The 278804-nt window shown below is 47.9% G+C and overlaps 2 protein-coding genes, 2 long non-coding RNA genes and 1 other non-coding gene across 9 annotated transcripts; 4 read left to right on the top strand and 1 right to left on the bottom strand.

The window, feature by feature from the left end:
• Window positions 1-8741: 8741 nt before the first annotated feature.
• FANCI (FA complementation group I) lies at window positions 8742-47808 on the top strand. 5 transcript variants are annotated; one of them, XM_073304151.2, is made up of 39 exons: window positions 8742-8915; window positions 9763-9819; window positions 14840-14973; window positions 16376-16448; window positions 16848-16978; window positions 17442-17598; window positions 19989-20046; window positions 20643-20684; window positions 21895-22018; window positions 22994-23079; window positions 23244-23376; window positions 23691-23783; window positions 24429-24565; window positions 25259-25436; window positions 25832-25919; window positions 26680-26810; window positions 27488-27558; window positions 28619-28733; window positions 28943-29065; window positions 30304-30372; window positions 31582-31683; window positions 32777-32962; window positions 33061-33182; window positions 33638-33802; window positions 34580-34759; window positions 36173-36336; window positions 36760-36839; window positions 37417-37533; window positions 38663-38714; window positions 39539-39666; window positions 39832-39900; window positions 40048-40138; window positions 40737-40921; window positions 42223-42279; window positions 42361-42420; window positions 43234-43317; window positions 44807-44902; window positions 45628-45753; window positions 46789-47808. In XM_073304151.2, exons 3-39 carry the CDS (start codon window positions 14890-14892, stop codon window positions 46852-46854), a joined length of 4023 nt encoding a protein of 1340 aa, XP_073160252.1. In that variant the 5' UTR covers window positions 8742-8915; window positions 9763-9819; window positions 14840-14889; the 3' UTR covers window positions 46855-47808. The 5 variants fall into 5 exon arrangements, with proteins under 5 accessions (XP_073160252.1, XP_073160254.1, XP_073160250.1 ...); XM_073304150.2 differs by lacking the exons at window positions 8742-8915; window positions 9763-9819 and adding exons at window positions 13174-13232; window positions 13960-14009; XM_073304153.2 differs by lacking the exons at window positions 8742-8915; window positions 9763-9819 and adding an exon at window positions 13155-13232 and having other exon boundaries at window positions 23042-23079.
• Window positions 46743-69972, bottom strand: POLG (DNA polymerase gamma, catalytic subunit). Its single transcript, XM_073304155.2, has 23 exons — window positions 69775-69972; window positions 67438-68092; window positions 66799-66994; window positions 65376-65543; window positions 64267-64413; window positions 63645-63724; window positions 62830-63012; window positions 62084-62235; window positions 61629-61752; window positions 60335-60559; window positions 59670-59790; window positions 58393-58470; window positions 57960-58079; window positions 57158-57318; window positions 55606-55659; window positions 55081-55198; window positions 54337-54472; window positions 53933-54179; window positions 53340-53462; window positions 52429-52597; window positions 50727-50935; window positions 48797-48957; window positions 46743-47317 (listed from the first exon to the last, which is right to left on the bottom strand). Exons 2-23 carry the CDS (start codon window positions 68028-68030, stop codon window positions 47253-47255), a joined length of 3630 nt encoding a protein of 1209 aa, XP_073160256.1. The 5' UTR covers window positions 68031-68092; window positions 69775-69972; the 3' UTR covers window positions 46743-47252.
• A 159-nt stretch (window positions 69973-70131) lies between these two features.
• On the top strand, window positions 70132-70204 carry TRNAR-UCG (transfer RNA arginine (anticodon UCG)). The gene has a single exon. It is a non-coding gene; the product is annotated as a tRNA-Arg (tRNA).
• A 23422-nt stretch (window positions 70205-93626) lies between these two features.
• On the top strand, window positions 93627-160750 carry LOC140895033 (uncharacterized). The gene is made up of 5 exons (XR_012154046.2): window positions 93627-93720; window positions 104861-105165; window positions 117352-117421; window positions 123713-124058; window positions 159883-160750. It is a non-coding gene; the product is annotated as an uncharacterized LOC140895033 (long non-coding RNA).
• A 3625-nt stretch (window positions 160751-164375) lies between these two features.
• Window positions 164376-239278, top strand: LOC140895032 (uncharacterized). The gene is made up of 2 exons (XR_012154045.2): window positions 164376-164623; window positions 238048-239278. It is a non-coding gene; the product is annotated as an uncharacterized LOC140895032 (long non-coding RNA).
• Window positions 239279-278804: the final 39526 nt, after the last annotated feature.

Raw genomic sequence — 278804 nt, 5'->3', positions numbered from 1 at the left:
TCTGCAGCTCCTCCACCCCAACCTGCACACCCCTTGCTGGTCCAGCACAGGTTCCCACATGCACAGCTCTACCAATGCACCTCACCTACAGCACCCCCACTCCACCGCTATCCCATCCTGAGGCCTTGGCTGGGCCAAGTGTGTCTGCCAGCGAGGATGAGCAATGCACAGCTGCTCTGTGGTGTTCGTTTCTTTTTTTAAATTAAAATGTGGTTAGAATTTGTAAATTACCCTGGTGCAAATGCAGAGAGAGTGAACTGTGGATGCAACCCTTCCCTCTCGCTGTGGAGCATTACAGTGCAGGCACCGAGTTAGTAATTACCAAATATCCCAGCCTTGGTGCACAGTGCCTCTGGGGTACAACTATAGACTTGGAACAGAGGCAGCCTTTAATGATGTTCATTGCCAAAGGCAAGACAGTAACATTGCTCACAGGAGGCAATCTAACTGCAACTGAACAAAGAGAGATCACCAAGGTAAATACACTCTGCCCTGGGGCCAGCTTGTACCTGGGGATCTCAGGTGAAGGCTCTTAGTAGTAACCTTTGGAACCTGAAATCAATCCACTAAAAAAGGACTTTGGAACCTCTTCCAAATGTGTAGACATATGAAGAGGGGACAGGCCCAGATTCCGGGCTTGGGTAACTCAGCTGACTTCAGGGAGGCTTTGGGCCCAGGGTAGGCTGGATAATGGTGCCTCTTCATCCGCTTTGTTCAGTTGGACAAAGGTAACCCTCTCTGACTTGTTCACTTCTAAAAGGGCCTCCTGGTTTCTCATGTACTTGGGCTGCAGTGGGTTCCCTCTCCCATGCACCAAGCTTCAGTTTTTAGCTGTGATGGGGTGGGCCCTCCTTTTCCTTGTGTTGTCAGACTCCCCAACCAGCTACATTGACCAAGAACTCCAAGACCCACCAAGATCTTGCTGTAAAATGAGGCCGATTCTGGTTTGACCCTCACTCCCAAATGGCTGCCCCTTGGGACTTTCCCAAGGACAGTTCATTAACATGCCCATAATGTTTCTGGCCCATGTCAAAAGCAGTAGGGTGCATTCTGGAGCTGACTGAATTCCAGCCGTCTATGGGCATGTCCTATTGGCAGTTCCTCGGTCTCTGCTCCCTAGCCAGGAGATCTCTGAGGATGAAATTCCAATGGAGCCCAGAGATCTCCCACCTGACCTCTCTTTCCCAAATAATTCTCAGAGCTGAATGTGAGGACTCTTGCCAAATCAGCCTTTTGAATGGAGAACTTGATTTCAGTGATCACTGGGCATACCTCAGGCTTTTCTCATGTCAGCTGGGGGCGAGGGGAAGGGTATGATGGTCCCACTTGAACTCTGAACTCAGAGCTCTGGCACCCAGTCAGAGGGTTCTGTGAGCAAGTGGGTGAGTGGCAACGCAGTTGGAAGCCCTCTCCTTGGGTTGCTAGCCAACTTTGTATTAATTCGTGCTAAGGACTCTGCATCTTTCCATATCTTGAGGTCCTTTCACAGCTAGTGCTGCTGTGGACAAAAATCTCTTCTCCCTTTAATAAGAGGAGGGTCTAACTTCCCCTTGAAGGACACTTCATCCTTGGGAACAAGGTAAGTGAATACAAGGGCCCATTGAGAACCACTCACTCTTAACCAGGCTCTTATTCTGAAGGAGGTTTCTGAGGGGAGCTCTGGGAAAGTGGCCGGTGCAGGAATGAAGGGTTTTACACAAGGCATGTTTTGTAACACTGCTGGGATTTAAGGATTTGAATTCCATATCGTTGCACTGCAAACGGAATTGAAACCCTGCTGGGAAGGAGGAAGGAAGGAGACACATGACTCGGGATGGGGGCAGGCCTGGGGAGAGGTGGGGGAGGAATGGGCTTCTGCCAAAATCACTACAGTTTGATATTCCACCAGCCAGGGATTTGAAACTCTAGCATCTGCGGGTGCACAGTTCCCATTGTAGGCTCTAATGCTACACCTTGCCCACACTAAAATGTCTGGAGCATCCCCTACTCCTTTCTCACCCGCAGCTCAGCCCAGCTAGCAGGAAGATGCCTGATGCTAAGGGATATTGCCAGTGCTGGGAACGATATCTGCTCTGGGAAGCCCAGCCAAGGATGTGCATGTGTGAGGCTCTTCAGGGAGGGTTCCCTAAGGTGTTGGCTCCCCAGATCCAGTCACAAGAGAGACTGGCTGGGAAGGTTCCGGATCCCTGGGAGTCTCTCCTGCTTCAAAGGGCGAGTGTTTCCCTCTTGACTTTAACAGGACCTGTGAAAAGCACCTTCCAGTTTCACCATCCTGCCCACTGAGCGGTGTCCATTTCCAGTACACGGTGGTCGGTTGGGTGATCCGTTTGCAATCGATGGTGCCAGCGGCTGCTTTGTCTGTGAATCAGTCAGAGCCCCTCACAAGCAGGTTGTCAGAGTGGAGAAGCTGATGATGATAAAATGAGCATTGTTCTGTCTGGCAGCAAGTACAAGTATCACCAGGGGCTGCATGAGGGAACACCGGGCTCCTTCCTGCAGCTGGGGTGGCTGGAAAGCCTTCTCTCTCTCTGGGAATCCCCGAGACACAGCAGAAAGGAGGGGGCCACAGGACCCCTAGCACTGCATAGGTCTTGTATTTATTGGCTCTTCTGTGGCGATTGTCGCTATAGTACCTGAGCCTCATGCACGTTGGGAGTTGGGTCGGGATCCCGCTCTGGGAGCTGAGGCCCAGTGAGATCATGTGACTTGCCCATGGTCACTCAGTGACACTGTGGCAATTGGCCCCAAATCTCCTCACTCCCACACAACCTTCCTTCCTCTCGGAGATGCCGGGAGGCTGTGGTTCCTAAGGGGTTTGAGGCTGTACTGAGTGGAAGCACAGAGCAGTGGGAGAAGTGAGGAGGGAAAGAAAAGACAATCTACCACTGGATGTAGAGGGAAATGGCGGGAAGGGCCAAGGTCTCCCTGGAATAGCAGACAAGAGAGACCAAGTGGTCCTAATGGATGGTCCTTGAGGCAGGTCTCTCCTGGCTGCTGCAGCACTTCTGTAGCTGTGTTGGGGAGTGAGTGTCCCCTGCCTGGTGGGTAGAGGAACAGGACTCCAGGTTCCCTGCCAGTACAAGCTCTATCGATTCTGGGCTGAGGCTGGGCTGCAGTCAATACAGGACTCCTGCTCAGGGCAGCAGCAGCTGGGCCCCTCTCCTCTCCTGCTCCTGGGCAGTAAGGACTAGGAGGGTGCCTCACCCATGTGAGCTATTGACACAAATGGGGGTACAAGAGAGGAGTTCCCCTTGCAGCGCTCTGAACCTGAACATAGCCGGCCAAGGCATGCTGGGGCTGGTTAGAAACAATGTTTATTTGCCTGCCTCCAAACAGAACCAGTTTCTGCCCACGATGATCACAGGGCTGGGTGGAGAATTGTGGGGAGGGACAGGGAGAAGATCCTCTGGGATGCGCCTCAGATTTCAAGGCTCATTTCCCCTGAGAAGTGCATTGGCGCGTGGACCGGTGAGTCCCTCAGCCTCTGCTGTAGCATGGAGCCAGGCTGCGAGTTCCAGTCGCTCAAAGCTGTCAGTTTATTGATAGTTGCATTTTCAAGGCTTGTCTCAAGGAAAAGGATTGTTTTAAATGAACCTTCCTGGAGCCCCAAAGCAGCTCTGTTAACAAATGGCCCCTCCACCTCATCCATGCGTGCAGGGAACATGAACACCTCCGGCCAGTTGCTGTCCATGTGTCAGGGAAAGGAGCGTCTCTTTGTGACCCAGATTTGACCCAAAACAATCTTTAGAAAGTGCATGTGCATATTTTGTTATGGAGAGAGAGAATGTGGATGGTGGGGATGCTATGAAGTTTTTCACAGGAGAGGGTGTGTTCTGTAGTAATCAGTGCTGGGGTACTAGGAGTCTCACATTCATAGATTCTCCTCCTGGCTCTGCCAGTGATTTGCAGTGTGATCTTGGACAAGTCATGTCCATGTTCTGTGCCTCAGTTTCCCCATATGTGAAATGGAGACAGTAACACATACCCACCTCTCCAGGGTCAAGACTGAGGTTTTAATAAAAGCTTCTAAAACACAGTGTGATCTTCAGATGAAAGGTGCTAGAGATTTGGAATCCATTGTAACATGTGGCCTGGTGTGTATGTTGCACCCCTGCCTGCTCCTGGATGGAGTCAGAGCTGTGCTGTGTGTCATAGATGCTAATAATGCTAACAAGTAATGGAGATTCTCCTTTAGTTCAAGTGGCAGGGGGAAAATCTGGATGCTATCTCTACAGTCATAGTGAAGCACAAGGACAGCCAGGAAATCCCAGGTGTTGCAGTATATTTAATGCATATCATTTAAAATCCTTGTCTGGACCCTCAGTGACACTACTAGGGTGCTGCTGAGCTCCCAAGAACAGAGATAGTTCCCTCCGCCATCCCCAGAGAAAGAACCTCGAAGGAAGGGGTGTTGGGGTGCTGTCAGACCCAGAGGGCAACTGTCGAGTGCTCTCAGCTGCATCGTGCCTGGAATCCTTTGGGGATAACGGGGCAGGCGGCATGTTGTGTGAAGCAGACTCTGCCAGGAGTCCTGAGTGCTACCCATCTGGATCCCTGCCTGCTGAGGACCCCTGAAGTATGTGGGCTGGTGAGAAGTCAACCCCCATTCAATGTTGCTCTTTTCAGTGGCTCCTGTCCCTGATTAACACAGGGCTTACAAAAGCCCTAACTCTATGTTTGCTCTGTGTACCGATCATTCCACTAAATCCTGGCTACTTAAACACAGGTTAAACTCCCTCACGCAACAAAAGCTGCCCCTTGTCTCCTTTTGCTTAAGGAGTTTACACAGACTGATCCCAGCCACACGTGAGGGGAGACTCAGAAGAGAAAGTGCAGCTGGTGCAGAGCAGCGGGGGCCAGGGAGGGCTTCCAGAAGTCCCAGAATCATGAATGGGAACTTTGTGCAGGGTCAGCCCCTCAGCTCCATACTTCCTTACTCTGGCCTCTCCATGTGTCTGCACCCTCCATTCAACCGTAGCAGAAGGCTCCTGTATGATACTCACAGAGGACAATCTAGGGGCACTTCTTTCTCCAGAGGAGACCTCTGGGCAATGTGGGACCTGCCCAGGCACTTCAAAGCACCTTCTTGCAGGTGGCTTGTGTGCCCACCCATAGCTGGTGACAGTCAGGCCCGTAGCTGATCCACACAGGGAGTTTCCATAGCAGTGTGAGTGGCCCCGTATAGTCACACTTTATATTTACTGTGCTATACAGACAATATCCAGTGTTTGTGTGGCTTGCTGTCCCCAGCTGGGACTCTGCTCTTTGCAGGAGGTTCTCCTCCCCTGGAGAATTGATCTCTGGCTTCCTGTTGGGGAGCAGGCTTTAGAAATGAGTTCCTAATAGGCAGAGCCCCTGGGATTCCCTGCAATGTCTGGTTAGGGAGAAAGCCCACCAGGATTCCCTTAAGGGGGAGTTCTTACTCCCTTGTGTTGGTGCATGGTCTGAGTCACAGTCTAGCCCCATGATTCTATAGAGATAAGGTTCCTTTCCCTGCCTATTTTTAGTTTTCCTCTTGGCTAATAAAACTCCCTTCCCCTTCTGTGGTAATCTGCCTCTCACCTGGGCTTCATGGAATGGACACAACTCCATCTGTTTGCTGATAGTTTTGTGAATCAGTATCAGTACCAACAGGCTTGATCCTGTGCTCACTGATGTTGATGGTAACTACTGATGGATTTCAGCAGTACAGGATCAGGCCCAATGTCAGCACATGACCAGTAGGACCCACAAAGAGGAGCACAAAGTCTGGCATCCTCAGGTTCGGCCGATTGCGGCTCCCACTGGCCATGATTCACCGCTCCAGGTCAATGGGGGCTGCGGGAAGCGGCGCAGGCCGAGGGACACGGCAGGTAAACAAACTGGCCTGGCCCGCCAGGGGGCTTACCCTGGTGGGCCGCGTGCCAAAGGTTGCCAATCCCAGGTGTAGGCCCTACAAGAACAACAGCTTTTTGATTTCTCTGTGATCCCCAGAAACTAGAGAGGATTTCCCATTGGATAAGAACCATTTTAAAGCCAGTCACATTTGAACTTAAATGACTCGACCATGAGTCTTTCAGTTAATATGAAAGAATAATGGGTGGTTTTTGTCACCTGGCTGTTAATGCTGGTGAAGAGATGCCAATTGCTCATTCACGTCCCATGTGGGTAAAGTATTAGAGTAATAAATATCTAATCACAGGAGGCTGAACTGAGATTTTTATTTTAGCCAACGTTTGCTGCCTTCTGATGGTACAAAATCCATGTGAACCTCTCCTGGAGCAGCCAAAGCTTCACTGCCCTTCCCTTCCTTGTTTTCAGGCAGATGTATAAAATCGGTGATGGGGACTTGGGCCTGCTTCTCCCCCTGGTGTCACCATTTAGACCTGTGCCAAATGGGGGGTCAAATGCTCCTGAGTCAGGATCCTCTCCTTGATCGCTCCACTGAGAGTGCATTACACCCTCTGGGCCCTTGCTTTGCACAGTGTGAACGGTGACACAGGCAGCAAGATATGGCAGAATCAAGCCCTTGCTGACTAAAACCACACTGCTGACTGCTTTTGGGGACCTGGTTTTGCCATGCAACACACACCTGTGGGTCTGTAGAACTAACAGGTCCCTATGGTCCAGGTTCAGCCAGGCCCATCACCCAAGCCTGGAGTGCTCTGTTCCTACAGCATGGGGGTGTGTAGGGGACAGAGGTGCTGTGCTCCCTCACACCGGTCACTAGAGCCCATCCTTACAATATTTTATGGCCCAGAGGGATTCCTGACAGTAATTACCAGCCTATGCCCAATTGGGACCTGTTTGCACTGGGGCAGGACGAAGGAGGGTTTGGGCTACCTTCCCCTCCCCTTATTCACACCAGGATCTGTTTTGCAGCCCAACCCAAGCAGACTCAGAGCTCATCAGGGAGAAAGGCAATGCCTGGGAAAGGTGATGCCCTGCCCAGGGTAACTAAGGAAAGACCCTCGAATGTTTGATCGGTGTCCACAGAATGTGGGATGGACCTCAGAGGCACTGCAAACACTGGTGTTTTGGGGAGGGTGAGTAGCATATATACAGTATCTTGGGAGTTGAGGGTTAAATACACTACCTGCCTACAATGATACCTTCCCTGGCTTAGGGCTCATGCGGGAGGTGGGGGTCGCTGGCAGATTGAGTCAGGGAAAGGCAGAAGCCCTGGCATCACTGCAACTCAGTTGGCTTTTATCAGCCTTCTCTTTAAGAGCTCCATTGTTTCAGAAAAGTAGCTCAGTGCTAGAGTGCCCTCTGCCGGCTGCAGCTGCCATGAAACAGCTGAGAGGAGCAGAGGCAGGAAAGCCTGGACAGAGAGAAAAGAAAAGCTTTTGTGGCTTGTTTTTCACCAAGTCCAGGCTTCTCACCTCCGCTTCCCCTCCATTCAAAGGAATCAATCCCAGTACTTTGTATTGCAGGAAAATGATTGTGATGGATACATCCACCTGATCCTGACGGAGGGTCCCAGCTCAAAGCACAGAGAAAAAGGACCTGCTGCCTCACCACCATGCCTACCTTAAGATCCTACAGTGTCATCGGTACAGTTCCTTCCTGACCCCAGATCTGCTCATTTTTAGAGGTGAGAACTACCTGAGTTATACAGGAGTCACTTTGGAGAAGGAATCTGCCTGTGGGATCCACTGCACTGTAACAATTTGTTACCTGACACAAATCCCTCTCATTAAGGGAACAGGTCCCAGATCACTTCTGCACAGCAGGACTGCAGCCACTTTGGGTACCAGTGTGAACCTAACGTTATTAGTCAGGCTTATGCAATTTGGTTCTCTGGCCCAAAGATCAGGGGACTGTCCTGGTCCTCCAGGGTCCCTCTCTCAGCTTGAGAAACCAGCTTGTGGGATCTTTACAGAGTCTTCACAATTAGTGTAGGTTGGATGTTGCACTGGGATGTTGCATGAGGACACAATGACACACTGTTAGCACCAAGTAATGCATGTTGTGGCATATATGTATATGTGGCAGCCAGCTTGGGACTGCTGGGGAAAGGAGCGGATTAGAAGGCATCTGCACTTCTATTCAGCCTGAACAGGGATTGATAGACTCTTCAGGATGACCCAACATACAGTTTTCATCTCTGTGACATCCTGACCATTAATGCATGCCACATTTATTCAAATTACTCTTATTAAATCTGAATCAGAATGCACACATCACTACAACTTTGTTTATCTGTAGGGCCTACATTATGAGCAGTGTTGTTTAGTTTGGAACTGTAATAGATTTCAAGACACATAAAAGAAAGTTACAGGTCAGCAACAAACTCCTTTGTGATGACTTATTTTTCCTGTGGCATAGAGATCATAGAGGTACAATGGCTTTTGCCACCCTATAATGTTTAAAGTAAATTGGAAAGGTTGCCTAGCAATTCACTGCAAAGAAATGATAATGCAGAGCATGTGGTTTCTCATTGTTAGTATCTCCCAGCTTGAGAAATCTGTTTCAGAACAAAACAGAGCTAAGAAGTGTGATGATGATTTAGTTGGTGTTGGTCCTGCTTTGACCAGAGGGGTTGGACTAGATGACCTCCTGAGGTCTCTTCCAACCCTAATCTTCTATGATTCTATGAAGTGGGGGGATTTTCTTAATGTTTTGTGTGAATACTGTGCGTGCCTCAGTTTTCCCTATATGTTGCACGATTAACTAGGTGGTGGGACAATGGTGCTTGATCTTTACAGTGAACCCTAGGGGACTAGATGTGTCTGTTGTCTAGCTTCCTGGGTCCAGACAATGACTGGATATTTCGTAAATTAGCAACCGATGGCCGGGGAACCCACCTTCTGCAAGAAGCCAGTTGGCAACGACGAGTTGGAGAACAAAGAGAGAAGTGGAGGCCAGGTGACCAGTTTTGCTTGGGGAAACACAGTAGAGGATGGAGGAGAAGCAATAGGATGTGACTGAAGGTGGGCTGTTAGAAACAGGACACTCTACTGGTTTGGGTCTTGGAAGGTGTCGGGGGGGGGGGGGGGAGGGAAGAGCCAGGGCTCTGGGTCTGACCAAGATGGACTTAGATATAATTTTCTGGTTTCTGTGAGAACAAAGAACTTTCCTACGCTGTATTCCAGACAACTAATAAACACTTCTGTTTCACCACGCTGGCCGAGAGTCACTGCTGACTGCAGAAGTTGGGGGGCATGGCTCCTTTGGGGATGTGTAAGGCTTCCCCAGGTGTCCTATTCAGGTAGACTCACTGCAGGAGGCTCCTGGCATGGAACAGGGTAGATGAAGGCTCTGAGGTCAATCCCAGGAGGTTTATCCTAGTGACAGTGTGCCCAGAGGTGTCATACTGAGGGTCCTGCCTGGGTTTGATTCAGAGCTGTACCAGAGCACTGAGCCTGTGCACCTGTGACAGGAGCCCATTAGCTAGAAATGGAACCATTTATGAAAGGTGCCAAATATGTGGGGCCACAATAATTGCTAATGCCCTGCCAAGGAACAGCATGTGCTGCATCTTCTCCACAGGACATTGAGGCAACCTATTCTTCCCTGGAAGGAATGACACTAGTGTCTTGGTTGTCATAATAGAAGTGTCAGTGCCCTGCCAGTGTTCCCTCCAGGAGGTGACCTGACAAAGCAGAAAAAACTCCTGCTGAATCTTAAGGCACAAAAGCAGAAGTTACCAAAAAGAAAAATGTACATAGCTTCCCTGTCCTGAGTAGAAACCCACTGCATCCTGCAGGCTGCCACCTCACTAGACAAGGAGGGTTCAGCAGGGCCAGCAGCTCATTAAAGGCTCTCCGCTGTTTTCAGAACCTGCTCGTGATGCCCTGTCACCTGCAGATCCCGCAATGACATGCAAGGCTGGAGGTGAGTTGCACACACCAGGTCTCAGCTGGTATTAGGACCATGCCCAGCAAAAAGGCAAGAGGAGAATGATACTTTAAGTTTGTATTTAACAATTTTTCTGGGAAGAGAAAGTGTTGATGCGCCCCAGGGATAAAAGGGCTTGAGAAAATACAAAGAGTTAGAAATTACCTGACACACAAGCCTCCTGTGGGCTTTTCAGCAGAAATATATGGTATGGTGTGTGTGTGAGATTGAATGGGCCCATATGGAAGACCAAACAGAACCCCTGTTGAACTGTAAGGTACGCAGCTTCCACTGAGAAACATCTTCCCTGGGACTGTCCGTCGCCTGAGTTTTTCTTTGGTAGCATAGCCTTGTACTCTTTCAACCACTCAGACCCCATTTTGGCCAGTTTCCTGATTCTTTCACCTCTTATCCTTGCTGCCAGTTGCAGGAGCAGCTGGAAACATTCATGACTCCTTTGTGTGGGATGCATTTCCTAGTCATTACTTTCCCCCTCCAGACCATATCCTCTTCTTCCCTCTTCTTATCTCATGGACTCCACAGAGAGGTCTGTAAAAGGCATTTCTGCCTGCTTAGTGATTCATGATGTGCTTCCAAAAGCTCCATAAGGATGCGGTAGGAAACACGTTTCCTTGTGCATGCTGACAGCACTTCCAGAAATAGCCTCATCAAAAACAATACAGTATTTGACAGTACCAGCCCCCTACACTTTATAGTTGTTGTTACTGCTTTGGTACTACTGTGAACTGCAACTTAGAGTAAGTCTAATTTTAGCAATGTTGTTGTAGCTGTGTCCATTCCAGGATATTAGAGAGAGACAAGGTGGGTGAGGTAAAATATTTTATTGGACCATCTTCTGTTGGTGAGAGACAAGCTTTTGACCTACATGGAGCTCTTCTTGAGGTCTGGGGAAAGTACTTAGAATGTCACAACTAAATACAAGATCAAACGGTTTAGCAAAAGTAGTAGGCCAGGGATCGGCAACCTTTGGCAAGCAGCCCATCAGGGTAAGCCCCAGCGGGCTGGGGCGGTTTGTTTACCTGCAGAATCCGCAGGTTCAGCCAATCGTGGCTCCAGGCCAATGGGGGCTGTGGGAAGCGGCACCCTTCCTGCAGCCCCCATTGGCCTGGAGTGGCGAACTGCAACCAGCGGGAGCCACGATCGGCCTAATCTGCGGACACTGCAGGTAAACTAACTGCCCCGGCCCACCAGGGGGGTACCCTGATGGGCCGCATGTCAAAGATTGCCAGTCCCTGAGTTAGCACCTATTCTAAGAGACCATTCAAGGAGAAGCTTGTCTCTCTAACTAATAGAAGTTGGTCCACTAAAACATATTACCTCACCCACCCTGTTTCTCTATTATCCTGGGACCAACTCGGCTACGACAACATTACATAGAACTCCAGCCAGTAATTTCATCACTTCTTCAATCTAGTAAGCACTGAAGAATGTGAAATGAGTTAATGGTTCCAAGAAATCTCAAGATGAAAATCCTAGCACATTTCAAATCTAACTGGATTCAGAGTGGTTCTATGTTCCTGAAATTTGTGTGCTCCATTGCCCCCTGAGGGTAAAAGAGGGGGTTTATTTGACAGTGTCTGTTCTAAGAAAGCCCAATTGAGAGCAGATGTTGAAATGCATGTAGATGTGGTGGAGGTGGGGAAAATGCATGAAAAGCAAGCTTTTGGGATCCTGACTTACAGAGGATGAGCATTTCAGGCCCTGCTAGGAAAGCCTCAAAGCAGAAACAGAGCAATAAGTGGAAGCCAGGGAGCTGTTACTGACTGGGGTGACTCTGAGAGCAGGATTGTTTAATTCTTATTAAGACATGGGGCGCCATAATGTATCCAGAGAGGCGGACATGTGTGTGACTCCTGTCACCCCCCTCTCCCCCCAAGAGTGAAGAGGGTTTGGGGTATGTGTAAGGAAGCACTGAAATAGCCTCCCCTGTTTTGTTATTGAAAGTTCATCTGGGAGATTTTTTTGTTGAATTCCATGCTGGCGAAAGGTGCCAACTTTAGGGCCCTAAAAAAAGAGTCCTCTATAGACCCACTGACCAGGGATGGCACCCCCTTCCACTGCCAAGTCACTCCTTAGCTCGGCCTTTATGGCCCCTTCAGTCCTTGGTCTCTCTGCTGAGAGGGTTTTGCATAGGGTGACCACAGAGCCAGCCTTAGGGAAAATGGCACCCTGGGCAAAGTTTATTTTGGTGCTCCTGGCCCCCAGCGGCATGGTGTCCCCTCCCATTGCCTCTGGCCCTCATGGCCTCCCCACCCCCGCACACCTCTAGCCTCTGAATGGTGCCCCCCGTGCCCCTAACTCCTGCAACCCCCTCCTGCACCCATGTGGGGAAACTGATCTAGGTGCACGGAGCAGCTGGCTTTATTGCTTCCCCCCCCCCTTGAACACTGCTCCTCTGTGTCCCCCTAGGGGGCTGGGGGGGGGGAGGAGTGAGGAGCCAAGTCAGGGCTCCCTGCATCCAGGTCACTGTCCCCACGTGGGCTGCATAAGGGGAGGACAGGGGAGCAGCAGCTCCTGATGCCCCCCTCACAGCACTGCCCAGGTGGGGGCAGTGACCTGGATGCAGGGAGCCCTGATGCCCCCCTACAGCCCCCTGGGGGGGGGCAGGGGACCGTTGGGGAAGTGAGGAGCAGTATCTGTAGGGAACCGCTCACCTCCCTCGCACAATGGTCCTTCACCAGGAGGAAGCAGGGAGAAATCTGGGCCCCCCACCCCACCCCACCCCACCCACGTGGCACTCCCCTGCCAGCCAGGAGCAACTTGTGACTTGCCACAGGGCGCCCCCTTGACCACGCTGCCCCAGGGGTGGTCGCCCAGGTGACCCACCCCCTAAGGCTGGCCCTGGGTGGCCACATTTCCCAAATGGGACACCGCAGGGAGCTAGCCGCCGCCGCCCGGGGCTGGTCCGAGAGCCCCCCGCTCCCCCCACCAAGGGGCTGCCCTGGTGCTCCCGTGAAGACCTGGCCGGCAGCAGCGCGCCCCAGACAAAGGGGGTGACCGCTGTAGCTGGCCCTCGAGTCCGAGGGGGGCCCGGGGTAAACGAGACGCAGCCGCCGCCAGCCCATGCTGGATTCAGAGGACCGGAGTCCCGGGGCTGTGGGCGCTGAGCGGCCCCCTCCTCACGCCAACTTCCGCCACAGCTGCCTCGCGCCGCGGACAAGGGGCGATTCGAACCCGCGGACCAACTCCCGCGGAGAGTTCTACAGCCCGCTCGCCCCGGGTCCCGGCCCTCTCCGATGGGCGGGGCTTGAGGGCGGGCTCTGTTGGCACGGGCAGCGGAAGTGAGCACGGGGAGGCGGGATCTGTTGCCAGGGGTAACGGATGCGGAGTGCTCGGCGGGAGTTTCGGAGCCGGGGCCCGAGCGGGCACGAGGCGGGAGCGGCTTGCGGGTGAGCACGGCTTGGGGAGCGGGGGCGGCAGCGAGCGCGGGGCCGGGGAGGGGAAGTGCCTGGGGCGAGGGCAGGGCAGGGTGAGAGGCGGTGGCTGCTGGCTGTGAGGGCTTGTGGGGCTGCCAGCGGGGGGGTTAGAGAGGAGGAGGAGGAGGAGGAGGAGGAGGAGGAGGGGGGGGGGGGGCTGGCATTTTGAGTTGTGGCGAAGGTGCCTAGAGCTCAGTGTGGGGTGGTTTACAAAAAACTCTTGAAAACGTCTGAAAAACCCCGACTCAGGTGCCTTCCTCCGCTCCCCCCACTTGTCTCCCTGAACTGGGGTTGGGTGTGTTATTTGTCTGGTGTCACGGGGGAATGAGAGGTCTGCCCACAAGTCTCTGTGTTGCTTTGTCCTTTATTATCCCTGGGAATGTTTGCCTGGGCAGACGGGTTTTTGCACCTTTCACCATCGGGGCTGTGTCGTGTTTTATTGTCAGCAGAGAACTGTGCAAGATAATATGTATATTCATAATAAAAATCCAGCTGCTAATTCTGCACCTGAAATGTCATTCTTCGCTGACATTGCAGATGTTTCTCAGAGATTGGGCAGCTGGGTTCTTAGGGAGCAAAGATCATGTTCTCATGCAAATATCCCTCCTGATAATTATAATTTAAAAATAATTACAGTGAAAGCCCTCTCTTCCCCCTTTGTGCTGAGTGCTTCCTAATGCGAATCTTCTGGTTGTTTCAGAGGTGATGACAGCTCTATCTGGAATAAAGCTTTGAAATCTCTACATTTTTGTGAGGCCAGTCCTGTGCTCCTCTGTGTTGTCTTTTCTGTTTCTTTTCTGTTCCATTGTTTGTCATTCCACCTCCTTTCGAACTTTCAGGCCAGAGATGTGATGGCCAGCCAATTAAAAAACAGAATGTTAAGGGCTGAAACTCCACTAGAATCCCCTATCCCAGTCAGACTGTCCTTACCGAGAATGCTGCTGTACTATGAATGACTTATGTTAACGGGACGCGTGGTTGGTACTACACTAACATTCTGGTTACACTAGTTACAATTTTGCTTCAGTGATTTCTCCCCGTACCTCTTTGGTGCTGCCCTGTGGTTCTCAAACTTTTGTACTGATGACCCCTTTCACATTAGCAAGCCTCTGAGTGCAACCCCCCTTGTAAATTAAAAACACAGTTTTATATATTTAACACCATTATAAATGCTGGAGGAAAAGTGGGGTTTGGAGTGGAGGCTGACAGCTCGTAACCCCCCATGTAATAATCTTGTGACCCACTGAGGGGTCCCGACCCCCAGTTTGAGAACCCCTGCTACTGATGGTTAGCTGTAGACCAGTGCCCTTTCCTAGTTATGATTCCCATTCTTTCTCTCACGTGCCATTACTGTGATGTTTCCGTTGTTTTAACTTGTACATTGGGAGACATTTCTGTAAAAGACACGTAAAATCAAATTGTGTTGTAGTGGAGAACTGATGAATGGGGGGAGTTATTCCTTGAAAATCCTCTTGAATAATAATTTTCTCCAATGGCTATCTGCACAGTTTTCTTGTGGGGAAGGACTAGGTGGTTTCCTGTATTATTCTCCAAGTGCTAATTCCCCTGTCATTTTCCAGAACACATTCAATGCGTGACAGTGCTGTAAAGTCTACTGACACGAGCTACAATGGACCAGAAAATCTTATCTCTAGCAGCAGAAGAAGCACTAGACAGACTTCAGGAATGTCTGCAAAACCTGAAGGAAAATGAAGTGAGTTGCATATTTTTGAACATTTGAGGCTTTTCTTGGATTCTATGCATGGGCTGTAGTAGGAGAGAATGGCGGCTAGAATTTTCCTTCATTTGAAGATGTTGTAAAAGTGTGCCCATACCAATTCACTGGACATTTGAGGTGAAAAAAAAAACCTGTAAGATGGTACTCTGAATGAATAGTTCTAGCTGTATGCTAAATTTCCAAAGGCTAAAGAAGAACTTGGAATAGATTAGAGCTGTGGTGTACGTTCTATGACAGAGGAGGGCAAACTACGGCCCGGAGGCAGGATCCGGCCCGTCAGGGCTTTCGCTCCGGCCTGTGGGATTGCCAGCCCTGTGGGAGAGTGGGGCTAAGGCAGGCTCCCTACCTACCCTGGCCCCATGCCGCTCCTGGAATCGGCTGGCACCACGTTCCTGCAGCCACTGGTGGATAGGGGGGCAGAAGGCTCTGTGTGCTGCCCTCACCTGCAGGCACTGCCCTCACCTGCAGGCACTGCCCCCCGCAGCTCCCATTGGCCAGGAACAGGGAACCGTGGCCAATGGGAGCTTTGGGGGTGGTACCCACAGGCGAGGGCAGGCCGGGTGGACCTGGCTACCCCACCCCACCCCCAGGAGCCACTGCCAGACATGCTGGCCACTTCTGGGAGCAGCGCGGGGCCAGGGCAGGCAGGGAGTCTGCCTTAGCCCTGCTGCGCACCACTGCCACTCCTGAGTTGCTCCAGGTAAGCGGGCCGGAGTCTGCACCCCTCACCCTAACCCCCTGTCCTGAGACCCCCTAACCCGCTGCCTTGAGCCCCCTGCTGCACCCCTCCTACACCCCAACCCCCTTCCCTGAGCCCCCTCCTGCACTCCGCACCCCCTCCTGGACTCTATCCCCCTGCCCTGAGGCCCCTCCTGCACCCCAACCCCTTGCCCTGAGACCCTTCCTACACACCACACTCCCTCCCCCACTCGAACCCCCTGCCTCAGCCCTACATTCATGGCCCTGCATACAGTTTCCCCACCCAGATATGGCCCTCGGCCCAAAAAGTTTGCCCACCCCTGTTCTATGGTGTACCCAGATTGGGAACTTATTTAGGACTGCCTTGTGCCTTGGTATGGTCTCTGATAGGCTACAGATCCATGTAATGCTATTAGGAGGGTTGTAGTTAGGTTTATCCACTCTACAGGGATGGAGAAATGTCTGACATTGCTGTCAATCATGGTGCAATATAACAATATGGCAAGGTGTTCAGGTGAAGGATAATAGGTATGTGAGTCCCAGCCGTTTTGTTGAGGAATTAGTTCCTGGACAGGCAATGCTTTTCCTAGAAGGGGGTGGGGGTGAACCTGCAAATGTAAATGTTGGAAGTATGAAAATAAGCAACTGGTATCTTACAGCTGTTTCCTTCTGGTTGCAGCTTGGTGACCTTATTATGAGGCAGGCTGTGAAGGGAAAGGAGACTGCCGTACTGCTGAGGGGAATCTTCAAAGGTAATGGGACAACTTGGGTTTCATTGACCTCTGGATAACTTACTTTCAGAAGGCTCTTGACTTGCCCATATAGATTAACTGTTTGCTCAAGAAATATCTAGTTGAAGTAGGTAAGTGGGCAACTGAACTAGGTCTTGTAGATATCGTGGAAGAAGTAGGTTTTCAGGTAAAATGTTGATCATCTCTCTCTGTGATTCTATCTAAATACAAGCGGTCAGGCTTCCTGACCTTGGGATCAATTGAATGTGGCAATGTTACACATGTATTGGGGAAGGGGAAATAGGTCTAACCTAACTTTTCTCAGATACCACAGATGCACTCAGGAATTAGCTAAGTTCTTTAAGAGTATTTTTTTTCCTTTCCCCTTTGTCTCCCCCGCTCCCCCCCCCCGACAATAAGGTTCCCCTTGCTCTCAGCAGAATGGTGTTCTCAGGAGACTCCAGGTTTACAAACATTGTATCCAGCTGGTGGAGTCGGGGGACCTGCAGTTGGACATCGTGTCAGAGATCATAGGGCTGCTGATGCTGGAGGTAGGTGCTCATTTGGAGTGGCTTATATGGGGCCTATTGGATCTAGGTGGGAGGGGAAGTGCCCTTTTACCTGTGAGATGTGGATTCCAATTATTAATTAGGCCACTAGGAAAAATGAGTGGGTCACCTGCATGAGTCTCACCTAAGATGAGGTTAGTTAATGTTTGGAAAGTGTTATCTGTGTGATTATCATAGTTGGATGTTTGTACCTGGAAGTAGTTCAGACTGTCCAATCCCTTGACTTAGTCAACATGACTTATCTCCATTTCTAACGGCCAGTGTGCATACTGTGTTTCAGGGTGACTTCCTCTACTAAACAATATTGGGCTGCACCAGCAGTCTCTAATGTGGTTCTCATTGGCTTCTTGAGAGTATACTTGCTTTCTTTTAATCACTTGTATTTATGTCTGGAGTCTTCTAGTGCATCTCCTCATACTCTTTTTTTAAAAAAATCTTTTATCAGGCTCGTCGATTACCAGGCGCTGCATTGGCTGAACTGGCCACTCTGTTTGTTGATGTTATTAAAGGAGGAAGCCTGTCTAATGGGAAGTCCTTAGAGTTGTTTTCTACAGTTCTTACTGCACTGGCTACCTCTAAAGAAAGCCTGGTTTATGGGAAAGGTAATCCCTTCACTTCCCACTCACTGCCCAATCCTTTGTGTGGTGGAAAGGGAGGGGTAGTTTTAAATTGTTGGATTCTAAGTAATTTCATTTTAAAAATTACTATAAATATTTAAAGAAACATGAAATGGTAGGCCAGCTCTTACTAATTGTTTCTCTTACTGCCAGCGCAGGGATGTGACTCCCACTACTTTTAGTCATAGGGATTCTTTTGCATACCTTAGCGGATACCATGATCAAGACTAAGCAAAATAATCACAAAAATTATTAACCAGGGCTATTTTTTTATTAGAAAAAGAAAAAATATTAAACAAAACAACACAAATGATAATCTGGTTATTTTTGTTATAATCTTTTCTGTATGTCTCTGGAGAGAGCTTTTAACAGATTACACCTTTGAGAGTGAACCCCTCCTTTGGTGGGTCACTCTTCTGTTGGTAATGTATCACCAAAGTATATTATTTCCCCAAACTATTGTGAATTCAGTTTTATATCTTATTAGATATTTACAACTGTTTATGTAGGGCAAAATAATTTAAGGTCTGGTAAGAAGCCTGTGTTGTTAATAATAACCTTAACAGTTTATAATTAGACAAAGAAAGCAATCTTAACTAAATCTTTTGAAATAAAACAAAATATTTAAACTAGTTAGGTAGAAGAAGCCTTTTAAGGGGCTGTCTTAAAACAGGTCAATTATTAATATTAAGCTCTGGTCTACACTGGGGGGGAAGGGGGTGTCAACCTAAGATATGCTGACTTCAGCTGCCTCTCACGAGCTGGAGTTCCGGAGTCGATGGGGAGTGCGTTCGGGGATCACTACCTGATCCGGCGGGTAGTGAAGACCTGCCCAAAGAATCTTAAATCCAACTAAGTTCCACTATTTTTCCGTTTACCAGGGATTAGCCCCCATCTCCTCTCCACGAATACATGGTCTAACCATCTGGTGATTAACAGAGAAACCGTTAGTCATTTAAGTGACAGCAGCATTTTCCTATCCCAAAAATGTCAGTACAAGAGTTTAAATCTAACCCCTTGACAGTATTTTAGTTAACTTTCTCTCATCAATCTTTGATGAAGCTTTTGGGGATGTTTTCCCCAGGGGTTGGTTTATTCTTGAGTTTTCTCTGTTTTTCTTAGCTGTCTATGACTTGTGGAGTGCTTTCTGTCTAAACAAACTAGCCCAGGGTATGTGTATGGTGTGCTCACTTCAGAGACTTTTATACCCTTCTCCTTCCTATTTTCATGACACTATAGGAAAACACACCCATTTTGGGCTTGTTTAGCTTCAAGTGGGTTGCTGTCACTCTTTCATTGGCTCCATGCCTTCCTGGGTAATCCTTAGGAGCCCCTTCATTTTATGAATATGCAGTTTATTAATGAATATGCAACATTTCTTTAATTGTCTCTGTTTTTCTGTCAGGAAAGCATCAGATAACTTTCAAAGCTAGCTTTAACTTTTTCTTTTTATTCAGTCCGTTCTCTGAGATATTCTTTCAGTTTTATTAGAGTTTGACAGGAAATTGAAATTCTGTTTTCAAAAGTGCAAACCTGTTCTTTCTATAAAAAGGTTTTGTTCTCAAAACAGCCTTTTAAAGTTAAATAACTTTTAGAAATTCTTTAGCTTAAGTTATTAATTCTACATGACAATTTTTGGAGGATGATTTTTCTTGCCTTTTTGAGTTGGGTGAGGGTTTGCTTGTGCACTGCCAGCAATTAATTAATTCCCTATTAATATAAATATTCTATATTTAAATGGCTTGTTACACTTGTCTAGCAAGGTAATTCGATTCCATGTTGGTACATAAAGCATTTTACTATTTACATAGTAGTGATATTAGGAGCTTTGCATTTAGCTAACATATTTGTAAATGTATGCCTTTCACAAAGGGTTTGTTATTTCAACTTTTAAGATATAACCAAAATTTGAACACATTTCCAACTGTACATGTTTTTCCTGGAGTTTCAAAAATACAAGCAGAGATTTTTCTTTTTAAATAAAAGGGGTTGGTATGGACACTTCCTTAGACTTATGGCTCTACATTCCTTTTTACAATTAGGCCTTTGCCTAAAACATAGATGTTTTACGCAGTTTCTCTTGATGTTTGTTATCCATGGGAGATAGAAGTAGAAACCTTCTGGAACGTCTTTGATTAGCTTTAACATTTTGTAACTTAACTAGCTAAATACATGTATTGTGGTATTTCCAAGCATTCTGGCTGTAACATACTTGTAGCTATACCTTAATATTCAGTAAAGAAGCAAACAAGCTTGTAATGACCTAATAAAATAGTTATAATTGTATTAATATAATTTTTGCATCAATATTAAGGTCTCTCTCCTATACTTTCGTTTCACTGGAATCTGCTCCTAAATACCTCTTGCTTCTCCAGGTGAGCTGAGTGGAGAAGAGTTTAAGAAGCAGTTGATCAATACCCTCTGCTCCAGCAGGTGTGTACATCTCCTCTTCATTTCTATTTGTTAATTTAAGAATTGTTACACACCTATCAGCATCTGGGCTCTTTACAAAAAATCTATCTAATACCCATCTGCTATAAAATGACACACTAGCCTCAGTCTAAAACCCCAGCTGCTTCTGCAATTCTAGGAAGAGTCTGCAGCCAAATAATGCCCTTTACGTTGTGCTTTGCAGAGTTCCCTGGGTTGGAGAATCTCCTCCACTTTGCCCTGTTCTACTTCCTTTAAATCTTACCTCCTCTGAGAGCTGGCAGTGTGGCAATTTCTCCAGCTGGGAGGGCAGGTGAGCCACCTGCAACACTGCTGCATGAATTGGCCTCACAGGGTGCTTAGGTCTTTTCCTTTGGTTTTCCTGTTTGTTGTCACTAGGAGAAGAGCAGCCAAACAGAGCCATTCCAATTATCGATGAGTAGCTGGTAACAGTGGTGAATTTTAGTGCAAATCAGGCTTCTGTTCTTACTTTGAGAGAGCAACAGAAGAACTGTAGACATTAACTAAATTTGGGGGTGCGAGGAGAACAAGCAGCAATTCTGCCCTTTCTCAGGCTCTCTGTTCTTTTGTTTGACCAGGTGGGATCATCAGTGTGTCATTCATCTCACCAACATGTTCAGGTAAATTCCCCCACCTCAGTGTTTTCTTATTTTGCATCTATTTCTGCCTCCTGTTTCACAAGCAGCTTGGGGACTGCGTTAATAACCTGGCAGTTATACCCTCGGTATCACGTGGGTGCTGAGTATATCCATTGGGTGTGTTTGGGGACTGCACGCAGCTTGCTAAAAATGCCCCAGGGACAGCACTGGCTGTGCCATTTCTCCCAGAGTCTCGCTTGGCTCGATATCTGCTGCTTGCTGTTGAGGAATAGGGACCCTTGATATGTCTTCCTTTGTTCACATCACAAGTATAAATATGTGCGAAACCAGGGTCTGTCCCCCCTTGGTGTTTGCAGATACCTTTCCTTGGCCTTAGGGGGAGTTAGGCATGTGCTTCAAGGGAAGGTTAGAGACTCTAATGCTCAATGTGGGTTATGGAGGAGCCATTTGGAAAATAGATAGGATTCTTTTCCCCACCCACCACTCTTACTTCCTTAGTTAGTATCTTAGGGCACACCAAGTGGGTAGTTAAATTCATCATTTAACAGGGAACATCAATTGTGTTAGTAGTGAGGGCTATGGTTCTGTCACGGAATCTGTGACTTCCAGAGACCTCCGTGACTTGAGCCCACAGTGCCTGGGAGCTGCAGGGTCCCTCCATTGCCTGTGGTGGCTGGGAACTGCGGGGCCCCATTTTGACATGCATATTTTTAGTAAAAGTCATGGATAGGTCACGGGCTTCCGTGAATTTTCTCTTTATTGCCCGTGACCTGTCCATGATTTTTACTAAAAATATGCATGACAAAATCTTAGCCTTATTCATAATGTGTATTTTGCCAATTCCATGTATATGCCTGGCTATTCAGCCCTCTCTCCTTGAGTGCGGGGGACTCTGGGCTGGGTCATGGCTCTGATTCTGTGTATCTTGAAAAGTTGGCACTGTCCATTCATGGGCAAGCACAATGTGAGGGAGGCTTTGTGATATGCAATTTGTGTTGGAGTTCAGAATGTGAACCTGAATTTCTGAGACAGTTGTAGGGAGCTGAGGGGTCTATGGCAATAACGTCTATCCAGGACTTCAAGTAGCTTTTTTTTTTGGTCCCTCTGGTGGGCCTTTGGGAATGCTAGAGTACTACTGGCTAGTTCAAAGACTGAACCTGCTATGGTATTCTAAAGGAAGCAGGGTTGGGAACTGAATGGCATTGACTGGTCTGCACCTTTGATTCTTCAGGGACATCCCACTAAGTGCAGAAGAGCTGCAGTTTGTCGTGGAAAAGGTCCTGAGGATATTCTCCAAGTTAGACCTCCAAGAAATTCCTCCTCTGGTTTATCAGCTGCTGCTACTCTCTGCAAAGGTAAAACCACAAAGAGAGCTGCTGAAGCTCTCCAAGACAGAACTTGCACCTAACCACTATAGGAGATGTGTGCTGCATGTACATATGAGAGAGAAAATACACAGAGTGAGCTATGGATTGGATCATGCAGGGGATCAAAATTCAGCTCGCAGCTGGACAGCTCACTCCCATGGCTGATGGAAGGTGGGAGCAGGCTCTGCCGTGGGGGATAGGGAGATGGTGGAAAGCCTTATATGCGTCTCACTAAGAGAGTTATGCCCACTCCTCCTCAACTAAAAGGAGGATGGCTGTGACATGGCGTCTTTGGAGAAGAAAGCAGTGGGTACAGTTCCAAAAGATAATAGGCAAGGTCCCTATTAGTCTTCCTAGACATGGAATCCATCTCTCTGCTCAGGGGGTTGCCTGTTCTAGTATGTTCATGGCTCACATAGTGTGACCTGCCTCTGGGTTGTGGTCTGGATCAATCTTAAAGGTCTCATTTCTGTGCCCCTGTTCCAAGCAGCTGCTGCCAGTGAGGTACCTGCCATTTAGTTGGGACGGGGTGGCTGTTCCACTCCCACATTTGTTACTATTATTCCATGAATGACTCAATAAAAGAATGATCCATCCAGAGATAGTCTCTACCTGTATTGTGGGAGGCTGTTTTGATTCACTAGCTCAAGTCTAGAGCCTCAGTTACTGTTTTAGGGCTTTCTAGCCGCTTTGAATGGACTTGTCACTTAAAGAAACCATTCTAATGAAAAACCTTTTATTTATAAGTGCTGTACAAAGGAATATACAAACAATACAGTGATCAATTACTCTACCCCAGGAGCCCCACACAATGACTTAACATGGGAAATTAAAAATATTATGAAACTAGCATTGCAAGGGGAAATCAGGGAAGCAGACTGCAATTCCCTGGGGGCTGTGGTATTACAGAATGTGCAATAGATTAATATAGTTTATGCTGCTTTGCTATGTCCTGCCTTTCAGGGCAGTAAGAAGACTGTTTTGGAAGGAATCATCACTTTTTTCAACCAGTTAGATAAAAGGCAAAAAGAAGAGCAGAGGATTCCAGAGTAAGTCCTTTCCTATAATTGTCTTCCTTTGTTGCCTGGGTATTTGTAACCCTCCCTGCCTTACCTGACACTCCTTTTGTATGAGTCCTGTTCGGTGCTTTTGAGATGGTGTGCATCAATTACAACAGGAATTGAAACCTAGGGTTTTCTACTATGTCTTCCAGGTCAGTGGACCTTGAAGCTGCCACGGTGCCCCTAGACCAACTCCGTCATGTGGAAGGCACGATCATTCTTCATATTATCTCTGTTATCAACCTGGACCAGGGTCTTGGCAGGGAACTAATCAAACTACTAAAGGTACAGCAAATGTAGAGCACACCGTTAGGGCTTTTTGGGGAACGAGAGAGGGGTCTTTAAACTAGAGGGTAGGTTTAGCAGGTTATCTTTATGCAGGATTTGAAATTGTTAATACCACTATGGCCATCAAAAACATCTATAGTGATTCAGTGTGTTTGGGGTAAGACATTCCCCCACAACCTAGGTCAATTCTGCGGTAGCATAACACCAATCTGGCCTAAATTAGCAATGATGGCTTCCTTGGTGTTGCAAGAAGCTTAATTAAATCATAAATAACAAGCTCTTTGATTGTCCTGTCTCTTGATGTTTCCTAGGCTGAACAGCAAAGGGACCCTGGCAAGACCCTGTGTCCTTTCAGTGTGGCTCTTGTGCTCTCAGTGGCAATAAAACACAGATTTGAAGAGCAGGTATGTTTTACTTATGTGTAACCTAAGGATTCTTTTTGCATAAAGCTTCCTTGTCCGTGCGTTGTGCTCATGGCGGGGGAGAGGGGATGTTCATATTATGCTCCCTTTTCAGTATAGGTTCAGAAATGAACTCTGGGTAATAACAAAAGAAACAAATACTGTTGAATGGATTGGGAGTCATGCTTCCTGGCTCCTGAGCATGGGAGCATCCTTGTCATCAATGAGCGGGGTTTATCCTCCTATTCTTGTGCCTCGCCTGTAGACCATTGAAACCTGTTATGACACAGCCTCCAGAGAGACCTCTCACCTAATAATATAGTTACTACATGACATGAAAGGAGTGCAATGGAGTGAGGATGACAGCAACTTAGCCTTCCGAAAACCAAAATGAATATGTCCAAATGTAGGTGCTGGGCGACTGTATGCTGCCCTCCTGGCTCATGCATCTTGGCTGCATCTGTGAGTAAGGTGGGGAACAACCATCCTGGAGAAGGAATGTATTGAGATACGTCGGGGGAGCTGTGTGAGCAGCTGGCACTGATGCTTCCGACACTGCCTGCTCTAGATGGTTCTCTGACTTGGTGGTTACCCGTGGAAATGGCTCTGGACAGACTCCTCCTCACTCAGACCATTTTTATGTTTCAGGTGTTTGACTTTCTGAAAATGTCCATTGTGAGAAGCTGCAAGGACCTGCAGTTCCTCCAGGGCTCAAAATTCCTGCAGGATTTGTTTCCTCAGCAGTATGATATAGCGTCCATAATCCTGGAAGTGGTGGAAAACAGGTTTGCTTTTGGAGTACACTACCCAGGGCTCAAGAGCTTTTGGGAGAGAGCGGGGTCTTGGCCTAGATAGAAATGTGATGGGATGCTAACTATTACTGAAAACTGATTTCAAACCTCAAACTTTATTTCATAGCTTTATATAAGAGACCTTTGAAAAAATATACAGTTGCACAGATGTCTCCTAAGTTTCAGCCATCTGTGTGATGCAGAGTAGCTGAATTATAAACCGCTAACCACCAACTTCCTGCTGGGAATGGTAGCTGACCATTTACAGTAATGCTATCTGCTGTAGTGTGAATGCTTTCTGGTTAGTGAATGAGGGATGGATCCTCTGTTAGCCTCCCACCCCACCCCCATTACCGCTTTAAACATCTCATATATGACTCCAAAACCGGCCATCAGTCAGCACCATTTCTGAATCTGGTATGGACAGCATTGTTTAAAATACTGAAAGTTCCCGCAGGAATTATAGCTTTTCTGTCTCTCCTTTGCTGGTTGGGGGACCTGGGACTGAAGAGTCTTGTGCGGGCATTCCCTACCCTGAGAGCTGAGCATGCGTGTTTCACACAACTGCCAACCTGCATTGGGCCCCTGAGTGACCATGGAAGAGTTTATTAATCTGAATGTTGCAGCTTGAGCCTTTCCCTTTATTAAGTTGCTTTTTTTCCTGCTCTGTTTAACATTTTCTTCCAGTGCTTTTGGCTGGGACCATGTTACTCAAGGGCTGGTGGATCTTGGTTTCACCTTAATGGAATCATACGAGCCAAAAAAGGCCTTAGGAAAAGCTGCTGAAACCAGTTATGGCCTTTCCAAGATGCCAGCCCAGCAGGCATGCAGGCTGGGAGCTAATATCCTGCTGGAAACCTTTAAGGTAGGATGAGGTTTAGGATAACATCATATGTTCTCCTGGGGAAACTCTGTTCATGCCCCTGCTCTCTTGTCAACTTTTTATGAGATTTTGTTCGTCTCCATTATCAGGGGAACTGAAGGGAAGATGGGGAAAATCAATGACAGAGATGGGAATAGAACCTAAGCCTCTCAGATCTTTGCTTTAACCTCTAGCCTTTAACCTCAACTCCTACATTTTCTTTTAATTGATCCAGATTCCATCCTGGTTCAGTCTCTATTCAGCTAGCCAAAGGTAACTTCTAGGGACTGGTCAAATATTACCCTTCAAACCTGGACATTAATGGACAATGACCAAGCACCTGAAATCACATGAAAATCTCAATTTTATGTTTTTTCTTTTGTCCTTTCCCCTTTTAGGTCCATGAGCCAATCAGAAGTGCAATTCTGGAGCAGGTCTTGAATAGAGTAATCACAAAGGCCTTTTCTCCCATCAACCACTTCATAGGTAATAAAAATGAGAGAGAGAAGTGTATGTGGCTCTCAGAAGTCATATTAATTTTTTTTTATAGAGGAAATTCCTGATCAGGTGACCTGAGGGTCAACAGTATTAGGTGTCTTAAGTCCATGCAATTCAACACACACCTCACTACAGAGGAAGAACACTGTAATGGGATAGTTCATCCCAGAGCCGTGGTTGTCCATCCTTATAGAAATGCAAATATCCTATACAGCATGTACGTTAATCCCCTATCGCTATAGTACCTAACCACTATGTAGGGACCAGTCCAGAAGGGACCATTAGTTCTCTGCCTTCCTCTTTGATTTCATTATTGGTATCTGTCTTTGGACACACTGTCAGGTTTTCTTCTGCTTTGATTCTTTGGGGAATGCTTTAGTGAATAGGCGAGTCTTGCAGTGTGACCTGAAACTGGCAATAATTAGTTTTCATCTGATCTCCATTGGGAAGATGCCCCGGAGCCCTGGGCTTACTACTGAGAAGGCGCTCCTGGGTACACCCTGATAAGTTGGCCCCTGTACCTGGGCTGTGTGCATATGGCACCCTGTATCCTGATAGGAGACTGGATTAACAATATGATCATCCCAAATGGAACCTTTCCAGGTAATGAGGAGGCTGTGGATTTTCTCTTTGACTCATTGACCCCATAGAAAGAAACAGAATCCCTCTCTCCCATACCCTACTCTTTAATGTGGCCCCTGCTTTTGCCCTTGGCAGCAGCTGCTCCTCTTACAATCTTGTTTTTCAGATTTGCTGTCTAATATCGTTGTGTCTGCTCCACTCATCCTTCAGAATTCGTCCTCCAAAGTCACTGAGGCCTTTGACAATTTGTCCTTTCTGCCTCTTGATATGGTGCAAGGGCTACTCAAGGCCGTACAGGTAAAGCTTTGCATTTCCCTACGAATGAATGTTAGAGCTTGGCTCCAGCCATAGCTTCATGCCACAATTATAGGGGGGACCCAGTAACCTTCCTCATCTGCACATATATTTGTTAAAGTGTCTCTAGTCCTCTGCTATAGCTGGCAGGCTATTCAGGGTAGCATGGTGCCTCTCTTGAACGTTAGTGCCCCTTAGTTGAAAGCTCCCCTCTTGAACGTTAGTGCCCCTTAGTTGAAAGCACAGTCAAGGACTCTCCCTGCTAGGACCTTTCATCTGGAAGATGGAAGGTGCCCAGATACCAGAACAGAATAGAAACAGCTGTGAATGGCCCATAGAGTTACCTTCTTCCCAATTCTATTCTAATATTATGTTTTTCTGTGCTGGGGTATTGTCTTAGTGGTAGAACTGTCACCGGCTTAGCCGCCAGTACTCCATTCTGAGGGCCACAGATTTCTCCCCCAGTCCTCATGCTCCATTCTCAACAGCAGGCCAAGATGTCTTGCTGTTGCCGGTCCATCTCTTTTCTTTCCTGTTTCAAAACTCTCATTGGGTGTCCTTTTGTAATGATGAAAGTGTGGAAACCTAGCATAAGATAGGAGCGCACGTGCCTGTGTGCTCTCACACACAGCTTGGTTTGCCTTATTATTGCTCTGCCTAATAGATCCCTTCCCTTCCAGCCGCTGCTCAAAGTCAGCATGTCAGTGAGGGACTCCCTCATACTTGTTCTCCGAAAAGCCATCTTTTCCAGGTAAGATGGGATCAGTGTTCTTTTGAAAAGGTGTTTAAGTTATTGTTGAGCTCTGGATTGGAAGTGGGTTCTTTTTCTTCTTGGTTTAACAATCACCTTTTACTTATGGAGACCCCACCATCCCATCCCCACCCTGGCCCCAGTACTGTAATACAGTCACACCACCATCCTCTGGATTGAGAACTCCACAGTTCTATCTAGAGGAGCCTTGACCCTGAGCCTGTAAATTCAGAAAACCAGATGGAAACTCAAGGTAAGGACATCAAATTAAAAGAAACTCCACTATTAGGTGTCTGCATAACCACACACCTGAGCACACCTTTGCCATGGGGAGCGCAAAGTGAACGGATTACTAGAAACTTCAAGCTGCCATAGTATGGCTGGTCCTTTTTTGAGATTGTAGAAAGATCTGCTCAGTGCAAAGTTCTGGATGATTTGCCTTGCTGTCTCCAGTACATTAGGAGTCTCTGTGGAGTCGCTTGGTAGTGTCTGTTTAGTTACAGATGCAAAAGTCCACTTGTTGTTTAAAGCAAGCAGCCTGATGCTGATGAAAGACCTGGGGTATCACCTAGATTTGTGTAGAGCAAAGATCCTGCTTTCCATGGGACTCACCCAGCATAGAAAACTACAGCCCTGCCAGAGGGAAAGAGAAGAGGTGAGAGATGTGAGAAAACCTCCCCTCTATCTCCACTGCAAACATGCAGCTTTCTTTGCTGCCTTGCTCTCATTCCAGTTTCCACAGCCGTTTAAGTAGCAGGTCTGAGCCCAGCATTCTCCCTTGCTATATACATCAGTGGGACAGAAAGGAGAAGTCAGTGTCGTAAGACTGGAGAACGTAGGAGAAACTAACTGAATTGCCAAGCTGTTAATTCCTTGGGGCATCAGATGTTCCTTTGGGGAATGCGGCATTGCTTTTTCTTTTTTACCACTTTTAGGCCCTCGGTGTGTGTCAGAAAATTGCATGAACTGCTCAGAACAATCTTGTAGCTGAGCTGGTCTCTGAATTTCTTAACTCCTTCTACCCCTCTTCATGCTTCTCTATTCTTTCCCCAACTCATAGGCAGCTAGATGCTCGGAAAGCTGCAGTTGCTGGCTTTTTGCTGCTGTTAAAGAATTTTAAGGTTCTGGGCAGCTTGACTTTTTCCCAGTGCAGCCAGGCCATCGGTGCTAGTCAGGTGAGTGTGGGTTACCCCCTTGAAAATGGTACAGAAAACCCAATAATATGTGGATGATTTTCTGTTTGGGAGTGAGGCTGGATGTTAAATGTTTGGTCTGAATTTTCTTGGCTGAAAGGACAGGTTTGTCTCCCTTTTTGATCCAGTTCTTGCATAGTGATAAATGGGAAGCATAACCCATGTGCCTTCACTAATGTGCTCTCTTTCAGGTCCAGGCAGACATTCACGCCTGCTACAACTCTGCAGCTAATGAGGCCTTTTGCCTTGAAATCCTGGGCAGCCTGAGGCGATGCTTGAGTCAGCAGGCTGACGTCCGACTTATGCTATACGAGGTAAACTGGCTTTCTGCAATGTCTTCATAAATCACCAGTTTTGCTGCTAAGTAGCTGGTTCTAATCCAGCCCAGGTCAATGATGACTGAATGTTGTCGCCACCAGCTGGATCTTTGGGCGCCTGTGGGAAATGGATTCCAGGTTCTAGCTGAGTTCCTCCTGGGATGTTGACATTCTAGGGACTCTAATTTGTTTTAACCCTTTTGTTTCTCATTATTTTAAATCTATATAAGCCTCCCAAAGGCTTTTGATTATCACCTGTCCTTGATGTATATCTTGGTGGTAAAATGTAATGTGGCTGGCCTGGCCAGTGCTCTGCTTGCCATGTCGGGGACCTGGGTTAGATTTCCAGTCTCTCTCGCTCTGAGGAGGGCTTGGTAAACTGAAGGGACGGCTTGCTTGGCTCCTGGTGGGGCCTCACAATGATGCCTTGATCTGATTACGCAGCAACTTTGACAGGCTCTAATGAGAGCCTTGGCAGGAGGGTGTATGGGGAATCTCCTCAGGGGTCCTGAGGATTCTACCATCCGTTCCCTCTATGTCTGTGCTTTCTCTGGGTGAGAGGCAACCATTTATTTGTCTCTGCCTTGTAGCCCTTTTGGGGCTGACCAAGCTGTGTGTGTGATGGGTCTAGTATGAAGAGCTGTTTTCAGGTGCAAGTCTGACTTCAGAGGCACCTATGATGTATCGGGTTTGGGGAAAGGGGCTCCTGGGAAACTGTCTCTAGATCAGAATGAGCATTCTTGCTTCTCTTCCCTGGGTTTGGGCCGACTGATTTTTGGCGAGTTGGTGTGCGTATTGGAATGTGTTTGTATGCTACAGGACATGCAGATACTTTGCTCTTCCATTGAGGTTTCAAGGTCTAAAGAATTACTGCTCCTATGGATTGCCCTCTGGAATATGTTGTATTTGTGAAATCTGCTCCAGAGACAGGTTGAAATTTTAAGATCGTGCCACTTAATGCTCCAACACTGAAAGTCAGACTTGGGGCTTGATGCTACCCGTACTAAGGGGATACCATCTGGGTGTGGACTCCATGTAAAACATCTGTATCTTCTTCCTGTGCTGTCTCACTTTGCCAGTATTTCCAGCATTCCCAACACAACTTTATTAGCTCCCGATTACTTCCAGTGCGAAAGGGTTAAGTTCACTGTTGCCTTGCAGCTCAAAATTATGTTTGTGGATTGTTTCCTCCTCTTGATAATCTTGGCAAATTTGTCTCTCTCCCCTACCTTCAGGGTTTTTATGATGTCCTCCGCAGGAACTCTCAGCTGAGTAACTCCATAATGGAAACACTGCTGTCTCAGGTAAAGTACATTCACAGAGCAATAGAAAGATGGCAGGGGAGGAAATGTGGGCTCCAGGAATTCCAAGACTGTACGTAGCAAAGTGTGAGATGCAAATTCCTCAGGAAAATGTATCTTGCCTGGTCCTGATCCTATGGACTGCACAATGATTGCTCTCCAATAACTGTCCACAGAGACCTACTTACATAATAATAGTCATTGCTGTCCTCCCTTGGAGGAGGGCTCTCCGTGCCATTGTAGGATGGATTAACTCTTCTCAACTCTGTCACACATGTCATGGTCACATCTTCCCCACCAATTGGGCAGGTGGTGGTTTCTCTGAGACATGTCAACATGTCTTCTCTTTCATGATCTGGAGAGGCCACGGCTGACTATTTCCACCACTCCCAACCCTGCCAGTACACCGATTTGAGACTAGACCCAGAATTGAAGCTGGGCAGCTGCAAGGCAGTAGGGGCCTGTCAATGGGAGCCTGATGCTACAGACTTTTCTTTTGCCCTGGTGTATCGCCTCCCAGGGGCACACCTCTGTCCCTCTCCCCTCTGACTTCAGCACTGCTCCTAGCTTGCCTGTTCCCTTGCAGTGTGCAAAGCAATCTAAACTTATTAGGCTGGATTTTCAGCTATGGCCTCTCATTTTTCAGGCTCAATATCTCACTTGTAATTAATTGTGGACACTACCGTTAGCACTTAAATAACTAACTACCCTTGTGCACCACCCCAGATGTGTGATTGACTGTGCCTGTAGTTCACTGTAGGTGCAGAATTACAGGGGCAATTATTTACATCCACTGATGCAGGAGTGGGGGGTGATGTTGCAAACCTCTCTAGTCATTAACTGTCAGCTTTGAAGAGGTAAAATGCTAGTGTTGCTGCATGTAGGTAACCAAGGGAACAGTGAGCGCCCTTAAACATAGCTGCAACAAGACTACATAGATCAACCCCATTTGTGGTCCTTGCTCTTAGAGGATTAAAGTTCGCTTCTAGTTCAGGGATGTATGAGCTGCCGAGGAGGGTTCATTCACTCTAATGAATGGTATGGCAGGTGCATGTTATGCTAATGGCTCAATTACTTACATGGTCTTCAGTCCCTCACAGTCTTTAATGTGAGGTATGGAAATATTTGTACTTAATTTTACAGATGGGGAACTGAGAGGCACAGAGACTAAGTGACTAGCTATTTTTTTTTATTCCTTGTTTTTTGTGGCAGATCAAGCGATACTATGAGCCCGAACCAGACCTGCTTCCCCCACTGAAACTTGAGGGATGTATCGTGGCTCAAGGAGACCAAATATTTCTGCAGGAACCACTGGTAAGAGATATACAGGGTATTCCACTCTTTAAAGCTCACTCATTCCATTGGCTTTTAGGTTTGCAGTTGACTGACTCAAGTCACTCCCTCTTTCTCATCACTCCCTCTTTCTCATTAAGCTCAGCCCCTGCAGGCTTGGAGAGTTGGAGACCAGGACTGGAAACTGAATCCAGTTCTTCTGCAGTGAACTTGGGCAGGTGACGTCACTTCTTCTGCCAAAGCTTTCCCATCAATAAAATGGAAATAATATCCATGATGTTATGGTGCTTACTTCATTACTGTTTCTAAAGTGCTTTGATAGCCCTGGATGGAAGGAGCCATAGCAATAATGTGGTTTTGCTGCTGTTATCCTCTACTGAGCCAGTCCCATTCTTGTCTCCTGCAGCTTAGCACCAACTAGTACAGAAGCACAGGAAAGGAGTCTGTCTCTTCTCTTCTGATCTCGCTCCCTCAGCATGCATTTCCCTCCCTTCCTAATCTGAGGACAGACTGGAGATCTTCAAAAATTCACAGGGTTTCAAAGGGGCCAAATTCAAATCCAGCCCTTAGCTTTTTTTCCTGAAGAATCTTCCATTCCATGCTGAGGGAGGTGTGACTGGAAAGAGACCAGAAGCCTCAGAAATGGTGAAGAAACCCCTTTGAAATCTATTGTCCACACTCTTATCTAATATTCCTTAAATAATTCAGATATAGGTTGAACAGCAAGCCACGTGACAGTGGGTGGCAGCTATGATGTAGGACTTCAGGTAATGAGGTAGGTGAGCTGAAAACATGCACTGAGGGATCCTCTGTTGGAATTCAGAGTATATTGCATTGTTTGAAGTTCATATGTGAGGTTACAGGACCACAGCACTTCTGTTTTAAAACCTCAGCTGTGAGTAAGAAATGCTCGTTCCCATAGGTTATGAACTTCTGAAGCACGTTGTTGTGGCTTTTCCACCTCTGGCTATAGTGGTCCAGCCTGCTGCTGTGGAGAATCCTGTTCCATTGCACCAGTCTCCCTCTGTCCAGCTAGAAGGTTTGGAATGATCCCACTGGCTAAGCCCTTGTTAGCACAGTGAATTGTAATATCCTGTGTGACTGCTTTCTTCAGGCCCATCTGCTCAGCTGTATCCAGCACTGCCTAGCCTGGTACAAGAGCACCATGCAGCTGCGCCACGAAGCTGAGGAAGAAGAGGACGAGGATGACGACTATGTGGGATTCCAACAAGACCTTGAAGAGATGCTGGACTCTATCACACGGCGAATGATCAAGAGTGAACTGGAGGACTTTGAACTGGTAATTCAGATTTTCTCAGCAAGGCCAGGTGAACAGGGAGATTCTTGATTCTTATGGGGTTTTAGAAGGGTTTTTCACTTCTTCATTTTGCCTCTTAGGATAAATCAGCAGACTTTTCTCTGTCTTCTGGCGTTGGCGTGAAGAACAATATCTATGCCATCTTGGTAATGGGAGTTTGTGAGGTCCTGATTGAGTATAACTTTAACATAGGGAATTTCAGGTAAGGTGTCAAGTCCTATCCTTCAGAACACTCACCCACTGGTGAAGTTAAGAGGAATTCATTAGCTATTCAGTATGTCTGGGACAATGTCTTCAGTGTACCTTGCAAGTATAGCACAGCGCCACCAACTGTAACAGGGGAACAGTGAATGACTTCTCATAGCTCATTCCCTGCACATCGTGGTGCAAATCTACACCTAACCTTATGGAGAGTTTTTGTTTTGAACATCACTGTACTTGTCATTATCACAGTTCACTAGGATTTTGAAACAAGGGAAGTGGCCAAGCCAGTATGGACTGGGTGGGACCTGAACTGTGTATTGGAAGGACAGGGAGCTTCATACGTCATCTGGAAAGTATCTTCTCTAACTGGATTAATAAAAGTTCCCATGAAGAAATTGTAGCATTTTGGTCTCTATTATCAGTGTTTTTTACCACCTTCTTGTGATGTTGCAGCAAGAACAAGTTTGAGGATGTTCTAGGCCTGTTTAAGTGTTACAGCAAACTCTCTGAGATCCTGAAGGAAAAAGCTGGGAAGAACAAGTTATCCTTGGCCAATAAAACAGCCCGAAGCTTCCTTTCCATGAGCTTCATATCCACTCTACTCACAGCTTTGTTCAGGTGAAACTGTCACAGCCTGTTTATCTCTGACTTGTATATTACCTTAAACTCACTTCTGTGGTGTTTGTAGGTTGCCTACCTTTTTGAGCAGTACATACTGCACACACACAGGGGGTGCAGCATGTCACTTCTGCACACAGTACACTTGGAGCACTCTCCCGACCAGCCTGGAGCTGTGCAGAGTGGCCGCCTCATGACCCTCAGTCCTGATCTGTAGTTCCTCCTGCTACTCCTTTCCTGGGTCACACTTCAGCTGTATCAGTGCCCCTTAATGCTGCCCTGGAGGGCCTCTGATGTTCCAGTCCTAGGCCATCCCCTACCCTCAGAAAACCAGTGACCCTCAGTCCTGACATGCAGCGTCCCATGCTGTTCTGGCTCTTGGCCTCTACTGAGCAGACTGCCACTTGTACTCAACTGGGGATATGAGTGAGGTTGAAGAGGCTGTTAAAATTCTGGTTTTGGATATTTGCTCCAAGTGGCTTAAATGAAGAACGGGACTATGTTGCTTCCTCCCTGGAGAGGATTTTGCTGTTGGGCTGGAGACTCAATTTATTTCTTTTAAATGAAAGTTCAGATTCTGAAGCACATTTATGTGGCAAATTAAAAAACAACAGTTACGTAGATACACAGTTACATTCCACACAGGGCCCTGTGTGACCCACCAACGGTGCGCTCTGGTGTGCCAAGATGAAATGCTTATAGGCTAGCCCTCTGCATTACATTAAGGTGTGTCCCTAGACTCAGAGGTGTTTTTAAAATGTTCATATGACTCTTCAGGGATAGTGCCCAAAGCCATGAGGAGAGCTTGGCTGTTCTGCGCTCCAGCAGTGAATTCATGCGTTACGCTGTCAGTGTAGCACTGCAGAAGGTGCAACAGCTGGAGGAGACGGGTCAAACAGATGGACCTGATGGCCAGAATCCAGAGAAGATATTCCAAACCCTCTGCAAAATTACTCGGTGAGTTTCTATGTAGCTTGGAGACTTGAATGCTGGACTGCAAATATGTTGGTTTTTTTGAACACCTGAAACTCTCATGTAAAAGTCTGAAAGGGCAATAGTCAGTGGCAATTGTTTGAAACTGTAATTAGCACCAAATTATAACAAAATTGCCTCCTGTGTTCCTGAGACATCTGAGCAGCAGACACCTTGATTTCTCCATCAAAGTGAGTGATAAACCAAGTGAGATAATGAGAGAGATGGAAGAGCCATTCTCTGTAAAACCGAGCTAACTTCTGGTAGTTAATTTGTTACTCACAGTAGGAAACTAGAATGGCTATAGACCAGGCTTCTCAGGCCTTTGGGAGGGGCCTCCATTCATTTAGTTTGAACCCCGCTCCAGTTACAGTTTGAAATAGTTATATGTGAAAGAGGAGTTCACTTTTAGCCAAACATTGGCTGTTTCCCTTTGAGTTTAAAGCCTTAGTCCTGTATCTTCCTCATTCCTCTGATGGTGGTAGAAAGTAGATGACAATATAGTACCACTCTGATTAGAAGTCACTTTTGTGTAATATAAATTTACATGCTACACAAACATCAAGAAAGAAACGCATTCAGTTCTAAAGAACCTATAGTCTCTGTCTGATCGTGCAAACTCCTCCTTGTGCAAATAATCCTTACCCATGTCAATAGTTGTATTGAAGCCAATGGAATTACACATGTTAGCTAAGAACTATCCATCTGAATAAAGGAGTTTTCATGATCAGGCTGTAAGATAAACCAGAGAAGGGTCATCATGGCAGGTAAAGGATTGTGTGGAGAGAGAAATGGCTGGAAGAAGGGGAAAGAAGATTCTTGGTGGTTGAGAACAGGAAGACTTTTACATTACAGGTCCCCCTCAGACCAAACACTTCTCATTCTTCAAGACTTCTCTATTTAGTTTCTCTTTTCTGTACATTCACCATCTTATTTACATAGAGCCCAATACAGATATCTGGCCCATCAAAAACACAAACTGTAGGGAGACAAAGTCCTTGTGGTAAGTTGCGTAAGTCTAATTGACAAATATGACACCAGTGATAAAGGTTCAGACATGGGGAGGGGGCACACTGAGCCAGTGAGGGAGGGAAGGCCATGTGAAAGGGAGTGAGTTTTTAAAGAGGGATTTGAAGTAGGAGCAGGAAGTCAATAGGCACATGGGGGGAAGGAAGAATAAAATTATCAGATGGGTCAAACAGGAAGAATGCATAGAAAACAATGGCTGTGAAGCTTGTATCAAAACTAATTTTGCCTTTAAAATGACTCTCTTCCCATTCAATTGTACTGAAAGAAGATCCAGCCTGTAGAGTCCAGAACTGATTCTATTCCAGTTCTTGTGCTGTGCAACCAACTATGCTAGAACATGTGAACTAACTCCCCACCCACCTCTTACAGGGTCCTGTTATGGAGATACACTTCAATTCCAACTGCAGTCGAAGAGTCTGGGAAGAAGAAGGGCAAGAGCATCTCACTGCTGTGCTTGGAGGGCTTGCTGAAGATATTTAACACAGTGCAACAGCTCTACAAGTCCAAGACCCCACAGTTTCTACGGGCATTGGGTAGGCACTTTGGCTGTGACAGAACAGGTCTGCTCAGTCCTAGACTCTCACTAATGGGGCTAGATGTGCTGTGGAGGCTTTGCACAGGACCCCTGGATAAGGAGAAAGTTGACCTCATGTCATTCAGAAGTGATGCTGGTCACTGAGCTCCAGCTGGCTTTCCTTGCCTCAGGCCAGTCCCAGAGATGTGAGGGCTCAATAGAAGCAAGCAAATAGTCTCTGTTGGCAGAGCATGACTGGAGGTCTTCCTGTTTGAAATCCTGCCTTGAACCATCCTTTTTGCCCTCCACAATTCTCCAGTATGTTTTCCTCAGACTTGTGGCCTTTACCACCACCGCAAAGGAGAATGTGCGTGCATGCTTGTGTCTGTACTAAATCCTGTATGCTGGACTCAGCACTTAACTCATCACCTCTCTCTCTCAGATATGGCTAATGATGATGCAGAGGAAGAGGAAGATACTAACGTCACCGAGAAAGCTGCCTTTCAGATCCGACAGTTTCAGGTAAATAACAGAAATGTCACTGTGGGTAGCGAGTGGTCTCAAAGCATGAGCTAATTTGGGGGTACCTTTGGATGTTTTGCCTAGGCTATTAGCCTGCTACCAACTGAAAAGAAAATGTCCTGTGACTGACCCACTGAGTGATTCACTGGCACCTTCAGAAGAGTTTCACACCTGTTAGGAAGCTCAGTAAGACTTAGTGCATATAGGGACTGAGCGGGGTGCGTATAAGGAGCTGCATCCCTCCCTTAATGTGGTCTGTACAGTGCATAAGAAAGCAACTCTACGGACCAAAGGTACAATCCACACCTCAGTGAATATTGTAAGAGCCTTACTAAAGTAGAAATTAGCTGTTGTTTAACAGCTTGTAACAAAATCAGATGCTCACGGATATGTTCTAAAAGCATCTGGATTATCTCTGTAAGAAATTTTGCTTTCCTTCAGTGTTGGTGCTGCCTATGCTGGGGCGGGCTGCTGATTTCTTTACATGCCCCAGTCTCAGAGGCTTTTGGTTACTTGCCTCCTAAAATGGCCCAGGCATGCATATGTACTGGATTCTGTCCTTCCTCCCCATGATCAGAGGTCTCTGGTGAACCAGCTCAGCAGTGCTGGCGATGACTTCAACAGCAAGGAAGCCCTATCACTTGTGACCATTATCTCCACTTTGTCCAAGCTACTGGAGCCCTCCTCTTCACAGGTACTTAGCAGAGCTGTTAATGATTGGTGAGAATGTGTGTGGTGCTGGCAGCAGTGGGGTCTGAACATCCATGATACACGGGGAAAAGGTAGTCAGCTTGGTTTGATTGCAGACCCCCAGATGGTGACGGGAAGATTTTTGAAATGTTCATTCCCCTGTGTGCTTGCAAGCAGACCAAACGCTGCCAGGATAACTGGCAGCCAAACTTTAGCCTACAATACTGAATGTCTTCAGGAATGACACGTTTTAGGAAGGCTAAATTAATGAGGGAGCAGTAGCACTGGCTGGAGCCATAATGTGGGCAGATGCTGTACATGCTTCCCTGTGATACCTCTACTAATTGTCCTTTATTATTTGTATTGCGCTACCACCTAGAGCCCCTACCCCTATTGTGCTGGGTGCTATCCAGTTGTGACAGAGAGACAGCCCCCTCCCCCCCATCCTGATCGCCATCCTCCTGCTATGCCAGTCCAGACCCCTTGCGCAGCTCTGACAGTGCACCTTGATCCTGACCTGCAGCAATCCCTGCCTTTCTGCAGAAGTCCTGGCCCCTTCCTACACACACCTCAAGCCTGGACTACAGTATCCCTGCTACCTGGCCTCCTGACTAGTAGCTACTAATCATGCCAAACTGTGGTGTTTCTTCTATATGGGTACAGATCCACTGGGGGGCCCCTCTAGCCCCATCTCTTCAAGGAAGAATGGTTGAGGGCTTAACCCCTCTTACACATACATACAACATTTAAAGGGCTATAGTAAGGGAGACCAAATTTTACCCAGCCAACGGCGAAATTGAAAATTTGCCAGGAACATGAAGGCCTTGCCTACTTTGGAGTAAATGGAGTAGACTGTAGTTACTCTTCTCTTCAGTAAGAGGCTGTGTCCAGGGGAGACCACAGACCCTCACGTGCAATGCATTGTCTTGAAACAAGCATCTACCACTCTTCACTAGGTGTAGAACTCCACAGACCCTGTCTGGGCATCTTTCTGCTAGAGGTGCCTCTGTTGGTTTCCATGGATGGTTGGTTACTGTTGTGCTGAGCGTATTTCTTGAAATCAAACTGATTTTCTTCAGTTTAGCATTGTCTTTGTGACTGCATTCATGTAAAACCCTTTTTCCCTTGTGTAGTTCATACAGCTGTTCTCTTGGACAGTCAAGATTTGCAAGGAAACCAGTCTGGGTGAGTAAGATTTTTGGAGTAAATTCAGACTTGAGGTACTAATGTCAATGGAGTTGCATCTGCTCACACTAGATCTGAATTTGGGCCTCTGATACTGTGCTCCGAGTTCCTCTTCCATTCATCCTTTTGATGGGTTCAAGCTCAAAGCCTTGTTTTACTGACAAATGCAATGGATTTGCAGATAATAGTACGGGATGTGCTAGGGCCACTTCAGAGTTGTCTTCTGTGGCGCTAGCCGGCTGAATGTTGGGTGGGTATCTTTCATTTCACCTCCCTCCCCTCTTCAGCTGTCTAGGACTGGATTTTGTTTTGTAAAGATAGCCACTGTTCTCGGACTTGGTGTCCCAGCTTATGGTCACTCAACTGCTTGCTGATGACTAGAAATTCCAACATCTCCCCCTTTAACTTGCAGTGCAATAGCATTTGCTTCCTAGTCACCATTCCCCTATGAGCTGAAGGGTCCAATCTACCTCATTCCCCCTTGAAGTATATATTATTTGAAATACCTCATGTCTCTAACTTCCTGATCTAATCATAAGCTAAGGGTACTGGGCAGGGATGTAGGGTCAGAGCTAAGGCTGTTTGTGGAACCTTAACTTTAAATTGCCTGACTTCCAAGCTCCTCTTTTGTAACTACAGTGTTTTAACAAGGGTTGAATGCAGTATGTCTCTGTACCGCCTAAGCTGTCTGTGTCTCTCTCTCCTGAAATGTAGGCTATAGTAAAATGCATGCTTGATCTCATCCTAGCAGGATGACTGACAGTCGTTGAAAAGCCAGTGGAGTGTCATGGCTGGTGACTGTCATTTCCTCTCCTTTCTTGCAGAGGATTCCCCTTGCTGTAAGGGTTTGCTGACCCTGCTCTTCAATCTCCATGTTCTCTACAAAAGCCCTGTCGGCCTGCTGCGTGAGCTCGCCCAGGATATCCACGCTCACCTTGGAGACATAGATCAGGTGCGGGCCAGAACCCCAGCTCTCTGTGTAAGCTTAGCATCGCCTGTGCTGCGAAGGCCGAGGTGGAGTGTGTCTGAGCACTCCATCCCTGGAAGAAGCCCCAAATACATGCAGCATGTGACTGAATCCAAAGATTTGATTATCAGAGAGTCTCTTTCCCCACAGGATATGGAGGTGGAGAATCCATCACATTTTGCTATCGTGAACATCAAGACAGCAGCCCCTACTGCCTGTGTGAGTTGGAACAGTATATGTAAGACCTAGTCTCTGCTACTACTATGCAGCTGGTGCCAAGACTCACCTTGGTACATGTGGGTTGCAGAACTCCTAATGTGCTAAACTATGTTCAAAAACCTGTTTTGCTTTCTCTTTTTTCCTTAGCTGCTGGTCCTGGCTCAAGCAGAGAAGGTCCTTGATGAGGTTGATTGGCTGATCAAGAAGCTTAAGAACCACTTGGTATTGGAGACACCAGGTAATGAGATGGCCCTCTGCTCTGCAATGGCCTTAGAGCTCCACAAAAGAAAGACAGAGATAGATATCAAGGAAACACCTCACAGTTTTGAACAGCCAACTTACTAAGATGGCTTCTTGACATAGATGGTGAAGGCGCCTCCCTTGTGCTGGTCCCAGGAGGGAAATGTAAGAGTTGTCAATCGTTACACGGATTCATCCCACACACATACTCTCCCTCCCTCTCTCCCCCCGCCCTCCTCTCACATGAAGATGGACATTTGTATTTTGCCATCTTAGTATTGTGTTGATTGCTGGGAACTGGGTTTTGGGATAAATATTTGCAGGCTGCATGTGACTTCAGGAGAAAGCTGCTTGTCTAATTGTGGTGGGGAGGAGCAGGAAGGGTCACTGGACTGAACCTATATGTCCAATGGTAGGGCACAAGGGGCTACTGCTAGCTCACTGACCAGAGCAGATTACATTTTAGTTCTGAGAAGGGCAGAAGTGGGGGCTTTTTTAGCACCACTTTTAGCAAAATTTGTGCTGGTTTTTACTTCACTTCCCCCAAAGCATCAGTGTGTATGTGCTGTGGATGTACCTATCTCTTCTCTTTTTAGAAGACTCCTCTCAGGCATCAAGCCAGATCCAGTCTCTGGAGAAGGCTATAATCCTGCAGCTGGGAACGCTGCTGACAGCTTACCATGAGCTGGTGCAAACAGCCCTTCCTGCTGGGAGCTGTGTGGATACTCTGCTGAGAAGCCTGAGCAAGACTTACACTATTCTCACCTCCCTCATCAAACACGTGAGTGCTCTTGTGCTGAACTGGCAGGATGAGATTTAAACATCTCTGCCCTTTCCCCACAACAAGCTAACAGTGGCAGCAGCTCATCTGCAGCTTGGGACTGTCAACGTGATGTGTAGTCATGCCAGTCCTCACCCTCCTCCAGTGGCAACATGCATATGAGTTTCCTAGCCTCTAGGTGGTGGCGGCCTCTAGCAAAGACAAAGGGTGCCTCTCTCCTGCTTAGTAGGTAAGGGCAGAGCTATGCTGCCCTTGGCTGGGAGCGGCTCTTGCATGCTTTGTAATCTTTCAGGCCCCTCACTGGAGAACCATGTGTCATTCACACTATGCAACTTCCCCGCCTCCCACATCCCATCCATGGCTTGACACCTACGATGTAGAAATTAGCACATAAGGACTGACCAATGGCCTATTTAGTCTGAGATGATGCTTTGGAGGAAGGCAAAGAATTCCCTATGCCCCTAAGCAGTAGTGACGTGCATGATGTGTGGGGAATGCTTCCTCTGTCCCACCGGTGACCAGCTTACACCCTGATAGTTCCTGTAACTTCCATCCTAACTAGTGTGGGCTGCAGAGCTTCTTCCTATAAGCACTCATGCAGTGCAGTTTGGTTGTTCCAAAGGCAACCTCAGAAACATCTAGCCCAGTGGTTCTCAACCAGGAGTACCTGTACGCTTGGGGGTACGCAGAGGTCTTCCAGAAGGTACATAAACTCATCTAGATATTTGCCTAGTTTTACAACAGGCTACATAAAAAGCACTAGTAAAGTTAGCACAAACTAAAATTTCATACAGACAAAATGAGAGAGTCAGCAATTTTTCAGTAATAGTGTGCTTGTGACGCTTTTGTATATTTGTCTGATTTTTGTAAGCAAGTAGTTTTTAAGTGAGGTGAAACTTGGGTGTACACAAGACAAATCAGATTCCTGAAAGGGACACAGTAGTCTGGAAAGGTTGAGAAACACTGATCTAGCCTGCACTGCAGTGAACATTCCCCTTGCTCACAGTCCCTCCTTTGCCGCCTAACATTTGTACAGGACAGGAACTTCACTTTGCCAAGTCCAAGTAAGGTGTGACTGCATCAGAGAAGGATAACCCCTTGCCCCCTAAGTGGGGAAGCAATTAGTCCTCTGAGTAGAGGGAGCCTTTCATGTTGCTTTCATCTGAATTCCCTCTCCCATGTGCTCAGTGGGACAAGGAATATCACAGAGTGAATTGCTTCCAGCCCTTGCCTGGAAAGACAAGCTTCAGGGGATGAATGGAGGTGTCTGAAGGAAGCTCACTCTCGTGTATTTCTTGCAGTATCTCCAAGTTTGCCGCAGTGGCCTGGGCACAATTTCAGGGAGGCTGGAAAAGCTGGTGAGTGCCACCTTATTATGCTGAGGGATAAGCGCACTGACTTGTTTCAGGAATAACACTGGTATCTCTGCTCCTTCATAGGTGAAGCTCTCCGGTTCCCATTTGACTCCACAGTGTTACGCCTTCATCACATATGTACAGGTAAGTGGGCTAAGTTTCCTGTGGAAACACATGCTTCAGCACTAAAGGGGAGTAGCAGGAACAATGAGAAGATCAGCACTGCCTGTATTTCTGAACCCTCCATGGTGTGGCTTGAGGCTGCGATCATTCCAAGCTTCAGCTTATGCCATATAAGCATGGCAAGAGACACATTCTTCTTCAGTAATGAAGGGATTAAACTTCTGCGCAGACAGAGCAAGAATATTGATTTCAGCTTGGGAAAGGGAGGGAAGTGGCTGTGTGCTGGTCTTTAAGCCATGTATTAGATCACTTTCTATCTCTATGCACGTGTGGATACTGACATGTGGCTTCTTTGGGTAAGTTTGGTATTAGTATTAACAGCAAATGGAAGAGAGACTCCAAATACAACACAGCCACACACCATATACATTAATATAATTGGCAATCTCTGCTCAAGGTGATGGCATGGGTCAGGATTAAGGTACTTTGACAGATACGTCTATGTATGGTTGAGCAAGGGGCGCTTCAGGTCAGGACCAAGGGGCATTGCCAGAGCCATGTAGGGGAGACCAGAGCTGGAATTACAGGGGGAGCTGGAGCTCGGGGTTAAGCTATGTTGGCAGAGCTGGGGGAGGAATGGGGGGAAGCTGGCATAAACACCTATCCCTGGCTCTGGCAGTATTGTTAGCTTCTCACTTCTGTAAACTTCCAAATCCCTCAGTGAGCTGTAAACATTGAACTAGCCACGTGGAGAAGACATTTGTCTGCCATGATTTGGCTACGGGCTGTTCTTGCTAGCCCTGTGATGCTGTGCCCTGTGCTTTCTTCCTTCAGAACATCCACAGTGAAAGCCTGAGCTTTGCAGGGGAGAAGAAAAAGAAGAGAGAGGATGAAACTGCTGCAATTGCTACAGTCATGGTGAGCTTGATTCACTCCCTGTTAGAATCTGGTTGCATGCAGCGGAAATAGCAATGTTGTCGATTCTTAAGATTTTATCATGGAGCTTGTGATGATTGGTGTTTTCTTAAAGCTCTGTCTCTGGAAGGCAGGTAAATACACCACAAACTCACCTTTCATTTAAGTAAAAACAAAGTTTGTAGCCCTCCTGGCTGTGGAGAAAAGTTGGAAAATATGACCCCAGTGCCACCCTAAAGGCTCAAAAAACAAGGCAAACAACAAAAGCAGCTTTTTAATCTCATGACTTTTTGGTGCTTGACTCTTTCTTTGAACATTTGGGGTTGGCAATACCGGCACATTTCCGTTTCAATGTGCTGATGGGCTCTCTGTGCTGCTGGAGTTTCCTGAGAAAGATGGAGCACTTCGTTTGACTAAATGAGGTCAATAATTGCAATTGCAAGTGACTGAGTTGGAAAAGTGTGAATGGGAACTGGAGGGTTAGTTACACTGGTTAAAGGTGTGTGACCCTTCATATTCATCAAAGCATTTTGCTATCCACTGTTATGTTTACCAGCTGGTCAAATGTCAGACACTCCTGTGCCATTCAAGTGAACCAGTGCTTTGCTGGTAAAAAGTAGTGAGGACAGCAAAGACAATGACTTCCTCACTGCTCCCTGAAGGTAAAGTGATGCTGCTAAGGACAGCAGATTTACCTGGAGCTGGATGCTGCCTCCTGGTTGATTATTAGAAGTGAAGGTCATAACAGAAAATAAATGGAGCAGAAATGCAGTGAGTTGGAAATGGGTGCTGTCAAACGGAAAAACCCAGCTCGGGAATGGTCAGAAGAGTTCAAAGCCATGGAGAAGTACCATGGAATACCTGCTCCAAAGGTGGTACTGATCCAGTTGGTTTAAAAACAATCCTGAACCTAAACTGGCAAGGTTTGGTATGGAGTTGATACTTGGTACAGAGGAAGGGATGGTGTCAGTGGTGTAGTACTGAAGTCGTTCACTGACAATCTGGGGTTGTCTGAACCAGAGATGGGCTAGAATTACAGTAATGATGCATCATGTTCACTGAAGGCAGGATGAGAAGTAATGGATGTAATCTGCAGGAAGGGAAATTTAGATTAGCTATTAGGAAGAACTTTCTAATTCCAGGGGAGGTGGACAAACCCTTGTCAGGGATGGTCTAGGTTTACTTGGCCCTGCCTCAGCCTAAGGAGCTGGATTTGATGATCTCTCGAGGTCCCTTCCATTTCTATGACTATGTCCCTTGACATGAGAAAGTGGAGTTCTGTATAATGCCTTTAAGCAATTGGCAACTGTGGTAAATAGGTTTTAAAATCTCTTCCATTTGGTTATGGAAATCCAGACTGATGGATTGATGAAGATCAGATGAATGTGTGCATTGTTACATACCTGGGCTGCTCACACTGCATTAAGTTTACTATGGGAGCCTTCAGTGTTCATGTCCAACCTCTTTTTTTTTTTTTTTTTTTGTATTACAGGCCAAGGTGCTTCGGGAGACCAAGCCAATCCCAAACCTGATTTTTGCTATAGAGCAGTATGAGAAATTTCTTATCCACCTCTCCAAAAAGTCAAAGGTAATCTGCCCTCCTCTGCAGCAGTCTGTGGCTCTGCGTGGCTGAAGGACAGATGACATACATACAGCAAAGCAACATCACTGTGAAAGGCTGCTGTACCTCTTCTTGGTTTTCTAAATGAATGTTACTACAGCTGTTATCAATGCAACTGGTCACAGAAGGAATTCACCATCATGGCAACTTTCTCACAAATCCTGGCCTGACTTTCTATTCTAAATTGATGTTACATTCAGGCAGCTGGCATCAATGCAGGCACTTGGAGAAGCATACGCTTTCTGAGGACTTAGCCATTTTGTATTTTCTTGTTGAGTAGAAACTGAAAAGGTTAATGCCATTGCTCTGCTCATTCATCTCAACTGCAGTGAAAGAAACATCCCTAGCCAAGGCTCTCAGCTGAGATGACATCAGGGTAATATACACATTTAGGGTTCCTGCCTACTCCCACCCCCTTAAAAAACCCATAAGGTAGGTGGCTTTGCCCATTTGAAAGTGGAGGCAGGGGATGTTGAACACACCCAGGATGGAAGAAAGGGAGTGTGAAAACATCACCTGGACTGCCACAGTCACACACTGTTATTGGCGGGAAGGTGACCAGGGACTCTGCCCTGGCACTAGGCGGGAGGAGCAGGCAGTGGTAGAAAGCTGCACTACAACAGGTATTAATGCTGTAGCATTCTCTCCTAGCGATCAGCCTTGAAATACTCATTGTCTTTTGGTTACGGTAGGTGAACTTGATGCAGTACATGAAGCTGAGCACCTCCCGGGACTTCCGCATCAATGCATCCACACTAGAGAGTGCGCTGCAGGAGAAGAACACTGAAGATGCTGAGAACGAACCAGACAATGACCAGGTCAGAACTCTCACAAGAGCAAGTGCCAGGGCTCACTCTCTCTGAGATCCAGCTGAGGCTGGGCTTTCCATGTGTGTGAAATCAGTGTAAAATGAGCCTGCCCTAGTTCCATCTTTAAAGGGGAATCCCTAATTTACTATCTGCCCATTTAATGAGTGAAATGGTAGAGACCCAACTCTGCCATCCCTGTAACGTGACACTGTGTTGCTTAGCCCAACACTTTGCCCTGAGCTAGTTTTCACTCAATATGCCAGTACCAATTCAAATGAATCAGTTTAAAATAAAACAGAGACATTATAGCAGTACTTTAGAAAAGCCCACAGTTTAATTCTGCTGTGTTCCCCTTAACTATTGATTTTCTAGGGTGGGTGGAAAAAAAATCAGGTTTGCACGGTATGACTTGTGCTTTTAAACTCTTAGTGCTTCTTGGCTCTAGGACTATCAGTGTTTACAGATGTCTCTTAACTCAATGGCACTCATGCTGCATTTTACAGACTGCTCTTGGCCTAACAGACTTGTATCCAAGATGGGGGAGTGTGTGTCTAGGATAAAATAAACTTATAACAAAAACCTCAAGAGAAGCACTGCCTTATCTTGCTTTCCAGTGCTGAAGGCAGAGTAGCATATTAGCCTTCTTTAAATTCCACAGGAAAGGAATCTGTTCCCCTCTGACTGATGCATTTGTGAGAGTGCTAGAATGTCCTGCCTCCGAGAGGCTTAATCGGTTTGTTCCCTTAGGGATCTACTGTAACACAACAGTGGTCAGGGCCCTTTTGGGGTAGACACTACAAACAAAATAAGGAGGCTCCTGCCTCAGGTCTTATACTCAGTCTGATTTCCAGATAAAACAAGCGTGCATTAATGGGGCTGCTAGCAGTATCTGTGTGAGGAACACTGGCCATGATGTGGAAAGAACAGAGCTAGTTCTCATTCCGTGTGAGTGGTTTCTTGAAGTAGATAAACTGTTAAGTTAGAACCACATAAGCCTGTTTTTCAGTAGCATAACTCATGCTTTTATTGATATCCCCCCCCCAGACTGTTGCAGCAGAACAGCCAGCTGAGAGCCAGGAACCCAAAAAGAAAAGACGACGAAAAAAATAGAGCTCCTGCCTTCTTGTCAGAGTAACACTCACCCAGCACAGCTTTTCTGTTGCAGACTGTCAGCAATTCCCTGGACAACAAGTACTCTCCCTCGGCTGCCTGAGCTATGCTGGCCCATGATGCACAATCTGTGCAAGACCTTGTATTTTATAGCTAAAAGTTCAGCTTTGGGTAGGCTGTTTGGACACTGTTCTGGGAGCTGCCTTTGCCATTAGAATGTGCTGCTTCAATGGAGTCCTCTCCCTCAGCCAAGTCCCTTCTTCTTAGAGCAAGACAAGGATTTGTCAACTGGGCTGGTTTACTACCAGGAGCCCTGTCCTTGCAAGGACCACAAGCATTGGCACTCCCTGCCAATAAGTTAATTGTTTGAGAGTCTTACAGTCTGGTTATCTCCAGCTCTATTTTCTTTTCTCCAGTGAGCCTTTGGTTATTTCAATAAGCTGATATATATCCAGAGCTTCACCTGAAAGACAGTTGTAAGCTGTTAAATTATTTCCACTTGGGCACTTTCTGAAAGCCCACAGCATAAAAGTGAGAGACCCCTGCCAACACCATGTTTTCCACTGTTTTGTTGCTTTAAAGGCCCTAATGCTCCCTCTGTGAATACAAGATCCCTGCAGCTGTAGGATGTAAAGAGAAGCCAACTATGGTGGTACAGTGAAAAAAAAGGAGAAGTTTATTAATATTCCTGTGGTTGGACTATAGTGTTCTCTTGTTTCTGCTGACTTTAGCTGTAATACACTTGGCTGCTTTGGTCCATGGTCCTGGAGAGAAGTCAGAGGTTCCTACCACTAGGACTTGTCACTTGTTGCGTCTTTCCTAAAATGCACTTTGGCTTAAGCTTTACCAATAAAGGTTGTTTAAAGAGGTATTGCATGGCTTATTTAAAAGCAATGCATTGAACCATTCACTTTTCTAATTGCCTGCTCATCTATGCTTCTAGAGTTAGGCAGTTGGTTCCTGAAAGAACAGTCTCACATTTCAGGAGGTATTTAAATAGCTGCTACTTAAGTTATTTGCATCAATTAAGATGTTTGTCAAGTGATGAGTAATCATCACTTTATCCTGAATTGGTGGGTACTAGTATGACTTCAGCTTGAATTGTCTGCAGCTTTCTCAACAAGGCTGTGCTGTGCTAAGAACAGTCAATGGGAGAGAGACGGAAGCACTAGAGTCTTAGGAGGTGTTTACACTGGAGCTGGAGGTGTAATTTTCAGGTCAAGTGTACATACCCCCCCACACTAGCTCACAAGCTAGAGCACTAAAAATAGAAATGAGGGTGCAGGTAGCAGGATGAGCTAGTCACACTGAATATAGTCATGAGACCAAAGGTATGTACTTGATTGGCTAGCCTCTTATGGTGCCGTGGCTCCATTTCTAGCATGCTAGCTTGATCAGAGATAGCATGGGTATGTCTACTCAACCTAGAATCTACATCTCCAGCTCCAATGTGGACATACATGTAGGGGTGACAAAGGGACAGCAAGCGAGAGGGGTTTGCAGTAACGTGTGCAAACTGATCACCCAGCAGGGAGGTGGCAGTCCTCTAGGACTTGCCCCAGAATTTACACACAGAACAGGCTTTAGCTGGGAATTCCACATCGTGCCATTGGATTGGAAATGCAGGCTGGCCTTGGTGCTGAGAAAGGAACGTTCTAACAGATGGTACAAGAAAATATGTGGTCATTTTCAGCGTGCATGGTCTTTGTACAGAGCCAGGCAACTGCCTTATGGGAATTTGTGCTTTGTTTTTACAGTAAGTAGTTTGTACCTATCAGGTGACTGTGACAGAGCAATGCTCAACCAAAGCTCCTAGCTGAACACAGCTCTGTGACAGCATTTAGAAGCAAGTGCTGCTACTTACATATGGGAGATTAGCTGTTCATGCTTCAATAAGCTATAATCTGCTTCTCATGCCTAGCTTGTGTGAGATGATACTTACCTAGTGGGATGCCATATCTCCTCTCCAGACCACTTGGATTTGATGGAGTTACACAATCCATGGTCACCTCCTTCCTTAAACACAGGTCAATATCCACAGCGCTGAAAAAAGCCACTGACTGGGGCAGATCCTGTAGGCCTAGCTTGTAGGCAAACATGCACCTGAAAGAGTAAGAGTCACTGCATGTAAATACTTAGGAGAGTCTTTCCCTTCTCATGGTGGGCAGCTGATTCGAGCTCTGTTGCAGGAGCTACCCTCAGACCTGCAAGTGGGCCAATTAGTGCTTTGTCACAGCTCTTCACTATATCCACCACTACTCTGAGATCCTCAGATTGCTCTGGCAGGTGGGAGACTCATCAAGGCAGACTTATTCTACTAGCAACCACCATAAGGCAACTGCTGGGTGGTACAGCTGGTTTGCCAAGAGCTTTCCTTCAGTGCTGACACTCCCAGTGGCTGTAGAGCTGGTTCTATCAGGCTTTAAAAGGTAGTAAGGACCTTGACTTCACAGTTAGCAACAAGCTTGTTACCCTCTAACAGAGGGAGGAGAACTTCTGCTTTAATCAAGCCTAGCCCTGCCTGCAGTAATAATAGCTTCAAAGAACGTTAGTGGGTTGTTAAAGATTATTTTGCATCCTATTTGCACAGCACTTTGAAGATGTAAAGTGCTTTATAACTACACAGTAACAGGATTTTGGTATTGCTGAAGAGGAGGTGGGAGGAAGAGAGCTAAGGTATGTTCAGTTTCCCTTCTAAGAAAGGAAGAATCCAGACACTTAACTCCAGTTAATCCTCCGCGAGAGAGAGAGAGAGAGTGTGTGTGTGTGTGTGAAATTTTCCCAGTGTGAAGTCCACTGCTGCCAAGGCATGAGCACCACATGGGCACAGAGATGCTCTGTTTACTGGCATACTTAACTAGATGCAAGAGCAAGCAGCTCTGCTTTAGTCTATTTCACTGTAACAGTGCTGGGATGTGCTGATAAGGGGACTCATGTAAAGTTATCTCAAAACTAATTTTTAAACTACAAATTAAAAACCATGTGGGTTTGAATCACTAGAGCTGCCTCACTGCTGTGACCACGGTGCAGCCACATAATGGAAAGCTACTAGTAGCAGGACCCAGGTACCAGGAAGGAGTCACTTCTGCTGTGGCAGTACAGGGCTTTAACGTGCACGCGTGCCAGGAGCAGCATAGGAGCATTTTCTGGCACAGCAGTGTTGCAGGTACTGACATACATTCCTGCCCCTGCTAGGAGAGCCATGAAGCTGAACTGCTCTGCATTCAGTTATATAAGGGAAGATTTTTGACACACACAAGCCTTCAAGATTTGGAACTTTAAAAGCAATTAGGTTCTAGTTCAATTCCCACCCAAGGGCTGTTGGGCCTGTGTGAAATTGGGGTGTGTGTGTGTGGGGGTATTCACATCAAACTCTAGTACCCCAATTTGCCTCTGTTAGCAGAGTGGTTAAGGACTGACTGCTACAGAGCCTGATTGCCCCTCTCACTTTATAACAGGTTTCAGAGTAGCAGCCGTGTTAGTCTGTATTCACAAAAAGAAAAGGAGGACTTGTGGCACCTTAGAGACTAACCAATTTATTTGAGCATAAGCTTTCGTGAGCTACAGCTCACTTCATCGGATGCACTTTATAGATCTCTGTTTAGATCAGGAGTGAGGCCCACAAGAAGGGGGAAGCTTTATCTGTAATTGCCTGTGGTAGCCTGGATGGTGAATGAAAAGGAACTCAGTCTCTGGTGCTGCTAACTTGACTCTTTCGGCCAACTCCACATTCACTAACAAAACATCTCTTAACTTTCCTACCATACCACCGCTTTCCGCCTATTCTGTCCCATCAGGAAGCACATGCCCTGCAGTTTTGCCCCTATGAAACAGCATGGTTGGAATGCTGCTGAGTTTTTTAGAGACTTTACCGTGTTAGGAGATTGGTGATCTGCAGGGCTAGGGCTGCCCGGTAGCGATCTTCACCCTGGACCAGGTAGCGCACCTCATCATGAATGCTGATGCAAAAGCGCCCATCAATGTTGAATTCTTCAAAGAGCCATTTCATGGACACCAGCATTAGGTGCAAGTAATCTACAGCTGAGCTCTGCACCACCCAATTCACTCTGCTGGTTACAAACTGGAGGAAACACAAACCAGAAGCTAGAAGGGTTCCAAAACAGATTCCTAGAGCAGGCACATTCCCTGGGGAAGTCTGTTCTCGTGGGGTCACACGATAGGAACAGTTGGTGATAACAAGACTGAAAGGGTTGTGTTGCTGGGGCAGTGTTTGACTATACAAAATCCCATTAAAAAAACAAACCCAAAACCCTAAGCACACCCACTGGAGAGAAACAGAACTTTGCTGGCAGAATCTGTGCAAGATATCTATATACCAGTTGAACATAATTACAGAAGGGCACTGTAATAGAATGATAGGATACAACAGCAACAACTTTTGTTATTTCCTAGACACTAACCAACCCTCATTATACAATTACCCTTTTATAGGAGCATGTTCCCAGCATGCTTTTCGTGGGGGCGTTGACCCTTTAAATCTAGCAGAAGCAAGCAGCCTCACCCCTGAAGGAGCCATTTACAACTAGTTACTGCAGCTATCTACTTGCTGGTGAGTATGCTGAACTCCTGTTATGTTCTCTCTTATTCCTGAGGATATGACACATTCTCACAGGCCTCTATGGTGTCAATGGGTTCAGCAGGCACTACTCCCACTCACAAGGCCCTGGGGTTTAGTTGTTTCACCAGGACTGGGTGCACGTTGCACTTTTGAAGATGCCATCCTTCACATGAGACTTAAACCTACCCCTTTACAGGCTGTTCTGGGGGGAAATGAAAATGCCTGTGGCCGTTTCTAGAAAGCACTGGGGCTAATCCCATTGTCTTGACCATATTCCTTCCCGCAAGGGAAGTGGCTGCAATGTTGCAGACTCTGTGATCTGCCGCTGTTGCATTTGACTACAGAGGCCCTAAATTACTAGGGCCCAATTCTGCCTACACACCTGTGTGACTTCCTTGACATCAGTGGTGCAAGTGAAGGCAGGTTAGACCCCCTTGTCTACCCCATAGCTGCAGAGACACCTGGGGTATGACAGGCACTGTAAGAACCTAGCTTTGATTCAGTCTGTAACTCAGCTTCTGACCATTGATTCAAGAGCATATGCTGAGTACGGGGGGTGGGGAGTGGTGCGTGTGTGTCCTAAAAGTTAAATGTTTTCTTTGCTGTAGCACAAAACTTTCAAGCAAAGCTGCTGTGCATCACTGTCTGCCCCAGGGCAGCACTACTGAGAACTACAGCAGCACCAAAACGTATACGGGTTGAGCACCAATAAACTTGTGGTTCCACAGGATGATCCAAACTGTTCCCAATCCAGGGCAGTATTGGTAACCAGCCAGCAGTCCCATGGCCACTCGTACTTTGAACAGAATAGAGCAGGATGCAGTGACTTAACTCCTACAAAGTTAGCCTGTCCGGACTCCAGTTCCCAGCACGGCAACATGGAGTGTGGCTAGCTGGGAGTGCCAAGGCCATCTCATTCAAACTGACAATCACCGAAAGCAAGAGTTCTGCAGGGCCAAGTCAGAGCTGGGGGTCAGGCTAGGGTTTGCTCTTACCTCACCCTTGACCGCAGGTGGCTCCAGGGCTCTGCTGATGCAGCAGCCCAGCACAGGGGTTCTCGGTGAGGCAGACATAGCAATGCTTTCCAGCTTGTTGAACATTTCTGACTCAGTCCCTCCAGCCCACACACGCTGGCATACCACATCCCACTTTTTCCTGTGCGACCTGCGGTGTGGGGAATAGAAGTGTCACTACATCTTCCCCCAGGAACCTGTCACAGAACAGTCTCTGCAGAGGCATTGAGGTCAGAGCTGTCATGAAAGTCACTATGGATAATAAGGGGCTCAGCTGCACTAGCTTTTCACTTCTGCAGACTTAGGGTTATGACTTAGGTTAGCTTTTCACATCAGCAGACTGGCAGGAAGGGAAGCCGCTAACTAAAGGAGCAGGAGATTCTGTGGAAGAAACGTGTCAGCAGAGCTACATGGAGGTTCTGAGCTGGAAAACCAGGGATGCTGCAGGTCAGGACAAGGTGCATTGCTGAGTTGTGGGGACAGACGGGAGGAGGAAAGATCAGGATTGCAATAGCAGGGAATGTTGCAGATTAGGCTTAAAGTGCATTGGCGGAGGCTGGTGGGGAAATCTGACCAAAGCCTGACTATTTCATGGCTGTCTCTTTCCTTGCACAAAAGCTAAAATTGCCCTTGGCCTCCAATTTCATTTGATTGAGAGAGCTACTGACTTGCCCGATTCTCTAGACATTACTGATGAAAATGGTTTACCGCCTTTGCTGTTGACTTGCCTCTTTCACCAGCATCCTCTTTCTGGACATAGGACTCCTGTGTATACCAGCTCTCCTTTCCCCTTGTTACTGGCACAGCACACATCCGAGGGCTTGCGCATCCCATTTCCCACCCCCACTCCCTTTCACACAAACGGAGGCTCTTCTCGAGCTTTGCTCCCTCACCTCTTCGTGGTTTCTCTCCGTATCCTTCGCACGTCCTGCCAAGACACAGAACCGTCCTCTGCCCTCTCCACTGGTAAGCCCAGCTCTCTCACTAGCCACTCCCCTTCCTCAGAAAGGTGATACCTGGAAAATAGGAACCAGTAGGGATAAACGGCATCTGAGATATCCTGGAGTTTCAGGAACAAGATTCATGGTTATAGAACTGAGCAAGCCAGCTCAGAGGCTTCAAATTAATTAACTCTTGATTGGCAAAAAGCATGAGCTCCAGATTCAGGACACTTAGGCCAGGACTCTAAGAGAGCCCAGCAGCCTGCAATGTGCTCTACCTTCACCTCATTACGAGGGATTTGTCTATGTCAGAGACAGACAGTTTCATCTCAGGCAGCTCCATAGGGGCAGCCAACCTACCAAAGGACTCTTCTGGTCCAGATCCCAGGAGGAATGACCCAGCTGGAGACAGACTGAGCTAACAGCGTGGCAAGTTTCTGGCCAACTCCTTCAACAGTGGACGCAACAATGCCACTGACAGATCACACTCCCCACAGCTTTCTACATCAAAGCTTTGCTAAGTTAAACCACAAGGCAGCACTCACCGCCGGATCCCCTTGGTGACTGCATACATCTGCCGAGCCTTCTCAGCTGCCTGCTGCTGCGTCAGCCGGTGGTTAAACTGCATAAGCAGGCGCTCTGCGAAGGGCTGGCCTGCCCCATAGATGCGCCCGTAGTTGAAGACTTTGGCATGCTCCCGGCTGATCCCCACCGTAGAGGCCGTCTTGCTGTGCAGGTCTGTGGCGTTGCTCTTCTTCCCCTGCAGAGTCATCCAGCCAAATGCAGTACAGCCTGGGGTGCAGGAGAGAGGAGGTTAATGCAAACAGGAAAGGGGTCTGAGTCAGACCTCACAGCATCACCATGGCAATGCTACATCCTGGCCCAGCATCTTAACTGCAGTCCACATCACATGATCGCAGGGCGGTGCTGCTCCAGCTGAACCTCTCACCATGCATGCCAGCAAAATGAGCCTCCCCGAGGACAGCAGCTATCCAGAGCTCCTGGGAATCCACATCTGCTCCAACAAGGTAGTAGCCCGGAGGGACCTGGACCATGGCTTTAAGCTCGCTGCCTACCCGGTCAGCCTGCGGACATAGATTGATGCCACTTTGAGCACGTCCTCCTACACCTCCCTTCCCCATACCATTGCCAGGCTAAACACAACTTTTCTCCAGTGGCTGTCTGGCCTTTGCATCCTGCTTTCCTGGAAGATCGTATCATGTGGTGTTAACAGCACACAGCTCTTCCAGTACAGAAATGTCAGCCAGAGACACTCCTGACAAGGGGAATCCAGGCAAGGAGACCAGCTACTGCCTTGCTCCACTCTTACCCGCATTCCTTTGCAAGGGCCTCTGCATCCCAGATGGAGTCTAGAAGGTCTCCACTGATTCTAACTCCCTTTTCATTGAGGTCTTGCTCTCAGCCCTTGAGCTTCTGGATCTCATCAGCCCTAGGTTACTAGGCCAACTCATGTCAGCGAGGCAAGAGGGCAAAGAATTATAGAACCAGCCTCTGAGATCTACAAAGTTCACACCCAACCCAAGACATACCCCCGCTCCCCCAAGTCTGATTTCTAATCCAGGACAATTGTCGCTAGCTTGAGATATCCTGCCCTGTATGGCAGGAGAAATCCCACACCACTGTGCTCCACAAATAATCCCTCTCCAGAACACAAAAAGAGCTAGTTTTGTACCCGGGCATTGCTGGCAGTCAGCCAGGTGGGTTCCACAGCCCGACGAGTGATGGTCCCTGCTGTTATCACCTGCGGCAGGATGGCTCCATAATTACTCTCCTCGTCATAGTCCGGATGTCTGGAATAGAAGCGGAGTGTCACTGCCTGCCCGCTGGAGAGCAGCAGGAATGAAGGCGGCCTGGCTCTGGCTTTTCCCACACTGAGAATCAGTAACTGAAAGGGACTTCCCAGTGGCTGTAGCCAAGAAAGATCCATCACATGGGACTGCATTTCTAAAGTCCTTTTATAATCCCCTCTTGGAGTCTGATTGCTGAGCTAGTTCCAGGGTCAACACAGGCCAGAGAGTTGAGACTGATGGGAGGAAGTAGGGGAACTAGGAAAGAGACTATTCCCTTTGTACTGCCCCAATTCTGACCCCCTTAAGGATTCAGGTTCCCATAGCCTCAGAAAAAGAAAGGTCCAGTAGTCAAAGGTCAGATTTAACTGAACAGAGGCCACTGACCTGTATGGCATTTCCTCACATACCTAGTTACTGATCGAGGCAGCTCCCCTTTCTTCAGCCACACAACCATTTGGGAGCTGTCGAAACAAGAACACATGAGGGCAGGGCCCCAGTGAGACAGACTGTGAAGAGAAAGGCCATGAACAGCAGCAGCTGAGCCAGGAAAACCCCTCAAGGGAAGATCTCACCCTGGATCTTCAATTCTATTTGGGGAACCCAGTCTCTCTCCCCCACCCCCAAGTTTGCATCCCCTTTCTCAGGTTCTTTCCTTCAGCTGCTCAAGGCCCACACACTAGAGCTGAGCATACTGTCTCCACGGTGCTTCTAGCCCTTGCCATGCCAGCATGTGCCGAGGGCAAGGCAATTTTAATGATCAGTTAAGCGGGTTTTGGGTACTTTTGACTGCCAAAAGATTTAGTTTGTGGGAGATCTGTCCTCTTGCTTGGGTTGAAGCAGCACATTCTGGCACTGCCCACACTCCTACAGCCCAGTTAGTACCCATTCCCATTAACAATGGCTGCTGCTCACTATGGAGGAGTAAAAAGGTGTCACCAATGGGCAGAGTGATCAGGAGCCACTCAGACATTTGCTGTTTTCCCACCTCTAACTGAATGCTACATGGAAAAAATGCTTTAAACGGAGGGATGAAAACTTCAGCTTAATCCAGACCATGGGGCAAAATCATTCATTCACAGGATAGGACATTGAGGCTGTGATAAGAGATGGGGCTTCATCCCTCGGACCTGCTTTCCTCCCTCAGATCCTGCATCTCCAGTACCACAGTTCAGATTAGCCCCCTGTAATGTGGTCAGGCAGATACAACCCCACACAGCAAACTGTAAGGAAACAGACAGTGATATTTAACATGGGAGGAGCGCCCTGTCTAAAAAACAGCAGTGGTCAAGGGGCATGTTACAATTTTGAAGTTACTGTACTCTGCTACGAGGAGTTAGTAGCAAATCTACCAGACCCCCCAACGTGTGCATTTACCTGCCTGACTCCTGTCAGGAAGTGCTAACAGTGGGGGCAAATGTACTCTCAGACTATTACAAATCTACAGTCCTTCTGCAGCACTAAATGTCTAATCCTCCCACCCCAGTCCCTAGGAATCCTAGTGGAGAGTTTGTCCATATTAGATATAGCTGGGCCTTGACATTCCCCTGACCCTTACCCATAGGAGCACCTGTTGAACTGCCATTGCATTCCTTGGGAGTTGAAGACACTTGCCCCTCCAGCCCCAGATCCACAGCACTAGGATTCTTGACCCAGTCTGCTTGCTCATTGTTTAAGCTCCCTTCCTGGTCTCACCCATTAGAGTTTCATTTGGGCTCTTTGCCTAATCCCTTTTTTTCTTAGGCATGCAAAGTTTGTGCCATGGATCAGCCTCTTTAGAGGCCTTCAGGGCTCTTTCCCTTATCAGCTCTAATGCTCCTCCAATGCCTCAGCGTACAGAGGTGCACTACGCCACAGTTCCTGTGCAAATCCCGCTATCATTGGTCACTCCGCAGCAGATCCCCCATGGGTGGGGACTTCGCAGTTTAACTGGGGGAGGAGAGGAATTAGTGTCTATCTCACCTGATTCGCTTGTGAGCATTCCTCCAGAACGAGATCATTTTGTTAATTTCAAGGGCCCTCGTCCCATCAGTGCCCCCAGTGCCGGCCCGTAGGGTGCCATCCTCCATCCTGGGCAAAAAATCCTTGGCAAAAGGGCTTCCAACATTGTTGTCATTCCCATCCTTTAACAGCAAAAGAAAGGAAGTTGGCTTGGCTCCGTGCATTGGGCAGTTATTATTATTAACTAGAAATGAAGACCTGGTCACTTCCCTGCCCCATTCCACATCTGTACAAGCACGTCCTTAACACCAGCCCTGCCATGAGCTGCTGACCAGGGCAGGTGGCTACATCAAAGAAGTGGAGGCTGAAGAAGGAGCGCAAGTGCATTCAGCAGACAGGAACTGGGAGGCTAATCCAGCTGAAGGTACACAATCCTGAGTGGGAGGAGGGAAAGTGAGGAGCCATAGAGGGAGGAGGGGAGAGGAGAGCAGAGAGGATGAAGAAGAAGAGACCGTGCAAAGCCTTGAAGGAGAAAGTGAGGAGCTGGGACTTGGTCCAGTTAGGCCAGTAAAGGGCTTTAGGGAGGCTGAGTACAGTCTCATCTGAAACGTGAGGTATGTACTTGATGTGCATTTCAGTGGGGAACTGTTCAGTACACCCCAGTGAGGACAGCAAGAGCATAGCTGGGTCAGTGCAGGGGGAATGGTCTCCAGATATGTCACTCGCTCCCCCTTTGGAGCCAGCCATGGGTCTCAAACGCCAGGCCCTGCACTCCACGGAGGGCTCAGCAACAAACAAGAAGCATTCTATGGACTCCACTCACCTTATGAGGCAGCCTGAAGAACCAGCAGCCAGGGATGTTGATATCATTGTAAGGGCCATTGCCATGGTGATATATAGGCTGGCTCTCCGCACACTCCAGTTCCAGGTAAGCAGTCTCTCCCTGAAACCATCCAGAATGAGACACTTGCTAAACTTAGAGCCAGAAGAAGGAAAAGCCTCAGGGGTGGGGGAAGCACCTAGTTAATGATAGTGCCAACTCAACTACACAAGCACCGGGAAATAAAAGCCTGACTCCTCACACACTACAATGGAGACATCCATTGGACTCCTGAGAGCAGCATCCTAAAGGGACCTTGCTATGGAGGTAACTGCTCCTCGTCAGCCATGCAGGAGCTTGGGTCCTCTTGTTCTGCCTGGAGAAGCACCTGTTCAGTGAATCCCAGTTAACTGACACACTCCCACGTTCCACTTACCTGTCTGGGCCCTTTAGCTGTTCTGTCTGATTCAGCTTCCAGATCAGTATCCATCTCCACCTGGCTCAGCACCTCCACCTGGAAACAAAGGGGACAAAAGGATCAGAGAGCTTCTTAGTATGTTCTTTGGCTTCCCAGACAGCTCTTCCAGGAACCTCTTATAGTATGGGGCTGCTGTTCTCCAGCACCATTGTTGCGCCCACAGCTCTCCAGCTTCCTCATTTTTAAAGTGAGTTGTGTGTTGGTGAAAGGTGTCAGCTTGATATCTAAGAAGACTTTAGGCATCTGTTTATCCTTGAAACAGGTACAGACTAGGAAGCAGCAGGGCAATAATGTGCAGTAATGACCTGGAGAGACCACCCTGGGGCAAATGGGGAATTCAGGCTCCATAGCTATTAGTCTCTGGCCTCTCTGCCGAGACTCTCAGCAAGGAGGCCAGTTCTTTTCACACAGGCTGCTGAAGAGCCATCAGAGGACAAGAACTCTGTCACTTATCACTGTGCTGGATTTGAATCAGCAGCAGGGATGAAAGAGGCTCTCTACCCCATTCCCATCCAAGCCGGCCAGTCCCCTTTCTTACATCACTTTAATTGGATATAAGCACAAAAAAGTGTTTAACCAGCAAGAAAGCAGCTGTGCAGAACAGGATGGGGGTTTAGTGAATGTCTGTGAGAAGAGGGCCTCTGGGCTCCAAAATGGGATTCTCTGTTCCAGGCTACAAGAAATTCTCTTGCTTCTCACTACTTCAGACCCTCCCTTCTTTCCCTCAACCCTCTCTGAAATGACTTCTCAGTTGCTCCAAGTCACAGGCTGCTAAGATTTGGCATTAACAAATCTCTGAGAAGGGTAGCCACCTGGCCAGACTTTTAGTAGCTGAAAACCAGAGGGACTATGGGAGTGAAGAGGTCAGATGTTGGTTCAGTGGAGTTGAACTGAACTCGGTATTTTTTAATGTTCTGTTCATATATTAGAAAAAATAATAAAAATCAAGATTCCTTTCAGGGAAATGACCATTGAAAGCAACCCCCGTGTGAATCAGTCAAGGCTAATCGAGAAAGCCAGCCACAGGGAAAATGATTGAGGAACCCAGGGGGATAATTGGTTTGTTTGAAGGTGCCGGTTCATTTGCAGGGCAGGAGCCAAAGGCAGTTGGGCCCTCTCTTCTCACTCAAACAGGTGGACGTCCGTCACGCTTTTCCAGGGGGAACAGGTGCCTTGGACAAGTTTTCTGAGCCTCTACTCCCTTCGTCCCTCAGTTCCAGCAAACCCAGCTTTACCTGTTGCCAGATAGTGCTGTTATCTGTTAACATGAGCTCCTCTTCAAGGCAGGTGTTCAGTGAGCCAGGCTGCTCATTCCCTCTCTCCTTACAATGCTCCTTATACAGATCCTCAATAACCCTAGAGGGAGAAGGCAAACGAGAGATGAATGGTACTCAGGAACCTGTGTCTTTGGGAGCAGAGACAGGTTTCATATTGAGCATCTGAAGTGGAATTTATTACCGCCACAAGCAGCGCCCTAGGACAGTTACCAGGCTCCACAAGGACATTTGTTCAGATAAAAAGATGAAAATAAGGGCAACGTACCCCCCAGCATCCCTCAGAAGGAGAGGCCAAGATTCCCAGCCAAACACTGCTTAGCCAGCAAGGTTTTTTCTCTAATAGGAAGGGAGAAAAGCACAGGCTTCTGTTCAGGGAGGAATAGATGCATCTTTAATGCCCTCAGGTTACTGCCCTGTTTGATTGACAAGCAGTTTGAGACTTTGGAGCTCTGGATTAATTTGCTGACCTTCTTCCCAGAACCTCACTCCCCAAACCTGTTCAGCAAATAACCACTAAAGATCAGAAGTCTTAGCAACATGGGACTCTCTTCCAGCTTGGTGAATACAGTAGCTTTACTGCTGACATCTCCTTAGATAGCGCATCCCATCTCTCTCTCTCCTACCTGTGTGGGCAGGATGGCTCTTCTGTCTCTGAGAGATTCTTTGGCAAATTGTCCTTCCTCCCTGGCACCAAATAGCCCCAGCCATGCTTCTCAGAGTAATGCAGTGGGAAACCATCCCAGGTTAGTCTCATTAGCTTTGGTGTCACTCTCATCTGAAGGCTCATGAGACTGGGACCTGGCACCCAATCTGGATCATTCAGGCGTGGGCAGAGTTTACGGTACCATCTAGAGACCCAAGACAGTAACAATTAGGTTGGGGAGAAAAGCTTCAAGAGCAGTTCAAAGTTTCCTCCCCATTTATTTCCTGGTTAACAAGACAACATGAGAAATTCCCTTCACTATTAATGTTTCGAGGTGGTCCATCCTATTTCATCTTTTAGCCTAGGACAGCACATCTGTCGGGCTCACTTAGTTGATCAACATCCAGTGAATGATCAATGGGACCATCAGCAAATGCGAGACCATCTGAGTGGAACTCTCCCATCAAAAGGAAACATTAAGTGGCTGTCTCCTACCTACATGTTCAAGCACACACTTTCCAAGTGCTGCATGTCTAAGGGACAGGGGAATGATTTTGCCATTTGTCTGGAGAAGCTTGAATATTTTGTGTCTCTTTGGGACAAAGGATTGAAGTGGAGTATGAGAAATCTTGGGAGTATGGGGATTTCTCTTTCTCTTCTGGGAAGAGCACATGCTCCAGCTCAGGAACCCATTCTCAAGAACTGCCAGCCTTGAGAGGCAGTTTCAGATTTTCTTTGGGCATAGAACAATGTATATGTTGAGTATACCTTCAACCCCAGATAGCAGGGCCGTGGGGTAGCTGCAATGCTTCCAACATGCAGGAGGGTCCATCTTCTCTAGAAGTGGAAGGCAATTTAAATTTCCACATTGGCTCAGCACAGGCCACTTTGAGTGGAACACTTAAATGTGCCCAATTCTTAGTGGCGGCTTCCAGAGATGATCTCCTGTCTACGGAAAGCTAAACTGGGACCCACTAATCTCACAACAGCCAGAGTGTAACCCTGGCCTCTGAAGCAAAAGGTACATACTTCATCCACTCAGTTTCCAGGCTCTCCACTTCATCTACCCTTCTACCACCTGTTAGACATTTAATGCTCAACAACAAAGGCATTTAGAAAGGACTGGACAGCTGGAATACCCTGGCCCCATGGGCAGGAAGAGGAGCTCAGATAACACATCCATAGATTTGTAATAGCAGCTGGAAATGTTTCCATCTACAAACCGAAGTCACCATTAGGTGGTGAGTTATGCAAATCCCTTTTGAATGACTCACCCCGGGTGGCCTGGCAGGTGCTGGGTTCTCTTTGGTAGCAAACTGATAGTCTCCTTCAGATGCTCCAGGAAGGCCCATCTCTCAGGGACTCTCAGCTCTTCCTCTTCACTGGGGGGACCAGGATCTGATTTTGTAATAAACATAACCTCAGCAAGAGATGTTCTCTCTGCACCCACTTGAGAATGCAGCATGATGAGAAACAGTGCCCTTTCCGACAGCGCACTCTAATACATGATTCAATGTTTGCTCAGTTGTTTCTGTTCCTCCTTTTCTAGAAAGTTACACTGACTATGCCTCTACTTGACAGCTGGACTTTCCCATGGTTCAGATTTGCCACTGCTTAGACTCTGTGCTACATGTCTTTCCTGCAACCTCATTAGAGCTTAGAGATAGTTGGTATTAAACCCATTTTCCACCCTCACCTCCCCACCATGTGCATGCACCAAGAGCACTACCTTCCTGCCACTCTAGGGCAGACGGTTTTTCCACCACTTTGGCTGGCTCGCTGTTTACATCTTCATTTTTCTTCCTTACTGTTTTCTTCTTCTTCTGCTTAAATTCCTGTAGGTCCCACTCCAGGTCCCATAGCCACGGGTCATCCTTATATCTGCATGGCAGAACAACATTACATGTAACTTGTTTTGGCTTTGCGTTTCTACATTCTGCCTGATCTAGACTCCGCCGACGTCCTGAATTCTGACACCTGGTTCCAGTTTACTTTACCAGGGACGAGGAGGGATACACACAGACCTAATTTTTGACTATTTTCCCTATGAAGCATTAACTTGAGAGTTATGAACAGAATAAAAGCAGTGGACCACAGCAATGCCAGCTTCCCGCATACTACCCTTTGCCAACATGCCTCGCCCAGACTGAACACTCAGAAATCCAGTCTCCATTGAATCTTCAGCCTCTACAGAGGCTGCTAACAAGCTGGTGCCAATTCTAAAGATAGTTTCTGAGCTGTGAACACTTGTCTGCTAGGGATTGGATTGAGGGCCAGCCCTTATGAATATGGGGACAGATTTGGTGATCAACAATCTCCTTAGCCATCTAAACACACTATTGTCGTATCAATGCTAAGTAAATTCCTTTGCTGTTTTAAAATGAAAAATGCTTTCTCTCCCTGCACTAAGTGCCAGGATCTAAGCCCTTTCCTCCTTTGCATTTCCCCCTGCCATGATGCTGACCCAGCTGGTACCTCTCTTCATAAAGCAGCTGACAGGCATCATTGGCCAGGTTCATCAGGGATTTCTTCATCTCTTTCTGCAGCTCCTCATAGGTGTCCTGAGTCTCATCCAAGTACCTCTCCCAGTTCTGATTGACAGGCAGGTAAGAAACGCCCATTTCCAGCATCCCTGCAAAGGTCACAGGATGTGGGCATCTACAGCACAAATACATATGGTATTAAGCACAACCCAGAAGGCATTTGGCCTGTAAGCACTAGGCTATTCTACAACTAAAGATACAAAATCTGTAACTTCAGCTCTATTTCCACTTAGGAGTTTCCCAACCTCACGCTACTGCCCGGAACGGTCTATGGCTTTTGCCCTCCAACACCGGCAATTACTGAAGGCCTTAATATGAATATGTATGTAGGGTAAGCAAAGAAAGTCGATTTCACCAACAAGATCCCTCAGTCCCATCCACGAGAGCTTCATTACAGGATCCCTCTCATTAAGAGCTGCCCATTTTATCTGAGTGTGAAATTATGATGCTTATTCCTTCTAGCCAGGAGAGAGGGATCAGGGTCCCCACGCAATGGGGCTCTGTGCAGCCCCAGAGTTTTGGCACCCATCTGCCATTGCAACTTTCCACAACATAAAGAACTTGGATGCTGATCGCCAAGCTGGAAATGAGTTTACCCCACATCTCCAAGAGGATCAAACTCAGGTCCTCAGCATGACTGCATAAGACTGCAGCAACTGTGCCAAATTCCCTGTATCTGTGGCCAGATTTTCATGGCTCCTTGCAACAGTTAATTTTTGTGTTGGCTGAGGTCAAACTCCTCCTCACCTCTCCATGAAGAGTGGCAGCTGCTTCTGGAACACTTCATGAGTGGCTTGGACATCAAGGGCACAGTACTTCATCAGTTCCTTTGGGGCAGAAACAGGCAACAAGTAGGAAGATTAGACTGTGTGTATAGAGCATAGTGCAATGAACTGGTCGAGCCCAGGGGTGCAATAACTTAGTGTCATTGTGACTGTCATCCAGTTATACTAAATACCTCCACAACACAGTTTTCTACCCCTTCCTCACAAACTTCCCCTCAGGTCTCTCCCTGGGAAAGAAATCTCAGTAGTCTGGGTCAGAGGCATGCAAATCTTAGTCAACCAATGGCCATATTGGCAATGTGCTGGGAGACAGAAACGTGCACCAACTTAGCAAGAAAAAGGACCCAATTGTAACTGCCCTGATCATTAGTAGTCTCCACAGGCAGCATCTCCATACTAACAGTAGCACAAAGTGCTCCATCTTTCCTGGGGATGCTTTGTATGTATCCAAAAGCCACTACAAGGAAATGGAAAACATGCTGCTAGCAAATGTTATTCCTGCTGAGAGTTTTGTTTTTATAATTAAAGAAATCCCCCAGGCCTGGCTCCTCCCCTGGCCTCTCCCAGAAGCTGCTCACCCTTACCTGGAAGTTCTGTCTGATGTCACTCATGCTCCCCTTGACAAACAGCTCACGGGCCTCTTTCTCCAGCGGCTCACCCCCAACGTACAGGTCATGCACGTCTGCAAGGTTGTTAATACTGCTGATGTTCACCCAGTCCCATGAGCCAATCTGTAAAGAGACAAGCCAGCAGGCCAGCTCAGGGCAGGAAAAGAACTGGCAGCTAAATAATATATCTAAAGTACAGTTATGATAAGAAAACAGACTATATACAAATTATTATTTGTATTACTATAGTGTCTAGGAACCCTAGTCATGTACCAGGATCTCACAGTGCTAGGCACTGTGCAAACTCACAACAGATAGTCTCTGTATAATCTAAGGTTTTTGTAGGCATCATGGCAAAGGAGAGTTTTGGAAGGGGATTTGGAGGAGGATAATGAGGTAGCTTTGCAAATGTTTACAGGTAGCTCCTTCTGAGCAATAAGGGGTAGCATGGGAGAAGACACAAAGGCAATAGAGAAGGGGGATCCAATGGAGGGATAATATGGTCACAGTGACAGGCGAGGACAATAATCTTTGCAGCAGTATTCCGAACATATATCAGTGGAGCAAGATTGTTTTTGTCAAGGTAAAAGGACACTCCCTTATTCCACAGACTTGCTCCTCCTGTGTTTGCAAGTCAGAGCTACTGGCTTTATTGTCACCAACCACTTCCTACTCCTTTGAAGCTACAGGAGTGTAAGATGGCTCCACTGTGCCTTATGCACTAGGTCACCAGCAGAGTTCTGACTGCAGTCCCTTTCTACCTCCTATATCATCACATGTAATAAAGAGCCTAGCTCAGTTTTTAGACCCCAACTGGAGTTTACAGAGATGGCCAGTAACAGCACAATATAAAACATTTATTACAGACTCTTTTCCTTCAGACAATGTAATGGAGCCATCCATTAAACCATTCCTTTGGGAAGGCCAGAGCTAGGTCCATTGTGGAGGGGAAGGAAGGGGGAGGCTTTTAAATGCTAAGGAAACAAAGTGAAGGCTCTATGTTAGTGAAGAAAACAAAGTGAAGAGTTAAGCTCTATAGCACTAGTTAGCGATGCACAAATTTCCTCAGTGATTCTCCTACTCACAGCAGGCCCTTCAGTTTTGCTGCGCGTTTTCTTCATGTGCTGTTTGACCTGCTGCAATCCCTTCCTCTTGCCATGCTTAGCAGCCATCCAGAGGCTACGCTGAAATCCCGTCAGCCCTGAGATGGCCATGTGCATGCTCATGGTGTCCAGGAAACGCATTCGGGAGCCCTAAAATGCACAGCAAGTTAGGGGTTCTCAAAGTTCTTTTCACTGTGACCCACTTCTGACAACAAAAGTTACTACACAACCCGAGGAGGAGGGGACCAAAGCCTGAGCCCCACTGCCCTGGGTGGGGAGGGGCCAAAACCAAAGCCCAAGGGCTTCAGCCCCAGGCGTAACCTGAGCCCTGCCACACAGGGTTGAAGCCTTTGGGCTTCAGCTTTGGCCCTGGGGCTTTGGCCCTGGGCGCTGGGGCTTTGGCTTCAGCTCTGGCTGGCCCACAGTTTGAGAACTGCTGGGTTTGAGAACAGGCAGTCAAGGAGCCACTGCCTTTTTCACAATTCATGGACTCAGGCTTCTCAAGAATGGAGCTAGGTGGATGGTGGGGAGGCAGTCCAGTGACTGAGCTGCTAGTGTTCTGTGCACACAGGCAATCAACTGGAACTTGACTTTAAGACTCAACATCTTGCTCTTCTTCATGCTGAACTGACAAAATCTGACACCCAGATTGGACATCTTGCCCTGAAATCAATCACACAGATCCAAGCCCTTGTACAACTCTGGCAGCAATGGGAGTGCTTGTTCCTTCTGTGTTCTAAAGGCTCCTCGGGTCAGAAATGAAAGAATCCAGGCCTGTACTATGGCAGTAAACCAAGATGCTACCAAAATGTCTTGCTTTGTTCCACTACTTACAAGCTATTTTTGTCGCAGATCTTGGACTACTGAAGTCCATGTCATCTGCCAGCTCTGGTCTTCATGACTTTCCTGATGCTAAGCACAATGTCTTATACTTTGGCTCACAGGAAAAGGAAACTGAAAAGCACCAAGAGGCAGACTGCTGCCTCTGTAACACTTTACAGTTGAGAATCTCAAAGCAATTCACAACCCTTAATGGAACAAAGCTCACAATCCCTCCCATGAGGTGTGGAAGTGATGTTATTCCTATCTTACAGTTAACTAAGGCACAAAACCTGACCTTCAAAATTAGGTGAGTGCAATTATACTTACAAAAGCATGCGTAATTTGTGTATAATTACAACTGCAGATGCAGATCAGGTGAGCGTACATGCAAGTGGCTGGTTAAATGTAGCTAGCAGTAACTGCCCTAGCAAATTAACTTTGTAAAATAAATTATACATTTAACTAATTTATTGTATACACTCAATTTTGAAAATCAGGTCCTAAGTGGCTTTCCTCAAACCCATGCACAGAGCCAAGGAGAAAGCAGGTGGATGAAATGGACATAAATTAGGAAAGTACTTACTTGGATCAAGTATTGCTCTTTAATGTGTGCTCGATCAAAGGCGACGTTGTGACCCACCACCAATCTCTCTGTCCAGTCCTGTTTGGTGAGACAGCTTGAGTTCAGAGCAGTTTCTAGTGGGATAAAGTCAGCCAGAGTCAGTTGGCTGGACCAGGTATAGCGTTCTTCTAGCAGCCGCTTACTGCACCAGGAGTACCTGGAAAGGAACCACATTATATTCTGGATTACTTCAAATTGTGAAGACTGATTCCCCTCTGCTAGTCTTAGTAGAAGGACTAAGGAGGGATGAGCCAAATTCCTCTTCCGCCCCAGAATTTGACTTTTCAAGCAGGGCTGAGCTACACTGGCAGGAAGCAGCGTAGGGAAGTTTGCACAGCTGCTGCCCAAGTTTTACCTGTTCATGCACCAAGGCTGTGAAACCAGCACTGAATTCACTAACTAAATCGAACTGGAATTTCACATAGGCTTTAGAACTGGCCTATGTCCAATAGCTACAGCTCCATGGGACCATTTACTCCCTATCAAACCAAGTATTTAGCACAACGGAGAAGCTCAGCTCTGCTGCTCCTCCATCCATGTCCACTGTGGTAACAGTTAGTATTGTGGCTTCTCTTGTATATTACAGTTATCACATCTTACCAGGCACTTGGAGAAACAGCAACTGCCAGTGTTGGGCAACGGCCTTCTGCCATGCACACTTCAACATCAAACACCAAGGCTCGTTCTTCAGGGAAGTCTACAGCCTTCCTCTCACCATTGGGTCCATACTGTGTCCAACCAACTTCCCAAGCCCACTGTGAGGGCATGGGGGGCACCTCACAGTGGAGCAGCTGATTAGCAGTTTCCAAATAAGGAAGGCTCTGCTTCTGCGCCAGAATTCGGAAGTGCTCATCAAGATCGCTCCCATACATGCGGGGCAGCTGCAGCTCTACATCAGGGAGCGTGGCTGTCTCTTTGCCCCACAGGTCATGCTTCTGCAGATGTTCCACACTCCTCTTGATGTCAGCATCTGAGTACTGCACCTGAGCACCCCGAAAAATCTGCTCATGAAGAACCTTGGACAGCATCTGGATGTTTAGTGGGTTCATTCGCCGTTGACTGGTACCAGAATCTTGCATAACCTCCTCTTGCACCGGGCGACTGGCAGAAGAACCTGAGGCACATCTCCGCTGCCTGGCTCTCAGTGATGGAAACAGACGTGCTATTGACTTCCTCCAGAGCAAATGTGTCATCTTCAAAAAACTTTAGTAACATGGAGAACGGGCAAGAGTCTGCCCTTTTTGGTGGGATAGGTCTGCAAAGAGAAGCCCAACAGAAGGACTGAAATTTAGCAGAATTCATTTGAGGCTCCCCTCTCCTCTCCCTCCCAAAGAACCTGAGCACTTGGAGCCACCACGAGCGACACTGGAGCAGAACCAGCACGGGCCGTTTAAGAAAAAACCCTCCAGTGTAGACAAGGCTATAACGTGATACTGCAACTACCTGGCTTATCCCATTCCAGAAGCTCACTCCACCCTACCCTGAGTCAATGAAACCCCATGTATCTCATCACAAAGCTCCTCCCCTTTGGCTTTTCCCTACCATCCATGGGACCGTCCCTACCCTGCAGGGATCTCTCTGCCAATCTCCTCTCCCAGAACCACAACGGGTCTCAGCTTCCCCTCAAACCTGCCCTTACATGTCTCAGCCTCCCCTTCTGCAAAGGGGAACTCCCTTCATCCCCCAGGGTCTCCCCCCCCAATTCCCTATAGTCTCAGCCTCACCCCCCCCCAGCCTCCTGCTATTCCCCTCACCCAGCCTCCCTATGGGTCTCACCCCCCCCATGGGTCTCAGCCTCCCCCCCCGGGTCTCATCCCCCCCCATTCCCCTCACTCCCCCATTGGTCTCACCCCCCCCCATGGGTCTCAGCCTCCCCCCCCATTCCCCTCATCCCCCCCATTCCCCTCATCCCCCCCATGGGTCTCAGCCTCCCCGCCCATTCCCCTCACCGCCTCCCTCTGGGTCTCATCCCCTGCATTCCCCTCACCCCCCCTATGGGTCTCACCCCCCCCTATGGGTCTCAGCCTCCCCCCCCCATTCCCCTCACTCCCCCATTGGTCTCACCCCCCCATGGGTCTCAGCCTCCCCCCCATTCCCCTCACCGCCTCCCTCTGGGTCTCATCCCCCCCCATTCCCCTCACTCCCCCATTGGTCTCACCCCCCCCATGGGTCTCAGCCTCCCCCCCATTCCCCTCATCCCCCCCATTCCCCTCATCCCCCCCATGGGTCTCAGCCTCCCCGCCCATTCCCCTCACCGCCTCCCTCTGGGTCTCATCCCCTGCATTCCCCTCACCCCCCCTATGGGTCTCACCCCCCCTATGGGTCTCAGCCTCCCCCCCCCATTCCCCTTACCGCCTCCCCCTGGGTCTCATCCCCCCCATTCCCCTCACTCCCCCATTGGTCTCACCCCCCCATGGGTCTCAGCCTCCCCCCCATTCCCCTCACCGCCTCCCTCTGGGTCTCATCCCCCCCATTCCCCTCACTCCCCCTATGGGTCTCACCCCCCCTATGGGTCTCAGCCTCCCCCCCCCATTCCCGTCACCGCCTCCCTCTGGGTCTCATCCCCTGCATTCCCCTCACCCCCCCTATGGGTCTCACCCCCCCTATGGGTCTCAGCCTCCCCCCCCCATTCCGCTTACCGCCTCCCCCTGGGTCTCATCCCCCCCATTCCCCTCACTCCCCCATTGGTCTCACCCCCCCATGGGTCTCAGCCTCCCCCCCATCCCCCTCACCGCCTCCCCCTGGGTCTCATCCCCCCCATTCCCCTCACTCCCCCTATGGGTCTCCCCCCCCCATTCCCGTCACCGCCTCCCCCTGGGTCTCATCCACCCCATTCCCCTCACCGCCTCCCCCTGGGTCTCATCCCCCCCATTCCCCTCACTCCCCCATTGGTCTCACCCCCCCATGGGTCTCAGCCTCCCCCCCCATTCCCCTCACCGGGTCTCAGCCACCCTCCCCCGGACCCCGCATAGTTCTCAGCCTGCGGGGGTGGCTCCCCCCACCCGCTGGCTCCGCCGCTCGGGGCTGCTCGGCCCGGCCCGCAGGGGTGGCGCAGCGGCGGGGCAGTTGCCGCTGGCCGCGTTGCGAGCCAGGTCTCGAGGCTGCAACCGAGCTCAGATCAGCCTGCCCAAGCAGGGGGCGGTGCCCGAATGGACCAACCCAGACCGCCGGGCGCTCTTTCCGGGTGTCCGGCTCTCTCTCTTCCCCCTGTCCTCGGCGTGGATGGAATCATCCACAGCGACCAGGCCGCATTCTCAGCTTCCTATGGCTGTCGTTAGTGCTCTAATGCAGAGCGGCCGCGTGGCCTAATGGATAAGGCGTCTGACTTCGGATCAGAAGATTGCAGGTTCGAGTCCTGCCGCGGTCGCAGGAATTGGCTTGAAAAAGTAGCTTTTTAAAAACTTTATTTATAAAACATCGATTTTAAAATAGCTGAAAAGGGAAAAAGAAAAGGAGGACTTGTGGCACCTTAGAGACTAACACATTTATTTGAGCATAAGGGGAGATTTTATGTACACAGAGAACATGAAGCAATGGGTGTTACCATACAAACTGTAACAAGAGTGATTAGGTCTCACCTTATCTGATCACTCTTGTTACAGTCTGTATGGTAACACCCATTGTTTCATGTTCTCTGTGTATATAAAATCTCCCTACTGTATTTTCCACTGCATGCATCCAATGAAGTGAGCTGTAGCTCACAAAAGCTTATGCTCAAATAAATGTGTTAGTCTCTAAGGTGCCACAAGTCCTCCTTTTCTTTTTGCGGATACAGACTCACAGGGCTGCTACTCAGAAAAAGGAAAGAATCCCAGAGCAATGGCCATAGGGCAAATCCCAGAATGGAGAAGCAAGCACGAACTCAGTCCTGATGCAACAGCTGAAATAATTTAATGAATGTTTATATTTATTTTTATTTCATATTAAAGAGCTGTAATTGTATATGTATTTGTTTTCAAAAAGTTTCAGATTATTTTTGAACCATCTGGGTGAAATTGCAATAATAGTAATAATGAATTAATAATTGTAGCTAATAAGATCCTGGAGAGTGTATCCCAAAACACAGAAGAATATCCCAGAGTGATGCCACAGCAGATCCTGACTCCATGCATGAGTGGGAGAATATCCCAGAACAAGGCCTGTTGAAAATATAGGGCTTTGATCCTGCAAACAGTTATTCATATACTTAACTTTACTGCCCAGAGAAGCCCCATTGATTTCAATGAGATTACTCACAGTAATAAAATTAACCATGCTTGAAAGTGTTGCAGGTCTGGGTTTATGACTGTACATTCCAGACCATGCCGAATGGGGATGTATGAGCATCTGTTCCAAAGTCAACACCACCATACTGGGTATTCCAGATACCCCCTACTGCAATGCATGAATGCATATAAAATATTGTATATCATTGTTAAATGTATGTGTGAATATTCAGGAGAAACACAGTATCACCACATGTTCCATTCTTGTCCACCCTCTTTGCAATTCATTCTTCACCCATTTCTATCAGGGTACAGTATTTCACTCACACCCACGCTGAATACAACATTCTTGGTTTTTCATTCTCCATCCTGTGTCCTGCAACCACCTCAAGCATGTCTAGGTATTTGCCAGTGCATGCATTATTTTTTCTTAGTAGTCTTTTGAAGAGGAGATGTTTGAGGATGATCATATTTGATTATCTAAAGATCTACAGACAGTTACTTGTCTCCAGCTTGGATGCAAAATGATCCAGTATCAAGGAAAAAATTATAAACCAGTCCAGCTGCTCCTTATCCATCACGTCCAACCATAGGACAGTATTTTTAAACACATACATCTCAACCTGCTAAAGCCCAAAAATATGGGACAAAGACCCTGACAGTAGAGATAGTGGAGGCTCACATGTAAATCACTAGACTCCAGGATGCAGATTTTTAAAACACATAACTTGTTAACAGGCAATTACAAAGTAATAGTTGGGAAAATCTAAAATGATGGCTGCTCCTGGTGCTAAAAAACCATTCCAGATATTAGGCACTCTACTTTAACCCACTCTCTTCAGGCTGTCCTCAAACATCTGCTCTCCTATGGAACCCTGATATTTACCGGTTGAAATCTTGGGCTTTCATTATGTGTTGTTATTCTTAATCATGTGTACAAATATTTACAGCATGGCCAAGGTGTTCAACAAAGATCAGCATTCCTGCCCCCAGAAATCTCACACACTAAGGGTCAGGTCCTCAAAAGTATCTAGGCACCTAACTCCCATAAACTAGAAACCTAAACATGTTTGAGATTTTAGGCCTGATGCCCTGATCCTGCAAGCTGTTCTGTACAGACAGACCCTCGTGCCCACTCAGAACTCCACTGATGTTGAGGGAAACACTAAACATGCACAGGACCACCTTTGTGGAGTAGCTTTCAGGACTGGAGCCTAAATTCTCTCAGATTATAGCCTGACTCAAGCATCACCTAATGCCTAGCTCATAAAGTAAGAACCACACACCGGCATGCAATTAGCCTGAATTAATCACCCACATAGTAAAACACAGAAGCAGTGGAAACTAACAGTTTCTATAAGGGGGAAATAGAGCAACTAATTGACTAACAGAGTAATACTGCTCCTAGCCTGCCAGCTCTTTCCTGCCCCTTAGGTCAGTTTGTTCCCTTATAAAGGCTACATTGCGGGGGAAGAGGTGCATGCTATCCTCAGGAAGCCTGGCAAGGGAAATGATGTGAGCAGGGCTGGCCTAGCCTATGAAAAGCAGTGTTTTAGAGAAGTGGTAAATCACTTTAATGCTAATTTCACTTGTGCTGCCTGTGAAAGCAAATATGTACACAGAGTAGTCTTAAATGTTATGGTGCTTATCTATTAAGGCAGTGGTTCTCAAAGAGGGGATTGGGACCCCAAAGGGGTCATGACCCCATTTTAATAGGGTTGCTAGGACTAACTTAGAGTTGCTGGGGCCTAGAGTCAAAGCTGAAGCCTGAGCCCAACCTCCTGGGGCAAAAGCCTAAGGGATTTAACCCTGGGCAGCAGGGCTGTGTTACAGGCCCACTGCCTGGGGCTGAAGACCTTGGGCTTTGGCACCCCTTCCGCTTGCCTGGGGCGGTGGGGCTCAGGTTTCGGTCCCCCCTTCTGGGGTCATGTAGTAATTTTTGTTGTCAGAAGGGGGTCGTGGTGCAATGAAGTTTGAGAACCCCTGTATTAAGGTAACAAGTATTATTAAAATACCAGAGAGAATTTTTCACAAGAGAGACATGATCCTGTTTGCTTAGATAATATAGTATCTGGGGGTCTGAGTGTTTATGGAGTGGTGCTGCTTACATGAGCCAAACAAGAGGTACCTGAATATTAGTGCATCTATTGCGCAATGTGGTGGTGCTTGAACATAGACGAGTCAGTACTCATGCCACAAACCTTTTCCAAAGCTAGAAGTAGAGATTATGAGGCTTGTGCAGGCTGGATGTATATTTCCTGAGTGTGAAAAGGGGGATGGCTGGCAATAAAAATCAGGTGAGAGCTGTGTCTCTTGTTCGGACTCCCTTTAAAACAAATCATGGTTCTGAAGCACAACCAACCCCCCTGGAAGTTGCTGGAGGAGGGGTGGGGGGTGAGATGCCTCAGAGTAATAGCTCTCCCTAATTTGACTGTAAGTACCAAAAGAGCCTGGCTTCTTTTTAGGTTTAAAATCTGGCCATAAGTGTCACAGTGGGAGCTGCTGAATGCTCTTGACAGCCTGGTCTTTATTTAGTTAGCCCTAGTTGTGCAGTTAGGTAAGTGTGGGGTCAGGGTTGGCCCCAGTGCTGAGCACCCAGAAGTAAAAGCCTTGAGCTCTCTTGATTATCTAGTCTCTAGAATCTAGCTCTCAGGAGGAAACTGAAGGGTACTGGAGTAGATAGTAACTGGTCAACATGTTGCTTATTTATCTAGCCAGCACATGGGGTGACCCAACAGGACTGCCATTAGGAAATGTCAACATTCACTTTGCTGAGGTGAAAGTGTAGCCACACAAAGTGTAGCTTACACTAATGGGTCATATGCTTTGTGGCTTCTGTCGGTGGAGCACATTGCACCCCCACCCCCAGGGACTCCTTGCGTTCTTTCACTCCCCAATTCATCCCCTTCCCTCTCTAGACTTGCGGCAGTGTTCCAAAGTTAGTGTGTTACAGACCAACAGAGTGTTAGATCTCCCCTCACCTGGCCAACAACGAACTTGGTGCACTTGGGCTGTACTATGAACAAGGTTTGAACTATGCAGCTGTCTAAACAAGGTTTCTATTGCATTCAGACTACAATGGGGAAGCCTTATGAAACACATCTTAAAACTCCCCACTTCCCAGGCAGGTTTAGCATAGACTGTGTTGACATAGGCTGCCCGACTGTTATTTGTGAAAATAATCAGTTCACATCCCCTGAAGGGTGTATTATTAATTATTGACAATTCACCTGTCAGGCTCCAGTATGTGACTGCCACCTCTGAGTTAAATAAACTCACAAAGGGACAGGATCAAGTAATTTGGGCTTAAATGGGGCTGATTTTGCTAATGTCTCTCTAAACTCAGCCAGTCTTGCATAAAATTGGTATTAAACATCCCCTTCAATGGTACGCAGGACACCCTGTGCGAGGGCATCAGAGCCAGAAACTGACTAGGCTGGCCAAGCAAAAGGGAAGCTTGTAATGGTGGAAACAAGTGAGACCTGACCTCTGACACAGTCTTGGGTTTGATAACCATGTGCTAGCACAGGAATGAAGGTAGTGATTAAAATATGTTTAAAGTGGCCCTTCCCTTTACCACCAAAATCTGTACAGTTAATGAAAATAGGTCTGGAGTCCTCTAGCAGGAGATAGGTGGCTTTGTGGTATATGAATTCTTCTGGGGAACAAATCCTTTCTCTCTGCCTTTTACTTAAAGCTTCCTACTTTTCCTGTATCAAAAGGAGGGCACATGCAAATCTAGAACAAAGAAATCTCCAGCAAGGTACTCAACCAGTGAGGAAACTCTGCTAGTGATCTGCAGGAGGTTCTGGGCCTTCCTGTGTCTCCAATGTCTGGTTTATGTGCTCTGGAGTCTGCAGTAGCTGCAAGTCTGCATGAATTGTTCCCTTTTACATTTCAAAGGCTCCTGATGCTGCTGCATTGCTGGGTCATGCTCCTGGGTGGCACATCTTGGCTTACTTCCCAGACTCTAGAGTAGCAGGCGTGTTAGTCTGTATTCGCAAAAAAAAAGGAGAACTTGTGGCACCTTAGAGACTAACAAATTTATTTGAGCATAAACTTTCGTGAAGTGAGCTGTAGCTCACAAAAGCTTATGCTCAAATAAATGTGTTAATCTCTAAGGTGCCACAAGTCCTCCTTTTCTTTTTTCTTAGACTCTGGCACTACACTTAATAAACGGATTGATCAACTTGTCACATGTTCTTGCAGTGGCTCAAGAATGTGGGTACCAACCGCAGGGAAGACTGTTAGGAACAGGCCACAAACCCCAGATTGGTTCTATACTTAGCGCTACACTTAGATTTCACCAACCAGTTATCAAGTGTACCCTCCTCAGGCACTGTAACAGCCTAAACATGGAGTCACAGATAGTCCCATGGGGTACTCTGATCTGTCTTGCTACGCAGGTGAGCCTGCTGTTTTGATAGATGGTCCCTTACACCAAAGATCACAGCAATATTCCGGTTGCTTACTCTAGGTCAATTTCATCTTAGATCTCACACCAAAGACTATCCTTGTAGCCGACCCTATAATAAATTATCTGAAGATTCCTTATATAGGAAAAGGAAACCAGAGAGTTATTTACAAGGTTAAAGAAGGTAAGCATATACACACAAATTACTTCCAGTCTTAAGTTTTAAAAAAAATAATAAAAGCTTCTATAATCAAGCTTTGTATGTCCTTTTAGGGCTAACCCAGGCTAAGCACTGGGGATCTTTTGCTAAGTAATCCTTTCCCCTCAGAGTCAAGGAATTTTACCCTCCCTCCTCTCCCCTGCTTCTAGTTGGAAACTCAGCTGTTGAGAGGAATTCACTTGTATGTCTCTTCTCAATGGGGGTGGGGGGAAGCAATCGGTGAAGTCTTTCATCTTTTTTGATGTTCCACACTAATTGATCTGATGTTGATGGGCCTTCGTGGTGGGGCAGAATATAACACTTTCTGTTGGAGGCCACCATTTCACACTAATGTCTCTCCCCTGTCTGGTGACTTACAGTTACAGAAGCATACAATGCAAATGCTCAAATATTACCTTATAAGATGGGATACAGATGATATAAGGGAGACTAATGCATGCAGAAATGTACAAGCATTAAATAAAATCTAAACACTGAGCACATTCCCAAAATAGGGATTCAAATTCTAACCATACTAACACAGAGTAGTCAGACTGGCTCCAGCTATGTATTTGTCCATGTTCGTTTGAGATGTGGGGGGTGCGTGTGTCTTGGCATGAGTCGGCACCTGGTCTGCCAGCGTCACACCAGTTTCCACTGCAGCCATGCAAAGTGGGCACATTGGCTGGTTTCAGCCACTGAGGTCTACACTATGAAATTAGGTCGAATTTATAGAAGTTGATTTTTTAGAAAGCGATTTTATACAGTCTATTGTGTGTGTCCCCACACTAATGCACGAAGTGCATTAAGTCGGTGGAGTGCGTCCACAGTACCAGGGCTAGCATCGACTTTTGGAGCAGTGCATTGTGGGTAGCTATCCCACAGTTCCCGCCGCCTCTGCCGCCCATTGGAATTCTGGGTTCAGCTCCCAATGCCTGATGGGGCAAAATCATTGTCGCAGGTGGTTTTGGGTACATGTCGTCAGTCGCCCCTCCCTCCGTGAAAGCAATGGCAGACAATCTTTTCGCTCCTTTTTTCCGTGTGGGCGCCATGCTGCTTTCAGCAGACAGTGCAGGAGGACTGCTAACCGTCGTCATCGTCATCCACTGCTTCCGCTGGCACTCTGCTCTCCTGGTGGTCTCGCAGGTCTGCTCGGCTGCTCTTGTCTTGCCTTACCACGGCAAGCATGCAGCCTGCTCAGCTGTTGTGTCCTGGCAGCAGACGGTGCAGTAGGTCTGCAAACCATTGTCGTCACTGAACGATTGCTTCTGCTGCCACTCTGCTCTCCTGCAGACGCCATACCACAGCAAGCATGGAGCCCACTCAGATCACCACAGCAGTTATGAGCTTTGTAAACACCTTGCACATTATCATGCAGTAAGTGCAGAACCAGAACCTGCAAAAACAGGCGAGGAGGCGATGGCAGCGCGGTGACAAGAGTGATGAGGACATGGACACAGATTTCTCTCAAAGCATGGGCCCTGGCAATTTGGCCATCCTGGTGGCAATGGGGCAGGCTCATGCTGTGGAATGCTGATTCTGGGCCTGGGAAACAAGCACAGACTGGTGGGACCGCATAGTGTTGCAGGTCTGGGATGATTACCAATGGCTGCGAGACTTTCGCATGCATAAGGGCACTTTCATGGAACTTTGTGACTTGCTTTCCCCTGCCCTGAAGCACAAGAATACCAAGATGAGAGCAGCCTTCACAGTTTACAAGCAAGTGGCGATAGCCCTCTGGAAGCTTGCAACGCCAGACAGCTACCGGTCAGCCAGGAATCAATTTGGAGTGGGCAAATCTACTGTGGGGGCTGCTGTGATCCAAGTAGCCAGTGCGATCACTGAGCTGCTGCTATCAAGGGTAGTGACTCTGGGAAACGTGTAGGTCCTAGTGGATGGCTTTGCTGCAATGGGATTCCCTAACTGTGGTGGGGCTATAGACGGAACGCATAACCCAGTCTTGGGACGGGACTACCAAGGCAGCCAGTAAATAAACCGCAAGGGGTACTTTTCAATGGTGCTGCAAGCACTGGTGGATCACAAGAGACATTTCACCAGCATCAACGTGGGATGGCTGGGAAAGGTACATGACGCTCGCATCTTCAGGAACTCTGGTCTGTATGAACAGCTGCAGCAAGGAACTTACTTTCCAGACCAGAAAATAACCATTGGGGATGTTGAAATGCCTATAGTTATCCTTGGGGACCCAGCCTACCCCTTAATGCCATGACTTATGAAGCCATACAGAGGCACCCTGGACAGTAGTCAGGAGCTGTTCAACTATAGGCTGAGCAAGTGCAGAATGGTGGTAGAATGTGCATTTGGACGTTTAAAAGCATGCTGGTGCAGTTTACTGACTCAGTTAGACCTCAGCGAAACCAATATTCCCATTGTTATTACTGCTTGCTGTGTGCTCCACAATCTCTGTGAGAGTAAGGGGGAGACGTTTATGGCAGAGTGGGAAGTTGAGGCAAATCGCCTGGCCACTGATTACGCGCAGCCAGACACCAGGGCAGTTATAAGAGCACAGCAGGGTGCACTGCACATCAGAGAAACTTTGAAAACCAGTTTCATGGCTGACCAGGCTACGGTGTGACAGTTCTGTTTGTTTCTCCTTGATGAAAACCCGCCCCCTTGGTTCCCTCTACTTCCTTGTAAGCCAACCGCCCTCCCCTCCCCACTTTGATCACCACTTGCAGAGGCAATAAAGTCATTGTTGTTTCAAATTCATGCATTCTTTATTAATTCGTCACACAAATAGGGGGATAACTGCCACGGTAGCCCGGGAGGGGTGGGGGAAGAGGGAATCACCGGATGAGGGGAGGAGGGAAGGAAAAGGCCACACTGCACTTCAAAACTTATTGAATGCCAGCCTTCTGTTGCTCAGGCAGTCCTCTGGGGTGGAGTGGTTGGGTGCCCGGAGGCCCCGCCCCCGACGTTCTTGGGCGTCTGGGTGAGGAGGCTATGGAACTTGGGGAGGAGGACAGTTGGTGACACAGGGGCTGCAGTGGCAGTCTCTGCCTTTCCTGCACCTCAACCATACGCTGGAGCATATCAGTTTGATCCTCCAGTAGCCTCAGCATTGCATCCTGCCTCCTTTCATCATGCTGCCCCCATCTTTCCTCTTGATCCCGCCACCTCTCCTGTTGCTCCAGCCATCTATCCTCTCGTGCATCCCTCCTGTCCTCACATTCATTTTGTGCTTTCCTGGAGTCTTCCATTGTCTGCCTCCATGCATTCTGCTGGGCTCTTTCAGTTTGGGTGGACTGCATGAGCTCAGAGCACATTTAATCACAAATGCTTTTTTTTCACCTTCTTATCTGCGCTAGCCTCTGGGACGGAGATGCTAGTCGCAGTGTTGAAAAATTTGCAGCTGTGGGAGGGAAAAAAGGGAGATTAAAATGGAAAAAGACACATTAGCCATTTAAAAGGAGGGGCTGATGTTTTGGGTTAATGTGCAGCATAAACCCAACTAAACCCCTCCACACACCCAATTCTCTGGGATGATCGCTTAACCCCTCCCCCCACTGCATTGTTAACAGCAAGGATGATTTCTTTTCAGCCACAGGTAAACAGCCCAGCAGGAATGGCCACCTCTGATGTCCTCTTAATAAAATTCTCCTATTTCAACCAGGTGACCATGAACGATATCACTCTCCTGAGGATAACACAGAGATAAAAAACGGATGTTGCTTGAATGCCAGCAAACACCAGGACCACACGCTGCCATGCTTTCTTATGCAGTGAGTCCAGACTATGTGCTACTGGCCTGCCGTGGTAAAGTGTCCTACCATGGAGGACGCAATAAGGCTGCCCTCCCCAGAAACCTTTTGCAAAGGCTTTGGGAGTACCTCCAGGACAGCTTCATTGAGATGTCCCTGGAGGATTTCTGTCCCATCCGTAGACACGTTAACAGACTTTTCCAGTAGCTGTACTGGCCATGAATGCATCCCAAGTCTTCAGGGCAAATTAATCATTAAACAGGCTTGATTTTAAACCGTGTATTATATTTACAAAGGTATATTTCACCTTTTCTGCCTTCAAGGTCTGGGAGCCTGGGTTGGAAGGATATTGGCTCCAGGGTGATAAACAGTTCCTGGCTATCGGGGAGAACAGTTTCTCCACTTGCCTGGTGTGTGCTATCTTCAACCTCCCCCTGCTCATCATCTTCCTCATCCCCAAAATCCTCATCCCTGTTGCGTGAGACTCCTTTGCAGGAGTCCACGTACAGGTGTGGGGTAGTTGTAGGAGCACTCCCTAGAATTGCATGCAGCTCATCATAGAAGCGGCATGTCTGGGGCTCTGACCCTGAGCGGGTGTTTGCCTCTTGGGCTTTTTGGTAGGCTTGCCTGAGCTCCTTAAGTTTCAGGCAGCACTGCTACAGGTCCCTGTGATAGCCTCTGTCCTTCATGCCCTTGGGGATTTTTTCAAATATTTTGGCATTTTGTCTTTTGAAATGGAGTTCTGATAGCACGGATTCATCTCGCCATATAGCGATCAGATCCAGTACCTCCCGTTCAGTCCATGCTGGAGTTCTTTTGCGATTCTGGGACTCCATGGTCATCTCTGCTGATGAGCTCTGCGTGGTCACGCCACGGTGGCCAAACAGGAAATGAAATTCAAAAGTTTGCGGGGCTTTTCCTGTGTACCTGGCCAGTGCATCCGAGTTGAGAATGTTGTCCAGAGCGGTCACAATGGAGCACTGTGGGATTGCTCCCAGAGGCCAATACTGTTGAATTGCGTCCACACTACCCAAATTCAACCCAGCAATGTCGATTTCAGCACTAATCCCCTCGTCGGGGAGGAGTACAGAAATTGATTTTCAGAACCCATTAAGTTGACAAAAATGGCTTTGTTGTGTGGATAGGTGCAGGGTTAAATCAGTCTAATGCTGCTAAATTCGACCTAAACTCATAGTGTAGACCAGGGCTGAGAAAGCAAGTGACAGTGTGGAACAGTAAGGTGACCCCTCTGGCTACCTGGCTAAATAGCTGCTTGTCCTGTCTGTTGGGTTAGGTCAGAATCAGGTTACAAGCTAGATCATAGGATCACCTGGCCACTGGAGTCTGAGACAAGGACCAATGAAAACTGATCAGAGGTTTGTGCAAGTACTGAGTTAGTAGTAATTCTAGCATAATCTACATGCCCTAGTTAAGTGTACAACGTATGCATTTTTTATATATATTTTAACTCCCCTAACCTTTGTATAAACTCCTTAGAAAAGGAGCATGATCCCTGTCCCGTTTTGGGGAATGCAGTGCTGGTGCTGGACATAGACCCTGGAGATTTCCTAGGGCTAAAATACAGGAACAGACTACATAAATCTGCATGTTGAATTGAAAATGGCTAAGGTTGTGTTAGACTCAGCTGCACCTAGTGCATAGCTAGGTGGTGTGGCCAGACTCCAGCCTATGTATGGGAGGAGGGCACTTTGTGGAAAAAGTAGAATGAGGAACAGACTAACTATCTTTGGCCTCCCCCTTCACATCACAACCTGCTTCATCTGGTTCCACATCCTGGCTCTTGTAGCGTTTCGGAAATAGATTCCCAACAGGGTGATTTGCCACTTAGCAAAAAGTCACTTGAATTTTCTCTTGCAGCAAAAGTGAAAGGAAACATTTCCAGCTATCCTTAGGGTGATGGGACAGACCAAACTATTGCCTCTCAGTCTCTGCCTTCTGAGCTCAACTCTTGCAAGAGGCTTGAGCCGTGGGATCTTAACTCTTTTACCTAATTTAGTCTTCAGGTGACTGAGTGGCCAGCAAAGTGATTGTAGAATGAGAAAACAACCATTGTGCCATCTAACTTGTCTTAAATGTATGCAATGGATTCCTTGGTTGCAATGCCCATACACATTCGGCAAGACTGCCCTCCATTTTTGCATGCTTATTTCCCACAGATGCCTGGCATTTGCGTTAGTGGCAAAGACATAGTGGATGTGTGCGCACTGCAGAGCAATGGAACACCCCTACAGAATTCCAGTGTGCTTTCCAAGTAGCTTCACAGATGCATTCACCAAAACTCTTCCTCAGCGCAAAACTGAACTACTTTGCCTGCTACCCACCAGGTGGCAGTCTAGACTACTCTTTAGTTTTTAAAATAAGTACTGAAGGGCAGGCTCTGCGTCTGTGACCTCTGGCACTTGAGAATATTGGGGTGGGTTTTGGTGGGGGTGTGTTAAATCTGTGACCAGGGAAACTGTACTGAAAACACACATAACATGTGATCGAGATGGCTCCTCTGTCATGGCCAATGTAGGTAAAATAAGTGGCTACAAACCCTATGTTAATTCAACATTAAAGAGCTGCTGGAGTCAAAAAGTGACTACATATTGTACCACTTCAGTCACCAGGCTGAATCCCGGTGGGGCTGGGCTCATCATAGTTCAGACTTCAGTAACAAATAATTACTTCTGTCAGACTCTCACAACAAACACTGCCCTCCTAAACGGACCTGGAGTTCATTCTGGTTCATGTACCATCAATTGTTAAATGCCAGTTGTGGAAGCAAATTTGACCCTAGGCTGGGGCTGTGAGATGGGTTTACAGAGGTGGTGGAGCTGCTGGCAGAAGCTGGCTTTCCGAGTCTTACTGATGCTGATGCCCAAGCCAGAAAGAAGCGGACTTCGCTTCCCAAATTCCAGGCTGAGTCTACAGGGTTGGCAACAAGGAAAAATAACCTTGTAACTTGTAAACTTGACCTAAATTCCATGGCTGTGAACCATGGAATGCCACCAAGTGCCTCTGCTACTGCAGCGTTGGTCACAAATGCATTGCTGGCAAGTCAAGCAAAAGTTGAAATATTCTTAACAACACTGATTCAGCCAACATGTCTGGCCCCGCTGTGAGTTAAGCATTGCAATAAATATCTAGTAGTGTTGATTCTGGCTTTTAAACATGTAAACTTAGCTCTTCTCATCTTCTCCATCCATTCAGATTCATCACAATTGCAAAATGTTCCCCTTTGGTTTGTTTGGGGGTGTTGGGTGTCTATGTAACTCATGTCTGAGTAGGACAGGCTGGGATCTCACTTCTCTATAAGCAACACATGGGTGGGGTAGGGTGTCATGAAATGGCATCAGCAGGAGAAAGGGCCCTTGAATGGCTGGAATGGAGCACCAGCTTGTTCCAGAGGGGAGGCAGGAATTAAGCCCCTCTGACATCCAAGCCCATAACCTTCAAGCTGGGCAGGGTTATGAATGGTTCTTCCCAGCAGCCCTGTGTGGAGTGAAGGACATGTTGCCACCATGGGGATGGAGTGGACTATCTAGAATACTAAAATCTCTAGAAGCTCCCTACTGAGCAGGCTTTTATCCACATTGTGTTACGGCGATGTGAGCAAGCTCAATAGCGAGTCTTAAATACTTACATGCACTAATATAATATAAACTTCTCCTTGTTGAGGATTAGCCACATGCCGAGTTCAGGGTTATTTTTAACTGTAGTGTTGATTACTAAGCAATGGAATATGAGATCTGCAAAAGCATCTGTCCTGTTGACTATCCATGGTACTCCTGAAAATGTGACACTTCACTTCCACTACGGAGACTGCTGAATGGGCTTCCCCAAACTTTGCAAAAGGGAAACTGGGCGATTCCTTGAAGTGAAGCTGTAACCTTAACTACATAACATTAAGCACCATGAAAGCTACCATCCTTAACCCAAAAGGTCCAGTCTTGAGATGTGTGTAACACTGAATGCCTACGATGTTTCTACACTAATCATCACTTATTCCTGCCAATGAGATGGCAGAGGTGTCCCCACCAGGCAGACTCTGACATGTGATGCTCTGCCTTGGTGTCAAGGAGTAAAAGCTGCTCTCAAATCTGCCAGTGAAATATTGTTGGGATGGGAGGCTGTTCTTTGGATACTGACTGTAAATTTGGTGCTCTAGACAGCTTAAACAGCTGGCTCTCAAGCCAAAGCCAACTTCACCAAAGCAAAGCTACCGGGGGAAGTCTCAGACTCCTGAGTTGTCAACAAGTGAACTTTGACTCTTGCCTTTCTCTTTCAGTGCCGGAGTTCTGAATTGCACTTCAGTATTTACAGAAATAACACCAGTGTCACCGTGGGGACCAATAAATGCCCTGAAGCACTGATGGTAGAGCTTGGTGCTCTAGAGTTCCAGTGAAGCCACAGATTATGCCAGACACAATTTCTCCATAGAAACATTAAGTGCATGATTTGGCATCAATCAGTGTGGCACAAACTACTTTCTCCTCTTTGCCAACGTGGTCTTGTCAATGATCTTGGAAAACATGATTCTTAGGCATGACTCCATGATGTGTTGGAGAGCAGGAAAGATCCCGGCGTTAACATAGAACACAATGTTGCTGTGTGTGTGGAGGGGAATCCCCTGAATATCAAATGTGATGGGGTCCTTTGGCCAATGTTTGTAAGACATTCCTGCTATATATGGAAAAGACAGCTGGAACACTGGCTTGGATTGTTTTCTCAGAGGCACACAGGCAGTTTGCAGAATGCAAGAACTAAGGGTCAGAATCTCCAACATCTAACCCGTTTACTGGGAGCAAACAATGACTAACTGTATATTTATCTCCTGACTTTGGCTTCTGGGTGTTTAAATCTGTATATAGACCAGCACCTCCAAGATCTATGCTCGTGTCCTTTAAGTTGCGCACTTCTGTATTATATCTTAACTTGTATTGTCCCTATCAATGAAAATGGAGTCAGATTGATTTTTTAAAAATAATTAGTACTTGTGTGAAATTTTTCATGATTGGACTTGAAAGCTTCCCTTCTGGCACTTCCTATAATCTCTCTGCAACCAGCCTGAAGTGTGGGGAAGGAGGGTTGAGGAGAGGAGGGCAATGGGTATATTTCCCCCCACCCAAAAAACTAAGTAATACTTTCAGTTCTGTCCTGCCACCAGCCTTCTCAGGCTGGAGAAATGGAGCCCCAATACGTGGTACTGAACTCAATGCATAGGTTTTCAAGTCCAATTCACTCTTTCTCCCTCCTCCCCAAATGGGCCACTCAAAATAAGTTGGAGGCAAGGCCTAGCACACCCCACAGTGGAGTCATCTGGCTTGTCCCGGTATACTTTGCCCTTCTCTTCTGCCCTGTGGGCTTGCTGTATGCAGTGGCTGGGGAAAGGAGCTCACAAGCTAAGCAGCAATCACTAACTCTCTCTTACATGAATGAGGCTAGAAGCTCTTTAAAAGAACAGCCTCAGACTGGACTGAAAGGGCCTGGGGATACGCTGGGAGCCTGGGAGCACAGGGGAGGGTTGAGTCTCCATTACAAATTGGTGGGGGGCGGGGAGAGGGAGGACCTCCCCAGTTCCCCAGGAGCTGCCAGTTGCAGCCAGGAGAGGAATGCCCAGGGAAAGAGGCAATGGTGTGGGATGTGAAAGTGGAGAAGTGAATAAAGTAGAGTAGCCTGCCAAGGGGAGAAGAAAAGCAGGCCCTGGAGAATCACTGGCCATGGGGGAAGTATCTGGAGGGACAGAAGAACAGCGGGGGGAGGGGGGATAGAAACACAGAGCAAAAAGAAACGGGTTCAAAGCCTATAAATTTGTTAGTCTCTAAGGTGCCACAAATACTCCTTTTCTTTTTGCGGCTACAGATTAACAGGGCTGCTACTCTGAAATCTCCCTAGAAACACATACTGCTTCCTAAAGAGCTTAAACAGGAAACACTCCGGCTAACTTTCTTCCAGGCAGGCCTGCGTTTGCCACGGTGCGCCCCCTGGCGGCGCTGGGAGGTAGATTTCTCTCCAAACTCAGAAACAACTGAAGACTTTGATTAGGTTTTAAGGGGGGCAGAGAGGAATCACCTGGCTATTGGGTAGAGACAGCCAGGGAAAAACTACGCTCTGGGGAGACATAGGTGGGGAAGCTGAGTCTTGTCTGCAAGGAGCCTGATGACAACGCCGAGTGTTATGCGGTGTTGTTGTAGCCTTGTTGGCCCCAGGATATTAGAGAGACAAGGTGGGCGAGGTCATAGCTTCTATTGCCCCAACTTCTGCTGGCGGGAGAGACAAGTGTTGGAGCTACTCTGAGCGCTGCTTCAGGGCTGGTTTCGAAGCTGCTGTGGCAGTCTTGCCATGTGTAATACTGCAAGCCCTTTCTGTGCTTAAAACACACCAGTTTGCCTGTGCTGATTCTTTATTGAACTAGATGACCATACATACCTTAAATGTGTGTCTAGGAGAGAGAGAGAGAAAGCAATGGGGGGGGGGGGGGAGGTGGCTCTGGCTGGCCTAAGGGTGGATATAACTGATGTTTCTAAAATTCCTGGCGGAAGTTCTCCCTTTCCCCTGTGCTACCCGACCTCCTCATCCCCACCCCTCCTACGATGTAAGTGGGAGGGCGTGGGTCTAGGAGCGGTATGTTTCTTGGGGGGCGCTGTAGCTCCCTGCCGGGCAGTGGTGGCTGGGCGTTGCACGCTGGAGACAGTCTGTTGGAAGAAAGGCGGCTACTGGACGATGCACGTGGTATTCTGTCGTCTGGGGTGTTTTAAGAATAAGTAACAGCGAGAAGAGGCCTGACTCCCGCTGCCCGAGATACTGACTCTGCGAGGCAGCTCTACCTTGTAGGTCTCTTATTGCCACACGTCCTATGCTGGCATTCGCCCGCCCGAGGGAGATAACGGTTCCCCAGGCAAGACGCAAACACCTCAAACAATAGACCGGGCTCTGTATTCCAGCAACAACTCTGGGCCTGGAAATACCCTTCAGCTGCCCCCGGCAATGCCCAGCGTGGCTCTGGGCTAGCAAGCAAGGGCTGCAGCGTCGCACCGGCCGGGATGGGTTTCCTTAACTCGATGGTGCAGAGCTCGGGGAAGGGCAGGTTCTTCGAGTCGGGGGCTCTTGCCTTCCTTACAGGAGGTGCTGATATTCCGGGCAAACCGCGCTGCGGGGCATGGGCGTCTCCGCCAGCGTTTACACATGTGATGCCCCATCCAGCGCGCTGTGTCACAGCTGGGCAGGGACCCTGGCTGGGAAGGGCTGGGTGGGGCGTGAGGCGCTGCAGGGAGCGGGGAAGGGTGAGCTGGTCTCCCTTGGGGCCGCTGGCTAGAAACCCCGAGGTACAGCGTCTGCAGCCACAAGCCCCAGGGCTCGGGCGCTGGAGGAACAGGCAGGTCAAGTCTCTGTCCCGCTCTCTCCACCGCCTGCCCTGGGCTGGCCAGTCCTGGCGCGTCCCGCTCCGGTTCCGAGGCGCACAAGGCGCGGACTGCTTAGCCAATGCATGGGCGAGGGGCCCTGGCGGGCAGCGCCAACTGGGAACGGAGCGCAATGGTCTGGGTCCCCCTTGATTGCCCCGCCAGCCCGCGGCGGGGGTTGCTCACGCCGGGGGTCTCTGCTGGAGAAGCCGAGGGGGGCTGGAGATTTCAGGGCCGGGGGTGCGGCTGGCAAGGGCGCCTAGGGGCCAGGCCGTGCAGCCCCCTTCCCTTGGCTCCTTCCTGCCCAGCTGCTTCCAAGCGGCCCTGTAGCCCCGCGGTGCGCCCGGGCCCGGCGGCGTCGGAGCCAGGGCCAGACTGGCGCCGCCTGTTTGCCGGCTCTGCTCCGTGCGCTTTGCTCTCGTGCGCTCTGCTCCAGATGCCTCGCCCCAGGGCAGCTGCCCTGCGCCCCATGACCTCCTCCACCCCATGCCCCTTGGAGCCCTGGTCAGGGTCAGCAGCAGGAGACGGGGTAGCCCCCTTTGGCAGCTCCCACTGCAGTGTCCGCCTGCTTGTGGGACAGCTGGGGGCAGCCTCTGCTCTGAGCTCCCTCTGCGGCCAACTTCTCTTCCATCGCTCCCGCGGGGGCCTCGGCTAGCTGCGGCGGAGCCCTTCCCCGCTCAGTGCATCTGTGAACGGGAAGGGCAGGGCTCCAGCCCCGGAGGCCAGAGCGTGAGCCCCTGCGCCCCTTAGGATCCAGATTGCTGCCTGTGGGCCATCACTGAAGCATTGGGGAGGGGAAGCCGGACCTTGTGTGTATGGATGGGGTCGGGGAGATGCAGTTGGCGTCGGTATCAGGGACTAAGTCCAGGCTGGTCCCTACTCGGCCTTTTCTCTAGCCCGTGCTCTGTACGCTTCCCCGCCCTTCCTCGGCAGCTGAGCTTCGTTGCACTCGCTGGAAAGGGCCCGGCGATGACCTAGGAGCGTTGCCAAAGGGCTGGGGTCACTCGCACACTCAACCCGGACGGGAATAGCGATCCCTGGGCTGGTTCCTGCTGGAAGAGGCTGGGGAGATCAGCAACAAGCTGGCCATGCTGAATCGCTAGGGGAGCTCACGCCGCCTTCTTCCTCTGAGGGCTGTGCAAGGGGCTGGGAGAGGGGCTGCTGCTCCCGGGTCAGAGGCAGGCTTTGCTAGGCATCCACCAGGGCTGCTCAATCTCGGGGCCAGGAGGCTGCTCTCGGGGAGTTATAGACCCCAAAAGCCAAGCGGTGAGCCAGCTCTGGAGAGTGAATCTCTGGGGCGGAGGAAACTAGGCGGGATTTGTGCCTGTCTTCACAGAAGAGCACTTGGGGCAGATCTAACTTGCCTGGAACGTTTCGGCCTTTGCACGGGGGTAGATCTTGTTCCAGCCACGTTGTGCAGGTGGTTTTCCTCCTTCCCTCGCAGATGGAGGAGCGAAGGTAGCTCTAGTCCTGGCTCAGCCCTCCAATGAGGCCTTGAAGTTCAGAGGATTCCCTGTCACCCCCACCGCATCTCTCCCAGTAAAAGTGACCCCTATCAGCCAGTCCCCTCTCAGGCACAATATGGAGAGGCTGTGATTGTGCGCCTGTGGGATTTGACTTCTTCCTTGTTTTAATTTTGCGTGTGTTCCCAAAGAACTTGGAATTAAATCGCAGAGCATCAGGGCTTTGCTGAGGTCCCCTCTCCCCCCCCCCCCCCCGCCATTTAGTTTATACTAGGTTTCCTATAGCAGGTGCAAGATGAACATACAAAGCCTGCTGTGAATTCTCACGGTGCCTGAGAAAATACAGATTTTCTACCTATCCGGTGCTACAACATGTATTGGGATTGTGTTTTCTTCAGGCAGGGGAAGGGCGCTCCCGAGGTCTATCAACTCTCTCATTGAGGATTAAAGACACAATCCAGATCCTTTGTGATGGTTAGATTGATCAGAAACTTTTCTGTAATATTTCCTGTTTGGTTTTTTTAATGTCATGTACTGTTTTGCTAGCAGCAAACTGGCAACAATCGATTTTTGTGGACAATATTTGATCTTAAATTACATTTTAACAGCAAGCAGTAGTCATATTTTGTTTATACTTCCTACTCCATATATCCCCTTAAATCACCCAACTGTCTGCCATTTCTACTTAATTAAAAACGATACATTTTAATTAACATACCTGGCAATATTCTCTGTTCTGTATGTGAGATAGGAACCAGAGGCCCTCCCATAAATGTGCTTCACCTCTAAGCTACCTCTAGACTGGTATAAACCTTATAGACTCCAAGATTTCGATTATCTGAGAACTTGGAAAAGTTGTGTCAGGTAGGATGAAATAATTTTTTCCAGTATCCGGTCTCCTACACTAAAACTGAACGAATTAAGCAGATAAAAATGTAAAACTTGCACTAAAGAGAAATGATGTCCATTTTCATCTTAAATTAATTTGTAAGATGTTTTCAGGAGCATCTCTATCCTCTGTCCATCTGAGAATCAAGTTCTTCCTATTTCTAGTGCTGGGATTAAAGAAAAAAAGAAATTCACAACTGTAAAATACCTGCACATTAATATATATCTATATAACTATACACACACACAAAAAATATTTTGTTAGTGTCATTAAATTGGTAAAAACATCCCCCAACCTCAGTCCAATGAACATTCCTTCAGTCAAACCCTATAGCAACAAATAAAATCATCCCGATGATACAAGGGCAGCAGCATTTAATTTATGTGTTAATTCATGGTGAGGAGGAAACATTTAATTCATTGACAAGCTGTCTGCGGTTTAAACCAAAAGCAGCAAATGCTAAACAGCAGACAAGCCCAGACTCCAAACCTGTGTTTTCAGTAACAATATTATTATTATTATTATTTATTATTAATTATGACAATAAGTTTTAATGTAACAAGCTCGAACCATCTCAAAGAGGGAATGTTAACACGATAGATTTGAAAAATAAGATTGGAATTAAACAGTTCTGCACATTGCAGCTCTTACTCCTGGTCGCACATACAGTTCAGCTCCAAAATGAGTCACTAAGTGTCGCTGTTGTCCACAGCAGCTCTGCCAGCTCCACTCAACGCGAAATAGGTTTCAATTGGGCTTCAGCGTCAAATGCAGCCCTCGCTCCCACTCTTTAAAAAACAACACAAAAATAATCGTCACATTATCCAGATATTTACTTCTATTTGCGACACACACATTTAACAAACTCTGTAATATTTCTTCACGTTTTATTTTTTTTTTATCAGGGCTTGATGTTTTAATTTTCCAATAGCATCAGACTCTCATCGGAGACCGATTTAAAGTATAAAAGGGAAACAAATGAATTTTGTGTCATAAACATCCTAGCAGTGACAAAGTCTCCTATATTTTACACGTGTTTGTGTATGTAATATAGATATAAATATTTTCCATCATGTCTCACACCCGGTATATAAATCTCTAGTGGGTATTGTGTATGATACAAACACAAAGATGTCGTGTGTAATGTTTTTCACGTTTAGTTCTATATCTGTAGACTGGTGTAATACATTTTATATAAGAAGTGGAGCGTGAACTTGATAGATTAGTTAAACAAACAAAAAAGACGTTTTTCTTCTTCAGCACTTTTAGCATAGTCCCAAAGTGTGTCAAATTCTCAGCTCTACAGTTACATAAAACAACTTTTTTATCGTTGGCTGGTTTCTTTTATTTTCTTTTTAATAATGTGGTCTTTGTTTTGATATTCCCGGAAATTGAAATTTACATAATTATTTTTTTTCTTTTCTGATATTTTTACATGCGGGGGGGGTCAATGTATTCTTCCCCCCTCCATTTTGTTCGTTAATGGAAATTATCGTGCGTTGAAAGAAAGGGAGACAGATTTATTTGTTCATTGCAAAATCCATCTGAACATTGCAAAACGTGAGCCATTCTACTTGGCTGAGTTTGTCCATTAAAAATAACGCATTCCTTATACAATATCAATGAGCACGATTTTGGATTAAACTGTTGTCTTTAATTTACCACAGAGCATATTACAGTATCATTGAATGTTTTAAAAAAAAACTGTCTCGAGCACAACTCAGTTCGAAAATCAAAACTGGGCTTTTTGTCAAGTCAAAATTAAAGCCATTCTAATGCCAGCCCTTCCAGAACATCACATTCAGTGTTACACCGGGAACGAAAAAAAACCCCCACAACGGTTTATTCCCCAAATTAAATGCCCCTTTGAAATCTAAACATATTTTTAAAGGAAGGGGGGATTCATCGGGTCTGTGCCTCTCCACAGCAGCTGCCGTTTGAAGCCATAACCCCTAGTGCTGTCAACAACTGTCCAAGCTCTTCCTTTTCTCCCCTCTTTTTGGAAGAAGTAAACAAGCATGTTACCTTAACATGATCGCAATAAACAAGCCAGACAATGGGGACACGGGGACTTTGCTTAACCTCGCATGTCCTTCTTCATTGAGATAGACCAGACCCGCATTGTTAGCATCGTGCTTCAGAGGGAAAAGAACAAAATCTAAAGGTCAGGGGTCAAGGACTTTCCCATTCTTCTTTCGTTTATTTCTCTGCCCTTTTCACTCAGGGGATCATAAAGAGGTCGCCTGGTGGCACAGAAGGGCTCCCGTGGATTCCTTTACTTGAAATAAGGGTGCCTGTGAGCAAATACATCCGATCTCTCGCTGGATCCGAAGCTAGATACCCAGAGCTCGACAGAGCCACACGCAGCTTGCACCCCGCTCTATAACAGCATGGTAACATTATGCATTTTCTCTGTGTATACATGTGCTCGAATATCACCATGCCTACTGCACGTCAAAGGGCAACTGATCATGCCACGGAGCCTTTTGATTTCAAAACAAAGGAGGAAGGCTGAGGAAGGCCCCCGTACTATTATAAAGGGTGGGCAAGGTTTGAATTTCAACTTGTCTCCTTCTAGTATACTTGTAAGGGTAAGCAAAAATACCCACATGTATTGAATGGGTTAGCGATAGAAAACGGAATCTGTCTAGGAGAGAATTACCTGTAAAATGGATGGGGAGGGGGGGACATTTTAAAATGTACTTTTCCTGGGGCTGATGGCACCACATAATGGGAATCTTTTTGTTGGTTTATCGGGTTGTTTTATTTATCCCGCAGGCGGCTGTGTAGTATCCAACATACCATTTTGAAAGGAAATATTGTAGGGATCCCTTCAATGTGGACTGTAAGATATGAATACACCGAGCAAATCCTTTATTAAATAAGCACCATACGGGCATTTGCAAAATGGATGGACTGGTGGGTAATATAGTTACACCCTGAACGGCTAGATATATTAACCGCGGGCATGCAGATTAACGGGTGTGTAACTAGACAGCCGTAGGGGGAGAACCTGGTAACACAGTGTGTGTGTCACACACCCGGGAAAGAGAGACGTGTTGTAGAAAGATTCTCGGCACGGCCTAAACTCTGACCAGGGCCATAGAAATGTCTGTGTCCTCCCCAGCTCTCCTTTGCTTACCAGGCTAAGGAAATGACACTGCCTCGAGCCTGCTGCTGCCCAGCGAAAGGGAATAAACGCCAGGCAAGAAGAGGCTTTCCAGGGCCGGCGCCTGGAGAATATTCGCCGCCTCTGCAAGGGAAAGTGCCCTGGGAATCGGAGCTCAGGGAGGGAAGCGGCAGCGCCCGGGGAAGTCAGAACGGCGTGAGCAGGTGCCTGGGTGTCCAGGGGATGCGGGGCCGAGCAGCGTCCTGAGCCGTGCCTCTTACTGGAGGGCCGAGAAACTGAAAAATGCCGCATCGGACAACGGGGGGTTGGACCCGAGGGATCCCCCGTTTGTCGCCCAGCTGCCCAGGCGTTTGTGGCTCCGCCACTAGCAGAGAGAGTGTGGATCCCTTAGCCCCAGCAATCCGCCGTGCTCCCGTCGCAGCGCTGGGCAGAGTCCTGAGCCCGGGCTGGTCCATCGCTTAGCAGGGCTGATGGCCGGGCAGGCTCCCACAACTCCCTGGCTGAAGGGACAGCGGCTTGTTTGGAAACAAACCCTGGAGGAGGCAATTCCGCCTGGCGATCGGTCTTTCTAGGTTCTGCAAATGCTGCTTGTCCGGGTACATCCGCGTCCCCTTCCCCTTTCCATCTCCCGCGAACTGGCACCGGTTCCCAGCCGAGTCCAGAGCCACAGGCCGGGCTGTTAGTAACAGGGTGGGATTTCCAGGTTGTCCCCTGGATCTCACCACAGAGCGCCCATAGAATTCAGCCCGGCTACCAGTTTTCGTCCTCTCCCCCCGGCCCTGTCCCATCTCTGCCTTTCATTCAATGTGCCTCAGAAAAGAACCACTAGGCTCGGGGAAAGTTTCCTAGGCGAGAGAGAGCCCGCACGCCAGGCACCCAGCTCGCTCTGCCCGGGCTGCCAATGGCTCTCTCCTGCGTGCGGTTCGCCCCCATCTTCCTCTCTTTCCAAGAGCAAACTTTAAACCAGGTGGGCACCGCAGCCATTCGCTTCTCCCCCCGCCTTTTAAAAATAATTTCACACGCCCCCCCCCCGCCCGCCTGTCTCTCCCCATCACAGGAGGAGCCAAGGGGAAGAGTTTATAGAATTTCTTTTCTTTCTTTCTCTCCCTTTTTTTCAGGGGCAGAGGCATAGGAGAGCTGGAGCTGCCAACGTATTTTATAGGTGACGTATGGGCCTACGTGGGAAGCCTGTGCCCAAGTGCCACATCTTATAGGCTTTTTCTCCTGAAATGACATCTCCCTGAAGTTCTCACCTCCCCCCCGCCCTTCAGTCTGAAAAAGCAGCCCCCTTCTTCTGCTCAGGAGACAAGCCCCAGAGCTCCAGAAGTGGAGAGAGAGCGGGAGGGGAGGAAGCTCAGACTAGATGTGTGGGGGGGGACCCTCCCTTTTGGGGCTCAGGGCTAGCCGAGCAAGCCAGACGGCGAGGCGAGAGGCTGGACAGCAGGTGGACTCCCCAAGGTAAGTCACCCCTCACATTTGGATGCGTTTTTTAAAGCGGAGGCGGCAGCTATTAATGTCCTCGGCTAATGCCCTGCAAACTCGGTGCCTTCTGTGACACCGTGTGCACGGCTCTTTAACTGAGTTGGATTAAAAGGGAAGGAGGGAGGGGAAATGCCCAACAGCCCCACTGGTTCCTCCGCGTCCTGAAATTAAGTACCGCAGCCCCCCTAGAACCCTTCCTTCCGCGGCAGGTCCTGGGTTTAGGATGGGTTTGTTTGCCAGCTAAAAACAAGCAAACAAACAAAAACCCAGAAGCGCGTGCGTGTGTTTAAAGTCTTTTAAGGCTGCTGATTGTCTTTCCCCTGGCGATGAAGTTCGGGTTATCCCCGCTCTCCTTTTGCAAAGGCGCTCACACTCTGCAGACACCTTTGTCCATGTTTGTTTTGGTCCGGGATCTGTTTCTCCTGGTGCACTGGAAATCGAAGCTCTGCGGGCGCGTGTATATATAATCTATGTTACATATGCCGTGGGTAGTAACTGTTCATTCCCTCCAGAAAGAACTGGGATACGCAGCAAATAAGCCCTGCTCCCCAGCCTAGCACTAATTTCGGTGTGTGCCTGCCTAAATTCATTCAAGCTTGGCTTGGCAATAAGCTCTCTCAATAGGGGGACAATAGAGCCCCAGTGTGACCTGAACAAAGAATTTGAAAGTAGTTAAATTGCAGGACACGTCCGCTGCCTGGGTGCTTGAATTTTTTTTTTAAAAGGAGAAAAGGAAAGGAGGGAGACTTTTCTTTGGGCTGGTGAGAAAATGCTCAGGGTAAAAGTTGGTTTGGCGTCTTCATTTCAGCGGCAATGGAGCAGAGCTAATTCAATAGGAAACGGGGGGATTTTTTAATGAAAAGACCGCCAGGGTTACAACAAAGTTAAGCTCTTGTGAATTAATTATTAGGGCAAATAAACTTTGAAGGGGGGGCGGCTTTAGCATAAAGGGGTGCGATTTATTGTTATTTTAATGTTTAATGACAATGCAATGCGATTTCGACCTAGACCGAGCAAAGGGATTTCTGGCGATTCCAGGAAAGATGTATGGATAAATAATCGAACAACTGATTTAGAATAAAATACTGTCAAATCCAGAGAGCTTTGATTTCTATTCGCCACGTCTTTTGCCTGATTTCTTATGGCAACTTTCAGATGCAAAAATCTAAAAGCAATCAGGGTGAGGAGTTATGTTGCTTTAGATAGCCTGTTTATTTAATATGATATCAAACAAAATAATACAGCGTATGGTATCTCCACGGGGTTTAAAATAATTGTTTCAAGGCTAGGAAAGAGCTAGGAGGCAACACAAATAGGGAATGGGAAACTGGGCTGGAAAGATTTTTAAATAAAAATTAAAGCAATCTGTAATGCAGGAAATCTAGAGAAAGAAGGCAAGAAAATGCAGAGAGGGAAAGGTTTTTAAAGGATAGCGGTTTTTTTTTTTAAAAAGAAGGTTGCATGACAAAATTAAAGGAGGGAGAGAATGAAAGAAAGAGAAATAGGAGAGAAGGAAGAGAAGAAAAGGAAAAGAGGAGGGAGAAAGGGAAATGAAGAGGGAAACAGCGAAGGAGAAATTAAAGCTCCTTTTTCTATGCCCCAAGAATAAAAAGCTAGTGGAAGCCTGGACATTTCTAATTATACGTGTCTGCCATTGGATGGCAGGGAAGCGGACTGCAATGGGTTAACTTGATTGCTCATGAACTTGGCCTGTCTGTCTGTCTGGATTTTGATGGATGGGTAGACCCCGCTGACAAGTTCAGCCGGCGGGACCTCCCCTGCTGCTCCAGCGGACTGGAAAGCCAGGAAAGCGGCTCAGAGCTGCAGCCCTGCGCCCTGACACCCAGCACCCACTTTTGCTCTCTGCATGCTGCCGAATGGGAAAGCGGCGCCCTTACCCCCCCCCAAAAAGTTCCCCATCCCTGCGCTTTATGCAGCCCTGAAAATCCCGCCGATCCACCTGCTGTTGAGGAAGGCTGGGACTATAATAGCCTCATGCCACAGCCACTGTGCGTCGGGCCATTGCAGAGCTTCCAGGCTGGCCCGAGAGCTTTGTACTTTGTTAATCTGAGTTAATTTTCAGCATTTGGACAGCGGATAGGAAAGCGAACCGGGGGAGCCGCAACATTTCCAGGGAAGAAATGACATTGACCCAGGGAAATTGTCTTGTGTTGTCACAATGGAGTAGAATTAGTGGCAATGTTCTGAAGGGGGGAATTAACAAAACACCCCAATCGGCTGGAAGGGGCAGGGGAGAAGCGGCGATCTGGTTGACTGGGGAAGGCGATGTTGCAGTTGGGGTGATTAGAATTTCTTGCTCCTAAACGCAGAGAGAGGAGCATTGTTTTCTCACTGCCTATGGCAGGGGGGTGAGGTAGAGAGGGAGGCGGGTGTCTTGCTATCTCGCCCATCTCCCTCTCGGTATTTTCTGTGTGATGTGGCTGACGATATTACTGTGAACATGCAGAGAGGCACATGTACAATGGGATGTAAATACCCTTCAGGAGCTATAGATATTGGGATCCTAATAATATTATTAGGATTGAAATGCAGAATCAAATGCAAACCCTATACAATAAGCTATTCCGAGAGGCATTTATGACCCAAGCCTGGTCATGAGATATGCTGAAATCTAGGAGAAATGCAATCGCAATCCAAACCCCAGTTAGCTCGGGTGGGTTTGGGGCTGGCATGCACTCCCCTAACTCCACCCCTCCGACTCCCCACCCCAAGAAAACTAGAGCGAAGCATTTACCTTCCCAGAAATCAAATCTCTGCCTTTCAGTTTAGCGGCTAACCAGGGAGGTTTGAGGGGTTCACTGGAGAGCTGGACTTTTAAAAGGCTTCCCGAGCAGCCTATCAGATTAAGAATTGCCAGGGTTTAATTGGAACGCCTTCGGAGCCTTAATTAAAGGGTAAGATCAGGGGGCTGCGCTTCCCGTTTGGTGGAGACTGCAGGCGCCCCCCCCCACAGCCTTTCTTCTCCCCCCCCCCCAGCTTCCCTCCTCCCCTCTGCCATGGTTGGAGTGAGTAAAACGCTGCTGGGCTGACGTCACTGCGGGCTCAGCCTGCCAGCAGCGGAGGCTCGTGGAGAGGAACCAGAGCCTGGAGCTAAGAGAAGCTGGGAAGACGCACGGAGCCCAGCCAGGGCTCCTTCCTCTCTTGCCCGCGCCTCCGCCGCCAGAGAGGTCCGGGGTAGAGGCCGAGCCCCGGCAGGAGGAGCCGCTAGCGGGGATCAGCGCCCGCCTGGCTGGGGATTGCCACGGCCTCCGCCTCGCTCGCCTTCCCAGGGATCGCTGCCGCCTGCTTCCTTCCTTCCCTCCCCTTCGTCCACGCCTGGCCGCGGAGTGTAAGTGTGCGCTCGCCCCTGGCCGCTGCCTCTCCGCCTCCCCGGCGCGGCTGGCGTGGGGTCGCTCCTCGGAGGAGGAAGGGAGACTTACTTTGGGGGCAGCAGGGGGGCAGCGTGAGGGGATTTGGTACAATGACCCCCCCCCGGCTTCCAGTGGGGCTGGCTTGAGGCCGGGGGAGCTCGGCTCTTGGGGGACTCACTTGGGAAGGGGCGATTCCGCCCTGCTCTTGGACGTGCCGTTTAAACAAGCGAAGGGCAGAGGGATGGAGCTGTCGCTCTGTGTGCCAGGCGAGGTGTGTGTTTGGGGACGGGGCTGTAGGCTTGACCGGTTGGCACAGTGAAGCGTGACAAGGCCGTGGTCAATGGAAACTCTTTCTTCTTCCTTCTTCAATCCCACGGCCAAGTCCATACGCTGTGTGTTGGGGGGGGGGGGAGAAGAGGCATGATCCGGGGCCAAACAGGAATCGGGCGGCTCTGGGTCCAATGCACGATTATGGATGCTTTAGAGAAGGAGGCTAAGCAGAAATTGAGGGCAAAAATATAATTCCAGTAGGCGACTGTGTATCTATTGGGGTAGCATCTCTCGCTCCCTCTTCCCCCAGGGAAAGGTCATAGGAAACAACCCAGGGCGAGAAAAGGGACCTTTGTTGTAAAAGGGATAATTTGTAGGGATGCCTTAGAATATGTAATTTGGGAAATAGATCAACTCCTATTCCTTTTGGAATTTTTGTTTCTCTGAGACCCATTGGATGAGCTGGGGTCAGAGTCTGCTTCCAAGGTTTTCAGCTGATCGGATGCCCGAGAAGTTGGTAATTTACAATCAGAGCTTTTGTCATCGGCTTTTGGAAGGTGTCTCCATTAAACTCTAGACTAATCCAGCTGTGATTTAAACAATCTTAACAGGCGTGGTGCGAATGTGTGTCTGTTATGTAGTGTCCATTTTATTACAGTGTTCAGAACAAACAAAGCGGGTTCTAAGCTTATACTGACCCATATCTAAGTGTGTGTGTGTGTTTCTCTCTCTGTGTGTAATACAGAATAGAAAAGGATTGGCTATGGCTCTGAAATATCAATAGATCTCAATAGATATTTTTAGAGACGGGTTAATATTAAGGTGAATTAAAATTTTACCGAACCTTTAAAATAAACGGAAAGGGGAAAAAAATTTAGTACTGAGGGCCCGTGATTCCATCTTCCGGGCCTAGAGTTAAATAAAATAACAAAAAGGGAAGTTTCACCTTCTGCGAAGTGGCCTGTCTTGCGAACTGGGTGTCAGACAGAAGAGAGGTTTGCGGTTACATGCACTTTGCTTGAATGATTACAGTCGCTGAATTTCAGAAATTATTAAAGTGGATCCCTGCAATTTTGCATTAGAAAAAATGTCGAGGACAGTGTTTAACTTCCCAGATATTCACTGTCACATGTATACTGCCCTTTGAGTTGTTCCATTTAGGGACTGAATCCCAATGAATGGTTATATTGGAAACCAAAGTGACCATTGAATGCACTTCTTTTGCTAGAAATCTCTCCTCACTTTCCTCCCTCTTTTCCCTTTTTCTTTTCTTTATTTTTTTCCTACAGCTTTTCGGGATGGTTCATATTACCCCATTCTCCAATTTTTTTTGTTTTAACTTCTTAAGCTCGGGTTTCAAATGAATGGAACAAATAGAACCATTTTAGGCCACAGCCTCAAGCATGCATACGGTTGTATGTAGCAGAATGTGTGTATGGGTATACACATTATAGGCTGCGGCCTAAAATCACACACACTCACAACTGTATGGATTTTGTATACTCAGACAGCCCGCAAAAGAGCAGGTCACCCCAGGGAAAATTTCATAGTTTATGTATCGATTTCAAATCCCTGACGATATGAAGAGAGCGATACCCCTTGTGCCATTGTTGCTCTGTTTCTCAAGTGCATGGCTTGCATTGATATGGCTCTTAATTACTAAATAAAGCAACACGTTTCCTAAATGCCCACCGGGAGCTGCAGCTTCAGTATAAAGTTGGCAAAGCCCCGATTGAGAGAGGCAAAGAAAAACAATTAAGACGAGATGCACTCGAGACTTCAAGGAACTGGGGTTACTCTAGGTTGGCTAAAAATAACTTCTCCTAATTAAAGAAAAGTGACGTCAGACGTGCAGGACGTAGAAAGGGGAAAGGCAGGGGGCTCTTTACAGGATATCAAATTAAATGATTCAGGAGCGGCCTGATTATTACACGAGGATTTCAAGGAGTGGAGAAGCAGCGTTTCTTTATGCTGGCTGCTTCACAACTAGGCTGGCACGGGGGACATTTCAGAGGCTCGGATTGTGGGCATGTGATGCTCCATTGATTCCTGGGTGCGAAATACACACTAGAACACACTGAGCATCTGTATCTTTCGCCAGCTCTCTGCACCCCCAGAGTCGCAACATACACAGATTTGTTAATTTCACAGGGCAGTGTATATGTGCCGCCCGCGGGCACGTATACATGCTCCCGAGCACACGGAGACGGGGCGCTGTTGTTATGCAGGCAGGAACATATTTCTGCACACACACACACACACACACACACACACACACACACACACACACACACACACACAGACATGCATCCCCTTTATCCATAGCTCCCTCTACATCTCTAAATATAGATACCCAGAGACCGGCACGCACAGCGCCCTGGCGATGGCTATGTGTTTGCCAGTGAAAGCTGCTCGTTCATTTCCAGTTACGTCTCTGCACACCCAGCCACAGCAAACCGGTATTTCTGCTGGATCGGACCGGGCCGTCAGGGAGATGGGGCTGTGGAGCGCATTATCCGGAGCAGAGAGCCTGCTTGATTGGAACCTGGAGGAACCACAGACGCGTGCCCTTGTAGCAGGGCCTCTCCCACATCCAACACACAGGAATGGGGAGCGTGTGGCCGAGCCGCGCGGTCTATCTGGCCTCTGCTGCGCGGCACTGGATTTCATTCAGGCCTGATGGATTAGTTAGGTAGCAGGAGCCCCCTGATCAGGTGGGTTCAACCCCCATTGCCTAAGGCTTGCCGGGCTGCAGTGTCTCCCCAGCCCACCCCCGGGAGAGAACCCCTCCGGTGCGCCGGAGGGGGCCTGGCTTGGGCTGGGATCTCTGGAGAATATCTGGATCGGGGGACAGTCCGCGGCGGGTTTTGTTGCAGGCTCGGGATGGAGCTGGCGCTGGAGGGGGCTACTCGAAGCCCTGCTAGGGAACAGCGGCGCCGGGGGGCTGGCAGCAGGCTTGCAGCACCATGGTCAGGGCCACTGCTCGGCGGCGGTAGCTCTGTGCCCGGCCCGGGCGGAAGGAGTCTGGGCTTGTTTCCTGGCTCCAAGGCAGCCTGACAGAATGGAGCCACGCGATGTATGTCAGCGCCGGGGCGGCTCGCTCCGCATCCTCTCGGAATAGAGGGCTGGGGCGAGGCAGCTGGCCTGATGGCACACAAATGAAAAGGGGCCCCGGGTCGCTTCATTCACAGGCGCCTCGGCTCCTTTTCCTGCCCGAGGGTTAATTCTAGAATGTCCCCGCGTCCACATTCCGTCCGTGGATTCATTCCACCATGAACTGGATTAAACCAACGGCAGCCGTGTAACCAGGTCTCGGAGTGAGATGCCCTCTTCTGTGGGCAGAGGCATTGCTGCCTATTGAGAAACTGCCAGCTGCCAAGTTTGGGAACTCGGGGGGCAGCTGAGATGGATACGGCTTGTTTTAAAATAGGGGTCATTTTTTTTTAAATCAGGCAAAAGTGGTGTTTGTATGGGTCCATTTTATTCGTACGTGACCAATGACTAACGGTGGCTCTGCAGGAAGTGATGGGAGAGCTGTGCGAGGGTTGTTTTAATAGTTGATGTTCTAGTTATTCAGATTTTAAAAGTGAATTCTCCCTCTGCATCTGATCTATCTATCTATCTATCTATCTATCTATCTATCTATCTATCTATCTATCTATCTATCTATCTATCTATCATAGTTATGGGTATGTCTCTAGCTCTCTCTGTGTATATATGTTTAAAATCTATGGCTATCTCTCTATATTTACATATAAATACAATATTGTTTGGGGCGATTAAAATAGCCCCATTGAGGCTCTGACATCTCTCGGCGAGAAAAGGGAAAGAGAAACAAAGGCGCCGATAAGTAAAAAATGTATCCCGGTGTCGTTCCAACTCTGGGACATCCCCGCCGGATTAATTTAATGAGCATTTAAATATAGAGAAGAAAGCCGCAAACAGGGATTAACCTCCTAAATCCCGTTTCCCAACATTTCCATCGGTCTCGGGAAAGGCCTGCTCCCTGATGTGGGGGTCGAATCCGGTCCCTGGGTTCCCCGGCGCCAGGCGCTGGGATGAGCGGAGGCCGAGCGAGCCGGCGGCTGGGCTGGTTTTGTAATGTCAGCTACAAGCAGGAATGAGTTTGAGTCCAGTGTTCCAACTTGATCTGGTTTCTTCAGATGCCTCTTTTAGCTGCCCCGGGGACCGGATCTACAAAGGCTTTGACTTGCCTTCCACCCAGGAATACCGGCCTGTGGGAGGCGAGTCCCAGAGAGCTACGCTCATACTGGGGGGTTTCCCCTTCCTTTGCCCACAGTGAAATCCTTGACAAACAGAGCAATCGAACCCTGCCATTGGCCTGGCTGCGTCCCCCAGCCTGCTTGTTAGTTATTTGCAGTATACCAAGAAGCCATTTTGTGAGCATCCTGCTTAAATTGCACCAAAAGAGCCACTTTCTCTCAGGTAGGATGCCTCCCCCTGTCCATAGCAGTAGGATGGAGGTGTGCCCTGGTAATACACATCCTGCCACTGTACAGAAGAGCTGGGTATTTTACTAAAAAACCAAACACAATGCAGTAAAAATTACTTGGAAATATGATCCGCTTTTCTTGCCGGAGGTGAAATAACAGAGGCCATGAGGATCCCCCCTCAATGTATCTGGTCATCCCAAAAACAATTCCTATCCCTCATGCAGAATAGACACCCCGGGTAGGAGAGTTAGAAAGAGGCCCGCTCTCCTCATTGTTCTATGTAATGTCTACATTAGAGAGAGCAATCGAAAGCTTTATTCGTTACCCGGTCAAAGTGAGACCAAGCGCCCTCGCACTGTCTAGTCCTGCCTGTTTTTTGGGTTTTGGCTTTTAGTATTTAACGGTGTGCTACAATCCAAATGTTCTTCCTCGGTGCAATGAGGCCAAGAAAATGTATTTTTTTAAATGATTGTATATTTCGTTCAGGTGTTATTAGCTAATAGCCCGTCATTAGCACCCGACTTTTTGAGTACAGAATGAGCATTAAGGTAAGTAAATAGTGTAACCCCAAAATTCCAGGTAGGAAAACTGAGGCAAGGGAGTTAAGGGATTTGCCCCAGGCTACACAACGAGTCGGTGGCAGGGTGGAATTAGCTCTAAGGCAGTTCCTAGTCCTATGTGTAGTGAACTAGGCAACTGCTGCTTGCGTGCTACCAAATGCACACAATGACACACAGAATGCCTGGGTACACAAATGCAGATAGTGGGAGAGTTTTTCTTTGGCGTGCCTATATCACTGAGTGGCTGGATTGCACAGAACATATCAAGAAAGCGAGGGAGGTGCTAGCCCTAAATCTATATTCTTTAGTCCCAATGTGCCGGCTTGTGCCGTATGCGTCCAGGTGAAGAGACTCGTCAAAGCTGTCTGTCACCAAATGCCTCTCAGGCTTGCAGCTAAAAATCTCGGGCTAGAAATATGAAAAGAAAACATGTGAGGGGTTTGGGTTGATGCAGATTTCATTGCTCAGGAAGATTAAAAACATTTGGTCTCTTCGGGGCTGTGCGAAGGAGCCCAGAGACGGGAGAATAAACAAAGACGGCTTTAAAATACATAGCTGTATACGGACTGAATTAACAGGTAATAGAAATGTGCTCCCTTTAGAAATTTGAACGAGGGAAAATCTGATTGACTATTGCACAAGAAAGAGAGAAATAACTGGCGTATTGTAAAACGCGTGCTTAAAGACACCGAATTCATTCATTGGGGAAGTGCCAAAACCCAGCGCGGAGCTTTCATTATTCCAGGGTTTTATACAGTTGTCTCTAAATATGAGCTGATAGAGTTGATCTTTTAGCTTTTAACCTGATTGAGTTTCCAGTTAATTTCTGAAGCGTTGGGAGAGAGAGAGAGAGAGAGAGAGAGAGAGAGAGAGAGAGAGAGAGAGAGAGAGAGAGAGAGAGAGAGAGAATGAAACTATCAGCCTAGAATTGCAGGGAATCTGGATGTTTGTGCTTAGCCGGTCCCTTTTATCTCTCTAATCTGCGCATTTTACATATTCTCTGTTTTGCAGAAGGTCACATTTCCCCTCCCCATCAGATCTAAGGAAGCACTCGCTAGAAATGGAGGGAGATTACGTATTTGTTGTTGATGTTGCGTTTAGGTCAGATGACCCAAGATAATCACATTTACCTCGTGTATTCCTCACATGTGCATTACATGCCGCTACATACATGCCGCGTTAAAAGCCCGTGTTCGGAACGCAGAGAGATGAGGATGTGAAGTAGCAGAGAAGAAAGGGAATTGCATGTTGGTAAAGACGTCGCTTTAGAGTCATTTTCCATGTCGGATGATAGTTCTATTAGAAGTGGTGTAGCAGAGTCCCAGTTAGTCCTGGGATGCGATTCACACTGGGCGGTGGGGCTCGTGAAGCTAAGTTCCTCCGTCCGATTGCCCGTTCTTTTTTGGGGGGGGGGGAAGGGAGCGCGTGCACGTGTGAGTGTGTTGGGTGCCTCGCAGGATACGCGTGGGTGATGTTATTTCCCCCCCACTGAAAATGTTCCGTGGCCAGTAACACCCCCGCCTTCACACTACATAAATCGGCGCTCTGGGTGAAATGGCAAGATTGGAAAAGAATGACTTGATTAGATCCCAAACTAAAAAAAAAACAACCTTATAGCCACAACCCATTCTAGTCCACCTGAACCAGTCGCTGTTTTCCCCTTGTACCGGGCTTTGCAAGGGCTCCCTCCAGCAAAGACAAATGGACAGGTCACGTTGAGATCTTCGCACTAAATTTCCGCTACCTTCCAGTCCCACCCGCCACCCTCATCACAATGATATACATTACTAGACAAGGCTGGCCAAATCCAGGCCATAGCTAGGGAGGTGGGGAATGCCCTGAACTTTCCCCATTCCCTGTGCCAAACTGGTGCAGGGATATTACTTGTAGTTTCTCCTACGACTTTCCCCACTTCCTTGAGAGGGACCTAACCTCCCAGTCCGGAACGGATGCACTGGTCTAGACGCTGAGCATCTCTTTGGTGGGAAGGGTGGAAAGGTTTGTTGATGTGGCTGAGAACTTGCAGTTTAAAAAAGTTTAGCTGAAATATTGTTGGGGTTTAATTGTTGGGAGGGAAAAAAGAGCGGGAAGGAGCTCTGATTTGAATGCAAGGCCTCTCATTGGCTCTGCCCGTGGTGATGTCACTTCCCAGAGGGGTGATTAACATTAGAAAAGAGTCGAAGTTGGTCAGCAGTGAGTGAGAGAGAAGCTCTCTCCTTGTCCGGCATCTCAGCCCTCAGTGCATGACTGCCATGCAATCCAGCTACTTCCCCTAGCGTGTCTCACCTCTACGAAGCGATGGATGGGCTCCAGAGGTGCTGAGGGCCCCTGCAGCAGCAGCTCCATCCCAGCGAGAGCCTGCAGAGCAGAGCAGAGCATGCCCCTGTCTTTCCATTGAATGAATTGCGTTCATAGGTTTCTCTCTCTCTTTCTCTCTCCCCTTCTTCTCCTCTGGTGGCAGACAGAAGAACGCCGCAGCCGGGCCCCGGTCCTTACCCACCCCGAGAGCTCTCCAGCCTTTGGCGGCCCTTGAGAAGGAGGGCTGTTTCTGTCTTTGGTTATCTAGCTGTATGAGTGTTATTAAGCCATCATAAAGCTAGATAACCGAAAGTAGAAATGACTTCCAACCCTTCCTGGAGCTGGGAAGCCAATGGGCAAGGAGGGACGTGGAGCCAGACGCGCCATGGACCTTGGAGCAGAGCAAGGTTAATCCCAGATCATCTCCGACCTTCTGCCAAGGATTCGCCGGAGTCCTTCCAGAGCCAGGTAAGTTTCTGCAGTCTCTGTTGTGGAGCTCTCAGAAACGCCCTAGGGGATGTTTTGCCTTTTTCCTTCCGGGCAGCTGAGTGGCAGGAGTATTGCCCCAGCCTAGGGAGCAGGATGAGAGGGGGCAGGAAGCGGTCAGGAAAGGTGAGCTGCGAAACCAATGTTTTTACTGCCCAATGCATCGTTTCGCCCCAATCTGGTAAACGTGCCATGGAATTCGCTCCTGGATTAGGGGATGGAAATCGGCTCTCGTGTGAGACAGTCGAAAGGGGAGGAGGGGATGGGGTGCCTTAGACTCAACTCCTTGGAACAATGGCCCTTGATCAAATTTATTCGGCGAGTCAAACCCCGAAGCGCGCATTAGCATTCGGATTTTTTTGGTCTGGGTTTGATTCAAGTCTCCCAAGCTTTGCCCCTCCGAGAGGTCAAGTTCTTGATAATTTGATCACTTTTCATGCGCCTTGGCAGCTGCTTTTGTGTGTAGTTGGGGGTCTCTGTGCAGAGTGAACTGGAGCAGAAATGAAGAGGGAGGTATTCTCAATAGGAAGGGGGCTGGATCCTAGGGGCAGACCTTAACATTGAGACTCTGCCTGCATACAAACTACCTGCTTTAACTGTTGGGACTTTCTCTCGCCAAGTCGCCTGAATGGTTAACATTCAGAAAGGATTCTTTACCTCCACCGCAAACCCGAGAAGTTGAAAGATAATATATATTACACTGTCTAGCAAATAAAAAAGCAATTGGGAAATCTGCATTCCGTTCCCATGGTAACACAAAGCACCGTGCACCCGGCTAAGTCTCTTCTGGCACATTTTGGCAGCCGATTTGAGGCAAACCGGCTTCTTTGCCTTACTTGGCTGAAGCCAACCCCAACCAGCGAGCAGGAATGAAGGGCGAGGATGCCAATCTGAGGGGCTCCGCTCCCAGCTGCAAAATTACACCCATTTCCCCGGGTGCCTGTGGGTGCTCAGCAGGGAGTGGAAGGGCTTCCATTTGGGGGCGGGGCAGTGTTGTACTGTGCTGCGTTTCCTTAAAAGGGGAGAAGGCTTCGGTTAGATTCGTTTTCCTGAGCAGCAGGAATATCCTTGTGGTTCAGCTCGATGCCAGCAGCCTAGCGGGTGCACCCTGCTGGCTCTGGGGCTTGCCTGAGAGCTGGAAAGCGATGGCCGGCTGTAGCTGCAAACAGGGGCCCTCCCTCCTGCCCAGACAGGGCTGTTTCTGTGACACACACAGTTCTTCATCGGACAGCTCCAGCGTGGTGTACTTTGAATGTAGCTGTGTGGGGGGTATGAACAATTAGCAACCCACTGTGCCCAGATCCCAGGCCCTACACAGCAGGGTATCTCATCCCAGATGGCCTTCTTGCCATCCTTACCTGCAGTACTATGGAGATTTTACCCATGCTGCTGGAAGTTCTCTGAAGGCACCTGACACTGAGAGCTCCAATAAGGTTTACAAGAGCAGTCTTTGTCTTCTTGTTCCCTTTCCCAATTTTACAGCCGGATTTTTTTTTAATTTTTGTGTGTGTGTGTGTGTGTGTGTTTGTTTGCTCTTGGGGAAGCATAGCATGTTACCAGCTCCCTGGAGCGCATTAGGGCTCAGGATGCAACAGGCTGTTCTTGTCTTCTCTTTCTCTGGGGTGTTTGGTTTGGTGCCCCATCATGGGGCCTTTCTTTGTTCCTTGCCCAATGCAAACTCTCCCATTGACTTCAATAGCAGTTTGGCTTGAGTAAGGACTGTGGAGATTTGGCCCAGTGTGTTTATTAGCTTTCGTGGGGCCTTTGCTGTTCTTCAAACTTCCTTTCTCTGCCCTCCTTGCCTCTAGCTCCTGTACCTTTCTTGATTATATAATGCTCTGCTTGCCTGGGCAATGTGGGCTCTGCAGATTCTGCTGCGGGTAGTTCAGTGTGGAGAAGTGTTGGCTTTAACTCTAGGAGAGGCATTGTTTTCTGTGTCTGGCTACACTAGTAATTTAAAACTCTTGGCCTGAATATTAAGTAAGTAGATCACTCTGGGAGCAAGAACTCTTCTTTATTTCTCAGACAGCGCCAACCTCTTCACTGACAGTTCTTCCACCCCAAATCTTCTTTAGAGCATGCACGTATGTGTGTGTGTGTGTGGGCAAACTCATGCTATGCCAAAGTCCCAAGAGAGAAGGGCTTTGCTTGGTGTGAGCTTTTAGTTTACATCAACAGGCTGAAAAGGACAGGGAGAGTTGGGAAACCCTGGAGATCTTTTGTTGTGGCCATTTTGAACTTCCATTCCACCTTACATTTGTGGCAGAAGCCACATATTTCCCAAGCTATAGCAACGTGCGCCCCAATCTAGCAACTGAGGGTGAAAAAACCTGTAATAATAATAATTAATAATAAGGGGAGGAGGAACTAGAGTAAATCTGTGACTATACAGCAAGAAAAAAGTTTGGAGGAGTTCTCATTATTTTATATTCTAATGAGAAGTCACTGGAGAAATTAAAAAGGGCAGAGGAAGAAGAAGATGCCTGCACTAATTCCACAGGAGGCCTCCCAGGGAAAAGGCTGTGTGAGTTTGAACGCTGAAAAGCATGAAGGCCTGGAATTAGACTATCATTTAGAAAGCGTTACTAATCCGAAGTTACAGCAGTAATTCCATGATTTGCTGGGTCCCACACGCAGAGCCAGAATTAAAGAAACGGATTTTCTAGAAATGGAACTCAACGGTGGCACAAAGTCTGGCCAAGGTCAGGATGAATCGTTCATTTCAAACACAGCAAAAAAAGTGTTGTTAAGAGTCCAACTTTCTTCTCTCCAAGCCATCTGAAATACGTGTTCTTGATGCAATCCCAGAAAATTTGGAAGAGAGTGGAGGTAGGGAGAATAGAATTTAGCAGTTTCCCTCCTTTTTTTATTTTATTATTAAGAAATAATTTTCCAGTGCTGAGTCCATGCTAATGGACAATGGCACTTTTTTAAATAATAAAATCGATCCTGATGGAAACTACATAATATGAGATGCTTTAAAACAGGACTGAACAAAGCAATGGAGAACAGAACTGCACTGCTAACAAACACTGGATTCATTTGATTGAAAATGCCAAAATTCACAACAAATATTATTCACAAAGAATTATTCTACCAGCTGAGCTGGAGAATATGTATTCTGTTGGGAACAATTCTGCACTGCCAGGGAGATTAGCTAGCTGATCTCTTCCATCTCTAACTTCTATAATTGGATGAAGGTGGCAGTTTAAAGAGATGAACTCTCTGTGTGTGTGTGTGTGTGTGTGTGTGTGGACAAACACACACACAAAATCAAATTTATAACATTACTGAATAAAAAATAGAGTGCAGAAATTGGTGTCCACATGTGAAACTCGTAGAAAGAATCTAATGCACATAAAGTATTTTCATATTGATATCCGGCCAGTTTTTAAAATTTCTAGGTTCATAAGGCTTTTGTCCAGATCTAATATTTGGAGCCATGTTTTCAACTGGACTCTGCATTTGTACAGGCAGCTTGGCAGATGCACATGGAAAATTCTGTACACATTTTGATCAAGTGGGTGGATGCTCAGCTATCTGGTTTTTGCATGCAAGTGTTTGTTTGCATCCCCAAAACGGATGCCTGCCCAAGTGGATAGGTGTGGTCAGTTTCACATGCAAAATTGGAGATGCAAATCTGGACAAAGGGGCTAAACACTTCACCACATAGCTCCCAATTTTCATGCCTTGTGGGACATATTTTACAAATCTTTTGTTAATTTGTCATTTCCCAGAAGAAAACAAAAGGAGAGGCTTTTCTCTGCAATGCTATTTGTCAAAATCTCTCCACAGATGGAATGACACTCCATTTGGCGGAGAGAGAAATAATGCTCAAAGTCCTCTAGCTCTTCACTCTTCTCTCCCTCTGCAGCTGTTGCTGGTTGTTTGCACAATTCACAGAAGTGACATCCCCATCACAGGGTTACCATTCAGCTTATCCAAAAGCTGTAGGTCAGTTGTATTCACTGCATCGCTTCTTGCGACATTTCCTAAAATGAGATGCCTGCATCAGCATCTTGTAGGATCTGTCCTCGATCAGGACACAGAGTGTGGCAAGCTGCAACGTGTTTGCGAGAATTCCCAGGCCCACAAAAGTCCATCCAAGGTCCAGTCCTCAGCTCTTTATTTTTACCAAATTCTTGTTGGCTTCAATGAGATCCTGTGTGGCACATCTGGGCTAAAACCTACAAGGAAGGGCATGTCCTAGTCTTTTAAAATCTGTGAGTGCTCCTTGTCCTATATGGGTTGGATGCCGGCATAGTGATCAGATACCACAGTGATGGAAGTGATATAGGAAGCTGAAAAGAATAGATCAGAACAAGACAATAGGCTGGGCATTTACTAGATTATCCCTTTGTTTTCTCTCCTCTGTGGGATGCTTTAGTTCCTTTCCACACCTGGTGGATCTTCTTTAATATTCAGCATAGGCAATTGGGATATGAGATTTTCCATAAAGCTCTAGCCAAGGCTTCTATGTCTTTGCCCTTCAGGCAGTGCTTGGAGTGGGCAGGTAAAGGCAGGGAGGCATATACTAGCTGAAAACGTGCAGAAAAGATGATCTGGAAAAAAAATTTATGGTGGGGGTGGGTGGGAAGGAGAGCGAACCATCACTCATACCTTCACCCGCAGCTGGAGTGCTTGTACTGCCATGCTCTGGTCCCAATCTCTTTTCTTTCTTCCTGATATTCTGACCTTTCCATCCTCCATTCAGTCTAGATCAAGGCTTGCTTCAGGCTGTAGGGCTAGCCAAAACACAGAGGCCCCCCCAGGGTGGATCAGAGATTGTTTGTTTGCTTCCTGCTGTTTAAACAAGCTATATGTACCCATAACTGGACGTATTTAAACAAGCTGCCTGAGCCCTAACATTGTGTTATGAGCGAGTGAAATTCCACCATTGGGCACTTCTGTGAAATCACTGTAAGCTTTGGTCCGAAAGCTGATGGGAATCAAGATTGTTAGCAGTGCCCAGGATTTGTTTTACTTTTATTTGTCCCCTTCCTGGGCTCATGATGCCACGTGACCTAGTTTGCCCTCCGTACTATTACCTCTCTTGTCTAGCTTTGTCCATAAAATCATAGACATTAGAGATGGGAAAAGGGCTGTTGGGTCCCACTCACCCACCTGTTGGTGGCCAGTGCAGGAGTGTTCTCTATCTTGCATTTTCCAGTAATTTGTCTAATGTAGTTTTAAATGCTCAAGCAACGAGGCATTGTTTGACATAATGGGGTAAATCTTCAGCCTCTGGCCTCCACAAGTGCAAACACACCTTTGTGTGTGCGCATGTTAGAATTTGCCTTTCTAGATCCCCCTGGGAACAGTGCCTCTGTGGTTGCAGGTTGTAAGCCTTGCACACATGCGAGTGTGAGAATGATTAAAGTGTGAGCTCACGTGTTTGCACCAAGTGATGGTGCGGGTACGTATGTATAGCTCAGCAGATGCATAAATGGGAGCTGAGTAGAGACTGGGCCCCAGTACCCTATTTTCATCTTCTGGGGGCCTCACAAAATTCCGGTAAAATGTCCTTTTTATTGCCCTGAACCTCCATGAGGTCCATGCAGGTGTGTGGTTGCTGTGTATAGAATATGTAAGATGGCTGCCTTTGCTGGCTCTCTCTGCACCATGTGGCTTAATGGAGTCACTGTTTACAGGCTTGTTTGTAGCTTTGGGTATTTCTTGTCCTTGTCTTCTCTTATATGCTTTTCTGAGACAAATTACCTTGAGAGTATTTGCTGTCCAAGGATCTAGGCAGCAGAAATGTTTATTCAAACTGTTTAGCACAATGTTAGCTGTAGCTGGGCCTGTGACCCTAATTTGAATATTATGGACCAGATCCTGTGGTGGTGTAAATCTGCATAGTGCCACTGATTTCAATGAAGCTAGAGCAGTTTACAACAGCTGAGGATCTGGCTCTAGATCTCTTTAAGAGGAATCACAATTCCAGGTGTTGCTGGCTGTGTTTATTCACTAGTTCAGGTTTTGTTAGGGGCGTCTGTCTCAAAACTCAAGGGGAGAAAAAAAAAAGATTTGAACACAGTCTTGGTCAGTTGTCTCTTAGAAACCCCGATTGCTGTTCCTATAGAGATTTTCTCTTTCCCTTCACCCTGGTCCTGGCTTAAGCACCACTTTAAGTGGGCTCTGCTCATTCACATCCAGGCTTCTTAGAGCAATTGAGACTGCGGGGGTTTGAAAAGCAGGGACAGTCCTTCAATGGCAGGACCTTGGGCTGGGCTAATTGGTTTTGGTTCAAGGGGATACTGGATTTGTGAAAAGCCCAAAGATGTCTTTCCCACGCCAGATCCTGGCTCTTCAAGGGAATGGTGGGGGGTACAGGGTGGGGAAGAGTGGAACAAGATGGCTTAGTAGGTGAACCCAAGTAATGACACAGAAACCCACCTGCTTTGGGCTGAGTTAGTGTCTGACCACAGCCTTTAAAAGCTTAATTCCCAGATGTTCTGCCTCCACAGGCTGTGAGGAAAGGCCTTACCTGATTAGCACAACTGTATTTTTATTTATTTATTCATTTATTCATTTATTTATTTATTTTTCCACACAAGATATCTTGAAGATACGAGTGCAAATCAGGAGAGACCAGAATTACACTGCTGTACAACTGGTGTGAAAGCAGAACTGGGCCCAATAACTCTGAATTCTTTTCTTTTCTTTTCTTTTCTTTTCTTTTCTTTTCTATGTTGAATTTTGATGGAATTGTGTCCAATAGCTCTGTGACCTTTTTCTCTCCTGTATCAGTAAAAGTTACTTCATTGCGGAGCTGCAAAGCATGGCCTGGAAGCATGGACAACTTATGGGAGCATAGTTTCTTGATACTATCCCTTTTAGGACACATTTTTGGAGACCTTGACAGAAATGAACACAGCCTGTAGGGTATGAGAAATAAAGGAATTACTTATCCAGGGTCTCTTTACACTCCACATCTCTGTTATAATTAACAGATTACAGGTTTTTCTTATGTTCAGAATATGGGAGAGAAGTGTAGTTAGCACTGAGCCTAGATACTGCATTAAATGCCTAATAGAGAAATTTATTCGTATCATTTATTGTAGAAGAGCGGGTAGTGACCACTCTGTGTGGGTTGCCTAACACCTTTTTATAATAAGAGTCTTGTAACCTCTTTTTATGTTTTTTTTTGGAGATACTCTGACACTGCCATTGTTTGTACAGGCCCTTGAAATTCAGTAGAGGGAAGCTCCGGGGCTAGAAAAATGCCTTTCCTTTGTCCCGTGAAATTCCATTCAGGTTTAGCTGAGTTATAAAGCATTACAAATCACCCTTCTGTTGCTTGTATACCTCAGGAAAAATCTGACATCCTGCCAAAATAATAACTAACCACAAACATTCCAAAGAGCTGGGTTTATATCATTATCAGACATTGCACTGGGAATGCCTGGGAGCTCCTGGAAGAGTTGTAGCAGGTGAGGGAACTGTGAGGGTAGATTCTGGCTACTTCCCCCCACCCCTCCTCAGCATGTGGACCCTGTGGCCAATTTCTCTTCCCCTCTGCATGCACATTCCCCAGGATATCAGCCTTCTCCTGCTGTCAGCTAATGTTAATCCCATAGTTCAAGAGGTAGAAGTCTGTGCTGAAGTTTCAGGTTTGAAACTCTGCTCGCAATGTAGGATGTGTGGGGGGGTGGGGGGTAAGGGGAAGCGGGGTTGTTACAATTGCACAAAATATAATTTGTTTTAACCTTCTTTTTAAAAATATAGGAAATAATATATATATATATATATAGAGAGAGAGATATAATATACATTATTTAGGTTGCAAAATCAAGCATTCAAAGTTAGGAAATGCCAGGTCTAAGATTGTCTGTGTAATCTTATGTCGGCCTTGTTGTGCATATGCATTATGATCCAGTCTTTAATGACATGATCACATATTCTAAGCTTGGTTCAGAGCAAAGGATGGACATACAAGGCGCTGAATTCAGGTTGCATGGGCAGCCTTAAATCTTGCATTTCCTAGCTTGCAAGTGCTTGATTTTGCAATCTAAAAATGTTCTTTTAATGCAGTATTTTTGCATGGAATATAATCTACATTGTCAGGTAGTAGCAAATATAGGAACATAGAAGCTAGAGGTAGAAAATGACTTACTAGATTATTGAATGTGTTTCCTTGGATGGATGGGAAGAGTAAATTGATTAAAACTTGTATTAGAAAATATTTAAAATTATAAAACACATAAATTGTTGAATGCATATTACAAATACCCAAGACATATTGGTTCATGTACACCAAAAAAGAATAACAAAAGAAGAGAAAAAAATACAAACCAGCAATTGTCCAGATGGGGAGAATAAAATGATAAGAACAGATTTAAATTTTTGTTATTAAAGCTAATGTTAAAACTATCTTATACATGTGTTAAGGAAAGAGTATCTATACATCTGGGTATAATGCTTACATTGTCCAAAAGTACAAAGTTTGGTTAAAAATTCATAAAATGCATATAGTACATAATCTGCAATATCCCAAATTAAAGTTAGTAAATTCAGCGATACAGTTAAAATATTAACATCCAAATTTTCCGGGTACATCACTCAGAAAAGGTTATACTAGGAGTAGGTTGTGGAAAGCAAATATAGCAATGAGTATAGATTGTCCCTCAGTAATTGAGATTTAGGATAGGTTGCCCCTCAGTAAATATCCCGAATTTAAACTGATGCTACACTTGATCTTAGCCAAAAAGCAAGAAGTCATAGGCATGCTGAAGGGGAAATTTCTTTGTTCCCAGAGAAATAAGCTTATTGTTTTCTTTGCCTTCAGTTCTGCACAGTTCTTGTTTCAGATGGACATTTTGGCTTCTTATCTTGAGGAATCTTCAGCTTGTTTATTGACTGCGCACACTCATGAAGAAATAGATGCCCATGGGGATGCATGTGCTGTGTGCATGCACAGCCCACACACACACACTCACCTCTAATCATGCCATACAGATACTCATTGCACACTCACAAATATTTGCTGCCCTTGCATTCTTTCCTTGATTTGCATGCTTGTTCTTTCCACTGTCACTAATGGAGGCTGTTCCACGTGTTGAGAGGAGAAGGGAGGCCTTTGTATATTAAACAGGAGATCTAATCTTTTTTAACTGCTGGAAGAATTGCCCATATCTTTTTTTTTTTTGGAAATGATAAGACACAATGCAGATTTATCTGTGCTTGGAATGGCTTTTTTCTTTCTTTCTTTACGGGGAAGTTCCATACTTTGGGTTCTGATGTCAGTGAACCGATAATCAGATTATCCCCAACTGGACTCTGGTTGAGCAATTTTTTTTATTTAGTTAGTTTTTGTTTGTGTTAATGTGAAGGGAAGTAGCTGATATTTCTGTTACTCATTGGACAATACAATTTTTTTACCTTCTCCCCCACCCCTCAATTCTGGCCCCTGTTGCATGTGCTTTTCTGATCCAAAAGAGTTTTCTATGGCCTGCAGTGTATTTGGTGTGGATAAAAATATCTGTGGTCTGTTGAAACCATATTTTCCCCCAAGGGATTTCTAAACCCTGACATCAGTGTCTCATGGTGTGTGTGTGTACAGAATGTTTGTGTGTCCATTGTGTATGTGTATACATGTTGTGCATGTTTTAAATATCTCCCCCCTCTTTACCTCCACAAAAGTCGATCCAATAATTAGACTGAGCAAAAGGAACCTGTCTCTATCTGTGATGCAGGCAAAAAAACGTCTGTTCTCACCCAGCCTTCTGTTAATGAGATAGAGACAGGTAAGCATCACACATACCAACTTTTCTGCCTTCGGCAACATCAAGGAAACAGTGACAAGCTATTAATGGAACATGATGGACCTAGCGCTAATTAGTGCTTCCTTTTCAACTTTTACCTACATGTGCACCAAGATCTCCAACCCAGCTCCCTTTGTTTTCAGTATGTTTCTCTTCACACAGGTAAATCCATTAGTGAATAAGTAAAGGCATCATTTATTTCCCAAGTCATTCCTCCCCTCCCGTTGGGTTCATACAGTGTTCTTCAGGTATCACTTCTCTCTTCTCACCATCTTCACACTCTCAGTAATTTCTGTACTGATCCTATGTCTCACAAGGCCACCCATAGCAAAAGTGACCTCCCTCTGCTGGGTACTATAGCAAGATCAGATACCATGGTGATAGGTACCTTATAAGGGCAGAGACAGTCTCCTATCCATGATCAATGTTAGCAAACATTCATTTCTGGTCAACAGGGCACGTCTAGATTGAATGGTTCCAGAGACACCAATGCACCTGCTTGTTTCCTCCTTTTGCTCGTTCCCCTTCGTGTCTGTTTTCTAGATGCTTATATGGCCCCCAGCATCACATTGTTTGAGGGTCTTCCAGAGAGCAGTTATCCCTGGAGCAAAGGTATTTGAGACCCAGGAGCTTCTTGCAGCCTGCAGTGGAGAGGGTATAACCCTCTTGCATCAAACACTGCTGTGTTCTGCAGTAGCAACCCCGCAGTAACACTGATGCTGTGGTATTGTTTTATAAGCAGGGCGTGGGAGTGAGGGCTCAGTGTGGTGTGGACAGTGTTGGCATGAGGAAGACACCTGCCCAGACCATGGTTCTCAGTTACTGAACGGTTATTGAACATTCTTATTCTGATAGCACCTAGAGGCCAACTAGGTCAGGCCTCTACCCTGCAAGGTGCTGTGCAAACATCTGGGGAATGACAGCTCCTGCCCCAGAGAGCTTACTGTGTAAAAAAGTGTAGGCTTCCTGGTTCTCTGTATGTCTGTCACTGCCCACTGGAAGCTGATTAAAACTAGACAGGGCTGAGACCCAGCAAAACATCTGGGCTTGCAATAAATATACACCCCTTCCCTGCACACTTCTGGATAGAGACTTCCTCATAGCCTGTACCCTGGACTCCTCCCTGACCCATATCTTTGATCTTACCTTCTCATGCCTTATGCATGGACTCTTGGTTTCTCACTGCTGTGCCATGCCCCTTCACATTGCCAGGCCTGGATCCCAAGGAGCCTGTCTTAATTTGCTCCTGCTATTTGCAGTTCCAGTCCATAGACAGTGTAGCTTGGTTGGGACACTTGCAGGGCAGCAGGCAGAGGCAGCCGGGGTTTGCACATTAGCTGATTAACTTTCATGACTGAACTATGTTGCCTCGTCTTTTTTCTGCACCCTCCCTTTTCTTCCCCCAAAACACACATGTGGACATGTGTGCAGGTGTACACACAGAGAGGACACATTTTGCACTGGCCTCAGAACCCTTCCACAGCTGTGAAATGCAAAGTTATGCTGTTTGTTTTCAGAGCGGGGTTTCCCTGCTACGTGGTACACTGGGCCCCCTGTTTCACATTAGCTGAGTCTTATTAAATCCGGTGCACAAAGGCCAGTCACCCCCAGCAAAGCCCTCTGCTGCACCCCATCCATAAATCCAACCCTAGAACAAAGTATTTTGTACCTTGGACCATCTTTCTATCCAGCCTGCCTGATTCTCTCTCTCTCTCTCTCATGCTGAAGGTTTCTTAGTGCCAGGAAGATATGATAATTCTTGTGGAGAGAGCATGAAATGCCTCTGCTCTTTGTGTCTGTTTAATTCAATGAGAACCCCAGCCCCGCACGTCATGAATGGTGGCTTTGTGCTGGCCTTTCCTGAGCTCCAACTGCCAGCCCTGCTCTCTGCCTCTAGTTTCCCACCATTGGATACTGATTAACAAACTAAATTATTTTTCCTCCCTAATGATGTTTTTCCACTTTGCCCACCAGGCTGGAAGAAGCCATGGGGAGGAAAGGATTCGTGCAAAGGATGAGCTAGCCAGAGAGAAAATTAAAGAGACAGTGTTGCTTTCTGGGCTCTGGCTACACAGATCCACTTTGCTTTATTTCCTTATTAGTGAAAATGATAGTGTCTTGCTGTCTTGTACATGGCTGCATGTGTTTCAACTAGGGACCGGTATCCAAAAACATTTGCATGAGGTGTGCTATGAAGCATGCATGTAATATACACACAATTATGTGTGTGCACATGTAGGTATATATAATATAAATGTGTGTTTGTGTGTGGTCCCAAATATGAGAGCTGTTTTACAGCCATTTCTCTGGGGGGGGGGACGACATTCAGTAATTACTTGACATCCGTCCATAAGTGTGTGGGAGCATCCTTCTAATTGAGATGAATTCTCTCTTCTTTAATCAGACGTGACTGAAAGTTCATGGAGTGGGATGCAATGGGAAGAGACAGGACATCTCTGGGTGAGCAAGGAGAGGTGAGTCAATGAATCTAGTTAGAGGACTAAATTGAACTTAGCTCTGGAGGCCAGATCCTCACACACGTACACACACCCCAGCCAGCCAAACCTCCCTGGCTAGTCTTTTGAAATTGGGCCAGCTGATGTTTGCTGCTGCTATGTAAGACAGGAAGCAGTAATTCCAATACCCTAAGTAGAATGGGAGGTGGGAATCCAAGGCAGGTCAGAATGCAGTCATCTGCCTTCTGAAGCATAGCCGTGCATCTCTTACTTTCTTGTGAACTGGGAAGAAAAGAAGCTTGTAGAATTTTTGTATTTTCTAAAAGAAAATGATTGTAATCTGCACACAAAGAAAACGCACGTGGGGAGGCAGACCCTCCTTTTAAATTCTGATTAACAAAACCTGAAGATTTGAAATGTTGTTGTTTTTATTGAGTTATTCCAAGCCGTGGAGTCTGAATTGCTCTGTTTATTCACTGGTTTGTGTGATATGGGCATCTGCAGAGCAAGTTTTCTCATATCTCCCCAGCAACATGCCTCGCCTCTGACCTGGAGTCAGCACTCCCAACCAGGAGAGGGAACGGCAGGTCCAGCTGATCTCTGTGGACGTGCTCAGCAGAAAAGACAAAGGGGCTGCTTAATGCTAGTTTTTGAAATTTCGGCATCTGCCTGCTAAGCAGTGGGCAGAGATCACCAACTCATTTCCCATAGGCCACTGGGCAGATGTCAGATGGGACCAGCCATTTGGGGGAGGGATAGCTCACTGGTTTGAGCATTGGCCTGCTAAACCCAGGGTTGTGAGCTCAATCCTTAAGAGGGCCATTTGGGGCAAAAATTGGGGATCGGTCCTGCTTTGAGCAGGGGCTTGGACCAGGTGGCCTCCTGAGGTCCCTTCCAACCCTGATATTCTATGATTTTGTAGCGAGCGAGGCCCTGTCTGCCCTGTCAAAAGAAGGACCACTGGTTCTTTTGGGACAGCTCCACATGTGGTAGCAACGATGGCAGCTGAGGTGTAGATAGGACTCAGGTGTTCTTTGCGCCTGTTTAGAGCAGAGTTAGGCGACATGATAAAAATACCTGAGCCCTGTCTATACTACTGCTGCTACTGGGTGGAAATACACAGTGGCTTTTGTAGCAAAAGATGGGTCCCATTTTCACCAGTTTAGACATAGCCTGAGAGGATAAATTGATTGGGATCCAGCCAGACCATGACTCTCAATCCTATTCGATGCTCACTAAATCCAGGAAAGCACCACATTCTGTATTGCCCTTCCCCCACAGTTCTAATCATTGTTATGACTTCTGCAAGGTAGAACAGGAAAGGAAAGATGACCATGCAATGGGTTTTTTCATGCACCAGGATTTATTAAGAACAATAGGTGGAATCAGTCCATCTAGGTAGAATACACTGCAGGGAGCAATGGGATAAAGCATTTTTTCTGCTCTTGAAGGGCATCTGGAATACACTGCAGGGAGCAATGGGATAAAGCATTTTTCTGCTCTTGAAGGGTAGAGCTATAACTCACAGGAGGCAAAACCTGGAGTGTTTTTGAGTTACGTCCTCTTATGTGTGCAAACGACTACTCCAGCCCATGGCAACCCTCTAGGTAGTTCATTTGTGTGTAGTATTTCCCTCCTCCTTTTTGGAAGAGATTTCCCTCAATAAAACGCACCTCTGGAAGGAGTAAGGGGCTGTCGATTCAAATAGGTCACAGAATTTAGTGTTTCTTAAACCTTTAGATAAGGAATTGAGGAAAAAATACATCTTGCTACCCGGATGATCTCTCTCTAAGTGGGAGGCCTAGAATGGAAAATTTAGGGTATAAGTCAGTGAGCCTTGGAGGTTATCAGAGTTTGTTGTGGTTTTTTTTTAATCTTTCAGGGTGTGTGTGTGTGTGTTGGGGGGGGGGTGATCTATATTGAAAGAGCCTTTTCACTAAGTCTGCTTTCGCTCAGTCTGATCTTTCTTGTAGCAGGTGGGGGTGGGATGGATCTCCTCATCTGAGCAGAATTCAGGCAGATGCTGGGAAGTTGAGAGAATGCTTTGGAAAGGGTTTAAGAGAGCTGATCAAAGTGTGCAAGACATGCACAGTGACGGAGCAAAGATGGATACAGTTGCCCTCTTCAGAAAAGAACATTGCCCACACAGGTTTAACTCTGTCACCAAAATAAGAAGGAGACAGGGTGGGAATGCTTTATTAATGAAACCAGCCCTTTGCGAGCCTTCATCTTGAGGCCCATTTTTTCCACCTTCTTCATCCTCCTTTGCCTGCCGTCTGACCCAGTGTCTCGCTCTGTACCTGCTCTTCTTCCAGTGACCCGCTTTTGGGCTTCATACATAAATTCCTCATGATCATTCGAGTCCTTCACCAGTGTGGCACCACTGAGTGTCACTGCGTGGCTGGGCCAGGGAGGGGAAGAGACCATTTCATCTGAAGGGCATGAATGTGCCTAGTCGTCTGGATGGCCCAAAAAACGGGTGAACACAACTTCAGCAGCAGGAACAGTTTCAATAACATGGCTTAATATCTGTAACATGAGTCACACTGGCCTTCAGCTTTCTGGTACTGCATTTCTGATACCCTCTCTGTCTATATCCTCTGTCTCTGTTAGTGAGAGAAGCCCAGGGTTGTGTTTCTGGAGGCAAAATGTGGGTGTATGCTATGAGGGACAGTTGAGGGGTATGGTTGCTGGGGGGGACTGGGGAGCTCGCACTGTCCTGGGGTGCCCTGAGCAAGGTGACTACAGCATGCTGGAGCCTAGAGCTCCCTACCAACCAGCAATGCCATTCATCCCATTGTATTTCTGTTCCCAAAAAATAACAGCTTAATAAAAAGAAAAAGTAGGAAAGAGGATTGCAAAAGTGCTCGGGAAGATGGACCAGTGACAGGCCATGCCAGAAAGATACGAGAAGGGCAGCAGCATTAGGAAGTAACATTCTCAGGACCTACTTCTCCAAACCCCTGCTGTCCTCACCCCATACTCCAAGCATCTGAAGACACATGACAGCTTGGTATTGATAAAGGAAGGGGGCCAAGAGAGAGGGAAGGGCTGTGAGCAGATTTGTCTTCTCTTGCTTTGTTAAAAATCAAATATATTGTATGACAATTGATTTAGAATGGGAAAGAAATTGAGCTCCGTTCCCAAAGCTGCCTGGGAAGAAGATTTTTGTGTTTGTGTGTGTGCTTTGTCTGCTTGATCACAAAACCAGTGTGATGCTGGGCTTGGATACACGGGTGGAACAGGGGAAAGAGACCTGTCATGCAGCTGCTCCTTCCCCGAAAGGCAACCCCTTAGGGCTAATGTTTGATCTGAGGTCTAGTTGTACTACTCAGAAATCTCCAAATGTCAGGGGCTGGGACAGCCTGGAACGGAAAAGGGCTGTATTTTCATTTGCATATGAATGCTGATGTTTGCATAAATGTGAGGTATATGCCACTTATGTATGTGAGCATGCATATACACAAATACATGTGCGAACACATGCTCACACAAATTTGGAGAGACATGGAGCCACCATTGCATTCCCAGTTCAGTGACATACTTGTCCTTAGTTCAGCAGGCCTGTTATGACTCTTCTAGGAGGTGCAGTATGTCCCCTCCCCTGTCTACATTTAGAGATCAATTACAACATTAGGAATATTTCAACATTTTAGCCTACATTTTCATTCTGAAATATGAAGATTCCCCCACATCCCCACAAAATTTGCACACACAGCAAACCAGTTTTTAAAAGAAGGTTCAAACAGATCATTGTGTAATCAAAATGCCAAGCCATTGTCTACATACTCCTTTTGGTTGGTAGACCCTCTCTGACTAGCATCAAGAGAAAGCAGAGGGTGTCAGTGTTTCTCGGCACAGTGAAAGGGCCAGAGTTATATTAAGTATAGGAAGGTGACTCAGAAAGCAAGCCTACATGGGCAGTTCCACGGGTATAAGGTCAGATATGAATTTAAAAGGTTATAGTTACACTGATAGGACTCCCCATGTGGACACTTATTCCAGTAGATGAGGGCCTATTTCTGGTTTAGCTCATGTTGCTTTTAGAAGCGGTTTAAGCTAAACCAGAAAAAGCTATTCTTATTCTGGAATAAGAGTGTCCACCCAGAGTTCTAGCAGTTTAACTATATTGGTATAATTATAGCAGTTTAAACTCCTGTGTAGGCGAGAGGGTTTAGGAGCTAGCCATCTGTCCCTTTTGTTTAACTGCCTAACAAAGGTGTGTATACAGCACAGAACTCCCTATGTCTGTGTGTCTATCCCCACCCCCTTACAGAACTATCAGCTGTGCACATATTAAGACCCTAATTCAGGAAGATGCATAAGCATGTGCCTAACTATCCACACATCAGATGTCCTGCTGAAGCTAAAAATACATTAAACACTTCTCTAATGTCGCCTTTCATGTAAGCGATTGTTGTAAATTGTCTCAGGGATGGTATACAATCTTGAATGGGAGGGGAGGTGTTTAAGAGACACTCTTTCTTTAAATAAAGTCTGTGTTATTTAAAACCTGCCCTCCCGCGCGCCACCCGCCCCCCCCCTCAAAGTTTAGGAACACCTGACTGCATCATCAAATCTCCAGAAAGTGCAAGGTGGCTGAGTCAGTGTTGCTGGTGTAACCTTAATGTTTGCATTTGCTGACTTATTTTGTTTTGACTCTAGCATTGCAATAACATAGGTCTGGGGGTGGATTTTATTTAATTTGCTTGGTTTTTAAAGGAAAAGAGAGAGAGAGAATTTGCATATACTTAATAATATTAAATCCATCCACAGAGCAGTGCTCATATTCTTTTCTGGTCTCTAAACATGGATCAGCTAAATTTGTAAATGTGTAGGTGCATCCTTCTATATGTGAAAATCCCACACCTGAGATTGTAAAACCAGTAAATGCATGCACAAGCAGGATGTGGGACTTGTCATTACCCATGCTAAATGTCTTCACAAATTCTACAGCATGCTGAAAATGCTGACCCATATGCATAAGTAGGGAGCTCATCCTGCTCCCACTTATACTGAACTGTGACTCCAGATGCAGTGAAAATTTTAGGGAGAGGGTAAAATTCATTGCGTATCAAAGAGTTTGTGCAAGGCATTTCACACCACCTCCAAGACATGCTAAGAACTTACATGGGGTTTAAGGACCCTTGGCAGTGGGGTGAATTTTACTCAGAGTGAAAGTGTGCATTGAAAAACCTAATTTCACTGTGAGCTAAATCTTTGGGTGTCAGCAGGAGTTGTACCTGGGTAAGGACTGAGTCAAAACAAAGGATTATGGGATTTGACCCTAGAAGAGAGTTACGCTGACATAATGAGCCATCATTTCTGTAAGCCTAGCCTTGAAATCATAGGGGCCAGAGTTTTACATTCCAAAAATAATAGAAATGTGAACTCCTCTTTCTTCTGACCACAACCTTGCCCAGGAAATATTGTAATGACCTGCTGGACAGCTCTCAGCTCTACCTCTTTCCCCTATAGTCGGACTTCCTACTGTATAAAAGTACTGTATTTAGGGAGATGGTACTGTGCAGAATAGCATTAGGCATGTCTGGGTCTATGTTACAGTGTTTATGCCACACACATGCAGTATAGGCCTTATCCTGCATTCTTTATGCATGGACTGCAGTGGGAGTTTTGACTGCACAAGAACTGCAAGTTCAGGTCCTATGTCTCTATTTTAAACTTTCTTTTTGTATGTCAGAGGGACAGAGCCCAACACTAATTCTTGCAGTAAGGGCATAGCGTGTGGTACTTCCCACGGGGCCTGCCTGGGTCTTCAGGCTCAACAAGCACTTCAATGTATTGCATGTCGCAAGAGACGTCTGCATCTCTAGACCTTCAGTAGGCTGTCGCCGAGGCCTTAGCAATGGGAGGCGCCCAGGTTACGTATTCCCTCCTCAATGGCCACGGCAGGATTGTTCCATACAGGACATTTCTTCATGCTTTGTCCAGTCTAGTTGTAAATACCCCAAGTGCCAGGTCTTTGGTGGAGTCATGTGCCCGGAGATAAACAGCTGGATAAACAGGTGCTTAGGAGTCTCATTCATCCTTGAGTCTAAGTAAAACAAGGGAAACGCCCTGCATTTCTGCCTTAGAGAAGAGCATTGGGGGGAAGGACGAGCCGGTCACAAATGGGCTACGCTTTTGCCCCAGTCTCATATGCTGAGGGGCTGCAGCCATGGGGTGCAATACAGTGATCAATCAGTTAACCGGGATTATCTGTTTTCTCCTTTCTGTGTGTAACCATGGCATTATGCCCATGTACAGGTCTCGGTGAGTAATGGCTGTGCCTTATTCTCTCCTGCATAGAGCCTGTGCAACGTTCTGCAGCAAAGATAAGAAACTTCCCATTCGGCACAAGCAGCACAGGAGAGAAAGGTGGAAAGTCGCTCCTCCCCGGTTAACCTCCCCTTCCCAGTCCCCTCTGGTATTCTCCCCTCTCCCTGAGACCATCAACTCCGCGTGGGGCCCTCGACAAGCAAGAGCTGGAGGAGGAGGACAAAAAAAGAGGCAGCGAGAGGGAGAAGGGCAGCCTCTGTGAAGACATACTCTGCCACACCGGGCCATTTTTGCTGCAGTTTGTAGGCTGCTAGGTGCCCGGAAGCCATTTTGATGGAATCAAGTGCTGTTTGTAAGATGGCCGCATTGGCACGAGGTAGGTTGCAGAGCTGCCTAAATCTTTACCATGCTACCTTCCTCACGCCCGTCTCCTTGTTATCTTGCTAATTTCCAATGAAGGCAGAACAATAACTCGAGCTGGCATGCCCCAGTTCTTTCTCTGCCACCTCCTTCCTCAGGCGGAAAATCTGCACGTACACCCTCCCTCCAGCCCCTCTGCGATATTAATTGAATTAACATACTTCCTAATTTGCCCTGTGTTTTTTGTGTGCCTGCTCCCATCCTCCTTGTTGTGCTCATCCAGCTGGTAGGACAGGAACAAACGCTTTATTTCCATTTGCCCATTCGGCTGCATGCGAAAAATCCTTAATGACACATAAAAGGGGTGGGGTGGGTGGAACAACAACCCATCAGGGATTTGGCACACAGACCTTGCAATACACTGAGATAAACCGTCTCTGCTGCTGTTTTATTGGCAGATTAAAATATCCATTTTCCTTGTGTTCACTTATTTAGTTATTTATTTTTGGGCTGAGGGAGGGGGCGAGACCCACCAATATTCTGCAGTTTTGTGCTCCTCTTAACAGGCCGCATGTGATTTTTCACTGTCTAAGTTGTCTCCGACAGCCCAGCCAGCGCCTCGGTGACAGAGAGAGCCCCTCCATTAGACTCACACGCAACAAGGACAAAAGCCTTTAAAACCAATTTATTGTTTATTTCTTCTTCTCCCCCCCCCCCCCCCAGTGATTTCAGAAGGCTTTCCCCTAAAAGGAACTTAAATACATATCATTAAATCGAAAGCGCTGAGCTCTGCACCCGGAAAGTAGGCCACGCTTTTTATTTCTAAAAATATTTGTCCATTTGCTAAAGAGCAATCAAACCAGGAAGAGAACCGCCCTCCTCATCTTCTCTCTTTGTTTAAACCACATTATATTTGTATTTACTATTTTGGAAAACAATTTTTTTTTCATTTGCTGTCATACAAAGTACATTTCCCCCCCCCCCGCCTTTCCTACTTAATGGGGCCACATATCCATGATGATGGCTTTTCTGTGCTTTATGTTAAAAAATGCGACAGTATTTTGCCGTAATACACTGAAAATGCAGCAATAATGTTATTATGGGTTCTAGAGTTTGGGGCTTCCAAATATTGTGCTATTTTTTATATGGAGGAAAACTGAAAGCCATGACCTAAGTATGTAACGCAGAATACAAATGCTATGCATTGTAAATACATCTCAGGCACATACTACCCAATACAGAGAATCAGCATTCCACAAAAGCTAGGAATCCAAAAGATAACGATAAAAACAAATCATTTGGGCAAGTCATTCAGATTTTAACCAGGATTGCTAGAATTACAATATACAGATGTGTAACGTATTGGTAGAAATATTTCATTTAAAAATGCTGATGATGAACCGTAAAGGAGCAGAAAATGTACAAGAATGATTATTGGATACTGTGGGCTCCCACCATTTAGTTTCATACTTACGTGGCTATTTACTTATCAGCCCATGTTTATGGGTATAGACTTAAGCTTCAGATAAATCTGTCAGTCTGTCTCACCCGTTTTCTTTTCTTCCCTGCCTCCCCATCTGCTTCTTGTGGTGCCTTGTGCTGAATCCCACATAACAGTATTTAATGGGGATAATGAGAATATGCCTCTGGTCTGCATCATAAACATGCCAACACGAGCCATTGTGTCAGGAGCCGTCATTGACCAGATGGTGCTTAGTTGCCCAGCATTCCTGTTTGTGGGTTCCTCCTCTCTGAAAGCCAGCAAACACCTTAGTGTTAGGGTTCACCAAGATCTACCTCATCTCTCTAAGAAAAACATAGTGAACTCAGATAACTTACTGTGCAAGGGAAACATTTTCAGAAGGCAGGACTTCACTGTGGCAATGTGAGATGCAGACATAAGTGTCTGGGCCTCTGGTTGCCCAACGGAGGGTTCAGATCTGTTGGTGCATGGACTTAGATTTGTTCCCTCAATTTATGTTTGTGGTAGGGTGACCAGATAGTAAGTGTGAAAAATCGGGATGGGGGTGGGGGGTAATAGGAGCCGATAAAATCGGGACATCTGGTCACCCTAGTCTGCGGGTACACAACTTTGGGCCTGAGTTTTGTAGGTACAAATTGTGCCCTCACATGAAGCTGGGCCTCAACCCATCTGAACTTGCATTCCCCCACCATAGAGACTCCATCTGGGTGCAATTCAAAAGCCTGTGCTTTTAAAGATGATTCTGATGTTACCTTGGTTTTGCAATTTGCAGGGTGGAGGGGGGGTTTGAAGCACCTCTCTATTTTCTGTCCTCTCAGATGTCTCTCATATGCCTGTGAAGAAACCTGCCTACACAGGTGTCAGTGAGTTTGGTGGAGGCAGCTGTCAAGAGTGACTGATAAAGTATTGGGCTCTTCCTATGAACAATGCCAGGGAGATCCCTGACAGGAGAGAGACAAGGCCAAATCCTACTCTCATTATGGGAATTCAGCTCCCATTAAAGTCAATGGGAGTTGCAGTGGGTATCAGTGAGGGGAGAATTCATGCCTGAGAGCTCAAAACAGTCCAGCAATAATAATAATAATAATAATAATAATTAATAATAAATCTAGCTACAGAAATACCGATTCAAAATATAAACACTAGAAACAACTGCTATTCCTGATTCCAGCCAGATGGAGAGAACCTGGCATAATTACACTTATGGAAGGCATTGAAGGACTGCCATGAATGGAACCAATTAAAGAGCGAGTAATGCTCTTGTGAGAGAGATGAGGCTCTGTGTATGATGAATAATAATCACCCCCTTCATTCCTCCCTATACATCCACAGTCTGTGTCATGGTGGTTCCCGGATACTCGAATCATATGGGCGAGCATGTGTGCCTAGGTTCTGGGTTACGAAGGCTTTGGCTGTCTCTCTAGCAGGGTGAAAACGAACTAAATAGGAAACATACTAGGCTCCCAGGGGCAGGAGCCTAGCTGGCTTGCTGCCAGGCCCAGCTTCACAGTCTTCATTGTCTAATATTTCTAATGCATGCCCAGCAATCCATTATTTAGGATTTAGGTTATAGTTTTAAAGGAGAGTATTTTTCTTGGAATCATTTGGCATGGATTTTGTGGGTAGCTCTGTTGCATGCATGTGAACGTGCATGTGTGTCGTGTTTTGTGATAAGTGTTGGGTGTGCACCCCGAGCAGGTTCATGTGCGAGGGCTGTGCATGTGGGAACATACATATGACAGGTGCCAGTGCATCTCAACCTGAGTTTGCTCACATGTTGCAGGCATTGGTGTTCACTTTGCTCTGTGTCTAATATTTCCTGCTTGCTGTCATTGTTGGGGACTGCGGAACGGAGGGAACCTTCCCTTGGGGTCTGCTAAGGATGGTGCCTTTTTAAAGAGCCAGGGAGTTTGTACAGCAAAACTGCACCAAAGAGATGGGTGTCCAAAGTCCCATTTCTAGTGGGCAGATGTCCAGGTCATGACGAATACCATCACAACTGGCTGGGCCTCCCTTATGGACAATCATTTTCAGGATTGAATGAACCATAGTCACAGAACTCCCCTCATGCCCTTCGGTGGCGGCACATTGATTCGTGTGTTTGCGGGGAGCAGCTTGCACTGCTTGCTAATTCTGGGTTAAATTAAGGACTGTCCTCTCCACAGCTGTCTGTCAGAACCTGTCTCTGGACCTAAACTCACTTACTAGGGATATTTGCCTGCCAGGGACTTTCCTTTGGGAGAGAGGGGAATGGAAGCGGGACTTGGGAGAGTCAGGCCTAAGACAATGCTCATCATTTTCTTTAGCCCCTGTCAGTTCTCCACTCAGGGCCAAGTCAAAGTGCTTCCCCATGGGAACTATGTAGTATAGTCCTGTCCACCCCTGCTTAGTGTAAAACCTCCACTTGGTATAGCTTACACAGCAGGGGCATATCCGTTATCTCTTTTAGAGGCTGTGTTGCTAATTATAGGCAGATCACATTAGGTGAATGAGTGAGGAATACCTGGCCCAATCAGGAGAGAGACAGATGTGCTTAGATGAAATTTCACCACTCGTTGGCTGTTCCACAGCGGGGTGGCTGTTCGTAAATTCTGGAAACACTTTGTTCTCCTGTTCACACCCGCACGTGCAGATCACCTTCCATTCTGGGTATATACATCTCTAGATGGGACACGCACAAACAGGCATCCCTCCAGCCAACACTGATCTGCAGACACCTTTAGGATGAAACGCAGGAGCTCCCAAGCACCCGGCAATGCTCCATGCAGGCAACCCTCGTTTTTTTTTATCACAAGTGTCGTCATTTTAGGTGTATTTCTTCAAGCCCCAGCCCCTGGAAACAAGCAATTGCATCCTTTTTTTTAAGGGTCCAGCCACCACAGTTGCAGAGAAAAGCTTGCAAACACAAAGTGAACGTACAATAAAGCCTCAGGCACTAGGAAGAAAATTTTAAAACAAAAACAAAACCCAAATATATCATTTAAAAAAAATCTCATAATTTTTTGTGGCCTGACTTCTGATTTTTGAAAGCTTGAGGTTGGCCACATTGAACGCTGTGTAACTGTTTGGAACAGGGAGGAAAGGAGAATCCTGCAGCCAATCAAACCACACCTGGAGTTTAGGGAGGTAGAATCAAATGTATCCAACTCCGAATGTGGCCAAGACAAAGAAGTTAACAATAGTCAATGCCAGCCATTCATGCAGCCTCTTTGCTCCTGAGAAGTAACAGCAGTGGGTTGGCTTTCGGTTATACAATGGATGTGCAGAACATGTTCAAGTCAAGTGAGTGTCCAAATATATGTGGGGCAGGAGGTGGTGGGCGCACATGTCTCCTCTCCCTGTCACTCAGACATGCTCATGATTCCCATGAGCATCTCGTGCAGCTGTCTACAGAGATGAAGTGGAGGGTTGTGAATATCTGCTGTGATACAATCACAAGGTGGTTACTAGGTAACTTGGCCTGTGTTGGGTGGGAGGCCTCCCCAAATTACAGTGTATGCATGTGTGTGTGTCTAGCTTACTGGCTTCAGGGGAGTTTGGGGAGAGGCTGAGATTTTACTAGCTGCATGATCTGGTGCAAAAGAAATCACCAGCACCAGGAACTCTGTGGCAAACACCCCTTGGAGCTGTCCTTGTAGTTTTTTGGGGAGATAGGAGGCAGTAGAGAGGGGACAGAAGAATTAGAAGCCAGGGCTCCCTTCCCTTTCTTTAGCAGAGAGGGAAGGAGACTATGGCAGCCAACTGATGCCACGATGCTGCACCTTGTGTTTTTACTAGTCCCTGAACCCGCCACTCCCAGCAACCCACTTCCCAGCACAGTGGGGGAGAAGCCCAGGGTTGTGTTCTTGGGAAGGCCAATACCATAGATAGTTCTCTGGGTAAATAGGAGCTTAGGGCAAGTGGCATGGGTTGGCCCCTAAGGGAAGGAATTGCTGTATTTACTCACAAGAAGTGCTGCTTATTATACCCCCACCCCACCCCTGTACACACACACACACTCTCTAAATTATTAACACAAAAGCCACCCCCTCTCCACAACCCTTTGCTTGAAAGTTTCAGCTTCTCTGGGGGTATTCCTCTGAAACTTGCAGGCAAAGGGTTGTGGGGAGTGGGGTGGCTTTTGTGTTCACTTTCTTTTTTTAGCAGAGTGGTTCTTGCTGTTGGTTGCTGGGACTCCCCTTTGTAAGAGAACAAGCAGGGGGGAATGTGCGGGTGCGGGTGCATGCATGAATTCACGGGGGTGTGAGTGCACACGTGTCTCCGAGCACTTCCACATGTGCACTCATCTTTCACGCTGGCCTGTTTTTGGATCAGCTTTTGCCACCACTCTTCGCAGTCTCCTGAGCTGGGGCAGTAGAGGCCCTGCAAGGTCATGGCACCCGAGCATGGGGCCAGGTGCCCTATTGCCAGGACCCAGAAGACAGACCTCTGCTTTCTTGTTTTACATGGGCCCTGCTTTGGCTGTGAGGTGTTATGCTCAGAGCAGTGGATGAGGATAGCCTGTGCAGAGCTAGGAGTAGGATCTGTGTGAGAGACAGGTGCGGAGACGCAATCGCTGAACAAAGACAGTGTTACCCTCAAGGTATTGGGGAGGAATTCTCCTCAGCTAATACAACTGTGTGTCAGGCTGGCATGTCTGTTGGGCTCTTTCACCCCCCAAATCCCCAATACGCTACCTGAGGGTTCTTTTATCTGTTCCCTGTCTGCATCTCCTTGATCCATTGTGTGCGGCTTACCATTGCCCCTATTGGCCACTGCTTTTACTGTGTTTTTAAATCATTTGTAGTGAAGTGAATTTGTATCTCATGAAAATGAAGGGCTAATAGCACACACTAGAGTCAGGCCTTGTGCAAACTTCATCCCTCCCCCATCTCTGCCATTGCATCCCAATCCTGACTGGCAGCACCCCTGGCTGTTCCAATCCAGAGCTGCTCTATCCCACACAGCTCTGCCAGTGAATCTCTGTCTTCACTCCAAGCAGCCCCAGCTAGTCCAGTCCTGTGCCTTCCCCAAGCCGTGTTTGTACGTCATGTGAGATGGACAGCTATCGACTAGGTACTAGGCTGAGACCCATCAAACTCATCTCACTTGTGATCAAATTGATTGGGTGCCCATGCATAGAAAGCTAAATATATTGGGAGGAGACTGATATTTCATGTGGTTGGGGTGGGAATATCTTCCAAAAATGCCCTTTTCCAGTCTGTTTGCAAAGAAGAGAAAGGGGAAATAAGTCTCCCTGTACCTCAGTACCCTTCCCTGTGTATCTGTAGGTTACATCTGGCTTTCAGAACTAGGTGGATTGCCTGAGCCTCCTTCCATTCTCAAATGTTACAATGCAGCTTTATTTAGCTGCCTGGACTTGGAAAGCTATGGGAAATGGCTGGTCAGTGTTCACTATTCTGCAGCATACAATGTGACTGGGGAATAAAGTAACTGTCTGTGTAGGCACCTATATAACCCCCATCACATGGCATCTGAGCACCCCCCAAGCATTTGAAAATAGAATGAACCATCTCTTTCCCTGCTCGCTGGCAGGAGAAATAACTTGATAATTCAAAAGGCCTTTTGCTTTTGTGTTACTTTATGGGTGTGTGAACAGAGCTGGCATTGTGGGAAACTGGACTAGAGCAGGTGAAGGGACTTCATCCCCCCACGTAGCAGATGGTATGAGATGCATGGCTGGAGGAAAGGGAGGTGACTAGATCATCTCTATGCTCTGGCTATCCCTGGCTCCCAGAACAGCCTTGGCCATAGGCAACCAAGTGTAAGTTTGAGGAGCTGGTTTTTCTAGTCGTCAAAACCAGAAGGGCCATTTATTTTATCTGTAAGTATTTCTTGATCTACCCACACCAGAGCCAGCCTCAGCATTTTTTAAATCAGTATGTGAAACAGTTTCCACGCCCCGCATCCTCCTCCAAGTGTAAAGGACACTTGCCCACTATACCTGCACCCCTACGGGCAGGGCTGGCCAGAGGAGATGGGGAAGAGTTGGGCCCCATCACTCTCTGGCATAGAGCCCAAATTTAATCCTGCCCTCCCTGCTTATCCATTCTTGGATCTTACTGCATTCGCACCCACACCCTTCCACTCCTCAGTGCTGCCAGCCTGGACCCCTTGTTTGTGCTCTTCTCACACTGCTGTCTGTGCTTTCTTTCACATCACCTTTCCCATGTGGAGCACCCTCCCTGAGCTGATCTACAGTCTCTGCCCTCCCCTTCTTCGAACACATCCTCAAGATCCATTTCTGTCTTGTTACCTGCAAGAAATTAACCAAGTTGGAGGGAGCTGATAGTGATCGGGAAAAACAGAAACAAAAAATGCTGACCATATGTTTCCTCCCTCTCCTCAACCCCATTTAATGCTTGTTGTTAGACAAGGGAGGTGACGTTTTATTTTATGCCTGGGCAGTGCTTAGCATATTGCAGGTACTACTGTAATATTTCTCCAGCATCATTTATAACTGATGCACATTGTATGTCATGGGCTCTTGAGGTCTTTCCCCCCTCCACTTCCCGAGCTCCTCCAAGAGCCTCCCAGTCCAGCTGCTTGTTTTGGGGTCCGTGGGTAGCTGCCAACATTTAGAGAAAATGCGCCAGGGATAGTTGTCCACATAAGCTGGGAGCTGCTAGGGTCCCCAGCCACTGGAGGGCTTTATGGACATTCACGTGAATTTTGGGACCCTATACATGTGACACAGCTCAATTCCCTAATTGTCACAATGACTCTGAGAGGTAGGGAAGCATTGGTAGCCCCAGTTTATAGAAGTGGAAACTGGCACAGAGGCTCCAATTTAAAAACATGGGTATATACTGTTAATTACCTGAATCTGCACCTCAAGCCTTAGATCTCTAACTTGGGGTACTTTTGTCTATGTGGCCAAGCAAAGGGAGTCGGAGTTGAAACTGGGATTAGTCTCTTTCTCTGTCCACCAGACCATGCTGCCTCTCATTGAGACCATCCTATCGAGCCACCCATCCTTGTGGTCAAGGGTCACATTAGCTGCTTAGCAGAGATGCAGGTCTGGCCACAGGCAGTCGACAGGGAAGGTACTAGCTCATCGACAGCCCCCGGGTGGCATTGCTGTTTGGGAAGATTGCTGTTTGGGAAGATCCCAGCTCAGTGGGCCTATATCTAGCAAGAGCTCTCAAAGGTCAGTCTTAAGTGGTTGTAATGCGCTATCAGTAACTTGTGTTTTTAAGGAAAATCAGGGACAAGCTTTTGAACTCCAGGACTGGCTTGCATTTTCAAGGCCATCTTTGCAAGGAAAAGGGACGGAAGTTTGCTTTCTTAAAAAATGAAAGCTGAGATTCTCCTTTAAATTCTTTGTTTCTCCAGATGGACCCGTGGTCATGGATCTGTTGTGCCCTCAAAGCCCATGTGTCAATGACTTGTTGAGCTAGAGCTAAGATGAAGAAAGGAGTTTTGCTTTCAGTTCTGAATGTGGGGAGGTTTGTGCTCATTCTTCTTTCTTGTGGGAGTGAGTTCCAAGGTCTAGTTCCATCCCTGAACTTACAAGCCTCCCCATTCTGGTCCACATTAATCCAGTGCAATTTAGTTGTTGCAGAAGGTCACAGTCATGGAGGGTAAGGCGATTATGCCTAACAGGAGCCAGGTCCATGGTGGGCTTTGAGTATCAGGATAGAGACCTTGACTAAGGCTCTGTACTCAGTGGGGAGCAAGTGCAGGGAGCGGAGCACTGGGGTGATGTGTGTCCTGGGCGACTGTGCATTTTGTAGTAGCTGGAGCTTTCAAGGCATGAGAGGGTTCATTCCTGGACAGAATGGAACATGAGAGTCCGTCCCCAAGCTGGCTGCTTCTGTGTCTGATAGGATGGGATGCGATCATCTGGTCATCAGAGATGCAAGTGGGATTTTTGCCACCACCGCCCTTCGGGCTCCCAACAGCACTGAGGAAGTTGGAGGAACCCCACAAGCCCTAGACAGATTTAATTCGATGGCGGGGGAGGTGGTGTTATAGAGAAGGCAAATTCCTCAAAGTGTGAATCTTTTCCTGCCAGCATCACCCCAGTCTTGCCTGGGTTCAGTGTGAGCCAGTTGCTCTCCACCCAGCTGCTGATTTTGGCCAACTCCTAGAGAAGAATGGGCGATGGTGCGGTTTGTGTTCCATGCCAAGGGGTCAGGGAGCGGTGTGGTGTCTGTACACTGCTGATGTTTAAGCCTGTGTCATTTCAGTAGCTCTCCCAATGGCTTCACATAGATATGGGAGAACGGAGCCTTGTGGGACTGGAGAGGTGAAGGATTTTGGAAGCAGAGGAGCTGTTGCCCATGATAACTCCCTGAGCTCAATCTGAGAGAAAGGAGCTGACATTATTGCTAACACCAGCAGTCTCTGGAGGTGGGACCTGATCAACAGCATTAAATGCCACAGACCGGCCCAGTGGCATAAGGACGGACATACTCCCATTATCTATGGAGAGGAACAGGTTGTTGACCAGAGCAACAAGTGCTGTCTCTGTCTTGAAGCTGGGGGAGGGATCCAGGATACTGGCAGGTGGGACTAGAACCTCTTTATTGCCACTTTTTCATCAGCTTTGCTTCGAAAAGGGGGTTTAGACACTGGGCAATGGTTTCTGAGGCCTCTCAGGACAGGGAGAAGGGAAGTCTCCATTGATGAACATTCACATTGCCACTCTAGTCAGGAGAAGACAGAGGCTGCATGACAGCCTAACTTACGCTTTCTGCATCTTGCCCGCACCCGAGGATCTGGCCTGTAGCCTTTACTGTTTTCTTCTTTTGCTGTTGGTGACGCATTTCTGTCAGGGATCAAAAGGAGAATCCACATGGGCTTCTAGTCATGTCAGATGTGATCAGATGCCAAACCAAACCATGGCAGTGGGCAGTGAGGAAAGCAGCTGCCTTGATTACTAGAGAACATGAAAGACCTGCCAGTGGTAATTCCCTGGTAAATGTGGGCTTCTGTTTACGCTGCATGCCTAAAGCAAAAGCCAGGTCCTGAAGGCCTGACAGCCAGGGCTGAGCCTTGTTGCTGAAAACGTTGCTGCTGGATTGACACTTATTTTGGCTGGTTTCAGAGTAGCAGCCATGTTAGTCTGTATCAGCAAAAAGAACAGGAGTACTTGTGGCACCTAATGGGTTTGCACTGGATTAATGGCACCAGTCTGATGGCAGGTCTGGGGCAATGAACAGCTGCTAGGCTTTACTTTTCACACTCACTCCGAGAGAGTCCATAGCTCTTGTCTGAGGATGGGAAAGCACATCCACTTCCAAGTTCTTAGACAGCAACTACCATAGCAGCCGGGGGGGGGAGGGGAAATGGATTGATTTCTCCATAATTCCATCTCCCCACCCACAGTTTGAGAACTGCTGAATTACACTAAAATCAGTGGAATCAGAATGGTGTTAAACTGTACTCAGAGTGGTGAATGAAGTGTACTCTCAAGCATGTGTATACACACAAACAGGTGCTAACACACAATGTATTAAGCACTGTTCCAACACAGCAAAAGTTAGTTCTGCCCTGAAGAGTTTACAGTCTACGGAGTCTATTTATTAGCACAGGGATCAGCAACCTTTGGCACGCAGCCAGTCAGGGAAAGCCCCTGGTGGCCCAGGCCGGTTTGTTTACCTGCCGCATCCGCAGGTTCGGCCGATCGCAGTTCCCACTGGCTGCAGTTTGCCGTTCCAGGCCAATGAGGGCTGTGGGAAGCGGCATGGGCAAAGGGATGTGCTGGCTGCCTTTCCTGCAGCCCCCATTGGCCTGGGGTAGTGAACCGCGGCCAGTGGGAGCTACAATCGGCTGAACCTGAGGACCCTGCAGGTAAACAAACCGGCCTGGCCTGCCAGGAGCTTTCCCTGGTGGGCTGCGGGCCAAAGATTGCCGATCCCTGTATTAGCATGTACAGATATACACTTAGTGATGCCTTATCCAAATAGTCTGAACCCATCCTTTAAAATTTTTCCTGCGTTTGTGCAGCTAAACAACATTTGTATGCTCCAGTAAGGAAGCGAGACATCTAACTGTCTAGAAATAAACGCAAGTCATGCCCAAACACAAAATCGTATGCTCAATTATAGAAGCCATTGGAAATTTTATTCTATAATGCACATTTATTTTACATGATTTGAAGGGCTAGAATAATGCAGATGTTGAGATTTCTATAGGGCAAGGTCTTAGAAGGACAGAAATATATATTACTTTTTAAGGGGACCAGAAAAGCTTTGAGCTTGCTAGGCCTGAATTCAGGATTCTCCATTTGTTTCCTGCAGCAGCTGATGACCTCACTCTTGCCTAAAATGGCGCAAGTAAGCTAGGATTTTCCTATGTGTTGCCTCGGAATCCTAGAATCTGAACTTGGTTCTTTGCTGATCATTAAAATAGACTTTCAAAAACTTTGCCTTAAAATCAGGTGCAGCTTTAAAATTGTCTAAATGGTATACGACTAAGGTGGGATCCTAAACAGCATTTTGAAAAGAGTAACTAATTTTTTTTTTCAAGTATTTCAGGAGTGCATAAACTCAGCTTTAGAACTGTGATTCTTTTGGTGTTTGGGAGAAATGGCGTGCCTGCTCCATGCTTGCAATAGGCATGTTAAACCGTGACTGGCTCACAGAAAGATTGGCACTGACTTTCCTGGGTAACCGAGGGTCTGGGGGAAGGAGGAGGCCGGACAGTGAATCTTCTGTCTCAGGAGAGAATAACAGAAAACTGAATGGAAAGGACTCTGAAATGGCCATGTCTGCTTAGGAGTGAGATCATTTTAGTAACACAGGGCCCAATTCTTCTCTCGATGAAGCCGGTGGAAGCTGCACCGGTAAATTGCAATTTGCAATTGCACCGGTAAATTGTAAATTACTGCAGTGTAAATTGCTGGGAGATCTGGGCTTTCTCTGCCTGTCAGTCTATATTTGTAGACCCAGGCCCTTAAAGGTAGTTAGGCACCTAATTCCCATTGAACTCAATAGGCATTAGGCTTTTCAATACCTTTGAGAATCTGGGCTGCGGATACTGTGACTAACATTTTCAAACCTGCATGCCTAAATTTAGGCACCTAAAACCATAGTCAGGCAGCTAAATAAAAGTATGCTGCGTTTCATGTCTGCCCGGCTACCGCTCGGCTCAGTAGGACTACTCATGTGAGGAGGGGTTCAGGATTGGGACCCAAATGGACCAAATTCTGTTCTCACCTGCTCCAGTTTAAATCCTATATCACTCTATTGACCTCAATAGACTTGTTGTAATGTACACCCATGGAAATGGGAGCAGAATGTTGTCTTATATAATTATGGCTGTAATTGTCTTGCTTTAGTATTGAATTATTTTATTTTTCTTGGGTCCTTGTGTTGTTATCCTGAGCTGATCTCTATAGGTTTAATGCCGTGCCTGTGTTGCATTAATTACTAATCTAGCTTTGTTCCCGTGTGTGTGTGTCTGTCAGTGTATGTCTGTGTGTTTATCTCTGGGTTAGAACTGAGGAAATATGTCAATAAACCCATTCATGAATATTACAGACATGCTTCCTTGGCATTAGCTTCCCTTTTAATTTGTATTCCACAAACATTTTGTGCATGTGATTTTTCCTCCCCTTTTTTGTTCATGGGAAACAAGTCTCACAAATTCTCATGCACATTCATTCATTTGTGTGAAGATTTACCCCTGGCCTATTCAAGTAGCCATCTTGAAAGCTCTTTGATTTACCTCCTCTTTATAAAAGTTTCAGGATCCAGGTGCAGAAATAATATCATGTGATACAAGTGCCCAATCACATGCCATGAATAACCAATCAAGGTCTCTTCATGGAGAATTGAAAAACAGGGACTGATTAATTGGAAAAAGCACTCTACAAGAATAGCTTGCTCACTTCTAATGTGAGCACACTTATGTAGTAGGGGTATTTTTGTTTGTGTATGGATGTTTGTGTTTACGGGTTTTGCTGGATTTGTTTAATATCCCTGTTGGGCTAATATCATGCAAGATCTAGGCTGATGGTATTTCAAGTTCTGGATGGCGGAAGTTCAAAGGTCCAAATCTTGTGCTATGCAGGCTTCATAAGTAGTTCCCTGGAGCAATTAAAAGTGTAAACATACTTACAAGTCATGAGATATTTGGCTCTGTGTGGGTTCTAGGAGAACTAGAATGCACAGCCCATGTGGGTGGGTGGGTGTGTGTCTGTCTGGCGCCTTCCCTCCATGGAGGTCTCTTTTTCTGGTTCTCTCTGTGCGTATTTGCATATTCGGAAAACTTTACGCCCTCCCCTCCCCACCTTTTTCCTTGGCTCTGCAGAGCTCTGGGTATTTTCCAGTGAACAGTATCTGCACACGCTGCCCTTCCAGCCAGGTGTAATAAGGTCGCCTTGCTAAGCCCTGTCTACTCAACAGTCACGGATGTGGCTCCTCCATAGGGAAATGGGGCATTTTTCTAACAATTTCTCCCATACCTGATTAGCTGAAAAGAGGAAGAAAACAAACCTCTGAAGCCTGTTCCCTAGCGCAGCCCTACAAGAGCCACAGAGGCCTTCTCTGATTTTCCCTTCCTGCCTGCTCCCACTCTGCATTAACCAGAAGCAGTGATTACAAAAAATCCCAACGCTGAGTGTCTGATTTGTTGCTGTGACATTGATCCACAAGGCCAGGTTTAAGCAAATGTTATTTTATCTGCAGAATACCAGCTTGGCTGCGCCTATTGCTTCCTCAACGCTGTACTCTCCTCTCCGAACTTATAACCACCCTCAGCCCATCCTTTCTGAGCCCATCAGATCGCTCTAGTTCTCTCCTCTGGAGCACCAAGTTCCCCACCTCCCATAGGCCCCTAACCTCCATCCTCCCTTCTGGAGCCTATAACACCTCTGTGCTTATCAACACCCTGTCTCAACCCCCACAAGCATGTAATCTCCACATCGTCATGAGCCTCTGATCACCCCACCTCCCCAGCCCCTCTCTCTGATTCTCTGTCTGTTAAGACTGCGGGGAGGGAGAGAGATGGGGCAGCTGCAGGGTTGTGTTAGTAAACACTCTCTTGGGTTCACATTTTAATTCCCCCTCCACATCCCTGTCTTCTCCCCCCCCCCGCCCCATCCTCTCCCTTGTCTAGATGCTCACACAATGAGACCATTGTCAAGGGACGATTTGAATGAGGGGGGTCTCTGGGCATGTTCCCAGCATTGTCAAACGGGGGGGTGGGGGGGGTGGGAAAAAAAACCCCACAACCCTTGCCCAGGCAGGAGGACCAGACCAGACTGAGACAGATGCCTAAATTAGCGACAAAGCCTTTTGAATGTCCCCGGCAGACAAGGCCTGCCTTGTGTGTGCGCGCGGGCATGGCCTTGTGTGGCTGGGTGGCAGCTTGCATGTCTCCCTATGGTAATTAGTTTTGCATGCATGTCTGATAAGGTGCCAGTGACTACGTTTGTCCTCCTTCCACTGGCAAAAGCTGTTTTAATGGTGGGGGAGGGGGAGGGGAACGTTGGAGGTGGAGCGTGGCTGTGTGCTGGATGCAGCCTGGCAGACTTGGATAATTAGCAGCCACAAAAAGAAGGGGTGAGGTTTAAGGTGACTCCTTAGCTCTCAGAGGGGGCATGTAGGTTGCATCTTAGGACTTATGATTTGTGGAAATGTGATCTGACATATGAGTTGCTAATTCAGGAGGGGTTAAAAAAAATTGCAGCCATTTTTATTTGCTAGGTCTCCTTCGCTCTACATCTTTTCTGTTTCTCGGCCTGCTTGTCTGGCAGTCTTTCTTCCTCGCTGCCCCACATATATCCCACAACTCCTTTAAAAGCTGTTTATTTCCAGTGGATTTTAACACACTTTTATACACACACAAAGCCTTAACAGCAACAAACACCCAGCCTAATACACGGAAGAGAGGTGTGAAAAATCCACTGGCAATAATGAGCATAGTTTACAGGCGATGAGCCATGTGGCTGGGGGAGAGGGTAGCAGAGAAAATAGAGAAGCAGGAAAATAGAGAGAATAGTTGGTGTGGTCAAAAGGTTTTATTGGCATTTGTTTGGGATAGTCTCATTAAGCACCAGTGCCCTTTCTGCCGCCCAAGCATTTAGGCTGTATATGACACAGACTTAATAATATTTAGCACTTTAGGAACTGTTGGAGAGTTATATACATATGTTTATTGCTCATAATCTAACTTTTGCATCCCTCCACCTATAGTGTCAAGCACCCTTAGCACCCTGAGTACAACTGTACAAACTTCTTTAATGAGTACATTTAAAAGACTCCCCCTCTTTAATGATCTAGAGAGAAGGGACTTGCATGGCTGGACAATGACTGATCAAATGTCAGGTGTGGAGCTGAAGGTGTTCCTGAGATGTCCTGCTGCAGCATAGGTTAGACTCCTGAGCTGAAACCCTGACCCTCTGGAAGTTGATGGGAGTTTTGTTCAATGGGGCCAGGATTTCAGCTCTTGTTCCTGGGTGTTTTGCCTCTTTCTCTCTAAATCTCTTCGCACTCACTGAATCCTGGCTCTGACTCGGAGATTGTTCCAGGTAAGGGAGCAGCATGATAGAAAGGATAAAGCTGAGAGATGGAGAAGGAGATGAATGGATCAGCAAGGCAGGGGACAAGAAGGGGCGGTGGAGAAGCGGGGCTAAGATGCTGCAGACCCTTTAGGGTGAAGATGGGAAGCTTGGTGCAGTGATGGACAGAAAGACGATGATGGGGTTGGAGGCGGGTGAGTGATGTGACTACAGTGGCAAGAGAGGGAGGTGACTCCTTTCATCAGTCTGAGGTAGATGACGGGAGAAGGTTGCAGTGATCAAGGCAAGAGATGGCCCAGGTTTCAGCAGTGGGGAAAGAGGAAAGGTGGATTTTGGTAATACAGAAGGAGAGGCAGTGCTGGACTGAGGGGCTGATCCAAAGCCCACTGAGGTCAATTTCCACTGAAATATTGTGTGCTTGTCCAGAGGAGGTTGGCAGGCTAAGACTGAGCTGACTTTATCGCTCTGTGTGTGCTGTGCTCCGAATGGTGTTTCCTGTATCCCTGCTGCCAGGTGTAGCAGCAACGGATGTGTAACGAAGCAGGGGTGCTCGAACTAGGGGTGCTGGACATGCGGCAGCACCCCCCAGCTAGAAGTAGTAATAACAACCAAATCCCTGGTTTCTGCTTCCAACACCCCCACTATAAGAATTGTTCCAGCACCTCTGTATAGCAGGCCCGCAAGGATCTCACTCTCTGTGCTGGCATGTAGCATGAGCCTGTGTATGCAGTGCGTGTGTTTACATGCAAAGGGAATTTGTCCTGTATTTGCCAGAACCTGGTTCCTCTGTCACTCACCTGTCCCATCCCTCTCTGAAACTCACAGATCGTTCAGCAGCAGCAGGCAGACATCTTGGACTACCAGCCAAGAATAGAGTTAAAGACAGAGCCACCTAAACACACAGGCCCACCCGTGGGGGCTTTTCTCTAGCCTCTCCTCTGCACTCCATGCAAAGTTCTCTGGGAGTTCCTTTGAATTCTTTATTGCCTATACACAAACAGCAGCTTCCCTCCTCCTATGTTTAACCCTTGTAGTACCCTGGGTCCAGGCATTTAGATTGCTAAGAATCAAAGGGCAGCCTCTTCTATACTGTGGGGCTGTACTTGATAGCGTATGTTTCTAAGTCACCTCGGATACTCAAATAATCTTTTTACATGAATGCTTTTGTGTTTAGCCGGTGATTTTATTTGTCCCCTTCTATTGTAACAAGGGTCTCAGAGTTTTGGTTGGAAGTTGTGCCTCCCATGAAATAATGAGACTCTATTAGAGCAACCAGGCAATCAGGGAAATCCTCCAGGCAGCACAGTCACCTGTAATGCAAGGGGATGGGAGAAAGAGAGCTGAGCTATTCCTAGCAATGCAGGCAATGACTGCAGGGATTGGGAGCTTTATTGTGCATTTAGAAAAGTCACTGAGAGTGGTTGTGAGTGCACGCGGTCATGAGTGTGTGAGCCAGTGGCAGTTTGGTAGCGGGTGTGTATGAGCCACTAGCTGCATCTCTGCATGTGAATGCATAGAGCATGTGCACATTTTCTCTCTCATGGTCATTGTGAAAAGTTCTTTTCAAAACTCTCTCCGCTGTGTGCTCACTAGACTCACTGCACAACCATGAAAGTCTGTGGATAATTTGTGATCAGAAAAGGGGATGCCTCCTGTTTAGAAAGCATGGGTCATCCAATCAGAGGACAAAAGCAATCACGGAATCATAGAAGATTAGGGTTGGAAGGGACCTCAGGAGGTCATCTAGTCCACCCCCCCTGCTCAAAGCAGGACCAATCCCAACTAAATCATCCCAGCCAGGGCTTTGTCAAGCCAGCCCTTAAAAACCTCTAAGGAAGGAGATTCCATCACCTCCCTAGGTAACGCATTCCAGTGCTTCACCACCCTCCTAGTGAAATAGTTTTTCCTAATTTGTCCAACGTAGACCTCCCCCACTGCAACTTGAGACCATTCCTCCTTGTTCTGTCATCTGCCACCATTGAGAACAGCCTAGCTCCATCCTCTTTGGAACCCCCCTTCAGGTAGTTGAAGGCTGCTATCAAATCCCTCCTCACTCTTCTTCTCTGCAGACTAAATAACCCCAGTTCCCTCAGCCTCTCCTCATAAGTCATGTGCCCCAGCCCCTAATCATTTTCGTTGTCCTCTGCTGGATTCTCTCCAATTTGTCCACATCCCTTCTGTAGTGAGGGCCCCAAAAGTGGACGCAGTACTCCAGACGGGGCCTCACCAGTGCCGAATAGAGGGGAATAATCACTTCCCTCAATCTGCTGGCAGTGCTCCTACGAATGCAGCCCAATATGCCGTTAGACTTCTTGGCAACAAGGGCACACGGCTGACTCATATCCAGCTTCTTGTCCACTGTAATCCCCAGGTCCTTTTCTGCAGCGCTGCCGCTTAGCCAGTTAGGCCAATACCATGTGACTTACTGGTAGGTGACCAATCATATGGTATGAATAATGAACCAGCATAGTCTAGCACATGTGCAAGCAAACTGTCTGGTGAATATCAGTACTTCAATCCCAAGGGCTCAAAAATCATGAGTCAGGCCCCAAAAGATATGAGATTGGCTAAAAATCATGAGATTTTTTAAAAAAATACTAACTGTGGTATTCTTTTTGTTTGTCTTTGGTCTTCTGTGCCTTTAGAGGCACTTGGGTCACGTTTTCAATCCTTTCTCCACAACCACCTTATAAAGTGAAAGCTAAGATTCTCCTTTAATCACAGGATTCCAGGATCTGGGGCTTAAAGGAAGACACCAAATATCACAAGGCTTGTGATAAAATCTTAAGCAATGGCAACACTGGGATACTGACCAAATTTGCAAGTTACAAGCTGTTTGAAGATAATTTGCAAATGGAACGAAAAAAGTTAAAATCAATCAGCTACATGGTTCCAAGTGACTCATTCACCTAGCCCTAGTTGTGAATCTTAATTCACTCATAAGACAAATCCAGATGTCCTCACCCAGGCCGCATTCTGCCCTGACTCAAACTAACCCCTTGCCAAGTTCAGCTAGCTTATACAAGGGGTGAATCAGGCTGTCAGTCTTAACTCCCCCCTTTCCCAGACAAAGTCAGTGAGAGCTTTGCCTGAGGAAGGAGTCAAGGCCTTGGTCTGGTGTTTGTCAATTGCCTTGAGGTCTTTGGATGCAAGGTGCTAGGGAAGGGACAGGTTATTATTACTCTTTATTTCCAGGTGACAGGCAATGTGATTTAAAGGACCGATTCGTATCTTATTCTAAACTGGCATATTGAGTATATCTTTTCTTTTAGGTCAGAACCTTTTCCCCACCTCCAGCCCAGCTGCCTAGGTCATCCTGGCAAGCTGAGGGCAACATGTGAGAGCAGAACTCAAAGAAATTGGCTTCTGAACTTTACTGAGGGCCATGCAGACACAAGCTGCCCCAATGCCTGCAAGCAGTGGCCTCAGGGAATCTTCCAACGAGAACTGTCTCAGCAAACAGAACAGTGATACCCACCCACCCCGCATTCCCAGGTTCTGCCTTCTCCAGCAACCAGCTAGCATTGACCCATGCCAGCAGGGTCATGCCTAGCTTGCCATTGACTTGCATGATCTTGGCCAGTTCTCAGGTCAGAGCTGAAACTCAGAGCTACAAAAAAGCCAGCTGTTTCTTGGGAGTATCAGAATACAGCCATGATAATGATCAGCAGCACATGCTAAGGCACCATTAATGTGGGCCATGACTGAGCTAAGGTAGAATTTGGATCAGATGCCCATGCTGTCTCAGGGAGAAGAAGTCAAGGCCAGGGCAGGAGAGGAGGGTGCTGGGTTACATGAGTCCAACAAAGGATTCTGTGAATGTCTCTGTACTTCAGTTTCATCCCTGGGCACAGAGAAAGGAACTTGGCCCCAGCCTGGCTTCCATTCTCACTGGCTGTGTCCACCGCTCAGCAGCAGATTGCTATGCCTTTGGAAGCCAGGCAAGCTCTTTCCGGTGGCTGTGGTCCACAGCCAAGCCAGGGAAATACCAATTAAGCCTACTCAGTTCTTCCTCTCAGGTGGCCAACACAAAAATTCATAATGAAAAGCTCAAATATGGTGAGGGGTACCTGCTGCAGGAACGTGGCTTTTGGGTCCAGTCACACTTAGCCCTGGTACCCCCTATACAGGAACTCTGCACCAGCTGCTGATGGGTTTTGGATGCCTTGACACTTGGTCTTTTTAATGCCCAAGGTGAAGAGACCCCTAATTCCAAGCTCCAGTAGAGTCTGGTGACACCTAATAGTGAGTAGGAAAAACTGATACTCTGTGTTGTTCTCAGAGCCAGCGTGCAGCTAAAGACCAAGCTGTATCTGACTTAAAATGGTGGCTATAGTGTTTGCCTTGCCCTCTGGAATGGCCAGGGGCTGAATTTACCCATTAATGCTTCAGCTCTGATTGCATGGAAGAACTTGGACTGATAGTGGAAAAGTGTCCTGCAAAGACCTGGTAACCTCCTTCCGCTGCCTGTGCCTAGCCTCAGAGCAGATACCCCTCTGGAGACCTGTCCCAATAAAGCCCTCTCCTCCTGCCTGCCCCACCTTTCCTCTTTTGCTGCCTCGCTCACCCATCCAGTCTCTGGTTAATTCCAGCCCCTCGCCCCCTCACAGCGAAACACAAATTTGCTTTGTCGAAATTCTTTGCCGGGTTGATCTGCAGAAGAGTGGGTCTGTTGGGAGAAATATTGCCATCCGAGCAAAGCCTCTTAATGAATCCGTGGCAGCAAAGTGGGTAACACGCTCTCCTTGCCAAGGCTGCTTGGCACAGCTCAAGTCACGTAACCGGACTAGTGTGCCAGCAAGGGACAGCGCAGGAAGAGTTAAACTGGGGGCCACTAATCCATGTGCACGAAGCATAACACAGTTCTCTCTCTTTCCCTTCATTCTCATCTAGCCCCCCGGCCCAGGCACACACAGACACCTTTTTGCATCTTCCTCATCCCCTTCTATCCATTTCTCCACCCCTCTCTCTCTGCCTCCCCCTAACCCCAATATTCCCCTTACTTAGTCTGGTTCTCCATCTCTTTCTTTACCCTCTTATTCTCCTTCCTCTCTCGCTCTCTGTCTCTCCCCTGCTCCCCTGTGTTGTCCCCTCCCCCCATCCCATTGCCCTGCACACGCCTCCCTCACACTCACTCTTTCATGTCTCCAGAGCTGGATATTCAAGTGGGAATGTGGGGCTGTATATTTTGGCTGTGGTGGAGGTCACAGCTATATGGGGATTGTTTAAAAGAGATTTGCCTACATCCCAGCCCATGTGACCAGCCTCAGCTGCAGCTCTCTCTTTCTTAATCTGGAGATAAGCGTGATTATCCGAAGAAGGGCTGTTCTGAGCTTTGTAACTGTGACAGGGGAGCTTTCAAGTCGCACTTTGCTGGCAGAGCAGCGTTTAAAGCCGGGGAATCAGATTCCAAGCGTGGCTTTGCATCTCTTTTCTGCTGGAAGCATGGTGCAGGGATGGGAGCTTTATTAGGACTTTGCTTATGGTGCGGAAAAGGAGGGGGAAAAAAAATCCAGATTCACTAGCCCATTTCACAACCCACAGCGGAGTTGCAGACAGTGGCATTGAATAAAGAGGTGTGAGCCCTGATCTAAGGGGCTCAGACTCTCATTGACTTCCCTATGCTCACACTGTGGCTGAATTTGGTTCCTTGCATCTCGCCAGCTCTGCTGATATTTCACTTCATTGCAAATGAGTTGTTTAGAGGCCGCAATTCCTCTGTCTTCCAACAAAATGAAACCCATTGCCCTGAAACCACGTGAAGGCAAAGTTATTGTTCTGGAAGGCGATTGACAGGGAGATCTGGAACTTTCCCCTTCTGGATCATTAGCCTGAATGCAGCCCAAGTTAGTAGCGACTCAATGCTGTTATTGGGTGACATCTGTTAGGCCAAGCGTCTGAGCACTGGACTCGTCTTATGCAGGCCAGGCTCTTAGCAGGCCAAGTATCCACGTTGCAAAACCCACCACTGCTGCCTCTCGTACTAACTGACCCTACTGAAAGGCTCAATGGAGAGGCCAAAGTCGGAGGCCAGCGTTGGACCGTGGCACAGTGGTAGAGGGCAGTACATTCGGGAAGCTTGCACTGCCACTGCCCATGTTGTACGTCTGTGGAGAGAGGCCTTCAGCCTCCAGGGTGGGGAAGCCAGCATGCTTCACTGGAAGCAGAGAGTGCCCTTAAAAAATTGGGAGCCAAACTCTGCAGGCTGTAGGGCCTTAAGGATTGGTTTGGGGCTAGGCTGCCGTTATTGCTACCTGTCTCGGGTGGAATGATCCATGCCACAGCCAATGGGACTTGATCATTGGCAGGAGGGTGGTTCAGTCGCTAAGATGGAGCCCCACTTCCTTTTCATTTGATCTGTCTTTACAAGTGGCAATGGGGCTTTTCCTTGCACTTCTGGGACTCATTCGTTCAGCCTGAATGTCCCCGCTGCTCCCCCATTGTGAGAGCTGCATAATGCCAGGGCTGCCTTTTAGGCCTGGTCCTGCAATGAAATCACTGGGGCTGCAGGATCAGGCCGTCAGATGATGTCTTTCAACAGGTGGGCAGCTAAGATGGAGTGAAGGCTCAGGTCCTCTATTTCCGCTTCGTGTGAACGTGGTCTGCTGGCTCGATGGGGTGAAGGGGTCATTAGATGTGTTGTGGGGGAGCAGTGAAGTGATGCCAGTAATTCCACCAGTCTCCCAGAAAAAAGACATGTCCCCGATGGCGTGCTAACCCAGGGCGGAGGGTGCACTTCAGAGAGGGGTGCTGGAGAATCTAGGCACATGTTTCCCTTTTCAAAGAATGCCTGTAGCAGGGTCGAGACTCACTGGTGCAGCGCCTCCTGCTGGTCGTCCAGGGAATTAGCTCTTCACCAGCACTGGAGCGCCCTCTGCTCACTGGTGTCTCACCTGCCACTGGCCCCATGTCCCTCCCGGACCCCGGTGCCTTTTTGCCTGGGGTTCTGCCCCAGTGGGACCCCCACTCTGGGTCTCCCCTCCCAGGGGAATCCCAACCCTCTAAGCCCACCTTGCCTCAGTGGCTACTGCCAGCTATCATCTAGCCCCTGTTCACTGGGGCAGACTGCAGTGTAATGGTCACTCATTATTGGCAAGGGGTTAGGATCTGCTGCCTTTGCCTATCCTCAGGCTGCCCCTCTGCAGCCCCAGGGCCTCTGTAGGCCTTCACCAAGGCCTGCAGCCTGAGGGTTTATCAGGCTGGAGCTCCCCAGCTCCCTTTTCCCTTCCCCAACACTGCTCTGCTCTGCTCTGCTCTGCTCTGCTCTGCCACCCTGTTCCCAGGCAGCTCACCCTTCCCACTCCAGGGCTAGAGTGGGACTCCTCAGCTTCTGGCCCACAGCCCTCTTATAAGGGCCAGCTGGGCCCTAATTGAGCTGGCCACAGCTGTGGCTGCTTCCCCACGGCTTCCCCCAGCGGTTCTCACTCCATTTCCCAGCCGCAGCCCTCTCCAGGGCTGTTTTTAACCCCCGTTCTATGGGAGTGGGGCAGCTGCCCCACTACAAGGCCCCTTTCCCATATCCAAGGAAACCAGTGACATCCCTGAACAAACAAGCTTCTATGGCGTGCTCCTGCTAGAAATGTTTCTACTTTGTCCCTGCATTATAAGATTGAGGTTGAACTCTTGGTTCCATTGAAGTCAAGGGGAGTTTTGCTGTTGACTTCAGTGAGGCCAGCATTTCATTCTGAGTGAACTGCTAGGGCAGCACAGTGCCTGGCTGAGTAAAGAGCTAATGAGCTGATGCCAAAGTTTCCTCCTTCCAATAGAATAATTGAAAATGACCTGCCCTCTCCTGGGGTACTGCACCCGCAGGTCTCACCCGATAGATTGTGGGTATGATGTACAGGTCACTGAGCAAGGAGTAGGGAGAGGCCAGGGCCATGCTTTTGTTTATGTTTGCACAGTGCCTAGCACACTGTAATGATGAGAAAGGGCTGCAGACACAGTGGTAGGTGCTCTCTGTACCTGACTTCTACAGGGCGGCCAAACAATTATCCAGCTTAACCCATCCACATGGGAAACATTTGGTTAAGATGGGCCATGGCCATGCTTGTCTCTGGTAACTCCAGCAGGAATGTGTTTTAATTTGAAGTATCCATAACTGGACTAAAGACTCAGAGGGGGCTCTGAAATACAAATCCAAAAAAGATTTTTCTTTGTCAGCTGATTCTGCAGAGCACCTCTCTCTGCCCGAGCACCACTCCAGATCAGGACCTGAAATCTTGAATCCTCTCCTCTGACCGGTGATGATGCCAGGTTGATGCAGTTCAATACTTGTCGAGCCTGGGCCGCAACCAGCGGCATTATCACGTGGCATTATTAGGAGTGAGACGGGCCAAACATTAGGGTGACCGAGTGAGCTGCCGAGTTACTAGACAGACTCCTGGCGTGGCCAGAATGATGGGATCTGGCGCATTAGCAATAGTGGTGGCAGTGCATTAGAAATAAGATTGGGTAGCCACAAAATTGGGGTTGGTAGATTTCCATTTCTGGGCTTTGTGCACGTGCTCTGCACGCCCCCTCCCATGGGTCACGGTGTTGGGACAACTAGATGATTGGCCTCTGTGGAACCAATTCCCAATAAAACGTTCTAGGCAAACTTGTGGCACAAGTTCAAGTTTCAAGCTTGCTCCCTGGGCAAACACTGTAGGAGCAGCACATTCAGCCCCTGGGGGAGAGGAAGCACATCACTCTCCAGTGCTCAGGGCAGTTCTGACTGGCTTCTAAAGGAGCCACATCCATTCATCCCTGTCCAGAGGATGGGTTGCTGGAAGTGGGGCAAGTGAGGATAGGAAGTAATGGTGGAAATGTAGTAATACTTAGTATTTATATAGGATGGATAATACAATAGCATACTGGTGTCTTATGTAGCTGGGGGACTTAGCACTTCTATTAAATATGTGGGGGTGGTCATAGAAGATCTTCTTCCACAAAGTCAGACAGCCACACAGAGAGGCCTTTACTTGAAAGGTTTATCTCTGCAATGGGGATTCCTTTGCTTTTGTTGGGTTTACGGTGGTTTTTTGAGAGAGATGGGCCAAGGAGAAGGTGAATGGATCAGGATTAGGGTCAAGACAGGGACTGGAGTTTGGGTTCAGATCAGATCAGAACTAGGGAGCAGCTTTGATAGCTGCCACCTTGTTAGCAGTTCTCATGAAATTCTGGCTGTATCCTCACTGAAATGGGAAATAGCCCTTCCCAGTTTGGGACCCAACCTGGAATGAAAATTGTTGGGGCAGTTTCCAGTCTGGGAAGTTGAACCTGAACCCAGCCAGAATTCAAAGAAGGTTGGATTCAGGGATCTACTTTTGGCCTATCTCTAGTTTTATCTGATGGAAATTTGCAGTGAAAACTCAGCAGGTCACTCAGCTGGGACAGCTTGTAGAGATGCATTGGTTTCCCAGCATGGTGATCCGGTGACATTTCCTTTCCTCTACACCGCAGAAACACCTCAGGCTGGCAAGGCTGTTGTGCATCCTTAAATCAACCTTCTGTGCATCAGAGGCAATTCATATGTCAGATGGCCAGGGAAGAGGTGGGAGAATTGGAATGTGGGTCCCCTCATGAGGGTTTTGCCCCATGATCTATAGCGTCAGCTCAACTGGCTTCCACCAGTAGAGACTGCTAGGAGCTGTTTTCAAACTGTGTGTTTGCAACTGCATATGAATGTTTGCGTGTGCAATTGTATGTCTGATTTTTGCACGCGACTCCCATGTTTGGGCACATATATTATTTGCATGGATGAGTATCCAGTTGGTGCATATAATCCTGGGGACTAAATAAGCAAATTAGGTATGGAGTTGCAAATGCGTAATTCTGAAAAGCAAGCTCTTAATTATTACCCACACTGCCTTTGCATGTTTATGGAGTGGCATGCAACCAGTCCTTATAGGGATGAAAGGTCTGTTTTCCCCACTGCACCCCAGAGTGTTTCTATCTTGCTAGCTAAATTGGTAAATTGCTTGCCTGAGCCCTCCTTTTCATGCCTATGGCACGCTACACTGCTTTGGTGAGGACGTGGCCACAATGTGTAGCCTTGCTCCAGTGTATTGCATGAGGAACAATAAGGTAGACACAGGACCACATTTTCTCCTAGTGACTCTGAAATTCTGGACAAAAGTTTTGGATTCAGTGCAGCTGCCATGCTGCATGTTCTTTATATATAAAATGATCTGCCCATATAAATATAATATTATTGATTTTTTTTAACAAAAAATAAGTGGAGACTGGAAAAAAAGACAAAAGAGCAAAAAGTAAAGAACAGGGATGAGAAGGGAAGGGAAGGAAGAGGTGCAGAGAGGGAAAAAGACCGTGACATGTCTGTTTACATCCCCTGAGAATTAATCAAAGGTTACTAAAAATCTTTTCAAATTTGTCTGAGGTCCCCCTTCTATGAAATGTTACCCACTCTTTATCTGCTAGGTCAGCCAAATTGCTGAGCTAAGCTGCTATTCCTCCCTTATTTAGATTGCCTGTGCCAAGTCTGAAAGATTTGTATATATCCTTGAAGCCTAGCCAATGGGCAAGTGACTTGCAAAACATTAAACTCTATTATTGATCTACAATTAAGGCTGATCTAGCCATGTTACATGTTCTGAAGGAACTGAGCCACAAAATGCAACAGGGGACAACGATATATTTCTCTGGAGACTTGTGCAATCCTGGATCCATGAGAAAGAGAATGCAGACATAGCCATGTGTGTATTTGTATTTGTGTATGTGTGTAATGGTCGTGTATGTATATTTGCCTACATAGTTAAACATCACTGTGTGTATTCATGCATTGGTGTGGATGTATTAATCTCTGTATATGAACATGGGCGGGGGAGTGGAGGAAACGGGTAGGAGAGGTCATTGTCTGTTCTTAGAAAGAAGAAAAGGAGGACTCGTGGCACCTTACAGACTAACAAATTTATTTGAGCATAAGCTTTCGTGAGCTACAGCTCACTTCATCGGATGCATGTAGTGGAAAATACAGTGGGGAGATTTTATATACACAGAGAACATAAAACAATGGGTGTTACCATACACACTAAGGTGAGCTATTACCAGCAGGAGAGCAGGGGCGGGGGGGAGGGGAAACCTTTTGTAGTGATAATCAAGGTGGGCCATTTCCAGCAGTTGACAAGAACATGTGAGGAACAGTGTGGGGGGGGGGGTGTCTTTTTGCGGATACACGGCTGCTACTCTGAAACCTGTCTGTTCTTAGAAATCTCTTAAAACTGGTGTGAGCTCCTAGAGAAAGGGTTAAAGTTTGAGTTGCAAGTAAAAGATGTTGTTCCTATTAATTTCAGGGCATGTAGCAGGAGTTTTTGTGGTAAATTAAAGTAAAGAGGAAGTCAGTGAGTACTCCTAGTTAGACCAGGGGACAAGGAGTTAGAGCTGCTGCATTCTAGTCTTACCTCTTCCACTGATAGCCCAGTGGTTTGAGCATTGGCCTGCTAAACCCAGGGTTGTAAGTTCAATCCTTGAGGGGGCCAGTTAGGGATCTGGGGAAAAAACTGGGGATTGATCCTGCTTTGAGCAGGGGGTTGGACTAGATGAGCTCCTGAGGTCCCTTCCAACTCTGATATTCTATGATACATTGGGCCAAATTCAGCCCTAATGTAAGTGGCTGCAACTTTATGAAGGTGACTAGCATTTGGCTCATTTGCGCCGACCTGTGACCTTGGGCCAATCCCTCGCAGTGCTCTGGGACTCAGTTTCTCCACGTGTGACATAAACCTGCCCTTTGTAAAGTGCCTTAAATTTCTTGTATTAAAGTCATTACATCAGTGCAAAGGGTTTTATTGTCCACATTACCTGAGGAAAGAGACTCTGGTGGAATTAACTGGAGAGACAAGAGGCTCCGGCTCATGGTTTGAAATTATCACTAAAAGTCAGGGTGTAGATGGTGGTTTACTCTGCCATGCCTGATCAGAATGAGCATGCGAAGCAATGACTATGAGATTCTAACTATATGGAAAGCTTCTTCTCACCTCCCTGGGTTATAGTAAAGACAGGAAAATGGAGGGGAAGGGATTAACTGAGTGATCCATTTGGTGACCTGGTAGAGGATGGTTTCCTGACATGACATACAGAAGGGGGAGCTAGAAGGGTAACTGAGCTGCTTCAGTTTGGAGAGTGCTGAGAGGACATGTTCTCCAAAGGCACAGACATGGGGAAGCAGCTCAGGCATGGCCAACCAGAACAATGTTTGTATTTGGGACTTGGATGACACCAAATAAGGGTGAAATAAAGATGCTGCATTTCAGGCAAGGGTATTTTGGAAGACTGCAGAGAGGGCTGGGTGAAACTGAGTTGGTTAAAACAACTGAGTGAGAGGACAGAGAGGACAAAGATGAACAATCATCTCTCCAGTGAGGGTCCTGAAGGCCATCCAGCAAGAAGCACTGAACACTCGAATTCTTCAAAAGATAAATGGATGATTGCCGAAGGGAATTCAGGGGACAGGTAGAGTTATAGATGAGGTCCAATCCATCAGACAGAGAAGGGATCTGAAAGGGAAAATTGAATGAGCAAGGAAGATAATCAATATGTATTATTGATTGATACATAAACAAGAAATTGGTGAATGTTTTCCTAGAAAGAGTGAAGGGAAGACTTTCAGAGATGGAGGGGAAGGCAATGCCTAAATCAATGAAATGGTTAGCTCGGTTTCAGGAGGTGCGTAGAGTCCTCAGGCCAGGAACTGATGCAAGATTTTTTAGTGGAAGAAGAAGACACCCTGAAGGAATCAGGATCACAGCAGAAGAAAGAGCAGGTCCAGATAGGATCCACCCAAGATTATGAAGGAAGAGGCAAAGATATGAAGAGTTTATAGAAGATGTATTCAAAACCTCTTGGAAAATAACTCTGCATATATAGAACAGGAGTACTTGTGGCACCTTAGAGACTAACCAATTTATTTGAGCATGAGCTTTCGTGAGCTACAGCTCACTTCCACACATTTCAGTGTGGAGGGTTGATCACCCATTGTGGAAATGCAGCCAGCTCTGGAGTGGAAGCAGCAGCCATTCTCCACCAGCAGCATGACACAGCAGCTTCTCAGGATGAAAAGTGAAAACTGACATCTCCAGTTGAAACAACAGGATGGAGTTTAAGTGGGTAGAATGTAATCTCCCAGACTGGAATGTGGCCAGGGATTAACACCCATTTAATCACCACAAGTGACTACAGCCTTCATGATCCATTGCTGAAAGCCAGCCTAGCACCCCACACTGTACTTGGGTATGAGGTCAGTTCTGACTCAGCTGGAACACCTACTCAGTCAATCCTGCCTGTTCCTGCAGCACCCTGAGTTTTACTTTGGGGCTCATACACGTACTGATTCTGCTCAGTTTCAAGTCACAGCCCAAGGAAGGATGGCTGTGGACCAAAGCCGTACTGATGGACTAGGGAAGGCTGATGTACCATTCATATTGAAGGGATTTCGAGATCATTCAGAAGACTAGCAATTGTTATTACAAACATTTATTATAAGGCCCCCTTCTCCACGGTATGCGAGTCCATTTTTCATTGATTAAAAGCAAAAACCTTGACAAAAACATGTCTGTTTATCTGACCCTTATCACCATAGGATCTGAGTTCCCTGTGAAGTAGCAAAGTGCCATTGTCCCCATTTCACAGAAAAGGGACTGAGGCACAAAGATAACACAAATGGTCTGTAGCAAAGCTGAGAAGTGAGCACACCTCCTGAATCCCACTCCAGCGTCTTAGCCCCAAGACCATCCTTCTTTTCAAACACACCACAGAACTGGAGGAGACATACTCAATACTCCGGCTGCTGCAGATTCTGTCACACGTCACAAAAATCCTGGACAAATAGCTGCCTCTTGCAATGCTTTCTAATAGAGCCCGGCTCAGGGTCCAAATTATTTCTAGTGGGAATAAATTTCATACAGAAGGGCCTTCTCCCAAGAAAGGCCTCACCCATCTCCCTTGAGGTTCAGCCTTGGGGCAGGTGGATTAAATGTTCTGGACCAGCACAGATGCTGCGGATCAGACAGGAAGAGCTGGACTTTAAAATAGCTGGTCCCGAAGCCATTTAGGGCTTTGTAGATAGTCACCATCACCTGGAATTTCACCCAGGGGTTAACCAGCCCCCAGAGTCTAGCCGAGGTGTGACATGCTCTCGACGGCCTACTTTTGTTCTGGGATCCTGCATTCTGTGCGACATGAAACTTCAGCGGGGTTTGCAGGGTTAGCCCCAGGAAAAGCCTGTTCCTCAACCATAGAGGCAACAAGCAGCTAATCTGAGAGGAACGGATGCATCCTCATACTAGCCATAGGCAAACGTGACTTCATTAGTGGGCTTAGATAGGAAATGCTAAGCAGGGCTGCAAAGCAGGATCAGATGGAGAAGTTCACCTGGATACAGGAAAGGGAGACCCTGCCTAACCAAACTGAAGAAGCAGTAATGAGAGTCACTGAGGGGAGAGGCCATGGATCTTAGTCACCTGAGTGCTAAAGTATGAATCCTCTCAACTTAAAACCTTTCTCTTTCTTTACTATTAATATCTGAGTAGTGCCTAGAGGCCACAGCTGAGACTGGAATCCCATTGTGTTTGGCCTCCTTGCATCCCTCCTCTCTGTGACACTCGCCCACACTCACCTTCCCCAGCACTGCCTTTTCCCTCCCTCTCTTTGCTGTCTCCTCCCATCGCACCCCTGGAACTACTCTGTTTGATACTTATTTGCATAGTTTCCCATTTTCAGCATCCTCTTCCTTTTTTCTCCACCTCATGCAGTCCTTCACCCTTTCTGCCTGTATCAGTCTCTGTAACTAACTCTGCAAAGCATTGCTCTGGGTCTGCATAGGAAAGACACTCCATAAAATATGGAACATTACCAAGCCTTTTCCCCCCATGTCATTGACTTACCAGTGGCCTGAATGGGATGATTACTAGAGTGGTTGTTGAGGTTCTACTTTGGAGTCTTTGGACATTTACCACTGCTCGCGCTCTGAGATTGAGTTCGGATCTCTGAGGCGAACATTTCCACTTTCCCTTTCTTTGATCTAAGTCTCTTTTCCTGAATTTATGGTCTTGGCAAGTCAAAACGTCTCTTACCCAGCTTGATTCTTCCTTTCTACTAGTGAAAGAACTCCCTCTCTCAGCGCCACGTGGCAGATACCAGAGCTAAGTATCTGCTGTGCATCCGAACTAGGGTAAGGGCAGAGGCAGGCACCCAAATTTTGACCAACCAAGAGCTTGGCCAGGAATCTGAGGGATGCATCTAGTCTGCACGGCAGGAAGCACTTCTCAGCTGCTCCTGTCTCTAATATGAAGGGGTGGCCTGCACAGGTGCCCAGATCCAGACCGCCAAGTGTCATTTTGACTTAAGTAGTCTGGCTTGTGGAGCAGCACATGGCATCTATCGCCTCTACGTCCCTACATCACTAGTTAAGGGGAGAGTGGCCACTGGCTGCTTTGTAGAACTGTGGCTACAACAGTGTGAGAAGATTCAACTTTAGACTGATCTACTTGACACCCAAATAGCTAACGTGCTTTCAGCTAGCACCAAGCCATTAAGCAGTAGGGGCAATCCTTCTCCCCACAGGTCTGGGTTAATGCCATGGTCTCCTGTTATCAGCGAGCCCATCTCCTTCCTTTCCTAGTACCCTGCTAAACTGGCAGCCCTGATTCCAATAAAGCGCAGCCACTAAGCCTTGTGTGGCGGAAATAAATATACTCTCATATCGAGAGGGAGGACACTTAGGTTTATGATGAAGGGTGCCCAGCATGTGATGGGTTAACACGATCCCCAGTTAATTTCTGCAAGCCAGCTCCCCTCCTCTTCTTTGCTTCTGTATGCAGCAGACAGGGCCTCTGCCTAGGTTCCTGCACTGAGCTGTTGCCAGGGGAGCAGTTAGACAAGTCTGAGCTATGCAGGGAAAAGGCCTGGCCTGTCAAAGTGTCTGAGATGAACCATAGCCCAGTCCCCCTGCAGCTGGGCTCAGGCATGCCTCAGCCCTTGTTTGGAGCCTGGGAATGGCAAAGCCCAGTGAGGTTCAAGGGCAAACTTGCTATTCATTAGTCAGGGGTCCTTGACGTTCCCACTCTCTGTCTCCCTTCTTCTTCTTCTTTTTTCTATCCCTCTTTTGACACATTCCTGGGTGCCTTTGGTGAAAGCTCCCCTCCGCCTCCTTGCCTCTGCATAAACTTCCCCAGGAGACCAGGCAGGGAGAGGAACAATGACTGCAGGATGTCTATTCAAACCAGAGGCCCAGTCAGACTGGCTGGATCACTTGGTGTTTGCTGGCTGGGTCCCTTGCTGGGTCCTTCTTCCCCAACATTTCTAGCTAGCCCAGACTCTGTTCCCTGGTCCGTGTGTGTGTTTGAGAGAGAGAGAGAGAGAGACACCCTGCTCTCATTTGGCTTGGATTTCAGAGCACTGATACTCTTATTATCTTGATATTTGCAGGAAATTGTAATTTGAGATAAGAAAATGTCAGCTGCATTTCTCTGACTCAAACAGCGCAAACAAAGTGCAGAAAAGTTCCTTCTTATAAAATATAAATGATTGCCTAGGCGCGTGAGCACAGGACAAGTTAGCAAGCCAGGGAATGTCTTTTTGCACACACACGTCTTTAGTGCACAAGATAAAACAAGCTGTGTAGCCATAACACTCGCAGCCTCCCTTCTTACCCCATTGAATGGAATATTTCCTAGCTCTTAGAAGCTGAAGCTCCCTTGTAATTATCCAAGGCAAACAGCACGTGTTATTAGTTTCAAATGGTTTCTCCCTCCCCAAGCCCCCGGAGCAGAATGGAGGTGTAATTGTGCTAAGGAGTTAGCAGGGGAGAACACAGCTTTTGGTCACATTCAAGTCAGAGGTCTTGAGCCAGGGAGCCAGTATGAAAGACTCTTATTTGCATACGCAGCATGTGTCTGTACAAAAAGAAAGATATCAGGGGCTTTCAAAATTCAATCGAGGTTGGAAGGAAAATAAGGGGAAGGGGGAGTAGAGTGAAAAAAATTGACAGTGAAAAGGGTTTTGCTAAGTAACACCCCGGCGAGATTAAATTGTCCAGAAAGTTTCTCCCTGTGAGTCTATGAATTGGGCGATGGGGTGAGGCGAAGGGGAGGGGCAGAGTCCATCCTTCCAAAGGGCATGAGTAGGAAATTGGCAAAGGAAAAAAAAACCTGATTAGGCAGGTAAGCCCTGCATTTTAGTTGTTGTTAGTTTGGGGTTTGTGCCCTGCAATGTTTCCAGCAATGCTGTTTCTGCAGGGGGCCTCATCAGTGGAGAAGGTGCTTTTTAAAAAAGAAAAAAAAGAAAAGAACCGCAAACCTTAGCAGAACATTCAGCTGATTTATAACAACAATAGAAAGTAACAGAAGAAGGTCCCTGGCTGTCTCCCACAGGCCCAGGCTAACACAGGGAGTGGAACAGTAATTGTGAATTTTTATGGGAAAACAAAGCTATTTTTCAACCCTCACCTACTGCCTGATCCAAAACCCACCGAAGTGAGTGGAAAAACCTGGCTGGCTTGGGATCAGGTCCCTATTGAGGTTTTGTGTTTCCCAGCGCTGGTTAGTAATGGTCCCAGGCCTGTACTGGAAATATACCACAGAGTTTTTCTGCGTGTTTTCTTGATACAGATAGACAAAGGTTCATGGCACTGAACAATGTGTAGGGACAGCGTATTTGCAATAGACCTCAGCTTTTCTAAAGCCCCCTGGCAGAGGTGGGTGTTGAAATCAGAGGAGTCTGTCCAATCTCCCCGCCCACACACACACATATTAGATGCACAAAGGTACACATTTCTCAGGATGGCAGATAGCAGCAGACGGCATTGCTGCTTTCAGGAGTTGGTTTCTATCCCCTACCAGTAAGTGCCTCCTCTATTTGCACAATAGAGGAGCCCCTCAGGCTGCAGCAGACTGAGACAGACTGCCAGGGTGGAGGGGCAAGGGAGCATGGAACATCAGTCCTGTGTTTGCTCCCGCCTGCTTCAACTGCAGGGGGAGCAGAGTGATGGTGGAGAGTGGAATCTTCAGGCTGGCCTGCCTAAATTCTTCCCAGCTGGCCACTAATGTGCAGACTTCTCTTCTTTTTCTTTTGATAGTGACCTCTTTAGTGAGTTATTCAGTTTCAGTGGAAATCCCCAGCTGCCCTGGGTGTGCAGCAAGCGTGGAATTTTAAACAGGTGGGAGAGTAAACGAGGCTGCTTTCTCTGCTTACTAAGAGCTTAATGAAACTAGATGGGAAATGGAGCACAATCCAAACTTAAATCAGTATGAAGTCATGTCCACACACAGATGCCCACTGGGAGGAGCAAGGAAGGGGATCAGGGACCACCAGCTGAACTGAGACCTAGGACCCCATCCATAGTCCTTTGCAGTCAGTGAAAAGACTCCCATTGATTTTAGTGGGCTCTGAATCAAGCCCCTATTTGGACTTGGAGTGAGAGACAGTGGGTCCAGTGCAGAATGAAGTAAGTAGGTTCTGTCCAGTGACTTCAAGGGGATTTGCATGTCAGATGGGTGTGAGTTACACTGCATTGCTTGCACCTGTTTTATGACCACTCTACTTCTGAGCAGAGCTAGGCCAGTACAGAAGACTTTCCACCAGTAGGAAGACCTTCAGGTTTTAATATAGAATGGATTCACCTAGAATTGGATGTATCCCTTTCCGCTTTGTTTTATGGGCCTGACCCAAAGCCCATTAAAGCAAAGAGGAGTCTTTCCATTGATGTCAATGAGCTTTGGTTCTCGTTCATAATGAATATTCTAGCAAAGATGTTTAGGAGCAGGGATGTTCCTGGAGAGAGTGATTTTCAAGTGAAGGTCCCTGGAAATCAGACTCTGGCTTCATAAATGTTGGGTATTCACATGATTCAAACAATTACACTCACTCATCCAATCAAGGAACAAAAATGTTCTCTAGATGTCCAATCAAACATTGAATTCTCTCAGGTAACTCACAAAAGAGACACATAGCAAGAATTATTCACAAAAATTAGTTTGTGGGCAATTCTGAATATTTTAGGAAATTGTGAGCTGGTGAAAAAATGAGCTGAAACTAGCTGAATGATGGTTCTTTGTTAATTATTGACGCAGCGTTGTTCCTAACCTGGGTTGACTACCACCGGTTACATCACCAGTGGATGTGGCCTAGCAAGAGAAATTGGCAAAGGAAAGGAACTGGATCTGCATGCAGTCCCAGTAGGTAGGGGCTTGCCAGTGGCAGAAACTAACAACAACCAGGAGAAAACAAGGGGAAAGAAGTACTGAGACGAATAAGAAAGAACAGGAAAAATAGCTCAGATTAGCTGTTTCCTGACCATAATGGCTTTTGATCCAGCCTAAATCGTTCTATATCGCTTTACAGAAGGGCCTGCCAAAGACAAGGGCTTTGAGACCCTGGAAAGTGAACATGAGGATTAAAACAACAGAGGGTGGTTCTTTAGAGGCTCTGACATGCAGAGTAATCCCATGCCCCAAAGCCTTAGGAGGTAGGACATACAGTGACCCCTCCCACTGACTGGCCACATGCAGGACCTCTGAGCTCAGAACTCCTCAGCCCCTCACCGAGAGGGGTGGGGAGATTTCCCAGGAAAGTATTACCAGTGAGAAAGAGACAGCCATAGGGAGTGAGGGGATGCCAGCATTTCAGCAGCACAGGGGCCTTGTCGCTCGCCCTACAGTCTATAAAGCAAAAGGCTTGAAGCAGCAGAACTGGGCTGAAAGTGTAACCTCTGGCCATGGCAAACATTACTGGGGAGTGGGTGTCAAAGGTGTTCCTTGGCACGGGGGAGTGTGCGTTGGCATTGGCTCCATCCATGGCTGAGAGGCTCCCGGAATTACTGCCTTGCGGGTGTGATTGTTTTATTGGCCTGGGACCTAATGTTTGGGGCTGGTGTTTGCTTTGTTGTAGATTCCTGTGACCGGCGAATGGCAAGCGGCTGGACGCCTTTGGGTTCTTCGTCAAACTTCACCACAGATGAAAACCGCCGGGGACTTTTCGCGTCACATACAACTAACTACCCATCGACCCGTGTCCCGGCCAGCTGTTCGCAACTGGCCCAGCGAAGAGGCTGCTTTGGCCGCTGGACCTCGAGGGCTTTCAGGGTTGCAGCTGAAGAGGGTGAGGTGTGTGGAGCAGGCGGAAACTTTGATTTGCTGTACCGTGTACAATGAATGCATCACTGGTGAATATTTTGTGGTCACCTTTGCTGCTCTGTGACCCCCAGATATCGCAGACCTCTTCGCTCTCCTGTTCAAACTGCCTTGCCTATCCAGGGAGAGCCCGGGAAGCAAATGCCTGGACTGGGGAAAAGACCAGATCTCTTGCATGTCTGACTGTAGGCGTGTGAAGTCCTGAGAAAGCACCCCTGGACTCAGTGTGGAAAAGTTTGGGCTGATTGATTTTGCTTTGTTGCACTGAGAACGGCACTGCATTGTTAGTGAATGCCCGAGACAACTGTACCTCCTCTGTGTTTTTGAAACCTTGACAGATTCCCTGTCATTACAGAATAAACTGGACATGTAGGGCTGTATTTTCACTGTGGCCTGGGGGACGCGTGCCCCTCCCCAGCTTATTTTATCCCTCTTTTTGTTTGTTTTTGAATAGATACTGATTCTTCAACGCAGACTTATTCTTACGGTGCAAACATGCCCAACTGTGGCTGTACAGATCCCTTGGATGTGTTTCAGATGTCTTTATTCTTGTAAAAGACACATCCGCTCCCTCCCTCACTTGTTTAAACAAAGATGGTTAAAATAAACAATTCACTTGTTAAGATGATTCGTGTGTTTTCATCCAGTCTAGCAACGGGAAGAATATAACTTGGGTTCCCCCCCAAAAAATAAATCCAGCCACAGAAGCGCAGTGAATGCACTATCCGACTCCAAGCCCTCCCCCCAACCCCCACACGATCCCACACACAAAAGTAACCCCGTCCCCAAGAACGAACGAATTCCTGGCTGCTAAATGATCAGTGTTTGGTCTGGACCCCTTTTAGATGGCTGGGAAACAGCTGTTAAACCCAGTGCAAACAGTCCCCAGGAAAGACTATAATGAATATGTCTTTAAAATGATTTGAAGCCCTTCTGCCTACAGAGGCGGGTTTCCCCAGTGGTGCCGATTCCAGGCACGTTCTCTCCGCCCTGCCCGGGGTGACAGATTTCCCAGATGAAACCCCAAAACCAAAACGTCGGGCCCACACCCGCGTTGCCTCCAGCCAGCACACGCAGAAGGGGCGCAGAGCCCAGCAAGGCCAAGTTCAAGGCTGGGTTGGGGGCGGGGGTCGAAGACAGGCTAATCTGCGTTGTGCTGGGGCCTGGCGGAGGAGCCGAGCCTGCAAAACACTCCTGGGATTATTCTGCACGATCCCAGCAGCCCCTCAACTGTGTTTCCCGAACAGCACGTGGAAGAGGAACTGGGGGGGGGGGGAGGGAGATGACCCGCATCCAGGGGGCTTCTTATCCCTCCCCCTTTCAGGAGGAAGGTGATTTCTAGCTAACACGGTTTCTCTGTATTTTTAACCCCCCGTTGGTCACTCCTGGCCTTCTCCCGGCGGGGGGCGGGGGGTGCCCTGCAGCCACGCACGCTTGTGAGCCGGGGTGGGTCCTGAGCCTGGCTTCTGAAGCGAAAGACCAAGCCAAATACGGAGGAGGATGAAGCCTGCCTGCAGGGAGGAGGGTCGGGCGTGCTACCCGCCCCCCCCACCCCTGCCTTCAGTGGCCCTAGAGGCCGGGGAGAGCGGCCCTCAAGTGCACTTGGGGATCTAGGAATCGCCAGACCCGAATTGAGCCCTTTGGCGGCAGCGCTGCCCCTTGGAAAGCCGGATTGTGCAGGGCCTGCGCCACCCCTGAAGGCCTCCACGCTGGGGTGCAGAGCCTCACCAGGGGTCCTTGGCACTGGGCCTGGCATGGCGGGGGAGGGGGTATGGGGGTAGCGGTCAGAGGCCGCTCAGGGAGGCGATGAAGATGTGGCCACATGGGAGTTGACCCAAGGGGGCCCTAAGGGCGGGAGTCCCCCCGCCTTGGTACCTGGCACATGGCTCCATTTGCCTTGCTTTTTACCGAGCCTTTCCCCAGGTCTGCCGGGGCTCCCCAGCGCAGTCACCTGGTCGGTTTGTCCGGGACTCAACTGGGGTGAACGAGGGCGGGCAGAACCGAGCATCTCACCTGGGCAGCTCCCCGGGCTGCGCGAACAGGGCGCTCAGCAGAGACCAAGCCCTGCAGTCTTTGCTCGGGCAAACCGGCCAGGGCACCGCTCTGGCGTCCCCCTACTCTTGGGCAGTGGCAATGCATGGGGGGGGAAGGAATGCCCCCCCCCCAGTGCCTTTAACATCAGCGCCCGCTGCCAACTCACGCTGGGGCCCGCTTCTCTGGGGAGGGCTGTGCGGGGGCCTGATAAACACGGCAGGTCTCAGTTCCCTGCTACAGGCCTGCTGGTCCGGCTAGGGCAGGCCGTGGTTAACACCCCCATTCCGGGCCTGGCTGCAGGATCCGGCCCCAGAGGTGTTTCATCCCCGCGATAAGACCACCAGAAACACGCCGTGTCCCCAGCAGGAGACGGGCGCGGGGTGCCTAGGGGACAGGGAGAGTCAGGGCCAGCCCTGGCGAATGTTCTCCCCTCTTTCAGTCCCGCAGGGCCGGCTCACGGGGGCTTGGGGAATCTGGCCCGCGTCTGGCTGTATTGCTGAGCGGATATTTCGGAGGCTGAGCCGAAGGCTCGCCCAGGGCCAGGGCGGGTGGAGCCCGCCTGAGGTTCCCACGTGGAGTTTAGGCTTCGGGGGCGTCAAGAGAGGGGGAGGGATAGCTCAGTGCTAAACCCAGGGTTGTGAGTTCAATCCTTGAGGGGGCCATTTAGGGGCTCTGGGGCAGAAATTGGGGATTGGTCCTGCTTTGAGCAGGGGGTTGGATTAGATGACCTCGTGAGGTCCCTTCCTTCCAACCCTGATATCCTATGATCTATGAACCCCTGACACTCAGACAGCCCCGCGCCTCCCATCACACGCATCACCCAGCTGCCAAACAAACCCCGCCGCGGTTGGACGTGTTTCCTGCTCGGTGGCTTGTTTCCTCTGAAGGATCCTAACGAGGCCCATGGCAGGGATTCAAGCCCCTTCCACTATTTATAGCCCAAACGGAACAACCCCCCGCTAGCCCCATTGTGCGGCTCCTCGCGAAGGGCCGTTTGCAGCCGGCTCCAGACATCCCTTTTCTCCGGGGAAAGAAAGAGGATACGCAACACTCCGCGGTGACCTGCTCCGGCTCCCCAGATAAAGTTGGCCGGGCTCTGTTGAGACCGGCGCGACGGGCCCAGGGAAAAACACGCGGCGCGGCCCATACAGGGCCCGCACAAAGGGGGGTTTTATTCAAATTTGTTTAGAGTTTCGCGGATTTGCATGAAAAATGTGTGAGAAAAGCCGGCTCCAATGACCTCATCCGCAGCTGCCATTAACGTTCAATTAGGGGCTGAATAGCGGCAATGGGTGAGCAGACTGGGACGTGAAGAGAATCCAGCCTGGGACCCAGCCTGTGAGAACCAGAGGCCAGCTCAGCCCCGGCAGCTTTTTACAGCTCCCCCCCCCCCACAAGAACCAAGTCTCGCCTGGCCTTAGCCCCCCAGAGGCCAGGCATATGCCTGGCTGTCTTAGCAAACCTATGGGCTAAAATTCTGTGTCCTGTGACACCTCCAAACAATCGCTTCTGCCCAGGTTCAGAAGCCAGCACCCCAAGGCTGGGTGTGAGCCTGAGAGGGGGCCAGAGTGCCCCCACTCCCCGGGAGAGGCGCCTTGGAGAGAGGCAATGGGTCTAGCTGCGCTGGAGGGCTCGGCCCTGCTGAGTTCACCCCACTTTTCACAGCAGCCAGTAGATGAATCAGGTGGAGATGGGAGGGGTGGGGAGAGAAGAGTGTGGAAATCGTCCCGGGTGGTGGTGGAGGTCTCTCCCCCCCCCAGCCCCCCAGTAGAACCTGCTGTGGGAGAAGGGTCCGTGTTCCCCACACCCTGACTTTGGGGTGAGTGTCTCTCAATGCTTTAGCCTTACACGCTGCCACGGGGCTGTGACCCAGCATGACCCTCGCCCCCGACCTCCAGCACAGGCAGACAGAGCACCCCCAGGTGCCCTGATCCCAGCCAGGTTCTCAGGCTCAGAGCGCTTCCCCGGCTTCTCAGACAAAGTCCCAAGTTCAAGTCCGCGCTGACGGGCTTTGCCATGGGATTCTCAGCTCCTTTCCATCCCCGCCTTTTGTTCGCCTCTGACAATTGCTCTTTATTCCCCCCCTCGCCCCCGCCCGCCCTCCCGCCCTTCTGTACTTGGCACCGTTTAGCAGCCTGACTGCAAACTTAACAACCCTGGTTCTTGGTAAAAGCACTCAAATTACCCTTCTTTCTACATATATACATTTCCCGGGGAGTGCGCGTCTCCCTGCTACAAGGGCTCAGGGGTGTCATGCCAGTCCCCTAGTGCATGACCCAGAGTCCCTTTACACGGGAACTCAGGGGCTTGCTCTCAAAGTTAAGCTTCCAAAGCCCCTAGAGACAACTTGCTGCTAAAGTCTGTAAGACACTGTGCTAGCAGGAGGAGAGAATAAGCCTGAAAGATTCAGCAGCTCTTCTCTCTGGGGCTTCCCAAAGCCAAGGCAGACGCGGGACTGCGCTCAGGTAAGAAGAACTTTGCATTTACTTGTCGTGTTTTTTTCTTTTTCTTTTTCTTTTTTTCTTTGATGCCACACTTTCTGAGCTGCAGACTGGCTTAGCGATGACAGGTTTGCACTTTACGGTCTCAGGCCTATTTCTGGGGGTTCCCCTCCCCCCTTAAGCGGCAGGCAATACACCCGTTTTGCATAAATCAAAAGTCACTGGCGGTTGCTATTTGGTTAAGTGTCACACTTTGACCCGGGACCAACTCACGGAGCCGGGGCTCGCGAGCTGATGCTCTAATAATGAAGTGTCTTGGTGACACAATGGCCGCGTCTACAAAAAAAGTTCTCACCCCTTGGGTTCAGCCAGTCGCCTTACAAGGGGCTGGTGTCACCGCGCCACTCCTGACGGGTCCGGGTCAGCTAGCCACTTCCTCTGGCTGCTTCCAGGGGAAGGGGGAGCGGGACAGGGGAGCAGGCGGGACACAAGTTAGGGCGCACGAAGCCTCTGGCTGCAAACTGTAGCCGGGTGGTTGCAATTCGGAGCGCTCGGTAGTAAGTACACGTGGCGATCCCAGGTTCCCAGGGCGCTTGGTGCTCTCCGGCTCTCCGCCCTCCCCCTGCTACTTAAAGCTGGGAGCTCAAACAGAGACTTGCGGCTACTTCTGCCTCCCCTTCAGAAGCCCCCCTGGTTAGGAGGTGACCACCCCCTGCAGCAGTCACAGCGGTCAGGACTGTCCCGGGGACAGATACGCGCAGCCAGTGAGGGGAGAGAGAGAACTGAGCTCCTTAAAGCAAAGACCGGTGCCCGCTGCAAGGCGGCGGGGTTACCCGGGGGAGGCGGGGGGGGCAGCGCAGCCTTAGCCTTGGTACAAGCCCCACTGGGCGTGTTAGCGAGTGGCGTTCTCTAAAACCCCTTTGCTGAGCCACCCGAGCCGGGGAGAGATGCAGGGATAAGGCGATCTGCGGAGGTTCCGCGCGCCCTCCTCCGCCTCCACCGCAAACAAGCGGGTGGCTTTGCAGACCCTTGTCAAAGTCGGGAGCGGAATAAACGGGCTTCAGTTTCAACCGCAGCCGCGCAGGGGGCCTCCAGACCGACCAGAGAACCGAACCGTGACACACATCGGGGGGCAGGACCCCGGAGCGCACTAGAGGTCAAAGCGCACTTGCCTTTTCTGTGCAAGCAGCGCCTCTGCAGCCAGAAGCTGCTTGTTTGGGTTAAATGTTTGCACATGGTTGTTTGGAGGGCTAGACAGTCCTGGCGAGTGGTGGTAGATCGTTGTCGGTGCGTGACACCGCGGCGCACACACCGTAGACGGTTTGCTTATTGCTCTAGAGCGGAGACGTCCTTTTCATGCAATGGTTGCCCACAAGACAGCAGCAGCATGTCAGAAGCAGACCAACCCCAGGCCGAATATTGGAAGCTAAAGGCAGGGCCGCTCCTGTGGCTCTTTAGCCCCCTGTCTGTGCGGCAGCCCCCTTCCCCTGTCCCACGGAAGTCAGATGGCTGCTCCCGGACAGAGGAGACAGTTCAGGGCTGTGAGATTCCTGCTGACACCCGCATGGGACAGAAGCTCTGACCGCCGGGAGTCCAGCTGGGTCCAGCGCAGTAAGGGGTGCGCAGTAGTCATGTGACTGTCACCTGCAAACACTGGGGAGCAGAGGGCCCCCCCCCGATCAGCCCAATGTTTTGCCCTCCCCTCCTCTGGAGTCCCCCCACCCCTTCCTGCTGACAAGAAGAAACGCCAGGGCCCTGCTCGTTCTGTATTGGTGCCTGGTGGCGATGCCCGTGAGATCAGCCGGGCTGCTGAGAGCTGGGAAGTAAACCTGGACCTTGCCGTGGCGTTGCTGAAAACGCCCTGCAAAAGCTGGCTTCGGCTTGCGGCTGCTGCGGCTGGCGGGCACAGCACAGCAGGGTTAATGTAAAGAGCGCCCTGCATAAGCTCGGGCCATAGCACTGGGGAGGGAAACGCCTATACACGTACACACAAACATATACCCACAGACACACCAGAGACATCTACCCAGGCAAATACACACTCGCAGCTACACTTACATAGACACAGACGCGGACACCAACACGCTGACATCGAGCTAGAGATGACATTTCGCTACTCCAGTCTATCAGGGTACACCGGACTAACAGCCGCCCCGCTGTCCAGAGACCCTTGAACACTCACCAAGAGCTTCTCTCTCTTGAGATGAGACTATTTGCTACTAGAATGGACTTTGGGGCGGGGGGGGGGTCCATGGAATAGGGAGAAAGAACAGGTGCATTTGCAAACCCACTAATTCTCATGCTAAATAGCAAACAGGCAAGATGGGGTTCTGGTGGGTGGCTAAAGCTACTAGAAACCCTGCAGGAACGGAACCGCAGCCTTCTGCAATGCTACCCCCGGTTACCTCCATCGAACCTTACACTTCGGCTCTGCGGCTCTAGTTTCTTTCTAGCTCCTTTCCTTCCTGTCATGTATTTGTTTTGAAAATCCCAATGAGCACCTTCAACACAAAAACAACCTAAGGTGGGCTTTATGAGAGGTGGCATTTGATTGGCTGGCACGGATGATGTCTGGTGAGCACTAAAACAACCTGATCAGTAAAAATCCTACAGACCGATCAATACAGCTGGATTTTCCCCCCATTCGCCTCCCTAATATTCTAGGAGCTTAAAAAAAAAGAGAGAGACGCTTCAGGAAAGGACCAGGACATTGTATCGTCCTGGCTCATAGCCCGAGCCATCAAAATGGAGAAAAGGAAAGGAAGTCACAAAAACACTGTAAATAAAGATAAACCGGTAAATAGGAGCAGCTGTTAAAAATAAAGCAAAAAGAACTGCGTGGGGCCGAGGAAGAGGAGCCAGATCATGAGGAAGCTGCAGGACTTGAATTACTGGCTTCCAGAGAATTACAGACTGCAAAATAACCCCAGACTGGGAATAAAAATCAATTGTAATCTGTTTTAAAAGTGGTCTGTTTCCTTAAACACCGAACCTAAAAAATTAAAGTTGGGGTAATTTGTATCCATTTGCTAAGAGCAAACCCCACAATGGAAGAAAAGTGGAGCTGTTCGCCCTTCTGGGGGCCATGGAGAAATACCCACACCTAGAGTAGGAGGTTACAGCCACATTTCCGGGGGCGATCAAGCTTTACAGTACCCTAGTCACTCATCTGGGGTGTATCGATGACCTCTGGATGGCAGTATGTTGTTAAAACAAGTATAACACGAGTTCTGGGCGATTTAAACAGATATCCGCATATTTCCGTGGCATTGTGTGTGCAATATAGTGACCTTTTTAGGTGGACTATTTCAGGAGAGGCATTATACTGGAGTACACTCACATTTCTGCGGAATTATGTTGTACGATGTCCCCACATTTCTGGGATATTATTATGGACAGTATTCCCACCTTTGCAGTGGGAATTCATCTGCACAGTCCATTCATATTTCAGGAATTCTATTGTACAATGTTCCCACATTTCTGGGGGGCGGGGGAAGGTACACGGGTTGTAGTCCCATATTTCTGGAGTGGAGTAGTCTGTGCCAACTAGCCACAATTCTCGGGATTTCTAAATGCACGATTCGCACATTTCTAGGTGTATGGGTTATTCTGTAGAGTGTGCCCACATTTCTAGAAGGATCGGTCTGTAGAGATTGGACAGCCAGCCCTGCAGTTCTGGACAGAGGTTTCAGGTACCCTATTCACACACTTCAGAGAGGGAAATGGGGGGAGGGGTTGATGGGTAGAATACATCCCCATTTCTGGGGGTGGGGTTGTATACTTATACCAACGCTTCGGGGGGAGTGTTATATATGACGGACTCGGCACACATCTGCTGTAAGCGAAGGGCTTGGCATGTGTTGTCTATGCATGTTCCTCTTTAGCGGTGACTGTTTTTTTAAAAATGTTCCCGAAGCGATGAATGAGTGGGGCGCGCGTAGGTCAGCATGGCACCCGTCCTCTAGCGCCCAGAGCCTGGGATATTAATTACAGCCTGTTCCAATTACAGTGGGGGGCTGGACTGTCGGCCACCGCACCAGAATTCCTCCCTCTCCCCCAGCTCTACCGGAAAAGTCCTTTCCCGTCTTCGTGCCATAGGGACGGGTCACTTGAAATGGAGAGACAGGAATTCAGTGTAATGTCTCAACCCAATCGATTAAACGAGGTGCCATTTACAGCTCCGGTGCGTTTATTAGCCCTCTCCCTAGATAGATGGATCCATTCCTCTGTATTCCCAGAGGCATGGCTGTTGTGGTCTATACATTTCAAACGCAGTCGTCTTTTGTTGCACTCTGAGCTGTGACTAAGGATTGAAATCTCAGCAGAAGGGCACTGTAGTGTTGGCGCTTCCTAAACATAGCAAAGAGCATCTCCCCCCCCCCCCCTTCTGTCTTTATAAAACCCTCATCCTGAAAAACAACAAGCGATGGCATTCCTGGGATCTTTACTTCCTCCTGACACCCTCTTAAGTATTGAATGATCAAAGTGATGGGGCTATTTTCGAAGGGTTTCCTTCTAAAAGTTCAGCATCTATTTTGCTCTTTAAAAACAAACAAATCCCCGGTAGAAGCGTCCCCAAACTTCTGACCTCTTTATTCAGGGATGTTAAGGACAGGCCTGTAATTTACTTATGCGATCGCAGGTCTTTTCCATGGTGACCACCGCAGGAGAAAGGAATTAGGAGTTTCTAAGGTTTATTTATTTTCCTGGCACGCCTGCATTTAAAACAGTCGTCAAAATACAGAGAATCTAGACGCCAAACACTTGAAACAAACGGTTTCGAAAATAAAGGAATGCGCCACTTTGAGACCACCACGATGGAAAAGGAGAAAAGACTGAACTTCATCCAACTCAGGGAAACACTGGTCACGAATTCCTCCGTTCTCAGCGCTCCCCCATCTGCCCCATGCCCAAGGTGGGGTGAGGGTGGGAGAGACTCCAGTAGCAACTACAAATCAGCCTGAACTCCCTTCTCTGGCAGGGATTCGTGGGGGGGGGACGGGACGGAGAGAAGCCCTGATTGGCTGCTTTCATACAAAATCCTGTGCTGGGTTTTCGTGGGAGGGAGCTGCACCTTGTAGACAACCAGCTCCTTCCAGTCAGATCAGGGATTTCTCTTAGCAGACGAAGGCCGAGGCTCGGCGATGGGATGCTCCCTTCCCGTGGGGACGTGCACACGCCTCCCCTCTCCTTCAGCTGTGCGATGCCCCCCAATCGCATCCTGTCCAGGGGCGAGCAGAGCCCTTTCCCCTCCCAGGCAGCCATTTTGTAGCAGGTGCCTGCTGCTATGCCAGGCACAGGGCTGCTCAGGAGGGGCTGCCGAATCAGAACACGCGCAAGGCAGCTCTGTCGTCCGTCCCCCCACCTCCATCCAGCTGTTCGAGCCTTGCCTCCTTCCCAGTCGCTTACAGTGGGGGGCTCCTTTCGGTGGGAAATATATTACCTCGCCCGCTTCCCTCTCCCATTGACAGAGATAAACATGCAAATGAGGCGATTTGCATGCTATTAACATACAGGCAGATGGGGGGAGGGGGTTGCCTGGGTGCGCAGTGCAGCATGTGTTAATGCAAAACACAAACACCAGCCATTGCTAAAGGAGATTGCAAGCGGCGCCTACAAGTTCCTGCATCGCTTTCCTATTTTCCTATGTATTTAGATCCATATTTCTTGTAAAAAAATCCCTTCCTTTCAAAGCTTAGTTGGAGGCAAACGTGACTGACATGACATTACCGCGAGACCCTAGTACTCAGGTCCTGCACCCTGCAGACAAGGCCAGAACCCAGTGCTGGGAAACTCCAGGCTGGGGAAACTGGTTCAAATCCTTCTCCATCCATCCGTCCATCCACACACGCAGGCACAAATGGATCTGCAGAGGATTAAATCCTCCCTAACGAGCATGTAGGTAGCACCCCTTAGACAGCCAACCACGCCTCTACACACCCCAAAGCCACCCAGTTCACCAGCACCCTGCGATCTGCGCCTTCCTAACGACCCTTTAGCGAGGCACTGGCTTTTAAAGCCATTGTTTGCCAGAAACTGGGAGTGGATGTCAGGGGATGGATCACTGGATGATTTTCCTGTTCTGTTCATTCCCTCCGGGGCACCTGGCCTTGGCCACTGTCGGAAGACAGGCCACTGGGCTAGACGGACCTTTGGTCTGACTCAGGATGGCCGTTCTTAAAGAGTGTCACACTGTTTTTCAGGCCAGGCTTCCCTTTACTTGCCACTGGCTGCAGGGTAGCTGTAGCTTTTCCCAGCCAGGGCACTCAGAGGGACCTTGCTTCACTCCGTAAACACAACGAGGGGTTTCCTTTCATTCTCACCCTTATTTGTGTTATTGATTGAAGTGCTGCATCTTTCAGTAATAAGCCGTAATGTGCATTAATTGCACAATTAAAGATTTAGCTTGATAGGCCATTTAAACACCCTGGCTCCGATGTCAATCACGGGAAGAAAGCTTCTAATTGACACGACTCCTTCCCGGGGAATTATTGGAGAGAAGCGTTCATTCACCACGATTTGTAATCTCGCTTGTCCTACCATAACCCCCCTAGTTCAGGCTCTTCTGGAGGTGACAATAACCGCATGCAGGGAGTTCAAAGGGATTAAAACGTGGGAAAGCAGCCGTGGGGAACAGGAAGCCGAGAAGCCCTGCTAAGATGATAGGGAGAGAGCACGGGTGAAGGTTTAAAAGTCATCTTCTGGTTCAGAGGCAGGACTACTAATTGATTAAACCCCCTTATTAGCAGAACACTGGGCACTGTTCAGTCCACGTCACCCTGCAGGAAGGATGCACGCGCGGCTCCATTGCACACACAACTGGAGCACACGTTCGGTACACAAGCACACTCAGGTGTTGTACACTAAGCGCCCTCAACCCCAGGTCACACACTCACCTCGCAACTAGGGCGCCGACACGCAAGCGCGCCGCCCTCGCAGCACAAACGCTGGACCCACAAAATGACGCGTGCACACGCGACCTATAGGTGTGCGGCGCACACGAACCCACAAGTACGCGGGGAGCTAGAGCAGAAAATACAATTTGTGCCTGGAAGGGGAAGGTCCCCCTGCCTCAGGTGCTTAGAGCACGAGCTCCTGTCTTCCAACGCCTCCCGTGCAGTGGGTTGGGGGTGGAGGATCCCCCTCAAATGCAGTCAGATATTGTGGCTTACATGGGGGACCCCTACACATACATATAAAGAACGCAACACGGGGAAGGGAGAGGCAAAAGAAAGTTCCTTAAAGGGTCCGGCGGCAAAAGCCCACTGGAAATCTCACCCCACTGGAAATCTACCCAAACGCCCATAGGCCCTCTTTTTTCTCCCCACCGTTTTCTCCAATCCCAGTTCTCCTCGAAAATGGAGAAAAGGGTCTTTAACTCCCTTGCCCACTCGGGGCTTTCTCCGCCACATTGTGAATAGGTGCCGATTGGGCGTGGGGCGTTTCGAATTTCTTCCTAATGAACAGGAACCGCTTTTCTGGGCTAAGACCTCCAGTTAAGGGGAAGTGGCCCCTAAGGAAGAACAAAGCGCTGATGCCTCTGTGTGTTCCCAGCCCTAACCTTCCATCAACACTCTCCCTTCTACACGGCTGCATTCTTTGTGCTCCCTCTCGGCTGCACCGGCTCAGGCTTAAGTACCTTTGCAGGCAGAGGACACAGGCTATTTTAACAGCAATCGCCGAAGTACCTGCTCATGAATAAACACCAGCCTCCATTTAGACGGTACTTAGCGCCCATTGTGCTGGGAAACTGGCCCTTTTCTTATAGATTCATAGATTCATAGATTCATAGATATTTAGGTCAGAAGGGACCATTATGATCATCTAGTCTGACCTCCTGCACAATGCAGGCCACAGAATTTCACCCACCACTCCTAAAAAAGACCTCACACCTATATCTGTGCTATTGAAGTCCTCAAATTGTAGTTTGAAGACCTCAAGGAGCAGAGAATCCTCCAGCAAGTGACCCGTGCCCCATGCTACAGAGGAAGGCGAAAAACCTCCAGGGCCTTCCAATCTGCCCTGGAGGAAAATTCCTTCCCGACCCCAAATATGGCGATCAGCTAAACCCTGAGCATATGGGCAAGATTCATCAGCCAGATACTACAGAAAATTCTTTCCCGGGTAACTTGGATCTTACCCCATCTAAAAACCCATCACAGGCCATTGGGCCTATTTACCATGAATATTTAATTACCAAAACCATGTTATCCCATCATACCATCTCCTCCATAAACTTATCGAGTTTAATCTTAAAGCAAGATAGATCTTTTGCCCCCACTACTTCCCTCGGAAGGCTATTCCAAAACTTCACTCCTCTGATGGTTAGAAACCTTCGTCTAATTTCTAATCTAAATTTCCTAGTGGCCAGTTTATATCCATTTGTTCTTGTGTCCACATTGGTATTGAGTTTAAATAATTCCTCTCCCTCTCTGGTATTTATCCCTCTGATATATTTATAGAGAGCAATCATATCTCCCCTCAACCTTCTTTTAGTTAGGCTAAACAAGCCAAGCTCCCTGAGTCTCCTTTCATAAGACAAGTTTTCCATTCCTCGGATCATCCTAGTAGCCCTTCTCTGTACCTGTTCCAGTTTGAATTCATCCTTCTTAAACATGGGAGACCAGAACTGCACACAGTATTCCAGGTGAGGTCTCACCAGTGCCTTATATAACGGTACTAAAACCTCCTTATCCCTACTGGAAATACCTCTCCTGATGCATCCCAAGACGACATTAGCTTTTTTCACAGCCATATCACATTGGCAGCTCATAGTCAACCTATGATCAACCAATACTCCAAGGTCCTTTTCCTCCTCCGTTACTTCTAGTTGATGCGTCCCTAGCTTATAACTAAAATTCTTGTTATTAATCCCTAAATGCATGACCTTACACTTCTCACTATTAAATTTCATCCTATTCCTATTACTCCAGTTTACAAGGTCATCCAGATCCTCCTGTAGGGTATCCCTGTCCTTCTCTAAATTAGCAATACCTCCCAGCTTTGTATCATCTGCAAACTTTATTAGCACACTCCCACTTTTTGTGCCCAGGTCAGTAATAAAAAGATTAAATAAGATTGGTCCCAAAACTGATCCTTGAGGAACTCCACTGGTAACCTCCCTCCAACTTGACAGTTCACCTTTCAGTAGGACCCGTTGTAGTCTCCCCTTTAACCAATTCCCTATCCACCTTTCAATTTTCCTATTGATGCCCATCTTATCCAATTTAACTAATAATTCCCCATGTGGCACAGTATCAAACGCCTTACTAAAATCTAAATAAATTAGATCCACTGCGTTTCCTTTATCTAAAAAATCTGTTACTCTCTCAAAGAAGGAAATCAGGTTGGTTTGGCACGATCTACCTTTTGTAAAACCATGTTGTATTTTGTCCCATTTACCATTGACTTCAATGTCCTTAACTACCTTCTCCTTCAAAATTTTTTCCAAGACCTTGCATACTACAGATGTCAAACTAACAGGCCTATAATTACTTGGATCACTTTTTTTCCCTTTCTTAAAAATAGGAACTATGTTAGCAATTCTCCAATCATATGGTACAACCCCTGAATTTACAGATTCATTAAAAATTCTTGCTAATGGGCTTGCAATTTCTTGTGCCAATTCTTTTAATATTCTTGGATGAAGATTATCTGGGCCCCCCGATTTAGCCCCATTAAGCTGTTTGAGTTTCGCTTCTACCTCAGATATGGTGATGTCTACCTCCATATCCTCATTCCCATTTATCATGCTACCATTATCCCTAAGATCCTCTTTAGTCTTAAAGTCCCTCCGAACCAATCCACAAGATTCCCCTGTTCCAGATATCAAAAAAGCAGCAGGTCTCCGTGTACACACACACTGTAGAGGCTTGTTGTAAAATAAACCCGTTTTTCTTCATGTAGTGGCGTCTTTAACTGCTGTAATAGGAGAGGCATAAAGGGCAGCAGTTCAATGGTGGCTATTTATTTATCGGAATGTTATTAAAGCAGCCACCCTACGTTATAAGGTCTGCAACAAAAAGATCCCCTCTTCTCGCTGTCTGTCCAGAGCTTGTCCGTGGCTTTTCCTATATACCCGTCTGTCTGCTCCTGCTCTCTGCCTGGCAGAAGCATGTGTACCTGTGTATCTTTATCTCCCGCTTTAGCTGGAAACTTTGCAGGTTCCCACACAAAGTGGTCCAGTCCTGTTACCCGGTCCCAGTTACACTGGGCAGCCTCGCTCGTTTGCAATAATTCAGCTGCCCCCTTCAGCCTCAGATTCGGTTTCTGAATCACCGAGGCTTTCGACGGAGCCTTTAATTCCCAATTTCTCTTGCTTTGCCGGCTGGAAGAGTGGGCTTCAAAAGTACAGTGGGGGTGAAAGCGTAACGTAAAACGTAAAAGCAGGAGTTCTGTAAACAAGGAACAACAGTATGTAGAGATCTGCAGGACGTTATAAACCGGGGACTTTATACTTTTCTGAGGATGGATTTGCAATTGACAATTATATATTGCATGTAAATGTCAACCCTTTGTTGTGTAAGATGATGTTGTTATTATACATAGACTATTATGGGCAGTATACACACACGTAGTCAATAGACGTACTGTCCTTAATAAGGTGAGAAGGATATATAGTATATTAGGTGTATACAATATACCGAAATATATATTTATCCTTGCATTTCTTTCCCCTAGACTTTTGTAGCTTTCCTTTAGAAACATATTTAGTTTGGGTGTCACGTGTTTCCACTGAAAATACAGTCTGTCCTGGCTTCCACTAAGAAATACAATTGTACAAGCCCTTTTATGCGTTCCAGAAAAGAAAAGATTCAGTAGGCGAATTATTTGTGTTTTTAAAACAATTTTTTAAAAAAACCAACCCTCCCGTGTCCACATCCTTTTCCGTATTTTGTCCAGGTGTCTGAAATACATGAAGCAACTTCCATAATGAATTCTTGCAACCGAAAATACTTTCCAGAAAGAGTGAATAGATTATTATTACTATTATAACTAGTAAGAATAGGATCTCCTCCTCAGCAAATCAACAGACAACTGGAAAATAGGCACATGGATTTTTAAATGTAACTGAAATATAATTTTCAGACGATCAGAAAGCGCTTCAGAACAGCCAGCTGCGTAATAACCCGGGCTTCTGTCTTTGTAACAGACAAACTATTAGGTTAAACCTCCAAACGAAGCATCCATTAAGGGACAATGCAGAGTTTCAGTGTGGAAACGTTCAGTAATATGCAGGTTATGGGAATAAGATTGTTTATTTTTTTAAAAATTAAATCCTGTGAGAAAATTCGGTAAATACCAGACAGGCAGCAAAAGGGATCCGGACACACCGACCTGTAGACAAATGCACAGTAACACATGGATAGAGAGTTAGACACAAACAAACACACAGCAAAAGAGACACACGTGTGAACGGCGCAGTCCGCCTCCAGACACACAATAGGACAGATCCTGCTCTCCTTATTCATGCAAAACTCCCACTGATTTCTGCATTTGACTGATTCAGCTGCAATGAAACCAAGATCGGGACCAATATCCACAGGGAAACACATCCCTGGATTTGGGGATAAACTAAATTTTCAAGGTCTCAAACAATTGTTATTAAAACAATATTACAAAGAAGGGAGTGTGGGGGGTATACGTGTAGTAATAAGATTCAGTTCATTAAGCTGGCGCCCGATCTCTTTCAAAGCCCTGCTTATTTGGGATTTTGGTTCAACTCTGAGACCACAATTCGGTGCTATCGATTTTCCTTCATTCCCATCAGCTGTTCTCATCGGACTCGCTTTCCTCCTAATTTTGCGAGGTTCAGATACCCAGTCGCCTCCGAATTAATAAAGCGAGGATGCTCTTTATTAACTGAACTGAATGATTGATTGAAGTGTTGGATAGCTCCTGCCTCACTAAGGTTTCTGCTTAGGCAGGTAGCCTAGTCTTTGTAGCCCACTAACCTATTCCTGTCGCCCACTAAACTTTCTTATCAGGTTAACAATAGAGACACAATGATTATAGAGATAACAGAGACACAGTTCTCGAGTAGGCGGGCCGGGACAGGACGCAGTAGAGAGTAATGAGAAAGCAGGGTATCTTTAAAGGATCCAGATTCACAGAGTCTCAGACCCATCCCAAGATGCTTTCAGTTCCCCCAAACCAGGACGTTACTACTTTGTCATGGCTGAGAGTTCACACCAGTCACGGATTTATAGAGAACATCAGCTTGTATCTGCAGCAACCCTTCTTTCAAAAAATAATCCAGATCTTATTGATAAGATATAATCGTCTCATGATGTGTAATATTCGGGGAGGGGGTTGGTAGCACTTTACATTAAATGCCCGTTTATAAATAGCTGATAACAATTACATGCCTACACCAGTGGCACGTTACAGATGGTTGTATGCAGACCGGTCGAATCTGTTATAGATGGTTTAAAGCGATCTCGTGGACACTACAGCAAGTGCTTAACCATTTACTACAACACCTGCTAATCACATGTTAACCCTTTATAAACGATTTATAAATACACCCCTAATATAACTTGAGACCGGATTTTTCTAGAGTAAAATTCCTTCGGGCTGACTGCCTACTACCTGCGTTTTAAGAGTTTTGCATTTATTACTGGAAATACCACGCCTGTAATTCTGCAGACATCATGTTTCCATACACACTGTCCATCTATCTGCATTACACTGCAAGACGAAAGTCCTCAAACCCCAACTCCCCCAAATCCATCTCTCCAGCCATTCCTAAGAGCCTCTGATCCGAAAAGCCTCTACTAGGATTTTAACGAAAAGGATCTCAGGGACCAATCCCCTCGGCACTTTTCGGAGCAATCGGCTATCAAAATGCCTTGGGGTAAAGTACTGAAGTTTTGTTCCTGAGTTAGGTTACAGACTAAAGGGCAGGTAGGAAGGTTAACGCAGCGCTCGTAAGTATTTCTCAAGCAGATCCGGCTCAAGCGAGATGCAGAAATATATAGTCTGAGTGAGATGTAATTAAAAGTCGAAGTCTTTCTTTCTTTCTTTCTTTCTTTCTTTCTTTCTTTCTTTCTTTCTTTCTTTCTTTCTTTCTTTCTTTCTTTCTTTCTTTCTTTTATTAGAGCTCTAGTTAAAAAAAATCATGTCTTTGTAATGCTGTGTACTGGACAGGCATTTGATTACCAGTCTACTGGAAATATTGGAGATTAGGAAGTCTCTCTCCCGAAAAGCCTGTGGGTTTCGCTTGCTCTAGCCAGCACCAGGCTCAAGGGCCAGGGATCAGGGTCCCCCCACCTGTTGTAAAGGCAGAACATGAGTCCCCTCCCTATGCCGCCTGCCTGCATACCTGGCTGTGATGAACAGGGAAAAACCGCTACCCGTCCCTTCACTGTCTAACTGGAGGGCGTAAGGAGCGGGCTACGGCTCCGCATCCCCCCACTCCGGGATACACAGCACATTGTGCCTCTACCATTCACCCGCGCCGAATACAAGCGCCTTTTCTTCTCCCCCCCTCCCTCCCCAAACACAATATTTTGATTTGCTCCTCAGCAGAGAGTTTTGTAGCCGGGGAAAGCAGTGAAGACAAATACAGAGGGTCTCCTAAACAGCCCATTAAAACAGCTGCTCGTGTCACTTGCTGGGAAGTTTTTGTCTCTTCTGCAAGTCCCCGTAGGGAGAGAGGAAAATGGAGGCCTGTGATGGAAGTGGACGGGCTGCCCAGCGCGCTGGGCTGGGTGGGCTTTTAGGAGTGAAGTAACCTTGAGGAAAACAGCAGGGCACGATAGTAAATTGCATGGAGTTATGGGAGGGAAAGAAAGAAAGAAAGAAAGAAAGAAAGAAAGAAAGAAAGAAAGAAAGAAAGAAAGAAAGAAAGAAAGAAAGAAAGAAAGAAAGAAAGAAAGAAAGAAAGAAAGAAAGAAAGAAAGAAAGAAAGAAAGTTTGTATCTGAGTGAGGACCAGGCTCCTAGCTGTGAGAAGTGAGGCTAAATAACCAATTGATGGTCCTGACTTGAATCTCAGATGTGTGTTTCTAAGGAAGAAAACATCCCCAGGAAAACGGGGCAATAGACTTCACGCTACTAGCCTGCCCTTTGCTGCCAGAGTAGCCCCCACAACATAACCTTCCCCCGGCTCCTTCCCTTGCTGCACCCTGTCGGGCCCGTGGCTGGGAGCCGGAAATACTGCCAGGCCCTTAGCTCTGCCTGGCCAAGCTCCAGCCTTTGCCTTTGGTGTCTCTGCCGCTCCAAGGGTTCTCTGTCCTCCCCGACTCTAGCTCCCTCCTGCCAGAGCTATGTCAAGCCAGGAGGGTCCAGCCTCGGGGAACGGGACCTGAATGCTAAGGTTGCTGCCTTCTCCCTTCAGCCCGGGCTCTGCAGCTCCCCGCGGAGGGTGGGAATCTTCGGCTTCTCAGTGGCTGCAGCTGAGCAGAGGAAGTCTGGAGGGGCGACGAGAGGGTGTGATCCACCCAGCTCCCCTGTGCCCAGTCAGCCCTGGCAGCGGCCCCAGCCCCTGCGCAGACACCGCTGGGCGTCTCTGCCTGGAACCTCCCTCGGCCCTGTTTCCCTCTCGGGGTGGGGGTGCTACCCCAGTGCGGGAGCGAAGACGATAACCCCACCGGATCCCCGCTCTTCCCCTTCCTTGTGTACTGAGTTTTAACGTACAGAGAGGGGATCCCACTCTAACACTGGGGAAAGTGATTTAGTTGGGGATGGGTCCTGCTCTGAGCAGGGGGTTGGACTAGATGACCTCCTGAGGTCCCTTCCAACCCTGATAGTCGATGATTCTCTGAAAGGAAGGAGCTGCTTCCCTTCCTGTCCAGGGTGCTGAAATAGGGGTCTCTGCGCGCGCACACGCGAACTGTCCCTCTGCCCGTCTCCGTGGGTGTCTAGTGTTCTAAGAGGCCCAGAATTCATACCTTGTCCTTCATAAAGGAGGCGATTGAGTGACAAGGCTGTACAAGAAGAAGATTGATTTAATTAAGACACACCAGACAAGCCTGGTACTCACACTGATGTCTCAGTAACACTGTAAGGTCAGGGGACAAAATCCTTCTTCAGGCTTCTTTGTAAGAGCGCTTTCCTTTCTCCACACTGCCTGGGAAAGCAGGGCCTGGCTCTGCTGGGTAGCTTTTGTTTTAAAGACTGGGTTTGTTGAAGTCTAAAATATTATCAGTGCTAATAACTGCACACGAGAGAATTTGGGAAGGCTGCAAGCCGGCAGAGGAGATTCCCCCAGATTTTGATATATATAAAGGTCATTGTCAGGGAATTCAACATTAGACTTGTAGGGCGGAGGAGGTCAGCTTGGCAAGGAGACTTGCATGTGCTGAACAACAGAACTAGCTGAGGGCAGGGGAAGGAGCACAGTTTCAGGGGGTGGCTCTTTTACATCTATTGCTCTGCAGCCGGCTTGGGGCCTGTTTGCACCGAAACCGGTCGCTTTCACACCTTCCCAGAAACATGTGCATTTCCTGAAAGGGAGGTCCCCCCCCCCACCAAAGGATATTTCAGTGGTCGGGGGAGAGACGGTTTGAGGTGTGTGCTTCTTAGGCAGGTAGAATTACTGGCGGGAACGGGGCACCTCGCACCTTTCGTGTGTCTTGTCAAAACCAGAAGGGCGAGCGGAATCACCATCAGAGACGAAACAAGGGGAAGGAGGGTTTCAAAAGGCGTCAGGGGAAATGCCACGATTATTCTCAGCCCATGTGTCCTTCGCTTCCTAGCTATCTCAGGCTAGCGCTGGTGCAAGGAGCAAATGGACACAGCGACACACAGTCCAGCAACACTAAGGTTACCCTCAAAAGTTGCTCTTGTAAGTTTCGGGAGCACGCCAACTATATCAGAGTTATTTAGATATCAGGGCCACCGCTGGGAATCTTTTTTACTCCTTATTGCCCTTGAATTCATAGTTCAGATCATTCGCAGGTTCTCCTAACTGACCGGCTGGGTTAGATATAATTTTCAAACCGGAATATACATTAAATTAACCAAAATCATTCAAGTGGCTTGAATACAGCTGCACGATTTCCCATCTACCAGGGTTCTTAACTAACTGGGGAAGCTAATTGCAATTCTACCCACTTTATTACAATGTTCCTAATGTGTAGGTTTGACAGTCGGTGTTTTAACAGCTTTTAACTATCATCCATCCACTAGCATCCGAGGAGCTCAACTATCTTTAGGGAGGTGCCAGATCCTCGCACAGACTTCGCGTTCTCTCACCCTCAAACTACAAAAAAGGCACCAAATATTCCCTCAAAAATTAGCTGAGAGACTAGGACGTCCGCAGTCATCTTTCAGCCAAATGGAGCCTCGAGGAGGGATTTTGAAAGAGGACCACTGGCCTCTGAGATACAATAGTGTGCAATGGTAACCAAAACTATGACCCTTCTATACGTAATCATAGGCACTGAGTCCTGCTGGATGGGATGACTCACATGTAGATTCAAGTAATGAATTAACATGGGAATTAAATAAAAGCTCAGGGTAAGAAGCTAGGGATCGTGATATGTAAGAGTGCTTCCCAACACAGATAACATCACTGTAGCTATTGCGCCTTCTGCCTCTGTCCCGCACACCCTCCATATGTCATTTTATGTGCACGGAGACCTCAGTGGATGACCTTCTAACCTCACCTGTATCTGCCTTTTATATGGTTTTCGTTTGGCCCTGCACTTGAACCAGCTACCCCCCTGCAGCTTCAATGACGTCCTTCTTGCAACCCCTTCTAAACTAGCATTTCTAGACAGAGCTGTTCGCGTCCCGGGCAGCCGGGTTCTTTTCGGCACCCCCAAATTCTCCTGACAACACCATGTAACTCGAGAGAAAGGGTGATTCTGCCCCTGACCTGCCCGTGGATGTAAGATGATTTCCAGGACTGGTGTGTCAGATCATTTTCCAGGTCTGCTGTCCCAGAGTAGATCCTTAAAGCCCACAAGGCATGCTAGCCCTGGGACAGCCTGCAGACATCGATTCTACCAGCTCCTTTGCATGCTCATAGCGCGCGGGGGGAGAGGGGAGACCACCCTTGCGCACTATATTATGGCCACGCCAATAACTAAGCCATTGACTAGCTCGAATCCGCTCTCTCACTGGCGTCCAAGGGCTATTTACAGCCAACGGCCCCAAACGTCCGGCGGTCCGAGCAGCTCAGCCCGTCCCTCCGCAGAGGAGGGAGCGAAGCGAGGATGGGGCCCGGGCATCGGCCCTTCCTTTCTGCAGGGATGCGAGGGAGAGAGCGCGGGAGGAGGGGACGGAGGCTCCGGGCGGTGGGAGCGAGCAGCTCGTGTAAACAGGCCGGCTGCGGCTGCCGGCCCCTGATTGCCCGTGTCGGGGCACGTGAGCCGAGTGGATGGCTTGTTTGAACGCGCGTGTTCTGCCCTGGTTTTCTGCCTGGCCCCGGCTCTGCAGAAATGGTTGTCTGTCTACACTAGTCTCTTCCCCCACCTCCCCCCGCTTCCGCCACCTCCAGCAGGCCTTAGCCGGACTGCTTTCTCAGGAAGGTGGGACTTCGCCTGCAGCGCTGGGGCTGGGGGCGGGGGGCTCTTTGTTTTGAAAGCGGCTGGGGCCGTGCGGGAGCAGTCACATTCCCCGCCAACAAACCCCCCCCCCTCCACAAGAGCAAAAAAAACCCCAACAGTAAATGCCTAGATCGAGGCGCGTGGGGGAGGGAGCCATGGCAGGAAATATGTGTCAAGGGATGGGGTGGTTTAAACGAGCTCTGGGCGGAGGAAACGCTCCGGAGCGGGAGCTGGGCGCAGCAGTGTGTACGCGTGGTTTGGCAGCGCTCCTTAGGCCGCTTCCTCACCCCGGCGCTGACTCCCAGCGGAGAATGAACCGAGAGCCGGACAAGGAGCGGGGTCTGTGTGCGCGTCCCACCGGTGTGTTGGTGATGTGACTCTTGTGCTGTGTGTGTGTGTGCTGGGGCCTGTGTGCTGCTGTCTGTGTCCCCCTGTTGTGTTTGCTCTCTGAGCCGTGTATGAGCTCCCCCCCCCCCGTGTCGTTTGTTTCAGCTGTATCCGTATTGCGGCAGGGTGTGTCCCGTCCCCCGTCCCTGGGCACCGGGCTGGGGCGCTCCCTGGGTGTGAGATGGGCTAGAGATGCTGTGTGGGCAATGGCAAAGTGGTGGCCTACAAAAAAAAAAAAAAAGTTTCCGACCATCCCCTGCTAACTTTGGAAAAGTTCAAGAAGTTGGCTGGCCTGATCCTTGCAGCCCAGCCCAGCCCAAACAGCAGCGTCTGTCTCAGAATATTTCACTAGGAGGGGCGGGGCTGGGGGGGGGGGGGCGCGACTCCGCGGGTCTAATCTCCCGGGCATCGTTATAACTGCACTCATTGAGAAGTAGGGGGGCAGGACGGCAATTAGCTATAGAGCCGCTCGCCTTGCAAACAGAGGGGCTCGGATTATTGCAAATTCATTTCTATTTTCCAGGCCAGCGCTTGTATTCTCTGTTAGCATAAGAATAGAGCCAGGCCCTGTGAACTCCTCCGACCTCCTGACCCTTCTCCACAGAAATGAATAGCAGCACTTTCCGTCCCCCCCAGCCTCTCCAGCAGACTTGAGCCATGCCTAAATTCCTAACCAGGGTAATTTAATATATCTTAAGCCCCTAGCTGCTTTATTTTCGCTCCTTTTTTAGTTTGTTTTAGGCATTCACTGGCTCTCACCCCATCATTAGAGCTCCTTATTTGAGGGATGTAAGGAGCTGCTATGAGACTACAAGTCTCTTTTTATCTTCTAAATAAGCTGTGCTTCCCTGTAATTAGAATGGTATTCCCAGCCATTGAGTCCTTTCAGGGCTGCTTAACAAAAAACTTGCAGGGGACGAATAATCCCAAACTATAAACTCCACATCCAAAGCAAATAGCCTGGAGTTTAAAGGAGGCCTTGGCAGTGCTGGGCTAGCAAGCTGCAAAACCCAGACTGAGGGGCTAAAAAGGAACTGGCTTTGCACTGGGCTTGTTTAAAATATACAAAGAGAGCGAGAGAGACTCACACATCAGAGACATACTGTACACACACTCACACATCGTACACACAGACACATATACACATCTCACACACAGACGTATACACACATCATACACACAGACATATACACACACACATACACACATTATACACACACACACACACACACATCATACACACCTCACACACACTCACATCGTATGCAGACACATATACACACACATATCATATACATATATACACATCATACACACCTATATTATTACACACACAGACACCATACACACATATATTATACAAACCCTCACATCATACACACAGACATATACACACTCACACAGAGATACTCACATCATACTCACGGACGCATATACACAAATCATGCACACAGAGGTATACACACATGCACACAGATCACACACACAGATACATCTATAATACACACTCACACATCATGTACACAGACATCTACACACACATCCACAAAGACATCTATTATACAAACTCGCATATTATATGCACACTGAAACATACAGATTCCTCCTCACACAGTCATATAAATTACACACACACCCCCTCGGTGCTCATGTCTGAAACAAACACAAGCTCTCTCACACGCACGCACACATAATACACGGTCTCTCTCTCTCTCTCTTACACGCACACACACATACACTAGAAAGAGAAAGAGAGGAATACGTCCTATCTTTCAACTGCACAAGACTTAAATTTTTACTTAGAGAATAGCCATTTAATCCACTCGGCCAGTGAGAGTTCTATGTGCGGAGATTAAAAATTAAAAGGAGATTCTCCAGCAATATTTAAATAAGTATTTTTATAATATCTATTGTTTGTGAAACTTAATGGAAGCTGGAAAATCCCATTTCTTTCCTTTCAAGTTCTGCCCTTTTCTCTCCCCTACTATGAAATGCTGAAGATTCTTTGTCAGACAACTTCACTTTACAATAGGTCTTGTCCTGCCACAGCCAGTGTGGTTTGTGCATCCACCTCAGCAGTGTTTCATATCTGCGGCTTCGGGAATGGGGTCTGGGTGTGTGCTTCTGCTGAGCATCCAGCAGGGGGAGCACAAAATATTGTATTGTGGTAGGTCCTGCAAAAACTTTTGGCATATTTAGCTAGTCTCTTTCTTGTCGCTGGAGCCTAGGAGGGGTTGATTAGTCACTCAGTTTGGACAGAATACAGAGGTTCAGAGCCGGGGACTCTTTCAAATAGACCATAGCAACTTTTTAAGATAGATCAAAAATTGGGGAGGAATAACTTGATAATGAATGACAGTTAAAAAGACGTAACCGAGTATCTCCTGAAATACGGGACAACACACGAATCTGCCAGGCTTCACAGGAGACAGCCAGAGAAAGAGCTGAGTCTGAGGCACTTCTCCCAAGAACGCTTACACATTTGGACCAGTAGCGCCTAGAGGTCCCACTCAGGGACCCGTGGTGGTGGGCACTGTCTAAATACCAAAGCTGTCTCCTTGTTCTGTGCAGCGCCAAGCACACTGGACTCAACAGATTAATAAGTTACAATAACAACAACCGGTACATTATAGGCAATATACAAAATAGATATCAAACTCCACTGACTTCAGGAAGAGTGAAAGTACCGACACCTCTATAGCAATACTCCTCTCACAGGGCTGCATGTGCTCTCCATGACCCTAAGTCCCAGGAATCTTCAGGCTCTTGGACACTGACAAGAGATTTCCCATTTACTGGCATTTTTGCCATTATGAGTCGTGTTTATTTTCTTTCCCTCCATTTGTATCTATCTCATAAAAAGCACCTAGCCCAAGCTCATAAAAACAAGTTATGGTGATGACGAATTCTGGCAACATGGCAGATGCCAGCTAAAAAAGGTGCCCTGGTATCACCCAAGGCCCACTCAATAACTACTCTGCAGAGTTTGGTCAGCCGGGGCCCTGTTTATATGGGACACTGACCTCTGGCCGTGTGTCAAACATGAAAAGGGACTCATTGATCAGAAAGCCCCCTGAAGCCACCTGTGGGCTGCATTCTCCTCTGCAGACCCTGCCTCCTGGTCGTGGTGCCATGTAGGCTCTAGGGGCGAGGCCAAAAGAGCAGAAATGGCTGGGATATACCACACTGCACTCACTTCCTCCGACTGCCCTCGACTCCTTCCACCACTGCAGCATGGGCTGCCGCTGGCTCCTTGGCTGCAGCTGTGCCCTGGGATCCTTCCAATGGGAGAGGGATACTGATAAATGATGTAGATAGCTCTGTGTGTACCCTGTGCTGTACAGGGACAGATCAGCACCAGATAACAGGCCCTTGCAGCAGAGGGCCTGCAGTCAAAGGGCACCAAGGAAGGCAGACGGAGAGGGGGAGGGGACCATTCCTCATCCCCTGTCTCTGCAGCCCCTGCTCTGCACCCTTTTCTGCATGATTAGATAGGCGTCCTCCCAAGGGCAGGCAGAAAGAGGGGAGACTGGAATAAAGCAGATGGGGAGGAGGGGTCTGGTTGGAAGAGGGTAGCACTGCACCATCTGAATTCCTTTTAGGAAAGGAAGGGATTATTCACATGGTCTGGAAATCATAAGACACAGGGTATTGGCCTGAAGCTAAAAATGGAAATGTTCTGACTAGACAAGAAAGATATTTCTTAACTGCAAGAGCAATTAGGCCTTGAAATAGGGTCCCCAGGGAAGAAGTCAAGGAACCTCACGACAAGGAGGCTGGAGAAGAGATCAGATAAAGCACTAGAGGGATGAATGTAAGGAAATGTCCTGCACAATATAGGGTGTCAGACTAGATGGTCCAGGAGACCTTTTTATGGGGCCTTATGCACTGGGGTTAGTAATGGGCATTCTGCATTTAAAAAAAAATCCTGACTGTTTTCCTCTTTCCACTTTAACCACTACTGTAGGGGAGAAAAGGCATTGCATTTTATAACTCAGTGTTATGTTCATTCTAATGACCTGGCTCAAATGAGCAAAAGTGCGGCCCTTCTGAATTATACGCGCTCTTTTGCACACAAAGATCAATGTTTTACTCCCAGGCGCCCCTTGTATATCTCAACACTGAGACCCCATTCTCCCTGCATGTGCAGAGCTCCCAGACTCAGGGCCCGGAGAAAGCGGGTGCAACTCCTCATGGCAGTTCTCCAGGAGAAATTCAGCAGCCATGTCAATGTAAGTGGTAGGATGAATGGAAGTTGGTCAGGAAACAGGTGTAAGCAGTAAGGCAGAGTAACTTGAATGCAGAAGGAATGGGATGTGAATAATACAAAGAATATTACAATGCCTTTATATAAATCAATGGTGCACCCTCCTCTGGAATAGTGGGTGCACTAGTGGTCACCCCACTTCAAAAATATAGTGAAGAACTAGCAGGGGTTAAGAAAAGGCTAATGGGAATGATCAAGGGCCTAGAAAAACTCTGATATGAAGAGAGATTGCAAAGATTGGGCTTGTTTACCTTATAAAGGAGATGAATAAGATGGAACATGACACAAATATATAAAGTAACGAGTGGTATAGAGAAGGTAGATCAAGAACTTCCATTCTCCCTGTCTCATAACACAAGCACAATGGGATAATCAGTTAAACTAAAAGGTGGGACATTCAGAACCATCTAAGGAAATGTTTTTTCAAACAACATGTGATTAAGCTGCGGAACTCATTACCACAGGAAGTTGTTGAGGCCAATAACTTAACAAGACTCAAAAAGGAATTGGATATTTACCTGGATATCAAGACTATCGAGAGTTTTTCATAATGAATGATGACAACTTTTGGAACTTCCTGCATGAGGCTCAAGTCTATTAAACCTCATGCTTCAGGCTAAAGTCAATCTCTAATGTTTAGGCATCAGGATGAAGAGGACAGATTTTTCCACCTCTCCGTACTTCAGAGTTCTTACCTCTTCCTCTACAGCATCTGGTGCTAGCCAATGCCAGAGACAAAATACTGGACTAAGTGGACCTTGGGTCTGATCCAATATGGCATTTCCTATGTTCCTATCTTGCAGTGATCTGGTGTTGTGTGCCTGTGAGACTTGTGCCAATCTTTGCGCCATTGAAGTCAAAGGCAAAATTTCTGCAACCCTGTTTGTATCCTGTGGAGGGGGAACAATCCCATTGAACTCTCATTGAGGTATTGGTATCCTGTGATGGGAATATTAAACCCCCATTGACAGGATTTGGCCAAATAAGCGCAGTTTATGTGTTAATAATAACAACCCTATTTTCCCCTGCAGGATAACTAAAAGTCCACCTGAAGTTCCTCAGCATATCCCTAGACTATGAGAAAGAAGTGGGGAAAAAACTGAGCCACCACAGGGTGAAAGGGGTCTACCAGAAAAATCAATGAATAGATAGGTGCAATACAAAGCAGCACTCCCTGCTTTAACCCCACCCCAATGTACCTGAAGTCCATTTCTTTCCTCTGGATAACAGGAGTCACTTCAATCACACTCATTTTGCAACCAATCCACATGCCAGTTAGACTATTTTGCCACTTCTACCCACCCTCTTATATTTCCTAAGCAAATTACATCGAGAGCCAATCCTGTAAGCCCTCATGTGCAGGAGCCATTGAAACCATTGTACAGTCCTTTGGGCAATTATTGTGACACTGGCAGACCAGGTGCCAGCTCATGCCAAGGTCCCCAGGCCTCAGTGGAAAACTGACAAATACACAGCTGAAATTAGGCTGGCTCACCTGTGGGTTAGTATTGTTAAAATAGGCATTTAAATTATAAGATTGTGTTAAGACTTTATGGAATGCTTGTAAGTTGCTACATGCATTGATCTCACTTATAACATCCGTATCCCATCTTATAAGGTAATATTTGAGTGTTTGCATTGTAAGCCTCTGTGACTGTGTAAATCACCAGACAGGAAAGGGACATTAACTAGTGAAAAGTGCTGATCTCTGACAGAAGTTGATATGTCCTGGCCAATGAGGAAGGCCCATCAACACCAGATGGACTAGAATGGAACATTAAAGAGGACAAAATACTTTGTTGTATACTCTCCCCAAACCATGAGGAGGAATCTTGGAAGTTAATTCCTCCCATCAACGGAGTTTGCAGCTCCAAGCAGAGCGGGGGAAGGGAATAAAAACAAGGAGGAACAGTATCTTTGTGCTGATTGGACTCAGTGAGGGGCAAGGATTACTAAGCATAAGCAAAAGATCCCCAGTGCTTAGCCAGGGTTAGCCCTAAAGGACATATAGGACTTGCTTACTATAGGAGCTTTTTTACTTTTTGATTCTTAAGATTGGAACTCATTTGTGTGTATATATGTTTACCTGCTATAAACTTGTAAATAACTCTCTTATTTCCTTTTCCTATTAAATCTGTATATAGTTTATTATAAGATTAGCTTACAAGCATTATCTTTGGTGTGAGATCTAAGATGCAATTGATCTGGGGTAAGTGACTGGTCCTTTGGCACTGGAAGTAACTACAAGATCTCAAGCATTCTTACATCTACAATACCCACCTGCTGAAGTGAAGAAACAGATTGACAGAGCCAGAAGAGTACCCAGAAGTCACCTACTACAGGACAGGACCAACAAAGAAAATAACAGAACACCACTAACCATCACCTTCAGCCCCCAACTAAAACCTCTCCAACGCATCATGAAGGATCTACAACCTATCCTGAAGGACAACCCATCACTCTCACAAATCTTGGGAGACAGGCCAGTCCTTGCTTACAGACAACCCCGCAACCTGAAGCAAATACTGACCAGCAACCACACACCACACAACAGAACCACTAACCCAGGAACCTATCCTTGCAACAAAGCCCGTTGCCAACTGTGTCCACATATCTATTCAGGGGACACCATCATATGGCCTAATCACATCAGCCACACTATCAGAGACTCATTCACCTGCACATCCACCAATGTGATATATGCCATCATGTGCCAGCAATGCCCCTCTGCCATGTACATTGGCCAAACCAAACAGTCTCTACGCAAAAGAATAAATGGACACAAATCAGAAGTCAAGAATTATAACATCCAAAAACCAGTTGGAGAACACTTAAATCTCTTTGGTCACTCGATTACAGACCTAAAAGTTGCAATTCTTCAAGAAAAAAACTTCAAAAATGGACTCCAACGAGAGACTGCTGAATTGGAATTAATTTGCAAACTGGATACAATTAACTTAGGCTTGAATAAAGACCGGGAGTGGATGGGTCATTACACAAAATAAAACTATTTCCCCATGTTTCAGAGTAGCAGCCGTGTTAGTCTGTATTCGCAAAAAGAAAAGGAGGACTTGTGTCAACTTAGAGACTAACCAATTTATTTGAGCATAAGCTTTCTTGAGCTACAGCTCACTTCATCGGATGCATCCAATGAAGTGAGCTGTAGCTCACGAAAGCTTATGCTCACATAAATATGTTAGTCTCTAAGGTGCCACAAGTACTCCTTTTCTTTTTATTTCCCTATATTTATTTCCCCCACCCGCACTGTTCCTCAGACGTTCTTGTCAACTGCTGGAAGTGGCCCACCTTGATTATCACTACAAAAGGTTTTTCCCCTCCCCCCCCACCACTCTCCTGCTGGTAATAGCTCACCTTAAGTGATCACTCTCCTTACAGTCTGAATGGTAACACCCATTGTTTCATGTTCTCTATGTATATAAATCTCCCCACTGTATTTTCCACTGCATGCATCCGATGAAGTGAGCTGTAGCTCACGAAAGCTTACGCTCAAATACATTTGTTAGTCTCTAAGGTGCCACAAGTCCTCCTTTTCTTTTTGCGAATACAGACTAACACAGCTGTTACTCTGAAACCTGAATAATGCTGTGATTCATGGTGAAGGGACCATCTATCACAAAGACAGGCATACCTGGGCGGCAAGAAGGATTGGAGTACCCAATGGGACTTTTTTTGATTCCCTGTTCAGACTGTTAGTTGATAATTGAGGAGTTGATAATTGGTTGGTGAAATCTAAGGACAGAGCCCACAACCAATGTGGGGTGTGTGCCCTGGATCTTAACAGTCTGCCCTGAGGTTGGTACTCATGCTCTTGAGTCACTGCAGGACAGCTTGACACTGGTGCAGCTGGCAGGATTCACATACCACAGGTCAGTTAAGGTTATAGATCAGAATCCCAGCGCTGTTAAGATTTTAAACTTGATAGTGAGAGTTTTAAAGTTTAAAGAATAGACGCAATGAGAACCACAGTCATATGAGGGTCTTGTGAGAAAAGAACTTGAACAGTTATGTTTGCAGAGGGAAATATCCTACCCAAAGAAAGTCCAAGTTCAGGAGCTGAGCATTGCCCATAATTTTTAACCAGGGGGCAGGTAAAGAAGAGGTGGTGAAGCCAAAGAACCCTCCAGTCACCGCAGAGGAGAACATTACAGTGGAACTGGCCTGATTGCAGCACCTGAGAGGCTCTCCGGTGCTGCAAGGACAAGAGACAGAGTACAAGTACAAGGGCTGCAAGTACAAGAGACTGAGAATTGCAGCTCAGGGAGACTGAAGTGACTTAGGCAGCTGGGGAGAAATCCCACCAAAGGTGCATGGAACAAACCAGTAGTCAAAGACAACGAACATGCTGAGGAGAGGGCACACTGGAGGCAGATGGATGTTCAAACATGGCAGCTCAAATTACTGGAGCAGCAAAAGGGGCTTCCCCACAGTCCCCTCCCCCCCCCCCGTCCCCACACACACAGACAACACAAGGGAGTGGGAGAATGTCTGCACAGTTTATGAAGAAACTGTACAGAAGAGTTCCTGTCCACGTTTGAGAGACTATGTGGGATGCACAATATCCCAGCGATAAACAGTTGCCAATCCTCTTAACCAGCTTAACTGGGAAAGCTGGGTAAGTTTTTAATGATATAGAGGAGGAGGAGGATGCTAAGGTGTATAAAAAACTTAAAAAGAACAGGAGTACTTGTGACACCTTAGAGACTAACAAATTTATTTGAGCATAAGCTTTCGTGAGCTACAGCTCACTTCATCAGATGCATTCAGTCCATCCGATGAAGTGAGCTGTAGCTCACGAAAGCTTATGCTCAAATAAATTGGTTAGTCTCTAAGGTGCCACAAGTCCTCCTTTTCTTTTTGTGAATACAGACTAACACGGCTGCTACTCTGAAACCTATCAAAAAACTTAAAGAAAATGTATTGGAAAGAGTTAAGATTATTGCTGAGACCTATCCACTGAAGGATGGAAACCTCAAAATGTTTGACAATAGCACTCATGCATAAAATGTGTAATTTTATAAGAAAATGGATAATGGGGGTGGGGGCTGAAGGTGATTATGGGAAACTGTTTGATCTGATGGCCCAGGAGCAATTGTTATGGGTAGTTATGGATGAGGTGAAGACAGCCATCTGTGACAAAAAAACAGCCCCAGTTTGAGAGACTGCAGAAATTGCTGATGAACATGTTGAATAAAGGGTCCATGGGGTACAAATCCCAGGGGAAGGAAAATCCCCATGTCACCCAGGTTAAAAGGGAATTGGAAACAAACCTAACCCCAACTTTGATTTTAAAAAAAGCTCACAGGAGCCCAGGTTTAAATCCCCCTACCAAAAGGGAAGGCAAGCAGCCTGCCATCATTGTGGGGCTCCCAGCTTTATGAAACCAAATTGCCCAAAATGTAAGGTAAACCCACAATCCACACCCCAACCTGCCACAGTGAATGCCACGACCATTACCCCAGAAGCAGCAGTAAAGCAGGAGGAAATTGTAGTGAACTATATTAGGAGTGAGCCAAGAGAGGGTAGTGAAGAACGTATGCTAAGGTAAGAGGCATAGGGCTGGAGGGACACTGTGTCCCAAGTCACTTCGGTGAAGGAAAGTTTGGCGAGAGGAAGGCAGACTTCCTGGTAAGAGTTTAACTATATTAGCTTTGGCTGAATTCCCTGTAAATGTACCACTGGCCCAGGTCTGCCATGTGTTTGAAGATTTTAAAGGAGATATTATTGTGGGCATGAGGAATCTAATAGGTAATGATATTTTAGCCATGTCTACGCAGGTTAATATCATAACTCACAGCCAGGAAGAGGATAGCTCTACCCTGCCTGACTTGTCTGTGGACAGCAGAGAGGGTTGCGAGGGGGAGAGAAATGACCTCAGTCCTCTGTCAGCAGAAAGTAACAATTTGTTATTCACTGACAAGAGTATGCCCCAAGCATCTAGGGGTTTGCCCCCTTTGATCTCCTTTACAGGAGACAAGGGAGGGGACCCCTAGATTTAATGTAAGGCTCTTCGGAGGGTAGTATAGAAGAGTCAAGACAGCCTGTAGGGGAATATATCACTTGTTTTAAAGATAATTTAAAGGGCATGGTGGACTTAGTGCACCAGAACCTTGAAAGGAGTTAGGCATCTCGGAAAGCTTGGTATGACAGGCCTGCTGGAGAAAGATTTTGTGATATAAGTGACTTGGTGTTATTGTGTATTCCAGTGAGGAAGAACCAGATGCAGTATTGTTGGGAGGAACCTTTTGAAGTGATAGAATGAATTAGGTCACTTCTGATGTAAGGAAACCCCATGGCAGGGGAGCAGTGCAAAAATTACATGTCAATATATTGCAAGCTTACCACGACAGAGAGATGGTGGTGAATATGATGTGCAATGAGGAAACATTTATGGCCCCTGGAATTCATTTGGTCAGGAAAAGTAAGGAACAGACTTCTCTAGAGAGCATTGAGGTTTGGGAGGATTTGATTGCAACCCAAAAGCAGGACTCGATGCTGGCAGTCTTCAAATACTACAGGCAGGTATTTTCCAACCTGCCAGGAACAGAGACATGCCCTGCCCATAGCAGAGCACAGCAGAGAAATGCAAAGACAGATTCGGGATGAGATGGAAAGCATGCTGGGAATGGGGGTGATTACTAAATCAAAAAGCCCCTGGGTGTCTCTTATTGTGATGGTACCAAAGAGGGATAAAACCATGAGCTTTAGTGTGGATTTCAGAAGGGTAAACACCATCACCTAACCTCATCCTTACCCCACACTCCAGATACAGAACCTATTGGATCTGTTGAGAGGGGTGCAAAATTCATATGTACTCCTGGATATTGGCAAATTCCCTCAGATGCTGATGCCCAGGAAAAGTCAGCTTTCATAGTGGAATGTGGCCTATATGAGTTTAAGGATTTTGGATTAATTTATGCAAGGCCTACATTTCAGAGGCTTGTCAATGAGGTGCTGCAAAGTTTACAGACCTTTGCCAGGACCTATGTAGGTGACTTGGCTATGTTCAGTGACTCCTCGCAAGGCCACTTGAACCTTGTGGGAATTGTATTGCAGAGGCCTGGAGCAGCCAACCTCACTGTCAAAGTGTCCAAATGCAAGATGGTAGCCATAGTGTTGCCTTATTTATGACACAGGGTGGTCAGGGGCTTTGTTTGCCCTGCTCCTTTAAAAATAGAAGCCATTCAGAATTGGCCTGCCCCACAGACCAAGAAGCAGGTTCAATCCTTATTGGTCTGGCCAATTATTACTGGAGGTTTGTGAAGGGGTTTAGCAACGTTGTGGCCCCCATAACAGACCTTACTAAAAAGGGAAAGCCAGACTGGGGGAGATGGACTGAGACCTGTGAGGAAGGCTTCAAGATCATAAAAGAAGCTTTGTCTAAAGAGCCAGTTTTAACTAGCCCTGATTCGGGCAAACCCTTTGTGCTGTGCATGGAGGCTTCTAGTACTGGGCTAGGCGCAGTGATAATGCAAGCTGGGGTAGGGGACAAGAGGCATCCGTTGCCTTCTTGAGTGAAAAACTAACCGCTGCTGAACAGAAGTAAGCTGTCACTGGGCTATTAAGCAACTTAAACTTTATCTATATAATAAAAAATGCAAGGTTCTAATGGACCACTCCCCGATAATATGGCTGCACAAGGCCAAAGGGACAATTTGAGACTCTTACATTGGGGCCTAGCTCTACAGGAGTATGACATGGAAATAGTCCATATCAAGGAAAAAGGAACTGTAGTGGCAGATGTTTTGTTAAGAATACGGTGCTCTGGGGCATATTCAGGAGCACTGGTGACACTCCTTCCTACACCATTTTTCCATTGGGTTGTGATGGGCCAGCTCATGCCAAGATCTCCAGGCCTCAATGGAACACTGACAAATACATGGCTGGAATCAGGCTGGCTCACCTGTGTTAGTGTTGGTAAAATAGGGATTAGAATTATAAGAATGTGTTTAGTGTTTAGACTATATAGAATGGTTGTACGTTTCTGCCTGCATTAATCTCAGTTCCGCATTTGTATCCCATCTTATAAGGTAATATTTGAGTGTTTGCATTGTAAGCTTCTGTAACTGAGTAAATCACCAGACAGGAAAGGGACATTAACTAACGTAAAGTGTTGATCTCCAAAAGAAGGTGTCACTTGCTGGCCAATGAGGAAGGCCCATCCACACAAGACAGACTAAAGTGGAAAGTTAAAAATAACTTGTTTACTCTACCCACACCATGAAGAGGAATCTTGCAAGTGGATTCCTCCAATCAACGGAGTTTGTAGTTCCAAGCAGAGTGGGGGAAGGGAATAAAAACAAGGAGGAACAGTATCTTTATACTCCTTGGACTCTGAGGGGAAAGGATTACGAGGCATAAGCAAAAGATCCCCAGTGCTTAGAGTGGGTTAGCCAGAAAGGACATACAGAGATTGCTTACTATAGGAACTTTTTTTACTTTAAGATTGGAACTCATTTGTGTGCTTATATGTTTACCTGCTATAAACTTGTAAATAACTCTCTTATTTCCTTTTCCTGTTAATAAATCTGTATATAGTTTATTATAAGATTGGCTACAAGCATTGTCTTTGTTGTGAGATCTAAGGTGCAACTGACCTGGGGTAAGTGACTGGTCCTTCGGGACTGGAAATAACCTGAACATTGCTGTGATTTGTGGTGTAAGGGACCATTTCTCACAAAGTTAGGCTTAGTTGGGTGTCAAGACAGACTGGAGTACCCAAGGGAACTGTCTGTGACTCCATGTTCAGGCTGTTATAGTATCTGAGGAGCTTATACTTGATAATTGGTTGGTGAAATCTAAGTACAGAACTCACAACCAATGTGGGGTGTGTGCCCTGGATCTTAACAGTCTGCCCTGAGATTGGTACTCATGCTCTTGAGTCACCTCAGAGAGCTTGACTATTCTGGTTATTCATTATTGATATTACTGTAGAGCCTAGGAGCCCTAGTCTTGCACTAGGCCCCATTGTGCTAGGTGCTGTACAAACAGAATCAGATGACAGTCTCTGTCCCAATCTAAGAATAAGACCAAAAGACAACAGATAGATGCAGATAGACAGGCCCAGGGGGAGTAAAGGAAACAATGAGATGATACTGTCAGCATGATAGGCAGTGGTCTCTGCACACCAGCAGCCTAATCACTGTCATGTATTTTTGTGGGCATCATGGCAAAGGAGAGTTTCAGGGTGGGATTTGGAGGAGGAAGAGGCAGTTGACTTGTGGCTGCTTACAGGGAGCACCTGCCAAATTTGAGGGGAAGCATGGGGGAAAGCACAAAGCTGCTTGTGTGAAAATTTAACGAGTGGGTGACGGAGGCTGGCATCATAGGCCAATCAGAGGCAGGAGTCAACATCTTGATAGTGAATGAGGGATGATAGGTAGGGCGATGATAAGTTATAAAGGCCCTTGAAAGTGAAGACAAGTAGCTTATATTTGCTATGACAGAGCATGGGAGCCAGTGGAGGCAGGCACAGAGAGGGTCAACGCGACAGGCTAGGAAAACATCTTTGCATCAGCATTCTGAGTGGTTAGGAGCAACGGAAGATAATATTTGCCACATCCAGAGAAAAGGATATTGTAGTTATCCAGATGTGAGATAATGGAGCCTGGACTAGAGTTTTAGCTGTGTGTTTGTGTGTCAGAGCAGAGCTCTGTGAGAGCAAGGCCTCTGCAGTGCCTGTGTGTCAGAGTAGGCATAGGCATGGGGACTAGGGATCTGGGGCGTGCTGCAGCACCCCCAGGTTTTACATAGGACTCCGCTGCTGGCCCCCATGCCTGTGGCTCTGCTTCTGGCCCCCCCAAGTGGGGTCCCAGCTGACTCCCCCGCTCCCGGGGGCTCCGCTCCTGCCCCCACACTCATCCCCAGCTGTGGCCCCAGCCTCGGTCCCCTTACCCCTCCCGGAGACACAGCTCTGCTCCCAGCCCTAGCTTGGGGTGTGGGGGGAGCAGACAGGGTAAGAGGGCTGGCTTTCAGCACCCCAACTATTAAAAGTGTTCCAGCACCACTGAGAGTAGGGCCCATACAGAGTCATGTGTGCACATGTGCATGTGTGAGCGAATTGGTGGACATTTGGATCTGTCTACAAAACACACACACAGGAAACAACTGCTTAGCATAGCTTCCCTGAGTGCCTATAGAGATGAGTTGGTGCATATCGAACAGAAATCAGGAACATTTTCATATTTAGCAGCGTTTGACCAATTCTGGAGAAACAGGAGAGGTCACCTATAAGTGAGTGGCCTCCTTAGTATCTGAGTGCCCTCTCTTTGGCCCTTTATATGTGGTCCATGTAGTCGCCTATCCTTAGAACAGTTGTGGTCATCTGCAACTCACATTTTCACAAAATTAATATAATCACAGCCAAAACACTAGGTTAAAAAAACACTATTACAGCAAAATCAAGCACTGAAAGGTTAGGAAATGCCAGGATTAAAATTGTCCATGCAACCTTAATTCACCTTCCTTGTAAGGATGCATTAGGATAGAGTCTTGCCTGACATCATGTAGGAAGTCTGTGATTTGCATCCTTTTTCTTCTTACAGGCCTCTACCCTCTGCACAAACCATCCCATGCACTGAGTGAAGCAGGGGCATAAAGAACAAATAGTGTATGATCATGTAGTTAAAAATGGACACATAATGCAAATATGCACCATGTTAAGGTCATGGGCCTCCTTTCTTATCTTTTGAGTGCATGACTTTGCAACTTTAACTTCCTTCGGTATGTCACTTCCTTGGGTTTTTAAAAAGAAAGCAGAAAAAAGTAAATTGCATCATGTGCAACTATACTGACCCCTATCCCCAGAGATCAGCATTATAGGTCTATCAAATTACACACACACACTGGACTGCAGGATCCACAGCTCTGAGCTCTCTTTACCACCTGAGCTAAATGCATAATCAATCATACTAGTGGGCTGCTACCCTCTCTATGGCCAAGCCCTCTCCGTGTGGACTAAAGGGGGACACAACTCACACATTGCAGGGCAGAGAGGTACATAGCTCCTAAAGAGACAGCAGAGGGCTATTGGGAAACAGGATGATGTAGATTCCAATACTGTTTCTAGCTGAAAGACTTACTGCTAAGAAGAGACCACAGGACTTGGGGGGATTTTTGCAAGCAACATAGATGGTGGTAGAGGGTGGGGTGCTTTAAGAACATTTCACTCCAATCCCCGGATACTATATTGACAAGTACACAGCACTTACCAGCCACGGGCTAGTCCCATTGGTAGCTCTTGGGCCGTTTGCAATTCGAATCCTCATAGAGGATGCACCCAGCACCTGCACACACGAATCTATCCCGATTTTCTTCACTGCAGTGCCCATGGGCAAATCTATTTAACTAACAGCGGAGCTAAATGTGCCTTTTGGTCAGAGGGTTTGGGTTGGATCAGTTCCCAACGCCTAGGTCCCAAACCGGTGCTGCTAGGCCGCCTGGTCTGGTCTTTATATTCACCTCGGTCTAGGTTTGCACCAGAGAACTGGGGTCTGCAGCTGTGAGGAGTGAAGGCAAGGTGGAAGGTTGCTTAGCACAGCAAAGGCTGAGCCTGGTAAACGAGCTACTGCCCCAGCTGTGAAGGAGGCTTCACAACTAAAGAGGCCATGTGGGCAGCATGGCATTAAGCCCTTCCAACAGCGAGTCCCTGAGCCCCCCCATGTGCTGCGGTTCCACTTTAGCAGGAACTGACGGGTGCCGCCTCCTCAGAGAAGCCTTAAAGTGAAAGCTGCCCACCGGGGTGTGATCTATTTTCAAACGCCTAAGTGGGAGAGGAGAGGGAGAAAGGCCAGCCCCCCTGCGCGGCTCAGCCCAGGGAGGATCTGTAGCATGTAGTTGAAGGGGCCTGGCACAGAGAGGGACACGCAGGAAGGTAAATACAGAAACACAAGCCAAACAATTAGGGCACAGAGTCAGGGATCCAGGCTGCCCATGCCAGGCTGGGTGAAGGCCTAGGTGCGGACGCTACTCGACACACACCTAGGTTGGGAGATCCAGCACCTGCACCGCCCCCAGCTTTCTAACTAGGGTCCTCGGGTACTTTGGGATTGACCAACCCACCAGGAGTCCGGCAACTGTGGGGGGTTAATTAGCCTGTTACTCGAAGGGCAAATTCTTCCTCTCAAACTGTGACCCTCAGCGATTCACTGACTTCAGGAACCTTCTCAGCCTCGGCAAAAAGTGGGAGGACCAGTTCCCCTTGCCCCTAGGAGAGGAGATCGGATAGACTTGGGGGGCTAATAGGCACATGCGAATATGTGGGTTTTTTTAAAAATCCACCACATTAACCCCTACTAAAGCTGTAACTTGCTCCATACGCCTGCCTTCCCATAACTCCTGCACACTTGATTTATTATTATATATTTTAACATGCACAACCCCCCCCCATATGCTATTGTTTATTAAAAGACTTATCATTCCAACCGGATCGCCCCAAACTCGTATTTTGAGGGGGCATGGGGATCGGATGGCATTTTTCAAAAATGCTCGTCGATGTTTGACTAAATGGAAGGGGGAGAAAATATTTTAGAAGGCAAATGGCTTTATTCGGATTTAAAGCGGTACAGGTCTGTCCATTTCACACACACTCACGCAATGAAAAATTACATTTGACCCTAGCCTAGCTAAACTGCGAGGAAGAGCGCTTGGGCTACTGGAGATGATTCTAGTCAGAAGGTGGCACAAAAGGAGGATCCCTTTACATTGATGGAGTAAGTGACCTCCCCACTCCCCTGCAGAGATGGACCTCTAGGCAGTACTGGCTGGGGGGGGGGGGGAGTGCGCACTTTCCCCCGCCCCCTCCCCACCAGCGCAGGGAATTTATTTTTGAAAATAGGGAGAAAATCGCATAACAAAACAACTAAAAAGGCGCAAACTCTGAATGTGGATTATATGAGGCCTGAGGAGGTTGTACGAACTTTTCACTTTGACTAAGCAGCACTCAGATGTGATGGCACTGTGCTTTGGGGAATAGGCCCCTAGTATTTGCAGGGGGGCGGGTGATCTAGTTGGGATTTCTCAGTTCTCAGAGGCAGATTAGACAGGCAGAAACACAGACCTTAGCTAGGCACACAGACCTGTCCCTAGCAGACCGTTAATTGAATCTTATGTGTATTATTTTACTGTGTAGTAATATGATTTACTGTGTTACAATATCTATATTGCTCATCACCGTAGGACCTGGTGTGTCAGAGACAGGTTTGTATGGCTGAATCGGGTCTGTGTGCCTATTAATTAAAAGTGGAATAGACCCACTTTTAACCCAGTCAGGTTTTTAATAAAGAATACTTATTGCAAAAATTGACTCCGACTTGCAATTAGCTCGGAGTCATTTTTATCTTTTCAAGTCTGTTCCAGCCCCTATCCCATTTGTTCCGACCTGGGTTTTTTCCCCCTCCTTTTTCCAGATCCTCTTTTCTTTACCCCTCTGTCTGTAAGTGGTACCATGCGAGAAAATTGCTATTCGCTGGCAACACATATCACATGGAGAGATCAAATTTCCTCACAGACTAGCAGAATTTAAAGATTTATGGCAAAGACAAAAAAATCGAAAATAAAACCCTCAAATATCCTGCCCCATTGAGCAGAATCCGCAAGGAGAAAGTAATGAGTTTAACTAGAACCGAGCAAATAACTGATCTGTAAACTTTTATTTATTTTTCTGTTTCCAAAATGTCAGTGAAAGTCTCAGATTTATTCATCGCTTGTGAATATTTCTGTAAAAGGGTTTCTGCTGTGAATAGTGCATTCATAGCTCATTCATTGCGCATATTCAGAAATCAAACTTCCACACTGTGTCTATGTCGGTCAGTTGCCTAGTCAAATGTATGGATTCAGTTCGGGGATTGGGTGACCCATGTAATTAACCAGCACAGGGTGAATTTCAAATGTCACAATCGAATCCACCATTTAAAAATCGCCTTCTGCAATAATTTGCCCGTTCACATTTAAAACCCGCTTTCCTAGAGGAATCCTGCTACTAAACTCCAGCACGGCAATAGTTCCAGAAAGTGAACGCAAAAGGATCACAAACACCGTTGGATCAAAATTCTCTTTCGAAGTTCAAACGAATATTCAGAGATTTCACCGCAAGTATCTGTTCAGCTCCAACGGTTAACCTGGACATGTGCTGTCAGACTAACATTTAACAGGTCCATTCCCATCTCTCCACACCTCTAGTGTGACATGTACTGATGACAGACAAATGGATCGATTAGATGTAGTTTGCAAAAGCTAAGTAATACAGCACAAGCGGACGGAGTGTGTGTTTGAGCAAAAGAGGCAGTGTATGTATGTGGGATATAAGTGTACATTTCTCTACGTGCAGGGGAACCTATAGCTATGTTAGAGAGTTTAGGAATAGTAAGCGAGTCTGGGGGTGCGCAAATACATACGCATATTATTTATATTAATACTAATTCTCTATTAACCTTAATTCCAAGATTATCATCTTCTAAAATGAGCTTTAAAAGACCAAATGGACATTTCTGTTCTGTGAAGAAGCTGCAGGATTAGGACGGAAACTTCCAATTCCATTAATAATTTCCACGGTCAAATTCAGCCCCCCCCCCCCCATTACATCCCCGCTGACGGCAGAGCTGCGGCAGATTTTTGACTCTAGTTTACATGGACAGTCCGCAGTGAAGTGCCCCCCAGACCTGGCTCTCTGTATAACTGAGTGAATAATTCACAATTAGTAGATACAATTAATGCATCTCCTCTAGTCTCTTTAAGAAATATCGGCCCGCAGGAAGCAGTTCGCTTGGATTTAATTTTATGCGGGTTTATTTGACAAATATATTGTCCTTTTATGTTTTTATTCCAAGGATTGGCTGCCGGTATTCCAGATTAGAGCGGTGCCGTTTAGTCCTCATTGGACAGGTACCGCCGATCATATTGGTTTCAGTCTCCGGATTGGAGGAGGGTGACAGCCCATTTCAAATCCGGCTTCCACAAACACTGTTGCTAGTATTAGTTTGTTATTATTAAGACTGATTTCGATTACAGGAGGGCCTAAATAGCGTAGCTAAAATGGGGCCTCGCTGCTAAACTCTCTACAGACGCATCCTGTAAAACAGCCCCTGCCCCAAGAGCCCACCAACCGAGAGTCCTTTACTGGTCTTGGGAGGAGAAGGGGGTTAGTGGGGAAGGAGGAACTGGCTACCAGTGCGTAGGTTCCTCGGAGTAGCGGAGGCGGGCTCCGTTACTGCCTTCTACTGCACTGGAGAGGCGGCGGTAGGGGATTGGTAACCCCATAAGAGCACACGAGCTGAGAATTGCCTTCCAGCACCGTGCTCCAGCAACACGACCTGGCCCCCGCCCCACCCCAGACCCGAGCGCTGGTTCAGGGGCTGCGGCCAAGGAGCATCAAGGCGGCTCCCCACTGCACTGTATCCTTCCCGTTCTTCCGCGCGGTCCTGCGTTTCACAGGCCGAGGCGGGCGGACAACGTGGGAATTCTCCGGCGCCTCCCCTTGGGCTCCCATGTCATTATTCCTACCGGGAGCATCCCGCCTACGTGCACTCCCAAACAGGGCCTTCAGTTTGTGAGTTACTAATAGGGCCCTCGTGGGGGGTTTCCTCGCACGTGGGAAGCTGCCGCTGAAAGTCGCCGGGGGAAGGCTGCGGTTGCCAGCTGCAGCGGCTTGGCTGCCGTGATTTATGTTCTGCTGGGGCGTGAAAGACACTGGCCAACAAACTAGTATGCGCGGTGCATCCCCACAGACAGGCCTAGACGGATTCTCTCCTCTTTTTTTTTCTTTTTTCTTTTTCTTTAATGCATCTGCATAAAGGGACCTTTCAGGGCAGCCTGCAAAAGGGGAAAAGAAGAGCGCAGGCTGGCCAAGAGCCACAAAGCCCAGCTGCAGACAAAGCGGGCGGCGCTCTCACGCCTCACGACTTTTGTAATGTAGACAAGAAGAGAGCGAGCGAGCCAGCGCGTCTCTCTAAATAGGCGAAACAACAACGATCGACGCACCGAGCGTTTTTAAAACGCTCCCCAAAGCCGTTTAGACCCAAGGAGCAACGGGGCTCAGCAATGACCGGGGTGCTGCTGATGAGCGGCTAGCCTTAGGATTCTTTTCTCCAAACCCCACTGAAGTCCAAGGAAAGACCTCAAGGGGGTTTGGGTCGGCCCCTGGATTCCCCAGGCTTGGCACCTCGGATAGATGGCAGCAGATCCGGAATAGCAGCAAGGGTTGAGGGGGCTGGAGGGCCTCTGGGGAGGTTCCCATTCACACCTCTGATGACAGAGTTTCGCGAACCCCTTGGCAGGACCGTGGGGGTTTGTATGATCTCCAGCTGGCAGCAGAACTGCAGCTGCCTGGTCGGAGCAGATAGTGCGGGGAGACAGCAGGATTCTCTGCCCTGCCAATTGACTGGCATGTGCTCCGTTTTGATGCTGCCTTTCTTGGTTACCTCCTAAGGAAGATCCGGTGCCCCCTTCACAAAATCATTCTGGGCTTTGTAACGTCACAAGCTAATGGCTCTGCTCCCTGCTGCAGATGAAGCCTTGAAAAACAGTCAGAAAGATGCCTTGGTTCTGTACAACACTTTTCCTTGGAGTGTTGTCCCAAAGCTCCCCCCCCACACACACACCATGTATTTTAAACAGTGCTGAGCACCCTAATTTCCCATTCAAGTCAAGGGAGCTCAGAACTTTTAGGAGTTGCTCAGCCAACAATCGTCCATCGCTCTTATCCGCCCTAGATCTCAAAGCTCCTTTCCGTGGATGTGGTAAGTATCCCCACCTTTAACACAGGGATAGCGAACCAGAGATAAAGTGACTTGCCCAAGAGCAGGAAGCAGGTCAGTGGTGGAGGTGGGGGAGAGAGGACTCAGGTGACTTGAATCCTACTCTAGTGCCCTGCCTGTTAGGCCACACAGCCTCTCCGAAGGGAATGCTCCTTTACTTTTCAGCGCCTCGTATCTGGGTGTGGGCCTCTCAGGCCCGGGAAAGCACAAGACCTTGCGTGGGATCCATGAAGTTACATAGGCATGGCCATGCTGCTGAGAGTCAACAAGGCCTAACTTTTAGGCGCCTAGCAAAATCACCGGAACTACACTGGGATGCAGAGAGTTAGGCGCCTAGACAATGAATGGGGAGAGAGGTGCTTAAGAACGTGGTGCACAAAGCCAGCAGCCCCCTAAGCTAGCCAGCGGGAGACGTGGGTGCTGGGCCCCTCCCCTCTCTCAGGAACAGCACCCAAGGCCAAGCTGCAGCCTGCAGGGAGGCACCGATCTCTGCTGGCGATCTCCAGCCCCAACCTGTTGCCCGCAGTCAGGCAGTTTAGGGGCCTAAGGCGGTTCTTGCGGGAATGAGTTAGGCTGCCTTACTGCACCCAAGCACCCCCCTTGGTTAGAGCAAGGATAGAGAGGTTCAATTCCCCCTTCAGCCAGAGGGGAAGGGAGGATCTGAACAGGGATCTCCCACCGCTTTGGAGCCTTGATTGGAAGTTCTGCTGGGGGGCTCCCTCCCTCTCTCCAGCTGAAGCGGTTCTGCTGCAGCGAAACACAGAAAAAGTGGTTGGTGTCAGGCCGTGGGTCTCCCCACTCCCAGGGAGTCGCCCTGACCACCGGGCTACAGAATCAGCCCCCCCCCCCGCCAGCTTCCTGCCCCGGCTCAAGGCCTGTTCCACTAGAACAGCCTGAGAGGCAATACAGGGCCCCGTGTGTGCTGCACCGTGGCGGGGAGGGTGCCCTGGCCTCTGTGTCGGCTGGTAGAAGGAGACTCTCTCCACCCACCCCCACTCTCTGCTAAGCTGCTCGCAGGCCCGGAGGAGGGAAGGGGGAACCTAGTGACTGAAGGAGGGGAGTGCCTGGATTCCTCCCCTCCCTCGGCGGTAAAACCAGCCCTCCCCGGATCAGATCACAGAGGGCAGCGGTGGAGGCCTGGCAGGGGAGGGGGAGGGGGAAGGGCTGGCTAAGATGCCAGGCTCCGTCCCAGCACTGCTGCTCCCTCCCCATTAGGTGCCCTCCTTGCCCGGCCATACCCCCAGCGGAGCCAGCTCTGCTCTGGTTTTTCAGGGCCTTCGCCGTTCCCTGGGGGCCGGCCCACAGCGGTGGGGGGAGGACGAGGGCACGTGCTATCCTGGCGGGGACCTGTCACGGTTCCACCTCCCCGGTTTGGGAGCTTTCAGGGCTCTCAGGTAGCACCCGGGGCCGAGCTCCGCACAGAGGAGCTGCCCCAGGCTGCGCGCCGCGCTGGGGACAGCGTAAACCCGGCATTTCTCCATAACTGTCCGTACACCGCCCTCTAGAGGCCCAAAGGGAGCTGACCCGGGAGGGCGAGCAGACCCCCCTTCGCCCACTCCCCAGCCAGGGCCCTGCCCCGTCCGTGCCGCAGTGGATGGGCCAGCGGACGCCCGAGGCAGCCGGGGCCGGCCGGGGCGCTGGCTGAGCGCACAGGCGAGGCTGGATCTCGCCCTCGCCCAGGAGCGAGCAGACAAGCCCGGCCTGGCTCCCAGGCTGGCAGGAGGAGGGGCTCTGCGCGCCTGCCCTAGAGCCGCTTGGCCGGGGGAGTTGGCATTGCTGAGAGCCTGCCAGCGAGTCCCACGGGCAGGGGCAGGGGGCGGAGGGGGAGCCCAGTAGGAGAGGCGCGTGGCTCCGGCTCCAGCGGGCCCCGATCCTGGGAAAGCAGCGCCCGTCGGGGCTCATGTTCCTGTCGAGAGCGCGCCGGCAGCGTGCGATCGGCGAGACCCGGCCTAGGTGCTCTGCTCCCCGACCCCCCAGGTACTCGGCACGGGCTTGCGCCCGCGCGGGTGCCAGGGAGCTGGGGTCACAAAGCAGGAACCAGCCTGGCTAGCAAGTCCCAACACGGGCAACGCAACTGCAGGGGAGCCAGGCGCTCTCCATGACACCCTCTGTCGGGGCTAGTCACTACTGCGTTAGCCTGGACTCCCTCTACGGCCTCCTGTCATGCTAAGATGCCAATGAAATAGTTCCCTATGGCGCCCCATAGGTCCCTTAGCAGAACCACACACGTGGTAACTAGCAGGCAAAAGAACAGTGCAGGGGAACCAAACTCAACCGTCAGATTCATCAGTCGTTTGCCGGGCTGTGAGGGGCATGGCGGGCTGAATCCCTTGCATTGGCCTGCACAGTTACACGCTTTTAGCAGTCCAGTGTAAACCTCGACAGGTCCTTATCCCTTACTTTGCAGTTCGGACCTGTTTCAGGGTTGGAAAAGCGTGGTTTCCCCGTCCCTGTTTGATATTTCTTGCAGGGCGCTTGCGGGAGATGTGACGAACCTCAGGTGGGTTACAGGAAAAATCATCTTATCGGAGTTGCATTATACAGGGGTCTTTCGAAGGCGCTAATGCAATAGCTCTGCGGTTGGGGTGTCCTCACCCTCAGAATAGGAGTTGTCTGAGGCGGAACCTACAGACCGAAAGGGCTATCACAGACCACCTGAAAAGGGGATATAAACTAGGGAGGTGTTCATGTTACAAAACCAGTCCCACAGCTGGCACCCTCCTGGGCAATCGGAGTTTAGGGGCTAAGAAGCGGCGATGGAGACTGACCTCCCCTCTGAGCCCTAGAAGGGGGTCCTGTCTAGGTCCCAGTCCTGCAAACACTTACTTCCGCGTTCAGCTCTACCCTACACCACTAGTCCCATTGAAGTCAAACGGACTAGTCAGGAGAATAAAGCCAAGCGGTGAACCAGTGATCCGGATCCGGGCCCAAATGCGCCGCGTAGCACATTGGTAGGGGTGGAGGGAGCTTGGCGGGTCCCATCTGCTCTGAACTGGGAACTTCAGGACTCTCCTTCTGGCTCTTTTCACCAGCACTACGTTCCCCGGTGCTCCTCCTGCACCTTCAGTTTACACGAGGCAACCCCAGGGCTCCAGAGAAGGCCTCCTCTCTGGGGTCCTTTCAAACCTGGCTCCTGCCCGGCCAGGAACACACTAGGAGAACTGCAGGGAGAGCCCTGCGCGGACCAGCTCTCGGCGAAACGGGAGGGACCCGTTGGATAGCAGAGGGATTAGGCCCCAGCCAGGGTAACGTGCCTGGCTCACCTTCCAGCCCACGGGGAAGGAAACTAGACTGAGACAGCTCGGGTTTCTGCCCCGTTGTAGGAATGGCGCTCAGATACCACGGTGATGGGTGACCACGCCTCGCCAGCGGGGTCAGGGCATCTCTGACTGTAGCACCAGGGGAATCTGCTGATGAGCAAAGCTCAGACGGAGGCTGAGGAGGAGCCAGCTTTTGATACCCAAACCGGGCAACCCCGCAAGGGGTAAGGCACTGTGAGAGAGGCCCCGTCACTACACAACACAACACCCCGGGTGTCGAATCCCCCCTTGTCAGCATTGCAGGAGCGCTCCCTTACTTCCCGACCCATTTGCCCTAAGGTCTCGGAGGTTTTCCTAGAGATTGGGGCCCAGCGTCCAGCCTCCCCGCCGCACCCTCACACCTGCGCCGTGTGGTTCACAGAACAGTCGGAGCCTGCTACTAAAAACAGCCTGAAAAGCAGGGAAACCATCTAAGGGGCGGGGGGCGGGGAGAGCGAGCGAGCGCTGGGCAAAGATTTCAGAAGCATAAAATAAAAAGATGCGAAAATGTGGGAAAGTGGTTTGGGGATAATTAGCCTTCTTGATGTGGTTGGAGAGCTATCTCATCCAGAGGAGCCTAGAGGCATCATTACCGAGACAATATTTCAGGAAATCCAATTCATTGGAGCAAAAATATGACATTCATTTTGCTGGTTATGTTATTACAAATATCCTTCAAAGACGACGTTTCATGAGCTCACTGTCTCACTTTCCTCCCCCGATCAGCCGACACCCTATCTACCTGTCAGTGTGGAAAGGAGTCACACCTCTGCGGACCGCTGGCCAAAAAGACTGCACCCCAAATCAAACGACAGAAAAGCATGAAGGGGAAACCCCCCTTCTACTAACATTCCCCCTGCCATTCTAAGGCCCGGTGAGATTTACAGCCTGCTGCAGTGGATAAAGTGGGCGATAGAAGCGATCTCTGCCACATCAAACCTCAGTGCAACTTTATGTATCTATATAAACACTCAGAAGAAGAAAAAAGTCTAAATCACGGTTTGCGATCTGCCGTTGGGGGGAGGGGGGGAAGGTAAATCAATGTCACCCAAGATTTAATATTAAGCAAGCTACAGCTTGGATTTCTGTTGGCTGCCCTGTCAATATCATTTTTGTATGATCACCATTTGGTTTCTCATATTCGAATGTGTTGTGTGCCCCCGAAATGTACAAATGGAAACCCTCTTATCATCTTAAGAATTTCATCTCTCGCGGTTTGATGCATGGTATTATTTTAGAAAAGTGTATATAGAATTTCCAAGAGAATAAGATAGAACCCCTGCGATGCAGAATGCGCCGGCACACACAAGCTCTGTGCAGGGCCCTAAAGCCAGCTCGATGCAAAAACGATACCCTTCCATGCCCCAAATCTCTATTAAAATGCCATCATGTGAACCATTTAACACTTGAACTTGCACCTTTCCTGTGCGCAGTCCTTACGCACGCTAATATTTCTGTTTAAATCAATGGGACGAATCACCCCAGCAAGGATTACTTCACACCACTGAGGATGGAAGGATCAGGATAATATTTCTTATTTTCTTTAATACGTGCAATGATTGTTTTCTCTGTCCACCAACATCTGACAAATCGTTGCGTCTCTGGACAAAAAAATCTCTCTCTTCTGTTTACATCCTCACACCGTCTTGTGTTCCTTTGTTTTTTCCTGGGTTTTGTTTCTGTGTGTGTGTTTGTTTTTGTTCCTGGAGCGGGTATTGTTTTTGCCTCATCCGAGGAGTGCTGTTCTCTGATCTGAAAGCAGGGAGGGATAAAGCGGCTGTTGTGGATTATTGAGGAATAACATTTAGAGGCGCTTCCAGAAGTTTGACAGGATCTGACCACTCAGGATAAAATAAACACACAGCGGACAATACACGTTCATCCAACTGGTGGATAAAACTCCCAATTCAGCAATTGCAGCCTCTCTGCAGAGTCTCTATCCATTTCTACGTGACAAATCATTAACAGGTGAAATAAGAAATTCGCTCCCCTGCCCTTTGAGGGGAGGGGGCAGCATCTTACATGTGAGTTGAAAACATTCGCTCCAACCCACTTTCACTTATGGCTTCCAGATGCTGGAAGTGGGGAACTCTGCTTTGACTTTCGCACATTTTGGCAACCTCGCAGTTCCTGGTTATTTTGATCCCTTCGAGAAAGGAACTGGGGGAGGATTCCGAGGGGCTCACAGCTCCGAGGGGCTGCATCTTTGGGATACCCCAGTCCCTGACTTCCACCCTCACGTTTATTCTCATCCAAGTGCAGACCGGAGTGAAACCTTAAATATCCAAACTGCTGATGAGACCTGAAATATCCAAATATCCTTACTGCTGATGAGACCTTAGTGATTCGGTTATTTAAATGTCAGGGATAAAGCCCCAGAAAGCTGGACTGCAAATGACTCCCTGGCAACTCAGCGTGGCAGTGTTTTTAAATCCCCTTGATTTTTAAAAATTGAAATCCTGTTCTTTTAGAGTCTCCCTGGGAATTGGGTTCCCAACAAAAGTGGGCAGGAACCCTCTTAGGTTTTTGTTTTGGCAGCCATGCAGGGACTATTATATTCAACGGCTGGTTTAAATCTTCGGGCGAGCAGGAGCATTCGGAGTGAGTCCGGATCGCTGTTCGCGGCAGGTAGAGAGATCAAGTTGCCCTGAAAGGAGCAACAGGGAGGGACTTACTCCAAACAAGCCAGCCCGCCCTCAGCCCTGCGCCGGGCTCCCTACATCGTGCGCGGGAGAACACCGGGAGAAGGGACATTTCCTCCTGTACTGCTGGCTTGCTCCTCTCGGCATGCTCCAAACGCGGTTCAGAGCGAGTTCGTACTGATCCGAGGGCGCAGACGGGTATGCCTGAGTGCAAGAAAGTAGAGGACACTGGAGTACACACTGAACACACACACCCCTTAGAAATCTGACCATGCCCCCCCTCGAATTCGCTTCATAGGTAACCCGGGCAATTTGACAGCCCCGGGGGAGTTTCCAAAGGAGTAAAATGAAGGAAACTCGAGGCTCACCCTGGATTAGCCCCCGTTAAAAAGCAAGTCGCTGCCGCTGGGAAGTCCCGGCAGGTTAAAGGGCTCAGACCTGTCCTCCTTTCATCAGGCAACACTCCTACAGAAATCAGCTGGGGCTCCTGATCCTTTCGCCTGCCCCCTTCCACCGAATCAGATTTCTCTGCTCGTGAGCCAGAGAAGTGCTACGGGCTTCACTGGGACACGTGGACAGTGCAAGATCGAGCCCATTGTCCCATCTCTTTTTTGAGGAAGGGTGAAAGAAATCCCAAGGAAGCCAGTGACGGCCGGACTTGGTCTCTGCTTCCCTTCATAGGCCTTGCAAAGAGGGCAGGGCATTTAAAAATAACGTTTAGTCCTTGTAGCGGGAAAACCGATGCCCCGTGGTAGCTGGCTGTGACGCAGAAAGGCTTTCCAGTCCTCTGTAGTACTCCCAGCTCTGTGAGCAGAAATAGGAAAGGAAAACGCACATAGCGATGCGGGGGGAAAAGGGCTGCCCCTTTCCTACCTCTCACTCTCACTTTGACACAGCGAAGAAGAGTCAGGGAAATGCCGGGCTCTTCACTCCAGTCTGTTTGGTGCTTCATGCTTTGTGTTCAGAGAAAGAGAGGGAGAGAAAACTACGAGAGTTTCTTATCCACCATTCCTCCAATGCAGGAATTATTAGGGTGTCTCTGTGTACCCAGGAGATGTCGGGGAGTTGAATTCTTTGAAAGGTCATGCAAAATATGCGCTTACAAAATATTGGTAAGTGCAGAGAGATATTTTGCATGATCGATTTAAAAGAAAGCAGCCGAATAATCCCTGGAATGTAAACTACCTAATTTTGTATTCGTTAATCCTAGTGTGAGAGAGGTATAATGTGTGTGCGTGCTTGTATGGACATTTTTGTATGATATGTTAAAAAGAATTCACCTGCATATGCCCTGGCAAGTGAGTCGCAACATAGCGTATGTGCCAGGACTTTGTGTCTGTGTACACTGTCACAGGCATATCATCTAGCGGTGTGCATACACACAGACGCAGAGCCCTAGCAAACACAGAAATCTGTAGTTTATTTTCCATGGGATATTCAGTCGAATTATTTGTAACATGCAAAAATACACACGCGCGCGCATATGTGTGTGCGTGCGCGCGCGTGTCCCCGCGTGTGTGACAGTGTTCACACAAACACGAGTGTGTGTGGCTTACTTCTTGAGGGTTATTCAGCCGAATTCTTTTTCACCCATCATGCAAAATAGATGGAATTCAGCAATTCCCTATAATCCGAATACCTCGCTAATTGCACACCAACCTTATATCGGTCTATGTAAATACAGAGCCCCCCACTTCGCCTTCGACCGGCTGCGGGAGTGTGGACACGGTGCGTCGGGAGTCTCACCTGAAGACAACCTACTGGCGTTGTTCTGTTTCAAAAGGGCCAGAGCTGGGGTTTTACTCACGGTTTATTTAGTCAGAGGCTGTTGCTGTTTGGAATTCACACCAACATATTGTCATACGGGCACCGTGACTATCTGAAGCCATTGGCTGGCCGCGGCACTTACTACAGAGGGCAAGGCTGGCCAGAAGGCCGCCCTGTTCCAGCTGATTGTTCCTGCAGATAAGGGAGCGGGCACTGAAGATTTATGATCAGATAGTACCCAAGGCTTTGCTGATTCCTGCTCTCCCAACTGCTATAATCTAACTTTCAGATTCAACTCTGAGTCTGGTTGTTTTGTTTAATTAAACTCGATGTCAGCTTTAATTTTCTGCGTGGACGGGCAGCCCTGCCTTTCTTGAAATTAGCATTTTGTTTATATATGTCATTGCACTTTGTATAGACCGGAGCTTACATGGGGCTCGGGGAGGTTATTTACAAGGTGTGGCCCCGGTACACACGGGTGCGGGGCTGCCCATTTGTCGAGGCAGCTTTAGTCAGGAAGGCTACTTCCCCGAGCCGCGGTGGGGCTGGAACGCACTTGGCTCTCTAATAAAAGCTCCGCTCCATGCAGGGGTCCTGCAGCCATGGCGCCCCGTGGGCAGGGGCGAGGAGACTCTGCAGAGGGCTGGGGTTAGCTGGCCGTTGCTATTTCAACGGGAAGGTCAAAAAGGTGAAGAGGGGGCTTTGGTGCTTCGCAGAGTCGGGGAGGGTGAGGAATTAGATGGACAAGTGGACAACCAGGTGTGTGGGGAAGGCGCTTTAAAACGGATCAAAGCCGGATTTCAGGCTCTGGGGTGAGCTAATCCAGCCTCTGGAATCAGACACGTCCAGCCCTGCCCGCTCTCCCCCCTGCCAACTGCTGCCAGGGATCTGACCCTCGCTCTCCAGGGAGAGTCCCCATCAGAGCTGGGCAAGCAGCCCCGCAACGCCTGCAAAAGGGCGCGCGCCCGTGTGAGAGCCCGGGGGCGCCAGCCTGCTCCAGGTGTCGATGACTCCACACCTGGGCGTGCGAGAGGCTACATATGTTGGCGTACTGGAGAGGTCTGAGTGAGTGGGGCAGGAACCTCGCCCGACCGACGTGTCCGCACACGGGCGTGTCTGCGCGTGTAGACATGCATGGCGCGGTGCGTGCGTGTGCGCTGTGCCTGTGCGGGCCCCGGCTGACGGTGTCACTGCGGGAGCTACCTAAGCAGGTGAATGTTGTGTGGGCAGGACCCGGGAAGCGGAGCGGGAGGCAGAAAGCGGCAGCGCTGGCAGCTCCTGTAACGCGCACAAAGGAGCCGGGTTTACACGGTGGATTAGCTAAAGCCGATCCCTGCCGTCCGCCTTCCAAAGCTTCCCCCTTTTGTGGTTTGAAGGTCAAAATCCGCGACGCGTTTTATCACCCTGCTGGGGGGCAAGGCCTGCTGCAGGGAGCCCAGTGATTCCTGCTAACGAGTGTCAGGACCTTCCCCTGCCCCCTTCCCCGCCTTTCCCAGCCTGGGCTTTGCTGCAGCGTTTGGCACCAGGGCAGGCGGCTCTTGACAGACTCCCCGGAAAGGAGAGAGGCTCCCTGGTCACCAAGAGCGCTCCGGGAATGCGCAGCTCTGCGGCTGGGGTGGGGAGAGACGCCTGCTGCCAGCCGCTCCCGCCTGGGGTTCCCTGGCGCCTGGGGTTCTCTCTGGGCCTCTCTTGTTCCTGCTCTTCCCCTGCTCTGCTCGCCCCCCATCTCCGCCCCTTCCTCCGCTTGCGCTCTCAGAACAGCGCAGAGCCCTGTTTTGCTGTGCCAGGGTGGAGCGCAGCAGGGAGGCTGGAGGCCCTGGCTCAGCACCTGCGCTCCCAAGGCCGCCCAGTGCGCTGGCTACTTTGGCGCGGTGGCCGCGGGCAGCCTTTGCTGGCAGCGCTCCCCCTGCAACGGGGGCCTGTTCCCAGCGGGGACAAGGGCTAATGACCAGGCCCCGCCTGGGGGTGGGCGCGGGGGGGGGACGGGACACGCCTCAGGGGGCCCGGGATTTAATCACAGCCAGAGGCAGCTACAAAGTTTGTTCCTCGTAATTATGAAAAAAGTCTCCCCGCCACTCTGTGATCCGCAGGTGCCCGCACTATCCGCAGGTGCCTGGCGGGAGAGGCGGGACAGCTCGGGAATGACACACCGGGCAGGGCGGGCTTGACCTGCCCGGGAATGGGCTGCTGTCTAAGGACCCCCGCTGGCTTCTCCTGCCTCCCCGTCCTCCCCGCTCCAGCCCAGCTCCGAGCCTGATGCCTCCGAGCCGGGGCTGGGGCCAGGCACAGGGCAGAGAGCTGCTTATTACAATTCAATCGTTCCAGCCTTTGCTGAGGCCCCGGTCCTGCACAGACGTGCTCAGCTTCACTACCCGGCGTAATTCGACCCAGTTCAACGATGGCCGGGCGCGCCGCATTAAGCACAGCGCGGAAATCGTTGCAGGATCTGGTCTTAGCGGTGGGATCTTTGCGGCAGGACCGCCTCGTGGGACATTTTTAGAAAGAAGGCGCATCTCCCACCCCTCTGTCATGCTCGCCAGGGGATCTACAGGGGTACTATTTCCCCATCTCGTCGGGGCTAGTCAGTCTCCCACTGTATGAAAATACATCCACCGCCCACGCTGGCTTCTGCTTCGCCTCTGGAGCGCAGACCGGAGCTGGCAGAGCGAAGAAGGAGCTTTGAAGTCTATGAGAGAGAGACAGTGTGAGCAAAATGCGGGTCCAGTGAACACTGTCAGCAGGCTCCCAAGAAAAGATAGAGGAGCCCAGCCCTCATCTCCCTGAAGAGGGGAAGAGGTGCACCCCGGGGACTGGCGACACTTCAGAAGATAGCAAGAGGGAGATGCTTGACTAATGCAGCCGCGAGGGGAGCGATGCTCCGCCGGTGAATGGCAACTTGCTGAGCAAAAGATTTTGTATCTAACAACTTCGCTTTCTCAGTTCCATCCCCGGAATTAGCTTCCCCCTCACACCCTGCTTTGTGTCCAGACTGTCCGTGCCCCAGACGCGCAGTGCCAGCAAACCCCCTTCAATTTCTAAGTCATTTCACTTTGGTAGGGGAGCAGGGACATCTCTCTTTGGCCGCAGGCTTTTTCAAACCAAAGAAGGGCTCTCAGAGGCGCAAATAACTCCAATCTACCCGGCTCCAACTGGGCCAAGCTGAGCTGTCCCGCGAGGAGACACTGGCCCGATCACTTCTTGGGGAAACGAAGTAACGGCACCATTAAAATGTCACCCCCGTAAGCCGTTCCGATTAGGGTTATTCAGTCCCTTTACTGCCCGCCGTCCAGGGAAATGAGCAATTACCCGGGTTCGTCTCTGCCATCTCTACGGAGTGGAGCAATTTCAGACTCCGGAGGGGAGAGCCAAGGCTGAGTTGTGCAAACCCACCACCCCACAGCGTGGCTTTTCTCTCCCCTTTCTGCCTTTACTGCTCCACGGGGCTGCAGTGGCAAAGGTCGCAGAAGGGCCCGAGGGGACGCGCCGCAGCCGCCCCTGGCCCAGGTGATACATCTGGGGGCGTTTTGAGGACTGATCCGAAGTGAAGGGCATTCCCGGGCATGCCCGCCGCGCGCGGTGGCTGGATTAAGGGCGCTTGGAGCGAGCGTTGGCATTTCCTGCCTTCTTCCTGTTTATAAACGGGCAAACTGACCTGGGCACCAATAAAATACACGTTCGGAATTGCATTGCTTATCCTGCTAGCAATACTATAATTATCAAGTAACAATGATGGAGGCTGTGTAGGGTATCCAGGTACACAGCACACAGGTGCGCCACAAAAACGTTAGTCACAAGCAAGAGACACCAGTGACAGAGGAAAGCCAAACCCAAAGAGATCCACGAGCCACTGTCTTCCTCCTAAACTTTCTTTCCAGCTGCCCCAAAGGTAGCAAAGGACTTTGCACGGGATAAATTACTCCCGGAGCTCGTTTTATTTTTCCTGTCTACACAGTTGTTCCCGGCTTGCTCCTCTTTCCTCTGAGAAACAGGGGCAACGCGAGCTCCATGCACTGGGGAGAATTATGTTGAGTGAGAAAGGAGGGCTAGAAAAGATTCATTCTCTAGAGCTTCAAAATAGATTTCCTCCGGAGTTGGATAAGAAAGCAAAGCTCAGCTGTGCTGATCTGCAGCAAAGGCGCCATGATAAATAATGATCCTAATATACCCCCCCCCCAGCCCCCAGTCTCCCAGCCGTTCCAAAAGGTATAATCATTTCCTAAAAGCGCCGTGCCGGCACCCACATTAAAGACCTATCCGTCTGACCCCGACCCCCCGCCCCCAAATTCTATCCCTTCCCCGGCTGTGGGCAGGACCCAGGGGATGAGCCTTTATTCAACTGTCCTTCCTCTGCCCAGAGGCTCGCAGCCCAGATCCGCAATAGGCAGCAGCGTCTCGAGAAGATGTTAAATTCGTTCCAGGCGGAAATTAGGCGGCAGAGCCGGATGCCCAAATCCGAAATGCCACCCCCTGAAAGGAGTTCGTGTTCCTAGGTTGAATTCCTCTGCAAAAATGGATCCCTGAATCCAGAAAGGACCCAACCGAGGCTGCATATTTGTTACAAACTAAGAGCTAGACACACACTTCTGGGCTGTACTTTAATTTATTTCGTAGGGTCCCCGCTTCATTATTGCGACGCATTCCCTTTCCTCCGAGAAACAAAGATCTTTAGGATAGTCCCGGTAGTTATTTTAATAAACGTAACATGAAATCATTTAATTGGGACAGGAGTAAAGTTTTCAAAGGTAGATGAATTTTAACCAAATCCCCATCAAGAGTTCCTAGGATAAGCAAAGAAAACGGATGGCCGAACTGACTGCTCGGATTGTCTCTCACCACTCGAGTCGCTGTATATTGCGCAAAAATCGCACCCTCCGTTTATTTTTCCAATATTGTGTGTCAAAGAGTCACTTCTAAGTGAGGGGAAAATCGTGAGATATTTTAATATTGCTGGAGGAATATTTTTAAAAGCTTTGAATTCGGTCCTAAACATTCAGGAAAAGACCCGCTCATAAACTACAACCGGATTTCTATTAAAAAGACCGACCGGAAAAATTAGCACAGCCGTAATAAACCATTTTTAAACATAGAACAACTTAGTGAAAAAGAATATAAGAAATGACTCATGTGTAAGGCAGAGATTTCGATTCATAGTAAAGGTAGGGGGTTTTCTGATGCACCTTTCACTTAAAAATAAGTTAAATACACTAACCAAAAATAATTAATGTAACATGTTTTTTAAAAAAACCCACTAGAACGAGCAACATACAAATTCGCGTTTAAAATGAAATCGAATGGTTATTAAATCTTGCGTGTGGCATTGGGGCAATATATCTCATTGAAAGGGAACGAAAGACTCTCCGATTAAAAGAAAGGAAGGTTAACTCTGTTAAAAAGTGACGTTCAGAAATAGGGGGGAAAGGTGTTACCATATGGTAATTAAACTATATCTATACAGCCAGTTAGGTCCGTTTAGAAACATACTAACTGATGCAATATCAGTGTGTTTGTCTACCATATAACACGTTAGATAATGAAGTTACCTCCCCCCACTCAATATCGAGGCTTTACTGGCTAGGAGGTCGATGGAAGGAACTTTCCTTGTTTGCATTTCCCTGAAGGTGAAAAGGTCGCTGTCCGATCATTTGGTGCTGAAATGGCAAGAAACACCAGAACCCAAATGCTCGATAGAGAATCTCTTTCCTCCAGCCCTGAGAAAGTTAAGGTCAGTTTCCAGACACTCATTTCATATGCTCAAAACTTGGTCAACATCGCTTTGGGTGGGAGGAAGCCCGGTGTGATTGCTGAGAAGTATGTCTGAAGAAAAACTAGGCTTTCTTTGAATTTAAAAAGAGCTGGGAAGAACCTGAGCAGATACTTGATTACTGTTCGCTTCTCTCAAGGATCGGGGTTATACCAGGTCATGCAGCTGCTTTTTCTTTGGTTTGTTTCCGTTTTAAACTGGTTGGTAGAAAACCCTGGAGAACTGAGTGGCGCAGTCGGATCTACCGAACTTGTGCGCTAGAGCCATTCTGGTCTTGCTTTGGCTCAGTGTGTTTAGGAGTGGTGGGAACACCTATGGCTTATGGAGAAGATACAAGTGGTGGAGTGCCTGTTTGCATTGGAGAAAGCCAGGGATATTAATGTTATGCTGCGGATAATGGGGGAAGACCTGAGCCATTGGGTCCTGCTTAAAGCCCCACTCCAGCTGACTTTAATGTTCTTTATTTTGAATGTAAATAGTGATGGTACCACAAATATTTATTGTAGGACACTCCAAAGAGGAATCTGGTCAGCTCTCTGGGTACAAGGAGCAGGTGCTTGACCTGGGGAAGCAGACAGGGTGGGAAGGCTCAAATCACCAACTAGGAACCAGAAGGGCAGAAGGACTGTGACTCCCCTAGCTTTAGCAAGTAGCCCTCTGGCAAACTAACTAGGTGGAATGGCAGGAGAGAGGCTTTCCCCCACTCGCCCTGACACCGCCTTGTTCACTTGAAGGCATATCATTTGGCCCTGGGACAGTTCTGCCACTGGCTACATTTGCCAACATAGCCTCTCCGCTGAGCTCTCCATTCCCCTTCTGGCAGGTGCTTGTCCTATGTTTGATCTGACACTGAATTCCATCTGGACAGATGGACTGAGCACAAGAAGGCCAGGATGCCCCTTCTTTCCTTCTCTGTAGGCAAGACATTCTCTGGTTGGCTTTGGCCTGTTTTACACACACTCAGTCCGCCACGTGGGCCTGGTACGTCAGAGTGACACTCACCAGTCCCATAGGGGGCGGTGGGGCTCCTGGTATGAATGTCCACAAGGCGCTTTGGCAGGGCCTAGAGAAGGGCCAGTAACTTTGTATGTGCTCAAGTACATTGGCCTGCAGAGCTAGCATCATGCTGGTGCTTTCTCCTGGAGGGGAGCAGAGGTGCCAGGAGGTGGATGGCAGGGCGCACCTAGAAGAAGTGATGGAGCTGGGGGAGGGGCAGCTGGGGGAATGGCTCTAGGGAATTCAGTGGAGGTGGCCAGGCTCCAGACTGATCCTGGGGAGTGATGTGCTGGTGATGGGGGTGAGGCCGTAATTCCTAGCTCCAGGCAGGGCTTAGCTCTGAGCCAGACGCAGAGAGGCCAAAGGCAGGGAGTATGGCAAATGCCATGGGTCTAGATGTGGGGACGATCAATAATCACTACTAGTTCTTCTTTGGCTGTGGAGCCCCAAAGGGGTGGAAATGTAGCATTATATTCTGTCCACATTATCACGCTGAGGTACAGCACATAGGTCATATGCAACTGGGTATGTGAGGGTAAGAAAGAGGGAAAGACAAGATCCGATTGTGGGATGACGCAAAAACTATCTTGCTTGGGCCTGTCATTGCAGAAATGATATGAGAGCCATTTAGCAATGTGCAAATAACCCCCTTGCAAGAGAGCCAAGGCCAATAAGCCTTAAGATATCTATTGAGTAAGTGTCCATGGACCAAGAGCATGACCTACCCCCTCATAACCTACCCTCACTTGCACCCAGGCTACTTCACGGACATTAATATTGTTGCAGCAGTTTAAACAAGAGAATTTGGTCCAACTCATCTGGAGAGAAAGGAAACCCAATTTCCAATGCCACTGAAGTTAATTGGGTTTCACCCACTTTGGTCAGTGAAGAATTTGGCTGGGAACCTTAACAGGAGTCAGGAATGTCATATGGGGAAATGCAGATCAGCTTTTAAGCACATAAATGGCCACACTATATTCCTAAGGGCCGACCTGAGCCTCCAGCGGAGGATTCAGACAGTTTAGTAAGGACCTTATATCTGGAAACAGAGCCCAATGTTTACAACCTGCTCATGTGGACCAGTTCCTCCCTTTGCTCTTGTCATTTACTTCCTTCCTTTATGGATACATGCAGCTGTCCCTCATCTTGAGCAGTCATTTCTCTTCTATTCGAGAAAGCAGCATGGTCTAGGGCACTGGATTAGGACTCAGGAGACTGTGCGGTCTATTCCTGCCTCTGCCCAACTATACGAGCTTGGGCAAGTCACTTAATCTCTCTGCACCTCTTTTTTCCTTATCCCTCGTCTTGTCTACTTGGACTGTAAGCTCTTCAGGACAGGGATTGTCTCTGACTATATGTTTGTACAGTGTCTTGGAAAATGAAGCCCTGCTTTACAGGTGTTGAAGCAATATGAATTATGGTTAGTTTTATTCTCCTCTAGTCACCTTTTGCATTCTTGGAAAGTTTCACAAAACACGCATCAAATTGCAAGAGGAAGAAATCAAAAAACAAGCTATCCAAAAGTGGGAAAGCTGGAGGGGTAGCAAAGCACCACATGGTCATTCATCTTAACAAAAAAAAATTCAACCACATAAGGTACCATCCCAGACACCAAAGTGTTTACTGCTGTGATGTTAGCACTGGCATCCCCTAATCTGGGAGGACAGGGCCTCACTGCAGACCTCCCATCCCTATTGATTTGATGATGATGCTGGTGGAAATTGTAATAAAGATACAAAATGCACCAGTCATAGAGCATCCTGAATTAGATCGAGGCTCCTTATAAACAAAGCCCTTTGAATGGAGAGCATTCAGAGAGACCAATAGCAGCAGGAAACTATAATTACGTTTAAATATTGTTAGCATCATTATCTTTTATCTGCGATCAGATTAAGACAATTATGGCATTTTCCAGAATTGTCCTGGCATTCTCTTGACCGCCATTATCTATCATACAGGAAATGTGATTTTCTCCCCGCTTATTTGGAGAATAGCCCAGCTGCGGAGTGCCTTGTATCACATCGGCTGGTGTCACCCGCACGCTACCCAATGTGAGCGTCAGAGCAGAATGGGTCCAGAATATACCTTGCTGCTGCAAAGCCAGCCTCCCTCATTCTGGAGAAACAGATATTCCAAATGAAACATGGACTCTGGACATGGGAAAGCCCCATTCAGTCATATTCCTGGATTGATCCCCATAGTATTCTCCAGGGCTTTGAATGTCTGAGTCTCACCCATTTTTCCCTCAATTATCCCAATCCAAAACCAGCAAAAAAAAAAAAAAAAAAAGGCTTATTTTTCAGGCACTGCTGCATCAGGGAGATCACTGCACAAAGCTCACCAACTTCCCATGCCAGAGGCCTAATGGCTTGTTTTTCAGGCGCTGTAGCACCCGTGAGAGCACAGAGGATGGAGAAGATGGAGAGGAGGTAGCCAGCCATCTCCAGACCTTTTACAATAACAGTCAGCGAATGCTGGAGTGAGTGGGCTTGGCAAACACTGCTTCGTGCCCAAGAGGCTTGGTGAACAATTTACCAGAGGAACTCATTTCAAGAGATCTATTCTAAGTTAATTAAAGATGGCTGGCTGGGGTCATCGCCTTGGCAACACTTAAGGATCGGAAGGACGCCTCATTAGGAATAGTGTTAACAAAAAAACATTATTTTTTTTAAATCAAGACAATTCCTGGCACATTTTTATAAACATTCTCTTTTTCTCCCCCTCACTTGGTTTGCCACCCCATAGTAAACACACCAACCTGAAATTTCATGGGGGTTTCATGGGCATTTCATGGGGGTGCTGAAAGAAAGAGGGAAAGTGGAAATGAAAGGAAAGAACATTCCTCAGGTCCAGGCCAGGTTTGGCTTTGGGTCCTTCAGACTGGACCTCGGTCATGACTGACGCTGCTGCACAGTGGCTGTTGTGATCGGGAGGTGTGGCAGGGAAGCATTTCTAGGGTGGGACAAGGCAAGCGCAACATTCTCCAATGTGGGAGAGGCAGCAAGGGGCAGGCCTAACCAGGGCAGCCCAAAGGTTCGAGCTGGAGCAAACAAGCATGTGTGTTTGTGGGTGCATGGAGAGGTGTGTAAGGGAACTCCCTACTAAGTTGGGATTCATGGGCCATGGTGAGCTGTGCAGCATTTTCTGGTGGCCCACGGAAAATTGGCTGGGCCCAGGATGCTGATCACTAATGAGTTTTGTATTGTACTAGCACCTAAAGGCCAGGGCCCCACTGCAGCTGGCATTGTGCCTCCCTATAACAAAGACAGTCCCGGCCCCACAAGGTTTACCACCCCCTACGGGTTTCCAGCTGTGAGAAATGGAGCAGATAGGAGAGGAGAGGAAATGAAGAGCCGAAGCAGACAGTGAGATTCACTTTTCCCCCCTTCAAAAGGACAAAACACGTGTCATAAATATAAAGGGAAGGGTAAGCACCTTTAAAATCCCTCCTGGCCAGAGGAAAAACCCTTTCACCTGTAAAGGGTTAAGAAGCTAGGATAACCTCGCTGGCACCTGACCAAAATAACCAATGAGGAGACAAGATACTTTCAAAAGCTGGAAGGCGGGAGAAACAAAGGCGCTCTCTCTGTCTGTGTGATGCTTTTGCCGGGGACAGAACAGGAATGGAGTCTTAGAACTTAGTAAGTAATCTAGCTAGATATGCATTAGATTCTGATTTCTATAAATGGCTGAGAAAATAAGCTGTGCTGAATGGAATGTAGATTCCTGTTTTTGTGTCTTTTTTGTAGCTTAAGGTTTTGCCTAGAGGGATTCTCTATGTTTTGAATCTGATTACCCTGTAAGGTATTTACCATCCTGATTTTACAGAGATGATGCTTTTTACTTTTTCTTCTTTTAAAATTCTTCTTTTAAGAATCTGAATGCTTTTTCATTGTTCTTAAGATCCAAGGGTTTGGGTCTGTGTTCATCTATGCAAATTGGTGAGGATTTTTATCAAACCTTCCCCAGGAAAGGGGGTGTAAGGTTTGGGAGGATTTTGGGGGGAAAGACGTTCCCAAATGGGCTCTTTCCCCATTATATACCTGTTAGACGTTTGGTGGTGGCAGCAATAAAGTACAAGGGCAAAAGGTAAAATAGTTTGTACCTTGGGGAAGTTTTAACCTAGGCTGGTAAAAGTAAGCTTAGGAGGTTTTCATGCAGGTCCCCACATCTATACCCTAGACTTCAGAGTGGGGAAGGAACCTACAGGGAAAGGGGCTATACTCCACACCTGAACATAGCCATTACATGAACAACATACCCCCATATCTCAATGTCTGTACTTTGAGCCATTAAACTTTTATCCCCAATCGGGAAGATTGCAGATTATGTATTCCTTATGCCACCCGTTCCTAAACCGAATTTCGCACCCCTTGATAATCTGTACCTTATTCCCTGATAACTAGAAACTTCTATGCTTAAACTCTGTACTGTTTTCTTTTTACTTCAACATCATCTTAATAAAATTTACCTCGGTCCTTAGAGCCAGAAAATCCACCTTCAGTTTGGTTAAAGGGACCCTGGGCTTGTGATCTGATGGCATGCAGCATTTCTCTCCCTGGGCTCTGAGGCAGAGGCTTAGGGGATGTCTGGCGCTATTTAAGTCCAACAGTTGTGGCTTTTTTTGTTGTTTTAATCCAGAAATTTTAACATCGCTGCCTGCTAACACCAGGCTGGGCCGAGCAGCTTTATTTTCTACTTAATTAACTGTCATCCAGTGACTGATCAATTAATGGTGGAACCATCACTGTAATGTTCTGGAAGCTGGTCTGCCCGACCCTGTGCTGGAGTAGGATGCGGTCTCCCTCCAACTCCTACCTGCTCCAGGCTCCCCCCACTCTGTGCCCCTCCCCCACCCTGCCCCAAGAGCAGCTCCAGCTGTAATTCTTCTCCTGACAGCAAAGGACAACTTGACAGATGGAATATCCCTTTCTCGGAGGAAATTCAGCCATTTACCGGGCACTAGTGCGAGTAACTCAGATGTAATAAAGAGGCACAATGTGCTCTCTCCCTTCCTGTGCTCCAGGGGAGGTGCTCAGAGAAGTACCATCATTTTGATTTCCCCAACAGATACCCTGGCAGCTGTGATCAGGTGGGGCCTCTCGGGATGTTGAGTGGGTGAGATCTGACCCACCGGCGGGGGCTCTGCCCCTTCTGGTTTAGGCTGTTCAGAGCGAGGGAAGAAGAAAGTGATGGCGAAAAGGGAAGGAAGTGGGAGAGAGGGGGATGGGGGAGTGGGGATTTTGCAAGCCCAGTAAATAAACAACCCTCTGGGTGCTGAATGGATTGACTGGGTTTCCTCCTCCGCCATCACTCTGACTTCATATAGTATTATTTGTATGGGGTACTGGCCAGGAGCTCCATGACAAAGCAGAACCCCATTGTGATAGGTGGCGCACAAGCACAGCATAGAAAGGTAGCGCTTGCCCCAAAGCACATATTGTATATTCCAGGCCCTGTGTAGGCCACAGCAAGCTGAACTGAAGTTCTGAAGGACTAAAGGTCCAGTGGTCTATAACCCTGGTCTGTGGGCACCGTCCCCAGTCTCTCCTCCCTCACTCAGAGAACCATGGGCTTTCCCTCCTGCCATTCACTGGCTCAGGTGGAACTCTGGTGATTGGGTCGTTCCCCGCCCCCACCCCCAATAGGGGAGGGGACATTACAAGAGGAGGCGAGGTTGCCCAGAAGTTACCAGCCACATCAGGAAGGTTCCTGCAGGTAGCTTAGAGTTAATGATTCCAGCTCCCCCAGGAAAGTTTTATTTCGCAGGGACACCTGTCCCAGAGCTGTAAGCTATATTTGCTTACTTAACTAGGGAGTTATGGCAAGAGACACAGAGGAGTTACTAAGGCACACAGGACAACAGAAGTCCCACATGCGTCCATCCCCCCACCCAGCCTCCTGTGGTAATAAAAAGGCCAGGCAATTCCCAGGCGATGGGAACTAAAGCAGGACTGCAATCTCCTAAACTCTATCTTAAACCCCATCCAATGCCTGAGTTGTGTTTCCAGTGGAGAGAATGAAGCCATGGTCCGAAGAGCTCTGAGGGTCAATGCTCTCGTTGCTGAGTTTAGTGCCAGTCCATGGACTCTTGCTGTTTCTTGCTCAAGGAAGTGATGGACTGATAGTACTGGCTAGAGCTGAGAGGCAATGTGCGAACTTCTCCCATGGCAATGCCAATGCCCTCCAATCTGGGCCTGCAGCACCCCCTGTTATTTCAGTGCTGAATTGCATCACCCCATCCACCTACATACAGCTCTGCCAATGCTCGTCAGTCCTGGACCACAGAATCCTCGGCTATTATAGTACTGGGTTTGCCATACGCAGCTCTGCCAATAGCCCTCGATCCTCACCCACAACCTCCCAACTTTTTCAGTCCTCGATCCCCACGCAGCTCTGACAAATCACCTCAATTTCCTATAGATCTTTACTTTGTTTTTCTGTCGTACAGACATTCACGACACATGGGCTGAAATCTAAAATCTATTAAAATATTCATAGAATCATAGAAGTCAGATGGAGAAAGATCCCATTAGGTCATCTCCCTGCCAGGGTAAGTTTGTTCCCTAGTACTCTGTAAAACTAGTAGAGATGATCAGATAACAGTGACAAATTCACAAATAATTTATTAAATGAAAAATAGCAAAACTGCATCAAATAAATTACTTGTGTTGAATAATTTAGTGAGCTGTAAAACTAATATGATGTTTAAAGTACTACATAAAGTTTGACATTGGGTCTCTGTGTATCTATATGGGTATCTAAATACACACACACACCCATCCAGTGGGGCATATTTATCTATGGGCAAGGAGAAGTCAGTAAACATTAATCCAGACTGCACAATTCTTAACATTCCACTTTGTTATAGACAGAGAGAGTGAAACGTTATTGGTGCAGATAACGGCTTGTGTCATTTGTGGATTGGATATCCATTTCTAGCTTTCCATGAGATTTAAATTTAGCTCTGGGATGTAGGGTTACTTGCTTGTTTTCCTCTCATTACCATGTACACACACACACACACACACACACAAAATATATATATATATATATATATATATATATATATATATATATATATATATATATATATATATAATTACACATTCTTTAAACCTAAGAAGAGTCTGGGGCTTGGAAGGATCCAATTTTAATTGATAACTGTCAACAATCATCCATTTCTGACCGCACTGCACCCAAAACCCAATCAAAATAATTTCCATTGCTAGTAATCCAAATTTACAGAGAGGGGACATTGAAACAAATGTAGGATATGAGGCATGCAGAGGCATCTGTCCACCGATTAAGTTACAAATATGGCCCTTAACATCGGAACCCTTTTTTCCTTGGTTGTCAGTTTCATTTGGAAATCTGTCAGTAAGACATCAATGTGGTAAAATGTTGTGATTATTTAAGGGGAAAATACTCTGCATCTCTCTGATTCAGGCACCGTCAGTTAAAGCTAGCATGGCTTCTAACCACTGTTACTCTTTGTCCTCCAAATCCCCTCCCTGCCCTGTGTTTATCGGTCACCGATTCAGACATGCCCTATCTTTTGGGTCTGATCCTGCAATGCTTTACTCACACAAATATTTCTTTCGCATGAGATACCCATTAATTTTGATGGCATTGCTTGCCTAATCAGACCCTTAGGTTATAAGGTCTTTGGGACAGGGCCTGGTGGCTTTTATTTGTGTATAGGGTGTCCTCAACATTTATGGCAGTCTATAAATATGGGAGAGCTGCCTAGATTTCCCCAGAACACAGATACACACGGGCAGGCAGAAATCCTTGGCCGAGACACACAAAACACAGCTGGGTTCTGAGGGAAGCTGCTGTGGGTGGTGTAACCGGGTCAGGTGATAGTGTCCCAGACCGGTTACACACACATGGTTATGCCGGTGGTGGGGGCAGCGCCTTGCAGGTCGTAGTTCCCAGTTTTCCCAGTGCTGAAGCTGCAACAGGTCAGGGTTACGAGTAGTGCACAGGGGGGCTTTTCACAATGAGCCCAATGGGAAGAGAGCCGCACGGGTGGCGAGCCAGACCCAGACCTCCTCCAGCCTGGGGGATTCTCACTCACAAGGAGCTGGAGCACCAAGGAGCAGTTAGCCTGAGACTCAGTGAACAACATCACCACACAGCAGCACAAGAGCTAAGTGGGGGACTGGATTCCTTCAGCTTCTCCCCAGGTTTGGGGAGAGGGCAGGGGGACAGAAAAGGCCACTTCTCTCTCCTGGGTACTTTCCTACCCAGAACGTTTCTCGGCCCTTGATGGAGACACACTCTAGGGTTACGGCTCTGCTTCAGCCTGAATGAGAGTCCACTTAGCCGCAGCATGCCAAAGCAACAGGGGTCCCTTTCAGGAGCTGACCGGCCGGGCAGGACTAGGAGGGGCAGACGACAAGGGAGGAGGGCTGAGCAGCTCACCCCTCACACAATGAGCCCTTGACCAGTTGCCACCCGGTCACACTGTGACCCCGCACCCAGCGGCTGCGAGGTCACTGTCATTGTGGTCACTCCATAAAGATGTTACAAGCAGGAGCCAGAGCAATTGAAAACCAGTCAGCAAGCTGTAAACTGCCCCAGCCCTCACAGTTCATTAGGCAACCACAAAAGAAACTTTATTTGAGAGTTGGAGTCCTTTTCAGAGAGAAACTTTTTAAATATGTAATTGGCTCTGGGAACCAGGCCCCAATGGGGAATGAGAAAGCAAGGGAAGCACTCGCCTTCATCAGTGCAAGGTCCCTGATTTATTTATGTATTTATTTCTATTTCAAAGCAGCACTGCTCTGCATATCAGGCCCTTTAGAAGCACAATTATTCTCTCGACAGAAGACCTAACCTAGACTGCGCTTATTTGCCTTTCCAAAAGGCAGCATTTCCCCATTAGCAGAGGCAGATACCCCCATCCTCCCACCCCCCTCTTCTTACAGGGATTTCATCATCTTTCTCTCTATATATATCTATAAAACTCTCCAATAGCCCAACACTAAGCATTAACACTTACTGTTTCTATGGAGCTTTACATCTTCAAAGAACCGTACAAACGTTAACTAAATAATGCATCTTTATTCATTCCCTTTGGCTGGTTTTCAAGATACTGTAAATAAATGGTATGTATGGCCTAACAAAGTACCTGAGGCCACATGTGAAATGAGCGTGGGGCTGGGGGTGGGGATATCAGCCTAATGATGTTTGTCCATATTACTGAAAAAAACTTTTTTTTTTGACCCACCCCAGAGTCCGATTTAATTTTGGCACAATGAAGTGTTTTCTACTCAGGTTAGCCCCAGGACTGGAATTGCAGGGGCAGCTGCTGTTTGGGGTTGGGGTACTGTAGGAAGCCCAGTACTGGGGTATTGGAGGGACATCATACTGCAGTTAATAAAAAAAACCTAGTCAGCAAAAATTGACTCTTAAAAATCACTGCTAGTATAATTCATAATCGTCATTATTTTATGAGGAGATTTTGGTGGAGCAGAAAGAGAGAGAGTCAAGATTACATAGTGCTGTTACCTCCCCCTTTCCCCCCCCCCCCCAACACCCACACAATATTTATCCACAGCTTTCAAATGGGTCAGTCTTGCAGATCTGGATTCCCACAAGACTCCACCCACTTCTACAATAGGCCCTTATTTTCAAAGGGTAAATCCTGAGCCCAGACTCCCTGCAAAGCTGCCTTTCTGCCCCTCTGCTCACCATGGTGCATACTGCCTCTGATTTCCCCCACAAGGGCTTGAGATTGGGGTAAACCACACGAGTGCAAGTTGTTCTTTTTATACCAGTGCAGCACATCAGTAGTGGTTCACGCTAGGGCAGCGACACCAGGCAAAACCAATGAAGACAAGCCCCAAGCCTCTGGATCAAATTCGGTGCTATGTAGGGCTAAGGTAGCTTTAAGCCACCTTTGCAGCCTCCTGATTGCGGATTGCTGCAAGGGCGTAAATGGCCCTGCTGTAATTTAGGCAGTGTGGGGAGATTGTAACAGTTTCCCTAGTGCTGCCTATGGATTGAGACACAAGCCAGAATGCACACGACAGTGTGTGCTATTGTACCACCCCCTCCCGTCCCCGGCACACACTCTACATGTGGGAGGGGGGCAACACAGGGCCTGTTTCGGGGGCATTCTCCCCCAGCCCCTGGCTGACTGTTTACAGCTCGTATACCCTGCCAGAGCAGCACACAGGGCTTGGAGCAGGGGGAAGAACCCCTCCCTCCACGTCTTCTCCTTCTTACCTGACCCAGCATAAGCCAGGCCCAGAGTCATTAGCTACCTGACTTGAGCCTGGTGATGCCTTGTAAGAAATTCTTTTTCCCCCTCCTGATGCATATTTTGGGAACATTTAATTGGCTGCAATTATTAACCAGCACGGACTCTGGAAACCTGCCAGTCAGGAAAATAATGAACCATTTTAATACAAGTGCTGCCTGTAAACAAATCCTGCCACCATAGCCTTTGCTGCTGCCTGGCACTCGGAGAAGCAGCAGATAATCTTATCTAGTATGGCGAGGGATGGATTTTCCAAGGAGTGAATTGTAGCTATTTCTAGCCCAGGAGGCCTCGGGTGATGGGTGAATAGCAGGGGAAATTATTCAAACACATTGCATCAACTCTCAATCGCTCTTCCATCTTGTCCACATTCACACGCATGTTTCACTTTTTTCTCTGAACACCCATGCAAATGGATCTTTGTTCACACAAATGTTGGGGGAACAGCTGCTGTCTGTGCAACACCTCTAACCACGAACAAAGGGAACTGGGCGTCACTATGGGCTATTTGCTCTGCATGCTGGAAATGCTTGCCCAATGTATAAAGTTCCAGACCTCCAATTCCGGAGCTGAAACAAGATCATATGCCCCTGATAACATCAGATAGCTACAGATGGTCCAAGCTAGTAGCTGAAACAAGTCTGAACAAGGACATATAATGATAGTCAAAAGACATCTGTTTGCAGGTGGTTTTTAAATAAGAAAAATAAAGCACTATATTCAGATAAATTATTTGCTGCACAGTGTCCTAAGCTCCAGTGGATACTGTCCACTCTAAGTCAGGTGTCTCTTTGGATTGTGCATCAGAACCAGACCATGGGAATCAGACAGCTATCTTACGGGAGGGGCAAAGATGTTTTCTTGCCATGGCCCAAATGCCTACTTACCTAGGGCCAGGCTGGGAGTGGTGTGTTGGCCCAGATAACTCATGGGTCTCTAAAGCTGGCATAGTTTGAGCAGAGCAAATTCTCAATGAAATAGGCACGAGTCTGAAGTAGGTTTGTAAATTTATTTCTCCCCTGGGTGAGTGCATTTTCTTTGCCTCCAATATAGTGAAATTCCACCCTCCCAGACAAAATCACGGCTGATCTTGTGGTGCAAGAGTAGGGGAAGTAGCTTGAAATGCCTCCTGCCCCAGAGAGCGGGGAGCAGGTATAGTACATTGTTTTTATTTTACTTTGTCCTTTCCTCCAGCCTTCCTGCTGTAAGGAAGAGAGGGACCGGCTGCACAGAGGGCCCATTGTGTCGTCTAGCTCCATTATCCACGCCAATATTCCACTCTTGTTGTACATGCCAGACACTTCATGCACATAGGGAGAGCAGAATGGCAGAGCTGAGGGGCCCGATCCTGCTCCCCAATGTACAACCCCCTTGAGCACAGCCCAGGTGATGGGACAGCAGGGCCATGCTGTGGAGCATTGTACTCTCCAGGTTCAGGTACTCATTGTACTCTCCGTTATCTGGAGAATTCACATCCCCCAGAAGAAATCACTCTTCCCCGGGTTTGAGCAGCACAGGCCAAATTCTACCTTCACTTAAACCACTGACTTCAACAGGAGCAAGATCAGCCCTTCTTTGAATGGCATGAGCAGTACCGCCCTCCTGTGAACGACGCACGGCCCAGTACTGTGCCTGCAGCAGCCTCATCTCTCTGGTCGGTTCGAATTCTCTCCACTTGTGCTCACAGGGCCTGATGGAAGGTCCACTGCGGTCAATGGGAGTCTTTCTATTGACTTGAAAAGACTTTGGATCAGGCCCATAATGAGACACCGTGCCCCATACTCAGCAGCTCTCACTGAGATACATTTTTCAAAAGGGCCAAGCACCCAAATGGGCAGAGCTCTTTGGAAAATCGGGGCCTGGTTGAGGATGCTGGGCTCTTCAGAATTTTGGCCACAGCACCATGTCACTAAATAACGCACTGCTTCCAAACCCAGCTCCAAAGGAGTAAGGACGCCGATGAAACCGCATTCCAATCAGACAATGACGAGAACACACACACGTTGCCGTAAGAGATTCGGAAATCCACTCTGGCCAGTTTGTTAATATTTATTTTGAGGAGGGAGGTGTTTTTTAAAGCTCAGTAAAATAAGTCGATATTTCTTTCATTTTCCAGGAGTCTAAGATAAAGAAGGAGCAAAATTAATTCAAATTTAATGCAAGCAAAATTAAAAACAACCCCTCAAATTAACCTCTCCAGACTTTGTGATCCACATTTGAGGCATTCCCCCATTCTGCCCCTTTCAAGTGGGTTTGGCCTGAATGATGAAACAAAGTTAACCCAAACTGCTTTCCCGATTTAAAAAAATAAAATAGTAAATCTGGCAAGCAAGTGGTTCTCTGATGGCTGAATAGAGACTAACCTCTCTCTCTTGTAGGCGCTCACAAGTACTTTATATGCCTTCAAATAAGATAGGGTAAATTTTAAAACAAATCGGATCTTGTCAATTTGTGTAAATCAGTACAAACATGCAACTAGCTCTCAGCCCTCTCTCTGCACAAAAGACGGTCCTGTCTCATGCTAAGCATGTTGAAGTTGGCCTTCACAAAGGACTCTTTCCCTTGAAATAAGCAACAGGGTAGCTAACGATGGAGCATTTATACAACTAAAAAGCAGACATGATTTATTAAACAGCTACAGTGTGACAATAAATTTTAATGTCAATCAAAATCTGATTATTGTCACTGAAATTTGGAGTGAAAAGATAAAAGCCTGGAAAACAGAATTTAAACCAAACTGAAAAAAAAAAATAATGTCTTTGTTCCAAATGATAAATATTTTGTGTGATTGTTTTAAACATCTAATTCTTAAAAAAGGGGAAACAAGCTGAGCTGGATAGGCTCTTTTGAGAGGGTCTGTTAAGACACACAAGGACAATAAGAAGAGCATAGTTGTCCAAGAAAAGAAAAAAAGGAAATAGCATATTTTTAAAATGCTTAAAGAGAGGAGCTGCAATTTTCTTTCTCCTTGGTATGGTCAGAAATCTATATGGAATCAGAAGACATTGTGAAAAGGATCATCTATCATTGATATCCTCCTCTTCCTGTTTTCTGCTGTACTGAAAATCACAGGACTATATCGTCCATACCTTTCAGCCTGGCAAAAGCCGCATATGGAACACAATGAGTGAAAAAGATCCAAATAAGGAGGACACACACAAAACATTATTCATGCAGGAAACTTAAAAAGCTCAGAGAGCCTTTAGTGTAAGTTACTCTCCTTTCTGAACTCCACGTCATGATTCTTTATTTCTGATGTCAATACATTTTCAACAATAAGAATCGGGGCATCAAATCTGTATGGAACACAGGAAATTCTGGGACTAAAACAACTGCTGTCTTTTGAAATGAGGGACACCGGAAAGGTGCGATATTACCTGCTAAAACTGAGAACAGCCTGATCTGGTTTTGCTCTAAGATTTGTCACAAGAATTTGCAAGTTTGGGCAATGGGTATATATTTTTTTCCTCCCTGACACACATCGTTTTTGTTTTTGTTTTTAAACTCTGAATAAATCATCTATTTTTTTCAGACATTTCTGCCCTGGCAAAATTTTGCCTATTTTCACCTGCTAGGAAAGTTGCCTTTTTTCTGGTATAGTGAAAAACAGCCAAACATGTAGAAGTAAAACTATAGATTTATGATTTCTATAGCACTGACAGTGAGCAATCAAAGGTTGCAACCAAAGAGGACAACAACTTACTTCCTACGGACATATTCCACAAGCCCTGTTTTGGACGAGTTGCCTCGTTGAAGTCCATGAGACTACTCGCACACAAGGTGTACTCACAGAAGTAATGTGTGCGGGATTGCGATCCTAAACAGGTAATATATAGCAAAGGCTGGGGAAGGTAAGCAGCACTGAGCTGAGTAAAGCATTGCTGTACAGGGTTGTTTTTTGTAATGGTTTTGGTTTTCTTGAATCTTTGCCTGAGTAATTAAATGCTTAGTGCTTAGATACGATGGTGATCAGCAGTATAGAAAACCCTCAGATAGATAATATTTCTGTGGAGTGGAGGAAGGCTTTTAAGGCCTGTAAGGAAGAAGAGTTTGCTTTTTGTACCTCCCTCCCTTGCCCTGGGCTACACACAAAACTTCCAAATGTTATTCTTTGTGTTTTAGGCATGAAGGTGTTTTGTACCTCCCTGTGGCATGCTGATCAGTTTCATTCTCAGGTCAGAGTTCCCATCCCCTTTGGAAGGATCTGTGCACTAATAATAAGACATAAAACAGGAAATTCAGCATGTCAGTTTAGTAGCCAAGTTTGGCTTAAAAGTGACCCCAACATTTTGGATATGCATCTGGGTCAGTGTGAATTAACGGGCATAGTTTGTCCTATAAAAATGACTGACGGAGTATGTATGTGACACAGAGCTCCAGTGGGGAGAAGGGATGACAGGCCGAAGACCCTTTATTCCAAATAAAATACACCTTTAGGAGAAGGAAAAAATTCAGTCTTTTGAACCACAAACCTGTTTTTTGGTCCCAAGTTAACATACAGTAAGGAACAATCCTTTACCATCCAGGAAAGAGTCTATGTGAGACCTCAAAGGCTTTTCTCTGTTCCCTAATGTCTCCAATGAAAAAGCCCAATGTTTTTTAAAAGAAGCAGGCATGATGGGAAAGCAGTTTCTGAGGCTGATGCTCATTTCACTTACACCGGTAGCCTCGCTGCTTCCAGTGCAATCCCTCACGATTTACATTGAGACATGCCAGGGGAGAATCAGGCCCTCAGCTTTCTGAGGCTGCTCTCACTTTGCTAACACCCTGCAGTCATCAGGCTCTGTCTATGCTCAATTGCACAGCTCACAAATGGAATCTCTCTCCTTGCTGTGTGTGGCCACGGGAGTGGAAGAATTGCATTGGGCTGAAAATAGTATTTACTTTTACTGATTGAAAAATAGAGGTTTTAAAAAAAAGCAAAAGCAGGAATTGAAACTATAATTACAATAAACTGTATGTAAACTCCCAGGTAAACACTGATTATACTGTGTCATTCCAGCCAGACTTTATTAGCAAGGAAAGACGAGAATCTTCCTCTTTTATCTTAGCCCGCCAAGAACTTAGTACTGAGGGGTTTCAAAAGAATCCTGTTGCCCTACAGTTTTAGAATGCTTGTCATCCCAAAGGATCCCAGATTTAGGACCTGATCCTTCCAACATGGGTGCAACTTTCCTCTTCTGAGTTTAATAGAGCTACGCACGTGAGTAATGCCACACGGGTGTGTGCAGAATCAGGGACTGGACGTAGTGAGCATCAATCTGGAATGGGGCTTTTAGTGGGCTCAGTTCTGCAGAAGAGGTGAAGTGGGGGGATGATTTGGGTGCGTTGTGACTGCTGTCAGTTTGACGTAGGGGGCAAGAGCCAAAGGGACGTGCATACGGAAGGAGATGTGGTGGTTTCCCTTCAGCAATGCAGGCGAGGCAGCGTTGCTGTTGCTTGGTGTGGCACTGAGGAAAGGGCAGAAGTGAAGCCTTCCTGAGCTGGAGAGCACAGTCTCCACAGGGCTCGGCTATGTGACTCTTTTAGGAGCTGAGGGCCTCCTTTGGCGTTTGTGCTGAGGATCTGTGCTGAGGATTTGGCAGGTAAATAGGAGGCTGAGGGGACAGGAAGAGGCATACAATATGGGGGGGGGGAAAGGCCTCAGGGATGCAAGAGTGGGCTGAGTTGGTGTCCTCCCCTCACCAGTGTGTAGAGACAAAGTGACACCGAGACCGGGAAGACGATTCTGCTCCCAGCGACAGGCCTGCCACCCCTGCTGCACACGCAGTATAGTGAGCAGGATCTAGCCTAGAGAGAGAACGAGCTGTTTGCTGGGGATGGAGCTGAGCCATGAAGGCAGCAGGGAGTGCTGGACATGGGTCAGACTGCTTTAGGATTAGACTGGATCATGGAACCTGGGCCAGCAACAGCGTTAATCTCCAGACCACAGCCTGTCCTCTATGAGGACTCAGGCAGACCCAGAAGGGGTCAATTTTACTCTGCAAATACCAGGAAATCGCCCATTTTTCCAAACTAACAATCAGAGCAACATCCAATTTACACAATGGAAAAGCAAAATGCCATCTGGGTCAAATCATGAAGTCACTACTTGGGGGAGGGTAGGAAGGAAGGGTTTATTCCCCGGCATGCTACCTAGTATATAGGGGAATTGCTCACCTCCACAGCAGAATCCCACCCTACCCTGGACCCACCAAAGCCCCATCAGACAGATGCACTATGCAGCACCATTAGCTTCTCTGTGGATGGCCCTGGCACCCTAGTAAATCCCCTAGAGTCCTATCTCTCAGGGATCCAGAGGCAGGGCTGGCCCTAGACCAAATGGTGCCACTGAACTTTAGAATATCTTATTTTTTATTGCATTTGTAGCTCACTTCACGACTTGGATGCACGATTTGCATGCATGATTTATCCCTGTTCTATAAGATGATAAATTTGCACACTAGGATCTGTAAATCTGTATTTATTCATGCCGTATATAAGCAAATACAAAAAATTAGCTTCCTCTATGCTTACAGAAACTTTTAAATTCTCTTAGTGAGAAATGAATCCACAATACAGAATACCTGAAACATTTTACTTCAAATGTTGCAAACAACAAAAACAGCACCCTAAGCCCGGCACCCTCCCAAAAAACCCAAAGCACCCCTGGCAGTCACTTGTCCCTAAGTCCATCCCTGTCCACAAGCACTGATGGCTGTACTTGGGGCCTGTTGGTTCCAGCCTTGTCTTCCATGAACAGTATCCTTAAGGCAACACAAAGGGAAACGCAGCAGGCAGGGCAGAGAGGACAAGTCCACTTAAGGGCATTGTCAACCAGAGCTACTCACCACGGAATTCAACTGAGCACTGAACAGGCAGATGGTGCAGAGAATGGAGACCAGCTCATGTCTATGTAGGTATTTACAAAAGACCCATGCACGGTAGTGTCTGCCTGATCCTTTGCTCACACCAGTCTTCCCTCCTCAAAGGCTTCCGAGTGGCCTTTGAGGACGGATGGAGTACGCTGCAGCACAAGAGGTGAGTGACAGGCCTAAGGCCTGCTTTCGAGAGGAAGGGAGGCTCTCTTGGCCAGTCATCCGTTGATGGGGGAATTTCTAGCCATCGCAGCTGTGGGCGAGATCCTGAACCACAGCCTCCCTCGACCAAGAGAGCAGATACAGACTTTGCCAGGCCCTCCGAATGCCTCCCCATGGCAATCAGCAACTCCTCCGCCTTCTCTTGATGGCATCTAAAACTGCTGGCCTTCACCAGGACCCATCCACCTTGTGCCAGACATTAGGGGAGCAAGGAAACAGCACCAGCCCCAAAGGAAAGGAGACCCAGAGCTAAGCATCATCAGCATGTTAGCCTCTCATCCTTGCCCCTTCCTGCAGGGCAGCCAGTGACTGGGTGGCTGGGATCTCTGGTAGGGGACACATTTGCTGAAGGGCATCTACCTGCCTTTCAATTACAGGGGCGCACAGACCCCAGTCTAGAGAACTCTAATCCATTTCCTTTGGGGATAGGGGAGAAGAATAAGAAGCCAGGTTGGATTCTCTGAGCCCTGTGCTGGAAGGGGAAGCATGTGTGATTCCCTCCCCCAACCCGCCCAGCCATCCCCTTGTCTGCCCAGGCTCAAGCCCCCACTTGATCTCGTGTGACATGCCCACCCCACCGCATGCACAGTCTAATCTCGGAGCACAGTTTAATATTCAGACCAGCTTTTTCAGTTTGGGAGGATTTCAGACAAAATAAGAAAAATAGAAATAAATAAAACGTACAAGGAGACACCTGCAATGTTAGCAGCCGCCAAACAGGTCAGAACAGGCCTGACCTGCTTTTTACGGCTTTGCCACAGCGGCACCTAGTGGTGAAACACCATAACTGCAGCTTCTTTAGGCTTCAGAAGGGAAAAAAGGAGGCCTTTGAGGACTGTATAACCCTGAGAGGGGGCAGCATGTGGCCCCATTATAGGGCCACACACAGTATGTAGCCCCATTATACGGGCAAATGTGGATCCACCAGCTCCGCACAACTATGGAGAAATGATCACATTCCTGTTCTACTGAGCTCTCTTTTCCTACCACAAAATCCCCCAGAGTCTGAATTGGAGACTTCCCCTGCCCTTCTAAAAAAACCCTGCTCCTGTGTGGCTCATTGGTGCAGGATAGCTGCTTCCCCGCCCCCACAGAGCAGCAGGGCAAGAGAGCTCTGTAATTCACCTGCTAACGCAGGTGTCTGGGATGAAGGGCCCTGTAGGAATGGAAGGGAATATCAGCATTTGGCTTTGCATTAGCCTGATGGCATATTCCCGTAGATCCCACCCTTCCGCACACACCCACACCCCTAACTTTGAGTCAGACAGTCACTCGAGAGGAAGTCCATCCATTGGTTAGAATGAGACGCTGGGGTTCCATTCCTGATTCTGCACTTGACTCACCAGGTGACCTTCGATGGGGCCCTAAGGCCTCAGCCTCCCCATTGGTAAAATGGTGATTAGACTACCCACCCTGCAGGCGTGCAGCGGGCTTTGATTCAGTCCTAGTGGTAAAGCCCAGACAGAGAATCCTTCTTAGAACACACACACTGCTCTCCTACACATGGTTGGAGAGGAATTTGCTTTTTCAGTGGTCATTGGCTGTGCTCCTTCCCATGAAAAGAAAGCCGGCTGGGCTCCAAGTTGTGTGTGCATGAGTGTGCGCATGCATACTTGCATGACAATGTTTACTGCGGTGTGTGCCTGTTCTCCCTTTCTCCTGGGGCCTTACATTTCCAGGCTGTGTTAGCAAGCTCTTCTCATGATGTTGTGCGGGTGTGCGCGTGCGAAGGCCTGCGTGTGTGCGCGTGACGGTTAGTGGGATGTGCATCGGTGTGGGGGAGCATGTGTTTTTTCTCCTCCTGGAGCAGACAGAGACTGACACAGTGAGTTCTTTGTCTGCCTGTGCGCCTGCCTGTCACAGCTCCCCAGCATTTCCAAGCCACCTTTCACAGCACAGAGAGACTTTGTCAGGAGCTGTCTTGGAATTTTAATGTGCCTGATGATCAGGCTTGTGGTGCAATATGCAGAGCTTGCTGTATCCCTTTTCAGAACCTCTCCTTAATGCAACGGATAAATAAACAACACAACAACCCCCCCACAAAATGAACAGGGTGTGGCATGTTTCTCACAAACAGGCATGCCAGAGCCTTCCTTTCATGTTGCTGCAGCTCAGCTCTAACAGACCACAAGCCTTCCATGCGATGATCTTCTAGAGGCAACAGAAAATGGGGCTTCTAGCATAGAGAGGGAGCCAGCAGAGAAGGGCTCCCTGGCTCAGTCCGGTAGGGATTCAGGCACTTAGAATTCATTCTTAGAAATGCTTGAGTGCGGCACATCAGAATGATCCTGGCTGCAGGGCCCAGGTACCCAGGATTGGACCTCGGTGATCATCCCACTCCAGTGGGAGAAGGAGGCACTCTGCCCCTTGTGGGATGATAGAGTCGAACTAATGGAGACTGGGCCAAGGGCAATGGTTTTTTAGGGCCCAGAGTCAAGGCAAGGAATCAGACTTTAGAACCAGCAGCTCTCCATCTGTGCTGGTTTGGGGATTCACACCAAGGGCTGGGCCAGAATGTTGAACTTCAGTGGTGGTATGGATTGTGCACCAGGTTATTCACAGTTTGCCTTTCTGCTGGTGGTGGGTGTGTATGCTGAGATCCCCAAAGGGAAGCACCTACTGGTGGCATCGGCATCCGACGTGGACTATCTGAGGCAAGTTACAGGAGACATTACAGTGACTCTTATCCGTTCTCTCTTCTTCCCTTTCAGCTCTGTTCTCTCCAGTTTCTAAGGAGCCACATGCTAGAGGGACAAGACCTGCAATGTGGAGGGGAACCCTGGAACAGAGAACTAGTCCAGGATCAGATACTACCTAAAGAAAGATACCCAGTGGCACCTGCCATAGGTGCTGATGATGGGTCAAGCACCACACTAAGCACAGCGCTGACCTTCAGAAGTGCCAGGCAGAGCATGTAGAAGATTGGACACTTTTAGAGAGATGACCACTACCCCAGTGCATGGGACGGAAGAGGGAGCAACCAACAGAAGCTGTTGTAAATGCAGCCATCTAAGAGAGAAGGCAAACCTAGCAGCCAGACTGTCTGTGAGGATGTGGGACAAGCATGTAGTGTGTGGAGCCTGCACCGAGAAGCCCTGTAGCACACCCCTCACCCTAGCCACGGAAAGAGAATTAGTCACATGAGAGTGGGGGGGCACACTAGGCAGAAGTGTTAGAGTCTGGTGTGCAGTCACATGTCCGAGACTCTGTGATGCTGGCAAACCAGGTGCCAGCCTATACCAAGGTCCCCATGCCTCACTTGGATCCTGACAAACACAGAGCTGGAATCAGCCTGGCTTACTGTTAAAACAGGGATTAGAATGATAAAAAAAATGTCCTGAGGGTATAGACTTCATGGAATGCTTGTAAATTGCTGCTTGCATTAATCTCACTTATAACATCTGTCTCCCGGTAATATTTGAGTGTTTGCATTGCAAGCCTCTGTGACTGTGGAAATCACCAGACAGGAGCGAAGCATTATCTAGTGTAAAATACTAGTCTCCAACAGGTGTTATGTCCTGCCTGACAAAAAAGGCCCATCAACAGCAGACGAACTATTGCAGAACATCAGTGGACAAAAGGGTTTGTTGGTTGCTTTCCCCCACACCTCAGGAAGAGGAAAGGTGCAAGTGAATTCCTCCCATTAGCCGAGTTTGCAACTCGAAGCAGAAGGGGGGGAAGGAATAAAAACCCTTCACAAGGAGGAACTGTAGTTTTATGCTGCTTGGAGTCTGAGGGGCAAAGATTACTAAGCATAACCAAAAGATCCCCCTGAGTTAGCCCTAAAGGACACAGAGAGCTTGCTTATCATAGAAGCTTCTATTACTTTTTGAAACTTAAGATTGGAACTCATTTGTGTGTATATATGTTTACCTGCTTTAACCCTGTAAATAACTCCCATTTCCTTTTCCTACTTAATAAATCTTTAGATAGTTTATTATAGGACTGGCTACAAGTGTTGTGTTTGGTGTGAGATCTAAGGTACAATTGACCTGGGGTAAGTGAATGGTCCTTTGGGACTAGGAGTAACTTGAATACTGTTGTGATTTTTGGTGTAAGGAATCATCTATCATAAAGGCAGGCTCACCTGGGGGGCAAGATAGAACAGAGTACCCGAAGGGTCTGTCTGTGACTCCATGTGAAGGCTGTTACAGTGCCTGAGGAGTTTACACTTGATAATTGGTTGGTGAAATCTAAGCATATAACTCACAACCAATTTGGGCTTGTGCCCTTCTTCTGAACAGTCTGCTCTGAGGTTGGTACTCACACTCTTGAGTCACCTGAGACAGCTTGACAGACACATCTGGTTTACTGTCGCCCGGGTGCTAGGGTTGAAGACAACAGAAGTCAGTAATCTGCGGGCAGGTTTACACTACGGGGCTAAATTGACCGAAGTTACTCAACTCCAGCTACATGCATAACGTAGTTGGAGTTGACGTAGCTTAAGTTGACTTATTGCGGTGCCTACACTGTGCTGGGTTGACGGAAGACACTCCCCCATCAACTTACCTTATGCTTCTCGTTCCGGTGGAGTACCGGACTCAATGGGAGAGTGATCGGCAGTCGATTTAGCGGGTCTTCACTAGACCCGCTAAATCGACCCTGGTGGATCAATCGCTGCACATCGATCCCCTGGTAAGTGGAGATAAGCCCTGAGTCCACATTGGAAGCACAGACATACGCAGACGTAAGCCTGGACTGCAGCTGAATCTGAGAAATTCAGAAGAAACCTGGAGCCCAGAGCCTGAAGAGAAGCCATTTCAGCAACCCTAACAATGCCAGGGAGAAAGCAGCTCATGGCGGGAGGAGAGTCTAAAGATCGTGTGGCGGGAGGGAGTTGGAACGAGAACAATCTAGGACTGAGCTAGAGAACTGCGGACGGCACAGAAACTGGGGAGACAGAACTGGGGAGCTGCTAGTACAGTAACGCTGACCATGAGAGACTAATATTTGTAAATGGAACCTCTGTAAACCCAAGTGGGGCAAATCTGGATTTCAGTTGACGGGAGGGGAGCCTTTTGGAAGAGGACACAAAAAGCTGGGTGAAAATGGAGTTGATTAAAACAATGGATGGGAAAAGAACTGAAAGGAAAAATGGAAAGGGTCCAAGAATAAAATGAATGTCTCTTCAGTGAGAGCTGTACTATGAGTAACATCACAAGCTAGCAAGAGGCCAACATCCAGAAAGTAACTGCAGAGAAGAAAGCAGCTTCTGAGAGATGAAAAATTTCAGGTGCAGGAGAGAAGCAGGAAAGGGAATGATAAAAGAGAGAAGAGACGAGAATGAAAGGAAAACTGTATAACAATAAATAAGGAACAGGAGATCAGCAAAGCAGATAGCGGTGCTGCCTTTGAGAAGGCAAGAGGGGGGAATTATTGACACAAGGAGCACGCTGCTAAAAATTCAATACATTCCTTCCTCAGTTAGTATTTGCAAAGGAGGGCAGGGAAGAGATATCAAACCCAAGCACACATTTCCCCGGAGAGGACAAAGGAAATTGGGATTGCCCTGGACCAGGAAATCAGAGCTGCTGCAGGCCCAGGCGGGATCTGCCCTAGAATTCTGACAGATGAGACAGAAAAACAAAGAGCCATCAGTACATCGAGTGAAAAGGAGACACCGATCAGCTGAGAGCACTTAATGACACAACCAGACTTATGGGCCGTAGAGGAGATTTAGGAGCCCTCCAGACCTGTAAGCATGACATCAGCAGAGGGGAAGGTACAGGAAGTACTAGTCAGAACAGAGGAGGCCCTCTCCCCGCCCCCAAGAGTTATATAAGGGTGTCAAGGACGTGCTGCTGGAGAAAACTTCTACCTTAAGTTTAGTTGAAGTTTTTGATATAAACACCAGGCAAGGAACAGGACCCACAACTAGGGGACAGGGGAAGAACTATTGTACCTGAAGTGATAGAGACTGGTGATTGTAGGCTTTGGATTGTAATTTGCCCTGGGCAGGGACTGTCCCTGTTTACAGTATTTTGCATCCAGTACAATGGGGCACCAACCCCATTTGGGGTTTTTGGGTTCCACCATAATATAAATATTTACCGCTGCTATTAGCACCAAGGCAGAGGTAACTGGAGAATGAAAGCTGGGGGGATGGAGGGAGGGAGCTGGGACACTGCCACAGAGATCAGAGCTAGGACAAATGTTGTCCACCCTCTATGCTAGTGACCTAGAAAAAGCAGAAATTCATTGGCTCCATCATGAAGTTTACATATGACACAGAAATGGAATAGGAGATGCAATTCTGTATTATCCGGACAGAGGCAGAGCACGGGACAGACAGATGAACTACACGAGTCAGTGAGGAGAGAGAGAAAGAAATAAGACTCAAAACCAAAGAGAGTGGGAAATATCTTCAGTGTTTTGTGGCGTATGGCCCCTGAGCAGGAGAAGAGGAATTTGGGCTCCGCTGGGGAGAAAACACCGAGTACAGTTAGAGAGGACTGAACCCCAGAACACACAGAGACAACCGAACAAACACTTTCAGGCAAGTTGGGCAGAGCGAGGGCAGTCTGATCAGCGCAGCCCGGGAGCCAGTTCAGAGGAAATGGCCCTGGGCCACACCTAGAATTGTGTGCACAGAGCGGGTCACCTCCTCGTAACAGGGATATTATCGGAAAGGAGAAGCAGAAGTAGCCAGAACAATAGCGAGAGGAGGATCTCAACGACTCAATGTCAGAGAAAATCTGTATATACCCAGGAGTAGCTTTCTGAAGACAAACACATTGAAAAGGGAGAGGAGCGCTCAGAGGAGAATTCACAGACTATTCTGAAGGGGCCAGAGACACCTATGTAAGCTGGCCAGATAATAAGGACGTAGCAGAGCTGGCACTGAAGAAATTACACAGGTTTCTCTCTCTAAGAATTTAGCAAGATTCAAAGAGGGACTGGATATTTAACACGGATTACCCAGAGTTAGAATAGGTTTCAGAGTAGCAGCTGTGTTCGTCTGTATCCGCAAAAAGAAAAGGAGGACTTGTGGCACCTTAGAGACTAACAAATTTATTTGAGCATAAGCTTTCGTGAGCTACAGCTCACTTCATCGGATGCATTCAGTGGAAAATACAGTGGGGAGATTTATATACATAGAAAACATGAAACAATGGGTGTTACCATACGGACTGTAAGGAGAGTGATCAGGTAAGGTGAGCTATTACCAACAGGAGAGAAAAAAAACCCTTTTGTAGTGATAATCAAGGTGGGCCATTTCCAGCAGTTGACAAGAATGTGTGAGGAACAGTGGGGGGGGGGGGGGGAGAATAAACATGGGGAAATAGTTTTACTTTGTGTAATGACACATCCACCGCAGTCTTTATTCAAGCCTAATTTAATGGTGTCCAGTTTGCAAATTAATTCCAATTCAGCAGTCTCTCGTTGGAGTCTGTTTTTGAAGTTTTTTTGTTGAAGGATTGCGACTTTTAGGTCTGTAATCCAATGACCAGAGAGACTGAAGTGTTCTCCGACTGGTTTTTGAATGTTATAATTCTTGACATCTGATTTTTGTCCATTTATTCTTTTGCATAGAGACTGTTTGGTTTGGCCAATGTACATGAGAGAGGGGCATTGCTGGCACGTGATGGCATATATCACATTGGTAGATGTGCAGGTGAACAAGTCTCTGATAGTGTGGCTGATGTGATTAGGCCCTATGATGGTGTCCCCTAAGGTGACACAAGTACTCCTTTTCTTTTTTAGAGTTAGAATAGTAGATGCTAAATAAGTTTTGTAAGGGAGATAAAAAGCCTCATGCTTTCATGGCTTAAGCCAGTCTCTAACTATTAGGGGTTTGGGGGACACTTTCTCAGGACCAGATTATTCCCACATCTGACTACTGTGGGGTTTCCTGCTGTCTCCTCTGAGCGCCTGGTGTTGCCCACTCTCCTAGACAGGATACTGGACCAGCTGCACCAGGAGTCTGATCCACTACGGCAATTGCTATGTCTTTGCCAAGTCTTTCCTGCAGGAGTGTTTCACTGATACAGGGGGACCTTCCTTTAGGGAACTGACGGCAACAAACCTAAACAGCCAAATTTGCAGCAGCGACTCTACCAGGGATCCGTGAGTGCATGCAGAGCCGCATATTGGCATACATGCCGCCATGCTTTGCAGACACAAACATCCACAGAGTTCAAATAGTGCACACAGATGTTAGAATGTCTGGGCAGAAATTCTAGCTCTTGTGTACATACACACACACACACACGAATAGTTTCAGTGCACAGAGGTGTTGGCACCAGTCAAGGACAGGCACAAGTATTTGCTTGGGATTGAAAATTAACGCCGAAACATTCGTCATCTTCATAAAGCACCTGAAAGCAGAACAGCTGTGTGGCCTAAGGGCGAAGGTGTTTGATGGCAGCTCAGAAGATTGCAGGTTTGAGTCCTGCCACAGCGGGTTTGGTTTCCATATGTTACAAGGGCAAATCTTATAGACTGGTGTGATGGTTGCCTATCGGCTTTTAACTTCTGAGTGCTGAAAGGTCACAGCTACTGCGGCACTTCAGCAGAGCACTGCTCAGTGGAATTCAAGGGCATCCAGAAGAGCATCCATAAGGCCATACAAATACCAGTTTGCAAAGGACACATGGTACAGTTTTATAGGAGTCTGAAGGCAAAAGGAAATTTGGTACAACGTAGGTTTGAGTTTCTGGTTAGCACCTCTTGGGGGCTGCGCTGTGACTGAATCCAAGAGAGTTTTGCTAAGCAGGCTGCATGGCGTTACACAGAGCTTGGGCATAAGTGGGAGGTGTAATGGCTTGGAACAAGCATGAAGACTCAGGGTGACCAGGCCATGTGGAGAAGAAGTGGACTGAGGACCAGACCCTCCACTGGTTTGAGTAGATCTAGCACTATTAACTTCACTGAAGTTATGCTGACTCAAATCAGCCAAGGATTTGGCCATGAGAACTGACTTAAAGCTAAAATCTCAGCACTTGAATAAAGCTAATCTGACTGGGTCAATCCAACACAGATCCTGTAAAGGAAAAAATTGTCTCTTTCTAACTTTGTAGGGCTCCCTGGTTAAGTTACTCAAACAGTAGAGAAAGGTGATCCAGAAAACATCATTTACTGGGTTTTTATAAAGCTTTCAGTGAGTCTCTTATGAGAGAGCTATTAAGGAGACTAAATAACTCTGCGATAAGGGGCAAAGTCTTGTTATAGATTTAAATCTGGTTAAGTAACAGGAAACAATGAACAGTGGAGAAATGGCCACTCCTCAGAGTAGAGGGAGGTTAATACTGGACCAGCCTAGGGGGTCTATATCGGGCCCATTGCTATATAATACATTTACTAATTGTTTGGTGGAGGAAATGGATAGCAAGTTGGTGCTGTTTGCCAAGAACATCAAGTTCTCTTTGTTCATAAAAATCACAGGGTATTGGGAGGCATTCCAGATGGACTTTAGAGCCTTGAGGGAGGAGAGAATCAGCAACAGATGGAATTCAGGTTGGATAAAAAAAACCCTTTAACAAATCAAGCAAATAAATTAAACATGCCCCAAGCAGCGTTTTTAACCACCACGGAGGGCTGGGGAGAGGGAGTTATTCTCCCCATGCATTAAAAGTCATGGGAGCTAGGTGGGATTCTGGAAAAGAGCATAGACTCGCCAGCAGTGCGAATACACTGCTATGATGCAGCCACACCTATCTTTAGACAGGAGTGTTACGGACCAGGGCTGTAAATATCCCAATAATTATACTGCAGGTAAAGCCCAAGTTCCAGAGCCCTAGGAATTTTCCATAGAAACATCCTAGCTTCAGGATCCTAGAAAACTATGGAATTTTCCATAGAAACATCCTAGCTTCAGGGTCTTCTTTGGCTGATGCTATCGCCCCAACAGGAAGGGGAAGAGAAGAGAAAAACGCTGGGGCCAGAGAACTAAATGGCCAATAGTCTTGTTGCTAGGAGAGACTCAGGTTTCGGCTAATAAAGAGACAGTTTTTATAAACACACACAGCATCCCTCACCCCTTCCCACCAAGCAGCCAGGACCCACATGCAAGCAGGCAGTGGGGTATGAATCTTTCTGCTTCCCGCTCAGCGGTTGTCGCCAAGAGATAGCCATGGTCTTTCTAGACTTTCATTTGCAGCAAGAAGGGAAAGCAAGTCTCCCCCAACATGAGTGAGACCATGGGGATTTGGCACATGGTCAGCTCTGGAAGAGGGAACTCAGTGTCCCTGCTGTAGCCGTGAGCAGGGAGGGTACGGAGGGGAAGGCTGCAGCCTGAGAAAGAGGCACTGTCCTGCTCAGCTTCAAGCCACCACAGATCCCCTGGCTAAAAGAAGAAACTCCCTCCCCATCACTGAGCAACGGTCCCTTCCCTCCGCACTACCAGTTCACTGATTCTCGACAGGATGAAAGCAGAAGGGCATTTTTAAAGCTCTTGCCAGCGGCTGTCTGAAATCGAAGCAGAGATGACAGGTTTCAGAGTAGCAGCCGTGTTGGTCTGTATCCACCAAAAGAACAGGAGTACTTGTGGCACCTTAGAGACTAACAAATTTATTAGAGCATAAGCTTTCGTGGGCTACAGCTCACTTCATCAGATGCACAGCAGAGATGTGCATAGCATCGAAGCAGAGATGTGTATTGCCACAAAGCAAGTTAACTCTACCAACCCAGAAAGACTGTTAAATATCAACATTCAGAAGAAGGAATCTGCACAGGGATCAGGAAAGATGAGGCCTTTGTATGGGGACTCCCTAGAACATTTCACTGGAAAAAAATCCCCCTGGGGGCAAGAATGGACATAGGCCATATGTTTGTATAGCACCTAGCATGATGGGGCCTAACCTGCTTGAGGCCTCTAGGCATTATTGCAATATAAACACTAATTTGGCAGAGTCTGGTGTGTTCTAAAGATCTATAAACAAGTGAGCATCCAGAAATATCTTTGAGATGGAGATAGGAGTCACCCCAGCAGGGCTGATTGATCAGGATCCAAGCAGAAGGATTAAAACTCAGGTGTTGGGAAACCCTTCCCAGGCCTGGCCCAGGCAGGGGAATCCTCCATTCCCCCTGCAGCTCACGCCGTTCGGGGTTGATTACTGTACAATGTTCTCAGTGTAATGGAGTCTGAATCACATTGTACCCATCTGTATTTACGCAGGAGGATTAGTTTTATTTTGGGAGATTATTCATATTTTAAAAGTGAAGTCTCATCCCAAGGTACATTATCGACTAGCCCCTGGGATCCTTCCCTCTGACAAACAGCGCGTGTTTAGCCATTTCTGTTTTCCTAGAGGTTGACAGTGCAGATCCAGCCGAGCCTGGCTTCTCCAGGCTGGAAAGAGGGACTGACCATAGGGGAATACGATTTGGAAAGGGGAAAAGAGAGAGAGCGAGCAATGCATACAGGGGTCCAAGCTTCTCCAGCATTTCCCCTTAAGCTATCTCAAATCATCCTGTCCCACTCATTAATGCCTCCATACCAACTAATGCAAACGAATGCCAATAACACAAGTGGGGCTGCTAGCCAGCGCAACATTGTCGCTGAGTAGGAGAAAACCAAACAGCCAAACTTGCTGTGACAAAATCTGCTTTTACTACTCAGGGCCACGGAAACGGGTAGTGATCAATGGCTCCATGTCTAGCTGGCAGCCGGTATCTAGCGGAGTGCCCCAAGGGTCGGTCCTGGGGCTGGTTTTGTTCAATATCTTCATTAATGATCTGGAGGATGGTATGGATTGCACCCTCAGCAAGTTTGCAGATGACACTAAACTGGGAGGAGAGGTAGATACGCTGGAGGGCAGGGATAGGATACAGAGGGACCTAGACAAATTGGAGGATTGGGCCAAAAGAAATCTGATGAGGTTCAACAAGGACAAGTGCAGAGTCCTGCACTTAGGACGGAAGAATCCAATGCACCGCTACAGACTAGGGACCGAGTGGCTAAGCAGCAGTTCTGCAGAGAAGGACCTAGGGGTGACAGTGGACGAGAAGCTGGATATGAGTCAACAGTGTGCCCTTGTTGCCAAGAAGGCCAAAGAAATTTTGGGGTGTATAAGTAGGGACATTGCCAGCAGATCGAGGGACGTGATCATTCCCCTCTATTCGACATTGGTGAGGCCTCATCTGGAGTACTGTGTCCAGTTTTGGGCCCCACACCACAAGAAGGATGTGGAGAAATTGGAGAGAGTCCAGCAAAGGGCAACAAAAGTGATTAGGGGACTGGAACACATGAGTTATGAGGAGAGGCTGAGGGAACTAGGATTGTTTAGTCTGTGGAAGAGAAGAATGAGGGGGGATTTGATAGCTGCTTTTAACTACCTGAAAGGTGGATCCAAAGAGGATGGATCTAGACTATTCTCAGTGATAGCAGATGACAGGACAAGGAGTAATGGTCTCAAGTTGCAGTGGGGGAGGTTTAGGTTGGATATTAGGAAAAACTTTTTCACTAGGAGGGTGGTGAAACACTGGAATGCATTACCTAGGGAGGTAGTGGAATCCCCTTCCTTAGAAGTTTTTAAGGTCAGGCTTGACAAAGCCCTGGCTGGGATGATTTAGTTGGGATTGGTCCTGCTCTGGGCAGGGAGTTGAACTAGATGGCCTCCAGAGGTCCCTTCCAACTCTGTTATTCTATGATTCTATGAAACACACCCACACCCCAACTACTCAGAATAGTCTGTACCCTCCCAGTGTAAGCTCAGGAGAAGTTTTGCTCTCAGAGACGCCAGTGTAAATCCAGAGCAAAGCCACTGACCGCACGGCAATTACTGCAGATTTACACCAATGTAACAAAGAAGAATCGGGCTCTTTAATTGTTATTAACAGTAATATAATAAATAACCCAGTGCAACATTTGCCTCAATGACTTTGCAGGCCAGGGGAAGAAATTCAGCAAATCTTCCCCTTCCCAACAGGAAAGCGTCTGGTTAGCATCACGGTGTGCAGAACAGCTTCTTAGTTGAAATTCTCTTGATCTGATTCAGGCAGGAACTATAGAACAATCTCTGATCTCACAGAAATCAACCATGAGGGAATGACGCTAAAGGCATGTTTTGGCAAAGCCACCAGAGAAGAAGGGGAAACGAAGCCATGTTCAGACACCTTTTTGAGAGAACAGAATTTGTCCTATTTTCTTGGTGCGATAGTCATCCCCATTTCAATGGGCCACCATGCAGCCCCTAAGCCCACCAGAAGTTTCATTTCATCCAACTCTTTCATTTCTCCCGAGAAAGAGGGTAGCTATTCCCCCCCTAAATTTTCCCTTTGTTCATTTCATCCCTAGTTTTACGCGTCCTTGTGACATCCGCTGTGCTGTTAACACTCTTTGGATACCTGAAGACTGCTTCCATGCCCCCCTACCCTCCATTAGCTGTCTCTAAGCCATAGTTGAAATAGACTGTATGTGGGAGGAGAAATTCAGTCTGACAGCCGTTTAACGCTGCACCATTTGGCAGATTTAAATGCTATTTTAAATATAGGCTATGACACAACATACAGAAATAGCACTGAAAATCCCCTGTCATGTTCCATATTGCGAGGAGCAGAGAAACAAGCCAGGCTGGGAAGCTGGGTTATTTTTATTTATTTCTTTTTAATGTGTCTGTGGAAATGTGTTTTAAGGAGCACAGAGCCAAACAACCCTCATAGAAATCTATATATTCGTTTCAGCATGGCGTCTGTCCTTGTCACCACGCCACCAAAGCAGCTTTGCTGGTCAATGGCTGGTACGACGATATATGTATTACCAAATAGTCCATGACCTAGATGAATAGACCTCTACCCTGAACTTCTCCAGCTTTGCCACCCCCAAGTCCTGCCTACCTTTTATTTATTTACATTTTTTTAAGAATAGGATTTTTCTCTTTCCCCCTAAAATAGCTAGAGGTAATTATTAACTTAAGGCTTCTAGTTCACTGACCCCTCTCACCAGGCTAGAACCTCGGAGCAGGACCTTGCGGATAGAAACGGTGCAAGAGCAGCAGCCCAGAATTAAAAGGGAATGATGTCTGCAACGACTAATTTATGCGGCTAAGTGTAAAACACACAATGAATCCCCCTCAGATCAGCTCTAACACCCCTGCAGCCAGAGCATTTCTGCTCATTTGCTGATTAACGGCTGCGGAGCAGATGCAGGCTGCATCCTGATTGGCTGGCATGGGGCAATCATTTAGAAAAGGACCCATAGCTGTCTGCTTGGTTTAGGAGAAACCTGCTTATATAAGTTTAAAAACAGAGCCAATGAACAGGCTGTCTTAAAAAGAGCGTCCAGATTTGAATGCGCTAATTTATCACAGTAATCAGCTATGGATTTTGCTCAGAAGCCAGGCCAAGATGACAGCAGAGCGAGATGACAGCCTCACACAACTGAGCAGAAACATAGCAGAATTACAGGCCAAGCCAACACTGTCAGTCACCAGCCTTGATTTCTCGAGGGGTTGGGAGTGGGGGAAGGGGGTTTGATGAGCTTGTAATCTGGTAACAGCTGCAAAGCAGTCACCAGATTTGGATTCTCAGGGCTGGTAGCAAGATGAGGCTGCACCCTTGACATTGAACTTGGGGTGCTAGCAGGAGGGCAGACAGGAAATCCCTCCTCAGATGCTTCCTCAAAACATGGGCTTTGCAAGCTGCTATTTTATCTGTTTTTCCTCTCATAAGCTCCTGTCCTGTACACACCCCCAAGGCAGGGCATGCAATAGGAATCATCACCATTCTGTGCTCTTATATAGCACCTTCCATCTGTACAATAACAGAGGGAGGATCATGATGGCTTTAGAGCCAGAGGGTTGAGAGCCAGATCACTTGGCTCCATCACTGATTTACTACGTGGCCTTGGGCAAGTCACTTAGGACTAAATTCTCCCTTGTTACGAGGGTGTAGGTCTTGAATAGCTACATTGGCTTCATTGGAGTGACTCTGGATTTGTACTAGTGTAACTGGTTGCAGTATTTGGCCCTCCCCCTCAATGCTCAGATTACCCATCAATATACTGTGGCTAACAACATGGACCACTTTCATAGGAGGAGTGAGATGGTTAGTTGATTCCTGTACAGCACTTTTAACACCTGGGCTTGGCACAGCGGAGGAGAGGGAAGGAGGGAAAGGTAACTCCAAGTTAAAACCACCATTGGGCTGCTCTAAACTACACTTCCTGCAAGGGTCCCATAATCAGTGGTCAACAGAAGTCTATAAAGAGAAGATCTACTTGTCTCTACTCTGTTCGATACCCACAAAAAGGTGTGGAACATGAAATTGACATGTGGTGGGGTTTTTCTAAGTGCTCCTCAATCCCTGTGCCCTTTCACCAGACTACAACCAGTTTGTAAGCTCTTAGGCTTTCCCACATGACCATAATACTGACTGAACAAGTGCAAGACTGAAGTCCCTGCTGAAGTTTCTATGGAAGGCCACTGGACTTCCTCTAGGTGCTAACTGATGTTGACCTTCTGTGTGCCTTCTGGGTCTATTGTACTTGTCATGGAGTAACTTACCCATGCGAAACGCACACTTAAGGATGGGTCAACCTGTGAGCACGGAGAACAAAACAGACCCAAAGAGCCAAACTCTGCCTAGCGTGAGCAGGTGAAATTCCCAATGGGCCCGATCCTGCTCTCACTCACCCCAGGAAGAATCTGGAGCAAACGACTAGAGTCCAGTCTCCAGATTTATACTGGTGTAACTGAAAACAGAATTTGGCCCATTGACCCTCTATCCTCAGACATACACCAGTGTGGAAGGAATGTAATGCTGTTGACTTCAATAGAGTTACTCTTGATTAATAGCAGTATAAGTTCAGGCCCACTGACTTCACTAGGAGTTATATCTGCTACACTAGGAGATGAATTTGGCCCCTATAGAACACCAAATGGTGTCAGTTACTCATTTTACACATTCACAAAATGCCAAAGTGATGCAAGTTTCACAGCTTTATTGCTTACAACACAATTTACCTCACTGTTCAATTTGGCCCAGGGATATCAGCCATCGCACTATTTCCTGAAACAAATAGGTCACTTCCACAGCCATTTCACAGCCAGTCACAGGCACCAGGCCCACAGCTTGTTTGCTTGAAAGCCAGAAAGGAAGAACACACATTTCTTCCCTCTTTGAACAGCTTGGGCCAGGATCTGATCTCAGCTAAAGCAGTGAAGACCCCAAGTAACTCTATGTCTCCTTCCCCTTGACTATGCAGGCTAGCATGAGGCAGGAACCTCCCAGAAATTAGAATCCTTCATCCCTTCTGGACCCCTGATCCCAGTGAAGCAGGAACATGTGTTCCCATGAAAGAAGTGCACCAACCCACTGCTAATACACAGAGTGATGCAAAATGCCTGCAGCATCTTAACTCCTCCTTGAAGGCCTACTTCTGTCATGATGCCCGCTATATCTTCTACTTACTCCTCTCCATTTATCTGAAAATGGGGTTTTTGTCCATCATGCAATGCACCAGCCTGTATCATGTTATTGCATCATCTTGCAAGCTGTTTGGGACACGGATCTTGGGTTCTTATCTGTACTGAAAGCACCTAGTACAATTGAGGAGGGGGGGCACTAAAAACAATAGACAAAACCCTCAGCCTCTTGACACACCTGGATTTGGGTCAGACTCAGCCCAGTCTGTCAAAAGATTCAAGCTCCTTTACAGTGAGCCAGTGGTTGATTTCTCCCACCCTCTAAAACCTTGCAAAACTCATCATTCCCCATAGTTTCCATGCAAAATTCCAGGGAGGCTCTGCAGAGAGATCTCAGTTTTGCCTTGCATTTTGGGTTCACTTGCACCTGGAACTCTGGCAAACTGATATCAGATTGTGTTTGCACTGTCTCCCTGCCAGCCACAACCTGTGTGTTTCCCAGGGCTCTTCTGATCAGTGCAGATTTCGAGTAACCAAGTTTTTTGTATTTACAACAGCCTTTGTCCATCCAAAAAGAATAAACTCAGCTTGTGACTTTTGGAAATAGAAGTGCTATGTGTACTTCAGTGGCAGGTACCACAAACAGAGAAGCTCTGAGATGGCATCATTCTCCCTGTCTGTGCATTGAGTTGGCATCAGGCACCTTATGTTGGATTTGGTCCTCCCCAGTGAAATCTGATACTGCACCTCGCTGCCCTTGTTTGTTCCATCACTGACTTTCCCAGTGCAGCTGGTAGGTGCGCATATTCCCAGACCAATGTAATATGCAATAGCCATTCAAACTGACAGACATGATGAGCCAGTTCTATCCACTTGCATGAAAGAGCAGAGTAACGGAGTCTTTTGTCCTCTTTAATATTCCACAATAGTCGGTCTGGTCAATGGACCTTCCTTGTTGGCCAGAACATTCTGTGGGAGATCAGCACTTTACACTAGCTAATGTTTCTCTCCTGTCTTATGATTTTCAGTGTCACAGAGGCTTACAATACAAATGCTTAAATATTACCTTACAATATGGGATACAGATGCTATAAGTGAGATTAACGCAGGCAGCAACTCACAAGCATTCAATAAAGTTTAAACACTAAACACCCTCTTATAACTGCAATACCTATTTTAACAATACTAGCTCACAGCTGAACCAGCCTGATTCCAGCCATGTGTTTGTCAGTGTTCAGTTGAGAAATGGGGACCGTGGCATGAACTGATACCAGGTCTGCCAGCGTCACAAAAGCAAAGACCCCAAGACTTGCTGTTCCTCACAAACCTTAGTTCGTTGCTTGTTTTCCATCTCCTCTTCAGTCCGAATAGTATTTTCCCCCTCAGATGTTTGGCACCAAGATAACTTCCTCCTGAAGACACCACAGCTCAGAACAGGCCTGGAGCCTGAGGGCAACATCTAGTTTGTACAAAATGGGGCACATTGTTGCCCCCTGCATGTGGTACTGCAGGCCATGGCTACTACAGAACCCAACATACAGAACTCTGCCTTGATCCAAGCACAGGACACTTAGATCAGAAGATCTGCAGTGCCCAGCATTCTGCGTAGGCAGCATTGGAGAGCTGAGTGGGGCCCATATCACTCTCAACCATAGTTTGCACTAGTGCTGGTCAGAAAAACTTCAACAGAACTCTAGTCCATCAGAAAATGCGGTTCCGTCAAAATGCTTCATGATATAAGATCAATTTCACCAGAATTGTGTTTTGGAAGAAAACCGGGGCTGGGTGTGGAAGAGTTCTGACAGGATGTTTTGACATTTTTGCAACAAAATATTTTGATTTTTCATTTTGAAGTGACTTTTCACTTCAAGTTTTTACAAATGTTGCATTCTAATGTACTGTTGTAATATAATACAAAATAAAAGTCACAACAAAAACAAACCTTGTAGATCAAATCCAAATGATTTCTTTCCCCAGAGTTTTTCCTTTTGCAGAGAATTTTGAAATGGGGGGGGGGGGTGTTTTGATTAGGAATAAAGCCAAACTTGAAAAATCTCAAACTCCATTGCAAAATAGAACTTTCATTCTCCACAGAGGCCTGCTTTGGACACCTCTGATATAGGTAACCCTTATAGAAATGCAGGTCTGCAAAGAATCTCAAGAAGTCATCGAGTCTAGCCCCCGGCGCTGAGGCAGGACCAAGTAAACCTAGGCCATCCCTGACAGGTGTTTGACAAACCTCCAGTGATGGGGATTCCACAACCTTCCTTGGAAGCCTATTCTAGTGCATAACTATCCTTACAGATGAAAAGTTTTCTCTAATATCTAATCGAAATCTCTCTTGCTGCAGATTAAGCCCATTATGTCGTGTCTTATTTCCAGCTGACATGGAAAACAATTGATCACCGTACTCTTTATAACAGCCCTTAACATACCTGAAGACTTATCAGGTTTCTCCCCACCCGCCAGGCTTCTTTTCTCAAGACTAAACATGCCCAGTTTGTTTAACCTTTCGTCACAGGTCAGGTTTTCTAAACCTGTTATCATTTTTGTTGCCATTCTCTGGACTCTCTTCAATTTGTCCACATCTTTCCTAAAGTATGGCACCCAGACTTGGACAGCTGGAGTGGGACAGTACTGAGTAGAGTGAGACAATTCCCTCCCGTGTCTTACGTACGACACTCCTGTTAATACACCCCAGAATGATATTAGCGGGAGGAAGGAACTGTTTATTTATGACTTATACAGGATACAGACACATGCAAAGGCAGATGCCAGGACTCTTTTAAACAGACAGACAATTAAATAACCTTTTCTGCTGTCTGAAAGCTAATGTGTCTCCATCCCAGGGGGGAGTTAGACCCGTAGATTCCTCCTCTTTAGATCCTCCGTCAAAGAGTCTGTGAAACAGAAAAAAAGATCTACGCTTTCCTTGCCTGCATCTATTTATTAAGATTTCTCCTTGTTCTTCAAACAGATTGGCAAAAGGAAATTGCAGCCACTACTTTTCCTTTTCCAACTCCCCTCCTTGTGCACGGCCATGAACAGACTAACCACAAGCCACAGTGTTCTCCTCTCCCACCAGTAGACTGCAGATTTGCTGTCACATCCCTTTCATCCCATGAAGCAGAAGGGCAGTTCATGTTTCTGAACTACAGCCCTTGCTGAGTAATAGAGCAACTGCATAGGTACCCACAATGCACTGGATTGAGAAAACGCAGAGGAAGGAAAGTTCACCAGGCCTAAACTCCAGGACATCTTAAGACACCATGGTCTTCTCAGGATTCCAGGCTACTGTGTCTGGAGTCAGTCGTAGAAGCTACAACATACAGATTTTGAACACCTCAAGTTTGAGGATGTTTGGAGCCAGGATTTTGGCTCTAGCTGCTACAAAGACAAATTTTCAAAATTCAGGCCCAGGTTCAGACTGAGTTGAGAATATGGGGGGGTCTGAGCTGGAGATCCTTGCCCAGGCAAAACCTTCTGCTAAAGCAAATAGGAACTTTGCTATATCAGGCCCTTCTGCATCCCAGTCCTTTCCCCTTTCCTTGAAGCTTATGTTTTCCATAGTACCAGCCTAACCCACATGCGTAATCAGAGACTTCTCAGAGAACATAATACCTTGTCCTTGTCCAGTTACTTAACTGTGGGCTCTCCCCAAATACAGATTGCTCAGCCAGGGTCCCATGCAGCTTTATCTCTGTACCATTCAGATAAACCAAAGAACACCATCACCATTTTCCTGTGACCATCTGTATCTTATCTCAGGGAGGAAATACCTTTTGGGTCCATGTTGGCTGGGGGATGGACTTTGTTTGGGATCTGCTTCCTGGCTTGTCCTTCCTTCCTTGTTTCTCTCTCCCACTCCTAAACTGCTTCACTGCACTCTAAAAAGAGTTTCCGTTGAGAGCATTAAAGTCACTACAGTGGGAGTCTAGCTGCTCCCTGGACCTCAGAAGAGGGCAGAACACAGGGAAGCTGAGCATGCCCAGAAGCTGCTAAATGGAGTTCAGTGGGAATGCTGGGAGGAGCAGGGTCTAGAAGGAGGAAGAAATGGGGTTCTATGAATATAACTTCTCCCTAGCAAGCAAGGGCATTTTTCTGCTTGTTGACCTGCTTGGCAACTGGGCAGGGATTGTATATTTATTCTGCTCCCTTATCTTCACTTTCCAGGTCTCTGCTCTCAAATCTGTCTTTCCACTGACTCCATTATAAATGGAGCCACCCCCTTTTGCATCTGCCCCATTATATCAGGGCTCCCTTTCTTTGCTGAACAAGTCTCTAGACACATCCTGGGTCACAGGCACATCCTGAGACAGGTTCAATTCCTCCCCAGGGCTCTATTGGGGACGTGAAGAACCCTTTCCCGAGGTGGAGATGCTGAAGGCAGGTTCCACAAAGGGCTTTTGGTATCCCAACAAAGTTTTAAATCACAGCAACACTGAGATCCACAAAGCCTCAGTTAAGTGCTAAGGCTCCCTATACAACGAATGGGAGACATGGGCACCTTAGACTGTGATCCACAAAGCCATCCCACTAGGCAGGGAGTGGCCTAAACTAGCCAATGGGAGACGCTGGAGAGAGGGGTGTGTGCTAAGCCCCCTCCCTCCCTCAGAGATAGGCACCTAAGTCCCTGCTGCAGGGCTGCACCTCGTTCTGCCAGTGATCAACGAGCTGGGTAAGATCGATGCTCAGCCACCCAAGTGCCCTGCAGGACTTGAAACTAAACAGCTGCAGGAGAGAGCTCGCTAGTGAATAGTGTTCTCACCAAGTATGTGGGTGACTCCCAGGTCATGTCCCTCTGTCTCCTGAGGGGCAAGAAGGGATTTGAACGGGGATCTGGCACCACTTAAGGGAGTGCACGAACTACTGGGCTATAAAGTCATTCTAACAGTGTAGCTGGTCCAATTAATATTTAAGTATTTAATTGTTTAATTAAAGTGGAACAGCTTCAACAGGAAAGATTGTGGGACCCCCAAATCAGAATATTCCATAGCACAGTGGTGTGGGCTGAGATGCTGCTGATCCTTGTACACATCCCTTTGACAGCTACAGAGGAAATTGACCAGAGGCTAAGGGAACTCCTTCCCTGTTTCACCTGAGGGGTCAGATCCAGGACGCATGCTCAGAGGCTATTCACCGGATTGGGCCCCTGCACATGACTTGGGCAGCTGAATACCTAGCTTTCCCCTTCTGTGAATCACGCTGGGGCAGGGGTGGCCAACCTGTGGCTCTTCAGAAGTTAATATGGGGCTCCTTGTATCGGCACTGAGTCCGGGGCTGGAGCTAGAGCTGCCAACTTTCCAGTGTGCCAGGGGGTGCTCACTGCTCAACTCCTGGCTCTGCCACAGGCCCTGCCCCCACTCCACCCCTTCCTGCCCCCTCCCCTGAGCCCGCTGTGCCCTCGTTCCTCCCCCCAGAGCCTCCTGCACGTCACAAAACAGCTGATCAGGAGGTGCGGGGGAGGCGCTGATTGGCGGGGCTGCCAGTGGGCAGGAGGCGCTGGGAGTGGGGGATGGAGTGGATGGGGGGGCTGCTGATGTATTACTGTGGCTCTCTGGCAATGTACACTGGTAAATTCTGGCGCCTTCTCAGGCTCAGGTTGGCCACCCCTGATCTGGGGCTTAGGCAGGAAATAGCCTGAGGCCTAGAGTGAGGCTGCAGCACACATGCCCAGAGGAAAAAATGTAGGTGCCAAGTGAGTTTAGGTGCCGGCCAAGCAGTTTTGTGGACCACTGTAGTGCCTAAGAACAGGACTAAGGGGTCCAAGTACCTTCATGGATCCCACCCAAAGTGTCTCTGCCCCACTTGCTGATACTATTTTAATGAGCATTGAGATTTCTCCTTTTCATAGGAGAATGTCCAAGTGTGTTATGAGGGTGACTCACATATAGCACGTATACAGTGCTTTACAACCTCAGAGCACTCTACAAACATTAAGAAAATAATGGAGAACATGAGTAAGACATGCCTCACAACCCCGTTTGAGACAGAGAGGTTCTAGATGGTACGGGAGGTGCAGAGAGGTTAAGTGACATGCTCAAGGTCACATAGAAAGCCAGTGGCAGAGCCAGGAATAGAACCCACAAGTCCTGGTTCCCAGTCTCCTGCTCTAACCAGCGGACAATACTCCTCTCCAAGAGCTGGCAATACAACTCAATGGTCCTGGCTCCCAGTCTCACCTTTCTCCTCATCCCCTGCCAGTGCCACAACTTCCCACCGTGCCACCAAAGGCGGGAGCCACACCGCAACCCACCTGCCTGCCTGTGGGGAGCATCGCCACCACCTTGCTGTGCACATTCCCTCCTGGAGGGGGCAGCTCAGCAGCAGCGCATGCTGGTGCTTCCAGGAGTGGCACAGGGAGATAGAATGGGGACATGGTTTCCCTTGTCCTCCTTCCCATCATGCATGATATGCAACTGTTTTGTCTCATCTTCCACTGGGCGAGGTCTTGTCTTCCTATGTTTGTGCTGCACCAGCACAAGCCCACCCCCCCAATCCTGATCAGGACCTCCAGGCTCTGTGATAATGCAAGTATAATAAATAACAATGCTCAGTGGGAAGGGGAAGGCCCCTCTCAGAAGCACGGCCTCTCAGAGGGCGCGATGGCATCACAGCGTGGTGTCGCCATTGTCACCAGACCTTGCCACGGTAGAACAATCTGGCGGCTGGGTACAGAGTGAGCTCTGGGCATCGCCAACCCAGCGGGCATCGTGAGCTTCCCACTCATGTGTTGCTTTTCACATTGGGGACGGGGAGTTGCACATTATATTGGTGCCACTCAGAGGGGTGGGAGGGGCAGCTGCCAGCCACACTCTAGCCCTCCCCCCTCTCGCCCTCACCAGCTGCGCTAGCAGCTCGGGTCTCTTTCTTTGTTAACCGCTGAATTCATCTGACAACTCAAAGAGAGCCAGGGAGAGGAGAGAGACCTCGCAGCCCTCAGCAGCCTGTGCCTTCCCCAGCTCCCCCTCTGCCCTCATTTGCAATGCTTGAGTGGGGATTTCTCTATTTGCTAAGCTAACAATGCAAGTTCCCAGGGCCTGGGATGATGATGACATCACTGCAATGCTGCAGGGCGGGAAGGGGGATTGCACAAGGCAGAGGCAGGCGTGGGAAACCGAAGCATCTGCTGTACAAGTCTCTGCCAACTGCTTTCAGCCTCACTCAAAGGAATCCCAGGGAATCAAATGGGGGCAGAGAGCGCAGGGAGGGTCATGTGACCAGAGGAGAACCATAGTTAGCCTCAGGTCCTCTCCCACCAGCCTAGTAGGGAGGGGGATGGTGAGTGGGGGGCATGGAGAAATCCAGGCCTTCCTCAGCTTTCCTTCCCTTTGGTCTCCTGTACTGTCTCTCGAGCTCTCTTCCACCCCATCCCTTGCTGTCATTCTACTCACTGTGGGAAAATCATCCCCTCTCTAGCAAAAGAGCACCATGAGCCTGCTGTGCTGGGGGAGTACCCAATGATCCCCAGCACCCCTCTAACCATGCTCAGGCCCTCGTGTGTGTCAAGAGCAGAGTGTCCTGTGAGTAGTGTGCACCAGGCCCATAAAGTGACAGAAGCACAGGACCAGATATGGCAGAATGAGCCCCCCACACATGCTCCCCAGGGATGGAGTGATTAGGTAGCAGAGGGGGAAGGAAGGGGAGGAACTAGGCCAAGACTGGGTGGGTATAATGGCACTACAAGGATGGGGGGGAGTTGGATGTGTAGCAATGATCTCCCACAGCACTAGAGACGGCAGAGGTGTAAGCTCAGAACAAGGAAAGCAGCTAGAAGCGTTTATTTGACAAGAACCATTTTGGCCATAAAGGTACCATGGCAATAGTATCATTGCAGGCAGGGAGGTAGAAATGCTGGAAAGGTGGTGCAGCCACCAGACTCATCCCAACTGAGAGTGCAAGCAAACCAGGTGCGAGGAGGGCACAGGAAGGGCAAACAATAGGGTGTGAGGGTACAGTTAGTGCCAGATAGCAGACTAACTTTTATGATGTGGACCTGGCCCCTGAGACCCTCCCACCAATTTATTTCAGCCATCAGACAACAACAGCTGCCTTGGCTGAAGGGAAACGGAGACCTGGGAATAAAAGACTTATCCCATCCCTGACCCTCCAGGCCAACCACATGACCCAGTCCGGTATCCCTAATCGCTCACCTTTACCCCTCCCAGCGTACGAGGGGCGGGCCTGTCTCCTCTGACCAGATGTCATGTGGAGGCCCCCTAGCTGCTCCTTCTAGTTACAGCAGATTCTTGCCCCTCATGTGCAGCTCTATCAAAGAGTTGATGGGGGTTGAACACTGACTCTAACCTGCTCCTACTCTGAGGCCTGTTCATTACAGAGTAAATGTGGAGGTGGCATTTGCAAATCCCTCAATTACACAGGCCAGAAGGCTGCTCATGAAGAGGCTTTATTAGCAGTTGCTTTGTTCATTAGCTGCTTCTCCTCCACAGCTGTCTAATTATGGCCACCATTAAACTCTCACTGTCTCCCCCACCACTGCCCTGACCCATAACCCTCTTATTGACCTTAATTACACTTTCTTCCTGGGGTGAGCTGTACTCACCTGAGCTGGGTAAGCCTGCCCACCTTCCTGGGACTCAATAGGTGAGCTGGGTAAGACCCTGCGGGGAGGTTCACTAATTGTTAGCTTCCCCTGAGCAGAGTAGAGTGCAGGGGGTGGAGAAAGGCAAGCCCCAGCCCTGTGTCTTTCAGCCAGCCACATGCTGTATACCAGATGTTTGCTGCTGAAAGGCTGAGGGCTGCCCTCTCACTGAGCTAAGAGATGGTAATTAGATCACTAGCAGAGCATTGAGGAATGCAGTGAAAGAGGCTCCCACCTGAGCTGATGGGCTGGGCCAGGCCTGCAGCTCAGCTTGCCAATTTATTAGAAAAAGGAAGGGAGAACAAGGCCTCCTGGCCCAGGGAACCCATAATGCCCACTAGACAGATTAGTACAGCAAGTATAAGGGGGGCAATGGGGCTAGTCTGTAAAGCACTAGACTGGGACTCAGCCGCTTTGGGTTCTATGCCCAGCTGTGACCTTGAGCAGGTCACTTCACTCTTCTGTTTCCTCTCTCTTGTCCCTTTAGGCTGCAAGCTCTTCAGGGTAGGCATTGTCTCTTCTAATACACATACAGTGCCCATCACAATGGAGACCTGCCCTTGATTAGGGCCTCAAGGCTCTCCTGGAATAGAAATAATAAATATACTCAATGCAGTCACATATTCCCTGTCATGTGCATCGTGGGGAGGCACAATGAAGGGGGGAGCGTCATCTGCTGCTGGGACTAGCTTGGAGACTGTTTTCCCTGTCAGTTTTCCCTTCCTACCTTCAGCCATCCCCATCATGAATACAAAGAAATACAGGGGAGATGCAGACATGTCCAGAGACCGCATCTATATGTAACAAACCCAAATAGCCCCTTCTAACTCCACGCCTGGGCTGGCTATTGCTTATCTCTTCCTTTCCTCCGTCTCCTCAAAGGTGCCAGCACTCCAGCCCCACAATGACGCAATTCGCGGATTCATTATTAGTTTTATCACACTTGCCCTCTATCCTTTCTTTGTCTCTTTACTTCATGTGTTTGCTGGACATGCTGTGTAAGCCCTTCAGGGCAGGGACCCTGTCCTCACGTCTCCAGTAAAGCATCAGGCAGAGCTACGACGCTGCCTGAACATTTAATAACAATAACAATGTATACAGAGGGAAACCCTGTCCTGCCTCTGAGGAGCCATGCTGAGGACCGAGTTAGTCCCTACACCATCCTGCTGCTACAAACCAGCATGGCTCAAGGCAGGCTTCTAGGCACAGAGCCCTACAAATATTTAGGCACCTAACTCCCATTTATTTCAGCAGAAGTTAGGAGCCTAAATACCTTTCAGGATTGGGGCCCTGGCACTTTACAGCTGCTAGGCAAAGGAGCAGCATGCCCCCCCATTATTCTTAGCATGTCTTAGTGGCTGCAGCTTTCCTACAGGGGTCACTCACCCTATGGCAGTGGTTCTCAACCAGGGGTATGTGTTCCAGGGGGTACATTTGCTCATCTAAATATTTGTCTCGTTTTACAACAGGCTACAAAATAGCAAAACAGCACCATGAGCTGTCACCAGGGAAACTAAAATTTCATACAATGACGTGTTTTATACTGCTGTCGTATATGCTATATGCTGAAGTGTAAAGTACAATATTTATATTCCAATCATTTTATTTTACAATTAGATAGCAAAAATGAGAAAGTCAGCAATTTTCCAGTAACAGTGAGCTGGGACACTTTTGTATTTTTATGCCTGATTTTGTAAGCAAGTAGTTTTTAAGTGAGGTGAAACTTGTGGGTACACAAGACAAATCAGCCTCCTGAAAGGGGTACAGTAGTTTGGAAAGGTTGAGAATCACTGCCCGATTGGCTTGTGAACGACTGAGGTGCAAATTAGCAGTATAACACGGTGGCCTTAAAGTTCCTTTCCAGGTGGTTTCTTTTAAATATCAAACATGGGCATTGTTCCCTCACATTTTCTATGACCATCCCTGTTCCTAAGTAAGGAAGAGAGCCCTTCATTTCTTCTCCTCCCTTTCGATGAATGTGGCCAAGCAAGGGTCCTCAGATTAAAGGGAGGAGATTGAAATACACAGCCCTAGCTTCCCACACAGCCCCTCTCTGCCTTGCATTTGAAAGATACCAACTCTTCTCCACACCTCCCTCTCTGGGAAGAGATTAAAAAAACAAAAACAAAGGGGAATAAAGTTCTTATTTCCACCACATTTGCCATTTCCTGGTCTAAGTAAAGAGTGTCATAAGAGTGACAAGCTAAAAGCTGCTGATTACTGTGGATTCATGGCATTTATTCTCCCACTGAAAAGAGCAAACATCAGAAATAATGTGGTCCAGCCTGCCTCAGAGCCTAACCCTGCAATTAATCAGCATTCATGTGAAGAAGGTGCAAGAGCATCAGGGAGAGAGTAATTAAAGTCAGATGCATTCGTTGCTTCTCAGAGGCATGGGAAGAGCCACCACAATCCTGACCAAGGATATAGCTCTCAAAACTCAGCTGGAGCTATGCTTCCCATACATATCAAGCCTCTCAGCTTGGCAAAGGCCTCTCCATTGCTGCTTCTTTCTGTTTACCCATCTGAACTGCTCTTAACAGCTCTGCAGGGGAACAGTTCTCCAGCTCTTTCCTTTTGCTCATCCTTCCGCCTCCCGATAAGCCTCATTAGCTTGTTTCTGTATACCCAGCCCCATGCACTGTGAAGGGCTGTTCCAAATTATTCTAGTCTGGCCCCTTCATCCATCCCAGCCATCCTCAGCCCATCTCAGGATGAAGACTTAGTTAGCACAGCTCCTGTCCATCTTGTCTTTGGGATGAGATATACAATAGGTAAGATTACAATTTAGTCATGGAGGTCACGGCAGTCATAGATTCTGTGACTTTACCTGACCTCTGTGACTCCTAGGGCTTCAGGAGGAGGAGGTGGGACTGTGCATCTCTGCTCTGCAACTGGGGCTGGCTGGAACAAGGACCCTGCAGCCCCAGCCCTGCAGCTTCTGCCGGGGGCTGCAGCGGGGGCCGCATGCCCCAGCCCTGCATATTTCTCCGGGGGCTGCAGCTGGGGCCGTGTGCTGCAGATGGGGCCATGTACTCTAGCCCCATGGCATCCCAGATTTGGCGGGGGCTACAGCCAGGGCCATGTGCCCAAACCCTACAGCTTTTGCCTGGGGCTGTGCGACCCTGCCAGGTGGCTGCACCTGGGGCCATGCGCCTCCCTTGTGGCTTCCCAGGGCCATGTGCCTACCCACCCAACCCTGCTGTGGCCAGGGCTTGGCAGGGTCTGTAGTCAGGTCCATGCACCCATCTCTGGAGTGGGGGCTGTGTGCCCACGGGCCTGTCAGTCCCCCCTCTTCCATGGGACTCTATTTCTCCCCCCTACCTAGTCCCACTCCCGGTTATTTTTAGTAAAGTAATGGACAGGTCACAGGCTCCGTGAATTTTTCTTTATTGCCTGTAACCTGTTCGTGGCTTTTACTAAAAATAATCATGATATAATCTTAGCCTTAACAATAGGGACTAACTGTGACACTGGCAGATGCCAGCTCATGCCAAGGGCCCCGTGTCTCAGTTGAACAGTGACAAACACAGAGCTGGAACAAGTCTGGCTCACCTGTATGTTAATATTGTTAAAATAAAGAGTAGAGTTATAAGAATGCGTTTAGTATTTGGACTTTCTGAAATGCTTGTAAATTGCTGCCTGCATTAATCTCACTGATGGCATCTGTCTCCCATATTGTAAGGTAATATTTGAGTGGTTGTATTGTGAACCTCTGTGACTATGTAAATCACCAGTCAGGAGAGAGAGATTAGTTAGTGTGAAGGGCTTTTCTTAAACAGAAGATATTATGCCCTTCCCAAAAGGAAAGGTCCATCAGTACCAGATGGACAATTGTAGGACTTTGCAACTGGAATTTCCTTTCGTGATATCAACAAATGGACAAAGGACTTATGTTGTCCTGCTCTCCTTTCCTGTGAAGATGAGTCATGAGTCCTCCCATCAGCTGAGTTTGCAGCTCAGAACACATGGTAGCAGGGGCATAAAAACCCCAAACCAAAAGAACTTGGTATCTCTGTGCTGCTTGGACTCCAGGATGCAAGGTCCTCTAGGCATAAGCAAGAGATCCCCAGGTGATTAGTCCTAAAGAATATATAGATCTTATGGATTATAGAAGCTTCTATTACCTTTTGAAATTTGAGATTGTAACTCGTTTGTGTACTTATGGTTACTTGCTTTAACAGTGCAAATAACTGTCATTTCCTTTTCCTACTTAATAAATCATAGAATCATAGAATATCAGGGTTGGAAGGGACCTCAGGAGGTCATCTAGTCCAACCCCCTGCTCAAAGCAGGACTAATCCCCAATTAAATCATCCCAGCCAGGGCTTTGTCAAGCCTGACCTTAAAAACTTCTAAGGAAGGAGATTCTACCACCTCCCTAGGTAACGCATTCCAGTGTTTCACCACCCTCCTAGTGAAAAAGTTTTTCCTAATATCCAACCTAAACCTCCCCCACTGCAACTTGAGACCATTACTCCTTGTCCTGTCCTCTTCTACCACTGAGAATAGTCTAGAACCATCCTCTCTGGAACCACCTCTCAGGTAGTTGAAAGCAGCTATCAAATCCCCCCTCATTCTTCTCTTCTGCAGACTAAACAATCCCAGTTCCCTCAGCCTCTCCTCATAAGTCATGTGTTCCAGACCCCTAATCATTTTTGTTGATTAAATCTTTATATAGTTTACGATAGGACTGGCTACAAGCGTTGTCTTTCGTGTGAGATCTAAGTTGCAATTGACCTATAAGTGACTTGTCTTTTGGGACTGGAAGTAAACTGAATACTGCTGTGAGTCTTGGTATAAGGGACTATCAATCACAAAGTTAGGGTCACCTGGGTGGCAACACAGACTGGAGTACCCAAAGGAACTGTAACTCCATGTTAAGGTTGTTATAGCGCATGAAGGTTTACACTTGTTAATCAGTTGGTGAAATCAAAGTATAGAACTCACAGCCAATGTGGGGTTTGTGCCTGGTTCCTAACAGTCTGCCCTGAGTTTAGTACTCATGCTCTCAAGTCACTTCAGGCAGCATTATACTTACCATTTGTGCTCCATAAGATCTCAAAGCGCTTTTCTCAGGAATGGGGCTGTTAACGTTAGTTTGTGACCACATTCCAGTTTGGGTCATTACACTTCTGCTCACCTATCTTGGAATTTCAGCTGGAGAGAGGATTCTTCTTCACTCCTTATGCTGTTCTTAATCTTACTCTGCATTGTGAAACAGCTTGCAATCTTCCAGCGCAGAGGTAGCTGCATTCCAGCAGTGGGGGAAGTGGTTCCTGTGTATGTATTGTTCACAAAAAGCGTTGGGCTTCTTTGAAAATGAAAGGCATTACGGAAATGCAAAACCCTATCTTCAGCAGCTGCAACAGCATTTGTTGTCACACCACTGCAGTAGCAAGACGTCTCCAGCGCTGCTTCTGTCCCTCCATCCTCAGCAGTTTTAGCCCACGGCAGGTCAGACTACCCACACGTCCTCCTTCCTCAAACACGCCCAAAAGAACACCCCCCCCACAGACCTGCACCCCGACACGTGCAAAGAAGCACTCTCACACATGCACACACAGACCCGTGCTGACACACGGATCGCCCCTTTTAATTGTGCACCTGTAATTCCCAAACCAGCACTAGTACATGCCCGCGCTGCATTTCAGCAGCCTTGAGGCTGCACAGCCTGGCTTTGGGCAGGGGGAGGGGAGAGCCGCTCTCTTTTCCCCTGGCTCCAGTCCTATTCCCCACAGGGGAATGAGCCATTTGTTTAGTGAAGTGAACGAGAGGATTTGGGGAAACGCTGTTTAGTTTAGCTTCCGCTTATTTGAACCTTGACATGTCTCAGTGATGCAGAAAGGGGAGGAGGGCCAGGGTTCCTGCAGGAGAAGAAATCCTTCTTGTCTTCAGGTTGCCTTGGACTAGCACTTGCTCACCCTCTCTTGGGGTTGGGATGCCTGATCTCGCAGAGACCTTTAATCCACAGGGGATCAGTACATTAATCCACTAGAGCATGAAGGGCCTGAGCTGTGTTTAATGGCTCCCTTTTGTGCGGGGGAATGGCTAAATGATCATACAAGAGAAAAACCCACACAGGGGTCAGAGGGAATGCAGTAGGAGATTAACCCTCCTAACCCCTCTTCAGTCGACAGGGAAGGGTCAGACAAAGGGGCCTGACCAGCTGCCATGAAATGCTCAGAAATAAGAGCTCTGGAGACCAAGATCAGGTGAGATACAAAAATATACCAATTGGTCCAGCCCAGCAGAGAAGAAAACCTACTGACTTGAGGTTGGGCTGTGGGAGCTCAATGCCTGGCTCTGCTTTGGGAAGCAAAGTCACTAGCTCCCATACTGTCTATGCAAAGATGAGCTCTGTCCCAGTTTTTTCATCCACCAAGGCAGGCGCTGTTGTGGACCTTTCTGGCGGCAGTTGTTCTCGGCGTAGCACTGCTCAGTCCGAGGTTGCTTCCCTGCCTCGCTGTTTAGCAGGATGTGAGCTAGTCACAGGTGCGATGATTTTGCTTCTACACGGAAAGTGAAGGCAATTTTAAACCCAGGAGACATGCAATGGGTTAAAAAGCCTCTCACCTCTGGGCTGCCATCTCCAATCCAGCCTTTGATCAATAAAGAGGAAAAGTTGTTACTTGTTTCCTGGTCTATGTGATATGAGTCCTGGGAGAGTCTCACACCAGCTCCTAGCGGACTATCACTATTATTAGCACCAATTAACCTTCTCATTGGCAGCCTTAGCAGAGAGGCCGAGGCCTGAATGGGTCACTTGGACGCTAACCTCCCATTTCACCCCTACAGGGGGGTCCCTTCAGGACAGGGGTTGAGGCAGTGAACAGGAAGCGTACGCTGTCCCTGCCCAGGCTGCTCCAGGTGTGTGGTGAAGCAGAGGGCTCATTATTCATGAGCAGAGCATTCACAAGCACCCTAAAAAAATAAAACCTTTTAAAACAAATGACTCTGCCCCCCCTTCCCCAAATCCTCCTGCTCCCAGTCCCCCACCCCCACCCCAGCAGGAGCTGTAGCACCAGCCCGTGCTCTGAGATTCCCTGCTCCCCTCCCCCTCCAATTTTCTCTTTAAAAGGAGAATAACCTGCGATCATTTTTTTTTTCCCCTTTCTGGAAACTAATGGACTCCTTAAATAGCAAAAATTGCACCCTGTAATTAAGATCTTGCTTTTTAAATGATTAATCATTCTAACCCCTTCGAGCAGCATCCCACTTACTGTTCCTCTCACATTGAAATGCAGATCTGAGAGGGAGGGAGTGGAGCAGATCTGCCACAGACTAGAGCAGCAATTAAACCTTCCCAGCTGTCGCTTGGCCACTGTCTCCTTCTGGGAGCAGTGGGTGTTTTCCAGGGTTCTCTGCTTAGTGTCCCCCTCTGGATCCTGCTTTTGACCCAGGACCTGCACTCCAATCCCTGTTTTGTTTTGGGGTTTTTCATGTTTTTGTCCCTGTACTTTGTTGATGTCTGGATTCTGTGGCCCCTCCTTTACCTGAGGGGGGTGGGTCTTCCATTGCTTTGGTGGGCTCCAGCCACCAATCTGTTGTCTGATAGGCTGCGTCTCCATCTCTCCCAATGACCAGTTGTCACAGAGACAGGGCCACAGAAATGTCAGCTTAGCCTCAGTTAAGGTGTGTATGTATTTCCACTCAGGTCTCCATTGTCATCTCATGATGACATGTGGAAATTCAAACATAAAACTACTCCTAGCCTTAGGAGAAGCCAGCTGCACATCCATGCTCCCAGGCATGAGGTATGAAGAACATACGCCTTAGGTAACACACAACCACAAAATAAAGACAGCTCAGCAAGGATATGCAGCATGCAGACACTCACAGCAAATGTAGAATCAGCAATTGCTCCCCATCCTTTCCCATCCCACAGAGTGTTTATCCCCACCCTCTCTAACGCACACATAGAATGAGGGTTAGAAATAAAATCATTTGGCTTTTGAGGTATTAAAAAACATACCGAGGGACCTGGCCTCATCAATGATCTGTGGCTCCTAAGTTATTAAAATTAAACATGTATGTTACCCCAGGAACAAATATGCAGTATTCTTTCTATATAAGCTTGTACACAGCGACATTGGGATATACACAGGCACACACACCTGTTTCCTCTCTCTCCCTCCTGCCCCCCCGCTTTCCTGCTGGTAATAGCACACCTTACCTGATCACTCTCCTTAAAGTCTGTATGGTAACACCCATTGTTTCATGTTCTCTGTGTATATAAATCTCCCCACTGTATTTTCCACTGCATGCATCCGATGAAGTGAGTTGTAGCTCACGAAAGCTTATGCTCAAATAAATTTGTTAGTCTCTAAGGTGCCATAAGTCCTCCTTTTCTTTTTACCACCCATCAAGTGACTCACCAGAGCCCTGGGATATGTCTCCCACCGTGTTCACACTTTCCTGGGACATGCCATATGAATCTGAAAGATACTGGAATATTTCATCAAGCAAAACATATTATTTAAACCCCATCCAAAGAAGTGTCCCTCTGGCCCAAAGCCCCTCTCACCCTCTTCGAGCCTAAGACATGCTGGAGGAAATACCTTGAATGTTTTCTCTGAACATGCAGGTTAGGTTCCAGCTCATTGCTGGATGGTAGAACTGCAACATGATGCAACCCAGCCAAGCAAAATGCAGTCACTTTTCATTAATCAGCGTAGTGTAATCCCGCTGGTTTACGAGGTTAGGATGTCAGAACTTGACATATAGCCCAAAGTCACGAGATTTCACTCTTTTCACTAGAGTAAATGAGATGAGACTTTATTCCCTGTATAAATCCCATTAAACGGGCTTCTCTTCCCCCACACTTTGCTCCAGGGCCACCTCACCATTTTTGTCCTCTTTCTACTGAGCCTTATACTGAAACTCCATCAGTGCATGAAATTCTCTTTCTGGCCAGCAGAGGAAGCAAATGGCTTCAAAGGAATTTGGAATTCTAGGGATGAAATTCTGCCCCAGAGGGCAGCCCAATACTTTTACCTTTAATATGCTTCCGGACTGCATCATTTTTTCCAGACATCTTTGGGGGCGGATGATTCTTGGGACCCTGTTGAGATTTTGGGGTCAAAGCCTCCATTAAATCTAGTTGTTCCCTTTACCTCTGTCTCCCCTGCCCACTGTCATTCTGCATGAGCTGCGATGTATGCTTCATATCCTAGAGGCCACTAGGGAGTAAGCAGTCTCCTCCCCAACACCACAGGAGTCCACACTTCCAAATTTCCCACTGCAACACTGCCCCTCTATCTCCAACTCTGAGCCCCAGATCAGCGATAGCCTTAGTAGGTACAGAGAGGAGTCCAGACAATCCAGGGGTGAGAATGCCAAACTCCAGAGCCCACAGAACTAATCAGAATTCTGGGCCCACAGCCAACTCAAAGCTGAGGCCTGGCTCAGCAAGGAGAGTGCATGTTACCACGTAGACTCCCCTCGTGAACAGCCAGATGGTAAACCCCAGCCATGCTGTGACGAAAACTGTGTTATCATCAGAGTTAAACATGGCTGTTGTGGCTACTATCAGTCCTGGATTTGGGGCTTGTTTACACTACGACTTCAACTGAGTTGAGGGGAACCTGGTTTCCACATGGCTGTTCCCTGCCCTGCTTACAACCCAAGGCTATTGACTGGGGTCAGGGACATAGTTGGACGCCATCTGCACTGCCAAGTGGTGCTATATGGCACCCCCGCCTCCTGACATGGCTGGGAACTGTAACAAGGATGGGCCCTTCGTCTGACAATCATGGCATCCCAACCTTGCTTATTGTGTCCCCACCTGTGCCCTTCTCCTCCACCAAAGCCATTCTTGATGTCCACTGGTCTTCTTCTCCCACTGCCTTGGGCATGCGTTTTACCAGGCTGGACCCAAGTCCAGAGATGCTCTCCCCATTCCAGTTCACCAAACCACAACCCTTGCTTCATTCAAGTCCTTATTATACTCCACTCCTTCTGAGGGGCCCACAAGATGTGAGCCTTTTGATTAAAACAAGCAAACAAAAGACCACTAAGTCCTCCCCACCCACTTGGGATTCTCCAGACCAGCTAGGTGGGTGTCTTTTAGGTTGCGAGCATGTTGGGCCAGGGACTGTCCTTTTTTCTGTGCTAAGGCACTTTTCAGCCCAAGCAAGGGTGGTACAATGTGGCCTATAATAAGAAACAATGATAATGATGCTAAGAGTATAGAAGCAGGATAGTTTTCTGCATGGTCCCAACTGCAGAGCGGACAGGACCTTTGTAAATGTATTGCACAAGGAGGAGATCACAGGGCACAAGACAGACCAACTCCTGAATTCATACAGTAAGGGCAGAGCAGAGCTATAGCCAAGGGCAAAAGTTCACCAAGGGAAAGTGGTGGATGGTGCAAATGGTTCCTAATGAAACCACATTCCCAAGACAGCAAGATGAGACTAAGAAAAAGTACATTATGCTCTGTATGCATGAGCCCCATCCCAATTCCCTGTTCATTTGAGTGGCCCCTTTTCTCTTTTCCACTCTCTGCCCTCAAAGTTCCAAGACACAAGACGACAGCCTCTCCCAGAGCTCCCTGCACACACTCATTTGCATTTTCACCAGCCTTGATTAATGCAAGTGCCTGTTTATAGAGTTACAAGCTCCAAATTAGGTTGCCGAAGGCATCCCAGGCCAGCCCTGGAAAAATCTCCCTGGCTGAAAGGAGCCATAACTAAGCCTTAAGCAGACGTCTTTATTCAGCTGTAATTGACGTTTAACAGACATCTGTAACTTCGTCTGGACTTTAAAAAAAAACAGTTCTCCCCCTTTCTTTATGTTCCCCCCTTTTATCCAGCAGTCAAAAGTGTAAGAAACCAACACAGAGGCCCCACTCCGTCACTGTTCAGTCGGGGCTGTGACAATAGTGGGCCTGAAAGAAAGGCATCCCTACGCTGCACACAGTGGCTGCTTGTATGTCTATTTACCTCCTAGAGTGTTTTATGCTAATCCATTGGCAAGTGGCTACCACTTCTGCATACTGATTTGACTCAACTTCAGACTGAGCTGGGGCCTGTTGTCTGAAGGAAGGACCATGAAGTGCCCCCCTCCTTGGCTCACTAGAAAAGGACATCTATGTTGTTTGCAGCATCGTCATGAAAGGCAAAGTTCCCCACCCAGCCCCCGTAGAACCGCCATTCTGCTGCATTAAGTCTTTTTCTTTCAGTCACCTTTGGTCAAGTAATGATGAGGTGAAGTGAACTGACTGGCCAGACTAAACAAGGGCTCCCAGTCTGAGATTCCTCCACTGGGAGGGACTCCCACTGGGGAGCAGACAGCTTCCAATGCAAGGAGAAGTGAAAGGAAATCATTATGCACCATTTGGTCCCAGAACTCAGTATAGTCATTCATTGAGTTTTGCATGGAGTTCATCCCCGCATGCAAAGGGCTAGCTATAGTCCCCTGAGGAAAGGTATTCCAGATACCAAACTCGTACCATGCTGGATCTTAGCCTATAGGGTACAGAAGTAGATAGATACAGCTGGTGTAGCTATAGACATAGGTCATATATATATATATATATATATATTGAGAATATTGATAGTTACATAGAGAGAGTGGCATATGTAATGATTCTGTTTCTGATGACATTTGCAGCTATGGGAGGATGGTTATGATTTGGGGAAGTGTTATTAAAAATCAGGATGAAATAATTTCCTTGTTTCTTGCTTGCTCATGTTGTATTCTCTCTTCTTTCGCACACAATATTTTATTCCAATATCTGATGAAAGAATTTCCAATTCAGGTTTCATTGGAGGAAAGTTTCTCTCCTCTCTTGTAGGGACACAGTACCCCTCCCCTCCTTCAGCCTTGTAAATGTGCCCCTTTTCTACCCTGTAGGTGGCCCTGTTCCCAGGACGATGTTCCAAATTTCAAGACACAAGACACCAGCCTCTCCCAGAGCCCCCTGCACACACTCATTTGCATTTTCTGTTGGTCATGTTTTCTATAGTACCCACCTATCTAATATAACCTAGCTAAGGATTATATATAGCGCAGTAGCATCTAAGCACTAGAACAGTGTTTCCCAAACTTGGGACGCTGCTTGTTCAGGGAAAGCTCCTGGCGGGCCGGGCTGGTTTGTTTACCTGCCGCGTCCGCAGGTTCGGCCGATAGCAGCTCCCACTGGCCGCGGTTCGCCGTTCCAGGCCAATGGGGGCTGTGGGAAGTGGCGGCCGGTACATCCCTCGGCCCGCGCCACTTCCCGCAGCCCCCATTGGCTTGCAGCGGCAAACCGCGGCCAGTGGGAGCCGCGATCGGCCGAACCGGCGGATGCAGCAGGTAAACAAACAGGCCCGGCCCGCCAGGGGCTTTCCCTGAACAAACAGCATCTCAAGTTTGGGAAATACTGGACTAGAACATAAAAGCCCAGAACCAAAAAGTGTTTTTCTTTCTCTATGCTGTATGAGGCGTTGCTCCGCATGTCTGACATGAGTCTCACACCAGTTCTGGTGGTCAGGACTCCTTAAAGAAGAATGAAGCAAAAACCATAACTCCTTGTATTCCACACACAAACATAAAGCCTCCTCCTCATGTCTATCTATGTCAAGTGTGACTAGCTGTTCTAAACCATGAAGGTGAAGCCAAGCGAAGCAGCTGTGGGATGAGGAATAGAGTCAGGAGGTGCCATTTTTGATGCCTGTCTTGCCAGATGTCACACATGGAGCTTCTAGAAACACGGTCACCACTGCGAGCTATTGGGCCAGTTGCTTCACAAGAAGGCAGGCAGGGAGCTGGAGAAGGTGGGTAGGAAGTAGACTGAGATATCTCTAGGAAAGAAGAGAGAGAGAGAAGATACACTAAAGTCCTTTGTAGGCCTGACAAACCCATGAGGGCACTAGGATGGGAAGGTTAGAAAACACCTCAGAGATGCTGTCATCCTCCAGAGCAGGGGCTACAAAGAGGTTTCCAGTCACAAGCCCCACAGCTTTGCCGGCTGCTGGCACCTCAGCCCTTCGTGCCTACTCCTCCACACCTTGAGGAGCCTCCAGGCTGGGCCATGGCATGCTGCAACTGCCGCCCATCTCCGATACTAACCAACTAGCCGTGCAGCTTGAGCGGATGTTGTAATTACAGTGACAGATGCCTTGTGAGCCAGAGCACTTGCATTGCAGTGGGGAGGCACTGGTTGTTACAGCTGAGGTTTTAGTCTGTACACTTGCCCACCTGAAGTAACTGGTACACTTAGTAACTGGTACACTTGCCCACCTGAAGTAACCAAGGAGGATGCAATCCGTCATCTGGGAGTTTGGCCCTGCAGAGCCTGCCAGAAGCCCATGCCACTGAGCATGATATTGACTCAGCATGTGGGAAGTTAGCCCCTTCAATGTTGTCATTCCTGTGCATAGATCAGTCTAATTTCCAATTACCCCTGCTCCTTCCCTCTTATGTTCACTATTGTGTACCCAGCTAGAAGCAGGGTAGTGTCCTTTTCTAGTGAGCCAAGGACAGGGGCACTTCATGGTCCTTGCTTCAGACAACAGGCCCCAGATCAGTCTGAAGTTGAGTCAAATCAGTATGCCGGCCCCACGCAAGATCCGTACAGGTAGCTGTGACCTACTCTCATGGACCTGTTATGATCTCCTGGAGATTTGACCAAATTCCTAAAAGGAGAAGATCAAAAAGAGACAAAAATTAGCAATTGAGACAGAGAGCGAGCACACAGGATGCTGTAGGGTTATAAGAGAACTATAGGAAAGAGGGCAGTAAATCTAGGACCTGGTCATTGATGACTTGGAAGTCAGGCACAAGCAGTGGCTGGAATGTCTCAGCCCTGGAGAAACTGCAGACCGTGAAAGATCCATTCTACTGGGAGTGGCTGGGGGACCCAGGAAAGAGCAAAGGGAGCTCAGGCCTTGCCTACATGGGAAGGTTTTTTTGGCACAAGTGAAGGTGTGAATTTAAACTGCTGTAGTTATACTGGTATAAGCCCCAGGGGGACCCTCTTATTCCAGTAGAAGAGTGACTTTTTTCAGCTTAGCTTACAATATTTGGGAGGGGGTTAGACTAAACCAAAAAATCCACTCTTATACTGGAATAAGAATTTCCATGCAGGGGAGGAGTTATACTGGCATAACTTATCTATATAACTGTACTGGTATAACTAGTAAAACTTTCCCATGTAGACAAGACCTCAGTGTACAATGGGCCCAATTCTCTGGTTCCGCTGAGCTCTGCTCAGTGCAGGCCCCAAGTGGAAGTAAAAAGAGACTTTATTTCCCCCCTCCCCCCACCCCAGTCCTGGGGTTGCCCAGAGGCCACTTTGGTGCCTGGTCCAATTTAGAGCAGCCTCAGGGTTGCTCTACATTGTACCCTGCTGCCTATGTCTTAAAGGTTGTTCTGGCACCAGCTCTCTGGCCATACTCCCTTTGCCACAGCTATGCTAAGTGCTCTGAGTGGGATGGCATAGGGCCAGTATGCTGGCTCTGTTCCACCTGGGGAATCCTCCAGGCCAAAGGAATGCTCAATTTACGAGCTAAGCTGACTTTTCAGCCCCTTTGTGCAACTGGAGCATCACAACTGGGCACTACCACAGCCAGTGATCTGGCCCTTTGTATTTCAAAGCCAAGGCCAGTTTCTTCCCATTTGCACATAAAAGGGAGATTCCACTGCTCAGAGTGGCAGCAGCTTATACTGCATTGTGTACCACTGGGTGTAACTGCTCTGGCAGGGAACACAGATTTCTCCCTGATGCTTTTCCCTCCAACCCATATGACATCACTGCTGCTCTTCCGTGCTGGAGAGAAGCTCCTAATGGCTACACAAGGAGGGAGAAATACGGTTCCTGTGTGGGCCCCTTCTAGCACATTACCTGCAATTCTGTTTCCCTCTGCGCCTTGCAATGCAGAGTAGCACTGATCTAAAAGGTCATGTGCCAGGAGCTGGCCATCTTCATGTCAGCGAAGTATCTTTAGTTCAAGTGCTCTCACAAGATTAATACCCTGAAATTCTCCAGCGGCTGAGAGAGGGCAGGAAAGGAGGGTCTTTCCATGGGTGACCATTCACAGTGTCCATAAAAACAGACAAGAGGGAAGAATTCCTGACCCCGAGCCAATAAGGATGGGCTCAGGATGCCAAACAGGGGACTTTGGCTCAGCATAAAGAATGGGGAGGTCAGGACTGGGGTGGTATGATGAGGTGCACTGGCAGAGTTGTCTGTGAGGGACGTGTCCATAGCTCACCACTTGATCTAGCAGTCACTGAATTCCCCCAAAGTCTGTTTTAAACTAAGAGCCTGGCCCTACAGCACTGGGTGGAATCTGCAGCAGGCTGTGCTTTGTTGTTGGGAGCGCGGAGGAGGCTCAAAGGCTGTTCTAACACCTGAAACAATATGGCTTCCTCTGGTTTGGGTTCTCGCCCTCTTTGTGGGGTGCCAGGCAATTCCCTAAAACCCTGCACTGAGCATCGGCACTTGTAGAAAAGTGTCTCCCTTGCCAGGCCCGGAGTGGAAGTCAAACCACTCAGTTGTTGTTTCATACTTTTTGTCCCCAGCTGGGCACAATGGAGCCTGGGATCACGGACTTAGACAACTAGGAACATAGGGGGACTTTAGCCCTCCCAAAAATTTTGGGCTTACACTAAGGACACCCTGAATTTGGAGCAGACACGCGTTTCTCTCACTTTATGAAAAATGCACAAATGTAGTCATGGGGTTCAATTACTTACAAAAATGATACCCAGCAGCTATGACATTATTTTTAACTCTAGCCCCCACCAAATAACAAAGCTGTCTATGCCCCTGGAAACGGAGCAGTGTCAATCACCTGAGATTGCCAAATCTGTGCCGTGAAACCAAGCACAAATTGGTCCTGGGAGCAGGAGACAAAGCAGTTTCTGCCTTGGGTTTAGTCTGAGCTCAGCGCTTCTCGGAGCCTCGGAAAAAGAAACTCACCCAGAGCCCAGTGGCGAAACTCTCATTAGCTCTATGGGATGAAGGATCAGCCCACTACTGAACAATGACCTCTGACCTCTAGAACAAGTGCAACAAATGCAGTGGTTTCAGCTTTAGGGTAGGGAATGGGCGAGACTTTGAGGCAGGGAGCCTGGGCATTAGGTGATGACTAGAGAAAACCTAAAATGAGTCAAAGAGACTCAGGCTCAAGATCCCCCCCCTTCCTCCCACCCGCATCCCCCAGCTCTGTCTCCTCCCTAGAGGTAAGAGGTGGGTAAGTAGCACCATGTCTCAGCGCGTGATATGCACAGTGGGGGTTACATTTATGAGGGCAATAACCCCCTCCCTTTCCACCCCTCCACAGCCTGCCTGCTGCAGAGCGAGCACTTTGGGAGAGTGACAGCCCTCTGCTGCGCTGGGAACTTGACAGCTTCCACACTGCTCTGTGCTCTGGCCCTGACACAAAGCCCAGCCAGCCCCCCATACACCTGTCTGTCTGGTGAAAAAGGAGGGAGCTAAGAGTGCTGTGCCTTAGCCTAGGGCGCCTCAAGCTGGCAGCTCCAGAAATAGCCTGGAAACCCTTGGTTTTAATTATTTGCCTTTCTTCTCTTAGGTCAGCCTGTTCTGGGTCATGCAGGGAACTGTAGCTTCTTCCCTGCTGGGAATGGGCTACAGCAGCCCAGAGGAATACTTCCATAGCACCACTGGGGTGCATGGGGCTTTATAGTCAACGGGCTAGGACCCTGCACCTGCTTACACCAGGCTTGAGTTTGGCCCAGCCTGCCTTAGACAGTGACTATGTTACTGTCCCATATTTCACATATCAGGGTTTGATGGGAAGCTGCATCATGTGGATCCTCATGAGACCTCCAGTAAAGCTCACTGTGATACCAGTTCCACCCAGCTCACCACTGGGAGGGGTCCCAAGCCTGCAGCTGAGCGCAAGGTACCCCATGAACTTGATACTTGGGTAAGAGGGCAGAGCAGCACCAGTCCCCTTGAGCCACTGCAGAGAATGGCGGGGAGAGAACAGTTCCCACAGGGGAAGGCTGGGCGCCCGGCTAGGACAGGGATGGCAGGGAGCTTTCCCGGGCCCCCTCTAGGGGTTTTGGTCTCTGGGCCAGTAGCCACCTCTGTCCTTGTGATCAATGCCACTGAGCACCAAAGGGCATGTTCAGGGTAATATCCCACCTGATGACCAGCAAGTAGGGAACATCCCTCCCTCTCTCCCTCCTAGTTAACACTCCAGTTGGCTACTCCTGACACCAGTGCTAAGCCCACTGCAGCGCAACAGTCTCTCCCATACTGCCCCTGCCCATCCATGCCAGCCACTTTCAGCCCCCACTCTGGGGCAGAGGCTCCTCCAGCGCTCTGGAATCTCACTGTATTGTGGCTGGGGCAGAGATGGGGGATGGGTGCAGACTGTGTTTTATTTAGATTGAATGGGTGAGCGGGTGGTGGCCCAGGTGCCCTAATGGCAGAACTCCCACTGCAAACTCTCGTGAGGTCAGCCGAGTCCCAGAGTACTCAGAGACTGTGGATGCACAGTGCAGTCTGAGATTTCATTATAGCAGCCAAGCAGAGGAAGTGCAAGAGCAATACAGCCAGCAGGCCGTCCCAGCTGGGGCATCACTGGGTGACAACGGGATGTCCTGGACAGTAATGAGACATCACAACATGACAGGAGGTGGTTTCAGACAATGAATTCACACGGCCAAATGTGGATGATGGTGACTGCAGCAGAACCTTCTCTGAGCTGCTAGAACACCTGATGGACGGGAAAGAAATTGGGGAGAGCCAATGCCCAGAGCTGCGGAGGCAGGACAATGAAGATAGCACTGGTGTCGGAGTCTGGTGTCGGAGTCTGGTGTTGGAGTGGCTTGGTGCCCAAGGAGTGTCAGCCAAATGAAAATCTCTCTGAAAGGGAAGGGTTGAGCTTTGCCTCCAGAGGTCTTGGGGACTCGAGTTTCATTCTTGCAATCTCTCAATAATAGCACCTGGGACACTCAGTTCTCTTTGCGGTTAAAAGGGGTCTCACTGGTCTTGAAAACCATACCATTTCAAAATCCACTGTACACAGGCTGGGCCAGGCATTTCAGTATGGGACAGGGATTTCTCAATGGGGGAGCAGAGAGAGAGAGAGACAGGGCCTTCCAGTTAGATCCTGTTCCCCATCAGAGAGGTTGGGAATAAATGAATCTTTAGGGGAGACATTTTTTAAACACCCCATTGAAAGGGCTTCCCCAGAGGAGCTGGGAGCCATTGGCTGCTGCGTGTCCCAAGTGGCAAAGGGAATGTGTGTGGGAATGGAGTACAGCAGCCATTCCTGGGGGACAAGTTTTATAAATCAAAGCCAAGCTGCTGAGGCCCAAACTCCACACATCCTGATTCATGGACCGCTCTGGAAAGGCCTCTGCTGTCTTTTCGTGGCCACAGAGAAAGTGTCCCACCCTTCCCCCCGCCGAGGCACCTCCCACAAGTCCCCACATTCCCTTTCATAGCCCATAACTCACCAGAGCCCCCAAAGCAACAGGAAACTGCTGGGACTATCCAGACTGGAATCGGGGGTGAGCTGTTATCTGTCAATCAAATGCCTATGCAAAAAGAAACCCCACAAAACAAGATGTCTGGTGTGAATCTCCTGATCCCGTT

The sequence above is a fragment of the Lepidochelys kempii genome, chromosome 10, assembly GCF_965140285.1.
Source record: "Lepidochelys kempii isolate rLepKem1 chromosome 10, rLepKem1.hap1, whole genome shotgun sequence".
In the NCBI taxonomy this organism is placed as follows: domain Eukaryota; kingdom Metazoa; phylum Chordata; order Testudines; family Cheloniidae; genus Lepidochelys; species Lepidochelys kempii.
Note: the sequence above shows the minus strand (reverse complement) of the source record. Positions and strands in the feature narration are given on the sequence as shown.

Excerpts from the sequence above, each read along its gene's own strand:
- FANCI (XM_073304151.2), top strand. The coding sequence starts at position 14,890 with ATGGACCAGAAAATCTTATCTCTAGCAGCAGAAGAAGCACTAGACAGA. Across the intron at positions 29,066-30,303 it reads TCCGACTTATGCTATACGAG|GGTTTTTATGATGTCCTCCG; the intron begins GTAAACTGGCTT and ends CCCTACCTTCAG. Across the intron at positions 44,903-45,627 it reads ACCTCTCCAAAAAGTCAAAG|GTGAACTTGATGCAGTACAT; the intron begins GTAATCTGCCCT and ends TGGTTACGGTAG.
- POLG (XM_073304155.2), bottom strand. The coding sequence starts at position 68,030 with ATGACACATTTGCTCTGGAGGAAGTCAATAGCACGTCTGTTTCCATCA. Across the intron at positions 65,544-66,798 it reads AAGAGCAATACTTGATCCAA|GGCTCCCGAATGCGTTTCCT; the intron begins GTAAGTACTTTC and ends TGTGCATTTTAG. Across the intron at positions 52,598-53,339 it reads CGGAGAGAAACCACGAAGAG|GTCGCACAGGAAAAAGTGGG; the intron begins GTGAGGGAGCAA and ends CCCACACCGCAG.